Source organism: Hordeum vulgare, chromosome 7H (assembly GCF_904849725.1).
Source record: "Hordeum vulgare subsp. vulgare chromosome 7H, MorexV3_pseudomolecules_assembly, whole genome shotgun sequence".
NCBI lineage: Eukaryota > Viridiplantae > Streptophyta > Magnoliopsida > Poales > Poaceae > Hordeum > Hordeum vulgare.
Window position 1 is genome coordinate 432162869 of NC_058524.1, and position 288358 is coordinate 432451226.

Here is a 288358-nt window from a genome sequence, read left to right on the forward strand (position 1 = left end):
CCCTTCCAGCATATGCAGAATCGCGAATTTCTCCATCGTTCCGCCGCCACATCGCTTCCGAGATCGGAAGCGTCACGAGACCTCTTCTCCGCACCCTGCCGGAGGGAGGATTGACCTCCGGGAGTTTCTCCACCGCCATGGACGCTTCCCGGATGTGCCGTGAGTAGTCCTCCTTGGACCATGAGTCCATGCCCAGTAGCTATGTGATGTATTCTCTCCAATCTTGTACTTCAATGATTAGCCCTTGTGAGGTACCTACATGATCAAGGCATCTATTTAATTTTCTTAGCTATTACTATGCTCGGTTTGTTGGGATCCGATGGATTGTGAGATTATGTTCAGATTGTTATGAGTTATATATTTGATTATCCTTTTATATTATGTTCTTTAGTGATTCATGCTTGTTCTCCGTTGCTCTTTATTGCTTTGGCCGAGTAGTAGATTGTAACTCCAAGAGGGAGCATTATGCATGATTGTGGGTTCATGCCCCCTGATGTCTTACTTGAGTGACAGAAACATGAGACTAGGGGATGTGCTGTTGCCACCAGGGAGAAAACAACAGTGCTTGTGACCACGGTTGCAAGGATTGTTTACCTTAGGACTAGTTCGTTAATGCACTTGTCTGTTGCTTTGAGTTTACACTTTGGGTGGGGCTCGCAACTTAATACCAGTGAGATGTTTTGGATAGATATCTCAAGGTGGATGATTAGTAAGTAGATGCTGATGAATAAACGGTCTACTTGTCTTGGCATACTACTCATTACTACTGAGCCTCTAACTTTGAAGTAGCATAATTAGCATTGTGATGCGTTTATAATTCTGTCAATTGCCCAGGTGTAATTTGTTTACCCATGCATAGTTCTTTATCGTCTTTTGGGAGAGAGACATCACTAGTGAACATCATGTGAATCATGTCCATATCACCACCATTGCTTACACCTCCATCATTTACTGCTTTCATTTACTTTTCCGTTGCAATCACTATCACTATTCCCGCTTGTGTTTTGATCCTTTGAAAACTACAAGGCCGCATAGATTGACAACCTCTCTCTACTCGTTGGGAGCAAACTTATTTGTTGTGTGTGCAGGTCCACGTCTTCTGCTAGCGTTAGGGCAACCGACACCTACTTGTTGATCCTCGGAGTCCTCTTGGTTCGGTAAACCTTACAGTCTCCGTGTAAGGGAAACTTGCTGCTCACTACATCCCCACCTTCCATTTGGGGTAACCAACGAGGGGCGAGAAGTATATTCATCAACTCGTCATTAGGCAACTTATTCTATAAGTCTACCGGCCCATCTCCTTGTTCCTTCTTTATAGCTTGACACGACCCCATAGGACATGTTATATCCTGGGGTTATATCCCCGACAAGTCAGATCTCCTATTCATTGGGGCTTCTAAACCAGTTATGGAATAACTAAATTAGACGTCTGATACGTCTCAAACGTATCTATAATTTTTGATGGTTTCATGCTGTTATCTTGTCATATTTGGATGTTTTATATACCTTTTATATCTTTTTTGGGACTAACTTATTAATTCAGTGCCAAGTACCAATTCCTGCTTTTTCTGTTTTTTTGACTCTTTTTAGATCTGATTTTGGAACGGAGTCCAAACGGAATAAAATCCCCGAAATAAATTTTTCCAGAACAGAAGAAGATCGGGGGACTTGAGGGCCAAGGCAGGGGGCCCACATGGAGCCCACAAGCCCTGTTGCCGCGACCGGGGGGGGGGGCAAGGCAACCAGGCTTATGGCCTCCCTGGCGCTCCCCTGCCCTAGCTCTTTGGCCTATAAATTCCCTAAAATCGCAGAAAAAATCAGGGCATCCACGAAAACACTTTTCCGCCGCCGCAAGCTTCCGTTTCCGCGAGATCTCATCTGGAGACCCTTCCCGGTGCCCTGCCGGAGGGGACTTTGGAGTTGGAGGGCTTCTACATCAACATCATCGCTTCTCCAATGACTCATGAGTAGTCCACTTCAGACCTACGGGTCCGTAGTTAGTAGCTAGATGGCTTCTTCTCTCTCTTGGATCTTCAATACAAAGTTCTCCATGACTTCATGGAGATCTATCCAATGTAATCCTCTTTGGCGATGTGTTTGTCGAGATCCTATGAATTGTGGATTTGTGATCAGATTATCTATGAATTATATTTGAGTCTTTGTTGATTTCTTATATGCATGATTTGATATCCTTGTAAGTCTCTCCAAGTCTTGGGTTTTGTTTGGCAAACTGGATCTATGATTCTTGCAATGGGAGAAGTGCTTGGTTTTGGGTTCATACCGTGCGATGACCTTTCGAGTGACATAAGGGGCAGCAAGGCACGCATCGTGTTGTTGCCATCAAGGGTAACAAGATGGGATTTCATCATAAATTTGAGATTGTCCATCTACATCATGTCATCTTGCTTTGGCGTTACTCTGTTCTTTTGAACTTAATACACTAGATGCATGCTGGATAGCGGTCGACGTGTGGAGTAATAGTAGTAGATGCAGAAAGTATCGGTCTACTTGTTTTGGACGTGATGCCTATAGATATAATCATTGCCATAGATAATGTCACGACTTTGCGCGGTTCTATAAATTGCTCGATAGTAATTTGTTCACCCACCGTCTACTTGCTTTCATGAGAGAAGCCACTAGTGAACACTACGGCCCTCGGGTCTATTCACAACTATCGTCTCCACTTTCACTTCTACTTTGCTTTGTTTACTTTTTGCTTTCAGTTCTCACTTTGCAAACAATCTATAAGGGATTGATAACCCCTTAATAGCGTTGGGTGCAAGCTCTTTGTGTTTGTGGAGGTACTTGTGACTTGACGCGATCCTCCCACTGGATCGATACCTTGGTTCTCAAACTAAGGGAAATACTTACCGCCGTTGTGCTACATCACCCTTTCCTCTTCAAGGGAACACCAACGCAAGGCTCCAAGGCCGCGGGGAAATCCTTTGCATATTTGACAAGGAAATCCCTATAGGCGTAGCCCGTAGCAGCAGGATTCCTGGCGCCATTGCCAGGGAAGGTCTGTTGTCACACTAGCAGAAGGATTTCTTGCGCCGTTCCCGGGGAGGAGAGATCAAGTCAAGATCTATCCAAGTAGGTGTCACAAACTCATCCATTGCATTTACCTTTTTTGCCAGTTGCCTCTCGTTTTCCTCTCCCCCACTTCACATTTGCCGTTTTCTTTTGCCTTTCTCCCTTGCCATTTTCATTTGCCTTTTTGCCTTTCTCCTTTGCCGTTTTCATTTGCCTTTTTCGTTCGCCCTTTTCTCTCGCTTGCTTTCTGTTCGCTTGTGTGACATGTGCCTTCAATATGTTTGCATCTTAGCTTGCTGAAAATCTAGTGATATGGATCCTCATCCACTTGCTAATCTCTTTAAGAGATCCAATTATGTTGATCCAATTGCTAGTGAGTTGAGTGCACTTGACTATCTTTATGGAGTTTTGCTTGAGATGCGTGAATCTGAAAATCGTGATGAGGAAATTTATGAAGTGATTCACGAGGGCTCCGTGAATGAAAAGCATGATTGCAATGGTTCCATTATAAATTCTATTAATGGCAATCATGCTAAAAATATGCAAAACCCTAAGCTTGGGGATGCTAGTTTTGCTATGTCCACTACTTGTTGCAATGATATTTGCAATAATATTGAAAGTGGGTTTGGAGAAGTCATGACTTTTGTTGATGACAATCCCACTATTTTTGAAGAGCATCAACTTTGCATGCATGTGGATCATGAAAAGAATATCCTATGTGATAGTTACATTGTTGAATTCGAACATGATCCCACATGTAATTATTATGAGAGTGGAAAATATGGTGGTAGAAACTTTCATATCACTAAATCACCTCTCGTTATGTTGAGATTGCTAGTGTCCCTTTCTTCTTCCTTGCATATGGTAACTATTGGTTGTCTTGACAATCTGTTTTCCTATAAAATGCCTATGCATTTGAAGTATTTTAGACTTAGATGTGATTTTCAAATGCTTTATGATGCTCTCATTGTGCTTCAATTCTTGTCTTTTGTGTGAGCATCATTGATTTATCAATGCCTAGCTAAGGGTGTTAAACAATAACGATTGTTGGGAGGCAACCCAACGAATCTATCCTTTTTCTTTCTGTTTTGTGTTTTCCACACTTCCATAATTCTGTTATGATTGTGTTTTTTGTGTTTCTTTTGCGTTTGTGCAAAGTAAAACCGTTATGATTAGTCTTGGGGATGATCGTTTGGTCATGCTGGAAAAGACAAAAACTTTCTGCTCACAAAAAGAATTTTCATTTTTTTCCTGTAAGAGCTTTTGAGTTGATTAGTTTTGCTGCTGATTGCTACACAAATTCTTCACACTGTCGTAATGTTTCAGAATTGTTGAAGTACCAGAAGTATATGAAGTATACAGATTGCTGCAGACTGGTCTGCTGTTAACAGATTCTGTTTTTGTTGAGTTGGTTGCTTATTTTGATGAAACTATGGATAGTATCGGGGGGTACTAGCCATGGAAGATTGAAAATACAGTAACCCAACATCAACATAAGTAGAATTTAAGTTTGCTACAGTACCTAAGGAAGTGGTGGTTTGCTTTCTTATACTAATGTTATCATGAGTTTCTGTTTAAGTTTCGTGTTGTGAAGTTTTCAAGTTTTGGGTGAAGTTCTGATGGACAAAAAGGTAAAGAGTGGCAAGAGCTCAAGCTTGGGGATGCCCAAGGCACCCCAAGTTGATTCAAGGATGTCGTAAGAGCCTAAGCTTGGGGATGCCCTGGGAAGGCATCCCCTCTTTCGTCTTCAATCCATCGGTAACATTACTTGGGGCTATATTTTTATTCACCACATGTTAGGTGTTTTGCTTGGAGCGTCTTGTATCGTAGGAGTCTTTTATTTTTGTTGTGTCACAATCTTCCTTGCTGCACACCTAGAGAGAGATACATGAACTCACCGTGATTTTGTCGAGCTTCACTTATATCCTTTGGTTTGACAATTCTGCTCACATGTGCTTCACTTATATCTTTTGAGCTAGTTGATTTTGCTCTATGTGCTTCACTTCTATCTTTTAGAGCACAGCGGTGCGTGGCTTGGTAGTTGATCTATGCTATGACAGTAGTGTCAAAAGGGGTAGTTATCCAAAGGTATATGAAAACTTCCACCTTCATGTGCATTGCGTAGTTGGAGAAGTTTGATTCATCTCAATTAGTTTTGAGTTGTGGTTGTGGTAATATTGAAGTTATACTAGTAAGGTGTTGTGGATCTAGAAATACTTGTGTTGAAGTTAGTGACTCCCGTAGCATGCACGTATGGTGAACCACTGTGTGATGAAATCTGAGCATCATTAGTCTATTAAATGTCATCCTTTGTGTGGTGGTCAGGATCGCGCGATGGTTTATACCTACCAACCCTTCCCCTAGGAGTATGCATTGAATGCTTTGTTTCGATTACTACTAAAACTTTTGCAACAAGTATATGAGTTCTTCATGACTAATGTTGAGTCCATGGTTTAGATGAACTTTCACCTTCCACCATCACTATCTTCTTTAGTGCCGTGCAACTTTTGTCGGTGCACAAAACCCACCATATAGCCTCCCTCAAAACAGCCACCATACCTACCTACTATGGCTTTTTCAAAGCTATTCCGAGATATATTTCCATACAACTACCACCATGACATGTGCCACCACTTCTACATTGCCATTGCATGATCATAAGATAGCTAGCATGATGTTTCCATTGATGTCTATGCCATGCTAGATCATTGTCACGGTACACTACCGAAGGCATTCCATATAGAGTCATCATTGCTCTAAGTTTTGAGTTGTAAGTGTGATGATCATCATTGATAGAGCATTGTGCCATGTGAGGAAATAAAAGAGGCCAAATATGCCCACCAAAAAAAGAGAGGCCAAAGAGCCCACCAAAAAAAATGAGAGAAAAAGAGAGAAGGGACAATGCTACTATCTCCTTTCCACACTTGTGCTTCATATTAAGCACCATGATCTTCATGATTGAGAGTCTCTCGTTTTGTCACCACCATTTAGCTAGTGGGAAATTTTCATTATATAACTTGGCTTGTATATTCCAATGATAGGCTTCCTCAAACTTGCCTTAGGTCTTCGTGAGCAAGCAAGTTGGATGCACACCCACTAGTTTCCTTTAAGAGATTTCACATACTCTTAGCTCTAGTGCATCAATTGTATGGCAATCCCTACTCATTCACGTTGATATCTATTAATGAGCATCTCCATAGCTCATTGATATGCCTAGTCAATGTGACCATCTTCTCCTTGTTTGCCTTGCAACCTCCATCACACTCCATTCCACTTATATTGCTAAAACCATGGCTCACACTCATGTATTGCGTGAGAGTTGAAAAAGTTTGAGAAAGTAAAGGTGTGAAAACAATTACTTGGCCAATACCGAGGTTGTGCATGATTTAAATTCGTTGTGCAAGGATGATAGAGCATAGCCAGACTATATGATTTTGTAGGGATAACTTTCTTTTGGCCTAGTTATTTTGAAAGTTCATGATTATCTTGCTAGTTTGCTTGAAGTATTATTGTCTCCATGTAAATAGCAAACTATTGTTTTGAATCTAATGGATCTGAACATTCACGTCACATAAGAGGAGTTACAAAGGACATCTATGCTAGGTACCATGAAAGCATCAAAATTTCATTCTTTTTCACTTCCCTTCTCGAGGACGAGCAAGAGTCAAGCTTGGGGATGCTTGATACGTCTCAAACGTATCTATAATTTTTGATGGTTTCATGTTGTTCTCTTGTCAACTTTGTATGTTTTATATACCTTTTATATCTTTTTTGGGACTAACTTATTAATTCAGTGCCAAGTGCCATTTCCTGTTTTTTCTGTGTTTTTGACCCTTTTTAGATATGATTTTGGAACGGAGTCCAAACGGAATAAAATCCCCGAAATAAATTTTTCCAGAACAGAAGAAGATCGGGGGACTTGAGCGCCAAGGCAGGGGGCCCACAGGGAGCCCACAAGCCCTGTTGCCGCGGCCAGGGGGGCCCGCGGCAACCAGGCTTGTGGCCTCCCTCGCGCTCCCTTGCACTAGCTCTTTGGCCTATAAATTCCCTAAAATCGCAGAAAAAATCAGGGCATCCACGAAAACACTTTTCCGCCGCCGCAAGCTTCCGTTTCCGTGAGATCTCATCTGGAGACCCTTCCCGGTGCCCTGTCGGAGGGGACTTTGGAGTTGGAGGGCTTCTACATCAACATCATCGCCTCTCCAATGACTCGTGAGTAGTCCACTTTAGACCTACGGGTCCGTAGTTAGTAGCTAGATGGCTTCTCTCTCTCTTGGATCTTCAATACAAAGTTCTCCATGATCTTCATGGAGATCTATCCGATGTAATCCTCTTTGGCGGTGTGTTTGTCGAGATCCGATGAATTGTGGATTTGTGATCATATTATCTATTAATTATATTTGAGTCTTTGCTGATTTCTTATCTGCATGATTTGATATCCTTGTAAGTCTCTCCGAGTCTTGGGTTTTGTTTGGCCAACTAGATCTATGATTCTTGCAATGGGAGAAGTGCTTGGTTTTGGGTTCATACCGTGCGGTGACCTTTCCCAGTGACAGAAGGGGAAGCAAGGCACACATCGTGTTCTTGCCATCAAGGGTAACAAGATGGGCTTTCATCAGAAATTTGAGATTGTCCATCTACATCATGTCATATTGCTTAAGGCGTTACTCTCTTCTTTTGAACTTAATACATTAGATGCATGCTGGATAGCGATCGGCGTGTGGAGTAATAGTAGTAGATGCAGAAAGTATCGGTCTACTTGTTTTGGACGTGATGCCTATAGATATAATCATTGCCATAGATAATGTCACGACTTTGCACGGTTCTATCAATTGCTCGACAGTAATTTGTTCACCCACCGTCTACTTGCTTTCATGAGAGAAGCCACTAGTGAACACTACGGCCCCCGGGTTTATTCACAACTATGGTCTCCACTTTCACTTCTACTTTGCTTTGTTTACTTTTTGCTTTCAGTTCTCACTTTGCAAACAATCTATAAGGGATTGACAACCCCTTCATAGCGTTGGGTGCAAGCTCTTTGTGTTTGTGCAGGTACTTGTGACTTGACGCGATCCTCCCACTGGATCGATACCTTGGTTCTCAAACTGAGGGAAATACTTACCGCCGCTGTGCTACATCACCCTTTCCTCTTCAAGGGAACACCCACGCAAGGCTCCAAGGCCGCGGGGAAATCCTTTGCATATTTTCCAAGGAAGTCCCTATAGGCGTAGCCCATAGCAGCAGGATTCCTGGCGCCGTTGCGAGGGAAGGTCTGTTGTCGCAGTAGCAACGTCTCAACAAATTGTGAGGCTGACTTACTTTTCAATCTTGTAGAGGCAACTTATATTTGAAGTCCTCGAGAAGAACTGGCCCTAAGGGCATGGCCAACGCTCCACTTTGGATAGGTGACCCAACAATATATGTCACTCTCAGTTGTCCAGCTAAGCTCAACCAATAGTTTGTAGACTAAAGCGGGATCCTATAAAGGAGGTAGGCTCTTGGTTGATAAAAGTAGAAGAGAGGATGTAGAAGAGAGAGGACAGAACCTGATAGAGATGGGGCCAGCCCACCCTTGTTCACATCAAGTACAGAAACAAAGATTGTATATGTCATACATGGGCCTAATGGGCAGCTGTATGCGTTGAGTGTTTGAGAGACAAAATAGTGCTCCATCTATCTTTACTTAGGAGCAAGAGATGAGGCACTAGGGAGGTGATGACTCTATTATACATGTCCTAACCTAGCCAATAAGAACTCTCCACCCTTGCCCGTGTGCTTTCCTGCACGATGCCAGCTGCCCGTATTCATGCTGTTATAAAGCATTCGCTCTGGATTGACATCGGCATAGAGCATACATGACTTTGTACTCGCACCCACACTAAAGAGGTACTCCTGTTCAACGTGAGAGAGATGTTTACTGGACGAGACAAGACGGAAATCTACCATGCCCATTTAATGCCCGTCCGTTCATATACCGTCATCAAATCGGCTTGTTGACCAAGGAACCAACTCTCGCGCCGTGCATTGCCGCAACAAATTCTTGGCCTCACCGAAATTCGCTATTTAAAGGCGGTCGCACCCGGCTAACTCCACACAAAAACACATACGTTCCACATCCTCCTCCCTTCCACGCGTTCAACATGACCACGAGCTCTAGCACTTTGTGGAAGAGCCTGTCATCGGAGCAGAAGCATTAGGTGGTCGCCCTTTCTAGCCACCCAGCATAACTACCGCGCGTGGAAGATCGAGCACGACATGCCTGCTAGCTCACCCGAGGTCTTCGACGATGACCCTACAATGGAGATGGGCACCGACGATGACCCCATGGCTATGCATGCAAGTGAGGAGATCGTGGTCACCATGGTGTGGCGAACCCAAAGTTTGGTGTGGAGTAGTGAGCGCTCTACGAGGCCGTGCGTTCTCAAGGCATCGCTCGCAACATAGAGGCGGTGCAGCCGGAGGCGCACATGATAGCACACGCGCTAGCGCTCGAGGATGAGAATGCCACCAGTTGTGTGTCCTATGTGCCAGCATCCAACTTTCGGGGGCGCATGTGGCAAGTGGACTGTGATGGGCCATCCATATCCATCATCGACCTCATGTCCACCGACACGGGCCACAGACATGCCGCATACTCATCCGAGGGTTAGTACTGCACTGGAGGTGACAGGGCACCATGTCCCAAATCAGTCGTTATGTCTCCCATGTTCTACCCATCCTCGATGTAGACCACACCTTCACTTCACAGTGTTCAACCCTGCCACCATTCATGGAGATAGCAAATGGAGGACATGACTGCCGATGCAAAATACAAAGAAAGTGGAGGATGGTCGCCTTCGAAGGATAGGTTTAAGTCGGACTTCTATTTTTAATAAAAATACCCGAGTTGTAATGAATGTGTTCCGATTTATATGAAAATCTACCGATTTTCATGCCCGCTTTGTTGAAATGCGGTTTGAATTGTATGCAGATGACAATGTATAGTCGGGTACCAGTCCGCGAACAGATACGGGAGCCAATTTGCGGGTTAACAATGGAGGTGCCCTTAAACACATTAAAGAATTTATCAATTAAATTTTCCAATACATAAGTGCTAGTGTTTACTGTTTTGAAAGTATTGTACAACGATCCTCTAGACATCATTTGAACACAACATGATTTAAATCCACAAAGATTGAAGGAAAGAGACAATCTAATATTGTAGGCGACTTGTTTTGTGTGAATCGTTTGTTAATTCATCATGTGCATCACAGAGCTCTTATTGATTTAGTAACTAAACTCTTTCATGATATTAAAAAAACTAACCTCTTTGTTAGGTTGGTGAGCTTCTTTCATGTAAGTGTCTTGTCTAGGTTCGCACGCTTGATATTAGTTTTTGGGCCATGAAAGTTCTCCCTCTTGATGACATGGCGTAGACGGGTTGGCTAGGCGCGCATGAGCACAACCAACCCACCCAGGTTTAGCTTTGACTCATGCTTGATGATCGAAATAGAAGAACTTCCATCTTGTTGAAGATCTAGTGGTACTACCCAAAGACTTAAATGAATAGTGTTGGTGCTAAATAGGGTGGACCAAAAGCTCATAGATCGCGAGCTTAATGAACTCTCGGTAGTTCGACTCACTAAGCTCGTAGCTCGCTTCTTAATGAGCAAAGCAAATCACTAATTTTAGCTCGTTAAACTTAGTGAGCTTAATGAGCGAGCTAATGAGTTTCACGAGCAGCTCGTTAAGCTCACTAATACAACACAACATATATTTTTATGTTAAGTGGCAACATTACTTGGCATCTCAACCCATCTATTCCATCTAACCGATCCAACCTAGCTCACGGAGACAATAACTAACATACGTCCTTATGAGATCACTTTCTTCCTTCATAAAAAATACATCAGAACTGAAGCAAGATGGGTTAATTTCTATTAAAGAGTACTCGTGAGCCCTCACAAGCTTAACAAGCTTTTCACGAACACATCCAATCAGAGTTTTCTGCTCATTAAGATTAACAAGCTTAAAGAGTCAAACCTCAAGGAGCACGAGCTTAACGAGCCGAGCAGCTCGTTAATCCACCCTAGTGTTAAAACTGTCAGAACTCGAATAGGGGGCCCTGAGCTGGTGATCGTGGAACGGTGAACAAGAAGTAAGAAGATACATATTTACCAAGGTTCATGCCCTCTCAAAGAGGTAAAACTCTATGTCTTGCTTGTATTGTATTGATTGTTGGTGGGGTACAAAGTACACGTGATCTACCTCAAGATCGTGTTCTAAGATCTATAACTTTTGTGTGTGCCTCTAAAGACTAAACCCCCTCGGTTTATATAGGCATCGGGAGGTATCTACGGTTTACATATGGTCGATTGCGAACAAGGGATAAACATGCCACATATTCAAACAAGCCTCAAAGTACACGTCAACTCTTCACATGTTTCCATCTTCTCTACACCGAGGGCAAGTATTTCAGGAGTCTTTCCTTCAAGAGTTGATGGGTCATCGGCCTAACCCATAATGACAGACTGTCACTAGCCTTGAACTCGTCTTCAAAGCCAAGGACATTACCACCCTCCTCGCAATAGCTTCTCCTTCTCATGGTCTTCGGCTTGGAAGGCGAGTTCCCACGTTGTTGGGGATATAACCCCAGGGTACAATATGTCGTAAAGGGCTGGGGCAAATCATACGAAAAGACAAGAAGATGGACCGGAAGATTTATCGATAATATCATCTTATGGCCAAACATCTAGAGATGGCGACTCAAGGCCCAAAACAAAGGATACGTCGGGAGTTTTCCTAAACTTGGGAAGTAAGATAAGATAGAGTTATATTAAGTCACGGGCATTTGTTTGACCCAGACTCTATTGTAAACTTGATGCCTCTACCTGTATATAAAGGAGAGCCCTCGAGCTAGAAATATCAAGTAAGAAACTCTCGAGAGCTAGGTTAGCAATCCTGCATCCTTGTAATCGAGATCCCCATCAATATAGACACAAAAGCATGACGTAGGCTTTTACCTGCATTGGAGGGGCCGAACCTGGGTAAACCCGTCTCTCATCCCCAATCAACCCCTTCGCGTCACCATACCGCGATGATGGCCTCACCACTATGCCTATCTTGAGGACATCTACCATGACAAAACCACGACAGTTGGCGCCCACCGTGGGTCAATCGCAAGGTGGAGTTGAGTTTTCGGAGGGAGCTCTTTCAGGGTTCGAGAGCTACGTGGATGGTCAGATGACCAAGACTCGCCGTAGTGAGATCTACATCGACGATTTGAGTTCGGGCCCTAACGCCGACTCGATCGAGTACGGGTACCGAACCCCCTTCGGTAAGATCCAAATCTTCACCGGCAAGATTAACCAAACAGTGCCCGAGCCGGACATCTGCGCCAACATTGTCGAGCCGGCTCGTCGCACTCATGCCAGCTGCAGAAGGACTAACCGGAGCCACAACATGGCAAAAGGAGCCAGTCTAGCCCATCGTCACGGAGACAGGGACGCTGAAGGCCAAAGCACTAACAAACAAAAAAGATTAGAATCTGTGGTTAGTACTGCTACCTCTTTAGCTTGCGTTGGTTTTTCGCTTGAAGAGGAAAGGGTGATGCAGCATAGTAGCAGTAAGTATTTCCCTCAGTTTTGAGAACCAAGGTATAAATCCAGTAGGAGTATCAAGCCAAGTGTCCAAAGTACCTGCGCAAAAACAGCAAACTTGCACCCAACGCTACAAAGGGGTTGTCAATCCCTTCACGATTGATTGCAAGGTGAGATCTGAAGGCGGAAAGTGCAACTAAGTAAAAAGTGTAAGGCTGAAAATATGATGTGAAGTAGACCCGGGGGCCATAGTGTTCACTAGAGGCTTCTCTCAAAATAGCAAATATTATGGTGGGTGAACGAATTACTGTCGAGCAATTGATAGAACCGCGCAAAGTCATGACGATATCTAAGGCAATGATCATACATATAGGCATCACGTCCGAGACAAGTAGACCGATACTGTCTGCATCTACTACTATTACTCCACACATTGACCGCTGTCAAGCATGCATCTAGTGTATTGAGTTCATGACGAACAGAGTAACGCCTTAAGCAAGATGACATGATGTAGAGGGATAAATTCATGCAATAGATATAATCCCCATCTTTTTACCCTTGATGGCAACAACATGATGCGTGCCTCGCTACCCCTTCTGTCATTGGGTGAGGTCACCACACGGTATGGACCCAAAACAAAGCACTTCTCCCATTGCAAGAATCATAGGTCAAGTTGGCCAAACAAAACCCACAACTCGAAGATAACTACAAGGATATGAAATCATGCATATAAGAGATCAGAAGAAACTCAAATAAGATTCATAGATAATCTGATCATAAATCCACAATTCATCGGATATGGACAAACACACCGGAAAAGAAGATTACATCGGATAGATCTCCATGAAGATCATGGAGAACTTTGTATTGAAGATCCAAGAGAGAGAAGAAGCCATCTAGCTACTAGCTATGGACCCGAAGGTCTATGGTGAACTACTCACACATCATCGGAGAGACCATGGTGTTGATGAAGAAGCCCTCCGTATCCGAATACCCCCTCCGGCAGGGCACCAGAACGTGCCCCAGATGAGATCTTGCGGAGACAAAAGCTTGCGGCGACGGAAAAGTATTTTCATGGATCTCTCTCGTAGTTTTGGATTTTTCAGGAATTTATAAGCGGAAGAGGTAGGGCAGACGAGCCACAGGGGGCCCATAAGCCTTCTAGTCGCGGCCCCCCTGGACGCGCCTAGGGGGCTTGTGGCCTCCCCTGGTGGCCTCTGCCTTGGTTCTCATGCCCCGTGCGTATCTTCTGTTCCAGAAAAAATCTTTTCGGAAGTTTTATTCCGTTTGGACTCCGTTTAATATTCTCCTCTAAAACGGGTCAAAACACGAAAAAACAGGAACTGACACTTGTCACTAAGTTAATAAGTTAGTCCCAAAAAAGATATAAAAGGCATACAAAACATCCAAAGTTTGACAAGATAATAGCATGGAACCATAAAAAATTATAGATACGTTGGAGACGTATCAAGTACCAATGCCCATTCCAAAAACCAATGGCGGAGCAGCCGCCCTAAGGATCATCAGACGAGCAAGGTGCCCGATTATGAGGCCGCACTCTAGGCACCTTGCCCCAAACACAGGACGCACGATAAGCCGGCTAAACACTTATGGGAAGACTATCGTGTCATGCAGGAGTTCGAGACGCGGATTCTCGAGAGGCATGTGGAGAAACATCCGGATTAGGATACCCCTGGCGGGTTGTCTGGTGACTTTAAACATTCAAGCAGCAGTCAATATAATGTCTTCACCATCAATTCTTGCAAGCTAGACACCAAAGTCAAAAAGAGAGTTATTGGCATGGTTGAGCCGACGAGCCCCGAATATCTCCGCTGGTCTGAGAAGCAAATCACTTGGAGCCGACAAGATCACCCTCTCCAGGTTGACAACCCCGGAGAGCTAGCACTGGTGGTGGCGCCTAAGGTGGGTGGTTACAACCTTTCGATGGTCCTTATGGACGGAGGAAGCAACATCAATGAATTATATTATGACACCTTTCGGCGGATGAATCTCCCCGACAGCAGCTTGGAACCTTCAACCACTATTTTCACGGCGTCGTGCCCAGGAAGTCGGCATACCCAGTTGGGAGAATTAAGCATGATGTGGTCTTTGGAGACGAACACAACTACAGGAACGAGCCCTTAACTTTCGAAGTGCTGAAGATACAAAGTCCTTATCACACTCTTTTCGAGAGACCGGCTTATGCACGTTTCATGGTCGCCCATGTTATGTTTATCTCAAGCTTAAGATGTCGGGCCCCAATGGCCCTATCATAGTAAAGGGAGACATAATGGTGGATCAAGAGTGTGAAGAGGGGGATGCAGCCTATGTGGAGTCGGCCCGTGCCGCCGAGGAACTAAAGTTTTACATGGCTAATGTCGACCCAGCATATATGAGTCCTCTCAAGAAGCCGACTGTCAAGTCTAGAAAACCTCTCAAGTTCAAGCCGACAGAAGATACTAAACATATCGATTTCGTCCCACGCGACTCATGCAAGAAGTTCACCATTGGGACCGGTCTGGATTCCTAATAGGAAAGCGCGCTCATTGAGTTCATCCATGAGAATCGGGACATATTTGCATGGAAACCTTCCGACATGCCTGGAGCATCAAGGGAACTCGCTAAGCACCATCTTAAGGTGGATCCCAAAATGAAACCAGTACGACAATACCTCCGTCACTTTAACAAGGAGAGACGCAAAGCTATTGGGGAAGAGGCGGTCCGGCTCCTGGCTGTCTGGTTTATAGTTGTAGTTTTTCATCTCGAATGGCTAGCTAACCCGGTGCTTGTTTTGAAGAAAAACGGCACCTGGAGCATGTCTGTAGATTACACAGACCTTAACAAAGCCTACTCCAAAGACCCTTTCGCCCTTCCGTGCATCGACCAGATTATTAACTCCATGGAAGATGCATATTCAGGTTATCATCACATCAAAATGGCCAAGAAAGATCAGGAGAAGACAACTTTCCTAACCCCTTTTGGTACCTTGTGCTATGTTTCTATTCCTTCTAGGCTAAAAAGCGCGGGGGCAACTTACCAACAATGCGTACAGAATTTCCTTCATTCACAGATTGCTTGCAATGCTCATGCCTAAGTTGATGACATCATGGTGAAATCTAGGAAGAAGGAAACACTCTTGGATGATCTCAAAGAAAAATTTATAACCTTTGAGTGTACGAGATGAAGCTTAACCTGGCAAAGTGTGTCTTTGGGGTCCCTATCGGCAAACTACCGGGTTTCTGAGTCTCTGAAAGTGGCATTGAAGACAAGCCTGATAAGATCAAAGCAGTGACTTCGCTGGGTAAGCCGGCTAACATAAACTAGGTTCAATGCCTCGCGAGTCGCATTACAGCATTGAGCCAGTTTATAATCCGCCTAGGGGAGAAGGTGATCCCTCTCTATCAGTTGCTGAGGAAAACAAACAATTTTGTTTGGACTGACGTGGCTGACGAAGCTTTCAAAGCACTCAAGAAGCAGCTGGTTGAACCACTGATTTTAGCTACCCTGTCCGACAAAGAGCCCATGCTCATGTACATTGCTGCAACTTCTAAAGTGGTAAGTGTTGGAGTTGTCGTCGAGCGAAAGGAGGAAGGAAAAGAATATCCAGTCCAACGGCCGGTTTATTTCGTTAGTGAAGTCTTGACCCTATCCAAACAACGGTACCAACATAGGCAGAAGCTCGCCTTTGGGGTCTTTATGGCAGGATGGAAGCTGAAACATTATTTTCAGGATCACCCAATCGTTGTGGTCTGTTCAACATGGTGATATCACACAAAATCGAGAGGCAACTCGGAGGATTGCTAAGTGGGCCATTGAGCTTGGTCCGCATGAGGTGAAGTGCATGCCTCGAATGGCTATCAAATCCTAAGCGTTCGTAGATTTCATCAACGACTAGACAGCCTCGCAAATTCCAGAGGACAGGCTAGACAACACATATTGTGTTGTGCATTTTGATGGGTCCAAACAGCTAGAAGGATCCGGGGCTGGGTTCGTGTTAACTTCTCCATGAGGTGAGAAATTTTGCTACGTTCTACGACTCTTGTTCCCCCGCACTAATAACGCGGCTGAATACGAGGCCCTATTACACGGGCTAAGAATGTTTAAGGAAATGAACCTTAGCCAGGTTAGGTGTCTAGGCGACTCAGACTTGGTGGCACAACGGGTTTCACGGACCTGTGATTCAAAAGACCCCCTCATGGCGGCCTATCGACGAGCGGTCGCTGAGGTGGCGGGTTACTTTCATGGATACCAAGTCATCTTGGAAATCTGACATAGAGGCAATAATAAATTAGTTATTATTATATTTCCTTGTTCATGATAATTGTTTATTATCCATGGTGGAATTGTATTGATTCTAAACTCAAATACATGTGTGGATACGTAGACAAAACACTGTCCCTAGTAAGCCTCTCAAGGACTAGCTCGTTGATCAAAGATGGTCATGGTTTCCTAGCCATAGACATGAGATGTTGTTTGATAATGGGATCACATCATTAGGAGAATGATGTGATGGACAAGACCCAAACTATGAACGTAGCATATGATCGTGTTAGTTTATTGCTATTGTTTTTCGCATGTCAATGTATCTGTTCCTATGACCATGAGATCGTGCAACTCCCGGACACCGGAGGAATACCTTCTGTATATCAAATGTCACAACGTAACTCGGTGACTATAAAGGTGGTCTACAACTATTTCTGAAGGTGTCTGTTGGGTTGGCATGGATCAAGACTGGGATTTGTCACTCCATGTGACACAGAGGTATCTCGGGGCCCACTCGGTAATACAACATCACAATAATCCTTGCAAGCAGTGTGACTAAGGAGTTAGTCACGGGATCTTGTATTACGGAAATAGTAAAGAGACTTTCCAGTAACGAGATTGAACTAGGTATAGAGATACCGATGGTCGAATCTCGAGCAAGTAACATACCGATGGACAAAGGGAATAGTATACAGGATTAACTGAATCTTTGACATAAAGGTTCGACCGATGAAGATCTTTGTAGAATATGTAGGAGCCAATGTTGGCATCCTGGTCCCGCTATTGGTTATTGACCGTAGAATGTCTGAGGTCATGTCTGCATAGTTCTCGAACCCGCGGGGTATCCACACTTAAGGTTCGGTGACATTTCTGGATTATTGAGTTATGTGTGTTGGTAACTCAAAGTTTTTCGGAGTCCCGGATGATCTCTCGAAAGCTACGAGGAGCTCCGGAATGGTCTGTAGGTAAATATTGATATATAGGAAGTCCCATTTTGGTCACCAGAAAAGTTTCGGGTATCTTCGGTAGTGTACCGTGAATGCCGGGAGGGCCATCGGGAGGGGTCACCCATGCCGGGAGGCTACATGGGCCTTAGGGTTGGCACACCAGCCCTTAGTGGGCTGGCCGAGCCAGCTCCAAGGGGCCCATGCGTCCAGGAGGTGGGAAAGGAAAAAAAACCAAAGTAGGGGAGGTTTCCAAGTAGGAGAGGAGTCCTACTTGGAGTAGGATTGGAGGTGAACTCTTCCACCTCCACTTATTCGGCCGAACCAAGGAGGAGCCCTTTGGCTGCCTCCTCCCCTCTCTTCCTCCTATATATACTAGAGGATTTGAGAGCAGCCCTAACCCTTATAAGCCACGTGTTGTCGTCTCTCTGTAGATCACTTTGTCCTCTAGATTAGTTCCTTAGAGCTTGGCGAAGCCCTGCTGGATTAGTTCACCACCACCACCACCACCATGTCGTGCTGGAGAACTTATCTACATCTCCGCCCCTCTTGATAGATCAAGAAGGCAGAGATCGTCATCAAGCTATATGTGTGCTGAACGCGGAGGTGCCATCCGTTCGGCACTAGATCGGGATGGATCGTGATGAGATCACGGGACTGATCGTGATGGGATCATGGACAGATCGTGATGAGATCGCGGGACGGATCGTGATTGGATTACTAAGACGTACGACTACATCACCGTGTTATATATGCTTCCGCTTAGTGATCTACAAGGGTATGTAGATGCACTCTCCCCTCTCGTAGTTGGTCATCACCATGGATAGATCCTATGTGCGCTTAGGATTTTTTGTTTCCCATGCGATGTTCTCCAACAGTGGCATCATGAGCTAGGTCTATGCGTAGATGACACCTCGAGTAGAACACAAAGGAGTTTGTGGGTGTTGATATTCAGATTGCTGCCATCCTTAGTCTTTTCTTGATTCGGCAGTATTGCTGGAAGAAGCGGCCTGGACCAACATTACTCGTACACTTACGAGAGACCGGTTTCATCGACTAACATGCAACTTGTTGCATAAAGATGACTGGTCGGTGTCTATTTCTCCAACTTTAGTTGAATCATATTTGACCGAGGTGGTCCTTAGAGAAGGTTAAATAGCAACTTGCATATCACCGTTGTGGCTTTGCGTAAGTAAGATGCAATCATACTAGATATCCATAGCAGCCACGTAAAACATGCAACAACAAATTAGAGGACGTCTAACTTGTTTTTGCACGGTATGTTGTGATGTGATATCGCCAAATACATGAGATGATATATTTGATGTATGAGATGATCATGTTGTAATAGTTAAATGTCGACTTGCATGTCGATGCTACGACAATCGGCAGGAGCCATGGGGTTGTCTTTAATTATTTAGCGCTTGATGATGCTTTGCTTTATCGCTAGTCAATAGCTTTAGTAGTAACAACATAGTTAGTGCGGCCACCTCGATGGCAACACAATGATGGATATCATGATGATGGAGATCATGGTGTTGCGTCGGTGACGATCGAGATCATGCCGGTGCTTTGACGATGGAGATCAAGAAGCACAAGTTCATGGCCATATCATGTCACTTAAGATTTGCGTGTGATGTCAATCCTTTTATGCACCCCATTTTGCTTAGGACGACGGTAGCATTATAAGGTGATCCCTCACTAAAATTTCATTATAAAATTGTGTTCTCCCCAAGTGTGCACCGTTACGACAATCCGTCTCTTTGAGACACCAACTGATGATCGGGTGTGATAGACTCTATGTTCACATACAACGAGTGCAAGACAGTTTTACACACGCGTAACACTCGGGTGAAACTTGACGAGCCTAGCATGTACAAACATGGCCTCGGAACACAAGAGACCGAAAGGTTGAACATGAGTCATATAGTAGATATGATCAACATAGAGATGTTCACCATTGAAGCCAACTCAACTCACGTGATGATCGGACTTGAGTTGTTGAATTTGGATCATGTGTCACTCGAATGACTAGAGGGATGTCAATTTGAGTGGGAGTTCTTAAGTAATATGATTAATTGAACTTATTATCATGAACGTAGTCAAATGTCTTTGCAAATTATGTTGTAGCTTGCGCTCTAGCTCCACCGATTTTGATATGTTCTTAGAGAAAACTTAGTTGAAAGATGATAGTAGAAATGATGCGGAGTGGGTGTGACATCCTCAACTGTTGCTACCGTAACCTCGGTAATTAAACTATAGTAAACCTATGCAAAGGATGCCACGTCACCGTGTTTCCTGTCGTTGATCTCGCGTTAGTTCAAAACGGTTCGACTTCAAATTAAAAATAAAGTCAAGCGATAAAAGTTTTTAAATATAAAAAAATGTTCGATGTTTGTCAAATATTACTTAAGAAAAATTTCCTTTAAGAATTATTAAATTTGAGAGGATTTAGTTCATTGAAATAAAATAAAACTAAAACTGCTAATAGATAAATAAAATAAAAAGAAAGAAATTGAAAAGAAAAAAGAAAAAAAGGAACAAGACTCCCCTCCTAACCCACCTCGGCCGGTGAGCCCACCCAAACAACCCACCTAATTGGGGGTATAAAACTCCCCTCCTAACCCTAGCCCAACCGTAGCCTCTCCCACTCCCTCCCCTGCGTTGCCAGACCCTCCCGTGGGCCCGTCACGCCCTCGTCCCTCTCGCTCGCTGCGCTCCCCACGAGCGCTCGATCCCGTCGCTACCTCCCCGTCCCGTTCCCCCAGACCGAAACCCCCTCGAGCGCGAGGAGCTCCTCATCCCTCGTCGCCTCCTCCCGTCGCCCCGCACCCATCCGCTCGAGCGCAGCCTCCCCTCGCCACCTGCGCCTCGCTCCCCAGACCACCATCGCGAGCCCCTCATCAGCCCGTGTCTCCCCTCGCCCCGTTACCCCACGGCGCCCCTGCCTCCTCCCTTGACGACCCCGACGGCCGCTGCACCACACCGTCGCCGGATCCACTGCGCCACACAGTCGCTGCGTCCCGCCGCCGGTCGGCCGTCGCCGTCGGGTCCTCCTCAGCTGGCCCTCCCAACCCCGTTCCATGCTCTCCCTCGCGCTCCACCTCGACGTCGCCCCCACCGTGGGCCGATTCCCACATCGCCCGCCGTCCGCCTCCGGCACCGGTGCTCTGCCGTCGCTCTCCTAGCCACCGGGACCGACCCCTACGGCCCCCCTCACCGGATCCACCTCAATCGCAGCTCGCCTCCACCGGACCTCTCCGTCGTCGCGCCGTCGAGCCTCCCCCGAGCCCATTTTTGCACATCTACAGGGCTCGGTGAAAACACCCCCATTATTCCTTCCCCTGTTCCGATTCCATTCCGGCGTTCACCGCCTCGTCCCGGCGTCGTTTTCATCTACTGTAAATTGAGAAGAGGAGGTGTAGTTTTGTTACTGTCCCTCTCTTGAGAGAGAGATGTGCACAGAGATAACAGAGAGTAATAGAAAAGAGATGTAAAGAAAATAAAGATAAAAGAAATGAATCTATGTATATGTGTATGTATCCAAATATATGTATGGATATGTATGAAATATGTGTGTATGTATATGGAATATGTGTATATGTGGTATGTATGAATTAGTGGTATGGATGTGTGTGCCTGTAACGTATGTGTGGGCTCGCTGTCCTAATGACAGTAGGGGTCCACCACTCCCACCAAATGACACGTGGGGTCCCCCCCTAAAAACATAAATATAATAATAAATATAAAAATATATGTACATTTTTATTAATAAAATAAATAAATAATTAGATATATTATTTATTTAATTAGTTAATTAATTAAATATATAAATTAGTAATTTCTTAATATAGATAAATAATTATCCTATTAGAATATGACATGTGGGTGCCCCACTAAATTAATCTGATTAATTAATAATTAAACCTAATTAAAAATTGTGTCTATGACACATGGGACCCATTGGTCAGTTTGACGAGTCAACTGCTGACGTCAGCATGACATCATGCTGATGTCATAATTGCATTTAATTGAAATAATTAAATCTGGTTTTAATTCCTAAATATTAATAAAACTTTAAAAATTAATATAAAATAAACAGTAGCTTAGATGAAAAAAAATTAACACGAAAGTTGATTAGCAGAACGAGACGAACCCGGATTCACGGTCCATTCGTCTGTCACGCGTCCCTAGCATAGCAAACGTGGAACTTTTCTATGGTTTTCAGTCTGACCGGTAGTAGCGAGAGACTCGAAAAATATCGTGAGATATACTTCCGACCCTCTCTGACATGTGTTGCTGCGTTAGTTCATCCCTAGCCTGCATCTTGCCATGTAATGCTTACTGTTAAACGTGTTGGTGTTATTTATTGTTTCTCCCCCCTCTTCTTACCGGTAGACCCCAAGACTGACGCTGCTGCAGGGTACATCTACCCTCCTGACGACCAGCCCTTTGCCGCAGAGCAACAAGGCAAGCAAACCCGCTTGATCATCCCTATATCGCCTATGTCTTTCTTCCACATGCTTGCATTAGAATTTTGCTACTATTGTAGTTAGCTCCTATATCTATTGCATAGCCTAATTTTAATGAACTGCTAGTTTCAGTACAGTACTTTTAATCTGCTTAGTATAGGTGGAGCAGTGATCCCCTCTGACCCCGTAGTCTAGTTGCCCCGCTTTGTCATCAAGTCTCGTTCTTTGATCGATGAGATAGATCCGACACAACACTCACACCCCCTTAGTTGTGTGACGCTATAGAGCTATTATCGGGTACCGAGGGTGACACCTGGCGAAGTACTCCTGATGGTATCTGTGCAGTACAGCTAGTCGGTCATGGTTATCGAGGGTGATTCCTCCTTCACCACTCCCGACGATGTCTCTGTCGAGCAACCCTAATACGTCTCCAACGTATCTATAATTTTTGTTCGTTCCATGCTATTATATTATCAACTTTGGATGTTTTATATGCATGAATATGCTATTTTATATTATTTTTGGGACTAACCTATTGACCTAGAGCCCAGTGCCAGTTCCTGTTTTTTCCTTGTTTTTGACCTTTTTCAGATAGGAATATCAAACGGAGTCCAAACGGAATAAAACTTTCGTCGTGATTTTTTATGGAAAATATCAAAAATACCAGAAGAAAAAGATATGGGAGAGGAGTCCCGACGAAGCCACGAGCCAGGGAGGCGCGCCCACCCCCTGGGCGCGCCTCGGGGGCTCGTGACTCCCTCGTGGGTCCCCCTGACTTGTTCTCGATGCCATCTGGTCTTATAAATACAGAAACCTCCAAAATAAACCTAGATCGGGAGTTCCGCCGCCAAAAGCCTCTGTAGCCACAAAAAACCAATCGGGAGCCCGTTCCGGCACCCTGCCGGAGGGGTAATCCATCTCCAGTGGCCATCTTCATCATCCCGGCGATCTCCATGACGAGAGGGACTAGTTCTCCCTCGGGGCTGAGGGTATGTACCAGTAGCTATGTGTTTGATCTCTCTCTCTCGTGTTCTTGAGATATCTTGATCTCGATGTACCGCGGGCTTTGCTACTATAGTTGGATCTTATGATGTTCTTCCCTCTCTCCCTTCTTGTAATGAATTGAGTCCCTTTGAAGTTATCTTATCGGATTGAGTCTTTAAGAACACTTGATGTATGTCTTGCCCGTGTCTATCTGTGGTGAGAACGGGATATTCATGTGAGTATTTGATGTATGTTTTGGTGATCAACTTGCGGGTTTCGTGACATCGGGAACCTATGCATATGGGTTGGCACACGTTTTGACTCTTCGGTAGAAACTTTGGGGCACTCTTTGAAGTTCTATGTGTTGGTTGAATAGATGATTCTGAGATTGTGTGATGCATATCGTATAATCATGCCCAGGGATACTTGAGGTGAAAATGGAGTATCTAGGTGACATTAGGGTCTTAAGGTGTTATTCTAGTACGAACTCTAGGATAGATTGAACGGAAAGAATAGCTTCGCGTTATTTTACTACAGACTCTTGAATAGATCGATCAGAAAGAGTAACTTTGTGGTGGTTTCGTACCCGACAATAATCTCTTCGTTTGTTCTCCGCTATTAGTGACTTTGGAGTGACTCTTTGTTGCATGTTGAGGGCTAGTTATATGATCCTATTATGTTATCATTGTTGAGAGAACTTCACTAGTGAAAGTATGAACCCTAGGCCTTGTTTCCACGCATTGCAATACCATTCGTGCTCACTTTTATTATTAATTACCTTTCTGTTTTTATAATTTCAGATTACAAAAACCTTTATCTACTATCCATATTGCACTTGTATCACCATCTCTTTGCCAAACTAGTGCACCTATACAATTTACCATTGTATTGGGTGTGTTTGGGACACAAGAGACTCTTTGTTATTTGGTTGCAGGGTTGCTTGAGAGAGACCATCTTCATCCTACGCCTCCCACGGATTGATAAACCTTAGGTCACCCACTTGAGGGAAAATTGCTACTGTCCTACAAACCTCTGCACTTGGAGGCCCAACAACGTCTACAAGGAGAAGGTTGCATAGTAGACATCAAAACCCTCAAGTGTGGGACCCTCGAGGGTGATTCCTCTAAGTCCACCTTGACGGTTACATCGTTCGGGATCCAACGAGGGTGATGCCTCAGATCCCCCTGATGTTACAACCACACAGTTACTTTACCATGTTACTGTGATCTTTGATGAATAGATGTTAGGCGGGTGGATTCTCGCGTGGATGTGTCGATGACTTAATTAAAATGATAATGGATTTGGGTATTTGATCTGGGTTGGTCGGAAGGCCTTATTAAGCACTAACCGTGTGCGTGGGAAGAATTATGGGTACTCGACGTCGCGGTATCACTCGAAGCTCTTTAGACGTCAGCGATGGAGCAACGCGCGCCCGAGTTGTCCCGACATTCATCGTGCTTGTGATTAAGGGGTGCTAGGACTAACATTGGCCGCCCACGCATCGTGCAGGAGCGTAGAGGGCAAGTGGGCCCACGACCCCTTTGTGCTTAGGAGTTAGACCGGCGGGCTGGCCTCTCTGTTGAGCTTAGGTGGGGTTGCGATGTGTCGATATTCCGAGGCCGGGCATGACCTAGAAAAGTTTGTCCGGCCAGAGTGTTATCAAGTGTGACGGGGAATATGTTGTGCACCCCGGTAGGGAAGAACTTTTATATTCGAATAGCCGTGTCCACGGTTACAGGACGACTTGTAGTTGTGCCCTGATCTTATACAACTACAACTGTTACTTAACTAGAATTTGTTGCCCTGGGATTGCTTTCTCGCAGGGAGTCGAGGAAGGATCTCTGGGCGTGACCTCATATTAATGTTGCTGCAACTATATGACTATTATAATTGTGTTACCTTGCTCTACTCTCGTCTATTGCTGCAAGACCCTTGAAGATGCTAGTCTTTGGTAGGACTCGGCCTTCTCTCTATTCTTGCATTGCTGCAGTCAGTCCACATATAAAGCCCTTCTTTGTTACTGATGCATACTTAGTATAGGTCAGATATAAGTCTTATGAGTACTTCGGATGAGTACTCACCATTGCTTTGCTCCCCCCTTGTCCCCTTGATCAGTTGTTGCGACCAGATGATGGAGCCCAGGAGATGGAGTTTCCCGCAGACGCCTATCAAGCCGATGGTGACTTCTTCGTGGAGGCCGCTAAAGACCAGGAGTAGTCTAGGAGGTTCCCAGGCAGGAGGCCTCGCCTTGTTCGATCATGCTTCTTTTGTTCTTGCCTTCTCTAAGGCACCCCATGGTTAATGTCTGTACTCAGATATTGTTGCTTCCGCTGACTCGTGTGTTTATCGAGCTACTGTATTCTAGCCCTCGAGGCCCCTCACTTGTAACATGAAGCTTGTATTGTTTTATTTGTGTCTAGAGTTGTCTTGTGATATCTTCCCGTGAGTCCTTGAGTTTGATCGTACGCATCTGCGTGTATGATTAGCGTACGATTAAATCGAGGGCGTCACACTGGGTCCGTAAACTGAGGATTGTCCTCAGTGCTACACAGAAGGCTTATGTCCTTAATGCACTGCTCGGTGTGCTACCCCCCGAGCGTCGTTTGTGGATGTTGCAAACATATGACAGACATGTTTTTGATGACTACATGATAGTTCAGTAAGTAATGCTTAACAACTTAGAATTGAGGTGCCCAAGATGTTTTGAACGCCACAAAACATATGAGATGTTCCAAGATCTGAAATTAGGATTTCAAACTCGTGCCCGTGTTGAGAGGTATGAGACCGCCGACAAGATTCTTTGCCTACAAAGTAAGGGAGAAAAGATCAATCGTTGAACATATGCTCAGGTTGTCTCGGTGCTACAATCGCTTGAATCGAGTGGAAGTTGATCTTCGAGATAAGATAGTGATTGACATAGTTCTCCAAAGTCACTACCACCAAGCTACCGAGCTTCGCGATGAACTATAACATGTCAGGGATAGAGATGAAGATCCCTGAGCTGTTCGCGGTGTTTGACACCATGAAAGTAGAAATCAAGTAGGAGCATCAACTGTTGATGGTTAGTAAAACCACTAGTTTCAAGAAGGGCAAGGGCAAGAAGGGATACTTCATGAATGGCAAACCAGTTGCCGCTCTAGTAAAGAAACCCAAGGTTGAACCCAAACCCGAGATTAAGTGCTTCTAATATGAGGGGAATGGTCACTGAAGCGGAACTACCCTAGATACTTGGTAGATAAGTAGGTTGGCAACATCGATAGTAGTATATTGGATATACGTGATATTGATGTGTACCTTGCAATTACTCCTAGTAGCACCAGGTATTAGATATCGGTTCAGTTGCTAAGTGTTAGTAACTCGAAGTTATAGCTACAGAATAAACGGATACTAGCAAGGGTGAGGTGATGATGTGTGTTGGAAGTAATTCCAAGGTTGATGTGATCAAACATCGCACGGTCCCTCTATCATCGGGATTAGTGTTGAACCTAAATAATTTTCATTTGGTGTTTGCGTGAACATAGACATGATTCATTTGTGTTTATCGCAATACGGTTATTCATTTAAAGAGAATAATGGTTATTCCATTTACTTCAATAATACCTTTAATGGTATTGCACCTAAAATGAATGGTTTATTGAATCTCGATCGTAGTGAAACACATGTTCATAATACTGATGCCAAAATATACAAAGTAGTAATGATAGTACCACTTACTTGTGGCACTGCCGCTTGAGTCATGTTCGTATAAAACGCATGAAGAAGCTCCATGCTGATGGATCTTTGGACTCACTCATTTTTGAATTGTTTGAGACATGCGAATCATGCCTATTGATGTTAACGCATGAAGAAACTCCATGCAGATGGATTGTTTAGTCTCACTTGATTTTGAATCACCAAGACATGCAAATCATGCCACATGGGCAAGATGACTGAAGGCCTCGTTTTCAATGAGATGGAACGAGCAAGTGACTTGTTGGACATAATACATTTTGATGTATGCAGTCCAATGAGTGTTGAGGCATGCAGTGGATATCGTTATGTTATTACTTCACTGATGATTTGAGTAGATACCAGTGTATTTGCTTGATGAATTACAAGTGTGAAATATTGAAAAGTTCAAGCCATTTCAGAGTGAAGTTGAAGATCATCGCGGCAAGAGGATAATATTTCTACGATGTGATCGTGGAGGTAAATATATATCTGAGTTGCGAGTTTGGTAAACATTTAAGACAATGTGAAAATTGTTTCACAACTCTTGCCAGCTAGAACACCATAGTGTGATGGTGTGTCCGAACGTCATAGCCGTGCCCTATAGGAGATGGTGCATACTATGATGTCTCTTATCGAATTACCACTATCGTTTTTGGGTTAGGCATTAGAGACAACCGCATTCACTTTAAATAGGGCACCACGTAATTACGTTGAGATGATACCGTATGAACTATGGTTTGGAGGAACCTAAGCTATCGTTTCTTAAAAGTTTGGGGTTGTGACGCTTATGTGAAAAAGTTTCAGCCTGGTAAGCCCGAACCCAAAGTGGATAAATGCATCTTCATAGGATACCCAAAACAGTTGGGAATACCTCCTATCTCAGATCCAAAAGCAAAGTGTTTGTTTCCAGAAAAGTGTCCTTTCTCTAGGAAGAGTTTCTCTCGAAAGAATTGAGTGGGAGGGAAGTGGAACTTGATGAGGTTATTGAACCGTCACTTCAACCAGTGAATAGCAGGGCGCGGGAAGTTATTCTTGTGGCACCTACACTAGTTGAAGTGGAAAGTTGATGATGGTGATTATGAAGCTTCGGATCAAATTACTACCAAACCTTACAGGTCGACAAGGAAACATACGGCTCCACAGTAGTACGGTAATCCTGTCTTGGAGGTCATGTTGCTGGAAAACAATGAACTTACGAGCTATGGAGAAGCGATGGTGGGACCGGATTCCGACAAATGGTTGGACGCCATGAAATCCGAGACATGATCCATGGATGAAAACAAAGTGTAGACTTTGGAAGAACTACTTGATGGTCGTAAGGCTATTAAGTAGAAGTGGATCTTTAAAAGGAAGACAGACGATGATGGTAAATATCACCTTTAAGAAAGCTCGACTTGTCGCAAAGATGTTTCTGACAAGTTCAAAGAGTTGACTATGATGAGACTTTCTCACTCCTAGTGATGCTAAAAGTCTATTGAAATTACGTTAGCAGTTGTTGCATTATTTATGAAATCTTGCAGATATGATGTCAAAACATTATTTCCTCGACGGTTTCCTTGAGGAAAGGTTGTATGTGATACAACTAGAAGGTTTTGTCGATCCTAAGGATGCTAACAAGTATGCAAGCTCCAGCGATCCTTTTATGGACTAGAGCAAGCATCTCGGAGTTGGAATATACGCTTTGATGAGATGATCAAAGCTTTTGGGTTTATACAAGGTTTATGAGAAGCTTGTATTTCCAAGAAAGTGAGTGGGGGCACTATAGAATTTCTGATAAGTATATGTGGTTGCCATATTGTTGATCGGAAATGATGTAGAATTTCCGGAAAGCATATATGGTTGTTTGAAAAGTGTTTTTCGAAGGAAAACCTGAATTAAGCCTACCTGAACGTTGAACATCAAGATCTACGGAGATAGATCAAGGCTCTTGATAAAAACTTTTGATGAATAGATACCTTGACAAGTTTTTGAAGGAGTTCAAAGTGGATCGGTCAAAAAAGGAGTTCTTGATTGTATTGTAAGGTGTGAATTTGAGTAAGACTCAAAACCCGACCACGATAGAAGAAATAGAAAGGATGAAGGCCGCCCCCTATGCCTTAGCCGTAGGCTCTAATGTATGCATGTTCTGTACCGCACCTGATGAGTGCCTTGCCATGAGTTTGCCAAGGGGTACAAGAGTGATCCAGGAATGGATCACTGGACAACGGTCAAAGTTATCCTTAATAACTAGTGGACTAAGGAATGTTTCTCGATTATGGAGGTGATAAAAGAGTTCATCGTAAAGGGTTACGTCGATGCAAGCTTTGACACTAATCCGGATAACTCAATGTAGTAAACCGGATTCGTATAGTCGAGGAGTCATTGGAATTGTTCCAAGTGAAGCATGGTAGAAGGATCTATAGTATGACATAGAGATTTGTCAAGTACACATGGATCTGAATGTTTCAGACCTGTTGACTAAAAGCCTCTCTCACAAGCAAGACATGATCAAACCCCAGAACTGTATGGGTGTTAGATTCATTGCAATCACATAGTGATTTGAACTAGATTATTGACTCTAGTGCAAGTGGGAGACTGTTCGAAATATGCCCTAGAGGCAATAATAAATTGGTTATTATTATATTTCCTTGTTCATGATAATCGTTTATTATCCATGCTGTAATTGTATTGATTGGAAACTCAAACACATGTGTAGATACATAGGCAAAACACCATCCCTATGAGTCTTTGAAGGACTAGCTCGTTGATCAAAGATGGTCAAGGTTTGCTGGCCATAGACATGAGATGTCGCTTGATAACGGGATCACGTCATTAGGAGACTGATTTGACGGACAAGACCCAAACTATGAACGTACCATATGATCGTGTCAGTTTATTGCTACTATTTTCTGCATGTCAATGTATCTGTTCCTATGACTATGAGATCATGCAACTCCCAGGCACTAGAGGAATACCTTGTGTGTATCAAACGCCACAACATAACTGGGTGACTATAAAGGTGCTCTACATGTATCTTCGAAGGTGTATGTTTGGTTGGTGCGAATCAAGACTGGGATTTGTCACTCCGTGTGACGAAGAGGTATCTCAGGGCCCACTCGGCATAATCAGGACTCATACATCTTGCGTACAAGCTTGCCGTAGCTAGGACTCTGCCCTCTCCATTCGTACCCTACACCTCTACTGTCAGGTTCATTCCCACGATAGTTGGCGCCCACCATGGGGCAGGCGTCTAAGCGACTTCCAGCAAGTTTGCAATCTTTGCTCTCCATCATGTCTTCCAGTTGCGATTCGTTCTTGGGCGGCGAGATCCGTTTCGGCACGCTCATATTCGTTGCCGATGACTCGGCATGGCTTCAGGAAGCGCCTCCCGACATCGAGGTGCTCCCGATCCGCGGGGCAAACCACTTCTGTGCAAGCTCCTTCGGCGTACTCCTTCGGCAGCCGTCGACTCCCTTGTCGACCGTTCGCCCCGCTGTTCGTCATCACAAGCGATTCGGTCGCTCACGACTCCAGCGATGGGTGAAGCACATAGGGTCTCGCCAGGCGTCATCTCCGTCGTCTCCGCAGGTTGCTACCATCGAGCCTGCTGAACCTCTTCGGCGTCAAATTAGTCTGATGTTTTTTCTTAGTGCGAGAGCTGCAATCCAGTAGTGGAGGTGTTGATGGCGGGTTCTGTGTACCCAGGTTCGGTCGCAGTGAGCACGAGGTCGGCGAACCGTCGACTTGACACGACCGTCGTCGTCCTCCAACTTCCAGTCGGCGTCAGCGATAACTCTTATCGAGTGGACGAAAGGACAACATTGATGTATACCGTACTCCAGTACTAAATGTTACAGCCGCCGCTAAGATAGCAAATTCTATTCAGCCATCGGATTCAGAGGCCGGTAGAGGTTTGGAGCAGATTCATACTTTGCTTCAAGCAGCGCAGCAACAAAACTCGGTTGTATTGTAGTCGCTCAATAGGTTGCACAGTAATTCACCCAGAGTAGATACGGTCCGTTCATTTTACAGTCTAGAGTCACCTAAGCATCACAGAGATGGGGGTTACCAAGAGAATCAACACACATACCAGGGGCAAAACTACTCCGTTCCCCGTTATCACCGTGATGACCGTCGTCGGGTGCATTCTCTTCCGAGGAGTGGTACGTATGTGTCCCGACACTATGGTGACACGCGCCTGTTCGATGACGAGCGGAAGCCTCGATTTGATGCGATAAATGTACTCACCCAGAGGAGGATTGACAGGGGTAGAGCTCACAGAGATGGTTTCGACAAAGATCGTCGGAGTGGAACTGGTACTGCAATTTCTGGCCCCGAGTGCTTCAGTAGAGCAATCCGTTCTGCTGATATTCCCCCCAACTTCAGGTTGGCGGCTAGAATTAGTAAGTTCACACAAGAATCCAAGCCTGAAACATGGCTTGACGACTACTGAGTGGCTATGCAGATTGGCGGAGGCAATGACAGCGTCGCCATGAAGCATTTGCCTCTGATCTTGGAAGGTTTGGCCAGGGCGTGGCGGAATCAGTTGGCTTCTTCTAGCATCTACTGCTTGGAGGATCTCGCCGAAGTGTTCATCAAAACATTCGAAGGCACGTGCAAGCATCCATTCGGTCTGTCCGAGGTGCAGTTTTGCATGCAGAAGTCAAACAAATCTTTGAGAGATTACATTCAGCGGTGGAGAATGTTTCTGAGCACCACGCAGTCCATGCCTTCAAAGCTGGCGTCAGATACAGAGAGATGTACTTGAAGTTCGGTCGTACAGGCGATATGTCCATGAGCAAGATGATGGAGATTGCTGCCCGATACACCAACGGCGAAGAGGAAGACCGCATCCGTAGCGGTAAAGGGAAAGTAGTCGACAACGATGTCGGTGGCAATTGCAATCGGAAGCAGAAGCGCAAAGCTGATGGTTCCACTCCAGCAAAAGCAGCCGCTGTGGCTGCACAAGGAAAATTCAAGGGAAAATCCAAAGGACAGTTTCCCCCCAAGAAGTCCAAGGGTCAGTAAAGATATTCTCGATCAACCGTGTGTATTCCACACGAAGAAAGACAAAGACGGCAATCTGATATTGCCTAAGCACACTACTCATCAGTGCGGACTGTTGATCCAATAGTTTAAAGAGGATCAATCGAGTGCAAAGGATTATGAAAAGGAGAACGATGAAGAAAAACATAATTTTCCAGAAGTCCAAGCAACTCTGATGATTTTGGTTGACGTAGAGAGCAGGAGTTTACTGAAGGTCATAAACTGAGAAGTCAACATGGCAATACCCTCCACCACCACATACCTCAAGTGGTTGCAGACCCCCATAACATTTGATCAGTTAGATCACCCAGCTCATGTCCCTACTCCTGGTCCACATGCCCTGGTGGTTGATCCCGTTGTGGAGGGTGTTCGGCTTCACAAAGTCGTGATGGATGGACGAAGCCGGTTGAATATATTGTATGCAGAAACTCTCAAGGGGATGGGCATTCCAATGTGCCGACTCAACGAGGGCAACATGCATTTTCATGGAGTCATTCCCGGAAAGAAGACCAAGTCACTCGGCCAGATTGCATTGGATGTTGTTTTCGGCTGTGATAAAAACTTTCGCAAAGAGAAGTTGGCATTCGAGGTGCTGGATTTCCAGAGTGCATATCATGCTATCCTGGGTCATCCAGCCTATGATCATTTCATGGCCCGACCATATTACGTGTATCTAAAGATGAAGATGCCAGGACCCAAGGGAGTCATCACAGTCTCAGGCAATCGATAGAGAGCCGAAGAGTGCTTGCAACAAGGCTCTAAAATTACTGATCAACAGATGGGTGTGGTCGAACTAGAGGAATATCGGAAGAATGCCGACCCTGCCGACCTAATGCGCTCCAAGAAGCCCGCTTCTGAGTCCGCTTTTCAGTTGGCAGGCGAAGTCAAACCAGTGAACATCCACCTGACGGATCCCAACGCTGCTCCGACCAACATACCCACAAAACTCGACAACAAATAGGAAGCCGAGCTCATCCAGTTCCTCCGTGAGAACTGGGACATCTTTGCATGGAAGCCTGCTGACATGCCGGGTGTACCCAGGGAACTGGCTGAGCACCGATTGAGAGTGGATCCGAAGGAAAAGCTTGTCACAGAGCATTTGCGTTTGTCCACAGCAGAAAAGCGAAAAGCAATCGGCCAGGAGGTGACGCGACCCTTGGAGGCGAAGTTCGTATGCGAGGTTTACCACTCCGAGTGGCTCGCGAATGTCGTCATGGTCCCCAAGAAGGACAAGTCCCTTCGCATGTGTATCAATTTCAAGAACATCAATAAGGTCTGCCCAAAAGATCACTTACCGCGCCCCCGCATTGATCAAATTGTCAATTCGACTACGGGGTCTGAGCGTTTATCTTTTCTTGATGCTTATTTTGGTTACCATCAGATCCATCTGTTTGGTCCAGATGAAATACAAATGGCTTTCATCACCCCTTTCGGGTGTTTCTGTTATATCACCCTGCCTTTTGGTCTGAAGAATGTCGGCGCCACTTTCATGCATATGATCCAGAAGTGTGTGCTTGATCAGATCAGTCGGAATGTCGAAGCATACATGTATGATATTGTGGTCAAGTCATGCAAAGGTTCCGACCTGTTGACTGACTTAGCAGAGACATTCGCAAACCCGAGGAAGTATGACATCAAGCTGAACCCAGCTAAGTGCACTTTCAGAGTCCCTGGCGACAAGTTAGTCAGTTTCCTCGTTTCTGAATGTGGGATTGATACGTCTCAAACGTATCTATAATTTTTGATGGTTTCACGCTGTTATCTTGTCATCTTTGGATGTTTTATGTACCTTTTATATCTTTTTTGGGACTAACTTATTAATTCAGTGCCAAGTGTCTATTCCTGTTTTTTCTGTGTTTTTGACTCTTTTCAGATCTGATTTTGGAACGGAGTCCAAATGGAATAAAAACCCCGAAATGATTTTTTTCCCGAAGGGAAGAAGATCAGGGGGCCTCTGGGCCAAGACAGGTGGGCTCCAGGGAGCCCACAAGCTCTCACTCCGCCACCAGGGGGGAGGCAGAGGGTCAGGGCTTGTGGCCTCCCTAGCCGCCCCCTGACCTGGATCCTTGGCCTATATATTCCCAAGAATTCAGCAAAACCTCAGGGGAGCCTCGAAAATACTTTTCCGCCGCCGCAAGCTTCCGTTTCCGCGAGATCTCATCTGGAGACCCTTCCCGGCGCCCTGCCGGAGGGGACTTTGGAGTTGGAGGGCTTCTTCATCATCATCATCGCCCCTCCAATGACTCGTGAGTAGTTCACTTCAGACCTATGGATCCGTAGTTAGTAGCTAGATGGCTACTTCTCTCTCTTGGATCTTCAATACAAAGTTCTCCATGATCTTCATGGAGATCTATCCGATGTAATCTTCTTTGCCGGTGTGTTTGTAGAGACCCGATGAATTGTGGATTTGTGATCAGATTATCTATGATATATATTTGAGTCTTTGCTGATTTCTTATATGCATGATTTGATATCCTTGTAAGTCTCTCCGAGTCTTGGGTTTTGTTTGGCCAACTAGATCTATGATTCTTGCAATGGGAGAAGTGCTTGGTTTTGGGTTCTACCATGTGGTGACCTTTCCAAGTGCCAGTAGGGGCAGCAAGGCACACATTAAGTAGTTGCCATCAAGGGTAAAAAGATGGGGTTTCCATCATTGGTTTGAGATTATCCCTCTACATCATGTCATCTTGCTTAAGGCGTTACTCTGTTCTTATGGACTTAATACACTAGATGCATGCTGGATAGCGGTCGACGTGTGGAGTAATAGTAGTAGATGTAGAAAGTATCGGTCTACTTGTTTTGGACATGATGCCTATAGATATAATCATTGCCATAGATATCGTCACGACTTTGCGTGGTTCTATCAATTGCTCGACAGTAATTTGTTCACCCACCGTCTACTTGCTTTCATGACAGAAGCCACTAGTAAACACTACGGTCACCGGGTCCATTCACGTCCATCGTTTACACCTCCGTTTTTTACTTTGCTTTGTTACTTTGTTGCTTTCAGTTCTCACTTGGAAAACAATCTATAAGGGATTGACAATCCCTTCATAGCGTTGGGAGCAAGCTTTTGTGTTTGTGCACGATCTTGTGATACTCCTCCACTAGATTGATACCTTGGTTCTCAAACTGAGGGAAATACTTACCACCGCTACGCTACATCACCCTTTCCGCTTCGAGGGAACACCAACGCAAGGCTCCAAGGCCACGGGGAAATCCTTTGCATGTTTTCCTAGGAAGTCCCTAAAGGCGTAGCCGTAGCAGAAGGATTCCTGGTGGCGTTGCTGAGGAGAATCAAGACAAGAACATTCTCCCGTCAGCACGTGTTTTTGGCGCCAATGGAAGGTCTTTTGTTGCAGTAGCAGAAGTATTTCTGGCGCCGTTGCCGGGGAAATAGGATCGTCAAGAATATTCTCCCGACAACGTGGCTATTTCTGGCGCCATTGCCGGGGAGGAGAGATCAAGATCTATCCAAGTAGGTCTCACAAACTCATCTCCTGCATTTACTTTTGTTGCCAGTTGCCTCTCGTTTTCCTCTCCCCCACTTCACATTTGCCGTTATCATTTTCCTTTTTCCGTTCGCCCTTCTTCCGCTCGCTTTCTGTTTGCTTGAGTGCCATGTGCCTTCAATATGCTTGCATCTTCGCTTGCTGAAAATCTAGTGATATGGATCCTCATCCACTAGCTAGTCTCTTTAAGAGGCCCACTATTGTTGAACGAATTGCTAGTGAGTTGAGGGCACTTGACTATCTCTATGGAGTTTTGTGTGAGAGGCGTGAATCTGAAAATTGTATGGAAGAAATTTATGAAGTGATTCACGAGGGCTCCTTGGATGAAAAGCATGATTGCAATGGTTTCACTATAAATTCTATTAGTGATGCTGAAATTATGCAAAACCCTAAGCTTGGGGATGCTAGTCTCGCTATGACCACTACTTATTGCAAAGATCACGATTGGGGCGATGATTTTTCTTTTGATCTTGAAAATTTGTTCAAGCCTCAAGATGAATATTATATTTGCAATATTATTGAAAGTGGGTTTGGAGAAGTCATGACTTTAGTTGATGATAATCCCACTATTTTTGAAGAGCGTCAACTTTGCATGCATGTGGATCATGAAAAGAATATCCTATGTGATAGTTACACTGTTGAATTCGATATGATCCCACATGTAATTGCTATGAGAGAGGGAAATATTTTGGTAGAAACTTTCATGTTACCAAATTACCTCTCGTTATGTGGAGATTGCTATTGTCTCTTTCTTCTTCCTTGCATATGGTAACTATTGGCTGTCTTGCCAATTTGGTTTCCTATAAAAGGCCTATGCATAGGAAGTATGCTATACTTAGATGTGATTTTCACATGCTTTATGATGCTCTCGTTGTGCTTCAACTCTTGTCTTTTGTGTGAGCATCATTCAATGCCTAGCTAAGGGCGTTAAACAAAAGCGCTTGTTGTGAGGCAACCCAACGAATCTGTACTTTTTCTTTCTGTTTTGTGTTTTCCACACTTTCATAATTCTGTTATGATTGTGTTTTTTGTGTTTCTTTTTGCATTTGTGCCAAGCAAAACCGTTATGATTAGTCTTGGGGATGATCGTTTGGTCATGCTGGAAAAGACAGAAACTTTCTGCTCACGAAAAGAATTTTCATTTTTATTCTGTAAGAGCTTTTGAGTTGATTCTTTTTGCTTCTGATTTCTACGCAAATTCTTCAGACTGTCGTAATTTTTCAGAAGTGTTGAAGTAACAGAGGTATACGAAATATACAGATTTCTACAGACTGGTCTGGTGCTAACAGATTCTGTTTTTGTTGTGTTGGTTGCTTGTTTTGATGAAACTATGGATAGTATCGGGGGGTTATTAGCCATGGAAGATTGAAAATACAGTAACCCAACATCAGCACAAGTAGAATTTAAGTTTTCTACAGTACCTAAGGAAGTGGTGGTTTGCTTTCTTGTACTCATGTTTCACGAGTTTCTGTTTAAGTTTCGTGTTGTGAAGTTTTCAAGTTTTGGGTGAAGTTCTTATGGACAAAGAGATAAAGAGTGGAAAGAGCTCAAGCTTGGGGATTCCCAAGGCACCCCAATAGATTCAAGGATATCGTAAAAGCCTAATCTTGGGGATGCCCCGGGAAGGCATCCCCTCTCTCGTCTTCAATCCATCGATAACGTTACTTGGGGCTATATTTTTATTCACCACATGTTATGTGTTTTGCTTGGAGCGTCTTGTATCATAGAAGTATTTTATTTTTTTGTTGTGTCACAATCATCCTTGCTGCACACCTAGAGAGAGAGAGACATGCACTCACCGTGATTTTTTTGAGCTTCACTTATATCCTTTGGTAGACAATTTAGCTCACATGTGCTTCACTTATATCTTTTGAGCTAGATACTTTTGCTCTATGTGCTTCACTTATATATTTTAGAGCACAACGGTGCGTGGCTTGGTAGTTGATCTATGCTTTGAAAGTAGTCTCAAAAGGGGTAGTTATCCAAAGGGATACGAAAACTTCCACCTTCATGTGCATTGAATAGTTAGAGAAGTCTGATTCATCTCAATTAGTTTTGAGTTGTGGTTATGGTAATATTGAAGTCATGCTAGTAAGGTGTTGTGGATCTAGAAATACTTGTGTTGAAGTTAGTGATTCCCGTAGCATGCACGTATGGTGAACCGCTATGTGATGAAATCTGAGCGTGATTAGTATACTGATTGTCATCCTTTGCGTGGCGGTCGGGATCGCGCGTTGGTTTATACCTACCAACCCTTCCCCTAGGAGTATGCGTTGAATGCTTTGTTTCGATTACTAATAAAACTTTTGCAACAAGTATATGAGTTCTTCATGACTAATGTTGAGTCCATGGTTTAGATGCACTTTCACCTTCCACCATCACTATCTTCTTAGTGCTGTGCAACTTTCGCCGGTGCATAAAACCCACCATTAGCCTCCCTCAAAACAGCCACCATACCTACCTACTATGGCCTTTTCAAAGTCATTCCGAGATATATTGCCATGCAACTACCACCATGACATGTGCCACCACGTCTACATTGCCATTGCATGATCGTAAGATAGCTAGCATGATGTTCCCCTTGATGTCTATGCCATGCTAGATCTTTGCCACGGTACACTACCAAAGGCATTCCATATAGAGTCATAGTTGCTCTAAGTTTTGAGTTGAAAGTGTGATGATCATTATTAATGGAGCATTGTCCCATGTGAGGAAATAAAAGAGGCCAAAGAAGCCCACCAAAATAAAAAAAAGAGTCCAAAGATCCCACCAAATAAAAAAATGGGAGAAAAAGAGAGAAGGGACAATGCTACCACTTTTTCCACACTTGTGCATATTAAGCACCATGATCTTCATGATTGAGAGTCTCTCGTTTTGTCACCACCATATAGCTAGTGGGAAATTTTCATTATATAACTTGGCTTGTATATTCCAATGATAGGCTTCCTCAAAATTGCCTTAGGTCTTCATGAGCAAGCAAGTTGGATGCACACCCACTAGTTTTCCTTAAGAGCTTTCACATACTCTTAGCTCTAGTGCATCATTTGTATGGCAATCCCTACTCATTCACATTGATATCTATTGATGAGCATCTCCACAGCTCATTGATATGCCTAGTTAATGTGACTATCTTCTCCTTTTCTTTTGTCTTGCAACCTCTACCACACTCCACACCATCTATAGTGCTATAACCATGGCTCACGCTCATGTATTGCGTGAGAGTTGAAAAGGTTTGAGAAAGTAAAGGTGTGAAACAATTACTTGGCCAATACCGGGGTTGTGCATGATTTAAATTCGTTGTGCAATGATGATAGAGCATAGCCAGACTATTTGCTTTTGTAGGGATACCTTTCTTTTGGCCTTGTTATTTTGAAAGTTCATGATTACCTTGCTAGTTTGCTTGAATTATTATTGTTTCCACATCAATAGCAAACTATTGTTTTTAATCCAATGGATCTGAACATTCACGTCACATAAGAGGAGTTACAAAGGACACCTATGCTAGGTAACATGAAAGCATCAAAAATTCATTCTTTATCACTTCCCTACTCAAGGACGAGCAAGACTTAAGCTTGGGGATGCTTGATACGTCTCAAACGTATCTATAATTTTCGATGGTTTCACGCTGTTATCTTGTCATCTTTGGATGTTTTATGTACCTGGTATATATTTTTTGGGACTAACTTATTAATTCGGTGCCAAGTGCCAGTTCCTGTTTTTTCTATATTTTTGACTCTTTTCAGATCTGATTTTGGAACGGAGTCCAAACGGAATAAAAAACCCGAAATGATTTTTTTCCCGAACGGAAGATCACGGGGCCTCTGGGCCAAGCCAGGTGGGCTCCAGGGAGCCCACAAGCTCCCACTCCGCCACTAGGGGGAGGCGGCGGGGTCAGGGCTTGTGGCCTCCCTTGCCGCCCCCTGACCTAGATCCTTGGCCTATATATTCCCAAAAATTTAGCAAAAATCAGGGATCCTCAAAAATACTTTTCCGCCGCCGCAAGCTTACGTTTCCGTGAGATCTCATCTAGAGACCCTTCCCGGCGCCCTGCCAGAGGGGACTTTGGAGTTGGAGGGCTTCTTCATCATCATCATCACCCCTCCAATGACTCGTGAGTAGTTCACTTCAGACCTACGGGTCCGTAGTTAGTAGCTAGATGGCTTCTTATCTCTCTTGGATCTTCAATACAAAGTTCTCCATGATCTTCATGGAGATCTATCCGATGTAATCTTCTTTGGCAGTGTGTTTGTCGAGATCCGATGAATTGTGGATTTGTGATCAGATTATCTATGATATATATTTGAGTCTTTTCCTATATGCATGATTTGATATCCTTGTAAGTCTCTCCGAGTCTTGGGTTTTGTTTGGCCAACTAGATCTATGATTCTTGCAATGGGAGAAGTGCTTCGTTTTCGGTTCTACCATGTGGCGACCTTTCCCAGTGACAGTAGGGGCAGCAAGGCACACATTAAGTAGTTGCCATCAAGGGTAAAAAGATGGGGTTTTCATCATTGGTTTGAGATTATCCCTCTACATCATGTCATCTTGCTTAAGGCGTTACTCTGTTCTTATGGACTTAATACACTAGATGCATGTTGGATAGCTGTCGACGTGTGGAGTAATAGTAGTAGATGCAGAAAGTATCGGTCTACTTGTTTTGGACGTGATGCCTATAGATATAATCATTGCCATAGATATCTTCACGACATTGCGCGGTTCTATCAATTGCTCGACAGTAATTTGTTCACCCACCGTCTACTTGCTTTCATGAGAGAAGCCACTAGTAAACACTACGGTCCCCGGGTCTATTCACATCCATCGTTTACACCTCCGCTTTTACTTTTCTTTGTTACTTTGTTGCTTTAAGTTCTCACTTGGCAAACAATCTATAAGGGATTGACAACCCCTTCATAGCGTTGGGAGCAAGCTTTTGTGTTTGTGCAGGATCTTGTGATAGTCCTCCACTGGATTGATACCTTCATTCTCAAACTGAGGGAAATACTTACCACCGCTACGCTACATCACCCTTTCCGCTTCGAGGGAACACCAACGCAAGGCTCCAAGGCCACGGGGAAATCCTTTGCATATTTTCCTAGGAAGTCCCTAAAGGCGTAGCCGTAGCAGAAGGATTCCTGGTGCCGTTGCTGAGGAGAATCAAGACAAGAACAGTCTCCCGTCAGCACGTGTTTCTGGCGCCATTGGAAGGTCTTTTGTTGCAGTAGCAGGGATCAATGTCAACCCCGAGAAGATCGACGCCATCGTCCAGATGCAAAGCCCTATGCGGGTGCACGATGTCCAGAAACTCACAGGCTGTCTGGCAGCGTTGAGTCGGTTCATCTCTCACCTCGGTGAGAAGGTATTGCCTTTATACCAACTGATGAAAAAATCTAATGTGTTCAAGTGGAATGACGAGGCAGAAGGAGCGTTCGTTGAGCTAAAAGCCCTCCTTTCCACCCAGCCGGTGCTTGCTTCTCCGCACAGCAAAGAACCCCTGCTCTGATACATCGCAGCTACCAATCAAGTTGTCAGCACGGTTCTGACCGTTGAGCGAGAAGAAGAAGGAAAAGCTTACAAGGTCCAGCGCACAGTCTATTATATTTCTGAAGTATTAAACCCTTCGAAGCAAAGGTATCCTCATTACGAGAAGCTCCTTTATGGAATATACTTGTCAGCGAAGAAGGTGGCGCATTACTTTCAAGATCATTCTATATCGGTCATCTGCGATGCTCCATTGTCAGATATTCTTCACAATCGAGATGCATCGGGTCGTGTGGCTAAATGGGCCATTGAGTTGTTATATTTTGACATCAAATTTTAGGCAAATAAAGCTATCAAGTCTCAGTCCCTTGCTGATTTCATGGCCGAGTGGGTGGAACAACAACAACCAGCTTACATTCACTCAGCACACTGGACTATGTTCTTCGATGGCTCCAAAATGTTGAATGGATCCGATGCTGGTGTGGTATTGGTGTCCCCACAAGGCGACAAGCTCAACTATGTTCTCTAGATTCATTTTGATTCCTCCAACAATGAGGCTGAATATGAAGCCCTCCTCTACGGGTTGCGTATGACCATTTCACTCGGCGACCGACGCCTGATGGTATACGACGACTCAGATTTGGTGGTCAATCAAGTGATGAAGGAATGGGATGTCAGCAACCCTGCTATGACTGGATACTGCAATGTAGTAAGGAAACTTGAAAAGAAGTTTGAAGGTCTGGAGCTCCATCATGTTCCCTGATTGAAAAACCAAGCAACTGATGAACTGGCCCAGATTGGATCCACTTGGAAACCTGTCCCTAGCAGTATGTTCCTGGAGCATTTGCATACTCCTTCGGTGCAAGAGGATCCTTTCACTGAAGAGCCCCCACAACCGATGAGCACCTGAGATTGACGTCCCAACAGTGGTTGATTTAGTTATGGAAATCCTGGTGATCACACCCGAGTGGGCAGTACCATACATTGCATACATCCTCAGAAGAGAACTCCCTGAAGGCAAAGCTGAAGCTAAGAAGATTGTCCGCAGATCGAAGGCTTTTACTGTGATGGGCGATCAGCTGTACAGAGGAAGCGTTACCGGCGTAGCTCATTGATACATCTCCCCTGAGGAGGGTCGACTGATCCTGGAAGAAATCCACTCAGGGACCTGTGGCCATCATGCGTCCTCTCGGACCATTTTTGCCAAAGCATACTGAGCTTGGTTCTTCTGGCCACATGCTAATGAGATGGCCAAAGATATCGTTGATCACTGGAAGGTTGCTAATTCTATTCTAACTTGTCTCACAAGCGTGTGTCTGCCTTGAAGACTATTCTGCTCCTCTGGCCATTTGTTGTTTGGGGTTTGGATATGGTCGGCCCCTTCCGAACAGGTCGGAGTGGATTTACACACTTACTTGCTGGAGTCGACAAGTTTACTAAATGGATTGAAGCCAAGCCAATAAAGAAGTTGGACTCGCACACCACCATCAAGTTCATGAGAGATATAACATTTTGGTACGGAGTTGCTCACAGTATCATAATAGACAATGTCTTCAACTTTGATTCAGAAGAGTTCAGGCGCTTTTGCTCTGCTCAAGGCACTCGGGTGGATTATGCGTCCGTCACACACCCCCAAACCATTGGACAAGGTGAGCGGGCAAACGGCCTTATCCTTCAAGGGCTGAAACCGCGACTCATGCGAGACTTGGAACATGTAGCTGGAGCCTGGGTAACTGAACTGCCGTCTGTTTTGTGGGGCTTGAGAACAACACCTAACCGGTCAACGGGACGCACACCCTTCTTCTTCATGTATGGAGCTGAAGTTGTCTTGCTGAGTGATATCCTTCATAATCCTCCCCGTGTGGATGTTTACTCGGAGGCTGAAGCTGAACAAGCGCGTCAAGACGGAGTGGATCTCTTGGAAGAAGAGCGTGAGATGGCCTTAATTCGGTCGACCGCGTACCAACAGGATCTTCGTCGCTTTCATGCAAGACATGTCAGGAGTCGGGCGTTCCACGAAGGCGATCTGATGCTCCGAGTGGATCAACAGAGACCTCAGAAGTTAGCCCCTACATGGGATGGACCATTCATCATCACCAAGGTATTGAACAATGGAGCTCATCATCTCTACAACCTCAAGAAGAGAGCCGATGAATCCCGAGCTTGGAATGCGGATCTACTTTGACGTTTTTATGCTTGACAACCAGTTGGATTCATGTAATAAGAGGGTTTATTGAACAATGTTGCTTGTCGAAGTCATATTTTCTTCAATTTGTGTCGATTCTGATCGAGCAGTTTCACACCCAAAACATACTGTGAGTGAAGAGAAATCCTCTCACTCGGGGGCTTAGGTGCGAACCAGTCTTCGCCTAAGTATAGAAACTACTCCGAGTGAAGAGCAATCCTCTCACTTGGGGGCTTAGCTGCGAACATGTGTCGCCTAACTTAAAACCCCTTCCGAGTGAATAACAATCTATTAACTCGGATGCTTAGCTGCGAACCAGTCTTTGCCTAAGTATAGAAACTATCGTGTGAACAGCAATCCTCTCACTTGGGGGCTTAGCTACGAACATGTTTTGCCTAAGTTAAAAACCCTTCCGAGTGAATAACAATCTATTCACTGGGATGCTTAGCTGCGAACCAGTCTTCGCCTAAGTATAGAATATACTCCGAGTGAAGGACAATCCTTTCACTCGGGGGCTTAGCCGTGGATCAATCGCCTAAGTTAAAAACCTTTCTGAATGAATAGCAACCTATTCACTTGAGAACATTCAAAAATCAAGCAAACTCCAAATGCAGATAAATTCAAAAGAATAAAACACTGATTAAAAGTCGTCCATGCCGACGGAAGGTACTCGGGTTCAACACCCGAACGGAGTTTTAACAATACAATAACACTTGGCATACTGAGGCGAATTAAAGTTTGGCAGTGACCATAGTTTCATCTCAAGGCTCACCAGGACTTGCAGGCTCAACGAAGGTATCAAGGTCGATCCCATGAGCAATGCGAGTCGCCGCGTTGATGAAGGTCTCCATGAAATCTTCAAAATGGAGCTTCTTCGTATTCGCCACCTGAAGTGCCTTCAACTTGTCTTCTCTTGCTTCTTTATAATGGACTCGAACGAGCGAAAGGTTCACATCGGCTCCGAATTGCGCGACAGACTCCTTCCACGCTTGCACCCTGTCGGGAATCTGACCCAGGCGGCTCATCACAGACTCTAGATCAGTCTGGAAAGTGTCTTCAGGCCACAACTCCTTATAAATCTTCCTCACGCAGCTCGCAGTCGAGCGATGTACCCCTGGACCTTCAAGAGGCGAGCGTTGAGAAGAAACATGTCTACGACCATGGTATCTAGAACAGGTGACTTGGTGGGATCCAGAATGGATCCACCTCTTCAGTCTCCTTGTTATAATCCAGACATAATTCTGTGCGAGGGGAAACATGAAAAATCAGTCACGATTCATTCGATAAAGTTCGTAACAATTCACTCGGTGAAAGAAGCATACCAGTAAGCGTCACGAGCATTTTGGTTAGGAAGTCCTTCAGAAACTTTTCCATGGCATTCACCCTTTTCGCCATTTGATCAAGCTTTTTTCCCCATTCAATTCCTTCTTTCTTCAACTTCGTGATTTCTTCTTCCAACTTACTAACGTCCAAGAGCTTCTTCTCAGCAGCCTTGGACCTTTGCTTAACATCTGCAAGGACTTTGTCCTTGTCTCGAGTGTTTTATTCAAGGCATCAAAGTCATTGGTCTTCACCTGCAAATCCAGCTGAAGCTGGTTCTTCTCTGATTCCAAGTTGGCATACTTGGATCCAATCTCCCAGGCTTTCTGAAAAACATCAAGGAAATAATTCAGTCGACACTAGTATTTTTTCTGCTTCCGAGTGGAGAAATACAGTTCAATCGGCCAAATAGCAGCCCACCGCACCCACCCAAGTTCTTAAGACTAATGCCCTTCATAAACGATCAACTTTAGTCTCGGGGACTACACCCAAAGGGTGCACTTAGCGTGCCCCATAGGATATAAAACACTCGACCAGGTCCGTCCTGGCCGAGCCACGAAAAAGAAACAGAGCATGTTTTCCAAATAGAACCATGCTGAGGGAAGCACTCGACAGCGGTCTTGGGCACTACACCTAGTGGGTGTACTCAGCGTGCCCCCACTAGATACAAAACCACCCGACGAGGTCCGGCCTGGCCGAGTCAAAAATGTGGAATAACTTTTCAAATCAGACCCCTGCCGATGCAAGCATTCCACAACGGTCCCGGGGACTACACCCAGTGGGTTCACTCAGGGTACCCCCACTGGAATAGAGACAAACAACCACAGAGCATGCTCCAAGTGGGTGTAAAAGCAAGATTGACAAGACTCAAGACAAGACTCAACCGGAAATTAACTTACAATTGCACTTACTGGGATGTTCGCTTGAAGCACCGAACCGGCATCGTATGCCAACTTACTAGCCTTGTACGCCACTTTGGTCTGCTGCATCATCAGCCCGGCTTGAATCATAGCTTCTTTCGCGGCTCCAGTTTGATCCTCTGAGACATGTTGCATAGAATATGCAAGTGTTGAAGGAGTTGGTATCGCAGTAGTGGTAGCGAGAGTTACCGGAGGAGGCGCAGTCGGCACAGTTCTCACAACAGTTGGACCAGTTGGAGGAGTTGTAATCAGAGAAGTTGAACTGGCTAGAGGAACACTCAACATAGGTGTTGCAGGCATGGCCTGAGTTTGTTCCGCATCCGTATGTTGCGGTTCTCGATCATCATCCAAGAGGATGACGTCTGTGGCTGTCAATCGACAGTGTCGGTTAGTTCAGTAGAAGGATTCAATCGAGAATACAGAGTAAAACAAATACTTATCATACCTTGTTGAGGAGTAGGCATGTCCACAATGTCCAACTCCATGGGATCTTCTTGGGCCCCAACAGGCGTCGTCACCGAGGTAGCAGCTCTCGCTAGTAAATTTCACTCGATCTTTAGAGACACAGAAAGTCACAATGAATAAACAAAGAGTGATACGAATACTCATGTTGAAGCAACTGGCACGACAATCCACATTCGAGGCAAGGCCTTCCGAGGCTTAGGAGGTTGAGGCTTAGGTTGCATGGCAGCTTTTTCTGCAGAGTCAGTCGCAACAGCTCTGTCGTGCTTCACGTTCCTGCTGCTGGATGCTAAGGTCTTGCTTGGAGCAGCCCTTGGATCATGGTGATGCTTGGACCGTGATTCGGGGCAAGGAGGAGACCGCTTTTCTTCCTCGCTGTCACCCGAATCATCTTCGCTTCTTATCGCTTTCCCATCAGTGGCAGTTTTGTATCCCGTCCCTACCGATAGTAACTGATCAACTTACTGTTGGAGTTCTTAAGCATATCTTTTTCCATTATTAGTTCTATCTTCCGAGTGGACTAATGCTACAATTGCTTTAGCTGGAGCTGCTGTCGGTATTGGAAACGTCCTCAGTTCCGTGGCGCGAAATCCATCATTGGCTAAACAATCATTTGGTTATGCCATTTTGGGCTTTGCTCTCACTGAAGCTATTGCACTGTTTGGTCTTCTCGCTGTCATTAGCGTAGTCATCGTCAACGCTGTCGCCTTCACTATCCCCTCCGATCTCGAGCTGATCCCTGTTGGGTATGGGAGAATGCAAGTTTGTCCACCCCTACCAAGAACAAAAGCAGCAGAATCAGTCGGTCAAAGATCCAGTCAATCGACAAAGACATGAAAGTAATCATAAAGGATATAAGGTACTAGGTTCCATGGTTTGTACTCAGCAGAAGAAGGGGCGACCCGCTTGGCTCCTATGGGATTGTCGGAGGGTCTAGTGATGCTCTTGAGCCATTGGGCCACGGTTTCTTCCAAAACTTCCTCCGGGTGCAACCAAGTGGAATCCTTAGGGCCCGAGTAGTGCCACATGGCGTGATCCCTCGCCTAAAGAGGCTGAATGCGTGGAGCAAGGAATGTCTCGAGCAGATCCATTCCCGTCACTCTGCTACGAACAAACATCCCTATATGACCCGTCCTGAGTCAGCAGGGAACTGGCAGTCGACCTGGTTCTACTGCAATGACATTGCGTCTCTGAACATGTCGACTGGCCTTCCTCCGTTTACCTTGGAGCGACCGACTGCTCCTAGGACGATAAACGTGTTTGAGGATGAGAAGACTGAGGTGGGGATGTTGGTGAATGAGGTACTCCTTTTTTGGATCCCCAAACCCCCCACATAACTGGATCATGCGAGTCGTGTTGTCACTCGGGTTTGCCCTCTTCACTACTTGGGAGCACACAGAGAAGATGTGTTTGAACAGTCCCAGTGAGGAGGACATCCCAGGAAGCATTTGCACAGCGTGACGAATGCGGAGAGATACACGATGGAGTTGGGAGGAAGATGGTGAAGTTGCGCTCCAAAATAATAGATAAAACCGTGAATAAAAGGATGTCGGGGTAGAGAGAAACCTCGCTCAACATGAGTTAGAAGGAGGACTCGTTCCCCTTCACGGGGCTCCGGCTGAACCTCTCCTTCCAGTAGCCTCCAAAACTTCTCGGCCACCATCCCATGCTCAACAAGCTCCAGGATGTCCTCCTTCCGTACAGTGGACGGGAGAAAGTCTCCCTGGATCCACCCCGGCGGCAGCACAGGTCGGCCGACTGGCTTCCTCAATTTCCCACCCTTCTTGGCGCGCTCGAGCTGAGTTGTCTTTCTATTCGTCATTGCTGCAGCGACGGAGACGAACCAAAGAAGAACCTGCAAGACGGAAGTGAGGGAGAAGCATGGAAGAATCAGATGGAGGTGCTGCCTTAACCCAAACACTGTCTAGATTTATATAATCGGCCGGGTGAGTCACTCACTGGTGGACCCCCCATATCTCTGCCTATCCCGATAAAAAAGGAGATGTGACGCGTGGCGATAATGACGGTGCGATAATCGAGGCGTCGTTGCCCCACTTCTCCTGGTTGTTGCGTCATCATCGCGCAATGCACGTAATCCAAAATTTTGAATCCCGTGAAATCCGGACCTACCGAAGTGAACCGTCACATCTCAAGATCCCGACAGTCACTCGGATTAACTTCAAGTACTTAAATTCACTTGGATGTGCTTCACAACAGAATCGATCAAGGTGAATGACGAAGATTCAGTTGACACGAAGTTCAATCAAACCCAAAAGTATGTTCATGATCAGTATGGCTCGACAGAATCTGCATCAACCCCTTCCTCACTCGAACCCCGATCCATTCGGGGGCTAATGATGGGGATATGTACCTAGGGTAGGGTCACATGCCTGACCTAAGTGTCCTACCTAAGGGTACCTCACTATTAGCTGGAAGATCACAAAGAAGATTCCGACTGGATAGCCATAGCGTCTAAAGTCACACGGTAAGAAGTCACTCGAAAGACGTTCCCCTTCACTGACAACTAACTTCCACTCGGAAGACACCAATTGACGCAGAAGACCAGAAGCCACCTCCAGGGAGGCCAACGGATGAGCGTTCGACTAATCATCATGAATAACATTAATTACATACATACGTTATCGGTAATGTACACCTTTAAACTCTATTGATCGAATCGTTAGATGTTGGGGCCTTGATGGGGGGTAGCGCATTCTATATAAGCCTCCCCTCCCCTCTGGCATAAGGGTTCACACCCCGTGTAACACACATTCCACACTGCAAGAGCTCCCGAGCACTGAGAAGTAGGGTTGTTACCTCTACGAGAGGGGCCTGAACTCATACATCTTGCGTACAAGCTTGCCGTAGCTAGGATTCTGCCCTCTCCATTCGTACCCTACACCTCTACTGTGAGGTTCATTCCCACGACAGGTGGAACTGGCACGCACGCACGGGATCGTGACGGGGCTCCTTTTAACTCAGTTAGAAGTAAGAGCACCCCGCGCCCCTCACACCTCATGCCGATGCTTACGCCGACAGAAGCGCTGGCCAGAGCGCAGATGCTCCTGGATTATCCTAAGAAAGCGAATAGGCAGGAGGAACGGAGGGCTATGATAGAGAGCCTCATCGCCCATGCAAATGGCGATGGACCACTGTAGGGAGGGCCCTCGGGGAAACCGTCCGTCGGGCTGACCCGCACCCATGGCGAGAAGGCCGTGGGTGGAGCAACCATGGTGCACTCCCCTCACCAGCGGCAGCAGCGGCCGCCGGCTCCACGAGTCAATTTCTCCGATGACTCGATGGCATCGTCCGACCCACGGACCCGCCGCGCCCAGCGACAAGTCCTCAAGGAAAGGCGCAAAGAAGACGCACGTACCCGAATCAAACACAACCAGCAAGCGTGCCACCAATCGGATAAGCGCGCTGGGACCACTGTGGACGCACCCGCTCCAGGGTATCCTAGCGACCTACCTTATGAGGTAGGTTGCCCAACATTTACTCATGAGCTGCGGTGAGTCCAGTGGCCCAGTTCCCGCACTTTCAAGCCAAATATTCCAGAAAAGTACGACGGCAAGACCCACCCGTCCGAGTTCCTGAGCATCTACACCATTGCGGTGCAGGATGCCGGGGGCCGCGACAACAAGATACTAGCCAACTACTTCCTGTTGGTTCTCGAGCCCAACGTTAGGTCATGGTTGATGCACTTTCCCAAGAACTCCATCTCTTCTTGGGCAGAGCTGTGTCAGGACTTCATCGGCGCCTTCACGGGTGGTCATCGAGCTCCTGGCCAGGAAAGTGACCTCCACCTCATTCCCTAGAAGGAAGGCGAGACTCTACGCAAATGAGGTTCAGCCGCATCTAGCACAACATTCCACACGTCCACCCTGCCGCCGTCATTAGTGCGTTCCACCAGAACATGTGGAACCGCAAGATGCGAGAAGAGATGGCGATGAACAAGATCCAGGATGTCGCCGAGCTCTATGCTCTGGACGACAAGTGTGCGATTGCTGAAGAAGGGCAAAGGATTCCCGATGAGAAGGCTGGCACGGAAATCAACTCTGAGGAGGAGGGTGCCGCCACCCCGACCAAGAAGAGCCGACGCAAGAAGCGCATGAGAAATTTTGTTTTTGTTGTCAAAGGGTCCGGCAACCCCGACACCGCCAAGAAGGCCAAGGCTGACGCCCCCGACAAGGATACTGCAGGATGTGTGCCATGCGAGGCCTTGGTGGCTACCGACAAGCCAGAAGGCTCCGGCAAGCAATACTGCAAGATCCATCGTACCAAAAGCCACGACCTCCAGAACTGCCGACAAGTGGAGCAACTTGTTGAGAAGCAAAAGGTTGAATACGATAAGCGGGACAAGGAGAAGGCCCAGAAAAGTGCTGAAGGTCTGGCAAGCAGTGAGGCGGTCGGCGTGGCAGGGCCAAATAGAGGAGGGAGAAGGCCGCCCGTGGCTGCAACAAGGGAAGGAGGAGGAAGATGATGCAAGCTAAGAGGACGAAGGGTCCAGCGACCACGAGTTAAAGAAGGCTATCGATATGATGTGTGTTGGCGGAGGTACTTTGCTTCATTCTTCCCACAACCGCCTTAAAAACTGGGCTCGTGAAGTGAATGCAGCGGAACCCTCTATCGATTCCCGCAGACCGCTAAAATGGTCCCTCACGCCCATCATCTTTGACCCCGAGGACCACCCTGACCGCACAACCGCGGTCGGGTGCCTGCAGTTGTTGGTTTCCCCAACAATCTGTAACCTCAAGTTGACAAAGATGCTGGTAGACTGTGGGGCTGGCATGAATATGATCTCGCCCGACGTGATCAAGAGGTTGCAGATCCGCGATGAGGATCTCGAGGAGAAATGCACGTTTCAGGGGATTGGTCCCGGGAAGATCCAACCAAAATGGAAGGTTATGCTGCCGGTAACATTCGGCAGCGACTTGAACTACAAGACACAGAAGGTCGTCTTCGACGTTTGCCAAGATTCCATTGGGGAATAATGGGATCCTTGGATGCCCCACGCTGGCCAAGTTCATGGCCGTATCGCATTATGCCTACTACACATTGAAGATGCCTAGGCCAATGAGCGTCATCGTCATCAACACCGACAAGAAGGATGCACTCATCTGCACCAACCAGCGCTACCGGCAAACAGTTACAACGTTTGCCGCCAAGGCATTTTCTCTTGCCGTTGGAGCTCGAGGGAAGAAGAAGACTGGCAAGAAGGCCTCTTGCACACCCTCTGGCAAACGCACCCACTCAGAGTGCTGCGTGGCTGTTGACGATGTGCCGGAGAGCTCTAGCGCCAGAAGCAAGAGATCCAAGGCTGCTCCATGAGAGACCAAGAAGATGCCCGCCAAGGAGGATGGCACGGGGGGGGGGAGGGAATTTCACCATAAGTTACACCCTTGAGAGCAAATAGGAAAGCGCGTTCATTGCCTTCCTGCGGGCAAATCTCGATGTGTTTTAGTGGCAACCGCCGAATATCCTCAGAGTTCCCAGGAAGGTAATCAAGCACCACCTTGTCGTCTGCCCTCACACGCGACCCGTCAAGCAAAAGGTCCGAAGCAAGCTCTAGAATGGCAAGAGTTCACAGCCGAGGAGATCAAGAAACTAGAGGCCGCAGGTTTGGTTAGAGGCGTCATCCATGCTACATTGTTGGCCAATCCAGTTGTAGTGAGCAAGGCGAATGGAAAATGGAGGCTATGTATCGACTTTACTAATGTCAATAAAGCCTGTCTGAAAGATCCCTTCCCTTTGTCGCGCATCAACAAGATTGTGGACTCCACTGCCGGCACTGACCTGCTCTCATTTCTAGACGCATACACATACTATCATCAGATCTACATGGCCGAGGAATATGAAGAGAAGACCGCATTTATCACCTGGCACGTACTGCTTCGTATGTATGCCCTTTGGGTTGAAGAACGCTGGGTCCACATTCGCAAGAGCAATCCAGATCGGTTTTGAGCCACAGCTCGATAGAAATATGGAGGCTTACATGGATGATATAGTGGTCAAGACCAAGGACAAGGCGATGCTTATACAAGATCTGGAGGAGATATTTGCCAACCTGTGCAAGATCAAATTGAAGCTCAACCCCGAGAAATGTGTGTTTGGCGTGCCATCCGGCAAGCTTCTCGGGTTCTTTCTATCTCAGCGCGGGACTGAGGCGAACCCCGACAAGATCAAGGCCATCGAACAGATTGAGGCACCCAAGCGCGTTAAGGATGTGTGTTGCCTTCCTGGCTGCGTTGCTATTCTGGGTAGGTTCATCTCCAAGTCCGCTGAGCGCGCCCTTCCCTTCTTCAAAATCTTGAAGAGGGAAAGTCCCATGAAATGGAATCCATAAGCGGAGGCAGCGCTGCAGGAATTGAAGAGTTACCTCTCCTCTGCGCCAACACTTGTCGCACCTAAGCCACGAGAGTCGTTGCTGGTATATCTGGCAGCAACCAATCAAGTGGTTAGTGGTGCGCTACTGGCACAGAGAGAAGATAGCAAAGGGTCAGCAGGAGAGGCGACACCATTCAGCGCGAGACCGATAAGCGGCAAGCCAGGCCCAACCGAGTCTGAGACCGGCAAAGATGAGTTTGCCCCGCGAGGGGAAACAATGCAGAAGAGGAAAGTGGTGCAATGCCCAGTTTATTTCGTCAGCTCCCTACTGCAGGGGGCTAGATCAAGGTACTCTGGCGTGTAGAAGTTGAATTCTGGCCTCCTTATGGCCTCAAGGAAGCTGTGCCACTACTTCCAAGAACACGAGATCACCGTCGTTACCCGCTTTCCGCTGCAACGGATCCTACGAAATCCACAGGCAATTGGCAGGATTGTGGAGTGGGTCATGGAGCTATCTAGCTTTGATATCAGATTTGAGAGCACTGCGAGCATTCAGAGTAGAGCCTTGGCGGAGTTCATTGCAGAATGGACCCCAACGCCATACGAAGATGTTTAAGAAGTGGCTCTCCCCGACAAGGAAACAAGTCAAGAATGGATCATGTAATTTGATGGAGCTTTCTCACTACAAGGTGCTGGCGCTGACGTACTGCTTGTTGCTGTAAGTACATCTAGTGCCTCTTAGTGATTTTGGTGGTTTGAAGACTTATACGTTAAGAGACTGATATGTTTGTGAGTGTACACAAGATCTATAAGTTTCTGAGGAGTTTGAGTTATTCGATGAATATCGACCCCTAAAAATGAATGTCTTCGGGCGAAGACTTTGGTCATTCCTTGAAGACTTTGATCGTGAAGAAATTGCAAAGATATTGATATTCCTCGTGAAGATATTGAAGATGAGGAATTCAGTGTGTCCTGAAGCAAACACTCTGAAAACTTTGACGCGTGACGATTTACTCTTCCTGTTTCATTCTCTTTACTCTTGAGTCATAGGAACACCGTACTGTTAAAGGGGGTTGAGGTAAAACTACGGAACAAATTTCCTCATGATGCTCAACCCAAGACTAAATCTACCAAAGCCTCAAAGTGAGGAATATGAGAGACATAAGGACTTTCACAGTTGAAAGTTCCGACCCTTACCGCGCCACGCGCCACCTGTCACATATCTTATCCACCCAACGGTCATATTATTAAAGGCATTTATGTCAAATCATGTCGGGATGCTCCCATGCTATAAATAGCCTCCTCCACAACCACTTGGTGGTTGGCTGCTCTGAGAAAAACTGACACTAGTTATTTAGAGAAACCCAAATTCCTCATAGTCCTCGATAGAAAATCATCAAGTGAGGAAATACCCCAAACACCAAACTCAAACCAAAAACCCAAGTGATTGAGCATCATTGAAGAAGTTGTTCCTGTGTGGAACCGACGCTTGTTACCTTTGAGGACTGTGTATCCACCATACGGCTAGGCGTCATGGTCTAGAGCATCCATCAGTCAATTGTGGATCGTCAGGTGACCAAGTTTGTGAGGGTTAGGAAGTCTGCCTTGAAGACTTACCATGAGTATTGGGCGAGGACCGTGTGTCCTTAGCTCAAGGAGAATATGGTAGGGACTGTGTGTCCCGGGACTGTGTGTCCTTTGGTTTCAATACCAAGTTGCTCCAAACCAGACGTACAACTATCACAACAGTTGGAACTGGGTCATCAACAATTGTCTTCATCAAGCTACGAGTTCTATTTCTTCAACTCTCTCATTTCCTCAATTTTATGATGAAGATTGTCATCTAAACTATTTGAAGAATTTGTCTGAAGACTTTCTCAGAATTTCCTCAAGCTCAAATTCTTCACCTGAGTTAATCTACACCTGCTTATCCTCTACTTGTGACCTGTGCAAACCAAATCTCTGAAACCTCACTGAGTACTTTCTTGTAGACGTTTTTGCACCCCTGATTTGGTTCTACTTCCGCTGCACTCAGTTCATGACTGATGACTTTCCTCACTAGGAATTTCCTGAGTGATGAAATTGTAAAAACCGCTTATTCACCCCCTCTAATCGGTATAACGCACTTTCAGTTGCACCCACCGGAGAGCACCTCAACTACGTCATCCAGATGCATTTTCCCCGGGAGAAGTCAACAAACAACACTGTTGAATACGAAAGCCTGCTTGCCGGTCTCAGGATCGCGGCAGATCTCGGAATCAAAAATCTCATCGTCAGAGGTGATTTGCAACTTGTTGTCCGCCAAGTTAACAAAGAATATCAGAGCCCATTGATGGAAGCCTACGTAGATGAATTGATGAAGATGGAAGAGCGCTTTGATGTTCTACAAACAGAGCACGTCCCACGTGCTGAAAATACCATTGCCAACGACCTATCAAAGCATGCTTCCCTCAAGTTACCTATGGAACCAGGAACTTTTGTGCTCCATCCGACTCAACCATCCGTAGCACCGTCAACAAGGCCTAACAAGAGAAGGAAGTTGAACTCTAGCCAATACTTCCCTGCACAGCTGCCAGAAGCCGACGGCGAGAAACTTGCCGGCAAGGAAGTTGTCGGGGACAGCGCCATACCTTCCAGGGAGCAGGAGACTCCGCAGGACGTCGAGTGCCTACCGTGGGGACAAATGCTCCCGCAGCCAAAGACAATCCTTTAGTCCTTGCCGTTGATACATCCCAAACATATCTATAATTTTTGTTTGTTCCATGATCTTTTGCGTGACATTGTTATATGTTTTGCTACACTTTTATACCTTTTTACACATATTTGGACTAACCTACTAACTCAGTGCACCCAGTGCCAGTTCATGTCTGTTGATGTCTTTTTTGCAGGGACTTTTACCCCAATTTACGGAGCCCCAAAAATTCCGAGAAAAATATATAAAAATCAGCGTGACGGAAGCTTCACGAAGTATCAAGGTGGGCCAGAGGGGAGTCAGGGCTTGCCCAGGTGGCCTACCTGCGTAGGCACCCTCATGGCCGAGCTACCAGACCGCCTGGGTGGGGCCCACCTCCTCTGGTGCCCTACCTTGGCTCCTATTTTTACCCCCATGGAGGAAACACCGATTCCAGAACCCTTTTCTCCAGAAGCAATTCCGATCTCCGCCGCCATCGCCAACAAGTTCCAGGAGACTAGAATTCCTGTGACGGCACCCTGCCGGGACGGGGAAGTGCCCCCGGATTCATCTCCATCGACGTTGCTTTCCCCCCTCCATGAAGCGGGAGTAGTTCCTCCTCGGGGCTGAGGTCTTCTACATTAGCTCTGTGGTTAATTCTCTCTCCCATGACGTGATCTTGATTGTGATCATAGGCTATGTTAATCTAGCGTGATCCCATGATGTTTCCCCTTCTTCTATGTATTGGGTTGATGAACTCACTTGATGTTATCTAGTATAGTCCCCGAGACCATGGTGAAAGCGGTCTATTGGACATGGATTAGAATAATATTTTCATGAGTGATTTCCTCTTTTGTGAATTGATTGAAGATTGAGAGTCTCTTGGTGCTTGTCTTTGACTATCCTTGAGATACGTTGTGGTGATTGTGGTACTCTCTTTGCATGCCCGCGGTGACATTGGGAGATCCACGAACTCTGAGGTGTGTTTTTGTTGCCCTACATAATTCCCGACCTCTTTTGATCACAAAGGAATGACCTCTTAGTACGTATCTATTGCATGTTTTAGAGGAAATATCATGTGATTAGACTATGTTAATGTTGTTGGGAGTTGCCACTAGTGAAAGTATGAAGCCTAGGCCTTGTTTCTCACCATTGTTACACCGTTTATGCTCAGTTATGTCACTTGCTACCTTGCTGCCATTTTTATTTCAGATTTACAATACCTTGTTTTACCATCCATATCACTTGCCTTTTAACATCTCTTCGCCGAACTAGTGCACCTATACAACTGACAATTGTATTAGGTGTGTTGGGGACACAAGAGACTTCTTGTATCTTAATTGCAGGGTTGCTTGAGAGAGACCATCTTCAACCTCTACTTCCGTGAGTTTGATAAACCTTAGGTCATCCACTTAAGGGAAATTGTTGCTGTCCTACAAACCTCTGCACTTGGAGGCCCGACTATTTAGTCTACAAGAATAGAAGCGTGCGTAGACATCAAGCTATTTCTGGCGCCGTTGCCGGGGAGGTGAGTGCTTGAAGGTATAGCTTTAGATCTTGCAATTAAATCTTTTCGTTTCTTGTTTTTATTTTCACTAGTTAGGCTTATGGACAAATCTCTATTGGTTTGTTGCTTGGCGGGAACCACTCCACCGCTATTGTTGTGGAGAAGCCTCCCCCACCTATGGAAATTGTGCCCTTTAAAATACCAACTGGTATTATTGATTGTGTCTTGGCTAATCGATATGTAGGAGATAGACATCCAGGGGAACACTTGCTATATCTTTCACAACTATGCTCCTTATTTAAGCTTGCAGGTATATCGATGGATTTTGTTATGAGAAAGCTATTATCTCTATCATTAAAAGATAAGGCTTTGGATTGGTATAGGCTTCTTGATAACTCTCATTTGCTAAATTGGCAAGATCTTATACCTCTCTTTTATGCAAATTTTTATTCTCTTCATGAAATACATCGAGACACGAACTATATTTATAACTTTTTATCTCGTGACGGAGAAAGCATCACTCAAGCTTGGGGGAGATTGAAGTCCCTAATGCTCAAATGTCCCAATCATGAGCTCCCCAAGGAAATCATTCTTACAAATGTTTATGCAAGGCTTTCTCGTCAAGATAAAGAGATGCTCGATGCTTCCTCTATGGGTTCTTTGACAAACGAAAGGATTGATGCTAAATGGGAACTCCTTGAAAGAATTCAACGCAATACTGAAGATTGGGAGATCAACAAAGGTAAAGAGTCAGGTATAAATTATGAGCATGATTGCATTAAGGCCTTTGTTGAAACTGCAAGTTTTAATAAGTTTAGTACTAAGTTTGGGCTTGAATCTCTCCTCCTTGTTGATTTCCTCAAATCTATTTCTTCACATCTTAATATGCCTAAGGAGAATTGGATCAAGCATCATGAACCTTTTAAAGATATTTGCAAAGAAAATGAAATTGTTAAAGATAATTGCAACATGCATGATCCAATTCCTGAAAATGAAGTTTTATATAAGCATGTTAATTTTTGTGGTGTGGATAGACCTTGTGAAAGGCCCATGATTGAAGAAGAGAAGTATTGTAAGCAACATAAGCATGAAAGAACAATCACTTGGGTTAGAGATTTAAGTGAAATTGTTGTGTGACCCTTATCCTTTCACTTGTGAACTTTGTGGTATAGAGTGTCAATTTAATTTTCAGTGCATGTATTTTCAAAACATAACTGTTAACCATTTGTGTGATAACATGATCACTTCTGATCTTTATGATGAACTCATGTTATTTTTGATGTGTGAAGAGTTATAAGAAAAAACTTCTTGGCTAGATGATAATGCCTTAGAAATAAAAACACTTTGCAAAAATGCCATCTCTATTGTGTTGTTAATTTCCATGAAAATGATTACATAAGTAAGATTAGAAAGGAGGGAACTTTACCAAAGCATAAAAATGTCTCTTATGTTTCCACAATGAAAAGGAGAGTTTCTCGCAAGTTTCCATTATTGTTTCTAATGATAAACCAGAATATTTGGAGAAGCTTCCTCTCCGACCACTCCCTCCTAAGGCGAAGAAGAAGAAAAAGAAGAGGAGGAAGAGGAACAAGAAGGAAGAAGAATGGGTATCAACCTGGCCTGAGCATACTCCTCGCATCAACTTTTATCCTAACAGACATAAATTTATGGAGGATGGTGAGCTTGATTGTTATTATCTTGATGATCAGTTCGTAGGTACTATTGAAGATGATTTTGATTATGATATGCATGTTACTTATTGTGATTGGGAAGATGATGATAATGCTACTTATGTTCTTGAAAATATTTTTGGTACCAACTTTCAAATGATGATATGGAAAGCTCTAAGCTTGGGGATGATAGGATTGAAAGTCCTTTACCCATTAGTGATGTGATAATTGATGATTCTTTTGCTAGTAAGAATAAAGACAACATGTTTACAAATATAGTTGCTAGCAATAATAATGCTCTTCTCTACCATGATGATGTTATAACTCCTATCTATAGTGATTGTAAAGATACTATGACATAAGGAGAAATTGTCCATATGGAACTTGTCATAATCATGGAGGGAATAACTGCCTTGCTTAACACCATCTCCCCAATACACAATTGATCTGTAGTGTTCATGTTGTTTATGATAGTCCTACTCCCACTATTACCAATGAGAAAGATTATGCTTATGTGGAGAGTAAGAGCACCTTTTTGCTTGTGGATCATGGTAACAATGCTTTATGTGACACTTATATTGCTGAGTTTATTCATGATCCCACTAAAATTATTATGAGAAGGGAACATATGCTTATAGGTATTTCAATAATATCAAGTTCCCTCTCTTTATGTTAAAGGTTTTGAAGCTGCAGTTGTTTTGCCTTCCTATGCTTATTGCTTTTTGCTTCAATGAATTATTCTATTGCAATATTCCTATGCATAGGAAGCATGTTATACTTAAATGTGTTTGGTATTTTCTTACTGATGCTCTCTTTTGTTCTACAACTCTTATTCCTACGAGAGCATCATTAAAATCTTAAGCCTATCTTTATGGCTATAAAGAAAGAGCTCTAGGGAGACAACCCTTGTTATCTTTACATTGAGTTTTTTACTTTAAGTTTTTAGTGGTCTTGATGTCTGTTACTACCGTAGCAACATCATTGTATCTTTATTTTTAAGCTTCGAGCCAAGTTTTAGCCTCCGATTGCAAGAAAGTTCAAAAGTTGTGACATGCTGTCTAGAAACAGATTATGTCTGCTTCACGGAAAACTTCACCAAAAATCATCAGATCATCTTTTTGATCTGAATATTTTGACAGTATTCTCTATAGAATTGGTTATCTGGCGTATGTTCTGAGTGTTTCGATTTGAGTTGCAGAAGTGCCCTGAAAAAATTATTTACTACCTGCTCGTCTGTTTTTCACAGATTCTGCCACGTTTTGCGTTTTCATCGTTTTGCAAATCTTAAGTTTGTGTTTTCTTTGCAAAAACTTTTTGGAAATCTAGAGAAAGAGTAGATCTTCATGAAAATCTTTATTTCCAGTGGAGAAGAATTGTTTTATTATGGGTACTAACCACTCTAATCAGCTTATGATGAGTTTCGTATGAAGGGAGTTTTCAAGTATGCGATGGAAGATGATGAAAGAAGATCGAGGAGTGTCAAGCGCTCAAGCTTGGGGATGCCCCCATGCACCCCCAAGAAATATTCAAGGATACTCAAGCGTCTAAGCTTGGGGATGCCCCCATGCATCCCCTTCTCCATCAACAATCATCAGTTCGTCCTTCTCCATGCTATATTTTTATCACTTCATATGTTATGTGCTATGCTTGGAGCGCCCCCTCTTTACCTTTATTTTTTTAGTTTTTCTTGTTGTTAATAACAAGTTGGACCCTAGCCTTATTTGTTTGGGAGATAAACACGCTCCACTCCACCATAGAACACAACATAGGTTTTCATGTTTATCTTTTTATGTGTTCTTTATCTTTTCATAGCTGCTTTCATGCTTAGCTCTTAGTTTTCATGCTTTATCTTTTTAAGAGATTTTATTTAGGTTGATTTTGGAACTCTCTTGAGTTATCATGCTTATCTTGTTTAGAGAGTTGGCTTGTTGCACTGAGTTGTGTGTCTTGCATGAGTAGGCAACTGAGGTTGCTATTTAAGTATAGTAGTAACTTGCAATAGTTTTGAGCTATTGATTTAAGTAATGTTTGGACTTCTGGTGTCAAGAGATTGAGCCTATTAGTGATATGTGTCGTATTTTGGGCAATCCGTGTGTATTTTCAAAACTAAAAAAATAGTTGAGAATTCTAGCTAGTAGATGGATCGCTAACCTCTCGAGGGGTTGGAATATATAGAGTTCCCTCACGTTATCACGGGTCAAGGATGCGCAAGGATAACCAAACCCCCAAACACTACTCCTTGGGGTACTTGTCTCTGTGAATCTCCTCACTAGATAGAGAGTTACCGATAATAAGTGCATGAGTTCTTCGGACTAATGTGAGTATTCGATTGTTGGCTCTTCCACCATCCAAATTTTGCTAACCTCTTCGGTATCGTGCATTGTCCTTTCTCATCTTAAGAGTTGGTGCAAACTTTGCCGGTGCATCCAAACCCTTGGCATGATATGCTTTGTCATCATAAGCCTCATTATATCCTTCCTCAAAATAGCCACCATACCTACCTATTAAGGCATTTCCATAGCCTTTCCGAGATACATTGCCATGCAACATCCACCATCTCATGACTTGATATTCATGTCATACTTGCTTTTGCTTGATTGAGGAGCCGCATGCTAGTTGGGCCTTGCCCTTATTATTTCTACATGACGTGCTAGTATCATTGCATATCCCGCTACACTGGTAGAGGCATACACTTGCATACATCATGATAGTCTTCATTTATCTTTATGTTGAGTGCTTCTTATAAAGTGTGACGATCTTCTTTTTATTATTGTAGAATATAGTGTTGCCATTAAGTGAGGAAAAGATCCCAAAGAGGACAAACTAAAAGATCCTAAAAGAGGACACATGAAAAGATCCCAAAGAGGACAAATGAGACATAAATAGAAAGAGCCAAAGAGGCCACAAAAAAACAAAAAAAGAGAAATAAGAAGAGAGAAGGGGGAAACACTACTATTCCTTTTGAAAGATCCACACTCGTACTCCATTGTTATATTTGTATTCCATAGAGATTATCATTCGTGCATAACTAAGTGGGGACCTTTACACTATAGAACTTGGCTTGTATATTCCAATGATCAGCCTCCTCAAATGAGCTCTAGGTATTCATGAGCAAGCAAGTTGGATGCACCCTCACTAGTTCCATTGGAGAGCTTACCTTAGCTCATATGTGCATCCGCTGCATGGCAATCCCTACTCCTCACATCATATCTATCGTTTGGCTTTCTCTCGCCTATGATTGTCCTCATTGATGTGAGCCTTTCACACCTTTTTTGTCGTCCTTCCCCATCATTATTCTCTTTTCCATCCTAAGTGCCTATATATATTGCTTGTGCTCATCCATTGGATGGGTGCTCAAAGTCGAAAGAGAGAGGATCATTTTAACTTGTGCTTGACTAGTGGTTTGGGCATGAGTCAAAATAAGATTCCGAAGGAGACCAAGTGTGAAGTTTTAGTAGATTGAGTTCTCAATTAAACTATATATTATTTGTATGCTCTAAACCCATCTCCCACTTCTTGCACGCAAACACCATTTGGAGACATTCGAGTCACGGACATCGAGAGCTCTTGCACCTTTATGTTCTTACTTTGCTAGTTTCAATACTAGATATAGACTCTTGCTTCTTATTGTCTTGACTTGAATTGCATATCTTACTTGCTTTACTTTGAAGTTCTTATATGTGTGTTAGCATGTCACTATAGAAATTATGCTTGTTGTCATTTACCTACTCAAGGACGAGCAGGAATTAAGCTTGGGGATGTTGATACGTCCCAAACATATCTATAATTTATGTTTGTTCCATGATCCTTTGGGTGACATTGTTATATGTTTTGCTACACTTTTGTACCTTTTTACACATATTTGGACTAACCTACTAACTCAGTGCACCCAGTGCCAGTTTCTGTGTGCTGATGTCTTTTTTGTAGGGACTTTTACTCCAATTTACAGAGCCCCAAAAATTCCTAGAAAAATTTATAGAAATCAGCGTGACGGAAGCTTCACGAAGCATCAAGTAGGCCAGAGGGGAGCCAGGGCTCGCCCAGGCAGCCTCCCTGCGCGTGCACCCTCCTCGCAGTGCCACTAGGACGCCTCGGTGGGGCCCACCTCCTCTGGTGCCCTACCTTGGCTCCTATTCCTACCCCCGTGGAGGAAACGCTGATTCCGGAGAAGAAATTCCAATCTCCGCCGCCATCCCGAACCAGTTTCGGGGGACCAGAATTCCTGTGTCGGCACCCTGCCGGGACGGGGAAGTGCCCCCGGATTCATCTCCATCGTCGTTGCTTCCTCCCTCCATGAAGCGGGAGTAGTTCCTCCTCGGGGCTAAGGTCTTCTACAGTAGCTATGTGGTTAATTCTCTCTCCCATGAAGTGATCTTGATCGTGATCATAGGCTATGTTAATCTAGGGTGATACCATGGTGTTTCCCCTTCTTTTATGTATTGGATTGATGTATTCACTTGATCTTATCTAGTATAATCCCTGAGACCATGGTGACAGCGGTCTATTGGACATGGATTAGAAGAATATTTTCATGAGTGATTTCCTCTTATGTGAATTGGTTGAAGATTGTGAGTCTCTTGGTGCTTGTCTTTGACTATCCTTGATATACGTTGTGGTAATTGTGGTACTCTCTTTGGATGGCCGCGATAATGTTGGGAAATCCATAGATGAGAACTACGAACTCTGAGGTGTGTTTTTGTAGCCCTACATAATTGTCGTCCTCTTTTGATCACAAAGGAATGACCTCCGAGTATGTCTTCGTTCCATGTTTTAGTGGAAATATCATGTGATTAGACTATGTTAATGTTGTTGGGAGTTGCTACTAGTGAAAGTTTGAAGCCTAGGCCTTGTTTCTCACCATTGTTACACCGTTTATGCTCACTTTTGTCACTTGCTAACTTGCTGCCATTTTTATTTCAGATTTACAATACCTTGTTTTACCATCCATATCACATGCCTTTTAACATCTCTTCGCCGAACTAGTGCACCTATACAACTCACAATTGTATTTGGTGTGTTGGGAACACAAGAGACTTCTTGTATCTTAATTGCAGGGTTGCTTGAGAGAGACCATCTTCAACCTCTACTTCCCTGAGTTTGATAAACCTTAGGTCATCCACTTGAGGGAAATTTTTGTTGTCCTACAAACCTCTGCGCTTGGAGGCCCAACATAGTCTACAAGAATAGAAGCGTGTGTAGACATCAGTCGTCGAACCTCAGGCTCCGGCATGGGCACAACACATTGTCCAGTTCCTTCAGACAGGGGAACTTCTCGAAGAACAGGAAGAAACGAAAAGAGTAGCTCATCAGTACAACATGTACCAGTTTGTAGATAACATCCTGTGCAGACGGCAACCCAACAGAGTAAAATTGAAGTGTATTCCCCGGGAAAGATGGACAGAGGCTGCTGGCAGAGACACACGGAGTGATATGTGGATGCCACATAGGATCAAGGGCTCTTGTCGGCAAAGCATTAAAGTAAGGTTTCTTCTGGCCAATAGCCCTCCAGGATGCAAAGACACTATTAACCAGGTGTGAAGCGTGCCAGTTCCATTAGAAGAAAGCCCATCAACGAGCTCAAGCTCTTCAAACAATCCCTCTGTACTGGCCATTTTTGGTCTGGGGGCTCGATATCCTCGGTCCTTTCCCCCGCTCCGCCATGGGCTTTGAGTACTTGTACGTTGTAATCGACAAGTTCACAAAATGGCCGGAAGTGGAGCCAGTGAGGAAGGTTACAGCACAATCAGTCGTCAAGTTCTTCAAGGGACTAGTTTGCCGCTTCGGAGTTCCCAACAGGATCATCACCAATAAGGGCACAGAGTTCACGAGCTGCGCCTTCATGCTGTATGTCCAAGACCTTGGCTGTAGAATCTGTTTTGCATTTGTTCCTCATCCAAGGAGCTATCTCCAAGTAGAAAGTGCAAACACTGAAGTGATGAGAGGCCTCAAGACAAAAAAATTCGACAAGCTGCGCAAGTGCGGCAAATGTTGGATTGATGAGCTGCCAGCGGTTCTTTGGTCACTCAGGACGATGCCAAATAGATCCACTCGCCAGACATCCTTATCCCTAGTCTATGGGGCAGAGGCAGTTCTCCCCATGGAACTGATATACAAATCGCCTCGAGTGCTCGCTTATGATGAGCTTGAGAAAGAGCAGTTGCGACAAGATCACGCCACGCTCCTTGAGGAAGATCTTCTTCAGGCTGCTGTAAGAAGTGCTCGCTACCAGCAAGCCTTGCGCCGCTATCATAGCCGCAAGGTCCAAGCCCAAAGCCTTGAGGAAGGTGACCTTGTTCTTGGGCACATTCAGTCGACCCAGAATTCAAACAAGTTGACACCAAGTGGGAAGGCCCTTATCAGGTAGTGCGAGTCACCAGGCCTGGCACAGTCCACCTAGAGACCGAGGATGGCATTCCGGTGAGCAACTCCTGGGATATATAACATCTTCGTAAGTTCTAAGGCGCGGTTGCCGGGGGGCCCAGCAACCACCCTTTGTAGAAGTCTTGCAAACAGTGCATGTCATCCTTTGGACAAAGCCAGGCGCAGACCCTATGCGTAGTTCAATAAAGCTTGGCGTTTCACATTTCTTGCCAATTTCCATGTCTGCTTATATGCATGTTTGTCAAAGTATTGTGTTATGCTCATTTTCGAGCAAGCACTAACGAACCGCCAAGGTTCCCAGCCTCCATTTCTCTTGTTTTTTTCTTGAAAGGACAGAAGGCTCCCTCGCATGCAAGTTTGCCGGGGGGAGAGGGTGTGGACACCAACAGACGGCGACTCGAGCAATGACCGCTCGAACGAAAAGGAGTGCAGCCGCAAAAGCTAAGTTGCAAATACTCGGAGTAAAATTTGAATAGTAAAGTTACTTTCCTTATATGGTTTCGGCTCTTATATGGAAAACCTGCACGCAAAAGAACCTTGCCACAGTCAGTTGCACCCTTACCTTGTTTCGAGTCCGCTCAACAACCTAACTGGGTGCGCTGATTGCACCAAGACACCTTGCGGGAAGCAAAACCCCCAGCAGGCTGCTCAGGACCTGTTCCTTGGAGCGCTCGCGGCAGGGCCACGCGCACCGAAAAGGTCGATTAAGCCAAGGTGCCATGCAGTCTGCGGCACACCCAGTAGGCTGCTAAGGACCCGTTCCTCAAAGCACTCGCGGCAGGGTTGCACGCACCGGTAGGTTTCCTACATAGTGTAGGGTGTATACCATATGGAAAGGAATCAGACAAGGGAAATAACATGCATCCACCCAAAGCATAACAAGTATATTACATAGTTACTCGCCACGCTCCTAACTTGGAATAACATCGTTTTTTTACATAGAAGGCACGGCTGTAGAAGAAGAATGGGACAAATTAGTCCCTCCACTGGCCCTCGACCCTCTTGACTTGGCCCACCTTGTCAATGATGGGCATGACCAGCGCCTCCAACGCCGTGAGATCGGCGTCCTGCGGTAGACGCTCAAACACGTTGGAGAAGTTGATGTCGGGGTTCCTGTAAGCCACCCTGGTGAGCACCTTTATGAGGACAACCCGGCAGAGCTTGCAGGACTTGCCGCCTAGGCGGGTTGCTTCGCGAGCCCGGAGCTGCTCCAGAACTTCGACCAAGCTATCAAAGAACAAAGTGATGTTGGCACTCTGGGACATCCTTGCGTCAGAAGAAAACCGGAATCCAGGCAGGCCTATAGAGGACAGTCGCGCCGTGTGCCTTCCCGCTAGATCGGTGAGGCATTCGGTGCAGGTCGGCATGTCCTAAGCATGGAGATCTCCTTGCCGAAGCCCTCAAGGTACGCCTCCAACTGGGCCATCTTGCTAGCAAGCTCACTCCTGGCGGACTCCACAACGACGATGACATCGGCGGCAGCCTTCATCTTTCCAGTATGATCCGCGACCTGAGCCACAAGGGCCTCTTGGTGCTTCCACCCCAGCTCTTGGGTTCGCCGCGTGATGAGCCCCTTGACTTCTTCTTCCTTACAGCGAAGCTTGTTGGCGAGTGCCCTCTCGCGGTCGACTAGATCTTCCTCGTGAGCATCGAGCGCGACGTGGAGCTGCCTTAAGCGGCCTTCCTCTGCGGCGGCCTGCTTCGAAGCCTCCTCGTGCGCTTGTTCCACATCGGATCACTTTAGGAGAAGCTCGTCCTATTCTTCGCACAGCCGCGCCCGGCCATCCTCCAACTCTCGATAGGCCTCGGAGAACCAGGCCTGGTGTCGTGGGTATAAGTCTGACAGTAGATGTGTAGGGTACGAAAGGATGGGCAGAACCTTAGCTACGACGAGGTTGTACGAGTTCAGGCCCCTCTACGGTGGAGGTAAAAGCCCTACTTCTCAGTGCTCTTGGGAGCTTAGTGTCGAGTGGAATATGGGATTACAGTAAATGCCAACCCCTGCAACAGTGACGAAGGGCGGCTTATATAGAGTGCACTGCCCTCCACAACGGCCCGGTGGACAGGGGTGGAATAGTGGCGAATAAATGCCTACGTTACAGGTAACGTATGCCTTAAATGATAATAATGGTGTATGAAAACGTATGACCATTGCCCTCCTGGGAGGTTACGATGTACAGAGTGGAATTCAGTCGGTACGATAAATATGCTCCGAATGCTCGTCACCGACAGGATGATGGGAGGTCCTTAGTTCAGTTGGAACTGGCTAAGGGCCTTGCCCTCTATGAAGGGTAGTCCCTGGGTAGGACCTATAGGGCAGGCCTATGACCCTACCCTGGGACTATAACCCCATCATTAGTCCCCGAATGGATCGGGGTTGGAATGACGAAGTGATGCCTGGAGTACGGATCCGACTGGTATGGATGTGACTTTGGCGTTGTTTGCCTCAATCCATTTTATCTCTTCGACCAGTGATCCGAATGAATATACCAGTGAAACGAACCGTCAGGGACCGAGTGCTTCCGCGGAATCTTTCGATGTGATCGGTCAAACTGACAGCGGCGGATTTTCTGGGATCCTCAAATTTCGGTTGCCGCGCGCTCAGCGGGGATGTCGACATCGCCATCGAGTAGTTTCTGCAGCCTCGATTACCACGCCGTTATCTTCTCCACTAACATCGCAGCAGCCGGTCGGGGGATAAGATTTCGGGGCCACCTGTTAGTGACCCAGTCGGAACCTTATTTAAGCCTCTCCGGCGGGGGTTTCTTGTTGCGCTGCCCTTGTTACTCGCACTCGCCTCGCTTCTCCCTTAGCTCCCTGCACGTTCCAAGCCTCCTCCTTCCTCTCCTCCTCTGCGGATCCGCTGCCTTCACCATGACGAAGGGGCAGACGAGCAAGCTCGAGTCGCAGAAGAAGAAGAAGGCGACCCCTGCTCAGTGGCGACATCGGGCACTGTCGACAGGTTGGATCCAGGGGGATTTCCTCCCCTCCACGGTGACGGCGGACGACATGCTGGAGCTGGTGGAGCAAGGCATGATTGCCAACAAGTCGTGGAGGCTGCCGGCGGAGGGCGAGACGGAGTCGGCACCGCAGGAGGGAGAGCGCGTCTTGCTGCTCAGCCACGTGCACCGGGGCTTCTCCTTTCCTCCCCACCCCTTCTTTAGAGGTATTATGAATCACTTCGGGGCGCCGCTCCATCCTTTTCCTCCCAACGTGATAGCCCATCTTGCCGCATTCGTCACTCTGTGCGAGTGCTTTATTGGATGCCCCCCCCATTGGGGGCTCTTTAAGTACATCTTCTCCGCTAGGTTTCAGACTGTGAAAAAGCTTAGCCAGTCGGACAATAAAACCCATCTCCTCCAGCTCTGCGGAGGCTTAGGCTTCCTAAAGAAAACGAAGAGTAGCTACCCTCCTCTCTAGTTGTCCGAGTCAGTTAGGAACTGGCAGTCGACCTGGTTCTACTGCCAGGACATAGCTTGTCCGAATGCCGCGACTGGGTTGCCGCCCTTTATCCTAGACCGTACGGCCCCTCCCAGGCAGCTTGCGCTCTCAAAGTTGGAAAAGATCCAGATCCAACCTCTGGTCGACGCGCTGATAGCTGTTGTCCGCAAGGGAGTCACCGGCACAGATTTGCTGGAGACTTTTCTGGGTCGGCGCATCCAGGTGCTGCAAGCCCGACACCACGCCATGTGGCACTACGCGGGGCCTGACGATTCCACTCGGACCCATCCAGAATGCGTGACCGGGGAGGTTGTGACAGCGTGGGTCCGCGGCATCACAAGCGCATGCGACAACCCCAGAGGAGCCCATCGGGTGAAGCCCTTCCGCGCCAATAATCCTCCTCCGAATGAGGTGAGCACCTCTTGTCGAGTGATTTCAATCTTCTTAGATTTATCACTTTTCTTGTGTCGCCGCCTAGTGTCTAACGTTGTCCACTGTATTTTGTGTAGGAGTGGACCAACTGGCACTCTCCCGTCTCGAACGCGAATCCCGCTGAGGAAGAGGAGGGCAGCCAGGAGGGCAGCGGGGATAGCGCCGAGTACGTCTCCGACAGTGGGGATGGAGGAGGAGTCTGAAGAGGAGGAGGGAGAGGTTGGGGAGCAGAACTCGCCACCTCCACCATCAGAGCCTCGAACTAAGCACCGTCACGAACCCGCGACTCCGCCGGCTCCTCCAGCGGCCCCGAGTGCCCCACCAGCTCCTCCCATGGCTCCGAGTGCCCCGCCAGCGCCTCCCGTGGCTCCGAGTGTTCGGAGCGTGAAGAGGACCAGGGACGCTGCTGTCGAGCCCACGAACGAACCGTCCAAGGTGGCAAAACCGAGTGGGTCCAAGCCTCGGAAAACTTTGCCTCGGATGAGGATCGATGTTCAAGTTGCCTCAGCGTAAGTGTCTTGTTCTCCCATCTTCTTTTAGTATTTGATTGAACTCATGCTTATCGGTCGAGTGGATTTTACTCGACAGAGCTGCTACCTCCGCCACCTCTCTGCCGCGCCAGGACGATGATCCCATGGATACGGATAACGCTGCCACATCCTAGCAAGGTACGTTGTGACGACTCCGAGAGTTTGCATTATTGTTTCTCGAGTGCTGCCTTTAATCTTTCCCTTTTCCTGTAACCTCATGTTGTTCAGTCGGGCTTCCTTCGGAGGTGATTCATCTGGAGGAGGACGACCAAAGGGGATCAGGGCCAACTTTGGCGCCTGTCCTTGAGGTTGTTCCATTTGCTGCTGCTCCCACCATGGACGCGCCACCGACCGAGACGATGCCGTCGACTGAGGCGGTGCCCCTCGCGGCGGAACCGACTGGAGCGGGACTTGGGATGCCCAAGGAGTCTTCTGTCATGCCAGGTCCGTCGACCGTCCAGTACGACGCCCGACACCTCCCGGAAGACGAAGTGGGAGCTGCCAAGGAGGCCATGGTGCAGGTGGAGTTGATGGTGGGTGATGTCAAGGGAGCGTACGACTCCATCGTGTCTTTGTACAAGAGAAGCTTGGAGCTCCGGGACGATATCCGAGTAAGTGCGCTAGTAAGTGTTTACTTTCCTCTTGTTACCCACTGGGGGTTTCAGTGATAGACTCGGATACAGTAGGATGTTTTAGCAGTGGGTTCACTCCGAGTGAACCCAGTGGGTGTAGTCCTCGAGACTTCCGTCGAGTGCTTGCACTGGCAGTTGTCTTTATATGTATTTTTCGTTACCTGAGTGGATCAGAGCTGATCTGCCCAAATGGTTCCAGTGGGGGCACTCCGAGTGCACCCGCTGGGTGTAGTCCCCGAGAGTAGTATTACTCAGGTCGGGTCATAGTAGTGTCATAGATTTGTCTGTTTGTCATGTAGCTCAATAGGGCCGGCCTGTTCGAGCTTCATGCCAGTGGGGTCACTCTTAGTGAACCCACTGGGTGTAGTCCCCGAGACCGCTGTCGAGTGCTTGCATCGGCAGGGGTCTGAAGAACTTTGAGCTTTGTTTGTTTTCCTCGTTGAATGTGTCTGAGCTTCCCTTTGCGCTGATTTGGCAGAAGACTTGCGAAATGGGATCCGCGTACAATGCTCTGAAGGCTGAAAAGGTTCAGCTTGCTGCGGAATTGGAGGCGGCTGTGATTGACTTGGCCGGTGTGAAGGTGGCTCTTGCTGACCGAGAGAAGTCTTTGGAGGAGTCCCGGGAGACCAACAAGGCATTGGTGGCCGAAATTGAGAAAATGGGCAAGCAAAGAACAGAACTGATGGGTCAGATGAAGTTGATGAACAGTCGGTGCATTTCGCAGGAGAAGTACGTCAGCGACTGGGCAAGGAAGATGATTGCACTGCTCGGTGGTAAGCTTTTTGCCGAGTGCCTCTTGACTTTGTAGTTCATTCTATGCTTACTTTCTGCTCGTCTTTTCTTGGTAGATTTTTGTCTGGCCGCTGAGGCTGAAGCAGCCAACATTGAACGGTCGGTTGTTCCGAACGTTCCACTCAGCGACGAAGCCAATCGGGTCATGCTCCGAGCACATATTCGCCTTGGCCGCCTGAGAGAAGTCATCGGCCGGATCGACAAGGAGCTGTGGCCCGACGACGATTCCCGGCAGGAAATAGAAGGGTTGATGACTCGGCTGGAGGACGTCCCGAACCGAGTGCAGCCATGGAAGAAGTCTGCCGCTCGTTGTGGTGCGGCCGTGGCGCTATCTCTGGTTCGAGTGCACTGCAAAGAAGCTCGTGAAGAAAAGCTGAAGGCGTTGCAGGTCGCCAACACCAAGAAGCTGCGATTCGAAGATTTCATGGAGACCTTCATCGACACAGCCACTCGCATCGCAAATGGATCGACCTTGACACCTTTGTGGAGCCTGCCAGTCCTGGTGACGCTTGAAAAACTTTATGGTGAACGCATTTTTTCCTCGGAATGCCGAGTGTTATCTGTATCAAACTTTGGCCACTGCTGTTGGCCGTCACATTTGTGGTTCAGTGTGGATAAGCTTGATCCACACCGAGCCGATCCAACTTTGAATTCGAATTGAATATTTTGCTCTTCTTTCGCCAAGTTTTTTTTTTGACACGATTTTGGCTCTTGGTTTTTGTTTGGCGTTTCTTGGTGAAGCCAATGGCAAACATGCGGACAAAATATTTCTTCCTCAGCGGGATTCCCGTTCGAGACAGGAGAGTGCCACTTGGTCCACTCCTGCACAAAATACAGTCGACAACGTCAGACACCAGGCGGCGACACAAGAAAAGCGATAAATCTAAGAAGATTAAAAGCACTCGACAAGAGGTGCTCACCTCATCCGGAGGAGGATTATCGGCGCGGAAGGGCTTCACCCGACGGGCTCCTCTGGGGTTGCCGCATGCGCCTGTGATGCCGCGGACCCACGCTGTCACAACCTCCGTGGTCACGCATTCTGGATGGGTCCGAGTGGAATCCTCAGGCCCTGCTTAGTGCCTCATGGCGTGGTGTCGGGCTTGCAGCGGCTGGATGCGCCAACCCAGAAAAGTCTCTAGCAAATCTGTGCCGGTGACTCCCTTGCGGACGACACCTATCAGCGCGTCGACCAGAGGTTGGATCTGGATCTTTTCCAACTTTGAGAGCGCAAGCTGCCTGGGAGGGGCCGGACGGTCTAGGCTAAAGGGCGGCAACCCAGTCGCGGCATTCGGACAAGCTATGTCCTGGCAGTAGAACCAGGTCGACTGGCAGTTCCTAACTGACTCGGACAACTGGAGAGGAGGGTAGCTACTCTTCGTTTTCTTTTGGAAGCCTAAGCCCCCGCAGAGCTGGAGGAGATGGGTTTTATCGTCCGACTGGCTATGCTTTTTGACAGTCTGATACCTAGCGGAGAAGATGTACTTAAAGAGTCCCCAATGGGGGGGACATCCAATAAAGCACTCGCACAGAGTGACGAATGCGGCAAGATGGGCTATCGCGTTGGGAGGAAAATGATGGAGCTACGCCCCGAAGTGATTCATAATACCTCTAAAGAAGGGGTGGGGAGGCAAGGAGAAGCCCCTCTACACGTGGCTGAGCAGCAAGACGCGCTCTCCCTCCTGTGGCGCCGGCTCCGTCTCGCCCTCCGCCGGCAGCCTCCATGACTTGTTGGCAATCATGCCTTGCTCCACCAGCTCCAGCATGTCGTCCGCCGTCACCGTGGAGGGGAGGAAATCCCCTTGGATCCAACCCGCCGACAGTGTCCGCTGTCACCGCTGAGCAGGGGCCACCGCCTTCTTCTTCTTCTGTGACTCGAGCTTGCTCGCCTGCCCCTTCGTCATGGTGAAGGCAACGGATCCATAGAGGAGGAGAGGAAGGAGGAGGCTTGGAACGCGCAGGGAGCTACGGGAGAAGCGAGGCGAGTGCGAGTAACAAGGGCAGCGCAACAAGAAACCCCCGCCGGAGAGGCTTAAATAAGGTTTCGACTGGGTCACTAACAGGTGGCCCCGAAATCTTATCCCCCGACCGGCTGCTGCGATGTTAGTGGAGAAGATAACGGTGTGGTAATCGAGGCGGAAGAAACTACTCGATGGCGATGTCGACATCCCCGCTGAGCGCGCGGCAACCGAAATTTGAGGATCCCAGAAAATCCGCCGCTGTCAGTTTGACCGGTCACATCGAAAGATTCCGCGGAAGCACTCGGTCCCTGACGGTTCATTTCACTGGTATATTCATTCGGATCACTGGTCGAAAGGATAAAATGGATCGAGGCAAACAACGCCAAAGTCACATCATACCAGTCGGATCCGTACTCCAGGCATCACTTCGTCATTCCAACCCCGATCCATTCGGGGACTAATGATGGAGTTATAGTCCCAGGGTAGGGTCATAGGCTTGCCCTATAGGTCCTACCCAAGGACTACCCTTCATAGAGGGCAAGGCGCTTAGACAGTTCCGACTGAACTAAGGACCTCCCATCATCCAGTTGGTGACGAACATTCGGAGCATATTTATCGTCCCGACTGAATTCCACTATGTACATCGTAACCTCCGAGGAGGGAAACAGTCATACGTTTTCATACACCATTATTAGCATTTAAGGCATACGTTACTTGTAACGTAGGCATTTATTCGCCACTAGTCCACCACTGTCCACCGGGCCTCCACATGACCCTCAATGAGGGTCTTCTAAGCCTCCGAGTGGATCTCGAGGATACACTCGAAGGAAGCTTTTTTACTTATGCGATTCTGGATCGCACCTAAGTCCCCGAGTGCGGAATCTCGTGCCCACTCGGAGGGAGTTGATACTCATGTAGTTGTCAGTTGTCTTCACATCCACATGAGCCTCAATGAGGGTCTACTAAGCCTCCGAGTGGATCTCAAGGATACACTCGATGGAAGCTTTTTTACTTAGGTGATTCTGGATCGCAACTAAGCCTCGAGTGCGGCCTTTAGTGCGCACTCGGAGTGAGTTTGAACTCATGTAGTTGTCAGTTGTCTTCACATCCACATGAGCCTCAATGAGGGTCTGCTAAGCCTTCGAGTGGATCTCGAGGATACACTCGAAGGAAGCTTTTTTACTTAGGCGATTCTGGATCGCCGCTAAGTCCCCGAGTGCGGCTTTTGGTGCGCACTCGGAGCGAGTTTGTACTTAGGCGATTCTGGGTCGCAGCTAAGTCCCCGAATGCGGCTTTTAGTGTGCACTCGGAGCGAGTTTGTACTTAGGCGATTCTGGGTCGCAGCTAAGTCCCCGAATGCGGCTTTTAGTGTGCACTCGGAGCGAGTTTTTTACTTAGGTGATTCTGGATCATAGCTAAGTCCCCGAGTGCGGCTTTTGGTGCGCACTCGGAGCGAGTTTGTACTTAGGCGATTCTGGGTCGCAGCTAAGTCCCCGAATGCGGTTTTAGTGCACACTCGGAGAGAAAGTTTGTACTTAAGCGATTCTAGATCGCAGCTAAGTCCCCGAGTGCAGCTGTTAGTGCACACTCAGAGTGAGTTTTTAACTTAGGCGACTCTGGGTCGCAGCTAAGTCCCCGAGTGCGGCTTTTAGTGCGCACTCTGAGCGAGTTTTTTACTTAGGCGACTCTGGGTCACAGCTAAGTCCTCGAGTGTGGCTTTTGGTGCGCACTCGGAGCAAGTTTGTACTTAGGCGATTCTGGGTCGCAGCTAAGTCCCCGAATGCGGCTTTTAGTGCACACTCGGAGAGAAAGTTTTTACTTAGGCGATTCTGGATCGCAGCTAAGTCCCCGAGTGCGGCTGTTAGTGCACACTCGGAGCGAGTTTTTTACTTAGGCGACTCTGGGTCGCAGCTAAGTCCCCGAGTGCGGCTTTTAGTGCGCACTCGGAGCGAGTTTTTTACTTAGGCGACTCTGGGTCGCAGCTAAGTCCCCGAGTGCGACTTTTAGGGCGCACTCGGAGCGAGTTTTTTACTTAGGCGACTCTGGGTCGCAGCTAAGTCCCCGAGTGCAACTTTTAGTGCACACTCGGAGAGAAAGTTTGTACTTAGGCGACTCTGGGTCACAGCTAAGTCCCCGAGTGCGACTTTTAGTGCGCACTCCGAGCGAGTTTGTACTTAGGTGATTCTGGATCGCAGCTAAGTCCCTGAGTGCGGCTTTTGGTGCGCACTCGGAGCGAGTTTGTACTAAGGCGATTCTGGGTCGCAGCTAAGTCCCCGAGTGCGGCTTTTAGTGCGCACTCGGAGCGAGTTTGTTACTTAGGCGACTCTGGGTTTCAGCTAAGTCCCCGAGTGCGACTTTTAGGGCGCACTCGGAGTGAGTTTTTCACTTAGGCGACTCTGGGTCGCAGCTAAGTCCCCGAGTGCGACTTTTAGTGCACACTCGGAGAGAAAGTTTGTACTTAGGCGACTCTGGGTCACAGCTAAGTCCCCGAGTGCGACTTTTAGTGCGCACTCGGAGCGAGTTTGTACTTAGGCAATTCTGAATCGCAGCTAAGTCCCCGAGTGTGGCTGTTAGTGCACAATCGGAGCGAGTTTTTTACTTAGGCGACTCTGGGTCGCAGCTAAGTCCCCGAGTGCGACTTTTAGTGCACACTCGGAGAGAGAGAGTTTGTACTTAGCCTATTCTGGAACGCAGCTAAGCTTCCGAGTGCGACTTTTAGTGCACACTTGGAGAGAAATTTTAGACCGGAGTCTGCGAACGCGGAAGCATTTCGGACCTGCAAAAAATCAGTCTGCTTTGTATTACTTCAATGATACTTGTTCTTTACATTGCCTACGTCGGCGGTCAAGTGTAGAAGCGCTTTAGGAGATCTCCGTTCCATGCTCGCGGCTCGTCTGTTTCCCTGTCGAGGTTGTAGAGTCGATATGCTCCGTTGTTCAGCACCTTAGAGATGATGAAGGGTCCTTCCCAGGCGAGAGCCAACTTGTGAGGCCTCTGCTGGTCCACTCGGAGTACCAGGTCGCCTGCTTGGAATGTGCGACTCCTGACGTGCCACGCGTGAAAACGCCACAGATCTTGTTGATAAATTGTTGAGCGAGTCTGTGCCATCTCGTGCTCTTCTTCTAGTAGATCCACTCCGTCTTGCCTGGCTTGCTCCGCTTCGGCTTTGGAGAAGAGTTCGACTCATGGAGAGTTGTGAAGCAAGTCACTTGGAAGGACTGCCTCTGCTCCATAAACGAGGAAGAACGGGGATCGCCGTGTAGATCTATTCGGAGTTGTGCGGAGGCCCCACAACACCGAAGGCAGCTCGGTGACCCATGCGCCGTCGGCATGTCCAACTTCTCGCAGGAGTCGAGGCTTCAACCCTTGAAGAATAAGTCCGTTCGCCCGCTCTGCTTGCCCATTTGTTTGAGGGTGCGCCACAGATGCAAAATCCACTCAAATACCTTGGCCCGTGCAAAAACCTTTGAATCTGTCCAACTCAAAGTTTGTGCCATTGTCAGTGATTATGCTGTGCGGGACTCCGAATCTGGAGATGATGTCTGTGACAAATTTGATGGCCGTAAGGGCGTCGAGCTTCTTGATGGGCTTGGCTTCAATCCACTTGGTGAACTTGTCGACTGCTACCAACAGATGAGTGAATCCCCCTTGGCCTGTTCTGAATGGACCGACAATATCTAATCCCCACACTGCGAACAACCAAACAAGAGGGATTGTCTTCAGCGCAGACGTTGGCTTGTGGGATTTGTTGGAATAGAACTGACAGCCTTCGCATCAGTCGACCATATCCTTTGCCATTTCATTCGCCTGCAACCAGAAGAAACCATCTGTGAATGCTTTGGCGACGATTGCTCTTGAGGAGGCATGATGGCCGCAGGTTCCCGAGTGAATTTCTTCCAGGATTAACTGTCCCTCCTCACGGGAGATGCATCGTTGAAGGACTCCTGAAACACTTTCCTTGTACAACTGGCCATCAATGACGGTGAAGGACTTCGACCTGTGGACGATCTGCCTCGCTTGGACTTCGTCCTCTGGTAATTCTTGCCTCAGGATGTATGCAATCAACAGCACAGTCCAATCGGGGATGAGAGCAAGAATCTCCATGATCAAATCCACCACAGCGGGGACCTCGACTTCAGTCGGGTCTGTTGAGCTCTTCGGTTGTACCGGTTCCTCTGTAAAAGGATCTTCTTTCACAGAAGGGAGATGTAGGTGCTCGAGGCAGACATCACTCAGGACTGGTCTCCGAGTGGATCCGAGTTTTGCCAACTCATCAGCAGCTTGGTTTTTCAGTCGCGGAACGTGGTGAAGTTCCAGACCTTCAAACTTCTTCTCGAGCTTCCTTACTGCGTTGCAGTATGTAGTCATGGTGGGGTTCCTGACATCCCACTCCTTCATCACTTGATTAACCACCAAATCTGAATCGCCATAGACCATCAGGCGACGGACGCCGAGTGTGATGGCCATGCGCAATCCGTAAAGGAGAGCTTCATACTCTGCCTCATTGTTGGAAGAATCGAAATGTATCTACAACACATACTTAAGCTTATCACCTTTTGGCGATATGATCACTACGCCAGCGCCGGAGCCATTCAGCATCTTGGACCCATCGAAGAACATAGTCCAATGAGCCGAGTAGATGTGAGTCGGTTGCTGTTCTTCTACCCATTCTGCTATGAAGTCAGCCAGAGCTTGAGACTTTATAGCCTTCTTGGCTTCGAACTTGATGTCGCAGTATAACATCTCCATAGCCCACTTCATCACTCGGCCTGATGCGTCTCGATTGTGGAGTATTTTCGACAACGGAGCATCAGAAATGACAGACACCGAGTGGTCTTGGAAATAGTGAGCCACCTTCTTTGCAGTCATGTAGATCCCATAAATAAGCTTTTGATAATGGGGATACCTCTGCTTGGAAGGAGTGAGGACTTCGGAGACATAATATACTGGCCGCTGAACCTTGTACGCTTTGCCTTCTTCTTCACGTTCGACTGTGAGAACAGCGCTGACGACTTGATTTGTAGCCACGATGTACAGAAGCAGGAGTTCTTTACTGAGCGGGGCAGTAAGAATCGGCTGGGTGGAAAGTAGGGCTTTGAGGTCGTCGAATGCAATCTGAGCTTCGTCTGTCCACTCGAAAGTATCTGATTTCTTCATGAGTCGGTACAGAGGTAACGCCTTCTCGCCGAGTCGAGCGATAAACCTGCTCAAAGCCGCTAGGCAACCTGTGAGCCTTTGAACATCATGTATTCTGACCGGCCGCTCCATTCGGACGATGGTCCCGATCTTTTCGGGGTTGACATCGATTCCTCGTTCGGAAACGAAGAAACCGAGTAACTTTCCACTGGGAACACCGAACGAACACTTGGCAGGGTTGAGCTTGATATCATACCTACGAAGGTTGGCGAATGTTTCTGCCATGTCAGTCAGCAGGTCGGAACCTTTGCGTGACTTGACTACGATATCATCCATATATGCCTCCACATTTCGACCGATCTGGTCAAGGAGGCATTTTTGGATCATGCGCATGAAAGTTGCTCCTGCATTCTTCAAACCGAATGGCATAGTGATGTAGCAGAAACACCCGAATGGGGTGATGAAGGATGTTTTTAATTCATCCAGACCATACAGACGGATCCGATGATAGCCCGAATAAGCATCAAGGAATGATAAACGCTCGCAGCCCGCAGTCGAGTCAACAATTTGATCAATGCGGGGGAGCGGGAAATGATCTTTCGGGTAGACCTTATTGAGATGCTTGAAGTCGATGCACATACGGAGAGACTTGTCCTTCTTGGGCACCATGACAACATTGGTGAGCCACTCGGAGTGGTGTACCTCGCGAATGAAGTTGGCTGCCAAAAGTTTAGCCACCTCCTCTCCGATTGCCTTCCTTTTGTGCGCGGCGGTCCGACGCAGGCGTTCTCGGACGGGCCGAGCGGTAGGATCCACATGCAGTCGGTGCTCATCCAACTCCCTGGGTACACCTGGCATGTCAGCAGGCTTCCATGCGAAAATGTCCCAGTTCTCAAAGAGGAATTGGATGAGCTCAGCTTCCTATTTTGGATCAAGGGTGGTGGAGATGTTCGTCGGGGCGGTGGTGTCGTCCGTCGGGTGGATGCTGACTTTTTTCGTGTCGCCCGCCGACTGGAATGCGGACTCCGAAGCTGGCTTCTTCGAACGCATGAAGTCAGCGGGGTCGGTTGTCTTCTTGTACTCATTGAGCTCGAGGATAGCCATCTGCTGATCGGCAATCCGCGACCCGTGCTGCAGACACTCTTCGGCCCGCTGCCGATTGCGTGTGATCGTGATCACACCTTTGGGACCCGACATCTTCAGCTTCAAATACACGTAACATGGACGGGCCATGAAACGTGCATACGCCGGACGGCCCAGAATTGCATGGTATGCACTCTGGAAGTCCACCACCTCGAATGTCAGCTTTTCCTTGCGGAAGTTCTTGTCGGAGCCGAAAACGACGTCCAACGCGATTTGGCCGACTGACTTGGCCTTTCGTCCTGGGACGACTCCGTGTAACTGCATGCTGCTCTCGCTAAGTTTGGACATCGGAATGCCCATCCCCTTGAGAGTGTCGGCGTACATGATGTTCAAACCGCTGCCGCCGTCCATGAGGACTTTGCCCAGTCGGACTCCTTCCACCACCGGGTCGACGACCAGAGCCTGCCTCCCTGGGGTGGGCACATGTGCTAGATGGTCCGACTGGTCAAAGGTGATCGCAGTCTGAGACCACTTGAGGAACGTGGGGTTGGTTGGTGTTGCCATGTTCACCTCCCTGTTCACCAGCTTCAATCGACTCTTGCTTTCCACGTCAGCAAAAATCATCAATGTTGCATGGACTTGGGGGAACGGATCCTCCTTGTCCTCATCATCCTGCTCGTTGTCCTTTTCACTCGGCTGCCCTTTGCGAACCCTTGGATCAGGAGGCGACATTGTCGAGTGGTGTGCTTCAGGAATATGGCGTTGCCTTCCTCGTCCATCTTCGTGTGGATTGGACATGGCTGATCCACTATGGAGTTCCCGAACTACTTCTTCTTGGGGGTGTACTGAGCTTTCCCCTTTCCCTTGAACTTGGCATTTGTAACGGCTGCTGCCTCTGCCTGCGGAGTGGACGGAGCTTTCTGCTTTTGCTTCCGATTGCTGTTCCCATCTCCATCGGCGACTGCCTTGTGCTTTCCGCTACGTATGCGGTCCTCCTCTTCGCCATTTGCATAGCGTGCGGCTATCTCCATCATCTTGCTCATGGAGATGTCGCCTGTCCGACCGAACTTCAGGTACAGATCTCTGTACCGCACGCCTGCCTTGACGGTGCAAACTGCTTGATGCTCTGTGACGTTCTCCACCGTGTGGTAGAGGGTCGTCCAGCGCTAGATGAAATCGCGCAGGGGCTCATTCTGCTTCTGGACACAGTGCTGGAGCTCCACGAGACCAGCAGGGCATTTGCACGTGCCCTCGAAGGTCCTGATGAACACTCGGGACAGATCTGCCCAGCTGTAGATGCTTGATGGAGCCAACTTGTTCAGCCACGCTCGTGCCGAGCCGTCGAGCATCAGGGGGAGATGTTTCATGGCGACCTGATCATCTCCGCCACCGATCTGGACCACCACTCGGTAATCGTCCAGCCACGTTTCTGGCTTGGATTCTCCTGTGAACTTGCTGATCCCTGTCGCCAATCGGAAGTTGGGAGGGATGTCAGCTGAACGGATGGCCCGACTGAAGCACTCGGGGCCAGAGATGATGGTCCTGCTTCCACTCGGACGGTCTCTATCGTGACCATCACGGTGGGCTCGACTCTTGTCGACCTTCCTCTGGGCGATGTACCCTCTTGCATCGGGCCTTGGATCATACGTGTCACCGACTGAACGCCAATCATCATGATGTCGGGGCCTGTAAGGCCCACCCCGCGAGGGGTGCATGAACGGCGACGATCTTCGGGATTCATGGAACGGCTGCCTCCTCTGCGTCGCTGATGAGAATCTGGGCTGAAAACTGACCGATGCGTGTTCGCGTGAACAAAACTGTTGTGGATCCTGTTATGCGACTGGGAGACCGCCGAATTCTGCTGCTGCGCCGTGTGCAACAGGGCACGGATCTGCTCGATCCCTTTACCAACCTCTGAATCAGTCGGTTGGAGGGAATTGGCTATCTTGGCAACGGCAGCCAGGTTGAGGACGGGTGTGCGGAACACCTCCACGTTGCTCTGACGAGTGCGTCGACTGGCAGAACGGTGGGGTTGACGGCGAGCGCCGGATGACTCGCCGACCTCGTGCTCGTTCCGACCAGTCTGGCGGGGACTTTCATGGGAATTGGCCATGAGAACTTCGGCTGTAGGCCCGCGACCCAATTACTCGGAAGGCAACTCAGTCGGAACTGAGTCCAAGCACTGGGACGGCAGCGCGACCACAACCGACTCGAGGACCGCCACTTGAGAGGACGCGTTCTGGCGCGCCTGGGCGTGTCACACCCAACGCTAGAGCCGCAGACGGCAGGACCGCTTGTTGCGGCGCGTGACGGGGGCGAAGATCGACACCGGAGCCGATTGCTGGAGAAGAAGGACGCAGCGGGCACCGGCACGGAAGTGCGTAGCCCCGCGACTGGGGAGCGCCTCGACGTCGAGAGGCGCATCCCGAAGCCATGCCGAATTGTCGACGATGAAGGAGAGTGCACCGAAGAGGATCTCATAACCCATGCATACATCTTCGCCGGACAACATGATGAAAAGATGAATTTGCAAACTCGCCGGAAGTCGCTTAGACGCCTGCCCCACGGTGGGCGCCAACTGTCGTGGGTATAAGTCTGACAGTAGATGTGTAGGGTACGAAAGGATGGGCAGAGCCTTAGCTACGACGAGGTTGTATGAGTTCAGGTCCCTCTACGGTGGAGGTAAAAGCCCTACGTCTCAGTGCTCTTGGGAGCTTAGTGTCGAGTGGAATATTGGATTACAGTAAATGCCAACCCCTGCACCAGTGGGGAGGGCGGCTTATATAGAGTGCACTGCCCTCCACAATGGCCCGGTGGACAGGGGTGGAATAGTGCCGAATAAATGCCTATGTTACAGGTAACGTATGCCTTAAATGCTAATAATGGTGTATGAAAACGTATGACCGTTGCCCTCGTGGGAGGTTACGATGTACAGAGTGGAATTCAGTCGGTACGATAAATATGCTCCGAATGCTCGTCACTGACTGGATGATGGGAGGTCCTTAGTTCAGTCGGAACTGTCTAAGGGCCTTGCCCTCTATGAAGGGTTGTCCTTGGGTAGGACCTATAGGGCAGGCCTGTGACCCTACCCTGGGACTATAACCCCATCACCTGGGTCTGCTCGAAACGCTCCTGGAAACTCGCCTCCGCTGCGTCGACAACCGCCTGCCAGGCGTCCAGCTTCTTCCTCTAGGCCAAGTAAAGCTCCTGAAGCTGGCAGAAGTTATCGCCCATGACCTGGAGGAGCTGCTCTTCCTTGGATCCGCTACTGCCGGCTCTCGGGTCGCCGACAACTTTCAGCTCGGAGGCTGCGGTGATCACGCCGTCTAAGGCCTCCCCGTCGACAAGCTCCCTAATGTTGATTGTCCTCGGCATATTGACGAATTGGTCCTTGCCAGCCTCAAGGTACCTGGGCGGAGAGGGAAGCTCGTGTGTTGGAGGTTGATCCTCCACATTTCCTCCCCCAGCAACCAAGGGCTCGATGGTTGACGTAGCGCCTAGCACTCCTGCGGCAGGAATGTCTTCGATACGACCACTGGGTTCCTCCTCGGCCTTCCCCCCAGTATCCTTGGTGGCCTCTTTATGTGCCGCCTTGGCGGCCTCCTCTTGGGCAGCCTTGTCGGCCTTGCCGGCGGCAACCTTGTCAGCTTCGACAACAACAACCTAGGAGATCTCCTCGATGACGAAGTCGACGTCCATATCCTCCGTCAGAGGTGAATCTAAGAAGCCAGAAGAGGGAGAACAAGATGAGAACAAGACAAAAGGTCAAGAAGACAAAAAAATAAAAAAAAGGAGGATGATAACAAATGCTCTGAAGCGAGCAGCTTACCTGTGCAAGGCTGCCAGGAGCTGGTTGCTTCCTCCCCGACGACGCTGATTGCTGGTGTGGGGCTACCGGCCTGTGCGCCTGTCGGGTAGCCCTCGGCGATTATAGTCTCGTCGATAATAATGCTTGCGGGACTTCCATCCCTAGATAGCGTGGGAGATGGAGGTGACGCGTCAGGGGCAACCTTTGGGGGTTTGTCTTGCCGCCGCTCCTCCCCTACAGGCCCGGCGATGTCAGTAGAGAATATAACTGTCCGAGCGCTCACCAGTGGGAAATGGGTAGAGGACCCACGCTGGGGGCTGTGCTAGGGGCTGCGTCGAAGGATTCGTTAGAGGCTGGGCTCCGGGCTGGTGAAGGCTCCCCCGGCACCCCTGAGGTGCTAGCCGGGGGCTCACCACTCGTCGAAGCCTTCGCCCTCTTTGAAGATGTCCGCACCAGAGGTTCCGGATCCCTGCAATGACAAAGACGGAACCAGATGAACAAACCAAATCAACGAAGCAGAGACCAAAGGATACGGCATGATGCCTTACTCTTCCTCATCCTCAGAGTCAAAGACAGAAAGATTGAATTGGACCCTAGCCACAACACCCATGGGAGGAGGCGGAGGGGCACTCCTGCGGCGCTTGGCTGCAGCAGAAGCGGAAGGTTGCTGGACAGGAACTCTGGAGAATGCGTTGCGAAGAACCCGCTTCCTCTTCGCGACTGGAGGCTTCTCCGGCGCCTCCTCATCGACCGATTCCTCATCAGGAAGGTCCCGGTGGTAGCACCGCTATGCTCCCCGGTAGAGGGCACCCCAACGGCCAAACCACTGTACTCCTTGGCAACTTCCTCCAGCCCGGCAAGCGTTTCCTCCGGCACCGTCCCATCTTCATTAGACGCCCCCAGGAAGACTACGCTACCGTCCGCCTCGGCAAGAGCCGCCTCTTCGACCCTGGAGGCGATGTACGCCACTTCCTCCTCAAGGGCAGGGCGGAAGACATGGTCATCTTCACGGACGGCAATCTCCGTCGGGTCGTCGAAGAATTGCAGCGCCTTCTCCATGCTCCACTCTGCCCAAGATGGGTCGAGGCCCTGGGCATTGCACACGTGCATCATGGCGATGATCAAGCTAACAGAGGAGTTGTTGCACAAGGGGACTACATTTGCCGTCATCTTGAACTTCCACTCGGGCTTGAACAGCTTCTGGCACACAGTCGCGTGCTGCAGGACCGTCAAATTGCCGTTCAGCCCAGGGCATAGTCTCATGATATCCGCCGCGTTTTTGTATTCCCAGGTCGGCCTCCCCTTGCTCTGCAGAGGGGCAATACGCCGGCGAAGGAAATTCGCGGACACCATCTCAATCGTAAGTCCAGCGGCCCTGAGGCACAAGATCCTCATGGCGGCAACCGAGACCTTCTCGTCCGGTGGGTCGAGGTCACTCCAGCTCTTGCCGCGCGATATCGCGGTGGTCCAGGGCTCACAGAAAGCGTGGGGATCATCCTCCAAAAGCCAGCATCACGTCCCATGCCACTCTTCCCACTTGTCACGATAGTTCCCGTCTATGTATGCCTCTTTGCTCCTGGAGGGCTTCCCCCCTTTGGATACGGGGATTGAAGTAGTGGAGAAAGAGGGGAACATTGGGAGTGACCCCGACGAAATTCTCACAAAGATGCGCGAACACGGCCATACAAGTGACCGCGTTCGGCGTGAAATCCAAGAGCCGGAGGTTGTAGGAGCACATGACCTCTACGAAGAAATCGGAATAGGGAGGACAAAGGCCGCAATAAAAGTAATCCACGAAGAAAGGGTAACTGTTTGGCCCGCCGTCGACGGAACTTGGCCTCACGCGGTTCTTGGGATGTGCCTTCATCTCCCTCGCCCACATGAGGAGGTACCGAGCCTTCAGGGTCTCCGCATCCGGCCCTGGGGGAAGACGACCAGCTTCTTTCGCATCTTCGCCATCTCGCCCTCCGTGACGGTCTCTTTCCCCTTGCTTGGCTTTGGCGCCATGGCAACAACGTGAGGAGGGGGTACTAGGGCCAGAAGGGGGCGCAGGATGGAAGGCGGCGGAAAGGTGGAAGAGCTCTAGTTCGTGCTCGAAGAAGGAGAGCAATGGCAGCTCCGAGATTGGGCAAGAATAGAGGATAATATGTGGAAGCTTCGGTGGTTTCCCCTTTATGAGGGGGGACGCATGGCCGCCCCTTCACAAGCCCGAGACTGCCCCTGCACATGCCCGGGAGTTTCGGCCACTCCTCCCACGACCCCCACGTCGCGCGTTCGACGCATGTCGTGGGGAGAAAGGAGCGCGGTAACGGTAGAATCGCCGCCTGTAGATCTCGAACACGACTGCCCGTGCACTGTTTGGGCCTAGCCCAACGACGTCTCTCAATCGGTATGGCCTAGGCCCGAGGGCTCCTGTTGGTGCACCAAAGTTTGGGCCTTTGATGCCCCATACTGGTGCATAAGAAGTTAGAGCCACATCCGCGGCAAGGCTTGCCGGAGCCCGCGGGAGACTAGCAGAAAGACACCCAAGGCCGCAAGCCCAGAAGACTAAAGACATAGCCCCCGACAAGACTCTTGCCAAGGGAGGCCAGCAAAGCCCCGGCAAGGGTAGCAACACTCCAATGCGGCTTGTCCCCGGCAGGATCCCGACTCGCCCGTGTGCTAGCGCAGCAGCCAGCTGCCCCTCGCCACTTGATACGTGTCGGTTCGTGCGACGCGTGTCGATAAGTATCTGGGGAGAATAGTGCCAAAGGGACGCGACCCTGTCCCATCTCTGGGACACCTGACGAAGCAGTAAATGTGTCTGTTTAGACGCGAGAGACACTGTATTTAACTGTACATCTTGTGGGTGCACTGTTTCATTGTGCACCCCGTGAGAACCCTGTGCTCTCACTATTGGTGACCCCTTAGACCTATAAAAGGAGGCCCTGGGCATGCACGAGGGGGAGGATAGGTTGTCAGTCTGCCAAGACATACCTAGCAGTTCATCATATATCATCAAATAAATACACACAAAGCAGGAGTAGGGTATTACCCTTGAGTAGCGGCCCGAACCTGGGTAAATTGTCCATGTTGTGCCGACCGTTTGATCTGCTCTTGGTGCATCCGTCTCCCCCGCCGAACCACAAAGGACGCCTCTAGGTCCCATAGGTGCTCGTAATCAGCCACGACAAGCTACGGTCTACCAGATACGTGCAACACAAGATATTATGCCATGAATGCAAAATTCATGCAAATGACAGCCACATCAAGTTCCGGTTCCGATAACTCGATGAGATACCGATGCCAACGAATTGTGAGCGTGTCATGCCAAAGAATCATGGGGGTGATCCCGGTTACCGGGTTCCCATGTGTCGAAGGCATGAATAAGGGGTACCTGCAACTAACATGGCATCTACAAAACGGATAACATTGCATCTCATACAACAATCCCTTTGTTCCACGGGTGAGCGTCTCAGTGGTTATACCTTCGAAGCATGTAATTCGGAGCGGATCGAGTCGTTGCAGTGTAGATGTACATGGGTCGTCGCGGACGTCATGGAAGTAGTGGTACACGGGTCTTCGGCGATGGTAGTTGCACACGGTTCGACGAACAACTTGGCGAGTCTGATGTCCTTTCGAGTCGTAGTGGAAGTAGTTGTATCCGCACCCATAGTCATACATCAGAAGTAGTCATCCAAGGCGCCGGTCTCGGGAGTTCCGAGTGCAGTCGAACTTGAGGTGGTCTTGGACTTGATGGTCTTGGGTCTCCACGGTTTAGATGTGTTAGGGGACATCATGGTAAACAAAGAGGCCAAACAAGGCAGAGGTAGCTCTTGGTCGATGATACCGGATACTCTCCTAAGCAGAGCAAGCACAATAGTAGCAAGTGGAGCAAGGCACGACGATGCAGCTGGCTGGAGGCATGCGAGCTAGATTGGCTGTTGGAGCCCACATGACAGTGGCTCCTGGAGGAGCGGCCAACACGCATGGCGAGGTGCTCTGCTCCACCTCCTCTCGAACAAGAGGCGTCAACAAGATGCGGCGCATGAGCAGGAGGGTGAGGTAGCAATGCGGTTTCACAAGACAAGGTGGTCGCCGACAAAGCATGGCAAGTGAGGGGCACGCGAGGTGCAGGGTCGGGGACGGGGTGAGGTCATCGAGATCCGACGGATCTAGGGTTGTGGCAACCGGAGAAGGCCCCAGCAGCTGCGGACTGCAGGGTTGTCGGCAACAGCTGCGGATGCAGCTGGCTGGATGCGAGGTGGCGCGGGGCTAGCCTCCGACGAGGTTAGCGGCTTCGGGTGCGGCTGCGCGCTGCACGTGCGGCGAGGCCGAGCTCAGGCCGTCTCTACCATGGCGGCTCGGGCTGCACGAGGCCCTGGCGCGCCTACTGTTGCCTGAATAAAGGGAGATAGAAAGAAAATTCAGAGAGGGAAATAGAGAAAGGAAGGATGAAGAAGGGGAGGGACGAGCCCGACCTGGTCCGGTGGTGCTGGTCGCCGCGGCCTCAGGTGGCCCTCCGATGGAGGTGGGATCTCGGGCGCAGGCAGTAGGGAGGCGCACGGGGACGTGGTGCAGGGCCACAATGGACATGGCCCTAGGTTTCTCGATGACGGATGGTGGATTTGGGTGGGTAGCTTCGGTTGACTGCGAGGGGATTGGGAAGGGGAGGATCCTGAGGGAGGAAGACAATGGGTGGCGGCGGATGGATGGGAGAAGGTCCTCGATTTTAGGGTTGGGCTTTTGGATTGGTCTATAAGTAGGAAAAGGGACTAGCCCAGGACCCTCCGATTTTAATCATACAGCCGAGGAAACAGGTTAGGAGAGTCCAATGGACAAACCGATGACAGTTTAGGGTATTACGGGATTGATCAGGATCCAACGATCACAACCGCCCGGTACAGGTCCGGGGGGAGTTTTGGGCTAGGTTGCGGAAGGTTCTCTCCACTGTGTAGAGGGGTTAGGCGGAGATGAGATGAAAAACGGGCAGCCCGGCATCGGATTTCTAAAATACCGAAATGTATGCAATTTAGACACGCTACAGTGCTGCTATAGGTTTAACGGTTCGAGTATCAAACGAATTCCGATTGTGATGAAATTTGGAATGCGGCCTACCTGCATTAAAATAAGACTACACGCCGCCATGGGCACATGCGAGTGTGGTTGGTCTCAAAACGGTCAACGACGAAAACGGGGAGAATCCGCGAGTAAAAAATAAATCACATGATGGCAATGGAATAAATGTATGCAAGTTTTGAAAACTGACGACAATGGAGTCCCGATGCAATGCATATGATGCGAATATGCGATGATGAATGTGACAACCAAATAAATCACATTATGGCAATGGAATAAAAGGGGAATCTTCTGGAGCGTCGGTCTCGGATTATTACAACCTTGCAGCATTCTATTTGTTATCACTCTTATTTGCATTTATCAATCTATCCTTACTTTACCCATGAGGGATTGACAACCCCTCTACACATTGGGTTCCGAGGATTTGCTATATGTGTGCAGGGGCTGCTTACATAGTCTTGTGGATCTTCCTACTAGATTGATACCTTGATTTCTTAACTGAGGGAAATACTTGCCGTCACTGTGCTACATCACCATTTAAGCTTGGAAGGAGACAAACGCACTCACGAGGAGTCATCTATCTACCACTACTTATCGCTTGCAAGTAATGAGTTCAAGGGGATTGACAATCATGTTGCCCTCTTTTGGTGCAAGTGTGCGCTCTTTTGTGTTTTGGTGTGGAAGATGGGAAATTGCATGGTTCTCCTATTGGTTTGATAACCTTGGTTCTCACTGAGGGAAATACTTAGCTATAATATGGTGCATCAACCCCCCCCCCCTCTTCGAGGAAAAACCCAACACAAGTCACAAGTAGGAGTAAGGATTTCGAGAAACATTGCCAAGGAGTATCATCAATTTCCTATCAAGTACCTAATCAAAAATTATCATTCACTTGTTCTATTTTTATTTTCTATTATATTTCACATGCTATAAAAATAAAAATACAACGATATTTATCTTTGCTAGTTTACTTGTTTGCTTGTTTCACTAGCTTGAAGTTGCTATCATGTATGAGTTTGAAATTAATGGTGCTTCTGCCACTAGTGCAGAGGCCCTAGATCATCCAACTTCACCTTGCAATGACAATGCTAAAAGAATTTTTGAGGAAGTTTCCAAACAAAAACTTAATAACCTTGCGGATGATGATCATTCTAAAGGAGAATCTATTATGCAAACAAATAAATTCCGCATAGGTAGTGATAATATTATTATGGAAAGTGTAATTCAAGACTTTTTACATTTGTGCTAGCTACCCTTGATAGGAGGATCCATTATTTCTAGAACAACTATTTATGTGGATTCTATATCTTTTCTCATAGTTGAACTGGAAAGACAATTCGTTCATATGCACCTTCATACAATGATTGTTTCTAGAATTCTCTAATATCGAGGATGCTCCTACTAAATGTTTAGCAACAATATTTATTGTTCATGAGTTCAATCACATTATGCAGCAATCTAGAGAGATATTTTCTCATTATAGGGTTAATGGTTAGTGCCCACCCGTAGAAGGAATCTTTTATGATTTGAAAGAAATAAAGACGTTGAGATCAACAGATTATGTTGCTTATGATGAGAACCTTTGAAAAAGGGTTCCACATAATGTCTTAGTTGAAACAAATTCTAAACATAATGATGAATTTTTATACCAAATATTGTGTTGGGTCCTGTGCTTGAGAAAGAATTAAGGAAGTACCTTTATTGAAACTTATGCAATGAAGAGTTGGCTATTAGTTATGAAAAACCTAAGGAGGAGCCTCCTCTTCCTCGTGGGATAGATCTCACAGACCCTTTTGTTGTGAAGTTTAGTCACTTAAATTATTTTTTCTTACCTATTAGAAAATTTCTGATGAGAGAAGGGAATATTATTATAGCCTGATGATTTTTTTATGATTATTACAACCCTTGAAACTACGCATTATGCCTAGCTAGGGGTCTTAAACAATAGTGCTAGTTCGAAGACAACCCAATCGTTATCTTATTTTTCTTGTTCCACTTTCTATTTGTGTGAGATAACAAGATTTTGGATACTGTAATGATTGTATTTTTATTTTTAAATCTGTGTTTGTGCCAAGTAATGCCTTTGGGATGATTTGAATGATGAGTAGAATTGATATGGCGCAAAAAATAGAAATGTTTGCGTCCAGTGGAGAATATCGCTTATTTTACTAGAACGTATTTTTTATCTGAATATTTTACATAGTATTTATATAAAAAAACCTTAGGTTTTCCTATTGTTTTAGAATTTTTGGAGTTACATAAGTAGGATGTCTTTGCTGATCACTATAGGCTTTTCTGTTTTGAACAGATTCTGTTTTTCTTGCATAGTTTGCTTGTTTCGATGATGCTATGGATTATATCGGGGGATATAACTCATGGAGAAGTTATAATACATTACCTTATGCAAAAATAAAATAGTAACTAATTTATAAAAATACCCGATGTTTACAGTTCGCCTATCCTACTAACGGACCTCACGACCTTTCTGTTGAGTTCTGTGTGCTGAAGTTTTCAAGTTTTTGGTGTTATCATGATGGATAAAGGAATAAGGAGTGGAAAAGATCCTAATATTGCGGATGACCAAGGCACCCCATATAAAATTCTAGGAATTCTCAAGCATCTAAGCCTGGGGATGTCGTGGAAGGAATCCCCTCTTTTGTCTAAATCCATCAGTATGTCACTTGGAGCTATATTTTTATTCATCACATGCTATGAGTTTTTCTTGGAGCGTCGTGTAGTATAGCTTGCTTTTGTTTTAGTTTTACACAATCATTGTTTGATGTACACACCCACTTGATAGAGACACATGTTCATCATGATTTGTTTAGAATACTCTATGTGCTTCACTTATATCATTTTAGCTAAGGGTTTGTTCTAGTGCTTCACTTATATCTTTTAGAGCATGGTGTTATAGATTTCATAGAAATAATTGCACTTTCGTTATTCACTTAAATTTGTTTGAGAGTTAATAAATAGTTACGACATTTTTCATGGGTTATAAGACTAGTCCAAAAAATAATAAGTATTGAAGTAGTGCATAATCAAAACCACATGTAGCACATAAAAGAGAAATTGTGGGTTTATGATATTGATGTTGTAATATGAAAGGTTGTGAGTGCATGGTTGTTGGTTAGTAAAAATATCGATTTTTAAAGGATGTTAATTTGCTATACATCTAAATATTGGTTACGACATGGTGATGATGTGTGAGAATTCTTATTCCTCATTGAAATCATGTGTTGATTAGTTTAGGTGCGCACGATGGTTAACTCCTACCAACCTCCCCCCAGGGGCATCCGACTAGTGGTTTGCTTCGAGAGAGCTAATAAAACCTTGCTATAAGTATGTGAGTTCTTTATGACTAATGTAAATCCATGGATGTACGCACTCTCACCACCTCATATTTGCTAGCCTCTTCGGTACTTCGCATTGCACATTCTCACCTCGAGGATCGGTGCAAACTTCACCGGTACATCCAAACCCCGCGATATGATATGCTCTGTGGCACATAAGCCACCTTATATCTTCCTTAAAATATCCACCATACCCACCTATTATGGCATTTTCATAGCCATTCCGAGATATATTCCCATGCAACTTCGACCATCACATCATATGGCTAGTACAGTCATTGTCATGTTGCTTTGCATGATCATGTAGCTCACATAGTATTTGTGGCAAATCCACTGTTCATCATTATTATACATGTTACGCTAGATCATTTCACATCCCGATACATTGCGAGAGGCATACAAATAGAGTCATATTTTTAGTAGTTTTTATATCAAGTTGTAAGTAAATAGAAGTGTGATGATATTCATTATTAGGGCATTGTCTCCATGAGGAAAGGATGATGGAGACAATGATTCCTCCACTAGTTGGGATGAGACTCCAGACAAAAACAGAAAAAAAAGAAAAAAAAAAGAAAAATATAAATGAGAGAAAAGAGAGAAGGGACATTGCTACTACCTCCTTTTCCACACTTTTTCATCTAAGTAGCACCATGGTTTTCATATAGAGAGTCTCATGTTTTGTCACTTTCATATACGAGTGGGAATTTTTCATTATAGAACTTGGCTTGTATATTCTGATGATGGGTTTCCTCAAATGCCCGAGGTCTTCCTGAGGAAGCGAGTTGGATGCACACCCACTTAGCTTTAGTCGACCTTTCATACACTTATAACTCTAGTGCAGCTGCTGCATGGCAACCCCTACTCCTCACAACGATATCAACTGATGGGCATCTTCATAGCCCGTTGATCCGCCTAGTTGATGTGAGGTATTCTTCTTCTCCACTTTTACCCATTTAAAACATACCACCATATTCTGTTCCACCTATATGCCATGTACATGGTTCATGCTCATGTATTGAGTGAGTAATAAAAAGTTGAAGCTCGTTAAAAAGTATGATCCAATTGCTTGGCTTAACACTGTGGTGCTTGACATTTGTATTTATGTGGTAAAGACGGAGCCATGCCATGCTAATATGAGAAAATGAATGGGGGTAAACATTCTCTAAGGATCGTATATTTTGAACTGATGACTATGTTACTTATGTTCATGGATATTACTATGTTTATGTTTGTTAATTCATCATTTCTCAATTATCACACTTGCAACAGATTACATGTTGGGTAGCATGTCACATAAAAAATTCTGTTTTTGTCATTTACCTACTCGAGGACGAGAAGGAATTAAGCTTTAGGATGCTCATACATCTCCAATGTATCTATAATTTTTTATTGTTCCATGCTTCTATATTATAATTCTAGGATGCCTTTTAGACATTCACTTGTTGTTTTATATTATTTTTTAGCACTAACCTATTAACCCAGTGCCAAGTGTGAGTTGTTATCTTTTGCATGTTTTTGGATTTTCAGGAATACTGTGCGAAACAAACTCCAAATACGCGAAAACTTTTTAATGATTTTTTTGGACAAAACAAGGATCTAGAAGCTTCGGAAGGAGGCATGAGGCCTCAGTGGGTGGCGCCAAGCCAACAAGGCACTCCTAGGGAGGGTGGTCGCACACCGATGGCTTGGAGCCACTACCCTTGGCCTCCGATGCCCCTCTCTGTCCTATAAAATTTTAATTATCCCCAAAACCCTAAGGAGGCTCCCGAAACACTTTTTCGCTGCCACAAGTCCCTGTTCAGTTGTGTGCCCATCAGGAGACCTTTTCCGGTGCCCTGCCAGAGGTGGACGATCATGGAGGGACTCTACATCAACCTTGTTGCTCCTACGATGATGTGTGAGTAGTCCACCATCAACCTGCTGATCCATAGTTAGTACTTACATAGCCACGTCTCTCTCTATGTTCTTCATTTCCATTATGACCTCTATTCTTGCTTTGGTCTATCTTATGTAATCACTTTCTCCGGTGCATTTGTTGGGATCCGATGAATTGCGGGTTTATGTTCAGATTATTCATGAAATATATTTGAGTCTTGTCTGAATTCTTATATACACGATTATGATAGCTTCATAATTGTCTCTGATCTACTGGTTTGGTTTGGCCAACTAGATTTATCTGTCTTCGGTGAGAGAGGTGCATTGTAGTGGGTTCAATCTTGTGGTGCTCTATATCCCAGTGACAAAGTAGAGGACAAGACACGTAATTGTATTGCTGCCACTAAGGATAAAACCTTGGGGTTGATTCATATTAATTTGATTTACTTTGTCTATGTCATGTCATTGTTCTCCAAACTTTACTTTGTTTTACTTAATACTCTAGATGCATGTTGGATAGCGATCGATGGGTGGAGTAATAGTAGTGTAGATGCAAGAAGGTGTCGGTCTAGTTGATTACGGACATGATGAATATATGTAATGATCATTGCCATGAATAAATATTGCATAACGATGCACTTTTCTATCAACTACCCAACAATAGTTTGTTTAACCATCGCAAGCTTTCTACGAGAGAGAAGCGTGTAGCAAAAACTATGCCCCCGGGTCTATTCACAAATATATTTAGAAAAAACTAAATAACCCGCTGCCTTTTATTATATGCATTTACTTTTTATAGTTACTATATTTCAGCTATCTATCTATCACTACTTAGCGCTTGCAAGTAATGAGTTCATGGTGATTGACAACCCTCTTGCCCGCGTTGGGTACAAGTGTGTGCTATTTTATGTGTAGGCACTGAAGAAGGGAAATTTCGTGGTTCTCCTATTGGTTTGATAGCCTTGGTTCTCACTGACGGAAATAAAATACTTATCTATACTATGATGCATCATCCCCTCCTGTTCGGGGAGGAACCCAACACAGATCACAAGATCACAGGCTTCCTCCCTCCACCCATTCGTGCAAGCACAGCCACCGCCAGCGCGCACCACCATGGGGCTTCACATGACCGCCATGACCAACCATACCCGCAAGCCGCGTTGTTCATGGCACGCGAACTGCTGCGCTACCGTCCCATCTCGACCGGCTACAACATATGGCTTGCGCACATCACCTAGCTCATCAACACCACCGGAGACACCTCGACTCTCACCCACTCCCTGCCTCCACCAGCACCGCATGGCGTGAGGGCTGGGCATGGTGCTCCTCCTCCACCTCCTGCGCCCAACGAGGATGATGGGTGTCGTCTCTATGCGCGTGCACGAGAACCGTCCCACGGTGCTTCTTCACCACCCCATGCAGATCCCAGCTGCCAGATTGTTCGACGTGTAGATCCAGACGCGCGTGCGATCCTCAAAAGGCAGCGTCAGCAGCAAAACCGCATCCTCCAGGATGTCATGGCGCTCGGGTGCTAGAATCATGTTGCCCTTGTCGCCGGCTTTCCTTCCTCCATCGGGGGCGGTCGTGCCTTCACTCGTCAGCTACCTCACATGGTGTGGTCCATGTCGTCCAGGCCTGAGTTGCCTCCTCACTACAACAGCACCAACCCCATGGTGTTCCCGTAGCTCTACACCATCGGCATTGAAGCTATGGGCGGCGATGACAAGTTCATGGCGAACTAGTTCCCCATGACATTGAAGGATGTCCCACGTTCATGGCCAATGAACCTCCTTGAGGGCTCCGTCTTTTCAAGGTCCGAGCAATGCATGCACTTCATCGCCAACTACAAGGGAATGTACAAGCATCCCCTCACCCTCAAAGACCTGCGGGCTATGCGCCAACAGCCTAGCAATACCCTTCGCAAGCACATTCAATGCTTGAGCTAGGTAAGCAACAAGATCCCACACACCTCCGATGCCGCAATTATCTCTGCATTCTCCTTGGACACCACTGATGTTAGAATGTGTGGAAAGCTCGCCATCAACAAAGAGCTCAACACTGTGGTCACGTTGTTTGACCTCGCCGACCAATGCACCAAGGCTGAGGAGGGCCGCCTCCTCGCTCATAACGACCCATATAGGGTCCTCGACGCCGCCAAGGCCAAGAAAAAGGACGCCATAGGCAAGGGCCCTGCGGTGCTTGCGGTGGAGCCTAAGCAGAATCACAGGCGCAACCACGGAGAGACCCCCAAGAAGGACCATCGTCCCTGCGGTGCTTGCGGTGGAGTCAAGCCGCTTCTCGAGCAGGGTCAGAACCTCCGATTTAGCCACAACGGCCGCGACACAGGTCGTGGTGACCGCCGCAGTGGTGGCCACTGGGGAGATCGCAACAATAATAACAACAGTAACAACCATAAGGGCTGGCGGGACAATCCACGACGCGCCAGCCCTCAAGCCAACTATGCCCCTCCACACCATAACATCAATAGTGGCAATGTGTGTGACGAGGACGTTAGGGGATACGACGAGCCTCGCGGAATGTCATGCATCCTTGGCAGATCTCAGGCACCGTGTCGACCCCCTCTTCCAAACGGCACTTGAAGAAGTTCTCTCGTGGGGTGAACGCAACCCTCCCAGGAATCGAGGGCTCTGGGCCCCTCAAGTGGTTGTAGTATGCGATCTCTTTTGAATCCACTTACCACCGCAAGTCCACAATGACTATGGGAACCATCCCCATGTTGTGCACACCTACCATCAACAACGTCGGCATCACCAAGACACTCATCGACGGCGGCACGACCTCAACATGCTCTCCATTGAGACCTTCGAGCAGCTCCTGGTGCACTACGAGCGTTTGATGCCGACGAGACCTTTCTCAGGCGTGACCGACGGTTCCACTTTGCCTCTGGGGCAAGTGCGGACTCCTGTCAATTTTGTAACTCATACAAACTACCACACCGAGCTCATCGACTTTCACATGGCGCACATTGGCCTGCCCTAGAACGCCATCTTGGGCTACCCCGCGCTCACCAAGTTCATGGTCGTGACTCACCATGCCTACAACACCGTCAGGATGTGTTAGAGCATATATCTCCATATGTGGTTTTGGTAATTGATGACAATTCCTATGGACTAATGTTTGCCTTAAGTTATATTTATAGGATTTGTCCATAGGCACTTCTTGAAGTCCATCTGTTGGGTTCAAGGAGTTTATATGATGACCAAGATGGTATTCAAGGTATTATCCAAAGAATGGTTATAGAGACACAAGGTTGATCAAGATCTCAAACAAGAAGTAAATCAAGATGATCAACACACAAAGCGTACAAGATGTACCGAGAGGGATCAAGTGATCCCATGGTATGGTAAGCATTGTCCATTAAGTGTTTTGTGTACTAACCCATGGTCTTCGTGAGAGTTCTATGTGGGATTAGGTGTGTTTCCATGGGCTTGCGTCAAAAGGAAGATCTCATACAACCCATGAAGTATGACGTCAAGTGGTGAACGTCATCAAGATTGTGGTGTGCAAGTTCAAGTGGATCATCACGAATATATCATGCTTGATGCTTGCCGTCCATTATGGTGGTAATGGACTTGTGAAGATATGCTGAAGAGTGGCTCACCCATAGCGAGTATGGGGGAGCAATCAACTAGTCTTCATCAAGCCAACGCAATCAAGAAAGGTGGTGCATCTTGAGGAAGCCAAGATCTTCATCATCTAGCTCAAGAGGTCGAGGTACAAGGTATAGGTTTGCCCTTGATAGGTTTTCTGTTTTAGGATAGATTGTTGTACTGTCAAGGGGGGCTCTCAGGTGAGTAGCTTGATCGTATCGTTCGTTGAGAGCTCAAACCATTTGCATCCTTGCATCATACTTCTTGGTTCTTATTTGGTGTTTCTATTTGTGAGTTTTAGAGCTTATGGTCATCTTCATGACAAGCTCGAGTTCATCGAAAACGGAGTCCATATGCATCTACTATGATGTTTTTGATGCTGGAGTTTTTGTCGGTTCTTCATTCATAGAGGTCTCACATCTCTATATCATTGGCATTTTCATATCTCCATGGTCTTAAGATTTTTTCCGCTGTTTGCATAGCTCTTGTCGTCCTGAATCCAACAAACTTGGGTTTGCTCGATTCGGAGCTCGTATGCGAAAGTTATAGTTGTTTCAGTGGCGAGCGGTAGTACCGCTCGCCCTAGCGGTAGTACCGCTAGAGCTGGCGATAGTACCGCTGGCCCTAGGGGTATTACCGCTAGAGCTGGCGGTAGTATCGCTATCCCAGCGGTAGTACCGCCCCTGGTCAGCGGTAGTACCGCTCCAGGACTTTAGTACCGTCATCTTTGCGGCTGTACTGCGTCGGACTTTTTGCAAAGACTTTCTTGGCGGTGGTTGGCTCAGTAGTATCTTTGCGCTACCATGGGCTCAGCGGTAGTACCGCTGCAGCCAGCGGTAGTACCGCTGGAGGGTCAGCGGTAGTACCGCTACAGCCAGCGGTAGTACCGCTGGGCTCGGGCTGTAAGTGGGGGTAATGGTCTGATTCCTCCCCCCCCCCACTATATAAAGGGGTCTTCTTCCCCCTTGGTCTTATCCATCTGTTGAGCTCGTGTTCTTCCCCGTTGTTGACCTTCTTAGATCTTGCTAACTCTTAATCCCTCCAATGATTCTTGCTTGTTCTTTAGGGAAAAGAGAGAGGAGATCTAGACCCACATCTTCACCAATCACTTTCTCCTCTATGTGAGGGGAACCCCTTGGATCTAGATCTTGGAGTTCTTTGTGAGATCCTTGTTCTTCCTCTCATATTTCTCCATAGCTTTTGTTGTTGTGGAGGGATTTGAGTGTGAGGGACTTGACCACTTTGTGTGTTCTTGCCATTGCATGAGTTGCATCGGTTTGAGTTCACGGTGATACGTGGAAGTGAAGTTTGAGAAGCCCTACTACCTTTTGGTACTTAGTACCCTAGAGATTGTTCTTCGTGGATGCTTTGCCGTCCTAGAAGCTTGGTGGTGTCTTGGAGCTCAATCATTGTGGCGGAAAGCTCCGGGCAAGCGTCGGGGTCTCCAATTAGGTTGTGGATATTGCCCCGAGAAATTTGTACGGGTATCGGTAACCGCCCCCAAGGGTTGCCATTTGTACGGGTTCGGTGACCGCCCACAAGGGTCCCTTAGTGGAATCACGGCATCTTGCATTGTGTGAGTGCGTGAGGAGATTACGGTGGCCTTAGTGGCATCTTGGGGAGCATTGTGCCTCCACACCGCTCCAACGGAGATTAGCATCCGCAATGGTGTGAACTTCGGGATACATCATTGCCTCCGCATGCCTCGGTTATCTCTTACCCGAACCCTTTACTTATGCACTTTACTTTGTGATAGCCATATTGTTTATTGTCATATATCTTGCTATCACTTAGTTGTTTATCTTGCTTAGCATAATTTGTTGGTGCACATAGGTGAGCCTAGTTGTTGTAGGTTTTGTGCTTGACAAATTAAACGTTAGTTTTATTGCGCATTTGTTCAAGCCTAAACCATAATTATTTTAAAGCGCCTATTCACCCCCCCTCTAGGCGACATCCACGTCCTTTCAATTGGTATCATAGCTAGGTCTCTCTTTATTAGGTTTAACCACCAAGAGAGTAAGGATGTGGACTAGGGGTTTAGGATTCACCGACACTCTTAGTTTCGATGGCACAAATTTTGATGCTTGGGTAATTCGCATGCTTAATCACTTTCGGGTCTTGGACCCAAATTTAGAGCGAATCGTAGATATGGGTTTTTCTCCTCCAAAGGATTCTCAAAATATATCTTCAGATTATGAGAAGAACTCTTATCTCAATGCTTAAGCTTCTAATGTGCTTTTTGATGCTTTGAGCAATGTAGCTATATTTCAACTCATGCCATTCCGGGATACTCATGAGTTGTGGACAAAGCTTCAAGATAAATATGGTATGTCCAAGATTTGTGGGAATGATTGTTCTCCCTCCACCTCCGGTCGTGTGGTCGTCTCAACTTCATCTATTGCACCTACATGTGGATTTCCACAAGGTAATGATATGGTGAGTAGTGGTGATCATTGCAACGATGATAGTGGGTTTATTGTTGATGATCCTTCATCACTGTATTATTGCAATGCTTCATCTTTGGGCGTTAACACTTCGAGCACTCTAAATGGCTTACATGCTTGTGTTGATAGTTCGTGCATATCATGTAAAAACTGCTTGTCTAAATCTCAGGATGCCAGGCTGCGGCAGCAGCATCACCATCCGCTGTGATGAGAAAGAGGTTGTGCGCACCATTGATGTCTACTACACAGCTTGTTCTTGTCGACTCGTGTTGGTCCTCCAAGTGCAGATTTCTGTAGGACAGTAGAAAATTTCCCTCAAGTGGATGACCTAAGGTTTATCAATCCGTGGGAGGCATAGGATGAAGATGGTCCCTCTCAAACAACCCTGCAACCAAATAATTAAAAATATCTTGCATCCCCGACACACCAAATACAATGGTAATTTGCATAGGTGCACTAGTTTGGCAAAGAGATGGTGATGCAAGTGTAGTAGTGATAGTAGATATTGATTTTTGTAACCTGAATAAGTAAACACATAGCTAGTGGTAAAAACCCTCAGCCCCGAGGGTCGACTACTCCCTCCTCATCATGCCCTCCGACGGGATGATGAAGATGGCCACCGGAGATGACCTCCCCCTCCGCTAGGGCATCGGAACGGGGCCCGGATTGGCTTTTTGTGGCTGAGATGCTTGCGGCGGCGGAACTTCTCGTCTAGGGTTATTTCTGGAGGTTTCTATATTTATAAAAAATTTGGGCATTGGAATCACGCCAAGATGGGCCACGAGGTTCCCACTAGATATGAGCCCACGCGAGGGGGGCTGGCACGGCCTCGCGTCTAGTAGACAGCAGGCCCCCTACAGTGGTTCTATGTTCCAGTATTTCTATTTTCTTACAAAAAGTGGTCAAAAAGTTTCGTCCAATTCCAAGAACTTTTATTTCTACACAAAAACAACACCACGGTAGCAACAGAATTCGTCTGGGTTAGTTCTAAATAAATCATATAAAGTGCAGCAAAACCATATAAAAGTATTTTAAACATAGGCAAACATGGCATGAATACTTCATAAATTATCGATTCGTTGGAGACCTATCAACATCCCCAAGCTTAATTCCTACTCGTCCTCGAGTAGGTAAATGATAGAAGAAATAATTTATGATGTGTGAATGTTAGCATAGTGCATAAGTTTGATCAATGATAATTTCAATCACGTTTCATAGCATCATAACAACAACTCTTTTTTCATAAAACTCATCATGATAAAGTAGCAACCAATTCACATGTTATGGTTCAAACAATGAACTCTCCTGAAACTTAACAACATATGTTATTAGTCACCAAACAATGGGAACTCAACTTATTGTCAACAAAGTCTAGGTAAGAGCTCCACATACTCAATCATCATATAGCCTTCTATGACTCTTAGTGCTCAAAGCATATTTTTAGAAAAAGTGCATCAATCAAACACAGAGAAAGATAAGGGCTTAATGTTTCGCCTCCCAACTCATTTATCATAGAGATAATTGTCAACAACAATAAGTCATGATCAAATATATTTAACGGACCATATGTGACTAGAACTTTCCCCACCACATGATGCTTGCCAACTAGAGAATAATTGAGGTTGACATGAGAATGCATACTATTGACTCTTGCGTAAAAGTAAACACTAAGAGGTAAAAGATAGGCCCTTCGCAGAGGGAAGTAGAGGTTGTCATGCACTTTTTTGTTTTGTATGCACAACCCCTTAATGTAAAAGAACGTCACGTTATATTGTCCCTTATGATATCAACCTTTATTATGCAGTCCGTCACTTTTAATACTTTGCCATCAAAAGTTCCTACAACACTCAATTTTCTCTTCCACTAAATGATCAAACACATTTAGAAGCAATTTTATTGCCTTTTTGCATCAATGACGACTTACTTGAAGGATTTTATTCAATCCATAGGTAGGTATGGTGGACACTTATGGCAAGAAACTGAGTTTAGGGTTTCTCGATGAAGAAGTAGTATCTCTACTTAGTACTAATTTTTGGCTAGGAAAAGATGCTAAGAAAACACCACATGTTGCAGGATCCATAACAATATAACTTCTATGAAAATATACACAACCATAACTCATTACGTTGTCTTCCTTGTCCAACTTCAACTAATTTGCTAAAGTTTGAAAAATAATTAATGGCTATTTAGAATCATAGAATATGTCCAAGATAATATATTTACATGTGAAAGTTCTCTTCCTTATACTAATCATTAATGAATTGCTTGTATGACCAATATTGTGATTGTCAAGCTTCAAAAGATTTCACTTTCTAAACCCAATGTGAAGCTACTGCTAGGCATGCCATGAACGTATAATTTCAACTTTATGGTATTCGACTCATTCAACAATTTACTCATAGGATATAAGTGAACCACAAGAGCAAACAATCAAACTACTTTGAAAAGATATAAGTGAAGATCAATGAGTAGTTAAACAATCAAGTAGCTATGTGAGGACTCTCTCCCAATAAAGATTTTAAGATCTGATATTTTATTTCAAACAACAAATAAAGCAAAAGACACTCCAAGAATAGCACATATCATGTGGACAAATAAAAATTTAGGCTCAACATAGGCTAACCGATATTTGTTTGATGAAGAGAGGTGGGATGCGTAGCATCCCCAATCTTAGATGCTTGAAACTTTTTTAAAATATTTACATGGGGTGCCTTGGGCATCACCAATCTTGATCTTTTGTATCTCGTCCAATCCTCTCATATTCCGGTTTCACCTAATTCTCAAAAACTTCATCCACACAAAACTTGAAAAGAACTCGTGAGATAGGTTAGTACACATAAAAGTACATCAACACTTCATGTACTACCAAGACAAGTTCATAATAGTTTTCAAACATTAGATACTGTATACTATCATTTTCACAATTTATATCTACCAATATAAGCTATGGAAGTTATATGATAATTAGATAACAAAACTATGACAGTAATCTGTCCAAACAGAACAGTTTGTAGTAATATAAATAAAACATGTACTTATGTATCTCCAAAACATCTGAAATTTTAGGAGGATATAAATAATTTGTATAACAGTACTGTGTAAATATTTCAGAAACTTTCCACGTTCCATTAAAATCTGATAATTAAAATACTATAGTAAATTTTATGTTTTTGTACAGCACACATCACACATGCAATTCAAGCATTCTGTAAGACATTCTTGGAAGTCTTTATTGAAAAACAAGATTATAAATAACATTAAGTAAAGAACAACAAAATAAAATGACGCTCCAAGAAAAAGACATGTCATGTGATGAATAAAAATATTGCTCCAAGTAAAATATACCGATAATGTTGGAGATGAAAGAGGGGATGACTTCCGGGGCATCCCCAAGCTTAGAAGCTTGAGTCTTCTTCGGATATTGCCTTGGGGGGTGCTTAGGGAATCCCAAGCTTAGGTTCTTGCTCCTCCTTATTCTCCTCATATTGGCATCTCACCCAAAACTTAAAAACTTCAATCACACAAAACTTAACATAACTTCGTGAGATGGTTAGTATTACAAATATAGATCATTCACTCACGTACTGCCAAGACAAGATTCATAATTTGTTATCACATAATACCTACTGTATTCTGTCTTTATCATAATTTATATCACTCAATATAAGTTTTGAAAACACTAAAACAAGCAAACTATGCACGCAACACAGAATCTGTAAAAAATAGAACAGTTTGTGAAGAATTAACACTTCATTTTTTCCAAGACAAGTTGCATAATAATTTTAAAACATTAGGTAATTTATAATTTCAAAAAATGTTTTTTTAAATAAGGTTCGGTATTTTAAGAAAATGTTTCATATTTGTAAAAAATGTTTGGTATTTCCAAATATCAAAACTTTCTTCCATGTCTGAACTAATTTCATGCTCTAAAATTGTTCTTAAATTTCGACAAATGTTCTTGATTTTTAAAAATGTTATAAATTTCAAAAAATGACGTTTTAAAAATATTGTTTAATAATGTAAAAGTGTTTTAGATTTTCTAAAAAAAATCTTATTTTTCAAGAATAAATCTTGTCTTTAAAAACATGTTTGTGTTTTCAAAACTTGCTCACGTTTATGAATTTGTTTAGGTCTTTTCAAAGTTGTTCACATTTTCAAAAAATTAGTCAAGATTTAAAAGATGTATGCGCTTCCAAATTTCTTCGCGGTTTTTCAAAATTGTCCACCGTTTGTAAATTTTGTTCTCAAGATTCAAATAATGTTCGTACTTTAAAAAATTGTTCGCGCTTCCAAATTTGTTCAGGATTTTTCAATATTGTTCTTGGTTTCAAAATTTATTCACAAGAATCATAAAATGTTCGTACCTTAAAAATTTGTTTGCGCTTTTAAATTTCTTATTCGTTTTAATAAAATTTCATGTCTTCAAAAAGTGATTGTCAAATTTAACATTTGTTCGCTTTCATAAAACAAATGAAAAAAGGAAAAGGAAGGAAAAAAGAACCAAAAAAGAAAGGAAATAAGCACAAAAGGCAAAAATAGAAACAGAAAAAAAGAAAAAAACTAGGCCGACCCAGTCAGACAACCATCCTGTGCGCCCAAGCGACTCCCAGCCGCAGAATGCGACAGGTCGGAGCTCCCGTCTAATGCGTCGTGGCAAGCGAGTGCTCCACGAAAGCTCGTGTGGACCGGCCCAAGACAACGCGCTCGCTTGGGTTGTCCAACCGGTTCGAGTGTCAAGCCGTTGACCAGGGGACGTCCTATCTGCCGCGCTTTGCGGAAAAATGTCGACAGAACACACAGGGCGTCATCCTACCAGGCCGGCCCAAGTTAGCGTTGGAAAATCGTAAAAATAAAAGCACACCATATATAGGTGTCGAACATGCGACCTCTATGTAACGAGAGCCCTAGGCTAGATACTTCGACGAGCTACCTCAAGAGAAAGATTTCCAACGCAAAAATTATAGATAATAACGACAGCTATAAAATGAAAATCAATTTTAAAACACAAAATATTCTTTTGCAATTCTATAATTTTAAGAAATTTTAAACATTTTTTCATAAGACTTGAACAAAATTTGAAATTCTAAACTTTTCAAATTTTTATAATGGAATAGGAGAACATTTTTCGAAATATGATTTTTTTATAAAATGCAAATATTTTTTGGAACCATGAAAAAATTAAAAAAATATGAATATTTTCTAACTCGTGAACAAATTTGAAACCGGGAGTTTTTTCGAATTGTCAACAAATTTTGAAACATGAACAAATTTAAAATTCACCAACAATATTATAAAATTTGAAACATTTTTCTATTTGTTATCAAATTTTGAAATCGTGAACATTTTCTGAAAATCCATAACATATTTGGAAAATTCATTTAATATTTTGAAACGCGAACATTTTGCAAATAGTGAACATAGTTTGAAACATGGAAATTTTAATCATGAACAAATTTCGAATTGTGAACAAAATTTTAATCATGAACAAATTTCGAATTGTGAAATTTTTTTGAAACTATAATCATCTTTTGAATTGTGAACAAATTTGAAATATGAATAAATTTCAACTTCGTGGAAAAATTATAAAATTGTGAATATTTTTTTGTTAAACCGCGAACATTTTTTGAATTTTGAAACATGAACCAATTTCAAATTACTAAAAAAATTATAAAATTGCGAACATTTTTTGAATTGTGAACACATTTTGAAACTGTAAACATTTTTTATTTGTGAACAAATTTTAAAACCATATTTTTTTCTAATTATGCACAAATTTGAATTAATGAAAAAATTTGAAATAGAAACAAAAGGAAAAAATAGAAAATGAAAAAATGAGAGAAAAGAAAAATAAGAAAAAAAAGGAAATAGAAAAAAAACCAATTCAAGGAACCATGAAAAAATCGGCTGAAACCTCTAGAAGGTTCCTAAAACCGAAGGCGTTGGAACGTTAAACTAGCCGGCCCACCCCAAACGATTACTGGACTATCCTATACGAAGCCCCGACATTAGACGCATTGAGCGTCCAATAGGGTTTTCCATTGACCAGCCATTTTCTCTTTAATGATTGACTTATTTAAGAAAAAGTCCTCTTGGTCGAAAAAAGTTCAAAGATTAAAAAAAGTTCATGCATTTCAAAAATGTTTGAAAATTAAAAGATAACTCAGTTTCAAAAACATTTTTAAATTTCAAGGAGTTTCAAGAGCGTGAAAAAGTCACTTATTTCAAAAACATCCATCAATTTGAAAATTTTCATTGATTTGAAAAAGATTGAAAAGTAGGCAAGTCGATGGGTCCTCATGGTATCCCCATCGAGGTGTGGAGAGGCCTTGGAGACATAGCGATAGTATGGCTAACTAAGCTTTTCAACCTCATTTTTCGGTAAAACAAGATGCCCGAAGAATGGAGGCGGAGTATTTTAGTACCAATCTTTAAGAACAAGGGGGATGTTCAAAGTTGTACTAATTACCGCGGAATTAAGCTGATGAGCCATACTATGAAGCGATGGGAGAGAGTCATTGAACACCGCTTAAGAAGGTTGACAAGCGTGACCAAAAACCAATTTGGTTTCATGCCTGGGAGGTCTACCATGGAAGCCATCTTCTTGGTACGACAGCTGATGGAGAGATACAGGGAGCAAAAGAAGGACCTTCATATGGTGTTCATTGATTTGGAGAAGGACTATGATAAGATACCTCGGAATGTCATGTGGTGGGCCTTGGAGAAACACAAAGTCCCAATAAAGTACATTACCCTCATCAAGGATATGTATGATAATGTTGTGACAAGTGTTCGAATAAGTGATGGTGACACCGATGACTTTCCGATTAGAATAGGGCTACACCAAGGGTCAGCTTTGAGCCCTTATCTTTTTGATTTGGTGATGGATGAGGTCACAAGGGATATACAAGGAGATATCCCATGGTGTATGCTCTTTGCGGATAATGTGGTGCTAGTCAATGATAGCCGAACGGGAGTTAATACAAAGTTAGAGTTATGGAGGCGGACTCTAGAATCGAAAGGTTTTAGGCTTAGTAGAACTAAAACTGAATACATGAGGTGCAGTTTTAGTGCTACTAGGCACGAGGATGGAGAGGTTAGCCTTGGTGAGCAGGTGGTACAGGAGAGAGACACGTTTCGATATTTGGGGTCCATGTTGAAGAAGGATGGCAATATCAATGAAGACGTGGGCCACCGAATCAAGGTTGGGTGGATGAAGTGACGCCAAGCTTCTAGCATACTTTGTGACAAGAGAGTGCCACAAAAGCTAAAAGACAGGTTTTATAGGATAGCTATCCAACCTGCGATGTTGTATGGCGCGGAGTGTTGGCCAACCAAGAGACGACATACCCAACAGTTAGGTGTAGCAGAGATGCGCATGTTGAGATGGATATGTGGCCTCACAAGGAAGGATCGGGTACGGAATGACGATATACGAGAGAGACTTGGGGTAGCACCGATTGAAGAGAAGCTGGTCCAGCATCGTCTCAGATGGTTTTGACATATTCAACGGAGGCCACCAGAAGCGCCGGTGCATAGCGTACGGATAAAGCGTGCTGAGAATGTTAAGAGGGGTCGTGGTAGACCAAACTTGACATGGGAGGAGTCCGTTAAGAGAGACCTGAAGGTTTGGAATATCGACAAAGACTTATCCATGGACAAGGGTGCGTGGAAGTTAGCTATCCACGTTCCAGAGCCATGACTTGGCTTCGAGATCTTATGGGTTTTAACTCTAGCCTACCCCAACTTGTTTGGGACTCAAAGGCTTGCTTCTTCTTGTTGTTGTTGAAAAAGATTCAAAAACATTTTACAAAATCATGAACTTGAATATTTTTTCGCTAATTTGAAATATTAAAATATTTCATGTATTTTCAAAAAGTGTTCATGAATTTTAGAAAATGTTAAACAAACGAAAACAAAAAATAAAATGAAAAAAGAATAAAACTGAAAGAAGAAACCGTTAAAACAAATATATAAAAGACCATCAGAATAAACAGAACAACCAAGTCGGAAGCTTTTGGAAGCTTCTCAAAATATGAAGAAAAAAATAACAACCGGTCTATAGAGGGTGACCAATTAAAGCATGTGTAAGAGATCCCAAAAACTGGGACATTCATTAAAATAACCGTTGGTTTGTGAGATTATCCCATATCCACGTCCCAAGTAAATCCCGCAAATCCCGCGAGCCCGTTTTCTTCATATGTGTGGGAAATCACGAGATTTTGGAGGATCCCCCTTGATGCGAAATTACTTCACTCAGCTTCACGTCCCGCCTTCGCCCGAGCCGCAAGCGCCTACCCGACCTCCAAACCCCCGGCCCCGGGCGCGTCATACCAAGCTGTGCTACCGCAGCCACCCTGTCCGCTTGGGCCTCCCACGGCTCCGACTCCGCCCGACGTAGCTCCAACTCCTCTCGCCGCCACCATCATTTCATCGGATCCCAACAAACGAACTGTACAAACGAATTACATTGGATAAATCAAAGCGATGATGCGATGATCATTGTATTGGATAGAGAGAGAGAGAGAGATAACCATCTAGGTACGGACTATGGACCCGTATTCCTAAGGTGAATCACTCACATCACCATGTGAGTAGCAAGGTTGATGTAGAAGCCCCAAGGGTTTTCTGGATATTTATGAATTTATAGGATAGAGAGGGAGGTTGGGACATGCCTGGGGCCCCAACACACATCAGGGCGCGACCACCCCCTGGGCACGCCCTGATGTGTGCTGCCTCTCTCTTGTAGCCTTCGGTCTCCTTATGAACCTTCTAGGTCTTCTTTTGGTGTGGAAAAATAGTATATAAGTTTCATGGCAATTGGACTTCGTTTGGTAGTGTAAACATGAAAAACCAAAAATATATCAAAAACAACAACTCACATTAGGCACTGGGTTAATAGTTTAGTGCTCAAAAATAATATTAATTGGTAAATAAACAATCAAAATTATCCTAGATTGATAATATCATAGCATGGAATAATAAAAAATTATAGATACGTTGGATACGTATCAGCATCCCCAAGCTTAATTCATGTTCGTGCTCGAGTAGGTAAATGGTTAAACAATTGTTTTGATGTGACATGCCATCGAACATGTAATCAGTTGCACGTTTGATCATTAAGAAATGATGAACTAATAAACATCAACATAGTAATATTTATAAACATAAATAACATAATCATCAAGTTTCAAAATATACGATCCTTCAAAAATATTCACCCCCTATTCATTTTATCATATTAGCATGGCATGTCTCCGTATTCACCTCATAAATACAAATGTCAAGCACCACGGTGTGAGGTCAGGCAATAGGATCGCACTTTTTAACACGCTTCATCTTGTTTTACTCACGCAATATATGAGCGTGAACCATGGATATAGCATCAAGGTGGAATTGAATATGGTGGTAAGTTTTAAAGGGGTAAAAGTGGAGAAGAAAGTCACGTATAAACTACGCGTATCAACGGGCTATGGAGATGCCCATCAATAGATATCAACGCGAGGAGTTGGGATTGCCATGCAATGGATGCAATAGAGCTATAAGTGTATGAAATCTCAACTCAAGCTAAGTGGGTGTGCATCCAACTTGCTTGCTCATGAAGACCCTGGGCATTTGAGGAAGCCCGTCATCGGAATATACTAGCACATGAAAGTGACAAAACATGAGATTCTCTATATGAAGAACGTGGTGCCACTTTGAGGCACAAGTGCGGAAAAAGAGGTAGTAGCACTGTCCCTTCGCTCTTTTTTTTCTCCCTTTTTTTACTTTTTTGTTTTCTTTTTCTTTTTCTTTTTTCTTTCTTTCATTTCTCTTTTTTTCCTTTTTTCCGTCTGGAGTCGCATCCCGACTTGTGGGGAATAATTGTGTCCATCATCCTTTCCTCACTGGGACACTGCCCTAGTAATGGTGATCATCACACTTTTATTTACTCACAACTCAATATGAAAACTATAGACTGACCTACATGAATGCCTCTTGCGGTGTACAAGGATGTGCAATGATTAAGCGTAACATGTATAAATAATGATGACAGGTGGCTTTGCCATAAATACTGTGTCAGCTTATATGATCATCCAAAGCAATATGATAATGAAAGTAATAGTCATATGATGTGACGGTGGAAGTTGTATGGAAATATATATCGGAATGACTATCGAAATGCATGATAGGTAGGTATGGTGGTTGTTTTAAGTAACATATAATGGAATTTATGTGCAACACAGCATATCATGTCATGTGGTTTGGATGCGTCGACGAAGGTTGCACCAATCCTCGAGGTGAGAATAGGCAATGCACGGTACCGAAGAGGCTAGCAAATATGTGGAGGTGAGAATGCATATATCCGCGGATTCACATTAATCATAAAGAACTCACACACTTATTGCAAGATTTTATTAGCTTTCTCGAAACAAAGTACTACTCGCATACCCCTAGGGAGGATGTTAGTAGGAGTTAACTATCGCACGCAACCAACCTAAACAACACTAGGATTTCAACGAGGAATAAGAACGCTCACACATCATCATTGTAAGTGCATCTAGTGCCCCTTAGTGATTTTGGTGGTTTGAAGACTTATAGGTTAAGTATCTAATGTGTTTATGAGTGTACACAGGATCTATAAGTCACTAAGGAGTTTGAAATATTTGATGAATATCGACCCCTAAAAATGTATATCTTCGGTTGAAGAAATTGGTCTGAAGCTGAAGAATTGAATCGCGAAGAATCTGTGAAGAAATTGATATTCCTCATGAATATATTAAAATTGAGGAATTCGGTGTGTCTTGAAGAAAATCATTGTGAAGACTTTGAAGCATAAAGATTTACTCTTTCTGTTTTAATTTTCTTCACACTTGAGTAATAGGAACACCGTACTGTTAAAGGGGGTCGAAGTTACACTTTGGAATGAATTTCCTCATGATGCTCAACCCAAGCCTAATCCTACCAAAAGCCTCAAGTGAGGAATAGTAGTGACATGAGGACTCTCACAGTTGAGGGTTCCGACCGTTTCGATAGCCACGCCACACCATTGGTCTTATCCACACCAACGGTCATATTATTTAAGGGCATTAGTGTCAAATCATGTCGGGATGCTCTCAGGCTATAAATAGCCGCCCCCCACATCCATTAGCTGGTTGGCTGCTCGGTTAGAAACTGACACTTGTCATAAGAGCAACCCAATTCCTCAGAGTCTTCGAGAGTAATTCATCAGTGAGGAAATACCCCATACACCGAAACCACAAACCTAGAACCAAGTGATTGAGCATCACTCAAGAAGTTGTTCCTGTGTGGGACTGAAGCCCTTTACCTTTGAGGACTGTGCATCCTCCAGACGGTTAGGCGTCATGGTCTAGAGCAATCCAGCAGTCAATTGTGGATCGCCGGGTGACCAAGTTTGTGAGGGTTTGGAAGTCTGCCCTGAAGACTTACCACGAGTGTTGGGCAAGGATTGTGTGTTCTTAGCCCAAGGAGAACACGGTAGGGACTGTGTGTCCCGGGACTGTGTGTCCTTTCGTTTCAATACCAAGCCGCTCCAAACCAGATGTACAGCTGTCACAGCAGTTGGTGGAATTGGGTCATCAACTACTGTCTTCGCTGTGAAACGGGTTCTAATTCCTCAACTCTCTATTTTCTTCAGATTACGTGTTGATGACTTTCACTGTTACTGTTTGAAGAATTTGCTGAAGACTTTCTGTGAAATTCCTCAACCCCAAATTCTTCACGCTAGTTAATCCTCATCTATTTTCTGCGTGCCTGCTCACTGTGCAATCTGTTTTCACATTCCTCACACTGAAAAACTGTTGTTGTGAAACTTTGCATTTCTGATCCTTTACTGTTTCCGCTGTAAGTTAGTCATCAGTGAGGAATTTCCTCAAAAGGAATTTCCTCAGGGATGAAATTCTAAAAATCTCCTATTCACCTCCCTCTAGTCGATATAACACACTTTCAATTGGTATCAGAGCAAGGTACTCCCTTGTTCTGTGTGATTTTGGTTTAACCACCTGGAGTTTTAGTTATGTCGACTGCAGGCATGTTTAAGGTGACTGCGGCATGTCCTACTTTCGAAGGAAAGAACTTTCCCTTCTGGAAGAACAAGATGCAAATGCATCTACAAGCTATTGATAATGATCTCTGGTACATTGTGGAACATGGCGTCCCCATCATCTCTGCTAGTGTCTCTGCTGCTGATGTGAAGAAATTCAAGCAACTTGATTCTCAAGCGAAGAATATCATATGTGGCCATCTGAGCCGAGGCCAGTTTGGAAGAGTGAGTGCTTTGGGCTCTGCAACACTGATTTGGGAGAGACTGTGCAAAATAAATGAAGGAGTATCAACCCAGCGTGACTCTCGTGTTGATATTCTTCGCAATCTCTTCAATCGCTTCAAGAGGCATGACAATGAAAGCTGCCAAGATACCTTTGATCGCCTCACTGACATATCAAATGAACTGCAAGCACTGGGAGCTCGAGACATTACTGATCACGAAGTTGTGAAGAAACTTCTAAGATCTTTGGATTCTTCATTTGATACTTTAGTTCTGATGATTCAAGAAAGACCAGACTACAGGATGCTTGATCCAGCTGATATACTCGAAAGGTTAAATACTCATGAATTCCAGCTAGAAGAAAATAAAGATCTATATGGACCAAGCTATTCTAGACCACGTGCACTGAAGGCTAGAGCAATTTCCTCATCTGAAGAAGAAGATTCGGATGACAACATTGGTGACCCTGAAGAATTTGGACAGGAGCTGACAATGCTTGTGAGGAAATTCCAAAGGTTTACACGACGTGGCCAGTTCGGTAAATCTTCAAGAAGAGACATGAGGAAATTAGAATCTTCATCTGAGGACTACAAGAAAAGAACCTGCCACAAGTGCAGGAAATCAGGTCATTACATTGTTGACTGTCCCCATTGGGGAAAGGAATCAAAGAAGAAGAAATACAAGGATGACAGTTCTGATGACTCGAAGAAGAAGAAGAAATCTTCAAAATCCTCATCTTCAAAGCCCTCATCGCACAAGAAGACTAGTTTAAGAAAGGCTCGGGCACTTATTGGCAAGGAAATGGATTCCGAGGCAGAATCAGAGGAATGTGATGAAGAAGAGGGTTCTGATGAAGACTCCGAATCCGGACAGGCTAGTCTTGCATTGGCAACCACCTTCATCAGCAAGTCAATCTTCAACCTTGAAGAAGATGAAAACACCATCCACACTGATGACTATGCTGATGACTTCGCTCCAACCTATTGCTTCATGGCAAAAGGTTCAAAGGTACTGAATGATGCTTCCTCCTCTGATTCAAGTGACTGTGAACCTGATGACTATAAAAAACCCAGTTACATTAAACTTGCTATGATTGCCACTAAACAACAAACTGCCCTGGAAAAGCTTCAGAAACTGCTAGATAGAAGTGATGATCTGTTGAATAATGAAATGAATCTTACCCAAATCCTCACTGAAGATGTGAAAAGTCTTCATTCTACATTTGATAATCTTCAAGATCGTTATGATACACTCCTCGCTGATCATGAGAAACTTTCCTATGAATTTCTTCAAAGGAAGCTTGATCTAGAGAAGCTGAGGATTTCTCATGATGATCTTCGTATGGAAAATGATTCATTACTAGCTCAACAGATCAGCGCTGCTCAAGCTGAATTCATTCCTCCATGTCTTAAATGCATTGAACGTGAAACTGCTAATTCTTCACCAGAATCATCAAATGCTTCTATTGCTACAAATTCTTCAACTGCACCTGTAGTGTTTATTTCCTCACATGAGGAAACCACAAATGTTACTGATGAAAATGCAGGGTTGAAGGAATTGTAGGTGACAGGCATATACAAAAGCCTCAAAGGACATCAAACCCTTTGTGGTATGCTCAAAAAGCAGATAATGAACAGGAACCCGAGGAAAGAAGGAATGGCCTTTGAGAGGAAATTAAATGCTGATGGATCTTATTGGAAACCTGAGCAGTATCCCAAAACCTCATGGGTTGCCTCTATCGGGCCTCCTTTTGATCCATCCAATCTAACTGGCTTTTCATGTGAATTATCCTATTCCTCAAATGAGTCATTTGACTCCAATTATAAACTGTTCAAAAATCAATCTGGTGAAGTATTTGCTCGATATGTTGGAACTAACTGCAGGAATGGCCCTCCCTTGAGGAAAATGTGGGTTCCCAAAAGTTGTCTTGAAAATCTTCAGGTGAATGTCCTCATGACACCACCAATGAAGAATCTGAACCCAGATCAAAATCCTCAAGGGGACCAAAGTCTTCAAGAGGATCAAAATCCTGAACTGGTCAAAATTATGCTCGTACCCGTGCTAATGCGTCTAACATGTAGGGAAACTACAAGGAATATGAATATGAGCGTAACTCTTCAAATCATTATGTTCATAAATCCTCAAACCAGTTCTCTACATATTCATATGAGTACTTTAACCCCCCTACTGTTAAGAGAAGTGCAGTAGCTTCAATGCCACCTTTCTCATATGGTGCTCGCAGGATGATGAATGCTTTACCACCCCTTCAGATGTGGGTGGTGAAGAAATCAAACTAATCACTTCTGCAGGTCAGGTCTCCAGATGAAAATCATCATCTGAAGAATTTGCTGGAGACCTGAGGAAATGCTTGATGGGACGCAAGCTAATATTGATGAAATAGAAATATTTCACACGTCCTTATAATTCTGTTGTGATGAAATTGATATCATATTCTTCAAATCTGAAGCATATGAGATGGTAAGCTGTACTAATTCATCTGCAGGATGACAAACCCAAGAATACTGAGTGGGTTCTTGATAGTGGCTGCACACATCACATGACTGGTGATAAAAGCTTGCTGATGAATATGCCACTAACTCCATCACCTCTGAAGCAAATCACATATGCTGACAATGGTAAAAGCAAGGTATTGGGACTTGGCAAAGTGGCTATTTCCAAGGATAGGCATATGGACAAAGTGATGCTTGTTGAATCCCTTGGTTTTAACCTCATGTCAGTCTCGATGCTTTGTGATCTTGATATGATTGTTATCTTTGGTAGATATAGATGTGTAGTCATCATGGAATCTGACAGATCCAAAGTCTTCGAAGGTGTAAGAAGAGGGGATTTGTACATTGTTGATTTCTCTACAGGTCCTCAACCAGCCACTTGCTTACTAGCAAAAACCTCAGAAGGATGGCTGTGGCACCGAAGACTAGGTCATGCAGGCATGAGGAATTTGCACACGCTCGCGAAGAAGAAGCATGTCATCGACATCGAATCAGTCAAATTCCTCAAGGATCATCTCTACGGTGCATGTGAATCTGGGAAAATGACCAGATCCAAGCATCCATCGAAGACTATCATGACCACTACACGTCCCTTCGAATTGCTTCATATGGATCTATTTGGACCTACTCACTATGCCACACTAACCAATGCAGCATCTTTATATGGCTTCGTCATAGTTGATGATTATTCCAGATATACATGGGTGCATATCATAGTATATAAAACTAAACTGCAGGAAATCTTCAAACGATTTTCTTCAAGGGCCTCGACGAACTTTTGCATCAAGATCAAACATATCAGGAGTGATAATGGAACAGAGTTCAAAAACACTGGTCTTGATGATTATCTTGATGAACTTGGTATTACTCACGAATTATCTGCTCCTTATACTCCTCAGCAGAACGGTGTCGTCGAAAGGAAGAACATAACTCTGGTTGAGATGGCAAGAACTATGCTTGAAGAATATCAGACTCCTCGTCGCTTTTGGCCTGAAGCAATCAACACTGCATGCCATATCATCAACAGGGTATATCTTCACAAATTCCTCAAGAAAACCTCATATGAACTCCTCACTGATAAGAAACCCAATATAAGTTATTTCAAAGTCTTCGGTGCAAAATGTTGGATTAGAGATCCTCACCATAGCTCAAAATTTGCACCTAAGGCACATGAGGGTTTTATGCTCGGTTATGGAAAGGACTCGCACACCTACAGAGTCTTCAAAAACTATCACAACAAAGTTGTTGAGACTGTAGATGTGCGGTTCGATGAAACTAATGGCTCGCAAAGAGAGCAATTGCCTTCTGATCCAGATAAGTTGTCTCCTGAGGAAGCAATAAAGCTCAAACCTACTGAAGACATTGTTCCAACTTAGGAAATTGATGAAGAAACGATCCCCATCACTGATGAAAATCAAGAAGATGCTCCTGAGGAAATTGCACCAGAACCACTTCCTCATCCCAGACAAAATCCTCAACCAGCTCATCCGAGGATTGCAAATGAAGTAGAACTTGACAAAATCCTCAATGACATCAACGCGCCAGGTCCTCTCACTCACTCAAAAGCTTCACACTTAGTTAACTTTTGTGGGCATTTTTCCTTTGTATCTATCACAGAACCCTCAAAAGTTGCTGAGGCTTTCCTAGAACCGGAGTGGATCCAAGCTATGCAAGACGAACTTCTTCAATTCAAGCTGAATGACGTATGGGAGCTCGTCAAACGACAAGATCCTCGCAAGCACAACATCATCGGAACCAAGTGGATTTTCCGAAACAAGCAAGATGAGGACAGTCAAGTGGTGAGGAACAAGGCACGACTTGTAGCCCAAGGCTACACCTAGGTTGAAGGAATAGATTTCGATGAAACTTTTGCGCGTGTTGCTAGACTTGAAGCTATCCGAATACTACTTGCTTATGCTAATCATCATAACATCATCTTATATCAAATGGATGTGAAAAGTGCATTCCTCAATGGTAAGCTTGAGGAAGAAGTATATGTTGCTTAGCCCCCAGGTTTTGAGGATCCAAAGAATCCAGACAAAGTCTTCAGACTCAAAAAGGCGCTCTATGGTCTCAAGCAAGCCCCTCGGGCATGGTATGATACATTGAAGGAATTCCTCATGAAGAAAGGCTTCCAACCTGGTTCACTCGATCCAACTCTTTTCACTAAATCCTATGATAATGAGCTATTTGTGTGCCAAATATATGTCGATGATATCATATTTGGCTGTATTGACAAAAGATACAGTGATGAATTTGCTTACATGATGAGTGAAGAATATCAGATGTCTATGATAGGGGAGCTGAAATTCTTCTTAGGTCTTCAAATTCGTCAACAACGCAATGGAATCTTCATATCACAGAAGAAATACCTCAAGGATGTTCTGAGGAAATTCGACATGCATGAATGCAAAGGTGCCAAGACTCCAATGCCTACCAACGGCCATCTCGGCACTGATGAAAATGGTAAAGAATTTGATCAGTAGGTATATCGCTCTATGATTGGCTCTTTATTGTATCTATGTGCATCTAGGCCAGATATAATGCTTAGTGTTTGCTTGTGTGCACGTTTTCAAGCAAAACTGAAGGAATCAGACCATAAGGCTGTGAAGCATATTCTTTGATACTTAGCTTACACACCAACACTAGGATTATGGTATCCCAAGGGCTCCAATCTTCATCTGGTAGGATATTCTGATTCTGACTATGTTGGTGATCGTGTGGATCGCAAGTCAACTTCTGGTACATGTCATTTCCTCGGAAGATCACTAGTTTGCTGGTCCTCAAAGAAGCAGAACTGCGTATCACTCTCCACTGCCGAAGTTGAGTACATTGCTGTTGGTTCATGCTGTGCTCAATTACTATGGATGAAGCAAACCCTCAAGGACTACGGCATCAACATGGAGAATGTGCCTCTCTACTACGACAATGAGAGTGCAATCAAGATTGCATACAACCCAGTATAGCACTCGAAGACTAAGCACATCCGGATTCGTCATCATTTTCTTCGGGACCATGTCCTCAAGGGCAATATCCTCATCGACCATGTGAAGACTGATGATCAACTGGAAGATATCTTCACTAAGCCCTTGGATGAGAAAAGGTTTTGCAAGTTGCGGTGTGAGCTAAATATCTTAGAATCTTCAAATGTTTTGTAAAAACATGCACACATCCTAACACTTATGCAAAATTGATGACTTAGATGTGCAACACATGATGAATCGATTCTCTTCTATTGATGAAGAATGTCACTCTGAATGTGAAGAAATCAACGAAGAAATTGATTCTTAGGGCCCTACGACAATTGTACGCGGCGTCTGTAATCAACATTCTTATATGGTGGGTCACGCCACCGCCCAACGTGAAATTCCTCAAGTTGATTTTCTTCAGTGTTCCATTTCCTCAAAATGTGTTTTTCTTCAAAACAGTTTTTCTTCATTGTGACGATTTATCACAAAATCCTCAAGTTACTCAAATCTTCAAAAACACTTGATGACTTTCGTTTGACTAGATATACTGTGATTTCAAGTCCTCAACAACATTCACTTATAGCTATTTCTTCAAGTTGATATTTCATCTAAGTGAATGTGATCGGACCCTACTTTCCCTCTTTGCTACTCTCATCCAGTCTATTCGACTCTTCATATGCGTTCTACTTGAAACTTTGTTCAAAATCCTCACTGTGTCCTTGTCAGTTAATGATTATGTAACAAAATCCTCAACTCGTCAAAATGTTTCTTTAATGCACAGTAACTGAACCCCACTTCCCACGTTCGGATAGCCACGATCTCCACTATCTCCACCGCCTTGCTCGGGAGCTACACGTGTCCTGCAGAGACGTAGAGGCAGGGGCTGTTTGGTCCGAATTCTTCGCGCCAACAGTAACTGTCTGGCTATAAATATGTCCTTATCCCCCTCGGCAAATACTTCTTCGCCCCATCGCTCTCCTGCTACAGCAAAAAGGACCGAACCCTAGCGCCACCGCTGGAAGTCTCGTCGCCGGCGAAGGAGAGCTTCACTGCCTCGACTTCCTCGTCGCCGGAACCACGCCGGAGTCGGACCATCTTCGTCCGCCGCCGCCGTAGACGTCCTCTGCTGCCGGGTTAGGGCGCATTGGACACGCACCGAAGAGTTTCTCTCTACAACTTTTCTGTGTTCTTCGTGTGCGCCATCAAGGGTAAATAAAAACCCCATTTTTACAGCAAGTTAGATCTACTATTTTACATCTCCGATGTGAAATCTGTTTTTTCCTCAAGAATCGATATGCACTTGATTCCTCAAACACTACCTATCACCACACCATTGATGAACTTGACTAAGCATCTAAGATTTTCACGAGATTCCTCAATTGTGCGAATTTTCGAATCTGTACAACTCTGGGACCCAAGAACAGTATGCTTAGGCAAATTCCTCAACCACTGGTTAAATTCGTCAACCGTCAAACTTTTTCATTTTCTTCAAATCTGAGAACGCATATGACCTCTCCAAATTCTTCGCAACTATACTCTGTTCACAGGTACACATGTCAGCTGATGAATCTCTCGGCTCTCATCACATTAACTCATTTGCAGCATTTCTTGAAGAAAATCTTCAAGTCTCATCAGAATCCTCAAGAATTCAATCTCATCTGCAAAATCCTCAGCTGAAGAAAATGGAGGATGACAGAAAACAGAAGGGAGGCAAGAAACTTGAGCAGAACACTGCTTTGGATATACCTGAGGATATTTACTTGGACTATTGTACGCCTGATGAATCTGAAACAATGGCCAAGAGAAAGATTCGGCTTCAGAAGATTGAACGCCGATGGGCAAAAGAGTGGAAGGAATACATATTTGTCACTCCCAAGTATGCGAAGAAATTCGCTTTGAAGCCTCCTGGCAAACGGGCCCCACTTGAGGCTCATCAAGTAGCACACCCCTCAAGCCTCAAGACCCTTGATGACTATCCTGATGAAAAGGACAATCATTTGGCTAAGCTTAAGAAGCAGGCAGATGCTGCGGTGAGGAAATTCAATGAATCTTCAGCTGCTGCTTCAACTGCGGCTACTTCCTGTGCCGCCGAGACCTCTGGTTCAGCAATTCCTCAACCAAATTCCGTGTCGTCAAAAACAAGGGCTCCAAAGCCTCAAGAGAAACCAGCTCAGACATCAGTTACAAAACCCTCAGCGCCAAAATCCTCAGCACCACCACCAAAGCCTCAAGAGAAACCAGTACTGAAGCATATCATGAAGCCAATGCCCGCTACCTCCAGCTCCTCACTCCCAGCTGCAACCAGCTCGGAGACAAAGTCTTCACCACCTCCTGTGAAGACTCAGGTGTCTGCTGAAAGAGCAACACAACCAAGCCCCAGCAAAATCATCACAGTCCCGTTTGCATTCAGAGGGTAGTGATGAATATGATGATCAAACTCTGCAAGCTATAATCAGAAACAAGCAGGGGAGGGTAGCTCAAGCGTCTGAAAGCGCCATTCCTCTGGCCATGGACCCCAAGGTCCTCCTAGACTACATAAACATCTGGTATGAGGACCCAAACACTCCGCTTGATGATTTGAAACTTCCCCCTGGCATCAGCCACATGGTGGCCACATTCATCAAGAAGCCAAGTGGAAAGAACAGCAAGCCAAGGTTGCTAAGCTTAAAAAGGAGAAATTCCTCAAGTAGAATCTCCTCAACTTGACGCCTGATGCACTGGTGTCAACACAGGCTGATTTGAAGACTCTGACTGAAAAGTACTCCAAGCAATCTGATCGTGAGAGTCTCAAAAGCAGTTTCACCAAATTTGCCACTAAAGTTGTTGATGACTACAACAAGACTGCTGCCCCTCCAGTATCAACTCCTCAGCCTCTGATTGAAGAGCCAGCCGATGAATCTCCTCAAGCTGATGCAACTCCTCATGCGGAAGAAATACCCCAAGAAAGCCGTGTGGATGTACCGTCTATTGAAGAAAGCACCATGGAAAATCCAGCTGATGAATCTGCTACAGCTGGTGAGACTGCCCCTGACCCAGCTGCTTCATCAAAGCAAGCTGATGACTCTGCTCCAGCTGGTTCCTCAAAGCCAGTTGATGAATCTGTCGAGAGATCCCCTTCACCAAAAGCTTCAAAGTTGAAGAAGATGACTCCGTCTGCATCAGACGTGAAGAAAACCAGGGCTGCTGAGAAGGAAGCCAAAAAGAGAAAGGCCTCCTCAGCAGAAGAAGAATCTGAGGCCAAGTGCCTCAAAGCGCTTGAAGATAATGCTCCACTAGACCCTGTGCCCCTCAACGTCGCTCCGTCTTATGAAATGGTCATCCTTGCAGACCACGAGAAAGGGACAGATGAGGAAATTAAGGATGTTGCATCTGAGGAACACACTGACGAAGAAATTCGTATTGACGACAGTCCTCAACCCTCCATTCCTCAGGAAGACACTGCACAAGGGTCAACTGCACCAGTTGATAAAACTGCCTCTGTCACCAAGCCAGCTGAGGAAGAGCAAAGTGAAATTCCTCAGGATGATGAAATTCAGAGTCGTGAGAAAAATCCTCAAGATGAGGAACAGGATGACCCAACTCCTCCACCTGAGCAAGATCTTCACACTGAGGCTCAGAATGAACCTATTCGTCAGCCAGATGCCCAGCCAGATCCCATTTCTCAACATGAAGCACAACATGAGAAAGCTCCTCAGCCTGAAGCCCAAGCTGATGAAATTCCTCACCCTGAGGAATGCTGAAGAAAATGCATCAGACCAAGAAAATGCTTTTGTCGTGCTGAATCCAGAGACTGCAATTGTTGTCTCCCCTCGAGTTCCTCAGCAAAATCTTTAGCAAATGCAGCGTCAGCCATTCTCCAAGCGACCACAGTTTCAAAAGGAGAACTTCTTTGAAGAACGCATGTACTTCATTGGAGAAAATCCCTATGACAAGCCTCAAATCAGACATCTGAAGTTTTGGATGAGGACCCAGCTGAATTACTATGCCTCTGTGTTGTGTGGAAGAAATGAGATATTCCATCATAGTCATATTCCTCATGTTGAACCTGAAGCAATTCCATGCCTGGTCCCAGTCCTCAATGTTCTTCATGAAGCTGGACTACTACCAATGTGCTCAGACATCTCTGACTGGAACAGTGAGCTCATTCTTCAGTTTTATGCCACTCTTCACATATCTGGCGGTCCTGAAGACATTAACACCCGGGTGTTTGACTAGATGACATAAAACACTCACTACAAGGCTCCTGCTACTGAGCTACTGCGTGAATTGCCAGTATCAATTCCTTCAGAGGACGCTGTGAAGCTTTATGGTGAGCGTGACTGCCCAATGGGATGATGGAAGTCCTCATGAAGCCTTTGGCTAAAGGGCAACCACCAAGAAAAACCTTCCTCGTCCACGAGCTCAAGTATGAACCAAGGTCAGTTTACAGAATCCTCTGCAGTGTGCTTGCGCCGATCAAAGGCCATGATTATGAAGAAGATGTCGTAGGCATCATGAAGAATATCCTCTTCAACATCATCCATGGTATTCCTATCAACATACATGATTTCTTCTTGAGGACTTTGGCCGACAATGCTATGTGTCCATTTGATCACAAGATATATGCCCCATGGATCATGAGATTCATCAGGACAAGGATAGGCATCAACTTTCACGCTGATTGCAACAACCACGTTGGCTACATGCCTCCTATCAGGGTCAACAAGAAGACTTTCGAGCATGTTGAAGGAAAAGGCAAATTTGTCATTGATGAAGGCAGTAGGCCCCTCGATGGCTAGTTCAGAGAACCTGAGCCTTATTCTTCATGGGATGATACTGAACAACAATAGGATGTTAGTAGGAGTTAACTATCGCACGCAACCAACCTAAACAACACTAGGATTTCAACGAGGAATAAGAACTCTCACACATCATCATTGTAAGTGCATCTAGTGCCCCTTAGTGATTTTGGTGGTTTGAAGACTTATAGGTTAAGTATCTAATGTGTTTATGAGTGTACACAGGATCTATAAGTCACTGAGGAGTTTGAAATATTTGATGAATATCGACCCCTAAAAATGTATATCTTCGGTTGAAGAAATTGGTGTGAAGATGAAGAATTGAATCGCGAAGAATCTGCGATGAAATTAATGTTCCTCACGAAGATATTGAAATTGAGGAATTCGGTGTGTCCTGAAGAAAATCATTCTGATGACTTTGAAGCATGAAGATTTACTCTTTTTGTTTTAATTTTCTTCACACTTGAGTAATAGGAACACCGTACTGTTAAAGGGGGTTGAAGTTACACTTTGGAATGAATTTCCTCATGATGCTCAACCCAAGCCTAATCCTACCAAAAGCCTCAAGTGAGGAATACGAGTGACATGAGGACTCTCACAGTTGAGGGTTCCGACCGTTTCGATAGCCACGCCACATCATTGGTCTTATCCACACCAACGGTCATATTATTTAAGGGCATTAGTGTCAAATCATGTCGGGATGCTCCCATGCTATAAATAGCCGCCCCCCACAACCATTAGTTGGTTGGCTGCTCCATTAGAAACTGACACTTGTCATAAGAGCAACCCAATTCCTCACAGTCTTCGAGAGTAATTCATCAGTGAGGAAATACCCCATACACCGAAACCACAAACCTAGAACCAAGTGATTGAGCATCACTGAAGAAGTTGTTCCTGTGTGGGACTGAAGCCTTTTACCTTTGAGGACTGTGCATCCTCCAGACGGTTAGGCGTCATGGTCTAGAGCAATCCAGCAGTCAATTGTGGATCGTCGGGTGACCAAGTTTCTGAGGGTTTGGAAGTCTGCCCTGAAGACTTACCACAAGTGTTGGGCGAGGACTGTGTGTTCTTAGCCCAAGGAGAACACGGTAGGGACTGTGTGTCCCGGGACTGTGTGTCCTTTGGTTTCAATACCAAGCCGCTCCAAACCAGATGTACAGCTGTCATAGCAGTTGGAACTGGGTCATCAACTACTGTCTTCGCTGTGAAACGGGTTCTAATTCCTCAACTCCCTATTTTCTTCAGATTACGTGTTGATGACTTTCACTGTTACTGTTTGAAGAATTTGCTCAAGACTTTCTCTGAAATTCCTCAACCCCAAATTCTTCATGCTAGTTAATCCTCATATGTTTTCTGCGTGCCTGCTCACTGTGCAATCTGTTTTCACATTCCTCACACTGAAAAACTGTTGTTGTGAATCTTTGCATTTCTGATCCTTTACTGTTTCCGCTGTAAGTTAGTCATCAGTGAGGAATTTCCTCAAAAGGAATTTCCTCAGGGATGAAATTCTAAAAATCTCCTATTCACCCCCCTCTAGTCGATATAACGCACTTTCAATCATCATGCCATAAAAATATTTAGATCAACAACAACTTATCACCCTATAATTTATGATATTACTATTAACCAATGATCATGCACTCATGTCCTTTCACATTACCTAATATCATTAACCCAAAGTTTTCCTTTTATGTACTAAATGAACGTTTTGATTATGCACTTATTGAATACCTATTGTTTTTGGACTAGTATCATAACCCATGCAAATTACCGGCACTATTTATTAACTCATAAATAAATATAAGTGAAGAACGACCACCATGATCTAAAAGATATAAGTGAAGTACTAGAGCAACTACTAAGCTTAAAAGACATAAGTGAAGCACAAAGAGTATTCTAATAAATCATGGTAATATTGTGTCTCTCTCAAGTAGGTGTGTCCATCAAACAATGAATATGAAAAATTAAAACAAAAGCAAACTAAGATACATGATGCTCCAAGCAAAACTCATATCATTAGATTAGGTTCAAGTGACATATTGATGGTTGAGACGAAAGAGGGGATGCCTTTCGGGGCATCCCCAAGATTATACGCTTGAGTCATCCTAGAATATTACCTTGGGGTGCATTGGGCATCCCCAAGCTTAGGCTCTTGCCACTCCTTATTCCTTCATGCATTGTGATAGGGCCCAAAACTTGAAAACTTCAACACACAAAACTCAATAGAAACTTCGTGAGATACGTTAGTATAATAAACATATCAAATACTTTAGGTACTGTTATAAATTTGTTAATATTTTATTATTTCATAAGGTAACGTATTATAACTTCTCCATAATTTATACTTCCCAATACAATCCATGGCATTATCAAAACAAGCAAACTATGGAAGCAAAAAACAGGTGTTTAAACAAAACAATTTGTAATGATATAGTTAAGTAACATAATTATGTAACTAAAGAACTTCTCAAACGTTAGGACGACCTACGTATTTGTGTGGCAATACTATGTAAAAAAATTAGATCAAAAAGACGTCCCAGTAAAATCATAGAAATCCCGCACTAGACGTATCAATTCAACTTATCATGCAAGTTATCTCAAATGCTTTACTTGGCAAAACACTAATTAATGCATAAAAACACAATAATTACAGAGTCAATAATCATGTTATCACACACAAACATAAAGTAAAAACAAAATTATGAAGATAACTATTGGGTTGCCTCCCAGTTAGTGCTATTGTTTTATGCCCCTAGCTAGGCATAATGCATATGATTCAAGTGTTGTCATCTTTGACGCTCCACCCATAGATAGCTATAATGATAGACTCATAAGGTGTTTTGATTCTCTTTCTAGGAAAGTGTTTCATCCCCTTCTTTAATGGGAATTGATACTGTATGTTTCCTTCTTACATATCAATTATTGCACCTATAGTTCCTAGAAAAGGTCTCCCAAGTATTATTGGGCAAGATTGATTGCATTGAATATCAAGAACTATGAAATATACAGGCACATAATTTGTATTATAAATGATGAGGAAATCATTTAATATTCCTAAGGTTTCTTGATAGTAGACTCTGCAAGGTGTAAATTAAGCAAATACTCATGCATATCGGTGAGATCAAGTACATTAGATGAAGATTTAGGTATAGTTGAGACACTAGCACCCAAGTCACACAAAGCATTGCATTCATATTCTTTGATATTAATTTTAATAGTAGGTTCCACTCATCATACAACTTTCCACGAATGGAGACTTCTAACTCAAGTTTCTCATCACAGCCTTTTACCATGGCTTCTACTATATGTTGAGTAAAAGCTTAGTTTTGATCATAAGCATTGGGTGAGCTAATTGAAAGGACGTGGATGTTGCCTAGAGGGGGTGAATAGGTGCTTTAAAATAATTACGGTTTAGGCTTGAACAAATGCGGAATTAAAGTAACATTTAATTTGTCAAGCACAAAACTTAAAACAACTAGGCTCACCTATGTGCACCAACAACTTATGCTAAGCAAGATAAAAAAACTAAGTGATAGCAAGATATATGACAAGAAACAATATGGCTATCACAAAGTAAAGTTCATAAGTAAAAGGCTCGAGTAAGAGATAACCGAGGCACACAGAGACGATGATGCATCCCGAAGTTGACACCCTTGCGGATGCTAATCTCTATTTGGAGCGGTGTGGAGGCACAAGATGCAACTAAGGTCACCGTAATCTCCTCATTCCCCCGCACAATGCACGATGACGTGATTCCACTAAGGGACGCTTGAGGGTGGTCACCGAACCTGTACAAACAAGGTTGGGTCAATCTCCACAACATAAGTGGAGGCTCCCAACAACACCGCAGAGCTTCACCACAATGGATTGTGGCTCCGAGATGACCTCAAATGCCCAAGGCAATCCCCACAACCTAATTGGAGAACCCGACGCTTGCTTGGAGCTTTACACCACAATGATTGAGCTCCAAGGCACCACCAAGCTTCTAGGACACCAAAGAATCCTCGAAGAACAGTTTCTAGGGTACCAAGCACCCAACGGTAATAAGCTTCTTAAACTTTTCACTTCCACGTATAACCGTGGAGAACTCAAACCGATACAACTAATGCAATGGCAAGAACACACAAAGTGGTCAAGTCCTCACACTCAAATCCCTCCACAACAACAAAAGCTATGGAGGAATGTGAGAGGAAGAATAAGGAACTCACAAAGAACTCCAAGATCAAGATCCAAGGGGTTCCCCTCACGCAGAGGAGAAAGTGATTGGTAGAAATATGGATCTAGATCTCCTCTCTCTTTTCCCTCAAGAACTAGCAAGAATCATTGGAGGGATTGAGAGTTAGAAAGCTCAAAGAAGGTTAAAAATGGGGGGCAAATACGAGATCAACAAATGGATAACCATTGGGGAAGAAGACCCCCTAATATAGAGGTAGAAAATCTGACCATTTTCTTCCCATAAGTCGTGCAGGAGTGGTAGTAATGCTCGGGGGAGCGGTACTTCCGCTTGCAAGGAAGTACAGGCCTAGAAGACAATAGACAAGCGACACGGGGAGTGATGTCTACGCACGCTTCTATTCTTGTAGACTATGTTGGGCCTCCAAGCGCAGAGGTTTGTAGGACAGCAACAATTTCCCTCAAGTGGATGACCCAAGGTTTATCGAACTCAGGGAAGTAGAGGTTGAAGATGGTCTCTCTCAAGCAACCCTGCAATTAAGATACAAGAAGTCTCCTGTGTCCCCAACACACCTAATACAATTGTCAGTTGTATAGTTGCACTAGTTCGGCGAAGAGATATTAAAAGACAAGTGATATGGATGGTAAAACAAGGTATTGTAAATCTGAAATAAAAATGGTAGCAAGCAAACATGAAACAAAACTGGAAGTAAACGGTGTTCAATGGTGGAAAACAAGGCCTAGGCTTCATACTTTGACTAGTGGCTACTCCCAACAACATTAACATAGTCTAATCACATGATATTTCCACTAAAACATGCAATGGAGACATACTCGGAGGTCATTCCTTTGTGATCAAGAGAGGATGAGAATTATGTAGGGCTACAAAAGCACACCTTAGAGTTCGTAGTTCTCATCTTTGGATTTCCCAATGTCACCGCGGCCATCCATAGAGAGTATCACAATCACCACAACGTATCTCAAGGATAGTCAAAGACAAGCACCAAGAGACTCTCAATCTTGAATCAATTCACAAAAGAGGAAATCACTCATGAAAATGTTCTTCTAATCCATGCCCAATAGACCACTGTCACCATGGTCTCGGAGTTTATACTAGATTAGATAGAGTGAGTACATCAATCCAATACATAGAAGAAGGGGAAACATCATGGGATCACCCTAGATTAACATAGCCTATGATCACAATCAAGATCACATCAAGGGAGAGAGAGATAACCACATAGCTACTCGTAGAGCCCTCGGCCCCGAGGGAGACTACTCACACATGGCCATGGTGAGCAAGAGGTTGATGGAGAGGTGCAGCCCGGAGAGGAGGCGGCGGCCGACGGCGGCCACGGCGGCGGCCACGACCCTAGGGGGCGGCGACCCTTGGCCTCATTTCTTTCTTGGAGATGGTGTTGGTATGGAGGTGGTTCTCCACCCCAAGGAGGCTGCCTGGGAGGAGGAAATTTCGTGGCTCTTGGTGGCTCTCCAGAAATTAGGATTTTCCTCTCCTTATATGAGCTCGGACCATCATCCTTGACTCTCCGATGGATGCCCCTTTGATCCAAGGGCTCTTGGGCACCTCTAGAACCTTCCTTGGGAGTCCTCTCAGCCCTAATGAGGCCTCAAAGTCGTGTCTTGGTTGAATCCCCCAAGTTTGGAAAGAGTTGGAGTCAATCACGTCACAATATTTTGGATTTCCGTAATCAGATTTTGTCCTTCAGTAAAACGGGTCTACATGCCACGTCCGGACTCCGTTTTGGACGACTTTTTAGTCCAAAACGTTCCTCTCGAATTTCCCCACAACTTTTGCCTGTATTATATTTCCATTTGATGTCATCTTCGAGGCGGAAACAGACGATGTCTAAAAACTATAGGGGGGTAGATTTCAGGAAAGTCAGAGTCCTACTCCAGTACGACTCCTTTTGCATTTTTGTCAATTTCCAAGTAATTCCTACACACCAGAGTGTAAAACAAGAACATTGTGCACTTTTGCAACCATTAATAGGTTAGTACAAATAAATGCTTAAAATATATAAAACTAATAGAAACATGAGACAATGATGCAAAACAAGCATGACACAAGCAAAAATTATGGATATGTTTGGGACGTATCAGGGAGCGGTAGTTCCACTGGAGTGGTACTACCGCTCCAACCAGCGGTACTACCACTATGGACTGACAAGGAAGAAACAGAGCAGAAGTACCGCTCAGGACGGTACTTCTGCTACAAACTTCCGCTGCAAAATAATTGCTAAGCAGAATCGAAAAAGTGGAAACATAAGCCGAAGTGAGGCCGGAAGTAGGGAGCGGTAATACCGCCTAAGCGATAGTACCGCTCAACTTCAGCGGCACTTCCGCCCAAGTGGTAGTACCGCTCAACTCCGAGAGGTACTTCCACTTGAGAGAGAAAAACTGCCCTGCCACTAAAACCACCATAACTTTCAGGCTTGTTGGGTTCAGGACGACAAGGGCTATCCAACAGCAGTTATGAAAATGCCAATGATATATAGATGTGAAACCTATATGAATGAAGAACCAGCAAACACTCCAATCATCGAAAACTTCATAGAAGATGCACATGGACTCCGTTTTCGATGAACTTGAGCTTTTCATGAAGATGACCACAAGCTCTACAACTTAGAAAGAGAACCACCAAACAAGAACCAAGAAATATGATGCAAGGATGCAAATGGTTTGAGCTCTCAACAAACGATATAATCAAGCTAATCACTTGAGAGCCTCCATTGACAGTACGAAAATCTATCCTAAAATAGAAAACCTATCAAGGGCAAACCAATACCTTGCACATAGTCCACTTGAGCTAGATTATGACGATCTTGACTTCCTCAAGGTGGACCACCTCTCTTGATTGCATTCGCTTGATGAAGACTAGTTTATTGCTCCCCGATACTCACTATGTGTGAGCCATTCTTTAGCACATCTTCACAAGTCCATTGCCACCACAATGGACGACAATCTTCAAGCATGATATATTCATGATGCTCCAATTGAACTTGCACACTGCAAACTTGATGACGATCACCACCTGACGTAATCCTTGATGGGTTGTATGAGATCTTCCTCTTGACGCAAGCCCATAAAAACACACCTAACCCCACATAGAATTCTCACAAAGAACATGGGTTAGTACACGAAGCATAATGGACAATGCTTACCATACCATGGGATCACTTGATCCCTCTCGGTACATCTTGTATGCTTTGTGTGTTGATTTACTTGATTCACTCTTTGACTTAGTCTTGATCAACCTAGTGTCTTTATGAACAATCTTTGGATAAAACCTTGAATACCACCTTGGTCATCATATAAACTCCTTGAAACCAACAGATTGACTACAAGAAGTGCCTATGGATAACTCCTTCGAATATAAGTAAAGGCAACCATTGGTCCATAGGGATTGTCATCAATTACCAAAACCACACATGGATAATTATGCTCTAACACTAATGATGGATTGCAACACGGAAATAAATTCTACTAAAGAGCAATTCTCAAAATTAAAATCCTTGTGATACAAGATAGTGGGCACATCACTAGTTAAAGTTTTAATTTGTCAACACCCACCTTTTTCAGTCTTATCATTGTAATCATCACCCTCCAACCAATTGGGACTCCCTCTAGCTAGAGTTGACTCACCTCGAGTCCATTTGTCATTTATTTCCAGATTAGTAAACAAAGATTCAATAGGAGATCTTCATCATGATAACTAATAAGGAGAGATTCTGGTTTAGCGGCCATCCTATTTACTAGAGTGATTTGTTTGTGTGAAATCTTCCCTATCAATTCTTCAATTTGAGAAAGTCGTAATTGGATACTAGATACTTCTTGATTGACTTCATCGAGTTGTTTACTAATTGCATCCAGGATAGTTGAGTGTTTCTTAATTTCAGCAGGAAATTTTTTATTGTGCTCATATTGTTAGGTCATGAAAGTTTCCATGGATCTTTCGATTTGATTCATCCTTTGGTAATAGGATATATTATAGAATCTATCTTGAGACTTGGTGCTCGAGCAAGTAAAGTAACAAGAACAACAAGTAAACTAGCAGGTAAAGCAAGCAAAGAAAAAATACTAGCAACTAGCAAATATAAATAGTTTTGTATTTATGGTTTTTATGAAGCAAGCAATATATAATAGCAAATAAAAAGTAGAACAAGTGAAAGAAAATTTCTGCGAAGGTACGGGATAGTAGGTTGATGATACTCCCCAACAACGGCGCCAGAAATCCTTCCCGATACTTGTGATTTGCGTTGGGTTTTCCGTGAAGAGGAATAGATGATGTAGCACAATATATATATATGTGTGTGTGTGTGTGTGTGTGTGTGTGCGTGCGTGTGTGTGTATTTCCCTCAGCGAGAACCAATGTCATCGAACCAATAGAAGTAACACCCAACCCACGTCTTCAGCGACTACACACAAAGAAGCAAACACTTGCACCCAACACGGGCAAGATGGTTGTCAATCCCCTTGGACTCGTTATTTGCAAGAAAATGAAGTGTGTAGATGATAGTTTATTATTGTAAAATAAATAAAAAGTAAATAAAAATAGCAAGGTAATTGTAGTGTTTGTAAACATATTAACGAATAGACATGGGGGCCATAGTTTTCTCTAGTGGCATCTCTCATGTAGTAAGCATACGATGGGTAAATAAATTAATGTTGGGCAATTGATAGAAAGAACATAGTTATATGATATTCATGACAATGACCATGTGTATATAGGTATCACGTCCATAAGCAAATAGGTCGACTCTTGCCTGCACCTATTACTATTAATCTACCAATTGACCGCTATCCAACATGCATCTAGAGTATTAAGTAAAAAGAGTAATGCTTGGACAACAATGACATGATGTAGACAAAGAGAACTCGATTAATATGAATTAACCCGATCATTTTATCCTTAGTGTCAACAATACAAAGACATGTCTTGTCCCCTACTATATCACTTGGATATACAACACCGCGAGATTGAATCCATTACAACGCACACCTCTCACTAAATAAAGATTAATTTAGTTGGCCAAACTAAATCAATAGATTGGAGAGATTACGAAGCAATAATAACCATGAAAATAAGAATCAAATATGGAATTCAGAGAAGACTCAAATATTTTATCATGAATAGTCTGAACATAAACCCATAATTCATCAGATCCCGACAAACGCACCGCAAAAAGGTATTGCATCTGTTAGATCAAAAGCGAAGATGCGATTATCATTGTATTGAAGATCAAGAGAGAGAAATAGCCACCTAGGTACTACCTACGGACCCGTAAGTCTGGGTGAACTCCTCACACATCACCATGAGAGCAGCAAGGTTGATGTAGAGGCCCTCCGTGATCGATCCCCCGTCCAACTGAGCATCGGAAGAGGGCTCCATATGGTCATACGGCAGAACAGAGACTCTCAGCAGCGAAAAAAGTGTTTCAGGAGGCTCCCTAGGGTTTTTGGGATATTTAGGAATTTATAGGATAAATATGGACGTCAGGAGACGCCAGGAGGGGCCAGCACACATCAGGGTGTGACCACCCCCCTTGGGTGCGCCCTGATGTGTGATGCCTCTCTAGTGCAACCTCCGGTCTCCTCGTGAAGGTTCCAGGCATTATTTTGTTCTAGAAAAAATCATCAAAAAGTTTCATGGCAATTGGACTTCGTTTGGTACTGTAAACCTGAAAAACCAAAAACATGTAGAAAACAACGACTAGCACTGGGAAGTGGATTAATAGGTTAGTGCTAAAAATATTATTAATTGGTAAATAAACACCCAAAAGTATCCTAGAATTATAATATTATAGCATGGAACAATAAAAAATTAAAGATACGTTGGATAGGTGTCAAGCTTTCGTCATTAAAAAATCTTGCTTTCACCGTGGTCTATTGTAGCCAAAATGTGCCCTACACATATACATAGTTGTTGGCCAAGAGAACGGTCAATTTGAGTGCCCCCTTGGTGATTTCGATACATGCACGAAGTTTCATGGCATAGGGAATGAAGATGATTATGAAGGGCAAGAGATCGAGGAGGTCGACTACGAAGCTAGGATTGGTGAGGGTGCCGGTGCGGGGAGAGGCGACAACTACATGGAGAAGGAGGATGTGTGCTTGGTGAAAGCATGGGAATGCATTTCTCTTGACGCCAATATCGGCAAGGTTTAAACCTACGGCAACTATTGGCAGAGAATTGAGGATAATTTCACCAAATGACGCTATACAAATATGGCTTAACCATGAAGGGCCTTCAAGGGTGTTGGGACACCATCAACAAAGCTTGCACCCGTTGGTCCGGATGCTTGGAGCAAGTGTGGAATAAACCACCAAGTGGTGTCACTATTGATGATTATGTGAGCATTTTCCATCTTCATGTCACTAGCCGTGTTCATATGAAAATGATGAGCTCATACTTGTGTAAATGTTTGCTTGTAGGATCGCATCGCAACGAGTACTCCAAGCAAAAGCATCCATACCGGTCATTCAATCTTCAACATTGTTGGGTTTGTCTCCAGGATAGTGAGAAGTGGAGGGTGAGGGACAAAGGATGGCCGCCAAGAGAGAGGCATGAAAATGGAGATTGAGGATGATGATGATAGTGATGATACACTAATAGGAGGAAGAAACGAGGACAACCCGGATGGAAACAAGAAGGAAAATTTAAGAGTGAGGAAGTTAGAAGCAATCACTTTGACAAAGCAAATTTGTGAGATGGCGAAGATGAAGCAGACAATGCTAGCCAAGCGTTGGGATGCAAAAATTGTCATGACCGAGAAGAAAGGGAAACACAAAGAGGAGAAATGGTAAAAGAGGTGTGCCTTCGAGGAGCGCAAGCTTGCCCTAGAGCAGAAAAAGCAGAAGGATGAGAGGACCGCCAAGGAGGGCCGGTTGATGATGAATTTGGAGCGCATGGATGCAATGGAAAGAGAATTTTGGAAGATGAAAAGAATGTAGATCATGTCGTGGAGGAAGATTGAGCTTCAAAATCTTATGGCCGGTGGTGGTGGTGGATTTGCATTGGAGGTGGTGGTAGCTTCAGCATTGAAGGTGGGGGTGGATTCGACATGGGTGTTGGTGGTGGATTCGGCAATGCTACTAGTGGTGGTGGTGCCTTCGACAATGGTGGTTGTGGTGGCTTCGGCATGGGTAATTTTGACATGGGTGGTGGTGCTTTAGCAAGGCATGTCAATGGTGATGATGATGGTTGCGCTCAATCTCCGGTCCAAGTCTATGAAGGTGGTGGCACGAGCTCTCTGATTGAAGTTCATGAAGGTGGTGGTGCGAGCTCTCCGATAAATGATGGCGATGGGGCTTGATGGATCTATGTGATTTGTGCATCTTTTGTCTAGTTTAATCGCGCATTCATGAAGTTAAACTTGATACCTCGTGTGCTGCACATTGTTTGGGATATTATGAACTAGTATAATGATCTAGTAGTGATGTACATATATGAAAATGATGCACTTGGCAGGATGAACTTGATAATATGCGGGACATGTTTACGGGAACTGTTTCGTCGGAAGGCTCGCCGTCCTGTAAAAAGTTTTTGTAGGATTCCCAAACCAATTTTTTGGGCTGGTAGTTTGCGAGATCTGCTAGAGATGCAGCAAGCGCCCTCATCACTCGCTCCTCCCCTCTTGTTTCGCTGCAGCAACTATTTTTTTTTTTTGCCTAAAGCGATTGGAGAGGATTCCGTCGTGTAGAGATCTACAATGTCGGGCTAGCCCACTAGCATATATATTTTCAAAAGGGCTTGTTAAAATTTGCTGCGCGCAAGAGGGATCAAGCACTTTTTATTTTTTGTTTCTTCTCGAGTTTTTATTTTTGTTTTTGTTTTCTTTTTTTCTTCTTTGTTTTTCATTCTTTTTTCCTTTGTTCCCAGATTTATTTCATTTTTTTGTGTTTTCTTTGTTCACTATTTTTTGTTTAGTTTTCCTCCATTTTTTATTTTTCTTTTGTGTTTTCTTATGTTTGTTTTCGTTTTCACTCTACATTTTCGTACATGTCAAAAATACTTTTCGTAGCAAGTGATTAATATTTTTCATATATACGTTGAAAATTATCCCAATACTATTTTCTCACATCCCTAGCTACCCCTCTTATGAATAGCAAGATTGTGCTCATATTTTCATTTCTTTCATTGAAAATGAAAATGGCAATCAAAAGAGAATCCCTATCAACTTCCTATTCAAAACAATTCAAGTGTTGACAAATCAATGAACCAAAAATGGCCTTCATAAAAGTCCATCATTTTTGATAATTATTGGAAATCACAATTCAGGGGTGGATTTATTTTTAAAACTACTTTTAATATTTTATTTCAAACACAAAAGCCACTGGAATCAAATATAAATTTGATTTCAAATATTTCAAAGTTTCATAAAATGCTAAAAACTTTATGTGGGTTTGGAAGTATTCCAAATAACACCCTAGCGTTTTTATACTATTTTAGAATTAGTTTGGAGCCAACAAGAAAATGAAATTAATGCCAGAAAGTTTAAAACAGAAATGGAAATGAAAAAAAGTTGGAGAAGCTTACCTCACGCTCAGGCCCAACCCAGCTCCCCCCTCCTGTCGTCTTCCTCGTGCCAACGAGCAGCAGGAGGTGGCCGCCGCTCGCTCCGGCGCGGCCACGCACCTGCGTGCTTGCCTGGACCTCCCCGTCGCGCTGGCAAGGAGGATAAGCCTCCCCGCAAACCATTCCACCTCTCTCCCTCTCCTCACTCCCTCTCCAGCTCCTCTCTCTCTCGGCCGCCATTAGAGCTCGAGCTCGAGCTAGCCGTCGTCTCTAGCCACCGGAAGTCTCCCTCAGCACGCCGTTCGCTCCGCCTCATTGAGCTGGTCGTCCGTGCCAAAGGAGAAGAGCCCCCGAGCCCTACGTCGCCAGATCACCATCGTCTTCCTCCTCGGGCCGCCCTTGATCGCCGTCGTCGTTCTCCCTCCTCAGGCCATCCCCGAACACGCTTTCGACGCATCTGCACTCCCCGTGAGCCCAGGGTGCTTGCCCCTTGTTTTCCCCCTCGATCTCGTGCCCTAGCGTCCGCTTCCACCGGAGCCCGACGAGATCCGCCGCGGGAGCTCGTCGCCGGTGATGCTCCAATGATGGGTTGGTCCATCTAAGACCACCATCAGCATCGGTGTGTCGTGTAGATGCCATAGGAGTTAAGCCCCGTTCCTTTTGCCCTCTGGATCGATGATCCCGATGATGCCCGAGCTCCGGCAGCCGCTGAGCTCGTCGCTGGCGTCATCTCCGGCCATTTCACCCCCTGCATCGTGCAAAAATGGAACCGCGGACGAGTGGTCGATCCCCTGATGCCCTCCGCCGTCCTTTTGGTCGCCGGAAACGCAAACCCGCTGCCCTCCGTCGTCCCTGTGGTCGCCGGAGCCTCATCGCCGCTGGGTTTGACCCCATCGCCGATGGGGTTGACTCTCGAGAGTCACTGGCATGTGGGGCCAAGCTCAAATCGATTAAGTTTAATAAATATAAAAATAAAGAATTTATTAAACCCTAAACAATCAGTGACATGTGGGTCCAGCCATGTTAATTATCTAATTAGATTAAAACTTAACTAAAATCTGGCCAGAGTCACTGACCAGTGGGTCCCACTGGTCAGGTTGACTTTCAAACGGCCAGCTGGACCTGCTGATGTCATGCTGATGCAGTAACTATATTTCTGATTTAATATAATTCCAGAAAATGCTAAAACTTTGGAAATTCATAGAAAATTGATTATAACTCCAAATTTCACAAATAATATATGCAAATTGATCAGAAAAATTCAATGAACACAATGGTGCTACTTTCATGCATGACAAACAAAGTTATGAAACAGCATCAGGTCAAATCAATTAAATTAATTTGATAAATATATTACATAAAGTAATATTTGAATCTAAATTTAAATCAGCATCATCCTAAAAGTTTGATAGCCACATTATCTTATGCTACAATTCATTTCATGCCATGTTCATGCATCATGTTGTTGCATATGAATGTTATTGATTGATTGTTATTATTTCGGTAGGCTCTGCCCTTCCGGATACGTCCAAATATCCGTCTAACGGATTTAACCCCTCTGCTGACCAACAAGGCAAGCACCCTTTTGATCATCCCGATATAATCCCATGTTCTTGCTCCTGCTCCCACTTATTGCATTAGGACAAAATATTTCAAATGCTTTACTTCGGTAGCTGAACCTATTCCTTTGCATGAGCTATCATTGTCACAGTAAATAGCCAAACCTTGCAACCTAGCATACCTGGTGGATGCTTGAGCCGTGATGTGATTTATCCTGCTATGCTTGCTATGCCTAGAGTTGTGTCAGGTATGTTTCATGTGGGTGATGAACCGGAATAGTTGAATGTGTTCTAGTGACAAAGAATAAGTGTGGAACCTGATTTGGTAAAGGTACCGATGGAAGGCTATGTAGGAGTACATGGTGGGTTGTTTCATTGGAACCGTCCTTAGGAACTGAGTTCTGTGTATGTAATCCAAGACTAGATGCTACCACACGTTGCGATACTTAATTGACCCTCTCGGCTTATTAATCGCCTAGTACTCGGTCCAGGAGTTGCAAGTAGTTTCTGGTGTTTATAGTCATGCTGGAGGCCGTGCATAGTGCTGACCTTAGAGGTGGGCTATGATGATGTAGGAAGTGGCACGGTGCACCAAGTGGCACCCGGATGGTGGGCTTGGGAACCCCGCGCACATCGTTTGGGGCCGGGGCGGAAACCTCGGCCGGACTTCCGTGCGGGTTACTCTCAAATAGGCGATAAACCTCGACTAGGTATTAGCCTGGTTAACAGTCGTGTCCGACTCCCTCGCCGGGCTTTCGCATGAAGGTTGCCGAGGTGCATGACGTGCACATAGCGATGAGTGGCGAGAGCGTGTGTGAATAAGTACACCCCTGCAGGGTTATGATCTATTCGAATAGCTGTGTCCGCGGATATGGACTACTTGGAGACATATGTTGTGCAGAGATAACTTTAATGGCTACTCATAAAAGTATCAAGATAAGCGTGAGTATCATGTATGGCATTTCCGTAGGGAGACGGAAGGAGTTCATGATAGTGTATTGTTGTGGTGGTAGTGGACTCGTGTACGACTTATCAAAGTTGTTAAAAGTATTTAAAATTGTAGTTTAGTCTAGCCAAGAGTCAAAGCTGGCTTGCTGCATGAAATACCACAACCCCCCCCCCTTTTGTTGATACCTGTGCATGAGTAGATAGACGTGTTCTAAAGTCTTGCTGAGTACTCTTGTACTCATGTTTGCTTAATATTTGTTGCAGAGGATACCCACGAGCCAACATGTGTGTTCTTTCTAGACATCGATGATGACGAGTAGCTGGTGTCCCAGCTACGACCTGGCCCCTTTCAGAAGGGATCTGTAGATAGTCAGGCTTTATGCCTTATCCTTTCAACTGTCTGTACTCAGACAACTTTTATGCTTCCGTTGGTTTGTATGACTCTGTTTGTATGACTTTGAGTGTCGGGTCATGTGACCCCTGCCTGTATGAACATATTATGCAAGACTCTTCTGAGTCTTCTAAATAAATGTTGTGTTGTTGTGTGGTTATGTTGTGATGCCATTGTTGTATCTATGCATATCGAGTATGTCATGCGTATGTGTGATACACTATGATATGTATGGGATTCGACACCTAGTCGTATGCCCTTAGTAGCTCTCTATACAGAGAAATGCCCCTTTGTGATTCCATCGAGCCTTGGTAGTTCGCTACTGCTCCGGACACATTGGTTGACCGGCATGTATCCTTCTTAGTTGTTGTGTCTGTCCCTACGGGGAAATGCCACGCGATGTAATGGAGTCCTTATAGCTTGCTACGACTCGTCTACACTCTCTGTTGGCCGACACCTCCTATGCTGGGTTATGTATGTCTGTCTCCGTACAGTCGAGCCACTTGAGTTTATGACTAGATATGTCGACCCGGGTTCTTTGAAATTGGAATGCTAGCGACATTAATGCATATGTGAGTCAAAAGACGCAAACAGTCCCGGCTAAGGTAAGGTGGCAGCCGTGGGGATAACCGTGCGTGAGACCGCAAAGGGATGCAATGTGTTACACGCTCGATTCCTATGGCTTAGGACCAGGTTCCCGACATATTTCAACGTTTTTAAATACTTTCAAAATTGTAATATTTATTCAAAAAATTCATATACTTGTTCAAAATTTTTAATTTTCATTCAACATTTCAAATACTTGTTCGAAAAATTTCATATAATTATTCAATATTTTTAATACTTATTTCAACATTTTTGAAATACTTGTTTAAATTTTTTAATAATTATTCAAAAATTTCAAATACTTGTTCAAATTTTTTTAAATTCTTGTTCAACATTTTCTATATATAGTCGTTCAACATTTGTAATACCTATTCACCATTTATAAAATGCTCGTTCAACATTTTCAAATACCTGTTAAATATATTTTAAATTATATTTTAACATTTTCTAAAACTTATTTAAACATATTTTCAAATGTGTTTTTTTAACATATAAATACATATATATATATATTATTTAAAATATAATGAAAAGTACAAAAATAATAAAGTAAAAACAGAAAATAGAAAATAAAACAGGATGCGGCTCCCATGCGGCTGGGTCGGCCCATCTGGGGCTGGCCCTACACGAGCGCATCGCCTCTCTTGCTTAAAGAGAGACATAGGGACGGACGCGGTGTTTGTGAGCCCGAGCTCAAATGAGCTTGGATGAACAATACAACCTAGAAAAGTTCATCTTTTTCAAACAATTCTGATTTTTGTGTGTGTACACATTGGCAAAAGTTCTTCGTCCTCACTTAATTTCATTACAAAATAACATTTAAGAAAGTGGTAGCAAAAAAAATAATGGCTGAAAACTATTATTTTCGACAACACTTGGAGTAGTGATCTTGTTTATTTTTCACGACATCTATGAATATCTTTTATGATTTTTTTTGCAAGCACTAAGAACTTTTGTCAATATTCACACAAAAAAATGAGGTCGGGAGGAGAACATGACTTTCCCATAGGACGCCCTTGTTTCGTTAGCTCCTCCATATCTCGTTTCCTTGAGCAGTGGTGCTTTGTTCGAGTGGTTCATGGTCCAACGTGCAAACATTGAATAATTGACTTTGAAAAATCATAAAAAGGTAATTAAGAAAAAGTTGCTAATTTGAAAAAAAGTGAGTTAAAAAAATTGAACGAATTTCAAAAGCACGTGAATTTAAAAAAAGTTCCCCATTTTGAAAAAATGAAAATTTCCATGAATTGAAAAAGAGTTGCAAACTTGAAAAAGTTCATGAATTTAAAAGAGTTCATCAATTTGAATAGCTTCATCAATTTCGAAAATTACATTGAATCTAAAAACGTTTCATAAAAATTCAAAAGAAGTTCATCAATTCGAAAAAAGTTTATAAATTTTAGAAAAAAGTTTGCGAGATTTCAGGAAAAGCTCACAAATCTAAAAAAAGTTCATTGACACTTGAAAAATGTGTCAATGGATTTGCAAAAACTCATGCATTTAGTAAAAATAAAAATAAGGAAAATAAATAAATAAAAATGAAAAAAAAATGAAAATCATGAACTCAACCGTGATAAAAATCTACAAACCTGGTTCAGAAAAAATGCAAAATAAAACTAATGGAAAGCTCCCAACACCGGGTTGGGAAGCTTCGAGAGGGTACACAAAACCCAATCCAACTTCCCTGCTTCTTGGCTTACATGGGCTTTTTGCAACACCAACAAAAACCGACAATTACTGCTAATAGAAGTGAAACCGGCACTTGCAAACTAGTAGAGAGGCAGTGCTTTCAGTCTTCAATTCGACAGATCGTTCGTGGGCGGTTCATGGGATCGTTTATCTATGTTTCGAGGGACACCAAGGATGATCTACCTCATCACGTTTTTCTTTAGTGCAACTCGGTTATGGTAACAATCGTGATCCCAATGTTTATTGTATCTTCATAGTGTTTTTGGTTGATCGTAGAACGATTTTTTCCTACTGCATTTCCTAACAAGATGTAGGCAAAAAAAAACTCACCCCATTTCAATTATATATCTTAGAGGATTCTAGCTAGGGCTACTAGCATACACCTCTTCTAGTTCCCGCTTGATCATGTCCACGCCTCGCTCAATTCTTTTTATGCCTTGTTTTCTCACAAAATACTCCAACTTTTAAGATAAAAGTACAAGTTTTAAACTACAACCACATCAGAAAATTTCCTATGGAAACAAGCACTATTTATGGGGTTTCCAATGAGTCCAACAAATGATGACCCGTTCATACAGAACCAACTTCCTCTCATAAGTGGGGAAGGGTTTAATCTAGTCACCCACCACTTCCCAAACTTTCTCTAGGGCTCTTGGCAAAGTAAAAGCACATGCCACCATTTGCCATATCAATGTGGATAGAATAAAAAACAAAAAATGATCAATGCTCCCTTTACAACAACAAAAATAACATTGGTCAGTCTGAGTCCACCCACTCTTTAACATATTATATTTGGTCAAAATGCTATTTCTAAGCACCACTCAAAGAAACTATTGATCTTATGAGCGAGTTTCAACTTCCACATAGATCTATATCTCACTGGCCTAATAGTTTTAAAATGCAGATATAGGTTCCTGACCACAAAGTTATTGTTACAATTAAAAGGCTGATACGTCCGAGACGTATCTACTTTTCCAAAAGCGTTTGCTTTAGTTTTGGACTTTAATTTGGATCATTTGGATGAAACTAATCCAGGACTAATGTTGTTTTCAACAAAATTACTATGGTGTTATTTTTATGCAGAAATAAAAGTTTTCGGAATCAGAGGATTTTTTTTCAATTATTTCTTGAATAACTGAAGAATTATGGAGCGAAGAACCACCGGAGGGGGTGCTTGTGGACCAGAAGCCAAAAGGGCCCGCCGACCCCCCCCCCCCTCAGCGTGCTTTGTTAGCTTGTGGGGCCCACGTGGCTTCCCAGACCCTAATTCTAGTCCTATAAATTCACATCTTCGAAAAAAAATCAGAGAGTAGAATTCATCACGTTGACAAAGCCGCCACCACCTCCTGTTCTTCCTCGAGAGGGCTAATCTGGAGTCCATTTGGGGCTCCGGCAAGGGTGATTCATCGTCGTCGTCATCACCAACCCTTCTCGATTAACAATTCCATGATGCTCACCATCGGGAGTGAGTAATTCCTTTGTATGCTTGTTAGACGATGATGGGTTTTGGATGATATTGATCATGTAATCGATTTAATTTGATAGGGCTTTACCCTAGTATCCACTATGTTGTGAGATTGATGTTGCTATGACTTTGCTATGCTTAATGCTTGTTGCTAGGGCCCGAGTGCCATGATTTCTAATCTGAACCTATGATGTTTTCTCTAAATATGAAAGTGTGTAGATCCTATCTTGCAATTTGTGTGCACCTATTACGTGTTATGATCCGCATACCCTAAGGTGACAACAACTGGGATTCTTTCCGGTGATTGTCATAGTTTGAGGAGTTCATGTATTGACCATGTGTTAGTTCTTTGTTCCGGTTCTCTATTAGAATGACGACTTAACATCCCTTAGTTTCCTTATGGATCTCGCTGCCACGGAAGGGTAGGACAAAAGATGTCATACAAGTTCTTACTGCAAGCGCGTATGACTATATACTAAATACATGACTACACTTTAAGATGAATTGGAGCTAGTTATGTGTCGCTCTAGTGTGTAACTGTTACATGATGAGTGACATCCGTATCTATCCATCGTTGATCCATGTGCGTGCGCTTTACATATACTGAATCTTGCTAAAGTTACTACTACTGCTACTATCACAACTAGTAAAAAATTGTCGTTGTCACTATTACTGGCACTATTATTACTTTGCCTTGCTACTAAATCTTTGCTCCAGAGAGATATCCTAGGTGTGGTTGAATTGACAACTCAACTGCTAAGGCCGATAAATATTCTTTGGCTCCCCTTGTGTAGAATCAATAAATCAGGGTGAAATACTACCCTCAAAGACTATTGCAATCCCCTATACTTGTGGTTTATCAAGACCTTTTTCTGGCTCCATTTCCAGGGAGCATAGATATATTTATTGTGTTAACTTGATTATATCCAATTGCTAATATGCAGAATCTGAAACATACTCGAACCAAGATCGTTCCCTCTCGCATGAGAGGAGGTAAGGAACTTCCATCTAGCTCTGCTTTTGATTCACATACTATTTTGAACCAGCTATAACACCACCGCCTATTATTCGTTCTGATATATCGCTTGAACCTGATGATGCTACTTCTGAAATTAATGACACTACTACTGCTACACTTGATGAAATCGAAATTGTGCCATTGAATGAATTACTTTATGCTCATATCGCTAAAGCGAGAAACTTGAAAATGCCGAAACATACGAGAATTTCGAACAACCTATTATACCTCGCTCTATTAATAGATATGAATCGCCTTATGTATCTAAAGGTTACGTTATGTATGGGAAGGTAGCTAGAGACTTTCTTGCTTGTAATGATATAGATGATTTGAAGAAACTATTATGGAAACTAAAAGAAAAATCATTGATGGAGAAAATGTAACATGATCCCAAATTTTGTACTTCTCCTATATTTGTTACTCATAAGGATTACGAATTCCATGTGGACCCTGAGTTAATCCATATAGTAGAATATGATGTTTTCCATGGTTATGAAACTGAAAGTATTGTTGGACATCTCACTAAATTGAATGATATTCCCGCTTTGTTTACTCATGAGGAAAATATGTGCTACTATTATATCCTTAATCTTTTTTAATTTCTCGCTAAAGGGTGAGGCTAAGGAATGGTTCCTTGCTCTTGCTCCCGGTTGTGTGCATAGTCCCCAAGATATGATTTGTTACTTCTATAAAAAATACTTTCCTACTCATAAGAAACAAGCTGCCTTACAGGAGATATTTAACTTTGTGCAAATTGAAGAAGAGAATCTCCCTCAAGCTTGGGGGGAGGCTTCTCGAGTTACTTAGAGATTTTCCTGATCATCCTCATAAGAAAAATGAGATACTTGATATCTTTTATAATGGACTAACCGATGCTTCTAGAGATTTCCTGGATAGTTGTGGTGGTTGTGATTTCAGGTAAAGAAGTATTGGACAAGCTGAAGAATTAGTGAATAACATATTGCAAAATGCCGATGATTGGACACTTTCTGAACCACCGATGGATCCTATTTAAAAGAAGAGAGGTATTCTATTCCCCAGTCCTGAAGATATGCAAGAAGCTAAGAGGTCTATGAAAGAGAAAGGTGTTAAAACTGAAGGTGTTAAGCATTTACCACCTATTGAAGAATTAGATGGACTTGACATCGTGATAGAGGTAGTAGAGGTAAATTCTCTTAGTACCTTTAATGAAAGTGATATACTTTAAACTAAGACTCTTAGTCAATGCATGGATGAATTTGACAACTACATTATTAAGCAAGAACATTTCAATAATTATTTCAAAGACCAATTAAGACGAAATGCTATGATGATAGATCGCTTGAGTGACTTGATGTTTAGAATTGCTATTGATCTTAATGGTCTAGGTAAACATGCTTCTATGGTTCATACCCAACTATACCAAGTTGCTAAGTCACAAAATGATTTGCTTGCCGAAATTAATGGGAATATGAATGACCATGCTCTTAGAGTAATGACTAGATGAGGTAGAATGATGATACCTCTCCAACGTATCGATAATTTATGAAGTATTCATGCCATATTTTCCTATGTTTACAATACTTTTATATGGTTTTTATGCACTTTATATAACTTATTTAGAACTAACCCGGACTAACGTTGTTTTCAACAAAAGTACCGTGGTGCTATTTTTGTGCAGAAAATATAAGTTATCGGAATCGCGTGGAACTTTTTTATGTTTTTTCTTGGAAAAATATAAAATACCAGAGCGAAGAACCACCAGAGAGAGCCACCTACGGGCCACAAGCCAACATGGCCTGCCCACCCCGCTGGGCGCACCCTGTAAGCTTGTGGGGGGCACATGGCTCCGACCAGCGTGATTCCAACATTGATAATTCTTATAAATCTAGAAACCCCCGAAAGTTAACCTAGAACTTCCGCTCTACTGCTGTAACTCTTAGGGTAGAAGAAATATCATCTGAAGCCCTTTCAAGTACCCTTCTGAAGGGGGCAATAATCACCGGAGGCCATATTCATCATCCCCACGGTGACCATGACGAGGAGGGAGTAGTTCACCCTCGAGGCTAAGGGTATGTACCAGTAGCTATGTATTTGATCTCTCTCTCTCTCTCTCTCTCTCTCTCTCTCTCTCTCTCGCACGCGCGTTCTTGAGATGTCATGATCTGGATGTATAACGAGCTTTGTTAATATAGCTGGATCATATGGTGTTTGTCCCTTGCTATCTTGATGTGATGAACTAAATCTTTACCTTTGAGATTTTGTTATGTCGAATTGAATATTGGATTTGAGATCACTTGATGTATGTCCTGCATGTGGATACCTGTGGTGACAATGGGGTGTCCTATTGATTCATTTGATGTATGTTTTGGTACTTATCTCGCGGATTCCCAAGGTGACATTGGTGTAATCTATGTGTGACTCCCTTGATTTGATCGTACGCTAATCATGCACGGAAATGCATACAACCAAGCTCAAGGACTCACGGGAAGATATCACAACACAACTCTAGACACAAATAAAAACATACAAGCTTCATATTACAAGCCAGGGGCCTCGAGGGCTCGAATACAGAAGATCGAGAAACACACGAGTCAACGGAAGTAACAAATATCTGATTACAGACATACATCATGGAGAATGCCTTAGATAAGGCTAGCACAAAATATATATCGATCGAACAAGGCGAGGCTTCCTGCCTGGGGACATCCTAAACTACTCCTGGTCGTCAGCGGCCTCCACGTAGTAGTAGGTACCGTCGGGGTAGCGGACGTCGCCGACGGGATACACCATCTTCTGGACTCCATCACCTTGTCGTAGCAATCATATCAAGGGAAAAAGGGGAGCAAAGAAACAGTGAGTACTCATCCAAAGTAATCGCAAGACCGACATCAGAACTATACAAAGTATGCATCAATATCAAAGGAATGGGGTTATGTGTGGACTGACTGGAGCAATGCGAGAATATATAGAGAAGGACTAGTCCTATCAAAGACTAGCATATTCAGGTCTTGCAGCAAGAGACAAGAGTAGAGCAAGTAACATAATTATATAGTCATATTGTTGCAGCAAATTTAATTAAGGTCACGCCCAGAGATTCTTCCTTGACTCCTTGCGAGAAAGCAATCCCGGAGCAAACATTCCAGTTAAGTAACAGTTGAAGTTGTATAAGATCGGGGCACAACTCCAAGTCATCCTGTAACCGTAGACACGACTATTCGAATAGTTAGTTTTTTCATCCCTACACGGATGCACCATAGTACCCAGCAGGCTTGATCAACTCTGGCCGGACACACTTTCATGGGTCATGCCCGACATCGAAACATCAACATGTCGCAACCCTCCCTAGGCTCATCAGAGAGGCCATCCCGCCAGTCTAAATCCTAAATGCGCACAGGTCATGGGCCTATCACCCTTTGCATTCTTGCATGATGCGTGGGCGGCCGATGTCAGTCGTGGCACCTCTTATACAAGAACGATGCTTATCCGGGCCACTCGGGCATGCGTCGCTCCAATGCTGACATCTGAAGAGCTTCGGCTGACACCACGACGTCGAGCACCCATAACTTCTCCCACGTAAAGGTTAGTGCAAAAAGGTCTCTCGACCAACTCAGATCAAATACCCAAATCTCCTTAGCATTTTAATTAATACTACGATGGTGATCACTAGTCCATGATATGTGGTCCCGTCGCCCCACCTCGAGGATGTGTGGCAAGGGCCTAGAATGCCTGGCCACACCATCGCATTCACGAGGGAATCCACCCGCAACACACCTTATGAACCAAGTGGAAATGCCAAGTAACTGCATGGATATAACATTAGAGGGATCCGAGGTATCACCCTCGATGGATTCCGAATGATGTAATCGTCAAAGTGGCCAGGGAGGAATTACCCTCGACGGACCACGCTTGATGGGTTGTATGAAAGAGTCGTTATCGGAGGTGGTGAAGGAGGAATCACCCTCCATAAACCACCGTCGGTTATCTACACTATAGAGTTATCATCAGGAGTACGTATCGAGGTGTCACCCTTGGTACTCGATAGTAGCTCTACAACATCGTACAACTAAGGGGGTGTGAGGGCTCCGACAGGTCATGGCTCATCACCTAGATGATCGAGACTTGAAGAAAAAGCAGGGCAACTGTACTAAGGGGGTCAAAGGGGATCACTGCTCCACCTATACTAAACAGTTTAAAGTGCGGTAGAGTAAAGTAACAGTTCATCAAAAACATGCTATGCATCAGAATAGGAGCTATCTACAACAGTATCAAAATTCTAATGCACGCATGAGGGAGAAAGAATAGGCGATATAGGAATGATCAAGGGGGTTTGCTTGACTTATTGCTCTACTTAAAAAGGCTGGTCGTTGGGAGGGTAGTCGTACCTAGTAGCAGTGTCAGTCTCGAGGTCTACTGGAGAGAAGAGGTGGAAGAAACAATAAATATAAAGCACACATGCAACACGATGCACAACATGACAATATGCAGGGCTAGGCATGAACTAGCGCAGTATTAGTCGTCATGGACGGAGCGGAGGAATATCTGACGATATTTCTCGGGTCTCTGGCTACTACTCGACACGTGAAATGGATGGAAAATTTCCATGTTCGCTATGCTAGGGACGCATGACACACCATCGAATAGCGTATCCGAGTTCGTCTCGTTTTTTTGATCAACTTTCATGGACATAATTTTTTCATCGAATTATGGATTATTTTATATTAAATTTTAAATTTTCATTAATAAGAATAAATTAATTAGATTATTTTAATTCAATAAATATTTATGACATCAATAGTCAATCGTCCTATTTGACTCGTCAAACCTGACTAGTGGGGCCAATCTGTCATAGACAAAGGGCTCTCCTAGGGATTTAACTAACACTAATTAGTGATTTATTAACAGGGCCCCACCTTTCATATCTTGTTAGTGCAAATTAATTAATTTAACTAGTTTAACATATTAATTAGTGACTAATTAATCCTGGGCCCACATGTCATTGTGTGATAGGGAAAACAATTAGTCTAACTAACTTGTGTAAAAGCTTTAATGAGAGGTTAATTAACTCATTAAAGAATTTATTAAATAATTATCTATTAATTTAATATAACCTTTTTTCATTTCGTTTTTACACGGTCATGGGCCCTCTTGGGTAGTGGGTGATGAGGGGGGGGGGGTTGCTAAGTGGGGATTAGCCCCACTAAGCACAGAGCCGGCCAACAATGGAGCAACGCACGAGGCAGGGGGCAACGACCGCGGGCAATATCGCAGTATCGGTGAACGGGAGGTGCGGGGCCCGGCCCAAGACAGTGGCAACGACAGTGCAGCTGCAGAGTAGCGACAACGATGGGTGGCGGCATGCACGGCGCGTGCGCGCGTGCGGCTACATGCAGTGGCAGCGACGGGTGGTGGCGCGGGGCGCGTAGGGTGGCGAGGTAGCACGTGGCGACGGGGTGGGGCATCGGAGGACGTGACGTGGGGGCGTGCAATGGTCGGTGTGCAGCGGCCGGAGGGTGGAAGGAAGGAGGACGTGAGGAGCCAAGTGGGCTCATCAGCGATGAAGAGGTGGCGCAAGCTCGAGGAGGCGATGAGGAAGGTGACGACGGTGGGGCGGCGCTGGTGACGATGGTGGTGGCCGGTGCCAGAGCGGGGCGACGCCGCCGAGGTGGCACCGATGGGGGAGGGGAGGGGCGTCGGTGACGGCGAAGGTAGCAGGGCGCAGGGGAGAGGCGGTGGCATGATGGAGCCAGTGGGGAGGGCGACGGTGGCTGACGAGGTCGTTAGAGGCCCGCGGTGCGTCGGCACAGGCGGACCTGGCCGGGGAGTGGTTGTGAGAGGGAGGAGCCGCCGGGGTAGTGGGGACTCGGGGGGGGGGGGAGGGAGAGTGGGGGGAGAACCGATTAGGGTTGAGGATAAAGGGGTTTTATACCCCTTGGGAAGGATGGGCCACACGGAGGGGGGGGCTGGGACGGCCTGGCTCGGGAGAAAATAGGTCGTGGCCTAGGGGGGAAAGGGGGGGTTCCCTTTTTATTTTTCTTTTTTCTTTTTGTAGTTTTGTTATTGTTTTGTAGTTGATTTTAACATGAATTGACTTCTATAAAATATGTAACTAGGTCCATTATTCATATTGTAGAATGAGGCACTGCCACAAAAACATTGAGGACTATTTGAAGTAGTTTGGAATTTCTATAATTTAAAAGGCATTTAAAAAATATTTTTTCTCGGTTTTAATTGATTTGAGGCACTTAGATAATCATAAAATGTTGGTTTCAATTTGATAAATACTTAAAGAATATTTGCAACCCAACCAAGATTTTTCTTTTACAGTTTGAAGAAATAATTAGTTAGGCTTTATTTTTAATTTGAAAATGGCATTGATTTTTATCAAGTGGAAATTTAACTGTGTTGAACATGATGACGTGGCACCATTAGCATGTGATTACTGTAGCCTAACTATATTGATTACTGTAGCTTAAACCGGGGATGTCACAACTCTCCACCATTAACAGAAATTCTGGTCCCGGGAATTAAGAGGTAGAGGTAAGGGGGAAACGTTTATTTAAGAAATTCTAACGAGTCTTCTTGTCTTGGTTGCTTTTCCTGAAGAAATTTATCCCTTTTGTAGAAGTCTTCAATTCTCTGACTTAGGTCATCCTGATGAATTCGTCATCCTTCCTTCGGGATCTTCATCGTCCCACGAATGCGATAAGAGGGAAAATTCTGGAAGAACGTAGATATATAATGTTGGGCATCTGACAATGAACTCATGGAAGTGGACATGAATTATTCTTCAAGTTGTAACTCACGAAACTCATTGAGAGTTATATGCGATGGTAAAAAGGTTTCAAACGGGTAGGCAATCATTCGATGCCTGATCACAAGGTGGAAGAGGGTTCAAGGCAACAAAAATTAAATATTGCGTCTAATAATACCATAGATCATGTCGTGGACGGTGATTCGGGAATTACATATAAATCCAAGTGCAAGGGATACTTTGGAGTCAAAGTTGTACAAGAGAGTCAGGTTTTGATCGTGTGGAACTTTGGGTTATGGGCCCATCATGCGAGCCAAGAGTAGGCAGAGCGGTGACATCTTATACGATCTTGGCAGCCAAAGATGTCAGAGGATAGCCTGTCAGTTATGTTGGCAACAATTTTGGTACCAAGGGTGGGGGGCGAATAGAATCATGTTCCTGCTTGTTGAAACAAGGCGGATCAGTAGGCAAGGTTCTCGTCTACCGGCGGCTACCGGAATGTTATCCACAATAGTAACAGGGTCTTACTGACAGAGTTGTTCACCGAGGTTTTTACCTAAGCATGGAATTACCACTTCCCGGATAAATTAGAATTTAAGAAAGGTTAAACAAACCACCGGGAAAGGAAAATGTGTTCACACACAAGTATTAGAGTATACCTTTCTCAAGATATTCGGAGCATGGTATACAGGATAGGTCATCAAATACATAACCATTTAGATAAAGGAGCAAGAAGAATCATGAGGCTTATCCATCCAATAATGTTCGGATAATTGATCAAAAACAATTTAGCATTGCGCTTCCAATGTTCCTATTGACATTTGAAGTACCACATCCATGCTTCGAGGTAGCATCGACATGTTCATCATATAAGGGTCAGAATTTGGGTACACAAAGGATCCATCAGAAACAACTTATAAAATAAGTCATACGATTTCCTCAAGGAAAATCGACGAATCTTGCTGAACAATATACTATAACAATAGGACCTTCGGGTAGGTGTGCTAGACAATACACCACCGTACCGGGTTACATAAAGACCAAAGTTAAAATTGTTGGAAAAATATTCCAGCCATCGTATGTGCCCGAGATTCAGACTTGATTGGTATCAGGATACCTCAGACCTTGGATGCTTGAGAAGAAAAGGGGGCAACAAAAATCGACAAGATGGTGACGCAACTTCCTCGGGATATGAACTACGAAAGCAGGTCTTGAATCATGAGTTGGATTGTAAGACACATGAACACAATGACAAGACATTCGTGCCCACATGGAATTCTTACAACAAAAGACATTTGAGTTATGATTGAGTAACCATCGTCGAGGATATCAAGGTCCTCGTGTAAGCCTGGATTAGCTCTTATGAAGGATCTTATTTTCCTTGATCCAATCAGTCACTTGCTTGGGGTGCTAAGAGAAGTTATATGAAGTGAAGATAGCAAATCTTCAAAACATATAACACCTCACACATGCGTGAATGATTTGGAATTACCCCATAGGCAGTGAAACAAAGCTTTCTCATATTCACGGCAGCAAGAATGCACGTGAACTTTGGGAAAACACTTCTTGTATCAAACATATTCTTCATGAGCTAGGCACAAGGATAGTGCTTTCAAAAATCTTCATCATGAAACATGGAGAAGTTGAGGGTGTGGCCGGTGGACTCAACAACAATCCCTTAAGATTTCGATAGGGATGAATTCCCAAAATTATAAGATCAAGGAGATAGCATTTTTAAACTCAAATGATTTAATGACGTATGCTCGAGGGAACAACAATAATTAAACATTGGTCAAAGGGTACACTCGAAAATAGGGACTGAGTAGCACGACCAATGCTAAAATGGCGAGTCAACAACCAACACACCAAGAATGAAATTATCATCCATTAACTTCAAGGCAACAGGGTTGCCAGAAGTATTGGCATGAACATTAGAGTTCACTTGTCGGTATTCCGGTTAGAAACAACAGGGGACCAAGAAATGAATGGTGATGGTGAGAAGTATCACTATACCAAGAATTCTTAAGAGGTGCAATGATGCTCACAACATTATTGACATAAAGATCGTAATACTCCAAGGTAGAAGATAACATAAGCTGAATTAGCAAGGAAGTCAAGGGACAAAACAAAACACAACCAAGTTTGTGTTGGAAGGAAAGCAATAAGGTTGTCGATGATAACCCAGATCATCGAGGGGAAAATGATTTCATTTCTCTTCATGAATTAAATCGATATCATGTAAAAGGTCAGAATGCTGATGATGATCACGACATGTTTGTCGATATGTTACATGAAGATGTAATCGATCGACGATGACATCAAGCAAAGGAATTGTGAAGCGAAAGGTTGTCAGAACCACAGATAAGACTGCTAGCTTAGAATCGAAATTGCCTTTCAAAACAAGCAACATGATGTTGAAAGCTCGATGTAAGCTTAGCGCACATTTGGAAATGTGTTCCGAGGATGAAGGACAGAGACATCATGGTTAAGATCCAGCATGACTATGTTGATGTAGCCTAACAGCTTGGAAGGATATGATCGAGTATAGACTCATAAGAAAACAAGATTACTAAGAGTTGTTGAATTGTAATGCGTACTTGATTCGGTTAGCAGTGTCCTTGAGTGTCCAACAACTCAGAACACGAGGAAAGCTAGAATCAGCGAAATATCATAGTTGATGAGGAGCTCATAAGAAGTTATATAGCTCGGTGATATTCTAGAGAGACCAGGGATAATACTCGGAGGTAGATCAGAATAGATGTTAGATTAGTGTTTTTATCTTTGGATGACAAGCACTTTAACTTGTGTGAGAATGAAATCAAGGTGAGACAACATGGTCGGAACCACAATTGCATAGTAACAAATCACGGATTCAAGATCAAATCATACAATGAATGATTATGATACGAGAAGCTTCTATGAAAGGATTAACATCGTTTCCATGGGCATGAACACAAAGTTCAAGGTCGACTCCCACTTCATCAATGCATCACCTACCATTTGCTCCTTGCCTTTGATGAGGTTGTAGCTTTGAAAGAATATCCAGCAAAACAAAAGAAGAGTAAGTCTCATGAAAACTCTTGGGATCACATGGATTAGGGAGGCATAGGTTCAACCCATCGGGGCATCTTATGAACATATACCAAAACTTCAAGAGTAATTAACACATGCTTGAAGAGCATGGCTGACAAAACCATAGGATACATATTACCAGAGGGAGAAGACACAATTTACCAATGGCATCATGTATGAGGGGTAGAATATCACTAGAATTTTTTAATGTAAAGGATGCCATCGGATAATAACCCAAAAGGTCTGACGGTCCACAAAGGACCTAATGTGAGTATCGGTACTCAATCAGAGGGAGATATAATACAAGGCATCACATTATTTAACATGTGAAAAATATTGATACTGAAATACCAAAGGAATTTATGATTTTCAGGTTGGTGTATCAGATTCAGATGTTCCGATAAAATACAAGCAAGTTGAATGGACTTAGATTGGGCAATCAAACAAGGTTGATTTGTTGAGAACTAGCTCTTGTTTAGAAAATGTCTGAGCCGAAAAGATTATTTATGAGGATCAACTAATGATTGTGTGCATTCACACCAAGGTTGAATCTGTTGGAATTAAACAGGACTAGCCTGGCCGTGTCCGGTTCAGTACATATGCATGTACGTGTCAGACTAGGTTTCTAGATAATCACCGTGTAGGAGTAGTACTGGCAGGATAGCTAATATAGATATGCTTGCACGTCACCCCTTGTAATCAGATTGTGAGAAGCAATAAAGGATCAGGAACGACACGTTCCTGTAGCTATCAAACAAGCTATTCTCGTGTGCGTGTTGTGTTTCCAACCGGCTGGCCGCTGTGCGTTCCTGCATCTTTTACGTTGGCTGTAGTAGCTTCGTGCAGATTGATCAAGTGCAGATCGATCAAGTGCATATCAACTAGCCAGAGGCTGGCTTTGAACTGCATGAGTAGATCAATCACGACGCAGCTTCGCGTGTTTGAGTCGTTCGTCATGGTCGGTCGTCGCGTGTTGTGGGAAAGTATTCCGCGGCATGGTCTGGACCAACAATTGTTATCTAGAGCCAGGTTGATCTTCTAGTAACGGAAGATCATGTTGAAGGACGATAAGGACAAGCCGCTGACGACGTACTCTAGTGCGGCTAAAGTATTTGCTGCCCCAACGAGTTTGTCATACCCACGATTTGATCGCGAGAACATCGGGGTCTGGAAGGCCCTCATGGAGTGTGGTCTCCGCACCAACGTGTGGTGGGACGCAGTCGATATAGGAGGCAACTCTTTCAAGAAGGAGGGAGCCGAGCACTGGAAGGTTCGACAGGCGTCGTCAGCGATTTACTCGGTGATGCCGATGGAAGTCCTCCAACACCTGATCGCCAAAGAAAGAACGAAGGAGGTGTGGGATACCTTGAAGCTCATGTTCGAGGGACACACCCGCGTCAAGGAAGCCAATCTCCAAACTCTCTTAAGGAACTATGAGACTTGGATCATGGAAGACAATGAGTTCTAGACGCGTCCGCTTCACGTGTAGCTACTCTCGTCAATCGGATCCTTGCACTTGGAGAGAATCTAACGAAGGCCTCGGCTGTTCGTCAGATCTTGCGCGCGGCTCCTACCCGGTACCTGCAAATTGTGACAGCGATCAAGCACTGCTTCGATCTCGAGACCCTCTCCATGGATGATCTCGTCGGACGTTACAAGGCTCACGACGAGCGTGTGCAGTACAATCTCGGGGATGGGAGGAATGATGAGCATGCCATGCTCACGCGGGCTTAGTGGCAGACACTCAACTCAAGGAGAGAAGGTGAGGGCTCTAGCAATTACGCTCGTCAAGATCGTGTGCCAAATGAACAAAGTTAAAAGGATGCTAGCGATGGCGCTCCGAAGAAGAAGAAAAAGTTCGACAAGCGCAAGATCAAGTGTCACAATTGTGGCATCATGGGGCACTTCAAGTCGGAGTGCAAGAATCCCCCGAAGGAGAAGTTGCTCATGGCCCAGCAAGGAGATGAAGGTGACATGATGTTGATGTATGAACTCATGGACGAGGAGGATCCACTTCTTCAAGTGTCGGCTAAAGAAATTGCCGCACTCGATGAAGAAAATGTTTGCTCCCAAGATCATGGTTCGAAAACTCGTGTCAATGCTATGAATGTGGGGGATGATTCCGAAACTTACATCAATGCTAGGGGCATAAGTGCTATCTTTCTGGAGCGAAGGAAGCGTTCATGGCATGCACTCGACCATTGAAAAGCAGTCTTTGTGCTGGCCGACTGGAGGAGAGGCCTCTAGTTGGTCACAAAGACGAAAGAAAAGTTCTGACTTCGGACAAAGATATGTCATCACAAGTCAACCACATGAGCCGGATCGACGTGATTCTGCAAGAATATCGAGACGCGTGGTGATGCATGTCACTCGGAGAAGACGAGTGTGGCTTGAACGTGTCAGACGGGCTAAGAAAAAGCAACACAGCAGCTGGCGATGCCTCACCATGGTTTGAGCCAAAAGGGTACGTTGCATGTGCACGTGTTGTGTGTCCACGCAAGGGACGAAACACACCCATGGCCTTTGGAAGCACGCAGGGAGGACCAGATGGGCATGTTGCTATAGGAGCTCTGTCTAGACCAGCAGACAACTCAGGATGCAACTCAGTAACGGAAGCTCGCGGGCCTGGAAGTCTTTCTACCCCGGGGGAAGGCTATGAAGAGAATGATCCCTCGCATGGAGGCATACTGACCAGTCCAGGAGGGACCTTGTGTGCATTTTTGCCGCGTACGGCCAGTGCAATGCAAGGAGACAGGAGCGGCAAGGTAATGCCAGTGCCTGTGGAGGAAGGAAGGACACTTGCGGCGACAACCGAATGTTTACGGCCGGTGTTCGACATGCATCTAGAGAAGTCTTTTCAGACGCTTGTCCCGGAAATGGTCAAAGGGAGTGGGCGACGGTGTGTAGCAAGTGTCGAGAAACCAACAGATTTTGAAGGCGCAGATACAAAGGAGTGTAGGCATCATGCTATGAAGGAAGAGTTGGGGTCGATTCACGACAACAATGCATGTGAGTTTGTGGATCTTTCCAACAATGAAAAAGCCCTCGAGCTCAAGTGGGAATTCAAGATCAAGAATGGTGTCAAAAATTGTGTGAAGCACAAAGCAAAGCTAGTATCCAAAGAGTACATGCAAGATGAAGGTGTGGACTTCGTAGAAGTGTCCGTTCCCGTTGCACGGATGGAATTGGTGAGATTACTTATCGCTCTTGCGGCCCAAGAATCATGGAAGATACACCACATGGATGTAAAATCCACGGTTTTGAACGAAGGAGATGTGTATGTGAATCAACCACCGAGTTTCATCAAAGAGGGAAAAGGACACGAGGTATTGAAGCTAGACAAAGTTCTGTATGGGCGACGGAAAGCCCTTCGGGCGTGGAACATCAAACTTGATCGGACTTTGATTTCTCTTGGATTTGAGAAAGCCCCACTCGAGCATACAATTTACAAGAGAGGTGAAGGAAGTGATCGTCTACTAGTTGACATCTATGACGATGATCTATTGATTACTGGAGCAGATGAAGAGGTGATTGCAAAGTTCAAGCTACAAATGAAGGAGCTTTTCAAGATGGATGATCTAGGTCTTTTGAGTTGCTACCTCGGGCCAGAGGTACATCAAGAGTCGGAAGGGATCACACTATGCCAGGTGGCATACTCAAGGAAGGTACTTGAAAGTTGTGGCATGAAAGATTGCAATCCAATTGAAGCTTCAATGAAACCTCGTCTTGAGCTGATTAAGAAGAAGATGGTGAAACTACTCGGCTACAATGATAGTGACAAGGAAGGAATTGCCGACGCTCGTAAGAGTACCTTTGACGTGGCATATTTCCTTGGTGAAAGCGTAGTAAGCTGGCTATCACGAAAGCAGAAAGTGGTGACATCGACTTCAAGTGAAGCACAGTGTCAAGGTGTGTGGCTAGAAAGGCTACACGGTGATCTCATGAATCGAGATCCAGAAGAAGTAGTGCTTAAAGTTGACAGTGAGTCTATGATTTTTCTACGCGAGGATCTAGTGCAACATGACAAGGGAAAGCACATTGATACTATCTATCACTACATAGAAGACTGTGTGGAAGAAGAGAAGACGGAGGTCAACTACAATCGCACCGATGATCAGCTGGCGGACATTCTTAATAAAGCTTTGGATCTAGAGAAGATCCCGAAGATGCGAAGAAGGATCGACGTTGGAGCTATTACGTGACGATGTCTTGTTTAGGGGGTGATTGTTGGAATTAAACACGACTAGCGTGGCCATGGCCGGTTCATTACATATGCATGTACGTGCCCGACTGGGTTTCTAGATAATCACCGTGTAGGAGTAGTACTGGCAGGATAACTAATATATATATGCTTGCACGTCACCCCTTGTAATCAGATTGTGGGAAGCAATAAAGGATCAGGAACGACACGTTCTTGTAGCTATCAAACAAGCTATTCTCGTGTGCGTGTTGTGTTTCAGGCCGGCTGGCTGTTGTGCGTGCCTCCATCTTTTACGCTTGCTATGGTAGCTTCGTGCAGATCGATCAAGTGCAGATCAACTAGCCGGAGGCTGGCTTTGCACTGCGTGAGTAGATCGATCACGATGCAGCTTCGCTTGTTCGAGTCGTTTCGCGTGTTGTGGGAAAGTACTCCGCGACACGGTCTGGGCCAACATAAGCAATAAGATCAAAGGAAAATCGCAAAGGATTTTAATGAATGTTGCTAGACATATGCAAGTAGGTGAGAAAGATCATGAACAATAGGCTACTAAGGATTTTGGAGGATCAAATAGTAATTCGAGGGACTTGAGAAACCCATGACAACTCAGGATGAACGATTCCCCGGTAAGATAATTTGTTGTACCTTGTATAATAAGAGTAACTGGAAAGAAAATATGAATGCAATTTGTATGCAATCTCCCATAGGGGTTGACGGTGGAAGGGAACCACAACAGGCAATGAGCACAAGTTTCGAGAGAACATCAGAGAGTATCTTCGGAGTCTTCTGACGAATCAAGCCATCATCTTGAATGCGGGGCTCTCTGAGAGGAAGATGTTACGAGAACCTAGAGTTAGAGTTAGCAAAATCTTTAACCCGAAAGAGAAGAGAGATCAGAACCCAGAGTATCGAAGAGGAGTAGAAGATCCTAATACCACCCGATTGAGATGTGGGCCCATAAGACACACACTAATGTTAGTAGAAGTTTTTTAAAGACAAGTCTCAACTTTGGCCAAGGAGTTGGAAATGGGGCTACCTACATGCAGTTGGCTCTGATACCAACTTGTGAGGCCTTTGATTTGAGCGTACGCTAATCATACACGCAAATGCGTATGACCAAGCTCAAGGACTCACGTGAAGATATCACAACACAATTCTAGACACAAATAAAAACATACAAGCTTCATATTACAAGCGAGGGGCCTCGAGGGCTCGAATACAGAAGCTTGAGAAACACACGAGTCAGCGGAAGCAACAAATATTTGACTACAGACATACAACATAGAAAATGCCTTTTTAGCATCTTCATTGTCTTGCAGCAATAGACGAGAGTAGAGCAAGTAACACAATTATATAGTCATATTGTTGCAGTAAATTTAATTAAGGCCACACCCACAGATTGTTCCTCGACTACCTGCGAGAAAGCAATCTCGGAGCAAAAAATCTAGTTAAGTAATAGTTGAAGTTGTATAAGATCGGGGCACAACTCCAAGTCGTCCTCTAACCGTGGACACGACTATTCGAATAGTTAATTTTTTCATCCCTGCAGGGGTGCACCACAGTACCCAACATGCTTGATAAACTCTGGCCGGACACACTTTCCTAGGTCATGCCCGGCCTCGGAAGATCAACACGTCGTAGCCCTACCTAGGCTCAACAGAGAGGCCACCCCGTCGGTCTAAATCCTAAGCGCACACGGGTCATGGGACCATCACCCTTTGAGCTCCCACACGATGCGTGGGCGGCCGATGTCAGTCCTGGCACCTCTTATACAGGAACGATGCTTATCTGGGCCACTCGGGCGTGCGCGGCTCCATTGCTGACGTTTGAAGAGCTTCGGCTCATACCACGACGTCGAGCACCCATAACTTCTCCCACATGAAGGCTAGTGTGAAAGATATCCCGATCAACTCAGATCATATACCCAAATCCTCTTAGCATTTTAATTAACACTCCAGCGATGATTGACAATCCAGGATATGTGGTACCGTTACCCCGTCTTGAGGATGTGTGGTAAGGGCCCAGAATGCTCGACCATGAACCATCACATTCACGTGGGGATCCACCCGCCACACACCTTATGAACCCAGTGTCAAGGTCAAGTAACTGTTTGGCTGTAACATCAGAGGAATTTGAGGTATCACCCTCGACAGATTCCTAACGATGTAATCATCACGGTGGCAAGGGAGGAATCACCCTCGATGGACCATGCTTGATGGGTTGTACGACATAGTCGTTATCGGAGGTGGTGAAGAAGGAATCACCCTCCATAAACCACCGCCGGTTAACGACACTACAGAGCTATCATCAGGAGTACATATCGAGTGTCACCCTCAGTACTCGATAGTATCTCTGCAATGTAGTACAACTAAGGGGTGTGAGTGGTGTGATGGGTCATGGCTCGTCGATCAGATGATCGAGACTTGAAGAAAAAGCACGACAACTCGACTAAGGGGGGGGGGGTCAAAGGCAATCACTGCTCCACCTATACTAAACAGTTTAAAGTGCGGTAGACTAAAGTAGCAGTTCATCAAAAATAGGCTATGCATCAGTATAGGGGCTATCTACTATGGTAGAAAAATTCTAATGCAAGCATGAGGGAGAAAGAGTAGGCGATATAGAAATGATCAAGGGGGTTTTCTTGCCTGGTTGCTCTCCTGCAAAAGGCTGGTCACCAGGACGGTAGTCGTACCCGGCAACATCGTTAGTATCGGGCCCTACCGGAGATAAGAGGGGGTAAGAAACAATATATATATATAACACAGATGCAACACGATGCATGTCATGGCAATATGCAGGGCTAGGCATGAGCACACAGAGTATTAGTGGTCATGGACAGAGCGGGAGAATATCTGACGATATTTCCCGGGTCTTTGGCTACTACTAGACACGCGAAACAGATGGAAAAGTTCAATGTTCTCTATGCTAGGGACGCCTAACAAACGAACGGATAGCGTATCCGGGGACGTCTCATTTTTTGATCAACTTTCATGTACAAAATATTTTCATCCGAATTACGGATTATTTTATATTAATTTTTAAAGTTTTATTAATAATAAGAAATTAATTAGATTATTTTAGTTCAATAAATATTTATGACATCAGCATGATGTTGACATCAGTAGTCAACCATCGTGTTGACTCGTCGAACCTCACTAGTGGGGCCAATGTGTCATAGACAAAGGGCTCAACTAGGGATTTAATTAAGTCTAACTATTGATTTATTAACAGGGCCACACCTATCATACATTGTTAGTGCAAATTAATTAATTTAATTAGTTTAACAGATTAATTAGTGACTAATTAATCCTAGGCCCACACAACAGATAGACAGCCCAAGCACCGCTTAGTCCCAGACTCCATTACATGGCAATGAAGATTATAGAGACAGAGATAGCCATCTAGGTACTAACTATCAACTCGTGGGTCTGTGGTGAACTACTCACACATCACCATGGGAGCAGCAAGGTTAGTATAGAGGCCCTCCATTATCGACCCCCCTCCGATAGAGCACCAAAACATGGCTCTAGATGGGCATATGGCCAAATAGAGAGTTGCGGCGACCGATAAAGTGTCTCGGGAGGCTCCCTAAATTTTTGGGGTTTAATGTGAATTTATAAGACAGAGAAGAGGTTCAGAGGTCAAGGGAGGTGGCCCCAAGACATCAGGGCGGTACCACCCCCTAGGCTCGCCCTGTTGGCTTGGCGCCACCGCGTGGGCCCGCTGGTCTCCTTCCGACGCTTCAAGGTCCTTATTTTGTCGAGAAAAAATCACCAAAACCTTTCGGGGTATTTGGACTTCGTTTGGTACAGTATTCCTGAAAAGCCAAAAACATGCAGAAAACATGAGATAGCACTTGGAACTTGGTTAATAGGTTAGTGCTAAAAATAATATAAATCAACAATTAAATGCCTAAAAGCATCCTAGAATGATAATATAATAGTATCCCCAATGGATACGTTGGATATGTATTAGTATCCCCAAGCTTAGTTCCTGCTCGTCCTCGAGTAGGTAAATCATAAAAACAAATTTTTTGATGTGACATGCTACCCAACATGTAATCTCTTGCAGGTATGATCATTGAGAAACGATGAATTAACAAACATCAACATAGTAATATCCATGAACATAAGTAAAATAATCATCAATTTCAAAATATAAGATCCTTAAAGAATGTTTACGCCCCATTCATTTTATCGTATTAGCATGGCATGGCTTCGTGTTCACCACATAAATACAAATGTCAAGCACCATAGTGTTAAGCTAGGCAATTGGATCGTACTTTTTAATGTGCTTTAGCTTCTTATTCCTCACTCAGTACATGACCGTGAACCATGGAAATAACATATAGGTGGAATAGAATATGGTTGTAGGTTTCAAAGGGGTAAAAGTGGAGAAGATAGTCTCGCATCAACTAGGCGGATCCACGGGCTATAGAGATGCCCACAAATTTATATCAATGCGAGAAGTAGGATTGCCATGCAACAGATGCATTAGAGCTATCAGTGTATGAGAGCTCAACTGAGGCTAAGTGGGTGTGCATCCGACTTACTTGCTCGTGAAGACCTTGGGCATTTGAGGAAGCCCGTCATCGGAATACACAAGCCAAGTTATATAATGAAAATTCCCACTAGCATATGGAAGTGATAAAACAAGAGACTCTCTATATGGAAAACATGGTGCTACTTTGAAGCACAAGTGTGGAAAATATGGTAGTAGCAATATATCTCATAACGGTGGAAGTTGCATGGCAATATATCTCCGAATGGATATGGAAATGCCATGCTAGGAAGGTATGTTGTCTATTTTGAGGAATATACAAAATGGCATATGTGCAACATAGCATATCATGTCGTGGGGTTTGCATGCACCGGCAAAGTTTGCATCGATCCTCGAGGTGAGAATGGGCAATGCATGGTACCGAACAAGCTAGCAAATATGAGTAGGTGAGAGTTAGTACATCCATTGATTCACATTAGTCATAAAGAACTCACATACCTATGCAAGGTTTTATTAGCTCTCTTGGAGCAAAGTACTACTTGCATGCCCCTAGGGAGGAGGTTGGTAGGAGTTAACCATCGTGCGCCCCGGACCTAAATAGCACAAGGATTTCAACGAGGAATAAGAATGCTCACACATCATCATCATGCCATAACCAATATTTAGATGAAGAGAAAATTAACATCCTTTAACTATCGTTATTTTAACTAAACAACAACCATGCGCTCATGCCCTTTCATGTTACCACATCAGTATCATTAACCCACAATTTCTCTTTTGTGTGCTACATGAAGGTTTTGATTATGCACTCCATGAATACCTATTATTTTTGGAATAGTCTTATAACTCGTGAAAATTACCTTCACTTCTTATTAACTCTCAAAAAATTTAAGCGAAAAACAATGGTGCTACTATTTCTAGAAAATCTGTATGATGTCGTGCTCTAAAAGATATAAGTGAAGCACTAGAGGAACTGCTTAGCTCAAAAGATATGAGTGAAGCACATAGAGTATTCCAACAAATCATGCTGGACATGTCTCTCTCTCAAGTGGGTGTGTCCAACAAACAATGGTTTTGTAAAACTAAAAAAAGCAAACTATAAGACACGACGCTCCAAGCAAAACCCATATCATGTGATGAATAAAAATATAGCTCCAAGTGACTTACCGATGGATTGATACGAAAGAGGGGATGCCTTCGAGGGCATCCCCAAGCTTAGATGCTTCCAACTTCCTAGAACTTGACTTGGGATTCCATGAGCATCCCCAAGCTTAGGATCTTTTCCGCTCCTTATTCTTTCATCCAACGTGATAACACCCAAAACTTGAAAACTCCAGCACACAAAACTCAACAGAAAACTCGTGAGATCTGTTAGTAGGATAGGCGAACAAGATACATTAGGTACTGTTATAAATTGATTCATATTTTATTATTGCATAAGGTATTTTATTCTAACTTCTCCATGACTTATACCCCGTGGTATAATCCATAGCATCATCAAAACAAGCAAACTATGCAAGCAAAAAAGATAATCTCTCTAAAACAGAACAATCTGTAGTGCTCTGCAAAGACACCATACTTCTGGAACTCCAAAAATTCTAAAATATTAAGAAAACCTGAGGAATGTGTATATCGATACCGTGTAACAAATTAAGAAAAAAAAATACATTCCAGTAAAATTATAGAAATTCTGCACTGTATGCAAAAGTTTCTATTTTTGTACTGTATCAATTCTACTTGTCATTCAAATCATCCCAAAGGCTTTACTTGGCACGTGCACTAATTTAAACATAAAAACGCAATAATTACAGTATAAATAATCAATTTATCTCTCATAAATATAAAGTAGAACAAGAAAAATAAGATAACTATTGGGTTTCCTCCCAACAAGCGCTATCGTTTTACGCCCCTAGCTAGGCATAATGCATAGTTTCAAGTAATACCGTCTTTAGCAATTCGGCTCTCTTTTCCATCATTGATAACGTGAACAAGTTGTTCAACTTTTTCATTAAGATTTTTCGTTGCATATTTCAAAACACTAAGAGCATCAGTATTTTGATCTATAATATCAAATCTCCAATTTTGTAGCACTATGTTCCCATTGATTTTAGTAGACATGCTGTATAAAACTCTAAAGTTGGTTTCCATAGTGTCCTTAGTTTCTTTTATTAGCTTGGTTTGACTGTAGCTAGACAATATGGTAGGTTCAATGTTTCTATCTTTGGTTTCCCAAATACACTTTTCATCTTTTCATAAGTGTCAAAAGCACTGTTTCCAAGAAAGTCTTTTTCAAACATAGAATCCAAAACACGTCTATGAGATAGAGGTAACCCAACATAAAAGATTCTAAGAAGTAATTTGATATGACTCTTGGGATTAGATCCCATTTGTATTACTAGTAATCTATACCAATCTTCCTTTAAATATTCATCAAAGATGGTCAAGGTTTCCTGGCCATAGGCAAGTGTTTGTCACTTGATAATGGGATCACATCATTAGGAGAATGATGTGATGGACAAGACCCAAACTATGAACATAGCATATGATCATGTCAGTTTATTGCTACTGTTTTCTGCATGTCAATGTATCTGTTCCTATGACCATGAGATTATGCAACTCCTGGACACCGGAGGAATACCTTGTGTGTATCAAACGTCGCAACGTAACTGGGTGACTATAAAGGTGCTCTACAGGTATCTTCAAAGGTGTCTGTTGGGTTGGCATGGATCAAGACTGGGATTTGTCACTCCGTGTGACGGAGAGGTATCTCGGAGCCCACTCGGTAATACAACATCACAACAAGCCTTGCAAGCAATGTGACTAAGTAGTTAGTTACGAGATCTTGTATTACGGAACGAGTAAAGATACTTGTCGGTAACGAGATTGAACTAGGTATGGAGATACCGACGATCGAATCTCGGGCAAGTAACATACCGAAGGACAAAGGGAATATCATACGAGATTAACTGAATCCTTGACATAGAGGTTCAACCGATAGAGATCTTCATGGAATATGTAGGAGCCAATATGGAAATCCAGGTCCCGCTATTGGTTATTGACTGGGGAGTGTCTCAGGTCATCTCTACATAGTTCTCGAACCCGCAGGGTGTGCACACTTAAGGTTCGGTGACGTTTCGGTATAGTTGAGTTATAGGTGTTGGTAACCGCAAGTTGTTTGGAGTCCCGGATGAGATCCCGGACGTCACAAGGAGCTCTGGAATGGTCTAGAGGTAAAGATTGTTATATAGGAAGTCCTCTTTTGGTCGCCGGAAAAGTTTCGGACTCATAAGTAGTGTACCGGGAGGGTACAAGGGACCATCGGGAGGGGTGTCACGCCCCAAGGGGCCTTATGGGGTGTGGTAGGATACAAAACAGCCCCTAGTGGGATGACATAAGCTCCCACTAAGTCCCATGAGGTTTGAGAGGCAAAAAACACAAAGGTGGAAAGGGTTTCCAAGTGGAAAGGAGGAATCCTACTCCTAATAGGATAGGAGTAGGACTCCTCCACCTCGAATTTCAGCCAAACCTTGAGGGTTTGAGGCTTCCTCCTCCCCTCCACCCCTCCTATATATACTAGAGGTATTGAGCATTTTTGGGACACAGAAAACAGCCATGTGCTGCCCTCTCTCTCTCTCTACATCTGTTTCTCCTCTAGTCTAGTTTCAGCGGTGCTTAGGCGAAGCACTGCTGGAATAGCTCCACCACCACCGCCACCACCATGACTTCATGCTGGAGAACTCATCTACCTCTCCGCCCCTCTTGCTGGATCAACAAGGCGGGGATCGTCATCGAGCTGTATGTGTGCTGAACGCGGAGGTGTCGTCTGTTCGGCACTAGATCAGGATGGGATCGCGAGACGGATTGCGATGAGATCGTGGGACGGGATGCGATTTGAATCGCGAAGATGTTCCACTACATCAACCGCGTTATATATGCTTTCGCTTAGCGATCTACAAGGGTATGTAGATTCTATCTCCCCTCTCGTGGATGATCATCACCATGGATAGGTATTGCGTGTGTGTAGGATTTTGTTTTGCCATGCAACGTTCCCCAATAGTGGCATCATGAGCTAGGTTCATGCATAGATGATATATCGAGCAGAACACAAAATAGCTTGTGGGCGTTGATGTTCAATTTGCTGCCCTCCTTAGTCTTTTCTTGATTCGGTGGTATTGTTGGATTGAAGCGGCCCGGACCAACCTTACTCGTACGCTTACGAGAGACCGGTTTCATCGACTGACATGCAACTTGTTGCATAAAAATGACTGGCGGTGTCACTTTCTTCAACTTTAGTTGAATCGGATTTGACCGAGGCGGTCCTTGGAGAAGGTTAAATAGCAATTTGCATATCACCGTTGTGGCTTTGCGTAAGTAACATGCGATCATACGAGATACCAATAGCAGCCACGTAAAACATGCAACAAAAAATTAGAGGACGTCTAACTTGTTTTTGCAGGGTATGCATGTGATGTGATATGGCCTAAGACATGATGTGATATATTGGATGTATGAGATGATCATGTTGTAATAGTTCAATATCGACTTGCACGTCGATGCTACGGCAACCGGCAGGAGCCATAGGGTTTTCTTTAAACTAACGTTTGTGCTTGCAGATGCGTTTACTATATTGCTAGGTGGTAGCTTTAGTAGTAATAGCATAGATAGCACGACAACCTCGATGGCGGCACAATGATGGAGATCATGGTGTGGCGCTGGTGACGATGAAGATCATGCCGATGCTTTGCTGATGGAGATCAAGAAGCACAAGATCATGGCCATATCATGTCACTTATGATTTGCATGTGATGTTAATCCTTTTGTGCACCTTATTTTGCTTAGAATGACGGTAGCATTATAAGGTGACCCCTCACTAAAATTTCAAGATAAAAATGTGTTCTCCCCGACTGTGCACCGTTGCGACAGTTCGTCGTTTCAAGGCACCACGTGATGATCGGGTGTGATAGACTCAACGTTCACATACAACGGGTGCAAAACAGTTGCACACGCGGAACACTCGGGTTCAACTTGACCAGCCTAACATGTACAGACTTGGCCTCGGAACACTAGAGACCGAAAGGTCGAGCATGAACCATATAGTTGATATGATCAACATGGAGATGTTCACCACTAAAACTATACTAAACTCACATGATGATCGGACTTGAGTTACTGGATTTGGATCATGCGCCACTCGAATGACTAAGGGGATGTCTATTTGAGTGGTAGTTATTAGTAATATGATTAGCTAAACTCAATTATCATGAACATAGGCAAAAGGTCTTTACAAATTATGTTGTAGCTTGTGTTGTAGCTCTACTGTTTTTTATATGTTCCTAGAGAAAATTTAGTTGAAAGATGATAGTAGCAATTATGCGGACTAGGTCCGTAAACCGAGGATTGTCCTCATTGGTGCGCAGACGGCTATGTCCTTAATGCACCGCTTGGTGTGCTGAACCTCGAGCGTTGTCTGTGGATGTTGCGAACATCTGACATACACGTTTTTGATAACTACGTGATAGTTCAGTGCATAATGCTTAACGGCTTAGAATTGAGGCGCCAAAGACGTTTTGAACGTCACGGAACATATGAGATGTTCCAAGAGATTAAATTGGGATTTCATGCTCGTGCCCTTGTTGAGAGGTATGAGGCCTCCGACAAGATTCTTTGTCTAAAAAGTAAGGGTGAAAATCTCAATCGTTGAGCATGTGCTCAGATTGTCGGAGTGCTACAATCGCTCGAATCGAGTGGGAGTTGATCTTCCATATGAGATAGTGATGGTTCTCCAAAGTCACTACCACCAAGCTACTAGAGCTTCATGATGAACTATAACATATCAAGGATAGATTTGATGATCCTTGAGATATTCGCAATGTTTGACACCGTGAAAGTAGAAATCAAGAAGGAGCATCAATTGTTGATGGTTAGTAAAACCACTAGTTTCAAGGGCAAGGGAAAGAAGGATACTTCATGAAACGGTAAGCCAATTGCTGCTCTAGTGAAGAAACCCAAGGTTGAACCCAAACCCGATACTAAGTGCTTCTATGATGAGGGGAACAGTCACTGAATAGGAACTACCCTAGATACTTGGTAGATGAGAAGGCTGGCAAAGTCGAAAGTAGTATATTGGATATACATGATATTGATGTGTACTTTACTGGTACTCCTAGTAGCACGAAGGTATTAGATACCGGTTCGGTCGCTAAGTGTTAGTAACTCGAAATAAAAGCTACGGAATAAACAGAGACTAGCTAAAGGAGAGGCGACGATATGTGTTGGAAGTGTTTCCAAGGTTGATATGATCAAACATCGGACGCTCCCTCTACCATCGGGATTAGTGTTAAACCTAAATAATTGTTATTTGGTGTTTGCGTTGACCATGAACATGACTAGATCGTGTTTATTGCAATACGGTTATTCATTTAAAGAAAATAATGGTTATTCTATTTGCTTGAATAAATACCTTCAATGGTTTATTGAAACTTGATCGTAGTGATACACATGTTCATAATATTGATGCCAAAAGATACAAAGTAGTAATGATAGTACCACTTACTTGTGGCACTGCCGCTTGAGTTATATTGGTATAAAATGGATGAAGGAGCTCCATACTGATGGATCTTTGTACTCACTCATTTTTGAAACGTTTGAGACATGCAAACCATGCCTATTGGTATAAACGCATGAAGAAACTCCATGCAGATGGATCGTTTGGAATCACTTGATTTTGAATCACTTGAGACATGCAAATGATACCACATGGGCAAGATGAATGAAGGCCTCGTTTTCGAGTGAGATGGAACAAGAAAGTAACTTGTTGGAACCAATACATTTTGATGTGTGTAGTCCAATGAGTGTTGAGTCACGCAGTGGATATCGTTATGTTGTTACTTCACAAATTATTTGAGTAGATACTAGTATATTTACTTGATGAAACACACGTCTGAATTATTGAAAGGTTCAAGTAATTTTAGAGTGAAGTTGAAGATCACCGTGACAAGAGGATAAAATGTCTACGATATGATCATAGAGATGAATATGTCAGTTGCGAGTTTGGTACACAATTAAGACAATGTGAAAATTGTTTCAAATCTCATGCCGCCTGGAACACCATAGTGTGATGGTGTGTCCGAACGTCATAGCCGCGCCCTATTTGGTATGGTGCATACTATGATGTCTCTTATAAAATTACTACTATCGTTTTGGGTTAGGCGTTAGAGACAACCGCATTCACTTTCAAAGGGCACCACGTAATTCTGTTGAGATGACAACGTATGAACTATGGTTTGGAGAAACCTAAGATGTCGTTTCTTAAAAGTTTGGAGTTACGACGCTTATGTGAAAAAGTTTCAGTCTGATAAGGTCGAACCCAAAGCAGATAAATGCATCTTCATAGGATACTCAAAATAGCTGGGTGTACCTCCTATCTCAGATCCGTAAGCGAAAGTGTTTGTTTCTAGAAACGGGTCCTTTCTCGAGGAAAAGTTTCTCTCAAAAGAACTGAGTGGGAGGATGGTGAAACTAGATGAGGTTATTGAACCATCACTTCAACAAGTGTGTAGCAGGGCGTAGGAAGTTGTTCTTGTGGCGCCTACACCAATTGAAGTGGAAGCTGATGATAGTGATCATGGAGCTTCGGATCAAGTTACTACAAACTTATTAGGTCGACAAGGTCACATACTGCTCCAGAGTGGTACAGTAACCCTGTCTGGGAGGTCATGTTGTTGGACAACAATGAACCTACGAGCTATGGAGAAGCGATGGTGGGCCCGAATTCCGGCAAATGGTTGGAGGCCATGAAATCTGAGAGACGATCCATGTATGAAAACAAAGTGTAGACTTTGGAAGTACTACTTGATGGTTGTAAGACTATTAAGTACAGATGGATCATTAAAAGGAATACACACGATGATGGTGATAAGTCACCATTAAGAAAAGCTCGACTTGTTGCAAAAGATGTTTCCGACAAGTTCAAAGAGTTGACTATGATGAGACTTTCTCACTCATAGCGATGCTAAAAGTCTATTGGAATTATGTTAGCAGTTGCTACATTATTTTTGAAATATTGCACATACGATGTCAAAACATTGTTTCCTCGACAGTTTCCTTGAGGAAAGGTTGTATGTGATACAACCAGAAGGTTTTGTCGATCCTAAGGATGCTAACAAGTATGGAAGCTCTATTGATCCTTCTAAGGACTGCAGTAAGCATCTCGGAGTTGGATATGCGCTTTGATGTGATTATCAAAGCTTTTGGGTTTATACAAACTTTGTGAGAGACTTGTATTTCCAAGGAAGTGAGTGGGAGCACTATAGAGTTTCTGATGAGTATATGTGGTTGACATATTGTTGACCAAAAATGATGTAGAATTTCTGGAAAGCATATAGGGTTGTTTGAAAAGGTGTTTTTAGAGGAAAACCTGGATTGAGCTACTTGAACATTGAGCATCAAGATCTATAGAGATAGATCAAGACGCTTGATAAAACTTTCAATGAAATGCATGCCTTGACAAGTTTTTGAAGGAGTTCAAAATAGATCGGCAAAGAAGGAGTTCTTGGCTGTTGGTAAGGTGTGAATTTGAGTAAGACTCAAAGCCCGACCAGGGCAGGAGAAAGAGAAAGGACGAAGGTCGTCCCCTATGCATTAGCCCTATGCTCTATAGTATGATATGCTGTGTACCACACCTGATATGTTCCTTGCCATGAATTTGTCAAGGGGTATGAAAGTGATCCATGACTGGATTATTGGACAGCGGTCAAAAGTTATCCTTAGTAACTAGTGGACTAAGTAATTTTTCTCGATTATGGAGGTGTTAAAAGTGTTCGTCGTAAAGGTTTACGCCAATGCAAGCTTTGACACTAATCCAAAAAACTCTGAGTAAACCGGATTCATATAGTGGAGCAGTCATTTGGAATAGTTCCAAAATTGCACGTTGGTAGTAGCACCTACAGGATGACATAGAGATTTATAATGCACTCAGATCTGAAAGGTTCAGACCCGTTGACTAACACCTCTCTCACAAGAAAGACATGATCAAACCCCAGAACTGTATGGGCGTTAAATTCATCAAAATCAAATAGTGATGTGAACTAGATTATTGACTCTAGTGCAAGTGGGTGATTGTTGGAAATATGCCCTAGAGGCAATAATAAATTGGTTATTATTATATGTCCTTGTTCATGATAATCGTTTATTATCCATGCTAGAATTGTATTAATTGGAAACTCAAATACATGTGTGGATACATAGACAACACAATGTCCCTAGTGAGCCTCTCGTTGACTAGCTCGTTGATCAAAGATGGTCAAGGTTTCCTGGCCATAGGCCAGTGTTGTCACTTGATAACGTGATCACATCATTAGGAGAATGATGTGACGGACAAGACCCAAACTATGAACATAGCATATGACCGTGTCAGTTTATTGCTACCGTTTTCTGCATGTCAATGTATTTGTTCCTATGACCAGGAGATCATGCAACTCCCGGACTCCGGAGGAATACCTTGCGTGTATCAAATGTTGCAGTGTAACTGGGTGACTATAAAGGTGCTCTACAGGTATCTCCGAAGGTGTCTGTTGGGTTGGCATGGATCACGACTTGGATTTGTCACTCTGTGTGACGGAGAGATATCTCTGGGCCCACTTGGTAATACAACATCACAACAAGCCTTTCAAGCAATGTGACTAAGGAGTGAGTTATGGGATCTTGTATTATGGAACGAGTAAAGAGACTTGCCGGTAATGAGATTGAACTAGGTATGGAGATACCACCGATCGAATCTCGGGCAAGTAACAAACCGAAGGACAAAGGGAACATCACACGGGATTAACTGAATCCTTGACATGGAGGTTTGATTGATAGAGATCTTTGTAGAATATGTAGGAGCCAATATGGACATCCATGTCCCACTATTGGTTATTGACCGGGGAGTGTCTCAGGTCATGTCTGCATAGTTCTCGAACCCGCAGCGTCTGCACACTTAAGGTTTGGTGACGTTTCGGTATAGTTGAGTTATAGGTGTTGTTAACGGAAAGATGATTGGAGTCCGGGATGAGATCCCGGACGTCACGGGGAGTTCCGGAATGGTCCGGAGGTAAAGATTGATATATAGGAAGTCCTGTTTTGGTCACCGGAAAAGTTTTGGGCTCATCGGTAGTGTACGGGGAGTGTCGGGAGGGTACCAGGGACCATCGGGAGGGGTGTCACGCCCCGAGGGGCCTTATGGGCTGTGGGAGGATACAAACCAGCCCCTAGTGGACTGACATAAGCTCCCACTAAGGCCCATGATGTTTGAGAGGCGAAAAACCCAAAGGTGGAAAAGGTGGAAAGAGTTTCCAAGTGGAAAGGAGGAATCCTACTCCTGTAGGATTGGAGTAGGACTCCTCCACCTCCAATTTGGAAAAAACCTTGAGGGTTGGAGGCTGCCTCCTCCCCTCCCTCCCTCCTATATATACTAGAGGTATTGAGGGGTTTTGAGACACAGAAAAACAGCCATGTGCTGCCCTCTCTCTAGATCTATTTCTCCTCTAGTCTAGTTTTAGCGGTGCTTAGGCGAAGCCCTGCTGGAAAGCTCTACCACCACCACCAGCATGCCGCCGTGCTAGAGAACTCATCTACCTCTCCGCCCCTCTTGCTGGATCAATAAGGCCGGGATGGTCATCGAGCTGTGCGTGTGCTGAACGCGGAGGTGTCATCCGTTCGGCACTAGATCGGGATGGCTCGTGATGGGATCGCGGGAAGGATCGTGATGAGATCGTGGGACGGGCTGCGATTCGAATCGCGAAGATGTTCCACTACATCAACCGCGTTATATATGTTTCCGCTTAGCGATCTACAAGGGTATGTAGATTCACTCTCCCCTCTCGCAGATGATCATCACCATGGATAAGTGTTGCGTGTGCGTAGGAAATTTTTGTTTCCCATGTAATGTTCCCCAACAATAATTTGTGAGAAGGTACTTGATAGTGAATTGGTGATACTCCCAAGAAACGGTGCTAAAAATTCTTCCTAATACTTGTGATCTGTGTTGCGTTTTCCCCGAACATGAGGGGATGATGCAACATAGTTTAGATAAGTATTTACCACAGTGAGAACCAAGGTTCTTCAACCAATAGGAGGACCACGTAATTTCCTATCTCCAACGCCTACACGCAAAAGAGCACACACTTGCACCCAACGTGGGCAAGAGGGTTGTCAATCCCCATGAACTCGTTACTTGCAAGCCTGATTAAAAAGAAGCATTAGGCGCTCGCCTAGGCGCGCTTAAGATCTGGGCGTTGGCCTAGCGCCTCGCTTTGGCCCAAGGCACTCAAAAAAGTGGCCGGTGAGGTCCTTCGGCGAGAAATCAGTCTCTCCCGCGAGGAATCATGTTTATCAGGCGAGAAATCAATTTCCCCAGCGAGGATTCTACCTCCCCTGCGAGGATTCATCCTAGCCGACTAGGGATTCAACTACTCCGATGACAAATTGACTGATTCCAGCGAGGGATCGGGCTTCTCCGGCGAGGGATCGAGCTTCTCTGGCAAGGGACACAGGAAGATGGAGAGAAGTAGCCTCGTGTAGCAAGGGAGAGAGGACGAGGGGAAGAGGCGGCGTGAGGAGGAAACCTAATTGCGCATGTGGTTTAGTAGGAGGATATGAAGATGGGACTGTAGTTTAATGGGCTAGGCCGTCCCGTCTAGCTTATTTCTTCATCCTACAGTACTAACGCATAATTGCACCTAATTTCTCCAAAGCGCGCCTAAGCTAGAAAAGCGCAAGTAGGTGGCCGAACGCATAATTAACGCCTAGCGCTTTTTTGAATTTTGCTTGCAAGTAATAAGTATTGTAGTTGGATAGTTTATAAATATAACATAGAAAATAAATGAAAATTAAATAATTAAAACAAGGTATTTTGAGCTTTTGTATTTATATTTGTGAATAGACCTAGGGGCCATATTTTTCGCTAGAGGCCCCTCTCTCATAGAAAGCATATGGTGGGTAAACAAAATATTGTTGGGAAATTGATAGAAAAGCGCATAGTTATGAAATATTTATTCCTGGCAATGATCATTACATACGGGTGTAACGTCCGTAAGCAAGTAGACCGACTCCTACCTGCACCTACTACTATTACCCCATCCATCGACCGCTATCCAACATGCATCTAGTGTATTAAGTGAACACAGAGTAGTGCTTGTAGAAGAATGAAATGATGTAGACAAATTAAATCCAATGAATACAAATCAAATCCATCATTTTACCCTTAGTGGTAGCAATACAATACGTGTCATGTCCCTTTCTGTCACTCGAATTGAGCACCGCAAGATTAAACCCACTACAATGCAACTCTCCATGTGAAGATAAATCAATCTAGTTGGCCAAACCAGATCAATAGATTAGTGGGAATTACGAAGATATTATAATCATGCATACATACATACATACATACATACATACATACATACATACATACATACATACATACATACATACATACATACATACATACATACATATATATATACATATATATATATATATATATATATATATGAACACTCCAGAAAGGAACTAAATATAATCTCATGAATAATCTGAACATAAACAAACAATTCATCGGATCCCAACAAACGCACTGCATAAGAATGATTACATAAGATAGATCACCTCGGGAATCGCGGTGATCATGGGAGCAAAGAACATAGAGAGAGAGATAGCCATCAAGGTAAGAACTATGGACCCATGGGTCTGTGGTGAACTACTCACACATCATCATGGGAGCAGCAAGGTTAATGAAGAGGCCCTCCGTGATCGATCCCCCCTCCGGTTGGGAACTCGAACAGGGCTCTATATGGGCACAAGGTGGAACGGATACTTGCGGTGGTGGAGAATGTTTTTGGGAGATTCCCTAGGGTTTTTGGGATTAATGCAATTTATAGGATAGAGAGGAGGGCCACAGGCCAAGGGAGGTGGCCCCAACCCATCAGGGTGCGACCACCCTCCTGGCGCGTCATGTTGCCTTGGAGCCACCCCATGGGCCCTCACGTTTCCTTCCGAAGATTCTAGGTCCTTATTTGTCGGGACCCCGATCCTAAGCCATAGGAATCCAGCCTGTAACACATCGCATCCCTTTGCGGTCTCACGCATGGTTAACCCCACGGCTGCAGCCTTACCTTAGCCGGGACCGTTTGCGCCTTTTGACTCACGTATGCATTTGTGTCGCTAGCATTCCAATGACAAAGAACTTGGATCGACATGTCTAGTCATAAACCAAAGTGGCAATTCCGCACAGGGACATGCATACATGACCCAGCAAAGTAGGTGTCGGTCACCAGCGAATGTAGACGAGTTGTAGCAAGCTACAAGGACTCCATTACATCGCGTGACATTTCCCCAAAGGGGACAGACACAGCAGCTAAGAAGGACACACGCCGGCCAACCAATGTGTCCGGAGGAGTAGCGAGCTACCATGGCTCGTTGGATCACAAAGGGGCATTTCCCTGTAAGGAGTGCTACTAAAGTTTACGGCTAGGTAATCGAATCCCATACATATCAAGTACGACACACGTACGCATGGCATACCGATATGTATAGATACATCGATGGCATCACAACATAACCATAAACATACAAGCTTTATTTAAGAGGCTCGGAAGAGCCACACACATAATATTACACAGTAAGGGTCTCACGAGCCATCATAGCAGTCATTCAGTTACAAGCCAGCGAAAGTGATTAAACTATCTGAGTACAGACAGGTGAGACTAGAAGGCACATGGCCTGACTATACTACAGACCCAACCTAGGGCCAGATCATAGCTGGGACACCAGCTACTCGTCGTCGTCGATGTCTAGAAAGAACGCTCCGTTAGGGTCATTAACAACCTCTGCAACAATTATTAAACAAACATGAGTACAGAGGTACTCAGCAAGACTTTAGGATATCTATCTACTCATGCAATGTATCAATAAGGAATTGTGGGGTTTCATGCGGAAAGCCAGCATTTGACTCGTGGCTAGACAACTTACATTTTAAAACAATTTTTGACAACTTGATTTCTCGCACGCGAGTCCACTAACACCACAACAATACTCCATCGTGGAATCATTCCGTCTCCATACGGATATGTCGTCCACGACACTCACGCTTATCTTGGCAATTTTATGAGTAGCCATTGAAGTTATCTATGAACAACATATGTCTCCAAGTAGTCCATATCCGCGGGCGCGGCTATTCGAATATATCATAACCCTGGAGGGGTGTACTTCGTCACACACGCTCTCGCCACTTATCGCCATGTGCACGTCATGCACCTCGGCAACCTTCAAGCGGAAGCCCAGCGAGGGAGTCGGCCAAGACCGTTAACACACTAGTACCTAGTCCAGGTCTATCGCCTATCTGAGGGTAACCCGCACGGAAGTCCGGCCGAGGTTTCCGCCACGGCCTCAAACGATGTGTGCAGGGTTCCCAAGCCCACCATCCGGGTGCCACTTGGTACGCCGTGCCACTGCCTACCGCATCACAACCCACCTCTCAGGTCAGCACTATGCACGGCCTCCAGCATGACTATAAACACCAGAAACTACTTGCAACTCCTGGACCGAGTACTAAGTGATTAATAAGCCTAGCGGGATCATGTTTCAGGGCCCAGCATGTTGTATTATCTCATCTTGGATTACATACACGGAACTCAGTTCCTAAGGACGGTTCCAATGAAACAACCCGCCATGTACTCCTACATAGCCTTTCACCAGTACCTTTACCAAATCAGGTTCAACTCACAACCTTTACTTACTAAACACATTATCACAATTATGTTCATCTCCCAGATGACAGACCATACACAACTCTAAGCATAGCATGATAGCAGGATAAGGCACATCATGGCTCAAGCAACTACCAGGTATGCTAGGTTGCAAGGTTCAACTATTTACTGTGACAAGGACAGGTCATGCAAAGGAAGTGGGTTCAACTAACATGGCAAAAGCATTTGATCCTAATGCAATAAGTAAGTGAGGAGCGAGAACATGGGATTTATCGGGATGATCAAAATGGTTGCTTGCCTTGTTGCTCAGAGGAGGGACAATATCCGTCAGTCGGATATTCGGTGGAATCCGGAGAAGCGGAGCCTACCGAAAAGAGTGACAACAATCAATAACAAGCATATGCAACAAGATGATGCATGAGCATGGCATGAAGATGCAAAGTGGTATATTATTATAGCTAACATTTATTAGGTTTGAAGTTGATTTGAATCAAATTCAAATATCACTTCAAACGAGGTATTCTCGGATACCATTTTAATTGATTCGACCTGATGCTCAGATCAACTTGCTTTTAACATGCATGGAAATTACATGTTAGGTTGCTGGTTTGTGATTTGGACAGTGTTTGATCATATCATTTGAAGTGGAATTTAAATAATTTCCAAATTCCATCCTGAAAGTATTTATTAGAGTTAACTTATTCATTAATCTATATGTTTGGGTTCAGTAAAATTTTCAAACATGTTTGAAAATGACATATTCAGATTCCTTGAATTTTTCTGATACTTTTTCATATATAAATTATTTTCATTGGACTTACAGATTATTTTCTATGATTTTTAGAAGTTTTAGACATTTCTGGAATTATGTTTATATTAGAAATTCCTTTATTGCGTCATAGTGACGTCTCTGGTCAACAGGGGCTGGGCCAGGTCAAACCTGACCAGTGGGGTCCACTAGTCAGTGACGAGGGGCTAATCCCCGAGTTGACCAGCCCCTAACTGGGGTATGACCCACCCTGGGGCCCACTGTCAGCGGCTAGGGGGGGGGTCTTTAGTGGGTTATTTAGTTGACCACGTCGGCCCCCACCGGAATATGGGCGGCGGCGACCACAGGCATCGGTTTTGGGCGTGGTTTAGTTCTACGGCTAGCTAGCGAAGCACCGCATCTGAAGGGGAAGGAGCTAGACCCAGTGGTCATCGGAATCCATGCCGGCGACGAGGTCAGCGGCGGCTGCGGCTCGGGCATCGTCGGGAGTGGCGTTGCGAGACACTAGCGACCTGGGAGAGGGGCTCTACGGCACCTACAGAACTCCAGGAGCTCATTTCTGAGCTCGGTCTCGCGAACGGGGTACCACAACGACGGCAACGACATGGCCGGCGACGAGGTCCTTCGGGCTCCGGCGGCTAACGGGGTTAGAGGAGGGGAATGTCCTCGGGAAGAGGGGGAATGGGAAGAGGAGCTCACGGCGGTTCTTCTGAGGCGGACGGTAGGGTCGGGGAGGTCCGGGAGGTGACAGATTGACGGCGACCGGAGCTTCGAGGAGAGAGAGAGCCGAGAGGGGAAGGGGAACGAGAGGCAGAGGGGAGGAGATAAGCCAGGGGGAGGAGGAGAAGAAGGCTCGGGGCGTCGCGCTGGCGCTCCTGGGGGCCTCCAGCAGCGAGCAGGTAGGCAGGAGGTGGCCGGGGCTGGCCGCCGTGCTCATCTTCCCCTCTGCCTACCGGCAGGAGGAGGAAGATGACCGGGGAGCCCCTGGTGGGCTGGGCCGGCGACAGATAGAAGGTAAGCTTCTCTTTTATCTTTTCCTTCTATTTTGTTCTGTTTTATTTACTGACATTGTTTCCCATTTATTTTGGCTTCAGAATCTAACTATAAATAGTTTGAAAAAATGCTAGGGTGTTAGTTGGAATATTTCCAATCACCCATAAAGTTTTCATCATTTTTGAAAGCTATAAATCTTTGAATTCAAATTTAAAACTTGAAACGAGTAGTCTTTTGCATTTATTTAAAATGACAAAAGTATAAAGGAAATGGTTTCCTTCATTGCTTATTTGTTTCCAAGAATGATCAGAAAAGTTGAACTTTTCTTGAGGCCATTTTGGGTTCATTGATTTGAATAAGTTTATAATTCCTTTGAATTTGAGAAGTGGCTAGGGTTTTTGAGTTTTTCTTCACCACTTACTTTGATTTTTTTGCCATTTTCTTGGATGCAATGCAAAGAAGATATGAGCACAATGCTAAACCTTGGTTAGGGTTCTAGGGATGTGACAACTCACCCCCACTCAAAAGAATCTCGTCCCGAGATTTAGAAGTTGTCGGGAATAGCGTGGGATACTCTTGTCGAAGACGATCCTCTGTTTACCATGTTGCCTCTTTCTCAGAATGATTTGACCATTGAACTTTAAGAAACTTAAGGTTCCGACGTCTAGTAGTACGCTCAGCTTGGTCGAGAATACGAACAGGGTATTCTCGATAAGAAAGGTTATCTTGGAGATCAAGCGTTTCGTGGTCCACTTCACGGATAGGATCTGAAAAGCAACGCCTGAGTTGCGAGACGTGGAAGACATCATGAACCTTGGAAAGATGCGGAGGAAGTTCCAACTAGTAGGCAACTTCTCCTCGTTTGGCAAGAATGCGAAAAGGACCAATGTAACGAGGAGCCAACTTGCCCTTGATACCGAATCGATGGGTACCCTTCAAAGGTGTAACCCGAAGGTAAGCCTTCTCGTCAACTTCAAAGGTCACAGCCTTATGATGACGATCATAATGGCTCTTTTGACGAGACTGGGCTGTTTTCAACTTTTCACGAATAATGCGAACCTGCTCTTCTGCATCCTGGATAATATCCGGGCCAAAGAGTTGCCTCTCTTCGGTTTCTGACCAATTAAGAGGTGTTCGACATCTTCGTCCATAGAGAACTTCAAAAGGGGCTTTGCCCAAGCTTGATTGATAACTATTGTTATAAGTAAATTCGGCGAATGGAAGACACTTCTCCCAATTCATACCGAATGATATAACACAAGCTCGGAGCATATCTTCTAGGATTTGATTCACTCTTTCTACTTGACCACTTGATTGAGGATGGAAAGCAGTGCTAAAAGATAAGTGAGTCCCCATAGCATTCTGAAAACTTTCCCAGAATCGAGAAGTAAAGATACTCCCACGGTCTGAGTTGATCTCCAGGGGAACACCATGAAGAGACACTATTCGAGAGAGATATAACTCTGCTAGCTGGCTAGCTGTTATACTCTCCCGAACTGGAAGAAAATGAGCTACTTTGGAAAGACGGTCAATGACCACAAAGATAGCATTATTTCCTTTCTTGGTCTTGGGAAATCCGGTAATGAAATCCATACTAACTTTATCCCATTTGCATTGAGGAATAACTAAAGGTTGAAGGGTGCCAGCATGCCTTTGATGTTCTGCCTTAACTCGACAACAAACATCGCAGTTAGCAACGAACTCAGCAATTTCTCTCTTCATCCTAGTCCACCCGAACCTCTGGCGTAGGTCCTGATACATCTTAGTACTACCGGGATGAATGGTGAGAGGAGAATCATGGGCCTCCTTAAGAATTAACTGCCTTAGATGTAGGTTCTTAGGAACCACTAGACGATTCTGGAAGAACACAACACCTTGATCATTCATGGAAAATTCTTTAGTGTTTCCTCTAATAATATTCTCCTTGATCCGTGATATACCCTTGTCACGCTTCTGGCCAGCTATAATTTGATCCTTAAGGGTAGGGTTCGCCACCAGGGTTGAAAGGAATCCTTGAGGAACAATATGAAGATTCAACTTCCGGAAGTCCTCATAGAGATGTGGTTGACCTTGTTGTAGCATCAAATTATTACAATAAGATTTACGACTTAGTGCATCAGCCATAACATTGGCCTTCCCCGGGGTGTAAGTTATCCCCAAGTCGTAATCCGAGATCAACTCAACCCACCGTCTTTGCCTGAGATTCAAATCCGGCTGGGTGAAGATATATTTCAGACTTTGGTGATCAGTGAATATTTCGCAACGATTACCCAGAAGGTAATGTCGCCAGGTTTTTAGTGCATGGACCATAGCTGCAAGCTCAATGTCATGTGTGGGATAATTATCCTGATGTGGACGCAACTGTCGAGATGCGTATGCGATCACATGACGATCTTGCATGAGAATGCAACCTAATCCTTGTCGCGAGGCGTCGCAACAGATAACAAAGTCTTTAGAAAAATCTGGTGGAAGCAACACAGGTGCGGAAGTCAGGCGTCTTTTTAGTTCCTGAAAACTATGCTCACACTATGGTGTCCACTCGAACTTTTTATCCTTCTTGAGGAGTTTAGTTAGAGGCTTTGCAACCTTGGAGAAATTCTCGACAAAGCGGCGACAATAGCTCGCTAGACCAAGAAAACTCCTAAATTGCTTAACCGATTCAGGTTGAGTCCAATCAAGGACGGGTTGAACTCTCTCGGGATTGACAACAATACCCTTACCAGAGATTACGTGACCTAGATAGGTCACTTTTGGTAACCAAAATTCACATTTTGAAAACTTGACATAAAGGCGATGCTCTCGAAGTTTCATCAATACTAGCCTTAGATGCTCGGCATGTTCTTGTTCATTCTTCGAGTAGATGAGAATATCATCGAGGTATACCACAACGAATCTATCCAAATACTATATGAAGATTGAATTCATCAGACGAGAGAAGGTGGTTGGGGCATTGGTTAAACCGAAGGATATGACGGTGTACTCGTATTGGCCATAACGAGTAACAAAAGCCGTTTTTGGAATGTCCCCGTTCTTGATCTTGATTTCATGGTAACCCAACCTCAAATCCATTTTTTAGAAGATTGAGGATCCAGCGAGCTGATCATACAGGTCGTTGATCCCGGGGAGCGGATACTTGTTCTTTATGGTGACCAGATTAATTGGTGGTAATCTACAACCATCCGATTTGTTCCGTCTTTCTTCTTGACGAAGAGGATGGGGCAAGCCCAAGGAGAAGAGCTAGGACGAATGAAACCTTTATTCAAGGCCTCATCTAGTTGCTTCTTAAGTTCGGCTAGCTCGAGGGGTGCCATCTTATATGGTCTTCTGGCTATTGGAACAGTTCCTGGAACAAGATCTATCACGAACTCTACATCTCTGTTAGGTGGAATTCCTGGCAGTTCCTCTGGAAAAACATCCGGGAAGTCACGGACAATCGGGATGTCTTCAAGTTCCGGAAGAGGGTTGGCATTTAAGGAATAGAATTGGCATTTGGCAAATCGAGTAGAGACATTGACTATCTCACCCGAGGAATGGGTAAGCTGAACATTTCTAGAATGAGTATCAATCTTGGCATAGTGAGCTGACATCCAGTCCATACCCAAGATGATATTAATATCCGAAGATTTCAGGGCTATCAATGAGGCTAGAAAAAACTAGCCTGTCTACTAGAATTTCATTGTCATAGGTTATCCTAGAGGTTTGCCATTTACTACCAGGAGTTTGGACAACCAATGGAATTGGCATATCACAAAAAGACAAGTTATGCAACTGTGCATAACTTTGTGAAATGAAGGAATGAGAAGACCCAGTGTCAAAGAGAACAGACGCTGGGTGATGATTAACAAGAAGCGTACCCAGTATGACGTCGGTATCCTCTGCAGCTTCTTCTGCTGAGACATAGTTCACACGGCCACGTGCAGAAGTTGGCTTCACATAGTAAGCTTTGCCCTACTTGCCTTGCCCGACGGACTTTCCGGGTTGCTTGGCACCCACATTTTGAGGACACTCACGGGAATAGTGCCCTGGTTCTCCACACTTATAGGATATCACTTGGTTGGCACGTGGTGCAGCATTGCTAGCTGGACCACCATAAGTTTTAGCTGGAGGGTTGGTATAATTCATCTGAGGCGCCACGTAGGATGGCCTCGGAGTGTATCTTGGCGGCAGAGAACTGTTCGGAACCCACAGCCTGCGTTTTGGAAACGCGGAACCAGATGACGAGCCAAAGTCACGGGAGTACTTCCTTGTGGCTTCAAAGTCGGTATGGCCAGTCTCGGCACTGATCGCCTTGTTGACCAGGGCTTGGAAACTTGCACACTCGTGGAGGCGCAGATCACGATGAAGCTCAGCTCTCAGACCCTTACGGAATCTTGCTTGCTTCTTGGCTTCAGTAGACACCTCCTCTGTTGCATAGCGAACGAGGTTACCGAACTCGCAGCTATAGGCATCCACGGTCAACTTGCCCTGGGTGAAAGCACATAACTCCTCTCTCTTTCTGTCCATCAGGCCCTTTGGAATATGGTGCAGAGGGAAGGCTGCACTAAAGTCTTCCCATCTGGCTGCTGGTTCAGCAGGACGCATAGCTTCGAAGTTCTCCCACCACAGATTGGCGAGTCCTTCCAGGAAATACGCCGCGAAGGTCACCTTGTCGGCCTCAGAAACATTCGCAGAGCGAATCTTGCGTGAGATGCTGCACAACCAGTCATCAGCGTCGAGGGGATCGACAGAGTGATGGAACTTTGGAGGATTCAGCTCCACAGAGTAGTTGAGGGACACTGCAGCATTCCTAGGCTAACGAGCAGTATTCTGCTCAATACGCTCTAACAGTCGGTTGGTCTCTCTTTTGTTCCTCTCTGCCTGAAGCATAACTTCCGCCAGAGAGGGCGGGTGAGGCAGGTCTTCCTACGACGCTTGACTACCCTCGCCGTGCTCATGAGCAGGGGCACGGTTCAACCTGGTGAACACTATCCTGACAAACAAACTCACAGCTTAGACCAATATCATATCAATACTAGCTATGGATTAAGAATGTACTGAGCACATGGAATGCGGAAATGAATATCCGAACAACATGGTAACAAGCAACTGCTATATATACACCATGGTTCATACACACCCTTACATAGTTCAGTACAACCTTAATCGAAGAGCAAACTACTGAAATTATGAACCTACTCATCAGAGGCTTACAAGCTTCCTATACATTATTTATCTAGGCCTCCGGAATTCATTTCACATCACAAGCATACTTCACAAGTCACGCAGGACTGTGAACGTACGGCTACTACCATACTATCCTTCCACTCACAGCTCATGCATCCGCATAGAACATCTCATAGAGATTACCTCCATGGCCTGGAAGCTCAACCTGCGGATCAGGAAACACTCTGGCCTGAGATCCCTGGGATCCATAAGGACACGGATGTGGCCTTGGTCCCCTGACTGGTGGTAGTAGGGGTCCCTGAAGAGGGGTGACTCCTCCTATAGCTGGCCAGACAACGTGGGCTGGAAGATGGGTCCTAACAGGGTTCAGCATCTCCATATCTCCGTACCCTGTCTGGACTACCGGTGCCAGGTGCGTCAAAACCGTCCACAGACGGGCACGGGTAGCATAAAGCTCCATGCAGAGAGCACGAGCATCCCTGTCTCTGTTCTCTAACATCTCAGCAGTGGACTGCAGTAGCGGATCCTCCATAGAAGAATCAAAATAGACTCCGCTGAGGTATCCCTCTTCACCAGGCTGAGAGGCAGGAACATAGCAGAACTCTGAATTCGGCAGCAGTGCATGTCTCGCTCTCATAATGGTCAGCATTGAATAGGCAGCATCTTGTACTGCCATGTCAACAGTGACCCCCAACCCATAGGACCAATGGATTGGCTCCTCAGCTCCAGGGTAGTCTGGAAATACCCTAACAGTGCAGATATACTGGCTCTGGTTGAAGTCTCGGTAGTGTTCCTCCACTGTGTACTCGGGGTACCAGCGGTAACCGCACACCGACATCACCCTGACCAGCATGGCCGTATGACCCGGCACATCAATGCACCTGGTCAGACGTACCACCTGATGAGAAGGACGACGAGGCATCTCAAAATAGAGAGTAATGCAAAAGCATTAGAGCTCTGAATGCAAAATTGGGCAGCATAACTGCTGTAAATGCTCAAAAACAATTTTTGAGACAACCAAAAAATGGAATAGCGTAACCACTCAACTATCAAGTTCAACTCTCTCATCATCAAACTTACTTCCTTTTTCCTAGGAATAAAAGTAACCCAATATAACTCTCGACCCGTAGTCTTATAATCTACCGATCAAAAACACGAGCCTAGAAGAAGATGAGTAACCTAGTCCTTAATTCCCGCAGAAAAGACGAGGATGACTAGAATAGAATAACTTGAGAAGAGAACAAGAGTCTTACGTTCCCTTCCACAAACAATTCCCTTATATATAACTAAAGCAATTCTATACTCAACTTCAACCAGTTTGGCTTAGTAGTCCTACAGTCAGTCAGGCTCTGATACCAATGCTGTCGGGACCCTGATCCTAAGCCATAAGAATCCAGCCTGTAACACATTGCATCCCTTTGCGGTATCACGCACGGTTAACCCCACGGCTGCAACATTACCTTAGCCGGGACCGTTTGCGCCTTTTGACTCACGTATGCATTTGTGTCTCTAGCATTCCAATGACAAAGAACCCGGATCGACATGTCTAGTCATAAACCAAAGTGGCAGTTCCTCACAGGGACATGCATACATGACCCAGCAAAGCAGGTGTCGGTCACCAGCGAATATAGACGATTCGTAGCAAGCTACAAGGATTCCATTACATCGCGTGACATTTCCCCAAAGGGGACAGACACAACAGCTAAGAAGGACACACGCCGGTCAACCAATGTGTCCGGAGCAGTAGCGAGCTACCATGGCTCGTTGGATCACAAAGGGGCATTTCCCTTTAAGAAGTGCTACTAAAGTTTACGGCTAGGTAATCGAACCCCATACATATCAAGTACGACACACGTACGCATGGCATACCGATATGTATAGATACATCGATGGCATCACAACATAACAATAAACATACAAGCTTTATTTAAGAGGCTCGGAAGAGACACACACATAATATTACATAGTAAGGGTCTCACGACCCATCATAGCAGTCATTCAGTTACAAGCCAGCGGAAGTGATTAAACTATCTGAGTACAGACAGGTGAGACTAGAAGGCACATGGCCTGACTATACTACAGACCCAAACTAGGGCCAGATCGTAGCTGGGACACCAGCTACTCGTCGTCGTCGATGTCTAGGAAGAACCCTCCGTTAGGGTCATTAACAACCTCTGCAACAATTATTAAACAAACATGAGTACGGAGGTACTCAGCAAGACTTTAGGATATCTATCTACTCATGCAATGTATCAATAAGGAATTGTGGGGTTTCATGCGGAAAGCCAGCATTTGACTCGTGGCTAGACAACTTACATTTTAAAACAATTTTTGACAACTTGATTTCTCGCACGCGAGTCCACTAACACCACAAAAATACTCCATTGTGGAATCATTCCGTCTCCATACGGATATGACGTCCGTGACACTCACGCTTATCTTGGCAATTTTATGAGTAGCCATTGAAGTTATCTATGAACAACATATGTCTCCAAGTAGTCCATATCCGCAGACGCGACAATTCGAATAGATCATAACCCTGCAGGGGTGTACTTCATCACACACGCTCTCGCCACTTATCGCCATGTGCACGTCATGCACCTCGGCAACCTTCAAGTAGAAGCCCAGCGAGGGAGTCGGCCACGACCGTTAACCACACTAGTACCTAGTCCAGGTCTATCGCCTATCTGAGGGTAACCTGCACGGAAGTCCGGCCGAGGTTTCCGCCACGGCCTCAAACGATGTGCGCAGGGTTCCCAAGCCCACCATCCGGGTGCCACTTGGTACACCGTTCCACTTCCTACCGCATCACAGCCCACCTCTCAAGTCAGCACTATGCACGGCCTCCAGCATGACTATAAACACCAGAAACTACTTGCAACTCCTGGACCGAGTACTAAGCAATTAATAAGCCGAGCGGGGTCATATTTCAAGGTCCAGCATGTGGTAGTATCTCATCTTGGATTACATACACGACACTCGGTTCCTAAGGACGGTTCCAATGAAACAACCCGCCATGTACTCCTACATAGCGTTTCACCGGTACCTTTACCAAATCAGGTTCAACTCGCAACCTTTACTTACTGAACACATTATCACAATTCTGTTCATCTCCCAGATGACAGACCATACACAACTCTAAGCATAGCATGCATAGCAGGATAAGGAACATCATGGCTCAAGCAACTACCAGGTATGCTAGGTTGCAAGGTTCAGCTATTTACTGTGACAAGGACAGGTCATGCAAAGGAAGTGGGTTCAACTAACGTGGCAAAAGCATTTGAAGCATTTGATCCTAATGCAATAAGTAAGTGCAGGAGCGAGAACATGGGATTTATCGGGATGATCGAAATGGTTGCTTGCCTTGTTGCTCAGAGGAGGGACAATATCCGTCAGTCGGATATTCGGTGGAATCCGGAGGAGTGGAGCCTACCGAAAAGAGTGACAACAATCAATAACAAGCATATGTAACAAGATGATGCATGAGCATGGCATGAAGATGCAAAGTGGTATACTATTATAGCTAACATTTATTAGGTTTGAAGTTGATTTGAATCAAATTCAAATATCACTTCAAACGAGGTATTCTCGGATACCATTTTAATTGATTCGACCTGATGCTCAGATCAACTTGCTTTTAACATTCATGGAAATGACATGTTAGGTTGCTGGTTTGTGATTTGGACAGTGTTTGATCATATCATTTGAAGTGGAATTTAAATAATTTCCAAATTCCATCCCCAAAGTATTTATAAGAGTTAACTTATTCATTAATCTATATGTTTGGGTTCAGTAAAATTTTCAAACATGTTTGAAAATGACATATTCAGATTCCTTGAATTTTTCTGATACTTTTTCATCCCCAAAGTATTTATAAGAGTTAACTTATTCATTAATCTATGATTTTTAGAAGTTTTAGACATTTCTGGAATTATTTTTATATTAGAAATTCCTTTATTGCGTCACAGTGACGTCTCTGGTCAACAGGGGCTGGGCCAGGTCAAACCTGACCAGTGGGGTCCACTGGTCAGTGACGAGGGGCTAATCCCCGAGTTGACCAGCCCCTAACTGGGGTTTGACCCACCCTGGGGCCCACTGTCAGTGGTTAGGGGGGGTGTTTAGTGGGTTATTTAGTTGACCAGGTCGGCCCTCACTAGAATATGGCCGGCGGCGACCACGGGCGCGGCGGAGGACTCGCCGGAGTTGATCAAAACGGCGCTAGAGGCATCGGTTTTGGGCGTGGTTTAGTTCTACGGCTAGCTAGCGAAGCACCGCATCTAAAGGGGAAGGAGCTGGACCGAGTGGTCATCGGAATCCACGCCGGCGACGAGGTTAGTGGCGGCTGCGGCTCGGGCGTCGTCAGGAGTGGCGTTGCGAGACGCTAGCGAGCTGGGAGAGGGGCTCTACGGCATCTACAGAACTCCAGGAGCTCATTTCTGAGCTCGGTCTCGTGAACGGGGTACCACAACAACGGCAACGACATGGCCGGCGACGAGGTCCTTCGGGCTCCGGCGGCTAACGGGGTTAGAGGAGGGGAATGGCCTCGAGAAGAGGGGGAATGGGAAGAGGAGCTCACGGCGGTTCTTCTGAGGCGGACGGCAGGGTCGGGGAGGTCCAGGAGGCGACGGATCGACGACGACCGGAGCTTCGGGGAGAGAGAGATCCGAGAGGGGAAGGGGAACGAGAGGCAGAGGGGAGGAGATAAGCCAGGGGGAGGAGGAGAAGAAGGCTCGGGGCGTCGCGCTGGCGCTCCTGGAGGCCTCCAGCGGCGAGCAGGCAGGCAGGAGGTGGCCGGGGCTGGCCGCCGTGCTCATCTTCCCGTGTGCCTACTGGCAGGAGGAGGATGATGACCGGGGAGCCCCTGGTGGGCTGGGCCGGCGACAGATAGAAGGTAAGCTTCTCTTTTCTCTTTTCCTTCTATTTTGTTCTGTTTTATTTACTGACATTGTTTCCCATTTATTTTGGCTTCACAATCTAACTATAAATAGTTTGAAAAAATGCTGGGGTGTTAGTTGGAATATTTCCAATCACCCATAAAGTTTTCAGCATTTTTGAAAGCTATAAATCTTTGAATTCAAATTTAAAACTTGAAACGAGTAGTCTTTTGCATTTATTTAAAATGACAAAAGTATAAAGGAAATGGTTTCCTTCATTGCTTATTTGTTTTCAAGAATTATCAGAAAAGTTGAACTTTTCTTGAGGCCATTTTGGGTTCATTGATTTGAATAAGTTTATAATTCCTTTGAATTTGAGAAGTGGCTAGGGTTTTTGAGTTTTCCTTGACCACTTACTTTGATTTTGTTGCCATTTTCTTGGATGCAATGCAAAGAAGATATGAGCACAATGCTAAACCTTGGTTATGGTTCCAGGGATGTGACATTATTTTCTCTAGAAAAAATAATAAAAATGTTTTGGGGTATTTGGACTTTGTTTGGTACATTATTCCTAAAAAGCCAAAAACATACAGAAAATAGCAACTGAAACTTGGCAGTGGGTTAATAGGTTAGTGCTGATAAATAGTATAATTTAGTAAGTAAATGCCTAATAAGAATCCTAGAATGATAATATAATAGCACAAAACAATCAAAAACTATAGATACGTTGGGGACGTATCATGCGCCTTCTTGACAATCCCCGTTCCTTTTGTGCTACTATTCTAAGGGCCAAGTACTATCCTCATGGTGATGTGTTGAACACTAAATTAAGGAAAGGCTCTTCTTTCACCTGGCAGAGTATTATGGCTGGCATGAACACTCTAAAACATGGTTATATTTGGCGAGTTGGGAATGGACAAAACATCAATATTTGGGATGACACTTGGATTCCAAATTATGCTAATAGAAAAATTGTAACACTAAAGAGAGAACAATTGTTATCTAAAGTGGCAGGTTTTATTGATCCTCTTATGAATAATTGGTATAAAGACATGATTAAACAGACCATGTGGCACATTGATGTTCAACAGATTCGTTCAATCCCACTATCACAACATGACATGCAAGATTTGATTTCCTGGAGTTATACAAAGAATGGTATGTTTCCAGTGTAGTCTGCTTATTCTATGGAGTGGGACCATGAGTATGGAAGTAAGGCATTCTAATGGGATGGGACAAACTATGGCTAACCCTATTTGGAGTAAGTTATGGAGGTTATCTTGTCTGGCAAAGGTTAATAAATGTATCTATCGTATGCAACATGGCACCATTCTTCCCGTATAAAACTTGCAAATAGACATATGTAAATTTTGCCCATTTGTTCCACTTGCTCTGAGGGTCTACAAGATACAAAACATTTACTTTTTTGTGTTCAAGCAAAGGAGGTTTTGAAAAAATTAGGGATGGATGATATTATCGCCAAAGCTTGTGAGGTTGATCGTGCTGGAGAGACGGTGTTGGAGTACTTACTTATTGTACCAGAAAGTGAATTGAGGATTATGGGACGCCATAATGTCTAGTACACAACTTGTTCTTGTAGACTCGTGTTGGGCCTCCAAGCGCAGAGTTCTGTAGGACAGTAGAAAATTTCCCTCAAGTGGATGACCTAAGGTTTGTCAATATGTGGGAGGTGTAGGATGAAGATGGTCTCTCTCAAACAACCCTACAACCAAATATTAAAAAGTCTCTTGTGTCCCCAACACACCAAATACAATAGTAAATTGTAAAGGTGCACTAATTCGGTGAAGAGATGGTAATACAAGTGTAGAAATGATAGTAGATATTGATTTTTTTAATCTGAAAATATAAAAACAGCAAGGTAGCAAGTAGCAAAAGTGAGCATAAATAGTATTGCAATGCTTGAAAATGAGGCCTAGGGTCCATACTTTCGCTAGTGCAATCTCTCAACAATGCTAACATAGTTAGATCATTTAACAATCCCTCAACGTGCGATAAAGAATCACTCCGAAGTTCCTATCTACCAGAGAACATAAATAGAATTTTTTTGTAGGGTATGAAACCACCTCAAAGTTATTCTTTCCGATCAATCTTTCCAAGAGTTCATACTAAGATAACAAGTTATCCTTTCTGATCGATCTATCAAGAGTTCGTACTAAAATAAGACCATAACAAATTCATATTCATAATACTCAATCGAACACAAAGAACTTCAAGGAGCACACCAAGATTTCTAGAGGAGAATCATAGTATGAAAATGTGCAATCAACCCTTATGCCTAGATTACCCCATTGTCACCTTAGGAATCCGCGAGTTGATGCCACACCATATATCAAGTGAATCACTTGAATACCCCAATGTCACTATGGGTATCCGCATGCAAGACATATATTACGTGCTCTCAAACCTGAATATTCAATCTAACACAATGATATCTTAAAGTGAAAGATTCAATTCGTCACAATAATAGCATGGGACAAACACCATATGATCCAACCATATTAACAAGGCCCGTGATGTATCAAGATCATCACATATCAAGAACACGAGAGAGAGAGAGAGATGAAACACATAGCTACTGGTACAAACCCTTAGCCCCGAGGGTGGACTACTCCCTCCTTGCCATGGCCTCCGCGAGAATGATGAAGATGGCCACCGGAGATGATTTTCCTTCTCCGGCAGGGTACTGGAATGTCTCCAAATTGGTATTTCATGGATACAAAGGCCTGCGGTGGCGGAACTTCTCGTATAGGGTTATTTCTGGAGGTTTCTCTATTTGTAGGATTTTTGGGCATTGGAATCACGCCAAGATGGGCCACGAATGGCCCACTAGACACCACCCCACGCTAGGGGGGCTGGCGCACCCTGGTGTCTAGTGGGCACGAGAGGGCCCCCTCTGGTGGTTCTTTGCTCCAATATTTCTCTTTTCCTCCAAAAAATTCATCAACAAATTTCGTCCAATTCTGAGAACTTTTATTTCTGCACAAAAACAACACCATGGTAGTTTTACTGAAAACAACGTCAGCTCAGGTTAGTTCTAAATAAATCATATAAAGTACAACAAAACCATATAAAAGTATTGTAAACATAGGAAAACATGGCATGAATACTTCATAAATTATCGATATGTTGGAGATGTATTAGCATCCCCAAGCTTAATTCCTACTCGTCCTCGAATAGGTAAATGATAAAAGAAACAATTTATGAAGTGTGAATGCTATCATAGTGCATAAATTTGACTAATGATAATTTTAATCCCTTTTCCTAGCACCATAACAACAAGTCTTTCTCATAAAACTCATCATGATAAAGTAGCAACCCATTCACATTAGATGGTTCAGACAATGAACTCTCTTAAAATTTAACCATATATGTTCTTAGTCACCAAACAATTGCAATTAAAATTATTCTTAACAAAGTCTAAGTAAGAGCTCCACATACTCAATCATCATATAGCCTTCTATGATTGCTAGTACTCAAAGCATATTTTTAGAACAAATGGCATCCATCGAACACAGAGAAAGATAGGGGCTTAATGTTTAGCCTCCCAACTCATTTATCATAGAGATACTTGTCAACAATAATAAGTCATGATCAAATATATTTGACTAGCCATATTTGCCTAGATATTTACCGACCACATGATGCTTGCCAACTAGAGAATAATCGAGGTTCAAATGAAAATGCATACTATTGACTCTTGCATAAAAGCAAATATGGAATGGTAAAAGATAGGCCCTTCACAGAGGGAAGCAAAGGTTGTCATGTGCTTTTTGGTTTTGTATACACAATCCCTTAATGCACATTATATTGCCATGTATGACAACAACCTTTATTATGCAGTCCGTCGCTTTTATTACTTTGCCATCACAAGTTCGTACAATGCTCAATTTTCTCTTACACTAAATGATCAAACACATTTAGAAGCAACTTTTATTGCCTTTTTGCACCGATGACAACGTACTTGAAGGATATTATTCAATTCATAGGTAGGTATGGTGGACACTCATGGCAAGAAGCTGGGTTTAACGGCTTTTGGATGCACAAGTAGTATCTCTACTTAGTACGATTTTTTGGCTAGCAAAAGATCCTAAGTAAACACGACATGTTGGAGGATCCATAATAATATAACTTCTATGCAAGTATACACAAACATAACTCATTAGTTGTCTTCCTTGTCCAACTTCAACTAATTTTGTCAAGTTTGAAAATAATTAATGGGTGTTCACAATCATAGAAGATGTCCAAGATTATATATTTATATGTGGAAGTTCTCTTCCTTATACTAATCATTCATGAATTACTTGTATGACCAATATTGTGATTGTCAAACTTCAAAAGATTTCACTTTCTAAAGCCAAGGTGAATCTACCACTAGTCATGACATGAACATATAGTTTCAACTTCATGGTATTCAATTCATTCAACAATTTACTCGTAGGATAAAATTAAAGAACAAGAGCAAACAATCAAACTACTCTCGAAAGACATAAGTGAAGATCAATGAGTAGTTAAATAATCAAGTAGCTATGTGATGACTCTATCTCAACAAAGATTTCCAGATCTGATAAATTTATTCAAACAACAAACTAAACAAACATTCATTCCAAGAATAGCACATATTGTCAGGACAAATAAAAATTTAGGACAAGATAAAAAAATATTTTCTTGGGGTGCCTTGGGAATCCCCAAGCTTGAGCTTTCGTGTCTCCTTAATTACTCTCATATCATGGTTTCACCTAAGTCTCAAAAACTTCATCCACACAAAACTTGAAAAGAACTCGTGAGATAGGTTAGTACACATCAAAGTAAATCAACACTTCATGTACTGCCAAGAAAAGTTGCATAATAATTTTCAAACATTAGATACCGTATACTATCATTTCCACAATTTATATCTACCAATATAAGCTATGGAAAATAAGGATAAGTAGATAACAAAACTATGGCAGGAATCTGTCCAAACAGAACAGTTTGTAGTAATATATATATAACGTGTACTTATGTATCTCCAAAACATCTGAAAATTTAGGACAAGATAAAAAAATTGTATAACAATAATGCGTAAATGATTCAGAAACTTTCCACGTTCTAGTAAAATGTGATAACTCAAATAATACATCAAAGTTTCTGTTTTTGTACAACACACATCGCACATGCAATTCAAGCATTCTATAGGCCATTCTTGTAACTATTTATTGAAAAACAAGATTATAAATGAAATCTAACACAGAACAACAAAATAAAATAATGCTCCAAGAAAAACACATATCATGTGATAAATTAAAATATAGCTCCAAGTAAGATATACCGATAATGTTCGAAGTTTGAGTCTTCCTTGGATATTGCCTCGGGGGTGCTTAGGGAATCCCCAATCTTAGGTTCTTGCACCTCCTTATTCTCCTCATATTGGCATCTCACACGAAACTTGACAACCTCAATCATACATAACTTAACAGAATTTCGTGAGATGGGTTAGTATTAGAAATATAGATCATTCACTTAGGTACTACCAAGACAAGATTCATAATTGTTCTCACATAATACCTACTGTATTATATCTTTCCCATAATTTATCACTCAATATAAGTTTTGGAAACACTAAAACAAGCAAACTATGCACACAAAACAGAATAAGTCAAAAATAGAACAATCTATGAAGATATGTATTAAAACCATACTTCCCTAACTCCAAAAATTCTGAAACATAGGACAATTCAAAGAATTTGCATACTAAGACTTTGTAAAAATTTCAGAATATTTTGAAGCTGCAGTAAAATCATAGAAATTCTGCACTGGACATAAAAGTTTCTATTTTTGCAAAGAATCGAAGAAACAAGTATCCACACTATCCCAAAGGCTTACTTGGCACTTTATTGAAATAAAAGCTATAAAACATGATTAACACATTATATTAATCATGTGAACACAAAAAAACAGAAAGGATAATTATTGGGTTGTCTCCCAACAAGCGCTTTTCTATAATGCCTTTTAGCTAGGCATGATGATTTTAATGGTGCTCATATAGGAATAATAGTTGAAACATGCAAGAGAGCGTCATGAATCAGATGGCAAGCACATTTAAGTCCAAACCACTTCATATGCATATGTATTTTGCAAGCAAACAATTTATTATAGCAAGAATCAACTACCATAGGAATGCAAAACAAGCATGATTTCAAAAATTTGAACACATAGGGAGGAAACGTGATATTATTACAATTCCTACAAGCATATGTTCTTGCCTCACAATAATTTTCAGTAGAATCATGGATGAATTCAGCAATATAACTATCACATACAACATTCTTTTCATGATGCCAAGCATAGAATTTTTATTACTAGCCATATAAGCAAAATTATTCTCATTCATATTAGTGGGAGCAAACTCAACAAAACGACTATCATGAGATACTTGATTGATATAATCCAAATGAAAATTAAAACCATGATGACAAGTTTCATTTTCATAATTATTCTTTATAGCATACATGTCATCGCAATAATCATCGTAGATAGTAACTCTGTTCTCATAGAAGATTGAAACCACGTCCAAAATAGTGGGGTCATCACTAAATAAAGCCATGACCTCTCTAAATCCACTTTTATCATTACGAAAAGATTCAACACCCTCCAAAATAGTGGGATCATTAGCACCTGGAGTTGACACTCTTACAAACCCACTTTCATCAATATAATCATCATAAATAGGAGGCATGCTATCATCATAATAAGTTTGCTCATATAAACTTGGGGGACTAAAGTATCATCTTCATCAAACATAGCAACCCCAAGCTTGTGGGTTTGCATATCATTAGCATCATGTATATTCAGAAAATTCATACTAAAAATATTTCTATCATGCTCATCATTCAAGGGATTCACATTAAACATTTTGATAAATTCTTTCACTAACAATTGAGCACAATTTTCCTTTCCATCATTTTCAAGAAAGACATGATAGAGATGAACAATACGAGACCACCTCAATCCCATTTTTTGTAATTTTCTTTTTATAAAACCAAACTAGTGAAAAACAACAAAAAAATTTACTTGCAAGATCTAAAAATATACCTTCAAGCAATCACCTCCCCGGCAACGGCGCCAGAAAAGAACTTGATGTCTACTACACAACTTGTTCTTGTAGACTCGTGTTGGGCCTCCAAGCGTAGAGTTTTGTAGGATGATACGTGTCCAATGTATCTATAATTTTTTATTGTTCCATGCTGATATATTATCATTCCAGGATACTTTTTGGTCATTTACATAACAATTTATAATATTTTTGAGCACTAACCTATTGACCCAATGCCCAGTGCCAGTTCCTGTTTTCTATGTATTTTTTGCTTTGCAGGTTTACCCCACCAAACGAAGTCAAAAGGCCATGAAAGTTTAATATGATTTTCATAGACTATATGAAGACCTGCAAGCATCAGAAGTCGACGGGAGGCTGCACGAGGGAGGCACAAGCCAACAGGGCGCGACCCAGGGCTTGGCCGCGCCCTGATGACTTGTGGACCCCCTAGATGCCTCCCGACGTCCCTCTTTGGACTATAAATTCATAGATATTCCGAAAACCCTAAGAGCACTCTCGACTTTTTTTTGCTGCCACAAGTCTCTGTTCCGACGGGAGTCCATCCAAACCTCCGTTCCGGCGATCTGACGGAGGGGAGATTGTTGGAAATATACCCTAGATGCAATAATAAATTGGTTATTATTATATTTCCTTGTTCATGGTAATTGTCTATTATTCATGCTATAATTGTATTAACTGGAAACCATAATACATGTGTGAATATATAGATCACAATGTGTCCCTACTAAGCCTCTAGTTGGCTAGCTCGTTGATCAACACATGATCATGGTTTCTTGACCATGGACACTAGATGCCATTGATAATAGGATCACATCATTGGGGAATGATGTGATGGACAAGACCCAATCCTAAGCATAGCACTAGATCGTGGTGTTTCATTTGTAAAGATTTTCTACTGTCAAGTATCATTTCCTTAGACCATGAGATTGTGCAACTCTCGGATACCGTAGGAGTGCTTGGGGTGTATCAAACGTCACAATGTAACTGGGTGATTCTAGAGGTGCACTACAGGTATCTCCAAAAGTGTTTGTTGGGTTTTACGAATCGAGACTGGGATTTGTCACTCTGTGTGACAGAGAGGTATCTCTGGGCCCACTCGGTAATACATCATCATATTGAGCTCAATGTGACTAAGGAGTTAGCCACAGGATGATGTGTTACGGAATGAGTAAAGAGACTTGCCAGTAACGAGATTGAACAAGGTATAGGGATACCGACGATCAAATCTCGAGCAAGCATCATACCGGTAGACATAGAGAATTGCATACGGGATTGATTGAATCCCCGACATCGTGGTTCATCTGATGAGATCATTGTGGAACATGTGGGAGACAACATAGGTATGCAGACCCCGCTGTTGGTTATTGACCGGAGAGTGTCTCAGTCATGTCTGCATGTTTCCCGAACCCGTAGGGTCTACACACTTAAGGTTCGGTGACGCTAGAGTTGTTATGGGAATCATATACGTGGTTACCGAAGGTTGTTCGGAGTCCCGCGTGAGATCCCGGACGTCACAAGGATTTCCAAAATGGTCCAAAGGTAAATTTATATATGGGAAGTCCTATTTTGGCCATCGGAATATGTTCGAGATTTTTCGGTATTGTACCTGGAAGGTTCTAGAAGGTTCCGGAGTGGGGCCCACCTGCATGGGGGGACCCACATGAAGGTGGATTGTTGGGGCAAGTCCTCACACCCCTGGTCAAGGCGCACCAAGATCCCCCTTTGAAGGAATAAGATCATATCCCGAAGGGATAAGATCAAGATACCTAAAAAGGGGGGATAACAATTGGTGGGGAAGGGTAAGGATGGGATTTATTTCCTCTCACCTTTACCAACGCCCCAATGGACTTGGCGGGCAAGAAACCAGCCCCCTCCACTCCTATATATAGTGGGGAGGCGCATGGGAACCACACACCTGATTTGATCACCTATGGCGTAGCCCTACCTCTCCTCTTCCCCTCCTCCGCGGTGCTTGGCGAAGCCCTGCTAGAGAACCACATAGCTCCACCGCCACCAAGCCGGTGTGCTGCCAGAGTTCTCTCTCAACTTCTCCTCCTTCCTTGCTGGATCAAGAAGGAGGAGACGTCCCCGGGCTGTAGGTGTGTTGAACGTGGAAACACCATACGTTCGGTGTTCGGATCAGATCTTCTGCGATTTGAATCGCCGCGAGTGCGACTCCATCGAGCGCATTCATAGTAACGCTTCTGCTATGCGATCTTCAACTGTATGAAGATGCTCTCCCCCATTACTCGTTGCTGGTTTCTCCTAGATAGATCCTTGTGAAGCGTAGGAATTTTTTTGAAAGTACTACGTTCCCAAGAGTGGCATCCGAGCCAGGTTCTATGCGTAGATTCTATGCACGAGTAGAACACAAAAGTTGTGGGCGTTGATTTGTCAATTGCTTGCCGTTACAAGTATTATCTTGATTCGGCGGCATCGTGGGATTGAGCGGCCCGGACCGACTTTACACGTACTCTTATGTGAGACTGGTTCCACCGACCGACATGCACTTGTTGCATAAGGTGGCTAGCGGGTGTCTGTCTCTCCCACTCTAGTCGGATCGGATTCAATGAGGAGGGTCCTTATGAAGGGTAAATAGCATTGGCATATCAATGTTGTGGCTGTCACGTAGGTAAGAAGTGTTCTGGCTAGAAACCCTAATCAACCACGTAAAACTTGCAACAACAATTAGAGGACGTCTAACTTGTTTTTGCACGGTATGCTATGTCATGTGATATGGCCAAAAGGAAGTGATGTTACATATGTGATGTATGAGATTGATCATGTTCTTGTAATAGGATTCACGACTTGCATGTTGACGAGTATGACAACCGGCAGGAGCCATAGGAGTTGTCTTAATTTATTGTATGAGATGCAACGCCATGTGATTACTTTACTTTATTGCTAAACGTTAGCTATAGTAGTAGAAGTAATATATGGCGTGACGACTTCATGGAGACAAAATGATGGAGATCATGATGATGGAGATCATGGTTTAATGCCGATGACAATGATGATCATGGTGCCCCAAACATGGAGATCAAAGGAGCAAGATGATATTGGCCATATCATGTCACTATATGATTGCATGTGATGTTTATCATGTTTTTCATCTTATTCCTTAGAATGACGGTAGCAAAGATAACATGATCCCTCATTAAAATTTCGAGATATGTATTCCCCTAAGTGTGCTCCATTGTGAAGGATCGTTGTCTCGAAGCACCACGTGATGATCGGGTGTGATAGATTCTAACTTTCGCATACAACGGGTGTAAGCCAGTTTACACACGCAAAACACTTAGGTTGACTCGATGAGCCTAGCATGCACAGACATGGCCTCGTATATGGGAGACCTAAAGGCCGAACATGAGTTGTATGGATGATACGATCATCATGGAGATGCTCACCATTGATGGCTAGTCCATCTCACGTGATGATCGGACACAGGCTAGTCAACGTGGATCATGTATCACTTGGATGACTAGAGAGATGTCGATCTGAGTGGGATTTCATTAAATAATTTGATTAGATGAACTTAATTATCATGAACATAGTCAAAAGGTCTTTGCAAATTATGTTATAACTTGCGCTATAGCTCTACGGGGTTTGATATGTTCCTTGAGAAAACTTAGTTGAAAGATAGAAGTGTCATTTATGCGACTAGGTCCGTTAACTGAGGATTCTCCTCATTGCTAAGCAAAAGGCTTATGTCCTTAATGCACCGCTCGGTGTGCTGAACCCCAAGCGTGGTGTGTGGATGTTGCGAACATCCGACATACACGTTTTTTATAACTATATGATAGTTCAATGCATGTTGCTTAAACGACTTAGAATTGAGGCGCTAAAGACGTTTCAAACATCGTGGGACATACGAGATGTTCCAAGAGATGAAATTGGGATTTCATGCTCGTGCCCTTGTTGAGAGGTATGAGACCTCCGACAAGATTGTTTGTCTACTAAATAAGGGAGAAAAGCTCAAATCATTGAGCATGTGCTCAGATTGTCTGAGTGCTACAATCACTTGAATCTCATGGGAGTTGAACGTCCAGATGAGATAGTGATGGTTCTCCAAAGTCAGTGCCACCAAGCTACTGGAGCTTCGGGATGAACTATAAAATATGAGGGATGGATATGATGATCCTTGAGCTATTCGCGTAGTTTAACACCGCGAAAGTAGAAATCAAAAGGAGCATCAATTGTTGATGGTTAGTAAAACCACTAGTTTCAAGAAGGGCAAGGGCAAGAAGGGATACTTCATAAAACAGCTAACCAGTTGCTGCTCTAGTGAAGAGACCCAAGGTTGAACCCAAAACCGAGACTAAGCGCTTTTGTAATGAGGGGAACAGTCACTAAAGAGGAACTATCCTAGATACTTGGTAGATGAGAAGGCTGGCAAAGTCGACAAAAGTATATCGGATATACATGATATTGATGTTTACTTTACTAGTACTCCTAGTAGCACCAGGGTATTAGATACCAGTTCAGTTGCTAAGTGCTAGTAACTCGAAATAAAAGCTATGAAATAAACGGAGACTAGCTAAAGGCGAGGTGACGATGTATGTTGGAAGTGTTTCCAAGGTTGATGTGATCAAACATCACACGCTCCCTCTGCCGTCGAGATTAGTGCTAAACCTGAATAAATGTTATTTGGTGTTTGCGTTGAGCATGAACTTGACTGGATTATGTCTATTGCAATATGGTTATTCATTTAAAGAGAATAATTGTTATTATGTTTACTTGAATAAGACCTTCAATGGTCTTGCACCTAAAATGAATGGTTTACTAAATCTCGATCGTAGTGATACACATGTTCATAATATTGTTGCCAAAAGATACAAAGTAGTAATGATAGTACCACTTACTTGTGGCACTGCCGCTTGAGTCATATTGGTGCAAAACGCATGAAGAAGCTCCATACAGATGGATCTTTGGGCTCACTCGTTTTTGAAAAGTTTGAGACATGCGAACCATGTCTATTGGTACAAACGCATGAAGAAAATCCATGTAGATGGTTTGTTTAGACTCACTTGATTTTGAATCACTTGAGACATGCAAATCATACCACTCAGGCAAGATGACTCAAGACCTCGTTTTCCAGTGAGATGGAACTATAAAATAACTTGTTGGAAGTAATAATTTTGATGTGTGCAGTCCAATGATTACTGAGGCACGCAGTGGATATCATTATGTTCTTACTTCACAAATGATTTGAGTAGATACTAGTATATTTACTTGATGAAACACAAGTCTGAATTATTGAAAGGTCAAGTATTTTCAGACTGATGTTAAAGATCGTCGTGACAAGAGGATAATATGTCTATGATGTGATCGTGGAGGTAAACATATATATCTGAGTTGCGAGTTTGGTAAACATTTAAGACAATGTGAAAATTGTTTCACAACTCATGCCACCTGGAACACCATAGTCTGATGGTGTGTCCATATGTCATAGTCGTGCCCTATTAGATATGGTGCATATTGTGATGTCTCTTATCAAATTACCACTATCGTTTACGGGTTAGGCATTAGAGACAACCACATTCACTTTAAATAGGGCAAAACGTAATTCCGTTGAGATGACACCGTATGAACTATGGTTTAGAGAAACATAAGCTCTCGTTTCTTAAAAGTTTGGGGCTGCGATGCTTATGTGAAAGAGTTTCAGCCTGATAAGCTCGAACCCAAAGCGGATAAATGTGTCTTCATAGGACACCCAAAACAGTTGGGTATACCTCCTATCTCAGATCCAGAAGTAAAGTGTTTGTTTCTAGAAACGGGTCCTTTCTCGAGGAAAAGTTTCTCTCGATAGAATTGAGTGGGAGGATGGTGGAAACTTGATGAGGTTATTGAACCATCACTTCAACCAGTGTGTGTAGCAGGGCGCAGTAAGTTGTTCTTGTGGCGCCTACACCAATTGAAGTGGGAGCTGATGATAGTAATCATGAAGCTTCCGATCAAGTCACTACAAACCTCGTAGGTCGACAAGGTCACGTACTGCTGCTACATAGTGGTACGGTAACCCTGTCTTAGACGTCATGTTGTTGGACACCAATGAACCTACGAGATATGGAGAAGCGATGGTGGGCACGGATTCCAACAAATGGCTCGAGGCCATGAAATTCGAGAGAGAATCCATGTATGAAAACAAAGTGTAGACTTTGGAAGAACTACTTGATGGTCGTAAGACTGTTAAAAAATGATGGATCTTTAAAAGGAAGACAAGCGATAATGGTGAAAAGTCACTATTAAATGAGCTCGACTTGTCGCAAAGATGTTTCCGACAAAGTTCAAAAGGCTGACTACGATGAGACTTTCTCGCTCATAGCGATGCTAAAAGTTTGTTGGAATTATGTTAGCAGTTGTGGCATCATTTACAAAATATTGCATATAGGATGTCAAAACATTGTTTCCTCGATGGTTTCCTTGAGGAAAGGTTGTATGTGATACAACCAGAAGGTTTTGTCGATCCTAAGGATGCTAACAAGTATGCAAAGCTCCGGCGATCCTTCTAAGGACTGGAGCAAGCATCTCGGAGTTGGAATATACGCTTTGATGAGATGATCAAAGCTTTTGGGTTTATACAAGGTTTATGAGAAACTTGTATTTCCAAAGAAGTGAGTGGGAGCACTATAGAATTTCTGATGATTATATTTGGTTGACATATTGTTGATCGGAAATAATATCGAACTTCTGGAAAGCATAAAGGGTTGTTTGAAACGAGTTTTTCAATGAATAACCTGGATTGAGCTACTTGAACATTAAGCATCAAGATCTATGGAGATAGATCAAAGTGCTTAATAGATATTTCAATGAAATGCATGCCTTGACAAGTTTTTGAAGGAGTTCAAAATAGATCGGCAAAGAAAGAGTTCTTGGCTGTGTTGTAAGGTGTGAATTTTAGTAAGACTCAAAGCCTGACCATGGCAGAAGAAAGAGTAAGGACGAAGGTCGTCCCCTATGCCTTTGCCGTAGGCTCTAAACTATGTTATGTTGTGTACCGCACCTGAAGTGTGCCTTGCCATGACTCGGTCAAGGGGTACAAGAGTGATCCAGGAACGGATCACTTGACAGCGGTCAAAGTTATCCTTAGTACATAGTGTACTAAGGAATTTTTCTCGATTATGGAGGTGGTAAAAGAGTTCGTCGTAAAGGGTTACGTTGATGCAAGCTTTGACACTAATCCGGATAACTATGAGTAGTAAATCGGATTCGTATGGTGGAGCAGTCATATGGAATGGTTCCAAATGATGCATGGTAGCAGTATCCATAGAAAGACATAGAGAATTTGTAAAGCACACACGGATCTGAAAGGTTCAGACCCGTTGACTAAAACCCCTCACACAAACAAGACATGATCGAACCCCAGAATTGTATGAGTGTTTGATTTATTGCAGTCACATTGTAATGTGAACTAGATTATTGACTCTAGTGCAAGTGGGAGACTATTGGAAATATTCCCTAGATGCAATAATAAATTGGTTATTATTATATTTCCTTGTTCATGATAATTGTCTATTATTCATGTTATAATTGAACGAAACGGAAACAGTAATACATGTGTGAATATATAGATCACAATGTGTCCCTAGTGAGACTCTAGTTGGCTAGCTCGTTGATCAATAGATGATCATGGTTTCCTGATCATGGACATTGGATGTCATTGATAACGGGATCACATCATTGGGGAATGATGTGATGGACAAGACCCAATCCTAAGCATAGCACTAGATCATGTTGTTCGTCTGCTAAAGCTTTTCTACTATCAAGTATCATTTCCTTAGACCATGAGATTGTGCAGCTCCCGGATACCGTAGGAGTGCTTTGGGTGTATCAAATGTCACAACGTAATTAGATGATTATAAAGGTGCACTATGGTTATCTTCGAAAGTGTCTGTTGGGTTTTACGAATCGAGACAGGGATTTGTCTCTCCGTGTGACGGAGAGGTATCTCTGGGCCCACTTGGTAATACATCATCATACTGATCTATATATGACTAAGGAGTTAGCCGCGGGATGGTGTATTACGGAGCGAGTAAACAGACTTGCCGGTAACGAGATTGAAGAAGGTATAGGGATACCGACGATCGAATCTCGGGAAAGTATCATACGGTAGACAAAGGGAATTGCATATGGAAGTGATTGAATCCCCGACATCGTGGTTCATCCGATGAGATCATCGTGGAACATGTGGAAGCCAACATGGGTATCCAGACCCCGCTGTCGGTTATTGACCGGAGAGTGTCTCAGTCATGTCTGCATGTTTCCCGAACCTGTAGGGTCTACACACTTAAGGTTCGGTGACGCTAGAGTTGTTATGGGAATCGTATATGTGGTTACCGAAGGTCGTTCGGAGTCCCACATGAGATCCCGGACGTCACAAGGAGTTCTGGAATGGTCCGAAGGTAAAGATTTATATATGGGAAGTCCTATTTTGGCCACTGGAAAATGTTCGGGATTTTTCGATATTTTACCAGGAAGGTTCTAGAAGGTTCCTAAGTGGGTCCCACCTGCATGGGGGACTCACATGAGCGTGTATAGTTGGGGAAAGGCCCCACACCGCTGGTGAAGGCGGACCAAGACCCCCTAGAAGGAATAAGATCATATCCCGAAGGGATAAGATCAAGATCCCTAAAAAGGGGGATAACAATCGGTGGGGAAGGGAAAGGATGGGATTTCTTTCCTCCCATCTTTACCAACGCTCCAATGGACTTGGAGGGCAAGAAATCAGCCCCCTCGACCCCTATATATAGTGGGGAGGTGCATGGGAGCCACACACCTGATTTGATCACCTATGGCGCAGCCCTACCTCTCCTGTTCTCCTCCTCCACGATGCTTTGCAAAGCCCTTCCGGAAAACCACATAGCTCCACCGCCACCATGCCATCGTGATGCTGGAGTTCTCCCTCAACTTCTCCTCCCTCCTTGCTGGATCAAGAAGGAGGAGACGTCCCCGGGATGTAGGTGTTTTGAACGCGGAGACACCGTTGAAAAGACCTCGATGACGCCTAGAGGGGGGGTGAATAGGCTATTTAAAAACTTCTTCGGATTTGGCTTGAAACTAATGCGGAAAAAAACTAAGAGGGTACTTTTCAAGCACAAATCCTAAATGCACTAGGCACTGCAACGTGTATCAACAACACGATCTACCAAGATGGACACAATACAGTTACTAACAAGCATAAGTAAGTTACACAAACTTACTTGAGCTATATCACACGACAAGTAGGTGAACAACACAAGATACTAGATCACACTATATCACACGATATATCAAAGGCTGCAAGTATGAACGTGTGGATATAGAGGGTATGCTTGAATGATTAATATTATACAAGAAATAGCCAACACAATATAATGAGCACAAACAATATGCAATGTATGTATGCTCAAGTAACACAAGTAAACCACAAGTAAGGAGTTAGGGTTAAGGATAACCAAGGTCACTAAGACGAAGATGTATCCCGATGTTCACTTCCTTGGAGGGAAGCTAGTCACCGTTAGAGAGGTGGATGTTACCACGAAGGCACACCAACGCCACGAAGGCTCACCCTATTCTCCCTTTGATATAACACCACGGAGGCATTTCTCAACCACTAGTGGTAAGCCTTTGAGGTGGCTTCCAAACCCTCACAAACTTTTCCGGGGGGTAATCACACGGATTGATTCCTCTCCGAAGAACTCCTACCACCTAGGAGTCTCCAACCTCCAAGAGTAACAAGATCACGGGGAATGCTCAAAACTTGCTCAAATCTCAAATAGCTTGGGTTGAGAGGAGGAGAGGGAGACGATCTATCTTTTGATTGGAACAACTCTCAAAGGGGCTCACAAATGCTCTTGGGATCTAAGATTTGGTGTGAGCAAATGTGTGTGTGGTAGAAGTGTGTTCTTATGAGGATAAGGCTGTGTTGGGCCCCCTCTCACGAAGTGGGAGAGGGGTATCTATAGTGGGGAGATAAAACAGCCGTTGGGGACACTTTAAGTCACACAGGGTCCGGACGTCCGACAGTTCTCGAATGTCCGGGCGTTCGCAAGGGGTCGGACGTCCGGCAAGGGTCTGTCCTCCGAGGGCTGTAGTTATGACTGGAAACACTGTGAATTGAACAGCGACCGTACGTCCGGAGAAGGCCGGAAATCCGAGTTATTCGACTCAACTTCTTCTGGTGGGAGGTTCCGGATTTCCGAAAGGGGACGGACGCCGGGCCCTCGCACGTCCGGAGGGAGCCGTAAATCCGAGTTATAGATCTCATGTTCTTCTGGTGCAGGGCTCCGGATTTCCGAAGCCTGTCGGTCATCCGACTCTTGACCGGCCCTCGGACGTCCGGAGGGAGCCGGAAGTCCGAGTTATGTGCCTCAAGTTTCTGTGGTGCACAGTTCCGGAATTCCGAAGCTGGTCGGATATCCGGGCCTCGGACGTCCGGAGGGAGCTGGAAGTCCGAGTTATATGGCTCTGATTTCTCTAGTATAGGATTTCGGATTTCCGAAGCAGTCGGTCGTCCGGCCCTCGGACGTCCGGAGGAAGCCGGATGTCCGAGGCACTGGTTCTGTTTTCAGATAACAGCAGAGAAGTGGAGATGTGGTCTGAGCAGAACAGTGGAGATGTAGTTTGAGCAAGTTCATCGCAAAACCTGTGATCCCCTCTTAATAGTGCGGGATCCCTAAAGACTCAAGAATCGTAAAAGGTGTACTGATGATCCATACTTGAGTGTATACTTTTATTCGGTGATCATCACTCCGCACAACTAACGTCAAAGGAACTGATACCTTTGAGTTAGCCCTTTCACTTGAGCTTGATGTTGTTGTTCCTTCTTGGCTCAAGTTGAAAGCAAGACATGATGAAGTCTTCAAGTAGCTCTCCCATACACAATGTGGAAAGCCTAGCTTATGTATTCATCTTCATTTGTCCACCATGTGAACATCCACAAGAATCAAGCATGTAGTGCTCAGGAATGCTTATCTTGATCTTGTCCTTGTTAGCACATGAGCTTGTCCTTATCAACACATGATCATTAACAATAGTTTCAATGATATATTCGTGATGATCCACTTGAACTTGCACACCACAATCTTGATGACGATCGCCACTTGACGTCATCCTTCATGGGTTGTATGAGATCTTCCTTTTGACGCAAGCCCATGGAAGCACACCTAACCCCCACATAGGACTCTCACAAAGACCATGGGTTAGTACACAAACACGTAATGTACAATGCTTACCATACCATGGGATCACTTGATCCCTCTCGGTACATCTTATACGCTTTGTGTGTTGATCATCTTTGATTTACTCTTAGTCTAAGATCTTGATCAACCTTGTGTCTCTATGACCATTCCTTGGATAATACCTTGAATACCATCTTGGTCATCATATAAACTCCTTGAACCCAACAGACGGACTTCAAGAAGTGCCTATGGACAAATCCTATAAATATAACTTGAGGCAACCATTAGTCCATAGGAATTGTCATCAATTACCAAAACCACATATGGAGATATATGCTCTAACAATCTCACCCATTTTGGTAATTGAAGACAACCACTTCAAGAGAGTTTATATAGGAAATAAGCATAACCAAGCGCACACATACAAGGTAATAATGCATGCGTGAAGACGTAAATGCTTACGCAATAAAAGCAAAACCCTCTAAACATATCCAAAGTAAACTCTCTAAACTTCTCCCCCATTGGAATCGATTGCCAAAATGGACAAAAAGTTTAGAAAGTCAATATAGTAGGTGGTCCTCCAAAAGGTGTGTACTTCTCAGCAAATGAGTGCAGAGAAATACACAAATACAATGATAAGTAGTTGGAGGGAAACAAACTATATTGAGGACCCAAAGATTGCAAATAAAAGGATCATATGCCACAAAGACATACAAAAATAGAGGCAAGCAATAAAAAGATTCCTAATGGAAGAAACAATCATATGGTCCTTCGAACCACATGAATAGAAGATATTATGATAAAGGCAACAAAGTGTTTTATCAAAAACTAGAGAAGCTCCCCATGATTTGTGCACTAATACGAGATTTTTGTATTTGATACAGGTGCAGAAAATAGGATCGTTGCTCCCCCAAAATTAATAAAAACACACAACGAGTGCAAGAAGATAGATGAGACAATAAGCATATCGATTGCACAAAACAAATGGTTGAGCAACGTGTAAAAGACGCAACTTAAGAATAGGCTCAACCAAAGTAATGTGTGTGAGTCATGACAAAGCACTTGAGAAGACTAAGATAAGGATGAGCATTACTCATCAACATAGTCTTGATGAAATGAGATACAAAGTGCAAGACATATCATTCCCACACACACATACTAGAAAATGGGTTCACAAGCTTACTAATAAACAAAATAAGAACCAACGCTTGTGGCAACCCATTGTGAAAATAGGAAGTAAGAACCTTATCAAGAGGAGGGATACTAATTGAAATGGCAAAACCCTCATCAAGACAAGCATGAGGAAAAATAATCTTCACGGCCAAAGAGTGCATCAAGATGTAGGAAAATAAGATACGCACTCAAAACAAATCTTTTCACGAAGCCAGCAAAAACTGAAAATGGAAATGTAACAATGGACGTGAAAGAAAATAGGATATCAATTAGAGATGTAACTTCTCTTATGTGTAAAAGATTCTAAGTAGAAGACAATCATGGTGATATATATCCACAAAGAAGGATATACACACAAAATTGTTACAAAAAGGAACAAACTAGATATCCAAAAAGGAAGTCATAAATATATCAATGAGATCTTTTTCTTGGAAGCATAGCACATGGCCTAATATTTTCTTATTGTATAATATGAACTTCCAACATACGAACATCAAAGACATCCCAACTAGTAGTAAGACATCATTGTTCGGATGCTTTGAGAAAGCAAACAAGTACTACAAGAACGAATCAAGAGATTCATGCTATGATGCAACCTGGAAAGAAAAGACAGGTTGGGGCCTTTGCAAGAAAAGAATGCATGAAGTGGATACTTGTTACCGAGACAACATTGGATTGATGTAGTATATAGTTGTTCTTTGATCATCCTAACTTGGCTCCAATAATCACATGGTCTCAACACCTTCCTTATAGGTGAGCCGAGCATCCAATGCATCTCCAGTTGTTCCTGGAACAGCAAAACAAACAAAATGGTTCCCAAACTCATTCGGACCAAAGAGTTAGAAAACCAGCAATACATAAGACAAACTCCACATACATATGTGCATATAGATATGAATTTGAATTTCATGCACACATTAGCCAATTTATGACAAGGTGGAGTTTCCCCTATATATTGGGTCAAAGAAGGAAAGCAAGCAAAAGAAGTTGTATATAGTAGCTAGATACCCATGCTCAAGATTCTCAAGAATCAACTCAACACAAAGTTGATAAGTCACCAAAAGACAAGGTATCAAGTGATAATAAGATCCTAAAACAAAAAGAACTATCACTTGAAGGATATCAATTAAAAGATACCTCAAGGAATGAGATATCCATTGACACATGCCAAATAGAAGGCAACAAGAAACCAATTGAAGGAAAACAAACACGAGGTATCTAGTTTCCAAAAGAGATCTAGGTTCCAACAAACCAAGCCCTCGACAAATTTTCATGATGGCACAAAGCATCATAAAGAGCAAGACTTGCCTCCCATCAACACACACTTGATGGGGATCAAAAGATTTTATGATGGGTGAATAAAGAGAGTGTTCTAAAGAAGATAGGATAGCTCCCCCAAGGGACGTGCATTATATAGAATTTGCATTTGAATACAAAAGCACACGATGGGATCATCACTTTCTCTATATCTATAAAAACACTAGACATGTTAAAATAGATTCATAAGAGGCAAGGAAGACAAACGAAACACAAAATCGAATGTAAAGATGATTAGTAATTCCTATCACATGATGGGAATACCAATTGTCAAGGACAAGAAGTTTTTTCGAAGTGATACTCATTGGTAGATCACAAATATATCCAAGATCATCTTTACCCATAAAACGCAAGCAAATGACACTTGTAGAGCTAACATGCCACCTAGGAACAAGATAATTTACAATATCAACACTAAGTGGCAACACGTCAAATGTACACATTTTCTAGGTTTGTAATATGCACATAGCATATTACTCCCCCATAATGTGATAAACCAACAACATTAAAAAGTGGCAAATTAAAACCAACAAGAGATACTTAATGGACCATATAGAATTTGAATTTCTCATGAGTAAGACATACCACATAGAAACTAGATAATCTTGAAGTATCAAAACTAAGTGGTATTCCCCATGTATACACATTTATAGGATTGTGAGGTGTGCAAAGCACATCACTCCCCCACAATGGGATAATCCATTAATCTCTCACAAGAGCCAACAAAAAAATATAAACAAGATGCAAAAAGGCTCAATAGAAGACTCATATGTACATGATATGCAAACCAACATACACATACTCGATTACTCAAGATAAGCAAGTTGGAAGCACAACATATATAAATGCATGCAAGGTACAAAACCACAACATGCAAAGGGGCGAGCACCTAACAATGTAAATAGTTTAACTATAAGTTACCGTAAGGAGGCACATTGGATATAAGATAGAAACTCGATAATCCAAATGACTTGGCTTGAGATAATATGAATGATGAAGACCCCTTAATTCTTCATTATTTATCCAAGTCTCTAATGTCCTCCATAGTCACCTATTGATCAAGTTTGAGCTTGTTGGTCCCCAACTACGTTGGGTCCTAAGAGGTTAATCACAATAGGCTTGGCAACCCAAATGGTTCTTTTCTTGACACCATTTTGATTACCAACAAACTTGGCAAACACATTGCCAACCTTATCCTTCCCAAGGGAATAGATATCATCAATAGTGATTGGGTTGGATAAGTTACCTCTCATGCAAGACGAAGCGACGTGACCCTTCTCACGACATAAGTAGCAACATCTACCCTTTGTTTTCTTCCCAGTTGATTTCTCACCTTGGGGAGTGTTTGCTTGGGTCTTATTGGGAAGAGGCCTTCCTTCAACTTGTAGTTGAGTGTGTGATTGAGTTTGTGGCCGCTTCCCTTGTTGCTTGTGACTTTGAGACTTCGTCTTCAAAGGGCAAGATCTAACATGGTGCCCTTTAACTTTGCACTTCAAGCAAATGATTTTTTCCGAATTCTTAACTCGTTCTAGGCCACTCTTGTTCTTGTTTGAGTTTACTCCAACATCATTTTTGTCATTCGGAGATGTTTGCTCACACAGGACGTTGTTGAGTGTGGACATACCTTCATGACACTGTTCCAAGTCTTTCCTCAAAGAAGTGACTTGGTCCTTGAGCTCTTCGATTTCCTCTGCATGGTTAGTTTTAATGCAAATACTAGAGGAAGTGTAAGTTTCATTGTTAGAGCAACAAGGTAAGGAAAGTAATTCATCACACGAGGTAGCAACATTATGAGTAGACGAATTACGAGGACTAACACATGGAAATATAGTACTTTGACTAGAAGTAGTGCCATTGTCCACATGAGGCTTATTTGATGTTACCTTGGTGATGATAGCCTCATGAGCTAACTTTTGCACATTATAGGATGTTAGAAGATCGGCATGAGAGCTTGTGAGCATTACATAGTTTTCTTCCAACTTCCCATAATTGCCAGTTAGTAAATCAAGTTGAGCACGTAGCTCAATATTCTCCTTCAATGTTGATACTTCAAATGAGGTAGAGTTAGATGTACAAGTATCATCAACAATATGAGAGGAGTAAGTAGCAAATAGAGACTTCTCATGAGTAGATTCAAGCTCCTCATAGATATTAGAGGTTTTGATGAGCTCTCCCTTCACATTATTGCATTCAAGGAGAAGGACCTCAAAATCCTTTTTAAGTTTATCATGAGCAAATTCAATCTCTCCTTTTGAAGATCTTAAGTCTCTGCATGCTTGATGACTCTTCTCAAGTTCATGTTCAAGTTGTTCACTTTTAGCTTGTTCATGATTAAGTGAATCATTACAATTTTCAAAGTAAGCAAGAAAATCTTGGAATCTTTGAAGAGCGTTATTTTTAGCTTTATGAAGAATTTTACTGATCACATAGATATTTTCGGTCAAATCATCATCATCATCCTCATCGCAAATATCATCGTTATTGCACAGGGAAGATGATACCTTATTATTACCTCTTGCCATGAGGCACATGTGAACTGGAGAAGTTGATGATGATTCTTTTGGTGAATCAGATTCTTCATTAGTCAAAGGTACTTCATATTTCTTGAATTCCCCTAAATGATTAGTCATAGAGCAACTAGGGAGAAACAAGATATTTTGATCAAGAGGACACGAGGAAGCAGGCATATCACCACAGACATTTGTCGAGGGATCTTTAGGTGAAATGCATGACCTATCAACACAATAATTTACACTATGTGAGGTGATAGATATGCTCATGTCCATAGAGGCTATGACATTTTCATCAACATATATTTCTTCACTCACCATGTCATTACCTTGTGAGATTGAAGATGCTGAGGTGTGCAAGCAATCAGATATGGAAGTAGTGGTGGACTCTTTAAGATCGAAAAGAGTGAAGAGCTCATGCACCAACTCCTTCATCATAATACCGTCTTCATCAAGATTGGACCCACCATATATATCTTCAAGTTTAGTACAAACTTCATGAGCTGACTTGCAAGTCGAGATAGACTTAAACACTTCAGGACTTATGGTTCGATGAATGGCAAGAAAAGCCTCACAATCAAGATACATCTCATTAGTAGATGAAGATGCATCATCCTTTTTGTCGGCAATCCCTACAAGAACAATTCGTAAAGTATTTGGGCCCATGGCCCGAAAGTGATGAAGCATACGAATTCTCCATAGGTTATAATTTGTGCCATCAAAGTCAAAGATGCCATTGTGCACTAATCCAATAGTCGATATCGATACTCTCTAGGTCGTGAAACCTAATTAAAGAGAGACCTAGCTCTGATACCAATTGAAAAGACCTCGATGACGCCTAGAGGGGGGCGTGAATAGGCTATTTAAAAACTTCTTCGGATTTGGCTTGAAACTAATGCGAAAATAAACTAAGAGGGTACTTGTCAAGCACAAATCCTAAATGCACTAGGCACTGCAACGTGTATCAACAACACGATCTACCAAGATGGACACAATACATTTACTAACAAGCACAAGTTACACAAACTTACTTGAGCTATATCACACGGCAAGTAGGTGAACAACACAAGATACTAGATCACACTATATCACACGATATATCAAAGGCTACAAGTATGAACGTGTGGATATAGAGGGTATGCTTGAATGATTAATCTTGTACAAGAAATAGCCAACACAATATAATGAGCACAAACAGTATGCAATGTATGTATGCTCAAGTAACACAAGTAAACCACAAGTAAGGAGTTAGGGTTAAGGATAACGAAGGTCACTGAGACGAAGATGTATCCCGATGTTCACTTCCTTGGAGGGAAGCTAGTCACCGTTAGAGAGGTGGATGTTATCACGAACGCACACCAACGCCACGAAGGCTCACCCTATTCTCCCTTTGAGATAACACCACGAAGGCGTTTCTCAACCAGTAGTGGCAAGCCTTTGAGGTGGCTTCCAAACCCTCACAAACTTTTCTGGGGAGTAATCACACGGATTGATTCCTCTCCGAAGAACTCCTACCGCCTAGGAGTCTCCAACCTCCAAGAGTAACAAGATCACGGGGAATGCTCACAACTAGCTCAAATCTCAAATAGCTTGGGTTGAGAGGAGGAGAGGGAGACGATCTATCTTTTGATTGGAACAACTCTCAAAGGGGCTCACAAATGCTCTTGGGATCTAAGATTTGGTGTGAGCAAATGTGTGTGAGGTAGAAGTGTGTTCTTATGAGGATAAGGCTGTGTTGGGGCCCCTCTCACGAAGTGGGAGAGGGGTATTAATAGTGGGGAGAGAAAAACAGCCGTTGGGGACACTTTAAGTCACACAGGGTCCGGACGTCCGGCAGTTCTCGGAAGTCCGGGCGTTCGCAAGGGGTCGGACGTCCGACAAGGGTCGGTCGTCCGATGGCTGTGAATTGAACAGCGACCGGACGTCCGGAGAAGGCCGAAAATCCGAGTTATTCGACTCAACTTCTTCTGGTGGGAGGTTCCGGATTTCCGAAAGGGGACGGACGTTCGGCCCTCGGACGTCCGGAGGGAGCCGGAAATCCGAGTTATAGAGCTCATGTTCTTCTGGTGCAGGGCTCCGGATTTCCGAAGCTTGTCGGTCGTCCGACCCTTGACCGGCCCTCGGACGTCCGGAGGGAGCCGGAAGTCCGAGTTATATGGCTCAAGTTTCTCTGGTGCATAGTTTCGGAATTCCGAAGTTGGTCGGATATACGGGCCTCGGACTTCCGGAGGGAGCCGGAAGTCCGAGTTATATGGCTCTGATTTCTTTGGTATAGGATTCCGGATTTCCGAAGCAGTCGGTCGTCCGGCCCTCGGACGTCCGGAGGAAGCCGGATTTCCGAGGCACTGGTTCTGTTTTCAGATAACAGCAGAGAAGTGGAGATGTGGTCTGAGCAGAATAGTGGAGATGTAGTTTGAGCAAGTTCATCGCAAAACCTCTGATCCCCTCTTAATAGTGCGGGATCCCTAAAGACTCAAGAATCATAAATGGGGTACTGATGATCCATACTTGAGTGTATACTTTTATTCGCTGATCATCACTCCGCACAAGTAACGTCAAAGGAACTGATACCTTTGAGTTAGCCCTTTCACTTGAGCTTGATGTTGTTGTTCCTTCTTGGCTCAAGTTGAAAGCAAGACATGATGAAGTCTTCAAGTAGCTCTCCCATACACAATGTGGAAAGCCTAGCTTATGTATTCATCTTCATTTGTCCACCATGTGAACATCCACAAGAATCAAGCATGTAGTTCTCAGGAATGCTTATCTTGATCTTGTCCTTGTTAGCACATGAGCTTGTCCTTATCAACACATGATCATTAACAATAGCTTCAATGATATATTCGTGATGATCCACTTGAACTTGCACACCACAATCTTGATGATGATCGCCACTTGACGTCATCCTTCATGGGTTGTATGAGATCTTCCTTTTGACGCAAGCCCATGGAAGCACACCTAACCCCCACATAGGACTCTCACAAAGACCATGGGTTAGTCCACAAACACGTAATGTACAATGCTTACCATACCATGGGATCACTTGATCCCTCTCGGTACATCTTATACGCTTTGTGTGTTGATCATCTTTGATTTACTCTTTGTCTAAGATCTTGATCAACCTAGTGTCTCTATAACCATTCTTTGGATAATACCTTTATACCATCTTCGTCATCATATAAACTCCTTGAACCCAACAGATGGACTTCAAGAAGTGCCTATGGACAAATCCTATAAATATAACTTAAGGCAACCATTAGTCCATAGGAATTGTCATCAATTACCAAAACCACATATGGAGATATATGCTCTAACAACCGTACGTTCGGTGTTCGGATCGGATCTTCCGCCGATTTGAATCGCCGCGAGTACGAATGATGGGGGGATAACCCCAGCGTAGGCTCATCGAGCCTACTCCTTTGCCTTCTACCTTGAAGGAAAATCACAACTCCCTCTGGCCGGCTAAGAAGCCCCTGCCGGCTAGAGGCGAGATGGCCAAATCCCTTTTCCGGCTAGGAAGCCCCTGCCGGCTAGAAGCAAGACGGCTACCTCCCTCTGGCCGTCCAGGACGCGATGGCTGGCTAGGGGCGAGGCGGTCATTCCCAAGGTCGGTTAGCGAGGCCGCTGGCCGGCCAGGGATCCCAAGTCACATCAGATCGTAGGTCATGACAAGACCCTACGATCAAAGATGCGTACTCCTCAGCACGAGTACAGGTTTGGAGCACACGGCAGGTACAGCATCGGCGACCATGCCACTGACCTACCCCGGCTCCAATCCATCATCTTGCACAGTGTTGGCCTGTCAAACTCCCACTCCATTACCACACTCGGTGTGGGAATAGTGGAGACGGTCGTACTGGCATACCATGGCGAATCTCGCAAGACGACGCCGGACGTACAACACGTGTCCTGCGTCGGCCTTACGCGAGAGCCTCATTGGCTAGCTGGTGGGTCCCATAGCCAGATGGGACCTCACAGCCGACGGGCCCCTCCAGCGACAAGACAAGACCACTGTGGACCCCCTGGCCAGCCGGCGAGGATGCCAGCCGGGTCACACTCATGTACTTTTATCATTATTGTAGGTTGGTGGGTTCGTCTATAAAACCCCGCGACCCTCTTCCATGCAGAGAGTCGGTCAATCCTTCACACACACACTCATACAAGAGAGGTAGACGTGAGCCGGCCGCTTCTTCTTCCTCCTCCGTAGAACAACTCGAGGAGCACCGTGTAGCCTCACTAGTGCGTTATACATTCCGGCAGGACTAGGGGTATTATCTCTACGGAGATCCCCGAATCTAGGTACATCGTGCGTCCCTCGCTTATACCAACCTCGTCCCTAGCGCCCTCCGGTGTCCTTTCGGTTCTCACCCTCTTTAGCCTACCCATGGCATATGTTGGAAGTAAACACTGACATTTGGTGCCCACCGTGGGGCCGTCCGCGGCATCGGCCGGATTTACGCGCTGGGCGGGTCCCTTTGCCAACACCGCCGGAGGCATCGCGTCCGGACCGATCAGCAGGCCCGTGGAGCCTGCCCTTGATGAGGATTCTGCGATGTTGATCGACGTCCCAGTCCGTCTCATAGATTTTGATGGGGAGTCTGACGACGAGTCACTCCCCAGCGTCGTCATCGTCGCTGTTGCGAACCTTGGCATTCTCTTCAGCCACCTGCGCATCGACGATGGTCCTCGCTACCCCGGCGAGGACATCGACATCGACGCATTATGTGCCAGCTTGAGTAGGCTCTCCCTCGGGGAGACGCCTGCGCTTGATGAGTACCCCAGCGAGGTGCTCGTCTTCGACGGTCCACCATCATATGCGGGGTGTCTTGCCCCGCATCACGTCGCCGTCGTCTCCAACCTCATGGAAGTGATGGTCATTAGCGCCGGCACCAGATAGACTCACGGAAAGGCGTCAGCAGATGCGGCTGATCCTGCTGCGGGATCAGCCGACGCACTTCATGCTGCCCTTGCCGGCTTGAAGACACCCATTGCCACCTCCGCAAACCCCACCGATGCGCGGGCCTTGCTCGAGAAGGCTTGCAGGCAGATCCTGGAGGAGGGCATTGTCATCACCGTTGCCAAACGCCGGATGGAGGCCGCGCAGTGCGAGTATTGCTCCGCTTACGGCCTCACTCCGGCTGTTGATGGTCCTAGTCGGCTTGGCGCGGTCCGTGGCCGCGGTCGGGTCATTGCCGATATCCTAGGTGGCAAGCAACCCATCTACGATACCCCTGCGGCCAACTTGCGGGTTGCTCAGGTGGCCATGGCAGAAATGCCAAGTTTGGCGGGCGAGGAGTGCGTTCTTCAGGAGAAGCGTGTCAAGGATCTCCTTGACGCCGCAAATGAACAACAGTCACTTCTTGACCCTGGTAAAGCACAATCGAAGTCTCCGGGAGCCGATCCTGGAGCACGTCGCAACCCCAGCGGTCGTCATCACGCCGAGGGATCTTCCTCGCATCGCACTTCCGGCCGGAAGGGCGAGGGCAGCCAAGACAAGCGCCCCATGCGCTAGAGCGAGCCATCTTCAAGCCGGCGTCGTAGAGATGGTGGCGACGAGGGGGATTCGGTGCCTGAGGTTCCTCCTCTGAAGTATCGGGAGGGTCCAATGCCACAAGATCCCAGGACACCCTTCCGATCACGGCCCAGATTGGCCCTCACATCCCACACAGCGACAACGATGCTCGCAGACGCCTAAACCTCCTAGCACAGTCGGCTCTCCTTGAGGGGATGGCCACATTGGTCCGGCGTGCTTTGGCCCTGAGATCCGAGGGGAGTCGTTTCCCCGAGGCTTCACTCTCCCTCGGGACACCCCCAAATACAGCGGCACAACCAAGCCAGAAGATTAGCTGATCGACTACACCACCGCAGTCGGCATCGCCAGGGGTAACAAGTGCGTAGCCGTCCGCTACGTGCCTCTCATGCTGGCCAGCTCGGCTAGAACATGGCTCAACAGCCTTCCAACTGGTAGCGTCAACTCTTTGGTTGACTTCGAGGAGGCGTTCGTCCGCAACTTCACTGGCACCTACAAGCGCCCTGGCCGGCCTCGCGAGCTGTCCATGTGCATCCAGAGGCCCGACGAACCCCTTCGTGACTACGTCACGCGTTGGACAGAGCTGCGCAACTCCTGTGAAGGAGTGCATGAGGTACATGCCATTCAATATTTCATTGACGGCTGCCGAGACGGCACTCTACTCAAGCACAAGTTTATGTGCTCCGAGCCCACCTCTATGGCGGTGCTCATGGCCAAGGCGGAAAAATATGCCACGGCCGACTCCGCGATGCTGGTCAAGGTCACTGCCTCGGACAATATTGTCCCCACGCCCGCTACTCCCAAGCCGGCTGGCGACAACTGAGGCGGCCAGAACAACAAGCGCAAGGCGAATCAACTTGATTCGCGCTCCGCAAGCAAGCAGGTGGCTAGCGTGGAGGAAGATGTGCCGGCTACTCAAGCCGGCTCTCAATGGTAGTGGACCGGCAAAAACAACTGGCAGCCCAAGCTCACCTTCGAGCAAATGCTCGACGCGCCATGCAAGATGCATACTCGGGCGAAGCCGGCCACTCATATCCTCCGACAGTGTAGCTTTGCACAGCGACTGCCGCGAGGAGAGGGTCTGCCACCTCCCCCAGGGGCAGCTGCTGCGCCTCGTGCTCCGGCTCCACCACCGCCTGCTCACAACGACGGCCGTCTCCATGATGATTACCCCCATCAAGACGGAGCTTACGTTGTCTTCACTAGCAAAGGTGATGACAAGCATAGCCAGCGACAATGCCGACGTGAGGTGAACGCCATGGTCCCCCCGGTTCCCCAATTCATGCATTGGTCTGAAAAGCCCATTACGTGCAGCCGGGCTGACCATCCTGCGGTGATGCCAAACCCTCGCTCATACGCGCTCGTCCTCGACCCCACTTTCGCCTCCAAGAGGCTCACCTGCCGGTTCTCCCGGGTGTTGGTCAACGGCGGCATCAGCATAAACATCCTCTACTGCGACACTTTGCTCAAGCTTGGGCTAAAGGAGAAGGACCTCCAGATGACCAACATTGTCTTCCACAGCATCTGCCGGGATAGTCCTGGTCGCCGATCGGCAAAATCCAGCTGGATGTCCTTTTCGGTGACAAGGTGCACTTTCGTGGAGAGCCAATATGGTTCGAGGTGGTGGATCTCAACAACCCATACCACGCGCTGTTGGGAGGCCGGCTCTGGCTAAATTCATGGCCATCCCCCACTACGCCTACCTCAAGATGAAGATGTCGGGTCCAAAGGGCATCATCACCATTGCTGGCGACTACAAGAAGTCGCTCAACTGCACACAAGACAGCAGCCATCTGGCCGACGCCATGGTGATTTCTAAGGAGAAAAGGCAGATCGACTGGCTCGTGGCTCAGGCTACCGAGCAGTCGGCGATTCCTACTCCACCATCCTAGTCGGCCAGCGAAGGCTCATTCAAGCCGGCCAAAGAGACCAAGCAGGTGCCACTCGACCCTGCAAACCCCAAGCACTGCGTCACCATTGATGCTAACCTCGGCACCAAATAGGAAGGCGAGCTCATCGACTTCCTCCATGAGAATCGGGACATCTTTGCATGGTCTCCAAAAGACATGCCAGGGGTTCCGAGGAAGTACGCCGAGCACAAGCTTCATGTGCAGCCAGATGCCAAGCCGGTGAAACAACCCTTGCGCCGCTTAGCCGAGGGGTAGAGGCAAACAATTGGAGAAGAGATCGCCCGGATGCTCGCAGACGGCTTCATCATGGAGGTTTTCCACCCGGACTAGTTAGCCAATCCAGTCCTGGTGCTGAAGAAGAACACCACATGGTGAATGTGTATCGACTACATGAGCCTGAATAAGGCAAACCTGAAAGACCCTTTCGCCCTGCCCCGAATAGATCAAGTGATCGACTCCACAGCCGGCTGCGAACTGCTATCCTTTCTGGACGCTTATTCAGGCTACCATCAAATCAAATTGGATCTAGCTGATCGCCTGAAGACCTCCTTCATCACGCCCTTCGGGTCCTACTGCTACACCACCATGACATTCAGTCTAAAGAACGCTGGTGCCACATTTTAGCGATGCATGCAGCAATGCCTCCTACCGCAGATCGGCAGGAACATCCACGTCTATGTGGATGATATCATCGTCAAGACCAAGCAGTACTTCAATCTCCTTGAAGACTTGCGGGAGACGTTCGCCAATCTGCGCAAGTACAAGATCCTCCTCAACCCGGAGAAATGCGTCTTCGGGGTTCCAGGCGGCAAGCTCTTGGGGTTCTTCGTGTCCGCTCGTGGCATCGAAGCAAACCCTGAGAAGATCGGAACCATCGAGCGATGGTGAAGTCGGCTCGAATCCTTGACGTCCAAAAGTTCGTCGGCTGTCTTTCGTCCCTTAGTCGGTTCGTCAGCCGGCTGGGTGAGTAGGCGCTTCCACTCTATCAACTAATGAAGAAAACAACCAAGTTCGAGTGGAACGACCAGGTGGACGAAGCCTTCCGTGACCTCAAGCGCGTCATCGCAAGCCTATCAATCTTGGCGGCGCCGGCTGAAAGGGAACCCATTCTCATATACATTGCACCGACCACTCGCATGGTTAGTGTGGTTCTGGTAGTAGAACGCAAGGAGGAGGGCAAGGTACTGTTAGTGCAACACCATATCTATTACTTGAGCGAGGTCTTGTCCGCCTCCAAGCAAAACAACCTCCACTATCAAAAGATGTGTTATGGTGTTTACCTTGCCGCAAAGAAGTTGAAGCAATACTTCCAGGAGCATGCCATCACTATGGTGAGCACTGCTCCGCTTTCAGAAATCATGGGCAACCGCGATGCTACGGGCCGGATTGCCAAATGGTCCATCTCCATGGCCAACCACGACATCCACTACGAGCCGTGCACTGCCATCAAATCCCAGGTGGTTGCCGACTTCCTTGCCGATTTGGCTGAAACCCAATTCATCTCGCCGCCTCCAGACTCCACTCATTGGCTGATGCACTTCGACGGCTCAAAGATGCGAACTGGTCTGGGAGTCGGCACCGTCTTGACGTCTCCGACAGGAGACCAACTCAAGTATGCTCTCCAGATACACTCCGCCGCTTCCAACAACGTCGCCGAGTATGAAGCACTCGCTCATGGCCTCCGGCTCGCCAGAGAGATTGGCATCCGGCGGATCCTTTGCTTTGGCAACTCGGATCTCGTGGTGCAGCAAGTCTCTGGCGAATGGGACGCCAGGGACGCCAACATGGCGAGATATCGCTTCCTCATCCAATAGCTCAGTGGCCCTTTCGAGGGTTGTGAGTTCCATCATGTCCCCAGGGCGAACAACAAGGTGGCCGATACCTTAGCCAAGATCGGCTCTACAAGGCAGGCAATTCTAGCCGGCGCCTCCCTCGAGCAATTGCACAAGCCATCCATCAATCTGTCTCTGGAGTCGGCATCGATCTTTGTGTCGGCAGATCCTTCAGTACCAACGACGTCGGCTACGCCAGTTTCGCCGACTACAGCTACTGTGTCGGCTACACTCGCTCTGTCGACTCCAACTGTTGTGCCGACTACAACTGCTTCGCCGGCTACATCAACAATTCCAGCTACACGAAGCCTCGAATCCTGTCGGCTCGACACCCAGTGGGTGGCCGACATGGAGGTAGACGGTGTGCCGGCTACCACAGCGGCATCAAAGACAGAAAGTCTCGAGCCGGCGACTACATCAACAAGCACGGGGGCTGCAGAAGCCCCTGATACTCAAGTCGAAATGGAGCCAGCTCCTGTGTCGGCTCCGTCGTGGGCTCAACCCATCTTGGCCTTCCTTTTTCGCGGCTAACTTCCTCAAGATGAGGTGGGGGCAAGGCACATTCAGAGTCGATCAGCAGCCTACGCCATCATCAATCGCGAGCTGGTTCGGCGTAGCATGACTGGCGTATTCCAGCGCTGCGTCGAGTTAGAAAAGGGACATGAGATCCTCAGAGACATACATCAGGGTGAGTGTGGGCATCATGCCGCCTCCAGAACCCTGGTGGCAAGGCATTCCGCCACGAATTCTACTGGCCCAAGGCCCTCGAGGAGGCCGTGGACATGGTCAACAAGTGTGAAGGCTGCCAACGCTTCAGCACGCAGAGCCACATGCCGGCTTCAGCTCGCAAAATCATCCCGTGGCATGGTTGTTTGCCGTCTGGGGACTGGATATGGTGGGGCCATTCAAGACCGCTCGAGGTGGCATGCCGCACCTCTTGGTGGCTGTTGAAAAATTTACCAAGTGGATTGAGGCTAGGCCCATAAAGAAGCTTGACAGCCCCACGACCGTGAGGTTCATCAAGGACATTGTTGTCTGCTACGACGTCCCCCATAGCATCATCACCGACAATGGTACCAACTTCGCCAAGGGTGCTCTGGCGCTTTACTGCTCCAAGGAAGGCATCCGGCTTGACTTGGCCTCGGTGGTGCACCCACAATCCAATGGCCAGGTGGAAAGGGCCAATTGCCTGATCCTGGACGGCATCAAGCCAAGATTGGTGGCGCCACCTGTCAGGTCAGCCGGCTGCTGGATTGAGGAGTTGCCGGCTATGTTGTGGAGCCTCCGCACCACGCCGAACCGGTCAACCGGGTTCACGCCATTCTTTCTGGTATACGGGTCCGAGGCAATCATCCCCACGGATGTCGAGTTCGACTCGGCTCGGGTCACCTTATACACAGAGACGGAGCCGAAGCAGGCAAGAAAAGATGACATCGATCTGCTCGAGGAGGCACAGGATCTAGCTTTGATCCGGACGGCCATATATCAACAAAAGTTGAGGTGCTACCACAGCAAGAAGATCAAGCCTCTCTCCTTCAGAGAGGGCGACTTGGTGCTCAGAAGAATCCAGCGAACAGTCGGCCAGGACAAGCTCTCTTCCCCATGGGAGGGACCTTTCATCATCAGCGAGGCATTGCATAACAATGCATATTATCTGATCGACGCCCAGAAGCCAAGGAACCACAAGAGATACGACTCCAGCCAAGAAACGGAGCGTCCATGGAACATGGCATTGCTTCGCCCGTTCTATTGCTAGAATGCAAGAGAGAGAAAAGAAAAGAGCATGTACGTATGTATCTTCCTCCATTTTGGGGATTTTCAATGAATGCAATGGGTGTCACAAGCCGATGCTTGGGATACACCTCTTTCAGATTCATGGCAAGAGTTTTTCACTCATTTGTGAGTCCCCTGGTCCGGCTCTACGGGCTCGGGGGCTCGCTAGCCGGCTCGAACGATTTCCTTAGTTGTAGATGAGCATATAGTGTACGCCGAGTCAAACCCTTGCCGTATCGCACAAGCTATAGACCGGCTCCCGGTTGTCCGGCAACGAGACGATGGCAGGAAAACCAGGCTGCATCAAAATATTAAACTACAAAGAAGGCTATCGGCTCGGGTCGGTTTTGATCGCTTTCGATCCTATTCTCTAGCTGGCCTATGCAGGCTCGCTTTTTAGTCTAAAAAGTCTTGATGGCTTCGGAAAATCTAAGTCCAAAAGTTCTCAAAGGCACAAGCCTCGTCGCAGTCACACACCAGTGTGCCCACGAGGCGCATGTTAGAGAGAGCAAAGGGGTTGGATGAAAAGAAGTCAAATAGGAATCAAAAGACAAAAAGGCGAGGCAACAAGCACAGTGCTTACGAATATAATGCAGAATGATATAGCATATATTACATTCAAAAGCATTCAAAGGCCCACGACCGAAGTTCATTACAATAAAACACCCCCATTGGGTGGAACTGTTGGACTGATGATAAAATGCAGACAAAAAAGAAAAAGGACAAGCTAAGGGGCGGCGGCTCCGTCTATGGCCCCGGCTGCGGCTCCTGAAGTGGTGGCTGCACCATCGCCGGCTACGCCTGAGGTTGATGTGCCGTCTCGACCTCGAGAGTCTTCGGCATCGTCCTTCGCGGTCGAGTCCGCATAGGCCTCGTTGCTGAAGCCGGCAGCCTCCTCCTCAAGGCCCAAATCGGCAGAACTGCCTTCGGGGTCGTAAGGCTGAAGATGGAACAAGTCCTCAGGGACCATGTTGCCATCTTCATCACGCTCCAGGCTGAACTCGTCCAACGCGGTGAAAGAAGCAATGCCCCTGGCCGTCATCTGCAGCTGATCCTCCACGGCCTGCACCTCCCCCTACGAGCTGGCACGCTGCGCTGCGAGGTTTCCCAAGTCTAGCTTTTGGTACCAGGACTTGGCCAAGCGAAGCGCTAGATATGCACAAGCGCGCAGCTAACGCATGCCAGGCGTCGAGGCGGGCGCTGCCGGCTTCAAGCCAGCGGGACAGCCGGCTCAATGACGTCGGCTCCACGGTGTCGGGCCACAACGCCTTCAACATCTGCAGGCCCGCGCTCTGGAGCCGCTCCAGGGAGTTGGCTGATACGTCTCCAACGTATCTACTTTTCCAAACTCTTTTGCCCTTGTTTTGGACTATAATTTGCATGATTGGAATGGAACTAACCTGGACTGACGCTGTTTTCAGCAGAATTGCCTTGGTGTTATTTTTGTGCAGAAATCAAAGTTCTCCAAACGTCCTGAAAATTTACGGGGAGCAGTTTTGGAAAATATCAAAAATACCTGTGCCAGAATCCACCTCAGGGGGCGGGCTAGTGGGCCACAAGCCCCTGCTCTGCCACCACCCCCCTGGTGGCGGTGGGCAGGCTTGTGGGGCCCACAGGCACCTGCCGCCCCCAATTCCAGCTCTATAAGTTGTCTTTCGTCCCAGAAAAAACAAAAAGAGAAGATTTCGTCGCGTTTTCGATACAGAGGTGCCGCCACCACCTGTTCTTCATCTGGAGGGCAGATCTGGAGTCCGTCTTGGGCTCCGGAGAGGGGAAATCGTCGCCATCGTCATCATCAACCTTCTTCCCTCTCCAATTCCATGAAGCTCTTCGTCGTTCGTGAGTAATCTATTCGTAGGCTCGTTGGACGGTGATGAGTAGGATGAGATCTATCATGTAATCGAGTTAGTTTTGATGGGGATTGATCCCTAGTATCCACTATGTTCTGAGATTTGATGTTGCTACTACTTTGACATGCTTAATGCTTGTCACTAGGGCCCGAGTGCCATGATTTCAGATCTGAAATTATTATGTTGTCACCAATATATGTGTGTTTTAGATCCGATCTTGCAAGTTGTAGTTACCTACTATGTGTTATGATCCGGCAACCCCGGAGTGACAATAACCGGAACCACTCCCGGTGATGACCATAGTTTGAGGAGTTCATCTGTTCACCAAGTGCTAATGCGTTGGTCCGGTTCTTTATTAAAAGGAGAACCTTAATATCCCGTAGTTTCCTTTTGGACCCCGCTGCCACGGGAGGGATGGACAATAGATGTCATGCAAGTTCTTTTCCCTAAGCACGTTTGACGACACACGGAATGCATGCCTACATCACATTTTTCAACGGGAGCTAGCCACATATCTCTCCGTGTTATAGCTGTTGCATGATGAATATCATCCAAACAAATCACCGACCCAATGCCTACGAGTTTGTCCTACTGTTGCTACTGCCGTTACTTGTCTTGCTCTGCTGCTACTACTGTTGCTACTACCGTTACTTGATTTGCTCTGCTGCTACTGTTGGTACTACTGTCGCTTGCTACTGTTGCTACTTTCTACTGCTGTCACTATTGTTGTTCCTTGCCACTGATATTGCTCGTTACACTGCCGATACCCGCTACTTCGCTGTCACCATTGTGCTTGCAGATACTAATCTTTCAGGTGTGGTTGAATCTGACATATTCAGCTGCTAATACTTGGGAGTATACTCTCACCTCCTAAGGCTTACCTACAAATTTGGGTCGAATACTCTACCCTCGAAAACTGCTATGAACCCACGCGCCGGTGGGCTATCAACAACATTCTTCCAGTTTCATTGTCGGGGAGTGCTAGCAGCATTCTTCTGGTGCCATTGCAGGAGAAGGTTAGTTGTTATCAGCATTCGTCTAGCTAACACTAGAGATTGCACGATCAGCACTTTTCTGGAGCCACTGTCAGGGAAGCATAGCTGACATCATTGGCTAGTACGAGCAGGCGGGCCTTGACGCCGACGGCAATCTCCTCCACAGACTAGCCTGCGTCGGCATCCACCTCCTCACCAGCAGCGCGACGCTCCTCGCGGCTGGTGTCCACAGCTGTTTCAGCCGCTTCCCGTGTCCCAGGAAAGATCCCTGTGGTATGGGAAGTGGTGCGAAGAGGAATAAGAGGGGAGGCCAACAAAAAAGAAAGATCAAGCCAAGATGAAGAAGAACTTATAGTTGAAATGGATGTCGGTCTCGCGGGCCTCCTCCAGGGCCTCGCGTGCCCGTGTCGTGCTCTCTTGAGCCACGCGGGAGAGCTCGCCTTGGAGGGCATGGGCCGTCTCCATCTCCTTTGCCAGCTGCGCCTACATTTGTGTCAGGGCAGCCTCCTTCTCCTTTAGGACAGAGTCCTTGAGCTTCATCTCCTCGAGATGAGCCGTCTTAAGGCGCTCCATGTCGGCAACATGGGAGGTGTCCTTCTCCTGAAGGGAGGCGCACAGCTGCTCCGGCTCTGCCTGATGGGCCGCCTCGGGGTCCTTCTTCTCCGGCTAGAGAAGACCGAGCTGTTGCTGGAGCTGCTTGTCCGCCATTCGCAAGGCGTCTCGCTCCGAGATGGCAGCATCCAGACGGCCCTGAAGATCGCCGACTTGGCCTTCAGCCGACTGGATCTGGGCCCGCAATACGTTATACACCTCCACTTGAGCATCATGAAGCTCCAATGAACAAGGCAAATAAAGAAAGAAGTAAGATTCGGTCTGGCTAACTCTTAGCCGGACTGATTTTCGGGGGCTACACCCAGTGGGTGCGCTAGCGCACCCCCACTAAAAAAACAAATATGAGCATAGCACAATGAGATTCAGCGCGCCCCCACTGATTCAAGAGCAAGAAAGAAAAAGTCAAACCAAGGCAGAGAAGATGCAAAACATAGAGGACTCACCCTGGTTCGTTCTTCAAGGTGTTCCAAGTCGCATTCGGCCACCAGGGCTGCCTGCTTCACCTTGTCACGGCTCCTGGAGAACAACGCCACCAGCTCCGGGACGCCGCTGAGCTCGGCGCCTGGGGGCAGTGTTGCACGCTCAGCATTAGCCACGCGTCAGGTCTTCATGGGCCGGCTCCCGGCAATGGGGCCGGCTCCTGGGGCGGCCGGGCCACAGTTGACAATGACGATAGTGCCGTCTCCAGGTGGTGGGTTGGTGGTCGGCTCCCTTGATGTTCCGGTCGGTGTCGTCTCCGCAGCCCGGGGTGGATCGGTGCTACTTCTTTAGCTTGCATTGGTTTTTCCCTTGAAGATCAAAGGGTCATGCAGCAAAGTAGAAATATGTATTTCCCTCAGTTTGAGAACCAAGGTATCAATCCAGTAGGAGTATCAAGATGAGGCACCAATGCACCTATGCGAAAACAAACAAACTTGCACCCAACGCGATAAAGGGGTTGTCAATCCCTTCACGATTACTTCCAAGGTGAGATCTGATAGTGATGAAAGGAAAATAAAAGTAAAAGTGCAGCAAGGCATTTTTGGTATTTTCGTATGTATATCTGAATATATGATGTGTAAAATAGACCCGGGGCCATAGTGTTGACTAGAGGCTTCTCTCATGATAGCAAGTATTACGGTGGGTGAACGAATTACTGTCGAGCAATTGATAGAATTGTGCAAAGTTATGACGATATCTATGGCAATGATCATACATATAGGCATCACGTCCGAGACAAGTAGACCGATAGTTTCTGCATCTACTACTATTACTCCACACATCGACCGCTATCCAGCATGCATCTAGTGTATTAAGTTCATAACAAACAGAGTAACGCCTTAAGCAAGATCACATGATGTAGAGGGATAAATTCATGCAATATGATATAATCCCCATCTTTTTACCCTTGATGGCAACAACACGATGTGTGCCTCGCTACCCCTTCTGTCACTAGGTGAGGACACCGCATGGTATGAACCCAAAACCAAGCACTTCACCCATTGCAAGAATTATAGATCAAGTTGGCCAAACGAAACCCATAACTCGAAAAGAATTACAAGGATACGCAATCATGCATATAAGAAATCAGAGGAGACTCAAATAATATTCATAGATAATCTGATCATAAATCCACAATTCATCGGATCTCGACAAACACGCCGCAAAAGAAAGTTACATCGGATAGATCTCCATGAAGATCATGGAAAAAATTTATCGAAGATCCAAGAGAGAGAAGAAGCCATCTAGCTACTAGCTATGGACTCGAAGGTCTGTGGTGAACTACTCACGCATCATCGGAGAGGCAATGGTGTTGATGAAGAAGCCCTCCGTGTCCGAATCCCCCTCCGGCAGGGCACCAGAATGGTCCCCACATGAGATCTCGCGGAGACAGAAGCTTGCGGCGGCGGAAAAGTATTTTCGTGGCTCTCTTTTAGGTTTCGGGATTTTTTGGGAATTTATAGGTGAAAGAGGTAGGGCGGAGGAGGCAAGGGGGTCCCACGAGCCTGCTAGGCGCGACCTCCCACGAGACCTTCTGCCTTGGTTCTCAAGTCTTCTCGGTATCTTCTGTTATGGAAAAAATCACCCCGCATGTTTTATTCCGTTTGGACTCCGTTTAATATTCTTTTCTGAAAAAGTTCAAAAGCACGGAAAAAACAGAAACTGGCACTAGGCACTGAGTTAATAGGTTAGTCCCAAAAATGATATAAAATGGCATATAAATGCATATAAGACATCCCAAGTTGATAATATAATAGCATGGAACAATCGAAAATTATAGATACGTTGGAGAAGTATCAATCGACCGTCTCTGGCGCCTCCATTGTCGCCTCCGGCGCCTCCATGGTCATCTCCAGCGCGCCGTCTACATCAGCTTCAGGCGTGTCAAGGATCACCACGAGGTCCACTGGTGTGGAGGCGGCCGGCTTGGCAGATTTGGTCGGCTCGGCCCCCTGGGCGCGCTTCGGAGCCACCTCGCTAGCTAGCTCCTCCACGCGCGCTCGCTTGGCGGGGTCATGCTTGGTCTTCGACCGTTTCTCCTTGGCGGGCTTCTCGGCCGGGCTGAGCTTAGATTGGCCCGCGACCGTCTTGTGAGCCGCTGTTTCCCAGCGAAGGGTGGACTCATCGTCCAACGCCTTCTTGGCAGCATCAGCAGCTGCCCAGGCGGCTCGCTCGGCGGTGAAGGCGGTTTCCTCCTCCACATCTTCGATGTCCCTGCCAAGTATTATTTGAGGAATATATGCTCACACAAGAAATCAAAAAGAGATATCAAAGGACTCTTACCCTGCCATGATGGGCACCCGCTTCCTACCAGCACCGGCGCGATGCTTCTTGGCGCCGCCTCCTCGTCCTCCGGGTGGAGGTCCCGTTGCGGCACGCTTGGGGCCGGCTTGGATGTGGCGTCCCCCTTGCCCTTGTTCCTGGCCGCCTCGCCAGGCGCAGCCGTCTCACTAGCATTGCGGCGGCCCCGCGTCAAGGGAGGGCTGGTGACTTCCTCCAGATCCTGTGGATCCTCCCCGAAGGCTGCATCATGCAGAGTAGGAGGCGTCTCATCATCATCCGTCCAATCAAAAAGGAAGGGCTTTAGGTGCTCACCAGGCGGCTCGGAGCCCTCCGACTCTAGCGCTTCCTCCGAACCATCAAAGACGGCAGCCCGTGGCTCTATCACCCCCTCATCCTCAATTTCCGAGGGGTCCGACGTCTCCACGTCGGCGACTGGCGGGTCAAGCACTTGCAGGCTCTCGAACATCTAAGTAATGGAGTCGGCAGCCGGCTCAAAAGAGAGAACAACAAGTTCAAAGATAAGTAAAACAAGATTCGGGAAGGTACTTACCACTTGGGCCGGATGGGCTCGGTCGTAAGGGGCCATTCCCCATTCCCAACCTCCACCTTCGTCCATATTGGCGGAGGAGATCAGGTTCACATTCTGAGCCACCGCGCCGACTCGGAAGTTCTTGGTGGAGAGCTGGCAGGGGTAACATCGGCCGCCCATCTAACAAATCAGATGCGGCCGCCTCTGAACAGGAAGGATCCAGCGGGTCATCATGGTGGTGAGCAGGTCGCGGCCCAGGAGGCCGCGAGTCTTCATGCTCTCGAGGTAAGCGCATATCTGCGCCACCTCGGCAATCGGCTTTGGATACGAAGCTTTCCAGTTCTTCTTTGCCGTCGGAGGAGCGATGGGGAAGGGGGGCAGGTTGAGGCTGTCGTGGGAGGGGTCGACATTCTTCACATAGAAGAATCCCCTCTTCCACATTTTGATAGAGTCATGCAGTAGCATCTGGGGGAAGCCGGACGTTGTCTGATGATGCACCAGTGCTGCGCCGCACGGGGTCATCAGGAGGGGGCCCTTGAGCTTCGCCGCCTCGGCCTTGTCCATTCTCACGGACTGTTGCTTGAGGAAAAACAGCTTTTGCCAGAGGTCGAGGCGGGGCTCAATCCCCAGGAAGCCTTCACAAAAGACGACGAAGGAAGCAAGTTGAAGAATGGCGTTGGGTGCCAGATGGCGCGGCTGCAGGCCGAAGAAGATGAGGAAATTAGCGAAGAAGTTGCTTGCCGGGAGCCCGAAGCCTCGGTAGAACTGTTCTTCGAACACGACTACCTCTCCTTCTGTCACATCCCTGACACCTTAAGCAAGTTAGTCTTGTGCTCATGTCTTCTTTGCATTTGCATCTAAGAATTTTCAACAAGAACAAGAAAGTGGCAAAGGAAAAACTCAAAACCCTAGCCACTACTTTAAATAAAGAAAATCTCAAACTAGTTAAAATAAATGAACCCAAAATGGCCTCAAGAAAAGTTCAAACTTTCTGATAAATCATGAAAGTAAATGAGCATTGGAGAAAACTATTTTCTTGACACTTTAGGCATTTTAAATTAATGCAAAAAGCCACTGGTTTCAAATTTTAAATTTGAAATCAGAAACTATAAATTTTCAAAAATGTTGAAAACTTTGGAAATGGTTGGGAATATTATAACAAATATTCAGGTGTGTTTAAAATAGATTTTACAACCTTTCTGGAGCTGAAATAAATAGCAAATCAATGTCAGAAATTAAAACAGAAATAAAACAGAAGGAAATGGAAAAGAGGTTACCTGTCGCCTAGCCTGGCCCGGCCCATCTCCCTGAGTCGTCTCCTCCCTCGCGCCAGTAGGAGCAGGAGGTGGCCGCCGCCTTCTCCGGCGCGGCCACGCACCTGTGCGCCTGCCTGGCCGCCACCTCGCACTGGCAAGGCCGGGGATAAGCTCCCCGAGGCCACCCCTATCCATTCCCAGCGTCGGTTCCTTCCCCTCCTCTCGGATCTCTCCTCCCCCTCCTGCCGCCATTGGAGCCGAGCAAAGCTCGAGCTGCCCGTGCCCCTAGCCATAGGATCCCCTCTCAGAGCACGCCGTTAGCTCCGCCTCGTCGGTCTGGTCCTCCCTGCAGAAGCCGAAGCCACCCCGAGCCCTGCAATGCCCGCGGCACCGTCGTCTTCAACCTCCGGCCGCAGGCGAGCTCTGCCCGACTCGTCGCCCCCAGGCCTTCCCCGAGCCGTCTAAGCCCTGCTCTGCACTCCCCGTGAGCATGCGGTCATTTCCCCTAAGTTTTCCCCGTCGATCCCCTCCTCTAGCCCTAGTTTCACCGGAGCCCGACGAGGACCGCCGCTGCAGCTCATCGCCGGTAGCCCTCCGATGATCAGCTCGTCCTTCTGAGGCCACCAGCAGCTTCAGGTCAACGCGTAGATGCTGTAGGAGCTAAGAACCGAGCGTAGTCCCCTCTGAATCAAAGACCCCGATGACGCCCGAGCCTTGGCCGCTGCCAAGCTTGTCGCCGGCGTCATCTCCGGCCAGTTCAGCCCCATCTAAGTGCAGAAATGGAGCTGCGGGAGGTGTGTCGTTCTTCTGGTGCTCTCCGCACAGCATTTGGCCCCCTGTGCGCCGTTTCCGAGCCCCTCCGCCGTGCTGGTGGTCGCCGGAGGCTCCCCGCCGGCGAGGACGACCTCGCCGCCGGTGGATCTCGGCTGGCCTGAGCCACTGACTGGTGGGGCCAGCCTCTGGCAAGTTTAAAGCTAATAAAAATAAATCAAATAAGTTAATCAGTCACTGACATGTGGGTCCAGCAAGGTTAATCAGTTAATTAAGTTTAAACTTAATCTAAAATTGACCAGAGAGACTGACCAATGGGTCCCACTGGTCAGGTTTGACTTTCAACGGCCAGATGGACCTGCTGATGTCATGCTGATGCAATAAAAGTATTTTCCAGTATAAAAATAATTCCAGGAAATTGCTAAAACTTGTAAAAATCATAGAAATTAATTTGTAACTCCAATGAAAATAATTTATATATGAAAAAGTATCAGAAAAATTCAAGGATTCTGAATATGCTATTTTCAACTATGTTTGAAAAGGTTACAGAACCCTGACATGTAGAATAAGGAATAATTCAACTCTTATAATTACTTTATAAATGGAATTTGGAAAATATTCAAATTTCATCATGAATGACATGATCACACACTGTCCTAATTACAAATCAGTACCCTAACATGACATCTCATGCATGTTAACATCAAGTTGATCTCAGCATCAGGTCGAATCAATTAGATCGGTATTCGAGAATACCTCGTTTGAATTGATTTTGAATGTGATTCAAATCAACTTCAAACCTAACAACATGATGATTATAATAATATCACCTTGCGTTCTCATGCCATGCTCATGCATCATCTTGTTTGCATATGATTGTTATTGATTGTTGCCATTCATTTCGGTAGGCTCCGCACCCCCGGATTCCACCGAATATCCGTGTGACGGATACTATCCCTCCTCTGAGCAACAAGGCAAGCAACCCTTTTGATCATCCCGATAATTCCCATGTTCTTGCTCCTGCACTTATTTATTGCATTAGGATCAAATGCTACAACTGCTTTTGCCACGTTAGTTGAACCCACTTCCTTTGCATGACCTAACCTTGTCACAGTAAATAGCCGAACCTTGCAACCTAGCATACCTGGTAGTTGCCTGAGCTATGATGTACCTTATCCTGCTATGCATGCTATGCTTAGAGTTGTGTATGGTCTGTCATCTGGGAGATGAACAGAATTGTGAGAACGTGTTCGGTAAGTAGAGGTTCTGTGTTGAACCTGATTTGGTAAAGGTACCGGTGAAAGGCTGTGTAGGAGTACATGGCGGGTTGTTTCATTGGAACCGTCCTTAGGAACTGAGTTCCGCGTATGTAATCCAAGACTAGATACTACCACATGCTGGGCCCTGAAATATGACCCCGCTCAGCCTATTAATCGCGTAGTATTCGGTCCAGGAGTTGCAAGTAGTTTCTGGTGTTTATAGTAATGCTGGAGGCCGTGCATGGTGCTGACCTGAGAGGTGGACCGTGATGCGGTAGGCAGTGGAAGGGTGTACCAAGTGGCACCCGGATGGTGGGCTTGGGAACCCTGCGCACATCGTTTGAGGCCGTGGTGGAAACCCCGGCCGGACTTCCGTACGGGTTACTCTCAGATAGGCGATAAACCTGGACTAGGTACTAGTGTGGTTAACGGTCGTGGCCGACTCCCTCGCTGGGCTTCCGCTTGAAGGTTGCCGAGGTGCATGACGTGCACATGGCGATAAGTGGCGAGAGCGTGTGTGACGAAGTACACCCCTGCAGGGTTGTGATCTATTCGAATAGCCGCGTCCGCGGATATGGACTACTTGGAGACATATGTTGTTCATAGATAACTTCAATGGCTACTCATAAAATTGCCAAGATAAGCATGAGTGTCGTGGACGGCATTTCCGTACGGAGACGGAATGATTCCATGATAGTGTATTGTTGTGGTGTTAGTGGACTCGTGTGCGAGAAGTTAAGTTGTCAAAATTATTTAAAAATGCAAGTTGTCTAGCCACGAGTCAAATGCTGGCTTTCCGCATGAAACCCCACAATACCTTTTGATACCTTGCATGAGTAGTTAGTTATCCTAAAGTCTTGCTGAGTACCTTCGTACTCATGTTTGTTTAATAAATGTTGCAGAGGTTGCTAATGACCCTAATGGAGGGTTCTTCGTAGACATCGACGACGACGAGTAGCTGGTGTCCCAGCTACGATCTGGCCCTATGTTGGTCTGTAGTATAGTCAGGCCATGTGCCTTCTAGTTGTCATGTCTGTACTCAGACATTTTATAACTCTTCCGCTGGCTTGTAACTGAATGACTGCTATTATGGGTCGTGAGACCCTTAATGTGTAATATTATGTGTGTGGCTCTTCCGAGCCTCTTAAATAAAGCTTGTATGTTTATGGTTATGTTGTGATGCCATCGATGTATCTATACATATCGGTATGCCATGCGTACGTGTGTCGTACTTGATATGTATGGGGTTCGATTACCTAGTCGTGAACTTTAGTAGCACTCCTTACGAGGAAATGCCCCTTTGTGATCCAATGAGCCTTGGTAGTTCGCTACTGCTCCGGACACATTGGTTGACCGGCATGTGTCCTTCTTAGCTGCTGTGTCTGTCCCCTTTGGGGAAATGTCCTGCGATGTAATGGAGTCCTTGTAGCTTGCTACGACTCGTCTACATTCGCTGATGACCGACACCTGCTTTTTTGGGTCATGTATGCCTGTCCTTGTGCGGTACTGCCACTTTGGTTTATGACTAGACATGTCGATCCGGGTTCTTTGACATTGGATTGCTAGCGACACTATCGCATACGTGAGTCAAAAGACGCAAACGGTCCCGGCTAAGGTAAGGCTGCAGCCGTGGAGTTAACCGTGCGTGAGACCGCAAAGGGATGTGATGTGTTACAGGCTGGATTCCTATGGCTTAGGATCGGGGTCCCGACACCTTCCTTTGGTGTCGGGGCGCTTTCGGCTCCGTGCACCGGCACCGCCACAAGAGATGCAGGAGGCAGCATACGGCGATGTCGGAGCCCTCAATGTGGCTGTCACAGATGTCTCTGCCTAGCCATGCGATGTTGTGTTGTCCTTCTTAGGGGCACTGCTCGACATGGCGGCGAACGACGAAAGCTGGGCCCCCCGTGGATGCGGTTGGCGGCGATGGCTTGCGCGACGAAGAAGACGAAGCAAGACTTCTTCTTTCTCTGGGCTAAGCGAAGGAAGGGGCGCAGGTGTGGGGCGAGAAGGGGGCGAATGGCCTCCTCGGTGCTCCCGCACCCCATTTAAACCCCCACGATGGATCGTGGGGACGGGATCCGGTGCGCACGACACCCACCTCCCCCGATTATTACAAACACATTAACGCCCCTTGAATCCTAACCGTCGCGGAGTAAATCCGCAAAGGATCCTTCCCACGGAGGCCGAGGGGGCGTCGTGGCGGGACCCAGGGCTCTGGTCCAATCCCGCCATCTGATCAAATCATCATCACGTCAGGCCACGGCCTGGCACGTGGCACTACATGCACAACTTGCGGCGAAGTCGAGGCGTTCGTTGGAAGCCAGCCAGCTTCCGAGCCGGCGCTTCCTGTCGCACGCAACTAAAGGAGATCAACATTAAACAACTCAAGCCAGCGAGGCCTCCCGCTCCGAGGCGGCGGGCCTCCCCTGCTTCGGGGACTACTGACGGGGGGATAACCCCGGGGTAGGCTCATCGAGCCTACTCCTTTTCCTTCTACCTTGAAGGAAAAGCACAACTCCCTTTGGCCAGCTAGGAAGCCCCTACCGTCTAGAGGCGAGACGACCAAATCCCTTTGGACGGCTAGGAAGCCCGTGCCGGCTAGAGGCGAGACGGCTACCTCCCTCTGGCCGTCCAGGATGCGCTGGCCAGCTAGGGGCGAGGCGGCCGTTCCCAAGGCCATCTAGCGAGGCCGCCGGTCGGCCAGGGAGCCCAAGTCACATCAGATCGTAGGTCATGACGAGACCCTACGATCAAAGCTGCGTACTCGTCAGCATGAGTACATGTTTGGAGCGCATGGCAGGTACAGCATCGGCAGCCATGCCGCTGACCTACCCCGGCTCCAATCCATCATCATGAACAGTGTCGGCCCGTCAAACTCCCACTACATTACCACACTCGGCGTGGGAATAGTGGAGACAGTCGTACTGGCAGCCCATGGCGAATCTCGCAAGACGATGCCGGACGTACAACACGTGTCATGTGTCGGCCTTACGCGAGAGCCTCATTGGCTAGCCGGCGGGTTCCATAGCCAGATGGGACCTCGCAGCCGGCGGGCCCCTCCAGCGACAAGACAAGACCACTGTGGACCCCCTGGCCAGCCAGCGAGGATGTCAGCCTGGTCCCACTCATGTACTTTTATCCTTATTGTAGGTTGGTGGGTTCGTCTATAAAACCCCCTGACACCCCTCCATGGAGAGGGGCGATCAATCCTTCACACACACACTCATACAAGAGAGGTAGACGCAAGCCGGCTTCTCCTTCTTCCTCCTTCGTAGAACAACTCCAGGAGCACCTTGTAGCCTCACTAGTGTGTTATACATTCCGACAGGACTAGGGGTATTATCTCTACGGAGAGCCCCAAACCTCGGTACATCGTGCGTCCCTCGCTTGTACCAACCTTGTCCCCAGCGCCCTCCGCTGTCCTTTCGGTTCTCACCCTCTTTAGCCTAACCATGGCATATGTTGTGAGTAAACACCGACAACGACTCTATTGACCGCGTTCATAGTAACGCTTCCGCTATGCAATCTTCAATGGTATGAAGATGCTCTCCCCATTACTCGTTATTGGTTTCTCCTAGATAGATCCTTGTGAAGCGTACAATTTTTTTAAAATTACTACGTTCCCCAAGAGAGATCAATCACGGAGGGCCTCTACATCAACCTTGTTGCGATCACCATGATGTGTGAGTAGTTCACCACAGACCTACGGGTCCGTAGGGAGTACCTAGATAGTAATCTCTCTCTCTCTTATGATCTTCAATACCATGTTCATCGCATCTTTGCTTTGATCTATCCGTTGTAATCACTATGTATGGTGTGTTTGTTGGGATCCGATGATTTGTGGGTTTATGTTCAGATTATTCATGAAAAGTATTTTAGTCACCTCTGATTATTATGATTCTTAATTGCATGATCATCATACCTTCGTAATGCTCTCCGATCTATTGAGATAGTTTGGCCAACTAGATTAATATTTATTAAGTGGGAGTGGTGTGTTGTAGTAGGTTCAATCTGGCGAATTTCTATATGCCAGTGATAGAAGGAGACAAGATGCGTCTTGTGCTTTTTTGACAAGCTACTGTAGGTAAACACCCCACAGCTTTCTTTTATTCCATTAAGAGATTATATGTACATGAGAGGGGGTTAGGATATACAAAGGGGAAGGGGGTGGGGGTGATACAAACCTCAAGGAGGTAAAAAAAGATATCCACTTAAGTAAATCATCCCTAAATCTAGCCTTAATCCTGTGAGCTAAAAGGCATATATCATGAGTAAAACCATATTTCCATTTACTGAATCGTGGTTGCTCATTGTTGAAAATCCTGGCATTTCGAACTGTCCAAATATTCCAGCACACAGTAAACACCACTTCAGAGAGAAAAGGATGATGCAACTCCTTTCTGGCTGACAATGAAGTGGTCCACATAGAATTACCCTGCCAAGATATATGAAGGTAAGTCCATACCCTGTTGCTGAAGAGGCAGTTAAAAAAGAGATGATCTCTATCCTCTTTGATTCTAGCATGAGAAAGAACACATAGATTTGACTCAGACACCTTCCAGTGCCTTCTTTCCAACATATCCTGTGTGTTGAGTCTTTCCATGATGAGCATCCAGGCAAACATCTTGATTTTCATAGTGCAACAAATTTTCCATATCCACCCAAGTGGTGGGTTGGGAATAATGGGTAGATGAACATGGATGTAAGATTTCTTGGCAGTATATGATTTACAATCACTACTCCACAGCCAAATATCATTGCAGGTTGGATCATTATCAAGATTCTGAAGTAAAGAGATGACTGATTCCAACTCTTGATGGGCCCTGTCAGATAGAGGCAGGTGAAACATGTTGATCAAACTGTCAGCTTGGTGATCCTGTAACACTTCCTCAACAGTGCAGAAAATGTCAATGACAAAGGAGAACAATCTTTGCAAACGAAGAGCTAGAGGCATTGTAGAATCTCCTACTGCCCAGGAATCTGACCAAAAGAGAAAATTGTCTCCCCTGTTGGGCTGGACATATGTGACAGCTGTGTAGTTATCCATTTTTTGCAGATATCCTTCCACCAAAAGGAGCCACAGAGGGAGGTACCCTGAGGAACTGTTGTATGATAATAAGTGTTCAAGATTAAATGCACCCAGGGTATATCAGCCTTGTTTAAGAACTTTTCCACATGTTTAAGAAACATGGCTCCATTCTGGACACACAGATTCATAATGACCAAACCCCCCTTCATTTTTTGTCTGCATACTAAATCCCAAGCATCAAGAGAAGGGGCATGGTCATGTCCATTTTTTCTCCACAAACACTGTCTCTGTATCCTTTCCAACTGTTTAAGAATCCTTGGTGGTATATCCAAACTGCAGAGGAAAAAGATGGGAACAGAGGACAAGGCAGAATTGAGGTATCGCAATCTCCCCCCTGAGCCAGGAAGGAGGAGCTAGCAGAAAGTCTCCTTTCCATACTACCAACCAAGGGCATGAGGTCAATAATTCTTGGTCTGGTTGTCCCAACCGGCAAACCAAGATAGGTGAAAGGTAATGATCCAACCTTACAACCAATAGAGGAGGCAAGTGTCTGAAGTTCTCCCTGATCAATGTTAATTGGCAACAGAGGACACTTGTGATAGTTTACTTGGACACCTTTGGATTGGGAGAAAAGCAGGAGCATCTTTTTGAATTCTAGCAGCTGAGACTCTACAGCAAGCAATATGATGAGTGTGTCAACTACATATTGGACAACTGGAAAGTCTTTGACATGACAGGGTATTAGCAGCTGGATGAGGCCATCCTGCAACAATTGATTGACCAAAGTTTGGAGAAAATCAGCAGGAATGGCAAAAAGGAGAGAGGACATGGGATCCCCGTGCCTGACCCCTTTTTTGCACATAATTTTTTTACCAGGAACTCCATTGAGAAGAACAGAGGAGGAGCCAGAACTGAGCAACTGTTGTGTCCATAAAATCCACTTAGCATTGAACCCTTTGTGCTTGAGGATCTGAAAGATGAACTCATGTTCCACAGAGTCAAAAGCCTTTTCAAAATGAAGCTTGAGGATGACAATTGGTTGTTTGGAATGGTGACATTGATGCAAATATTCCAGGGTCCATCCAACACAATCTTGTATGGTTCTCGACTTGATGAAACTATACTGATTCTTACGGATGCATTTCATGATGTGCAACTACAGCCTGTTGGCAATCATCTTGGAGAGGAATTTAAGACCCATACCAGTCAGTGAGATAGGTCTGAAATCACCAACTTGTTCAGGGGATCTATTTTTGGGCACCAAAGTGATATAAGAGGAGTTCATATTTTCCAACTTAGCTATCCCTGCATGAAAGTCAGCTGCAAGCTGATAGAAATCAGAACAAATGATATGCCAGCATTTCTTGAGAAAAAAGACCATTGGAACCATCTGGACCAGGTGCCTTATCAATGGGCATTTCTTTGACAGTCTTATCCATTTCCTCATTGGTGAAAGACAGTGTCAAAACATCAAGCCCTTCCACTCTTGGAATGAGAGATTGAAGATCAAATGCCAAGTTGATTCCTTGAGAAGAACCCATTCTGTTTTTGAAGGAAGACCAAAAACATCCTGCAATCTGCTCATGATTAGTGATAACAGATCCATCTTCCAACTTAAGAGATGATATGGAGTTTCTTGTGTATCTTTCAGTAGCCATGGCATGAAAAAAATTAGTATTTTCCTCCCCCACCTTGATGAATCTGATGGTAGCTCTCTTTTTCCAATATAGGAATTGCAAATGCAGCAGGTGATCTAAATGAAGTTTGACAATCATCCTGAAATTAGCTTCAGGTCTAAAAAGGGGTCTTAGCTCCTCAAGGTCATCCAGACATAGTACCACTTGATTGCACTTATCAATAAGTGTTTGGAGCTTCGAAAGACCAGTCTGCCCTCTCTTCAGGGCCTGCCTCAGATGCTTAAACTTATCCATGATAATGGCAGAGATGTGACCTTTCCTGGAAGGGGTCTTCCAGCAGCACACATTCCAGAAAACCATCCATCTCAACCCAATAATTTTCAAACCTAAAAAGGTTACATTTGGGGATGGAGGTGTTGACTGCCACCACACAGGGAACATGATCAGATGCAGACTTTGCTAAAGGCAGAACTTGAGTCAGGGGATAGGATGATATCCAATTAGCAGAAGTGAATTACCAATCCAGCTGCTCCAGGAGGGGTGAGTCTTGCATGTTGGACCAAGTGAAAGACCTACCTTTGAGAGGTAATTCCAAAAGACCCAGGTGGCCGATGATCTCATTGAAAATGAACATGTCATTCACATCAGCACTAGGGAGATTTCTATTGGAAGGGGATCAAATAAAACTGAAATCTCCAAGCAGCAACCAATCATCATTTGCAGGAATATTAAGATGGTATAGCCAGCTGACAAATTGGTCTCTAGCTTCTCCCTGACAAGGGTCATATACATTTACCAGAGTCCAAGCCTAATAGGTGTGATTGGAGGTGAATGACACAATTGAACCAAAAGTCTGTGTTACAACCAGAGTGCCAGTTAAAACTGAGGAGTTCCAAAGGGTGATCAATCCACCAGAGGCACCACGCGATGGGATGTAAGAAAATTGATCAAATCTTTTGGGGCAAAACCTTCTAACAGTATGAAAATCAATATGTTGCATTTTGGTTTCCTGGAGGCAAACAACCGTAGCCATGCTTTCATCAATTCTGTTTCTAACCGCTCTTTGCCATGAATCCGAATTTAAACCACGCACATTCTAGCAAAGAACACGCGATCTTCTCGTAGATCGACTATCCATAGCAAGGATGTAAAGTAGTAAAAGCGGAGTTACATAATAACCCACGCATCCAAAGTTTTAACGGTTGTGATACATAGCCAGAGGTAGCAAAATAAAGTGGACAGCAATAAGAACATAGATTCATAGATCGTAGTTTAATCATCAGCATGTGCAGGCTTGGGAACATCAGGATCTTCCATAAGTCGATCCTCTGACATCTTCTCAGGTGCAATGCCAAGGCTGTGGCCCACCGCCTGAATTACACGCACAAGAGTTGCGGGTGGGAGAGCCTCCTCATGAGATGAAAATGGCGCTCCTGAACCTCCGAGGCGTCCAGGGGTTTTGCTCTTGGCTTCCTCTTCTTGGGCACATGCATCGGGAGCTCCTGCAGCACCGGCTTGAAACCATCCCTCTTGATCGACCCCCTGGTACAGCGACATACCGAGGAGTCCACAATGGGCGTGGACTTCTTGCGTGGCCCCCGCTTTGGGGCAGCCGGAGTCTCAAAGGAGAACAATTCACCTGATGGAGCAGAGATGCTGTCAGATGAAGCAATTACCTCGGGAGCAGGTTCAGGAGTGCTGTTGTGGTAGATGATGCGAGGTTTAGCGTTGTCTTCATCAAAAGCCAATGACTAAGAGCGCTTGGGAAGTACAATTGGCATGGCCGCAGGCATGCCGAGGTGACGAGCAACATCCTTGGAGGTGAATACCCCCATTAGTCACTACTGAAATTCATAAATTTGCCGTCTGCCAAAGCGGACGGCAAAGGGTGCAACCTCGGACGGCAAAGTAGATGGTAAAAAAAATCCGGTGAAGAGGTTCTTTGCCGTCAGCTTTCCCAAAGCGGACGGCAAAGAATCTTTGCCATGAGTGGGCTGACGGCAAATTAGCTGGGACGGCAAAGGGTGCAACGTCCCCGTTAAGTGTTAAAGGCAGGCCGTCTGCCTTTGCCGTCTGCCTCCCCTCCTTTGCCGTGCGTGGGCAGACGGCAAAGAGGGGAGAGAGAGGGGGCAGATTCCCCCCTTTGCCGTCTGCCTCCCCCCTTTGCCATGTGGGGGCAGACGGCAAAGAGGGGAGAGAGAGGGGCAGATTCCCCCCCTTTGACGTCTGCCTCCTCCCCTTTGCCATACGGGGGCAGACGGCAAAGAGGGGAGAGAGAGGGGGCAGATTCCCCCCTTTGCCGTCTGCCTCCCCCCCTTTGCCATGTGGGGGTAGACGGCAAAGAGGGGAACCAGCCCCTTTTTTATTTATTTTTTGTTATATCCAACATTTTTAACAATAATCAGGATATATATATATATATATATATTTGACAAAAATAAATTTCTTTCCGTACTCATAACCATATTAAAATAACCTCTTATATCCAGCTATCAAGTTGCATCCACGTGCATACAAAGTTTCATATATTACACCAGTTTCATCCACGTGCATACAAAGTTTCATATATTCATATACTACAATAGTTTCAATACAACCCATGTTACAAGAAATCATCTTCAAGCATTCCATCAATATTTGCCAAGCTTCCCGTGAAGTGAAGGTAATCTGCAAAATGACAAATAAGAAAGTTAGAAGAATAATAGTAGATGAAGTAGTGTATATATAGGTTATTTCAGAGAGAAATTAGCTAAGTATAGACCATTTAGGAGCTAACTAAGCTAATTATGTCATTTAGGTGGAACCCTAGCTAACTATAGGTCATTTCAGAGCTAACTTGGGTAAAATAGGTCATTCAGGAGCAAACTATGCTTATTAAGCCATTTTGATCTAGCTAGGCTAATTATAGGCCATTTAATACCTAAGTTAGGGGGAATAGGTCATGTTGCAGCTACGTAAGCCTTATTACGTCATTTTGAGGATAATTAGCTAAGTATAGGTCATTTTTTATTAAATAGACCATTTAGGAGCTAACTAAGCTAATTATGTCATTTAGATGGATAAGTAGCCCATTTAGGCTTTGTTGGATGAGTCTAATTAAGCTACGTAGAATAAGAGAAAGAGAAGAAGAAGTAAAATAAGGAGGAGGAGGAGGAGGAGGAGGAGACGGAAGAGGAGAAGAAGAAGAAAAGAAGAAGGAGAAGGAGAAGGAGGAAGAAGGAGAAGGAGGAGCTCCTTCTCCTTCTTCTCCTCCTTCTGCTTATCCTCCTCCCTCTCCTTCTTCTCCTCTTCTTCTTCTTCCTTCCTTTCATTTTTCCTCTTTCTTCTCCTCTCGTCTCCTTCTTCGGGCTAAATTGGCTAAGAATGCCTTTTTGGAGCTAATTATGTCATTTCGAGGATAATTAGCTAAGTATAGGTCATTTTTTATTAAATAGACCATTTAGGAGCTAACTAAGCTAATTATGTCATTTAGATGGATAATTAGCGAATTTAGGCTTTGTTAGATGAGTCTAATATAGCTACGTAGAATAAGAGAAAGAGAAGAAGAAGTAAAAGAAGGAGGAGGAGGAGGAGGAGGAGGAGAAGGAGACGGAAGAGGAGAAGAAGAAGAAAAGAAGAAGGAGAAGGAGAAGGAGGAAGAAGGAGGAAGAAGGAGAAGGAGGAGCTCCTTCTCCTTCTTCTCCTCCTTCTTCTTATCCTCCTCCCTCTCCTTCTTCTTAATCTCCTCTTCTTCTTCTTCTTCCTTCCTTTCATTTTTCCTCTTTCTTCTCATCTCGTCTCCTTCTTCGGGCTAAATTGGCTAAGAATGCCTTTTTGGAGCTAATTATGTCATTTCGAGGATAATTAGCTAAGTATAGGTCATTTTTTATTAAATAGACCATTTAGGAGCTAACTAAGCTAATTATGTCATTTAGATGGATAATTAGCCAATTTAGGCTTTGTTGGATGAGTCTAATATAGCTACGTAGAATAAGAGAAAGAGAAGAAGAAGTAAAAGAAGGAGGAGGAGGAGGAGGAGGAGAAGGAGACGGAAGAGGAGAAGAAGAAGAAAAGAAGAAGGAGAAGGAGAAGGAGGAAGAAGGAGAAGGAGGAGCTCCTTCTCCTTCTTCTCCTCCTTCTTCTTATCCTCCTCCCTCTCCTTCTTCTGCTTCTCCTCTTCTTCTTCTTCCTTCCTTTCATTTTTCCTCTTTCTTCTCCTCTCGTCTCCTTCTTCGGGCTAAATTGGCTAAGAATGCCTTTTTCGAGCTAATTATGTCATTTCGAGGATAATTAGCTAAGTATAGGTCATTTTTTATTAAATAGACCATTTAGGAGCTAACTAAGCTAATTATGTCATTTAGATGGATAATTAGCCAATTTAGGCTTTGTTGGATGAGTCTAATTAAGCTACGTAGAATAAGAGAAATAGAAGAAGAAGTAAAAGAAGGAGGAGGAGGAGGATGAGAAGGAGATGGGAAGAGGAGAAGAAGAAGAAAAGAAGAAGGGGAAGGAGAAGGAGGAAGAAGGAGGAAGAAGGAGAAGGAGGAGCTCCTTCTCCTTCTTCTCCTCCTTTTGCTTATCCTCCTCCCTCTCCTTCTCCTTCTTCTCCTCTTCTTCTTCTTCCTTCCTTTCATTTTTCCTCTTTCTTCTCCTCTCGTCTCCTTCTTCGGGCTAAATTGGCTAAGAATGACTTTTTGGAGCTAATTATGTCATTTCGAGGATAATTAGTTAAGTATAGGTCATTTTTTATTAAATAGACCATTAAGGAGCTAACTAAGCTAATTATGTCATTTAGATGGATAATTAACCAATTTAGGCTTTGTTGGATGAGTCTAATTAAGCTACGTAGATTAAGAGAAAGAGAAGAAGAAATAAAAGGAGGAGGAGGAGGACAAGGAGGCGGAAGAGGAGAAGAAGAAGAAAAGAAGAAGGAGAACGAGAAGGAGGAAGAAGGAGAAGGAGGAGCTCCTTCTCCTTCTTATCCTCCTCCCTCTCCTTCTCCTTCTTCTCCTCTTCTTTTTCTTCCTTCCTTTCATTTTTCCTCTTTCTTCTCCTCTCGTCTCCTTCTTCGGGCTAAATTGGCTAAGAATGCCTTTTTGGAGCTAATTATGTCATTTCGAGGATAATTAGCTAAGTATAGGTCATTTTTTATTAAATAGACCATTTAGGAGCTAACTAAGCTAATTATGTCATTTAGATGGATAATTAGCCAATTTAGGCTTTGCTGGATGAGTCTAATTAAGCTACGTAGAATAAGATAAAGAGAAGAAGAAGTAAAAGAAGGAGGAGGAGGAGGAGGAGGAGGAGGAGGAGGAGACGGAAGAGGAGAAGAAGAAGAAAAGAAGAAGGAGAAGGAGAAGGAGGAAGAAGTAGGAAGAAGGAGAAGGAGGAGCTCCTTCTCATTCTCCTCCTCCTTCTGCTTATCCTCCTCCCTCTCCTTCTCCTTCTTCTCCTCTTCTTCTTCTTCCTTCCTTTCATTTTTCCTCTTTCTTCTCCTCTCATCTCCTTCTTCGGGCTAAATTGGCTAAGAATGCCTTTTTGGAGCTAATTATATCATTTCGAGGATAATTAGCTAAGTAAAGGTCATTTTTTATTAAATAGACCATTTAGGAGCTAACTAAGCTAATTATGTCATTTAGATGGATAATTAGCCAATTTAGGCTTTGTTGGATGAGTCTAATTAAGCTACGTAGAATAAGAGAAAGAGAAGAAGAAGTAAAATAAGGAGGAGGAGGAGGAGGAGGAGGAGAAGGAAGTGGAGAAGAAGAAGAAAAGAAGAAGGAGAAGGAGAAGGAGGAGGATAAGCAGAAGGAGGAGAAGAAGGAGAAGGAGATCCTTCTCCTTCTTCTCCTCCTTCTGCTTATCCTCCTCCCTCTCCTTCTCCTTCTTCTCCTCTTCTTCTTCTTCCTTCGTTTCATTTTTCCTCTTTCTTCTCCTCTCGTCTCCTTCTTCGGGCTAAATTGGCTAAGAATGCCTTTTTGGAGCTAATTATGTCATTTCGAGGATAACTAGCTAAGTATAGGTCATTTTTTATTAAATAGACCATTTAGGAGCTAACAAAGCTAATTATCTCATTTAGATGGATAATTAGCCAATTTAGGCTTTGTTGGATGAGTCTAATATAGCTACGTAGAATAAGAGAAAGAGAAGAAGAAGTAAAAGAAGGAGGAGGAGGAGGAGGAGGAGGAGAAGGAGACGGAAGAGGAGAAGAAGAAGAAAAGAAGAAGGAGAAGGAGAAGGAGGAAGAAGGATGAAGAAGGAGAAGGAGGGGCTCCTTCTCCTTCTTCTCCTCCTTCTTCTTATCCTCCTCCCTCTCCTTCTTCTTCTTCTCCTCTTCTTCTTCCTTCCTTCCTTTCATTTTTCCTCGTTCTTCTCCTCTCGTCTCCTTCTTCGGGCTAAATTGGCTAAGAATGCCTTTTTGGAGCTAATTATGTCATTTCGAGGATAATTAGCTAAGTATAGGTCATTTTTTATTAAATAGACCATTTAGGAGCTAACTAAGCTAATTATGTCATTTAGATGGATAATTGGCCAATTTAGGCTTTGTTGGATGAGTCTAATATAGCTACGTAGAATAAGAGAAAGAGAATAAGAAGTAAAAGAAGGAGGAGGAGGAGGAGAAGGAGACGGAAGAGGATTAGAAGAAGAAAAGAAGAAGGAGAAGGAGAAGGAGGAAGAAGGAGGAAGAAGGAGAAGGAGGAGCTCCTTCTCCTTCTTCTCCTCCTTCTCCTCCTTCTTCTTATCCTCCTCCCTCTCCTTCTCCTTCTTCTCCTCTTCTTTTTCTTCCTTCCTTTCATTTTTCCTCTTTCTTCTCCTCTCGTCTCCTTCTTCGGGCTAAATTGGCTAAGAATGCCTTTTTGGAGCTAATTATGTCATTTCGAGGATAATTAGCTAAGTATAGGTCATTTTTTATTAAATAGACCATTTAGGAGCTAACTAAGCTAATTATGTCATTTAGATGGATAATTAGCCAATTTAGGCTTTGTTGGAAGAAGAAGGAGAAGGAGGAGCTAACTAAGCTAATTAAGCTAACTAAGCTAACTAAACTAACTAAGCTAATTAAGCTAACTAAGCTAACTAAACTAACTAAGCTAACTAAGCTAACTATGTCATCTAGCTATATTTCATTAAATAGGTCTTTTTGGAGCTAACTAAGCTAATTATGTCATCTAGCTATTTTTTATTAAAACACTAGAAATAACATACCTAAGTTAGGGTCAAGCACGGTGGCTCTGGCTTGTTTCACCTGGAGAAGGCTCGATTGTAGAAGGGTCGTGCGATGCGTTTCGGGACATATTCTGCACCAAACATCGTTTGAAATGGATCAGGCTCGAGAGTGTTTAACTGATCAAGGGTTTGTTGGCCTGTCAACGCAGCTGGTGCAGTGTTTTTGACAACTCTACCTTTGATGAAATTCTTCTTGTCTTTTCTGAACTTATCGTCAGGATCGAGGAATTGTCTATGCATGTCGAAGCAAGAATACTTGCGACCAGCCTGCAGCCAACGGAACTGAAGAGTTGCCTTGCATGTGGTGCACGGGAACCTTCCATGCACACAATAGCCAGCGAACAGCGCAAACACGGGATAATCATGCGTCGAGTACATGTACCACACATGCATTTTGAAATTTGTTTTCGTAGCCGCGTCGTAGGTCTTGATCCCATTATCCCAGGCTTCTTGCAACTCATCCTTAAGCGGTGGCATGTACACATTCATATTCTTCCCCGGATAGTTGGGCCCTGGAATTATCAACGTCAGGAATATGTTCTTTCTTTTCATAATCTCTCGGGGTGGCAAATTTAGTGGAATGACAAATACAGGCCAACAACTGTATTGTGCTGCCGTCATACCATACACATTGAACCCATCCGTGCTGATGGCAACTCTAGGTTGCCTTGGATCTTCCGATTTATCCTTATGTAATGCATCGAAGTGCCTCCACGCAAAACCATCTGAAGTGTGTACCAGCATCTTGTTCCCATCCGCATCTAGTTCGGTTCTTTTGCCCAATTTGTGACATGTCATCTGTCTGGCCGTCTCTTCGACCATGAAAAGACGTTGAAGTCTTGGTACGATTGGCAGATATCAAAGAACACTAATGGGGATTTTGGTCTGATTCTTCTCACCCATGCCGTTGTCTACCACAATATACCTGGAAGAATTGCAAATGGGGCAATAGTTCAAGGCCACATACTCAAGCCTAAATAAGGCACGTCCATTCTCACAGGCATGTATCTTCTCATAGGGCATCTTAAGTACACGGAAGATTTTCTCTGACTGGTACAGGTTTGCAGGCAGTACATGTCCTTCGGGTAGAAAGCGTCCAAATATCGTCATCATTGCGTCGTAGCATTCTCTGCCTAGGTTGAATTGAGCCTTCAGAGCCATTACTTGTGCGATGGCATCGAGCTGACAAAGCTCAGTCTGCTCGTGGAGACGACGTTTTGAAGACTCCAACATTTCATAGAAGGCCTTTGCAGATTCCTCCATCTCATCGTCCGAATCACGGGCATCATCAAAGTCTTGCACCATGTCTTCAATCCCGGTACCATGCTCGTCGGTGCAACGACGAATCACCTCAGCTCTGGCACGTTGGTCAGACTCACCATGAAAAGTCCACACCATATAATTAGGCGTAAAACCCCACTTCTGCAGGTGTTTACCCATTTCAAACTCTGTCTGCTTTTTCCAGTTGTCGCAGTTGGGACAGGGGCACCATGTTTTATGCTGGCCATTTGCAAATGCGGCTCTCACAAACCCCCTGGTTTTTGTTAACCATTCATGGGTCATGTCTTTCTGACTAGGGTGACCAGTGTACATCCAAGCACGATCACTCATGTTGCCTAGCTACCTATGGGGGCACAAGAAATAAATATATAATTCATCATCTATATTCATACGCTAATCAAGTTTGTCAGTTATATTACGTCCATGCAACCTACGCGCTAATAGGTAAAGATAGGTCCTAATCCCACCCGAGTATGTGTAGACTGGGTTCGTTTTCCCATGCTCTGCTCCAGATGCGACGCAGAATTTCGGCAGCACCTCCCCGCTGTTCTCCTGATACACGTCTCGGCAATAAGCAGAGAGGATGTGTACCCGGAGAACAACAGGGGAGGCACTGACGAAATTCCGCATCGGATCCGGAGCACAGCATACGAGAAAACAAACCCAATCTACACATAATCGGGCTGTCCATGGATAATGTTGGACAATTCGAAAGGATGGCGGTTATAAATATGCAAAGAAATGCATATTTATAGATGTCGCCCTTTCAAATGGGAGACGCATACTGGTCACGCATACTAATGATTGAAGAAACCTATAGCTAGCAAGTTTCATCGGCACGAAGACCGGGACAGAGCAAATTAAGGTGGTAGGAGGAGAAGTCATTTGTGCTCACCAACAAACGCAAGGGCGGAGCTCGTCCAACGCACGTGGAGGTCGTCGAACAACTGCACATTGAAATTCACCCGATCAACACAAATATGATGTTTTTATAATTAACATACTCGGAAAATATGTGACCTAACTCATAATTTACAAAATTAGGACCCCGTCGGCTTAGTGACGGCGATGGTCGGTGGTGTCGGGTGTCGGTGGCGTCGATGGTCGGTGGTGTCAGATGTCGGTGGCGTCGGGGGTTAGTTGTGTCCGTGGTCGGGGGTTAGTGTTGTCGGGGGTCGAGGATCACTGGCGTTGGGGGTTAGTGTTGTCGGGGGGTCGAGGATCACTGGCGTCGGGGGTTGGGGTCTCTTTGGTCAACAAGAGGCCGAAGAGGTGTCGGGGGTCGGGGGTTGGGGGTCAATGGTGTCGGGGGTCGGGGGTAGGGGGCCGGGGGTCGAGGGTCAGGTGCGTCGGGGGTCGGGGGTCGAGGGTCAGTGGCGTCGGGAGTCGAGGGTCAGTGGCGTCGGGCGTCGGGGGTAGAGGGTCGAGGGTCAGTGGCTTCTGTAGTCGAGGGTCAATGGCGTCGGGCATCGGGGGTCGGGGGTTAGTGGAGTCGGGGGTCGGGAGTCAGGGGTCGGGGGTCAGTGGTGTCGGGCGTCGGGGGTCGGGAGTCGGGTCTCAATGGCGTCGGAGGTCGGGGGTCGAGGGTCGGGGTTGGTGGCGTCGGGCGTCGGGGGTCGTGGGCCGGGGGTCGGGGTCCTTTTCTTTCTTCTTCTCCTCTCTCCTCTTCTTCTTCTTCTTCTTCTTCTTGATCATCATATTATTCTTCTTCTTCTTCTTTCTCCTCCTCCTCCTCCTCCTCCTCTTATTCTTCTTTCTTTTATCTTTCTCCTCCTCTCCTCTTTCTTCTTCTTCTTCTTCTTCTTCTTCTTCTTCTTCTTCTTCTTCTTTCTTTTATCTTTCTCCTCCTCTCCTCTTTCTTCTTCTTCTTCTTGTTCTTCTTTCTTCTTCTAGTTTATTATTCTCTTATTTTCTTCGAAGTTTGACTAGATAAAGCATGTAGAGTAGGAGCATACCATTCAAATGCAAATCTATCATTTCTTTTTGGGGCCCATACCCTTCTTCATCTATCATTTCTTTTTTCTATCCATTTTTTTCTTTTCTATCTACTTTTTCTACTTAATAAACTAACTATCAAATTTAACATAAACATAGAAGAAGAAAAAACTAACTATCCAATTTAACAGAAAAAACACAAAATAAACTAACTATCTAAATTAACTATCTAATTTAAAAGAAAAAACAAGAAATAAAGCAAAAAAGAAAAAAAACCTTACCTACGTAGGGGCAGTGGGAGGCCGGGGCGGAGGACAGTGGGAGGAGGGGAGGGCGAGCTCCGGCCCTGGGCGGCGGGGAGGAGGTGCGGGGGGAGGAGGGGAGGGCGACCTCCGGCCGCACGGCGGTGGTGGGCCGGAGCGGCTCCGGTGGTGGCGGCGGCGGCACTCGGGTGGGCGAGTTCCGGCGAGGGGAGGAGTTGCGCGGGGAGGAGGGGAGGGCGAGCTCCGGCGAGGGGAGGAGGGGAGGGCGAGCTTCGGCGAGGGGAGGAGTTGCGCGGGGAGGAGGGGCGGGCGGCGGAACTGGAGTGGGCAGTGCGCGGGGAGGGGGCTGTGCGCTGGAGTGGGCCGTTAGGGGAGCGGGGGGTGGGGGCTGGGCGCCGTTAGGGGGAGCTCCTTTGTCGTCTGCTAAGGCCGGGAGGCAGACGGCAAAGGGGTGGGTGGGGTGCGGCACGAGTTGGCCGCCCCTTTGCCTTTCGCGTGATCTTTGCCGTCAGCCTTTATGGCCTTTGCCATGCGACAGCAGATGGCAAAGGCAAGGCAGACGGCAAAATAAGACCTTTGCTATCGGCAACCTCTTTGCCGTCCGCTTTGTACCAACTGACGGGAAAGAGCATCTTTGCCATGCGTCAACAGACGGCAAAGGCAAGGCAGGCGGCAAATTTATCAATTCCAGTAGTGAGTGCTTCAAAGGAGCGTGTCCAAGATACAACCGGCGAGAGCGGAGGTCCGTAGGCGACCCGAACCACTCCGATCATCAGTTGACCAGATCGGAACAGGGGCTGCTGGTAAGGAACAATCGCCAGAGGATTGAAATCTTCAGCTTCCTCCTAAGCATCCTCCTCCTCAGGGGCCCTATCTCCAGCAGCATCATCCGTAGTAGCATTGTCCCCATTAGGAGCGGCAGGAGCATCACAGCATCATCGTCAGCAGCCTCCTCTCCTACAGCATCATCCTCTGCAGCAGCTTCAGCATCGGCCGGCTGAGGATCAACCACCACAATCTCCTGAATAGAGTCAGAAGAAGTTGGATGATCAATGACCATGGACTCCTGGTCTTGTTCCGGGGCAGCAGATTCCTCCAGAGGAGCTTCAGGGTGCCTGCCCCAACCACCATCATCGTGTTGAGCCGGCGGCTCAGACATTGGGGATTTTGGTGGTGGCGGCACAGCATTCCAGCCCAACGCTGGATATGGCGAAAGAGCGAAGAGCATGTTATTCTGCTCCAACTGTCCTAGCAGCGGATGGGGATTGCCATTGAGGGGCATTGGATCCTCATCATTCGGCATTTGCTCAGCAAAACCTGCACCCAAGATGAACAGAGGTGTAGACCAAGAAACCCTCGCCCCACCCCAAGTAGCATATTTCGAAAACGTGACACTGTGGGGAACCAGATTATCATCTGGGAAAGATGCAAAAACGATGGAGCGGACAAGGTATGGATCATCACTGGCCCAATGATGAAATTCACCAAAAGTATTAACCACAGCCCGGAGATCATTAGTATTGCGGTAATCCAAAGGTACGCCTAAAAACATCAGACATCCCTGATGAAAGCCGGCAGCCCCTCTAAAACCTACTCCCTCATTGAGCCGCATGCATCTGACAAGAGTATCATTCCCCAAATCCTGGGTAACCATCCGAGCGGCAGCAAAGCTTTCTCTAGCATCCCTAAGCTCAAATAAACCTACCCCCTCAATCCATGGTTGATGAGAGCGGACATGAAAGCCCAAGTTATGCAGAAGATCAACAACCTGCTGCCGTACCTCAGCGACTTGATTAGCAGGGGGTGAAGGCATGACCTCGGCGATGACATATTGTTCATGTCTGCGTGATGAACGTCCGCGGGAGGCGGTCAGGGCCTCAATCGATGATGTTATGGCCCGGAGGCACAAACCGCTCAGGGTCAAGCTCGAAGTTGGCCATTTGAAGGAGAGTTGCGGGAGGTGGAGGCATTAATGGCGGTGGCTCTGATGGAGTCCTGGGAGGCAATGAGTGCGAAAGGACAGGCAGGAACTGTTCCGCAGGCTGTGTGGCTTCCCCAAGAACAACAGAGGTTCCCCAGAAATCGGCGACAGGGGAGGTGGTGGGGCTCTTACGTTTCCAAGTAAGACAATTATCACGCATAAAAGAAGCACAGTTAGATTTGGAATGGCCCACATAGCCGCAGGAGGAGCATATCAGCGACGTGCAGTTGGGGGCTAGATGCCCACGTTGAGAGCAGATCGTGCAGGAAAATATCTCATGAACCATGCCATTGATCAAATTGTCAAATTGCTGGTGGGCTGCTTGCGAGGAAGGAATATCCGGACCCATCAAAGGAGAGTTCACCGATGGCCCAACAGGTTTAATAGAAGCATTCCCGCAGTTGAACCCATCCATCCGTGAGAAATCCAAAGATTTTGAAATTCCGCTCGAAGATGGGGGCGACACCGAATCAGCGCAATGAGAGGGAGAAATCCCATCAATCATGGTGATATTTATTTCATTGCCGTACAACACGGGAGATGACGTCAGCTGACAAAATGTACCGAAAGTAATACGTGGTGTCGCTGTCGTCCATCGAAGTTCAACCGGTGGTGGTGCACTGATAATTACATGCTCCTGCAGTGGACCAGAATAACCAGCAGTTTGTAATGTCAACAGTTCATCCTGCGTGACAGGGCACCGATAACCCTTGCAAACCTCGTACTGTTGGAGGGTTGCGAAAGAAAGCTTCTTACGTGTAGATGATCTAGATTTAAATCATGATTCTCCTGTCCTGGAATGCATTGACATCAGACCTAGTGCAGCCCGTCGCTTAGAGGGGCTACCAAAACCCATTCACCATCACATTCTTTCTTCCATAGAGAAAATTCCCGATTCCAGTTCGGGCCACCATTACCCCATAGATTCAAGAAACACTTAAAACTAGAGCACTTGTAAGAACATAAATCCAATATATGAAAACCAACTTGTTTGCAAGAAACTAGGAAGGAAAAAACCGAGTATGTGATCTTCGTCACCATAAGGTCAATGGTGGAATCCCCAATGGCAGACTTCAGCGCCGCAGCCACTGAATCTTCCATGAGACGAAAAGCAAGACAACCAAAAGATACCACCATGATGAAAGGTCGACGATGATGCATCGGATGCACACAGAAGCCATAGGAGTAGAAAACTTTATCCGCAAAGTTGCACCAGGGGAGAAATCCAGATCCAACGTGGAGCCACCCATGCAAGCCATGAAAAAGCACGTACGTGATCGAGGCGGTGCACCTGAGATGATGCACCGAGCGATGGAGGAGCATACCGGCTAGAAGTCCAGATCGCCATGGAGTCACTAGTGCGGGAGGGAGGAGGTGGGAGTCGCCATCTTCTGCCGGAACTTCGTCTTCGATGATGCGTCTTGTGTCGCTGCTACTAAGGATAAAATGATGGGGTTTATTCATATTAATTGATTTTACTTTGTTTACATCATGTTATTGTTCTCCAAGCATTACACTGTTTTTACTTAATACGTAGAGAGGTAAGCATAGAAGCGCTCTTGAAGTGGAGTAATAGTAATAGGTGCAGGCATGAGTAGGCCTATTTTCTTATGGACGTGATGCCTATATACACATGATCATTGTCGTGAAAATTGCCCAACAGTAATTTGTTTACCCACCATATGCCTTTGTCATGAGAGATGCCACTAGGAAACACTACGGCCCACGGGTCTATTCACTTATATATTTACAAACACTACTACTACCTTGCTGGCATTATTTGTGTTTTATTTTATTTTCAAAATTAAAATTATCAACAATTATCTATACACCTCATTTGCTTGCAAATAACGAGATCAAGGGGATTGACGACCCTCTTACCCGGATTTGGTGCAAGTTGTTTGTTTCTTTGTGCGTAGTCATTGAAAACAGTTGAGGATTGGTATTGTTGGGGAACGCAGCATGGGAAACAAAAAATTTCCTACACACACACAATACCTATCCATGGTGATGATCATCTACGAGAGGGGAGAGTGAATCTACATACCCTTGTAGATCGCTAAGCGGAAGCCTAGATAACGCGGTTGATATAGTGGAACATCTTCGCGATCCAAATCGCAGCCCGTCCCGTGATCTCATCACGATCCGTCTCGCGATCCCATCACGATCCTTCCCGATCTAGTGTCGAACGGACGGCACCTCCACGTACAGCACACGTATAGCTCGATGACGATATCCACCTTCTTGATCCAGCAAGAGGGGGCGGAGAGGTAGATGAGTTCTCCAGCACGGCGTGGTGGTGGTGGTGGTGCTAGTCTAGCAGCGCTTCGCCTAAGCACCGCTGAAACTAGAGGAGAAACAGATATAGAGAGAGAGGGCGGCACATGGCTCTTTTCTGTTGTATCTAAAACCCTCAAAACCCTTAGTATATATAGGAGGAGAGGAGGGAGAGGGCTGCGCCCTAGGGCTTCCTTTTCCCCCTTGCGCAAGGAGGAGAGGAGGAGTCCTCCTCCAATCCTATTTGGAGTAGGATTCCTCCTTCCCACTTGGAAACTCTTTCCACCTTGTGTTTTTTCCTTTTCAAACCTTATGGGCCTTAGTGGGGACTTATTCCAGCCCACTAGGGGCTGTTTTATCTCTTTCCACAGCCCATGAAGCTCCTTGGGGCGTGACACCCCTCCCGATGGTCCGCGACACCCCTCCCGGCACTCCCGGTACACTACCGATGAGCCCGAAACTTTTTCGGTGACCAAAACAGGACTTCCTATATATCAATCTTTACCTTCGGGCTATTCTGGAGCTCCTCGAGACGTCCGAGATATCATCCGGGACTCCGAAAAACCTTCGGTCACCAACACCTATAACTCAACTATACCGAAACGTCACCGAACCTTAAGTGTGTACACCCTGCGGGTTCGAGAACTATGTAGACATGACCTGAGACACTCTCCGGTCAATAACCAATAGCGGGACCCGGATGTCCATATTGGCTCCCACATATTCTATGAAGATATCTATCGGTTGAACCTCTACGTCAAGGATTCAGTTAATCCCGTATGATGTTCCCTTTGTCCTTCGGTATGTTACTTGCCCGAGATTCGATCGTCGGTATCTCCATACCAAGTTCAATCTCGTTACCGGCAAGTCTCTTTACTCGTTCTGTAATACAAGATATTGTAACTAACTCCTTAGTCACATTGCTTGCAAGGCTTGTTGTGATGATGTATTACCGAGTGGGCACCGAGATACCTCTCCGTCACACGAAGTGACAACTCCCAGTCTTGAACCATGCCAACCCAACAGACACCTTTGGAGATACCTGTAGAGCACCTTTATAGTCACCCAGTTACGTTGCGACGTTTCATAACCCACAAGGTATTCCTCCGGTGTCCGGGAGTTGCATGATCTCATGGTCATAGTAACAGATACATTGACATGCAGAAAACTGTAGCAATAAACTGACACGATCATATGCTATGTTTATAGTTTTAGGTCTTGTCCATCACATCATTCTCCCAGTGATGTGATCCCGTTATCAAGTGACAACACTTGTCTATGGCCAGAAAACCTTGACCATCTTTGATCAACGAGCTAGTCAACTAGAGGCTCACTAGGGACAGTTGTTGTCTATGTATCCACACATGTATTTGAGTTTTCAATCAATACAATTCTAGCATGGATAATAAAGGATTATTATGAATAAGGAAATATAATAATAACCAATTTATTATTGCCTCTAGGGCATATTTCCAACAGGTATTCCTATTGGTTCGATAAACCTTGGTTTCATAACTAAGGGAAATACTTACCAGCATTGTGTTGCGATAACTCGTTCCTCTTCATGGAAAACCCAACGCAGATCACAGTCATGAGGAAGGATTTCTGCCGCTGTTGCCGGGGAATACCATCACCAACTATCAAGTAGCTTCTCAGAAATTTTCATTCACTTGTTCTTTTTTTTTTTGCTGTTATATTTAGTTTGTCACACAAAAAATAAAAATACAAAGATATTTACCATTGCTTGTTGGTAGTTTACTTCGTCGCTTGCTAGTTTACTTTTCTTGGTCGTTACTTTGCTTTCTCGGTCACCATGTCTCAAGATAGGTTCTACAATATCTCTTACTACCAAAGGATGGTCGAAATAGAAAATTCTATGAAAACTTTTATGTCTTCACAATATGAGCACAATAAATTCTTTGATTCTGGAATTAAAGAAAATTCAACTTTGCTAAATTCTATTAGTAAACAACTTGATGAAGTCAATAAGGAAGTATCTAATCTCCAATCACAAGTTTCTCACACTGAAGAATTACTAGGAAAATTTTCGGACAAGCAAACTACTCTAGTAAATAGGATGGCCGCTAAACTGGAATCTTTCCTTATTGGGATTAATGATGAAGATATTGAAATGATTAGTGTTTCTCCTATTGAATTTCCTTGCTGCAATCCATTATTAGGTTATCCAATGCTTATGCACAAAACAAAGCTTTTACCGAACATATAGTAGAAGCTATGTTGAAAGCTTATGATGAGAAACTTGAACTTGAAGTTTCTATTCCTAGAAAATTGCATGATGAGTGGGAACCTACTACCAAAATAAATAAAAACAAATATGAATGAAGTGCTTTGGGTGATCTTGGTGCTAGTGTTTCAACCATACCAAAAACTTCATTTGATGTGCTTGGTCTCACCAATATTGAAGCGTGTTCCCTAAACTTGCATCTTGCGGATTCTACCATCAAGAAACCTTTAGGTAGAATTAATTATGTGATTATAATTGCAAATAAAAATAATGTGCCTGTAGATTTCATTGTGCTTGATATTGATTGCAATCCTTCTTGTCCCATAATACTTGGAAGACTATTCTTACGAACTATAGGTGCAATCATTGACATGAAGGAGGGAAACATAAGGTTCCAATTACCATTCAAGAAAGGGATATAACACTTTCATAGAAATAGAATTAAACCACATTATGAATCATCCATGAGAGCCACTTATGGGTTGAGTGTCAAACATGACAACACTTGAAACTATGCATTATGCCTAGCTAGGGGCATAAAACAATAACGCTTGTTGGGAGGCAACCCAATAGTTATCTTAATTTTTGTTTTTTAGTTTATGTTATTTTATGTTGACATGATTATTGCCTCTGTAATGATTATGTTTGTATGTTTTAATTAGTGTTTTTGCCAAGTAAAGCCTTTGGGATAACTTATTTAATGAGTATGATTGATGCTCTGCAAAAACAGAAACTTTCATCTCCAGTGCAGAATTTTTAATTCTTGGCTGGAGCTTGATAAATTATTGAAATTTTTACATAGTATTTATGTACAAATTATCCACTTTTTCCTAATTTTTCAGAAGTTTCAGAGTTGTAGAAGTATGGGATCTTTACAGATTGCTACAGATTGTTCTGTTTTAAACAGATTATGTTTTGCCTGCATACTTTCCTTGTTTTGATGATGCTATGGATTTTATGGGGGCGTATAAGTCATGGATAAGTTAGAATGAAGTACATATTATGAAATTATAAATTTATAATCAATTTATAATAGTACCTAAAGTAGGCAGTATGTTTCTTATACTAACGGATCTTACGATTTTTGTTGAGTTTTGTGTGATTGAAGTTTTCAAGTTTTGAATGTGATCGCGATGGACCATGGAATAAGGAGTAGAAAGAGCCTAAGATTTGGGATTCCTAATACACCCCAAGTATTAGTATAAGTAAGACTCAAGTGTCTAAGCTTGGGGATTCCCCGGAAGTCATCCCCTCTTTCGTCTCAAACCATCCGTATGTCACTTGGAGCTACATTTTTATTCATCACATGATATGTGTTTTGCTTGGAGCGTCATTTGCTTTTGTTTTCTTTTACTTTCAGTTTATCACAATAAAAATTTGGTTGACACACCTATTAGAGATAGACTCACCTTCATTATGATTTGCTAGAATACTCTATGTGCTTCACTTATATCTTTTGAGCTTGGCAGTAGCTCTAGTACTTCACTTATATTTTTTCGAGCACGGTGGCATGTAGATTTTATAGAAATAATTTTCTCTCGTTCTTCACTTATATTTGTTTGAGAGCTGAATAAATAGTGACGGTAATTTTCATGGGTCATAGGACTAGTCCAAAAATAATAGGCATTCGAATGGTAATCAAAACCATCATGTAGCACACATAGAGAAATTGTGAGTTAATGACATTGATATGGTAATATGAAAAATGTGTAAGTCCATAATTGTTGGTTCATATCATGTAGCACACATCAAAGCTTGTTGTTCATCTAAATATTATAGATGCATGGTGATGATGTGTGAGCATTCTTATTCCTCGTTAATATCCTAGTGTTTCTCGAGTTGGGGCGCGCGGCGGTTAACTCCTACCAACCCCCTCCCTCGAGGCATGCGAGTACTGCTTTGATGTGTGATAAAACTAATAAAACTTTGCAATAAGTATGTGAGTTCTTTATGACTAATGTGACACCTTGGACATACGCATCTTTACCTTCTCCTATTGGCTAGCCTCTTCGGTACCGTGCATAGCCCATTCTCACCTCGAGGAATGGTGCAACTTTCGCCGGTGCATCCACACCCCGCGGCATGATACACTCTGTTGCACATAAGCCTCATTATATATTCCTTAAAACAGCCACCATACCTACCTATTATGGCATTTCCATAGCCATTCCAAGATATATTGCCATGCAAATTTCATCGTCACTTCACATGACTAGTTCATTAATCGTCATATTGCTTTGTATGATCATATAGAGCTGACATAGTATTGGTGGCAAAGCCACCTTGCATCATGTTTTTGATACATGTCACGCTAGATCATTCCACATCCTCGTACACTGCGAGAGGCCTTCTCAGAGAGTCATATATTCCTATCAGTTCTCTATATTGAGTTGTAAGTAAATAAAAGTGTGATGATCATCCTTGTTAGAGCATTGTCCCAATTAGGAAAGGGTGATGGAGACTATGATTCCCCCACAAGTTGGGATGAGAGTCCGGACGATAAATAAATAAAATGGGGGAGGCCAAATGAGCCCACCATCTATAAAAATATATATTATGGGGGAGGCAAAAAGAAAGAAAAAAAGAGAAAAGTCCACCATATAAAAAAATAAATGAGAGAAAAGGAGAGAAGGGACAATGCTACTATCCTTTACCACACTTGTACCTCAAAGTGGCACCATGATCTTCATAGTGAGAGTCTCCTATGCTATCACCTCCATATGCTAGTGAGAATTATCTTATCATAATAAACTTGGCTTGTATATTCCAATGACGGGCTTCCTCAAACGCCCTAGGTCTTCATGAGCAAGCAAGTTGGATGCACACCCCACTTAGCTTCAGCTGAGCTTTCATATACTTGTAGCTCTAGTGCATCATTTGCATGACAAACCCTACTCCTTGCATTGACATCTATCGATGGGCATCTCCATAGCTCGTTGGTACGCCTAGTTGATGTGAGATTATCTTCTCCACTTTTTACCCCTTTGATATCTACCACCATATTATATTACACCTATATGCTATGTCCACTGGTTCACGCTCATGTATTGAATGAACAATAAAAAGTTGATGCATATTGAAAAAGTACAATCCAATTGCCTGACTTGAACACCGTGGTGCTTAACATTTGTATTTATGTGGTGAAGACGGAGTAATGCCTTGCTAATACAATAAAGAATAATAGGGGTAAACATTCTTTTAGGATCGTATACTTTAAAAATCAATAGTTGTGTTGCTTATACTTAATAAATATTATTACGTTGATGTTTCTTAATTCATTATTTCTCAATGATCATACATACAAGAGATTACATTATTGATAGCATGTCACATCAAAAATTCTGTTTTTATCATTTACCTACTCGAGGACGAGTAGGAATTAAGCTTGGGGATGTTGATACGTCTCCAATGTATCTATTATTTTTTATTGTTCCATCCTGATATATTATCATTCTAGAATACTTTTTGGGAATTTATATACCAATTTATAATATTTTTGAGCACTAACCTATTGACCCAGTGCCCAGTGCTAGTTCCTGTTTTTTGTGTGTTTTTTGCTTTGCAGTTTTACCCTACCAAACGAAGTCAAAATGCCACGAAATTTTAATATGATTTTTTCTAGACTATATGAAGACATGCAAGCATCGAAAGTGGACGAGAGGTCGCACGAGGGAGGCACAAGCCAACAGGGAGCGACCCAGGGCTTGGTCACGCCCTGATGGCTTGTGGCCCCCTGGATGCCTCCCGGCGTCCCTCTCTAGCCTATAAATTCACAAATATTCCAAAAACCCTAAAAGCACTCCCGAAAAACTGTTTTTGCCGCCACAAGTGTTTGTTCCGACGGGAGGCCATCTAAACCTCCATTTCGGTGATCTGCCAGAGAGGACATCAATCATGGAGGGCCTCTACATCAACCTTGCTGCCGTCACCATGATGTGTGAGTAGGTCACCATAGACCTACGGGTCCGTAGGGAGTACCTAGATGGTAATCTCTCTCTCTTATGTCTTCAATACCATGTTCATCGCATCTTCGCTTTGATCTATCCAATGTAATCACTATGTATGGTGTGTTTGTTGGGGTCCGATGAAATGTGGGTTTATGTTCAGATTATTCATGAAAAGTATTTGAGTCACCTCTGATTATTATGATTCTTAATTGCATGATCATCATAGATTCGTAATTCTCTCTGATATATTGAGATAGTTTGGCCAACTAGATTAATATTTCTTCAGTTGGTGTGGTACGTTGTAGTAGGTTCAACCTAGCGAATTTCTATATCCCAGTGAAAGAAGGGGACAAGATGCGTCTTTGTGTTGCTACTAAGGATAAAATGATGGGGTTTATTCATATTAATTGAGTTTACTTTGTCTACATCATGTCATTGTTTTTCCAAGCATTACTCTGTTTTTACTTAATACGTAGAGAGGCAAGCATAGAAGCTTTCTTGAAGTGGAGTAATAGTAATAGGTGCAGGCAGGAGTCAGCCTATTTTCTTATGGACGTGATGCCTATATACACATGATCATTGCCGTGAAAATCGCATAATTATTCGTTCTTCTATCAATTTCCCAACAGTAATTTGTTTACCCACCATATGCCTTTGCGATGAGAGATGCCACTAGGGAACATTACGGCCCCCGGGTATATTCACTTATATATTTACAAACGCTACTACTACCTTGATCCCATTATTTGTGTTTTATTTCATTTTGCAACTTACAATTATCAACAATTATCTACACACCTCATTTGCTTGCAAATAACGAGATCAAGGGGATTGACAACCCTCTTGCCCGCGTTGGGTGCAAGTTGTTTGTTTCTTTGTGTGCAGTCGCTGAAGACGGTTGAGGATTGGTATTCCTATTGGTTCGATAAACCTTGGTTTCATAACTGAGGAAAATACTTACCCACGTTGTGTTGCGATAACCCGTTCCTCTTCAGGAAAACCCAACGCAGATCACATTCGTCATAGTACAGTAGAAAATTAAACTCAAGTGGATGACCTAAGGTTTATCAATCCGTGGGAGGCCTAGGATAAAGATGGTCTCTCTCAAACAACCCTGCAACCAAATAATAAAAAGTCTCTTGTGTCCCCAACACACCAAATGCAATGGTAAATTGTATAGGTGCACTAGTTCGGCAAAGAGATGGTAATACAAGTATAGTAAAGATAGTAGATATTGATTTTTGTAATCTGAAAGTATAAAAACATCAAGGTAGCAAGTAGCAGAAGTGAGCATAAATGGTATTGAAATGCTTGAAAATGAGGCCTAGGGTCCGTACTTTCGCTAGTGCAATCTCTCAACAATGTGAACATAGTTAGATCATATAACAATCCCTCAACGTGCGATAAAGAATCATTCCAAAGTTCCGATCTAGAGGAGAATATAAGAAGAATTTGTTTGTAGGGTACGAAACCACCTCAAAGTTATTCTTTCCGATCAATCTTTCCAAGAGTTCATACTAAGGTAACAAGTTATCCTTTCCGATCGGTCTATCAAGCGTTCGTACTAAAATAACACCATAACAAATTCAGATTCATAATACTTATTCCAACACAAAGAACTTCAAGGAGCACACCAAGATTTCTAGCGGAGAATCATAGTATGAAAACATGTAATCAACCCTATGTCTAGATTACCCCATTGTCACCTCGGGAATCCGCGAGTTGATGCCACAACATATATCAAGTGAATCACTTGAATACCCCAATGTCACTACAGGTATCCGCATGCAAGACATATATTATGTGCTCTCAAACCTGAATATTCAATCAAACATAACAAGATCTTAAAGTGAAAGATTCAATTCATCACATAATAGCATGGGACAAACACCATATGATCCAACTGTATTAACAAGGCATGTGATATATCAAGATCATGATATATCAAGATCATGATATCTCAAGAACACGAGAGAGAGAGAGAGAGAGAGAGAGAGATTAAACACATAGCTGTTGGTACAAACCCTCAGCCCCGAGGGTGGACTACTCCCTCCTCGTCATGGCCTCCGCCGGGATGAGGAAGATGGCCACCAAAGATGATTTGCCCTCTCCCACAGGGTACTGGAACGTCTCCAGATTGGTAGGGCTACACAGAACTGCGGCGGCGGAACTTGTCTTCTAAGGTTATTTCTGGAGGTTTCTATATTTATAGGATTTTTGGGCGTTGGAATCACGCCAAGATGGGCCACGAGTGGCCCACTAGACACCACCTCACGCTAGGGGTCTGGTGCACCCTGATGTCTAGTGGGCACCATAGCCCCCCCCCCTGTGGTGGTTCTTTGCTCCAATATTTCTCTTTTCCTCCAAAAAAATTGTAAAAAAGTTTCATTCAATTCCGAGAACTTCTATTTCCGCACAAAAAACAACACCACGGTAGTTTTTCTGAAAACATCATCAGTCTAGGTTAGTTCTAAATAAATCGTATAAAGTGCAGCAAAACCATATAAAAGTATTTAAACATAGGCAAACATGGCATGAATACTTCATAAATTATCGATACTTCGAGACGTATCACGCCACAATGTGAGTGAAATGATTACTACCTCAGCATGATATCTATGGTCGGAAAGACTAAAATTGGTGCACAGGGAGACAACTGAGAATGCTCATCTGCTTTCTATGGGAATTTTAGCTCTTACAACAAATTTCGTGAGTGCATCATCCCCAAAGGCCTCATGTGAAGGGGGGGTGGTCTTGTCCGCCGAGGGTATTCGTAACTTAATGTGGATGCTTCTTTTGACCATGATCTACTACGGGGCATGATGGGGGCGTTCCTTAGAGATGATAAAGGCAGATTTACTACGGGAGGAAACGGCAAGATTGACTATTGTGCGGATGTATTGATGGCTGAAGCACCGGCGCTCAATTTGGCCTAACACTAGAACAGAGGGCGGGATGTAATCGCCTCATTATTAACTCGGACAATATTAAGGTTATTGAGACAATGAAGGATGGAGGACGGTCTAAGGGTGCAGCGGCGACAATATTCGATGACTATTTCCATTATGCATGGGAATTTGCAGTCACTAGAGTCAAACATCGTAATATAGACAAGCAAATAAAGTTGCTCATGAGCTCGCTACACTAGCAAGATTTTCTATGACTTCTAAGTGGTTTGAAGAACCATTATATGCAATTGTAATGTTACTCACAAATGATGTATTGATTATATCTAATGAATAAATTTCACGTTTATCTCAAAAATAATCTATAATAAATTTAAAATTTTGGATGACTAATACCTTTACATATATGACCATTTATGTAGTACATGGCTAAGGGATGATAACTACTTTGTTGATTCCGTGATTCACGGGACATCATGGCTTTATTAGCCCCCATCTTAGGCTATTTCCTCCACCTTGTTTTGTGTGTTCGGGGAAATATAGCTTACTTATTGATGTAGTTGGAGTGTTTGGTTTGATGTGGTTCTTGATAAATTTGTCTAATACGTGAGGGATTTGTATCAAATAAAACACACTTTTATTATGGAAGGATGATTTGGGCCTATGATCCGTATCTAGCCTTCATCTTTTTTTAACCAATTTGTGATGATTTACGTGGCAAGGTTATGTGGATCTAGAGGATGATGCTTTCTTTTACCATACGAAGGTCTTCCCAAAGCATGTACCACTCCTCAAGTCCTACAGAAAATGCTCTCCCAGATCCTATCTCTCTCAATTCTCGGGTGGTCAAAAAAAAGGAAAAAATTGCATCTCGACGACAGCGACAAGGGCAGAGTAGCAACGACATGCTCAAAGCGGCAACGCAACATTAACACCATTAACACCACGACCTCTCCAGCCTTCCCCTTCCTCTGCTACGACTTCTAGCAGATCCCGGAGAGCGGCGGTGGGTGGAAGGACATCGTCCACTATCCAACTACTATCGGTCCCCTTCCCAGTCCCAATCGATGCCCCACTTCTCTGTCTCTCAAATTCCTCCCTTCGATGTCCATAATCTCATGGTCTAGCGTGGGAGGCAAGCCCTTCACACTAGTAGGAGAGCGGGACCACCAAGTCGGTCAAAAACACATGACAATAATGTAAGAATGCATGAATACCAAAAATGATAACAAAGCCTTGTATGTACCATGCAAAAAAGCCAATGACGTGCATGAATCCGCTAAGTAAACAGAAAGTATCATTCCGCTAGCTCCCGTCAAAATCCATAATGTCTTTTTGCATCATGCAAAACAAGCAACAAAGTCACACACACGGGCTTCCCAATTGGCGCGGGAGGAGTTGCTTTAAATGATTGTTGAAGATGCTCTAACGTTCAAAAATATGTTTTTTTTTCTTTCTCATTTTGAATGGCGCATTGTTTCTTACTCCCTCCGTTAACTAATATAAGACCATTTTCATCACTAGTTACCTTTGTACACCTCAAAGTTGTCAGAATCGAGATTCTGAATCGGATCGGAAATCCGTTGGTAGGATCATGAACCGTAGAATCTTAACTACTAGGATCGTAGAAACTTAGATTCTATGAGCAAAATCGTAGAATCGGAGGGGCTACTTTGGATCGTAAGGTCGTAAGATTCTAAGACTTGAGTCGCGATTCTGACAACTTTGGTACACCTACTTCTAAAATACTCTGCACATCACGTTGTGATCGATAATCGCATGGGCACTTTGAAAGCAAAGGAACGTGAGAGTCTTCAACAAACTACACCTGCAAAGAACACCGGTGCAATTGACGGACTTGGTGCTATACAATATTATGGCTTGGAACTTGCAAGAATGCTGGTATTGGAGTAGGTGGCTTAGACCGTTTTGTGAAATATCAAGCTAGGACCCTGTGTTGATGTTAGAGCATCTCCAACAGTTCGTATGTTCAATCATTGGTATCAGTGTCCACATCAGCAACCAACAGCACATCATACAAGCTCTTCAATGAAGTGTATGTTAACCGTATGTAAAATACTAAGCGGGTTCATTAAATATTGAAGAAATAACCATACTTGCCTCGGAGCTTGTGCGTGAACCGTTGCTTCAAGTTCATACGATTTCATTCTCTCTATTATTTTATTATGTGCCATGTCATCAAAATCATCTATGTGGCAATTTTATCAACGATGATCATACGACCATTGAAGATGCCCTTAGTGTGCCGTCACGAATGTCCGCGTTCGAGGAGGGCTTCTTGTAACTATTAACTACTCCTTTCATCTGGAAATACTTATCATGGAAATGGTTGTATTTATATGTATTTTATTTTTGAAATGAGGTAAAAGATTTTCCATTTTCATTGATTAAGAAGAAGAAAATTGCCCGGTTAATTGGCGGATAACTAGGCTAAAACCGATACAATACACAACCCATATGACATGGGCACCACCGGTCAACCTGGCCACCGACATGGGCTCAAAGCTCCAAAGAAGTAAGACACCCACCGCGGAGTCGCAAGCGTCATCGTCATCACCGGCTGCCTCGAATGAGCGACTCTCACTTCACCATCGAGCTCCAACATCGAAGCCATCCTGCAGACAGCTGCAAAGAAACCACGATAGCACATGCCACAGGATGACCACACACGCGAGTAGCCGACAGCTCCGACCTTGACGACGAGTATCACAAGGGAAATATGCAAAACATGCGCCGGCCATGTCCTTCGCAAACGACCACCGAGCGCTCGGCATCGTCACTATTGTGACATCCTCGACTTTTGCTACAGCAATTATTGTGATTAAGCTACAGTGATCACCCGCTAATGATGCCACGTCATCGAATTCCCATCTCAGACCCGTGTTGATTCGAGTCTGTCCGGATCCAAAAATTTGAAAACAAAAGAAAAAATACTTTATAAGTTCATTACAAATATTAAAAGAATATGTATATGAAAGAGAGAATTAAAAGTATGTATAATAAATTGTAAAAGAAAGTATAATAAAAGAAAGTATTTAAAAATAAAAATCAGTTAGTAAAATAAATAGGAAAGAAAGAAATAATAAAAAAATGAAAACAAAAAGAAAACAAAATAAAACAAAACAAAACAACAAAAAAAAAAGAAGAAAACCCCCCCACCCCCTGGCCTGGCTGGGCCAAGAGGCCCAACCGGCCAGGCCCCCGCGCCCCTTCCTCTCAACCCTAGCGCCTCCCCCCTTGGCGAGGGAGCCCCTCTCGCTCCCTCCCCTCCCACCGAGCGCCGCCAGCCTCCCCCTCGTGGGGGGCCCCACCCCCACCGGCAGCGCCCCCCACCTCCCATCTCTCCCGTAACTCCCTCTCCCTCCCAGTCCCCCACGCACCAGGACCAGACCCCCCCCCCACGGCCCTCCCCATCCCGTCGGCCGGCCCCTCTCGGCCCCAACCCGAGCCCCCACACCTCGGCCGGCCATCCCCCGGCCCACCATCGGCCGGCCCCCTTCACCAACTCCGGCAACCACCACCACCACGGCTGCGGGAGGCCCTCGCCGGCGCGTCACCACCGTCACCGCCTCGTCCTCCTCCTCGTCGTCACCTCCGCTTCCCGCGAACTCCGGCTTCATCGGGCCGTACCGTCAACGTTGGTGAGCCCCTCCTCGGGCTCCTCCCACCGTCGCGTTCCCCTCACCGCCCCGGTTCCGTTCCGGCAAACGGAACCCCGATCCGTCGACGGTAGACTCCGGTAGGAAGGATTGAACATTTGGTTCTTCTATGTTGAGTTAGCAGAGAGTTGTTTCTCTGTTGTCTGTTGACAAAGAGGGAGATGAGAGTTTTGAGAGAAAATAAAAAAACAAATGTTGTATTCCGTATGTATGTATGTATGTATTTGATACCCGTATTTATGTATGTATTTGCGTATATAGGCATGTGGAGAAATACGACATTTGTATGGTTATGTATTTGTGATTAAAAATGTGTTTTTGGCCTAGGGTCACTTATCGGTGGGGCCAATGCACCCGCTGTCTATGACAGGGAGGCCCCACGCGATAGTTAATATAAATAATAAAAAATAATGTTTTATTAAATAAATAAATAGATATATTAGTTAAATTAATTAATTAACCTAATGAGAGAATACCACGTGGGTCCCCCACTAAATTAATCTGATTAATTAATATTTAATCTTAATTAAAACTTGTGCCTATGACGTTCGGGACCCGCTCGTCAGTTGACCAGTCAAATGTTGATGTCAGCATGACATCGCGATGATGTCATAATGGAATTTTATTAAAATAGCTAAATCTGTTTTTAATTTCTAAATAATTAATAAAACTTTGAAAATTAATATTAAATAATCCGTAAGTCAGATCAAAATATTTTCAACATGAAAGTTGATCAAAAACACAAGACGAACCCGGATACACGGTCCATTCGTCTCTCACGCGTCCCTACCATAGCAAACATGGAACTTTTCCATCGTTTCCAGTATAACCGGTAGTAGCCCGAGACCCGAAAAATATCGTCAGATATTCTTCCGACCCGTCTATGACGGATGTTGCTGCGTTAGCTCATGTCTAGCCTGCATCTTGTCATGTCATGCTTTGTGTTGCATCGGTGCTATTATTTATTGTTTCTTCCCCCTCTTATTACCGGTAGACCCCGAGACTGACGCTGCTGCCGGGTACATCTATGACCCTGCCGATCAGTCCTTTGCCGCAGAGCAGCAAGGCAAGCAAACTCCCCTTGTTCATTCCTATATCGCTTACGTCTTTCTTCCTACTGCTTGCATTAGTATTTTGCTACTGTTGTAGTTAGCTCCTATATCTGATGCATAGCCTATTTTTGATGAACTGCTACTTTCAGTCATGTATCCTTAATATGCTTAGTATAGGTGGAGCAGTCATCCCCTCAGACCCCGTAGTCCAGTTGTCCCGCTTGTTTTCAAATCTCGATCTCTGATCGACGAGCCAGACCCGGCACAGCACATTCACCCCCTTCGTTGTACGACGCTACAGAGATACTATCGGGTACCGAGGGTGACACCTCGCTAAGTACTCCTCATGATATCTCTGTAGTATAGCTAGTCGGTCGTGGTTATCGAGGGTGATTCCTCTTTCACCATTCCCGATGACGCCTCTGTCGTGCAACCCCGCGAGTGTGGGACCCCCGAGGGTGATTCCTCTAAGCCCACCTTGACGGGTACATCGTTCGGAATCCAACGAGGGTGATACCTCGGGTTTCCCCCGATGTTACAACCACACAGTTACTCGACCATGTTACCGGGATCATTGGTGATTAGTTGTAAGACGGGTGGATTCCCGTGAAACTGTGTTGTTGGCCTAATTAAAATGTTAATGGATTTGGTATTTGATCTGGGTTGGTTGGAGACCTTTTCGCACTAACCGGCTACGCGGGAAGAATTATGGGTACTCGGCGTCGCGGTATCAGCCGAAGCTTTTCAGATGCCAGCAATGTAGCGGCGCGCGCTCGAGTGGTCCCGAGATGCATCGCGCTTGTGATTAAGGGATGCTAGGACTGACGTCGGCCGCCCACGCCACGTGCAGGAGCGTGAAGGGGAACTGGGCCCACGAACCCTTTGTGCTTAGGATTTAGACCGGTGGGCTCGCCTCTCTGATTAGTCTTAGGTGGGGCTACGACGTGTCGATATTCCGAGGCCGGGCAGGACCCAGAAAAGTATGTCCGGCCAGAGTGTTATCGAGCGTGACGGGACATGTGGTGCACCCTTGCAGGGATGAAAATTAACTATTCGGATAGCCGTGTCCACGGTTACAGGACGACTTGGAGTTGTGCCCCGATCTTTTACAACTACAATTGTTACTTAACTGGAATTAGTTTGCCTCGGGATTGCTTCCTCGCAGGGAGTCGAGGGAGGATCTTTAGGCGTGACCTCACTTTAATATTGCTGCAACAATATGATTATTAACGTGTTACCCCTGTTCTACTCTCGTCTATTGCTGCAAGACCCTGAAGATGCTAGTCTTCGATAGGACTAGGCTTTCTCTCTCTATTCTCGCATTGCTGCAGTCAGTCCACATATAACCCCCCTTCTTTGATACTGATGCATAATTAGAATAGTTCTGATGTAAGACTTGCGAGTGCTTTGGATGAGTACTCACCGCTGCTTTGCTTCCCCCCTTGTCCCCTTGATCCGTTTGCTGCGACCAGATGATGGAGCCCAGGAGATGGAGGTCCCCGCCACCGACGACTGCTACCCCGACGGTGCCTACTACTACGTGGAGGCCGCTGATGATCAGGAGTAGTTAGGAGGTTCCCAGGCAGGAGGCCTCGCCTCGTTCGATCGTTGTATCTTTTGTGCTAGCCTTCTCTAAGGCACCCCATGTTGTTTTATGTCTGTACTCAGATATTTGTTGCTTCCGCTGACTCGTGTGTTTATCGAGCTTTCGTATTCTAGCCCTCGAGGCCCTTGGCTTGTAATATGAAGCTGATGTTATTTTATTTGTGTCTAGAGTTGTGTTGTGATATCTCCCCGTGAGTCCTTGGGTTTGGTCGTACGCATTTGCGTGTATGGTTAGTGTACGATTAAATCGAGGGCGTCACAACTATCTAGACTCGCTCCACCGCAGCTCCGACTACAAGCAACCAAACAACCCACGGAAGGCCACCTCAGACACGCCGGAAAGAACCGACTACCAAAGTCCATGCCGCGACCCGACCTCCTCGCAACACCATCATCGTTGTCAAACAGTAACCAGCGCCCCAGCTCAGCAAACCATGCGGCGAAGATGCCCCCGACCACGTCGAAGATGCCGCGAAACGCTAGTCTCCCGATCGTAGCCGGCTCTGAGGCGATGCCCGCAAGAATGAAAATGACTCAATGACACCTCCATCGCCCGATCCACGGGATCTGAGGTTTCACTCCAGAGCTCAGGTCGTGGGGAGGAGCAGCACACCTCCACGACGACGCTTTCAAGAAAGATAACGGCACCCGCGGGCGTCGCCGTCGCCGGCTCCTATGAAGATCGGAGCAAAGATTTCTCCCGGAGCTGTGTCGAACACCCGTCGCCACTAACCGCCACCCTCCAACCACCAGTTGTCGAGGCTTACCTCATTCTGACAACGGGATCCCACGATCCACCATGACCAGGCGCACCGCCCCCTAGCCGAAGCCATCGCCACCAAATCCGGGGTCGCCGCCCCGACAACCGCAGACTTCCAGAGCGTGATCGACGCGCACCACCACGACCCCCAGCCAGGGCAGCCCCCCGACGGGGCCAGAACCGGCCAGAGATGGCCAGATCAGGAAAGCTGGGACATCCGACGACGAGCACAAGCACGAGCTCGCACAGGAGGAAAAGTGGACCGCCACCCCGTCGAGACATGTCGGAGCAGAGCCGTCAAGCGACGCGAAGGAGGCCCATCGACGCCGGCGATGCCATGCTGCGAGAAGAGTGCAGAAGGGCCGACCTCCCCTACCAGGAAAGCGCACTGCAGGGCAAGGAAACGCCTTGCCGCCGTCGTTCGCCGGCCGGGCTTAGCCCACCGGCTTCCTCCGGCGACGGCGAGGGAGGAGGAAGCAGGGGAGGGGCGGCTGCTGCTGCTGCTAGGGTTCCGCCCGAGCCGCCGCGAGGAGTGACGCGGACGTGCGGGAAAGGGATGTGTCGCTAAAAATAATATCAAAAATCATTATATTCTAGATTTATTTTAGTCCTATATACATTTGTTTTTATGTATTTATGCGGCGAGTAATTTCATACTGAGGGATACTCCCTCCGTTCCTAAATGTAAGTCTTTAAGAGTTTTCACTAGGAAACTATATAAGGATGTATATGGACATATATTAGAGTGTTAATTCAGTCATTTTGCTCCCTATGTAGTCCTCTAGTGAAATCTCTAAAAAAAAACTTATATTTAGGAACGAAGGTAGTACTTTTTTCTATAAAGATACGGGATGCAATTGGCCTACTCTCGAAAAGAGAAACGTTGCGATCCGATCAGAGACTCCAAGTTACATTTCCAAGGTCAACAGGAGCAAATTCCATGGTAGAGAACTGAGGGAGGTGCGCGCTCCAGATCGCAGAATAGTTAAGCATGACGACGGAGGATTCTGCCCCCGTCCGCATCGTCTCCTGCCGCATGGTGCGGCCGTCTTTGAGCGGCGTGGCGACGTGCTCAGCCGAGCCTGCGGCCGAGACGGTGCACCTTGCGCCGTGGGACCTCCAGATGCTGACCGTGGACTACATCCAGAAGGGCATCCTCCTACCTAAGCCCCCCGCCGGAGACGGCGGCGAGCGCCTCGTCGAGCGCCTTGCTTCCTCCTTCGCCCGTGCTCTGGGACGCTTCTACCCCTTTGCCGGCCGCCTCGCAGCCGAGGAGCAGCTGGAGGGCAGCGGCGTCACCGTCTCTCTGCGCTGCACCAGCGAGGGCGCAGAGTTCGTCCACGCGGTGGCGCCCGGCGCCACAGTGGCTGATGTCGCGGCCTCGCTGTACATCCCCCGTGTGGTCTGGTCCTTTTTCCCACTCGACGGGTTAGTCGGCGCGGATGCCGTGGCTGGATCGCGCCCCGTCCTTGCCGCGCAGGTCACCGAGCTCGCCGACGGCGTGTTTGTGGCCATGTCGCTCAGCCACGCCGTTGCCGATGGAACTGCCTTCTGGCACCTCTTCAACACCTGGGCCGAGATGAGCCGGAGTGGTGGCGACGACGCCGAGATGTTCACGCCGCCGCCGGTGCTCGAGCGTTGGTTCCCCGATGCCTGCCCTGTACCGGTCCCTCTGCCGTTCGCCAAGCTGGAGCATATGATCCGGCGATTCGATTGCCCTCCGGTGGAGGAGTGCTTCGTCCATTTCTCCGCCGAGAGCATCAAGAACCTGAAGGCCAGAGCGAACGCCGAGGTGGCCAGCGCCGGCGTCGGCTCGGCCACCTCCACTCCCACCCTCTCGTCCCTCCAGTCCCTGCTCGCTCACGTCTGGCGCGCAGTCTGTCGCGCCCGGCGCCTGTCACCGGTGGAAGAGACGACATACACCGTGCTCGTTGGGTACCGCGGCCGTGTCAAGCGCATACCACAAGCCTACGCAGGGAACGCCGTGGTGCGCGCCACGGCGAGGTCCACAGCCGGCGAGATCCTGGACAGGGGACTGGGGTGGACGGCGCAGCTGCTGAACAGCACTATCACGTCGCTCGACGTGGCGGCGCTGGTGGGCTCGCTGTCTTACTGGCACCGGGACCCGAGGTTCGCTTACCTGGCGGGGTTCTGGAACCCGGCGATGATGGTGACCGGGAACTCGCCGCGGTTCGACGTTTATGGGAACGACTTTGGGTGGGGCGCGCCGTTGGCCGTGCGGAGCGGTGGCGCAAACAAGGTGGACGGGAGGGTGACGGTGTACGAGGGCCTTGGGGGCGGTGGGAGCATGGGGATGGAGGTGTGCCTCGCGCCGGAGGCGCTCGCGCGGCTAGCTGCAGACGATGAGTTCATCTATCAGGAGTTCGGGACTGACGTACAGTTGTAGGGGTTCAGGAGTTCATCTATCACGAGTTCCAAATTGATGACTTCAACTGAGAGGCCTACACTTCTAGAAAGCTTACTGATATTAAGGGCATCTCCAACGCCCGCGCTACCTGCTGCGCTGTAAAATACAATTTACAGTGCGTGTTTTTTTTTTCACGACGGCCAATGCTTTGTTTCAGCAGACGTGCAAAAATGCTACGCATGCGCGTAGCTCCAGCAAACGCGTTAAAATGCAGCACACGCGAACAGCCGGCGCTTGCCATGTGTTGCATTTTTGACCCATTTTAAACGCAAAATTAATTTCAAACATCAAAACAAAGACATGTCATAATTTAAATCACACAAACAAGTTCATGATGCCATAAAAAGTTCATGCCCACAAAATCACCCAACCAAGTTCATGCCCACTAGTTCAAATTCATGCCCACGTCAAGCCTCGTCCTCATCTTCATCTTCCTCTTCCTCCGATTCATCATCCGAAGCGGATTCTTCCTCCTCCTCTTCACGGGTGTTGGAAAGATCATGCGAAGGTGTTGGCACACCGGAAGACATGCCGCCCATGGCGCCCGGAAGTGCTCCCATGCCTCCCATGAGAGACACAAAACTCATACCTCACATGCCGCCAATGCCGCCCGGAGGTGCTCCGAAGCCATCCATGCCTCCCATGCCGCCAATGCCACCGCCTCCCATGCCGCCAATGTCGCCCGGAGGTGCTCCGACACCATCCATGCCTCCCATGTCGCCCATGCCATCGCCACCCATGCCGCCAATGCCGCCCGGAGGTGCTCCAAAGCCACCCATGCCGCCTATGCCACCGCCACCCATGCTGCGAAGCATCGCTCTTTTTCGTATCAAGACCTCTTCACGGGTAAGATTGATATACTCCTTTTTTGTATCAAGACCTCTTCGGGAGCCTCCGCGGTCGTCGCACGCCCTGTATGTCTCTTTCTCGATGGCTTGGAGGAGCCGAAGTCGTCCGCCGCCTTCTTCTTCTTCCCGGAAACCTTGCCCTTCTTCGCCCGCGCCACATTTGAGAGCTGCAAGAGGGGGGCACGTGGGTTCACGGCGGGCGCCGGCGCGAGGCCACCCGTCACCGAGGTCATCCCTGACGGCATGAAAATGTCGCGCGCGACGCCGGTGCTTGGAGGAGCGGCGGCGAAGCCAAAGCTCCCAGCACTAGGGTTTGCGGCGGCGGCGACGGCCGCAGTGGAGGAGTCGCGGCTGTAGGAAGGGGTCAAGGGGGTGCCGGCGGGGGCGTCCATCGGGTAGTTCGCTGGCGGCGGCGCGCGGCGGGGCAAAGGTGACGCGGTGGGGGCGAAAGTGGAGAGAGCGGCGCGAGCGCTTGAGTGTGCAGCGTGCCGAAGCGGACGCATCAAATAAGCAGCGTGCGATGCGGATTCCGACCGCGCGGTGTACTCTTTATGCTGCGCGCTTTTATCGTGCGATTGCTGGAGCAATTTTTTTTGTTGCGCGCGCGCTAAAAACGCGTTTTTTGTAGCGCGGCTGTTGGAGATGCTCTAAAGGGTTGGACGCGTTTTGCTGCGGTGTTAATGTTTTCGAATTTTTATAATTTTTATACTCAATCTATCTTAAAAGATAAGGTGCACTTTTTTTGAAAAATCAAACCTTTTTAAACATGATCACATTTTTCTATAAATATATTAGTATCTACAATATCAAATCGGACTCTAAGATTCATCATGAAATGAATTTTCATATTATTTAGTATTGCGGATGTCAGTATTTATGCGTGTAAACTTGATCAAAGTTTAAATAGTTAACTTTTTAATAAACTAATACACCTTACATTTTTGAACAGAATGAGTAGTAGGTTTGGGAAAGATGATGGGGTGTATTTTCTTTTCTATTCATATAGCACAGTGTTTTAGTGGGCTTTTGTCATGTAATTTTATGATCCGTTAATCAACTCATACTTATGTGAAAAATATTTTTGTGTTGGTAATTGCATGTACTATATTGGTGTTACAGTATCGCATGTTAACGCTATTTTTTTAGATGATGAAAGGATGCCTAGGATTCATAAGTTTGTATAGGCCAGTTGTTTCCAATTGATTTAAAAGATTGTTGACCGAGTCAAAAATATGAATAAAATCTAATATTTAATCTCCCAATGAAAGAAAAAAGGCATAGTTAATTAAAATAATAGAGTGAGAGATTGTTGATCCGTCAAAATCGTTGACCCAATTCCAAATTGGTAACTTCAGATGAATGAGAGGACTATAATTCTAGTGAGGTTAATGATGTCTTATATTATGTTTGAGGTATTTTGTACTTTTAATGAATTTTTATATTTGATCAAGATGTTTTTTGCAAACATAAAATAAAACATAACCAATATGAAAACACCTTCTAACTAGGAATCTAGCATCCACAAAGGAATGTTGAGGGTTCATTTAGTTTGCAGGTATCTTTTTTCTCGATTACACACGAATGTGTGTATGATAAACTCTCAAGTTGTACTATTAGCGACACTTGTTCTTGAACAAAGGGAGAGGAGGAGAAGACCTCTCCACATGGTTACGTTACATGTACATGCACATACACACACCTCCGTAGAAACTACAAAACACTATCCCCTCTCATTGATCCACGTAGCCAACATGCAAAAGAAGGTGTCTAGTTCCTCTTTAATTAGACATGCATGTCTCCATGTCCTTCCCTCTCTCTTAATCCTCGTCATCACATGTAGCACCGATGTTGTGGCGCCCTCAAAGATATGTCATTTCCTTGTTTTCATAAAGTCCACATGACCAAAGTGAAGATGTCGCAAATGTCTCTCGGACGTTGGCCCGCCACACTTGCACTGGTGCACCATGCTCCCATGTTTGAGCGAGCAAAAAGAGCCCTTCCTGCATGCCAAGATCAACACACACTTGTGCCCAAACTTCCCTTGCAAAGACACGGTCGAGGAGAATGTGATGGTTTTGACATGTTGCACATAGAAAGGACACGAATCTTGATGTGGTAGCCCTTGTCTAGCTAACCTGCTGGAAGTCCAACATCTATCTCGGAGGGCTAGCCAAGTAAAGAATTGGAATTGCAATGGTGCCATAGACTTATGTTGGTACAATTAATTACCTTTGTATTTTGGAGATTCTTGTGAAAAACAGTAATGGCCTGATTTGTTTGCTAGTTTCACCGAAGACTATGTGCGTTGCACAGAAGGAAGAGCTACATTTCGGGAGGAAATGAAGACGAGTAGATTCTCTTGAAGGAATTGACCCTTTTAAAGTTATTGCTGACGGGAAGCAATTCATTTGGTGCATCCAAAAAAGAATGACTAAAGTCGAGAAGTTTGAAGACAATATGAAAAAGAAGCATTCCTTTCGTTCTTCCTCTTTCTCTCTTTTAAGTCATGACCTCCATACTTTTAAGAGGGGTATAGGTTCTTGAAACTTTGGTCCGCCGTGATGCTTAGCTCAAAACCTACAGAAGACTAAGAGAAATCTCTTTGTGCTCTGAATGATTACTTGTTAGCTGAATAAGATGTTCTTCGGTGTTGCAGGAGATATCTTTCGGATTGAGGAATTAGCATCACTTGCTCCACAAGTAATTTTATCATTGTGCTCAAAATCCGACCATTAAAAACGTGGTGTTTGTCCATTGGCTGAGCTACGTGTCCAATGTAGTCATTTCCCTTCAGGGAAGGTTGCGACTATAAATAGTCAACCCGCACCAATATTGTGTGTTGGCTGTTGTGCTTGCGATTATAATTAGATTGATTGGGAACCCCTCTCCACGTGATTTGAGTTTAAGATCCACCGATAGAATAATCAAGAGCCAAAACTTATACAATAGTTGAGCATCATAGTAGACCCGAGTTAGAGTTCTTGTACCTATTACTCTTGAGAGATGCATACTCTCTAGATGGATAATGTAAACTCGAGTTACGAAGAGTAATTGTTGTCTACGAGTCAAAAAAGTTGGCAACAAATAGTCATTCTGGTTTGCGAAGAGTAACCATGAGTAATTGTGGTCACCGAAGAGGAAGTCTCTCGAAGGTTTGGAATTCATCGACAAGTATTTTCCGCGAGTGAAATCAACCGAAGTCTGATCATCTTCGAGATAAAGGAGAATATGACAGAGATAGATTTGCTCATATGTTCAATCACAAGTCCATCCAACGAGGCGTAGCTCTTGTGAAGAAGAGTGAACTGGTCTACCAAATCAACTCTCGCCATTGAGAACCACTGGTCCATTCTCTTTCATCTCATTACATTCGAGTGTTTACCTTTAGTATTCTATGCTATTGTTATCATGATCATTTATCATTGATTGTTGTTTATTTAGCTCTATGTTCTATGATAAGATAAATTTCAAGCATTTCCTTCTTTATTGTGACTATGTTATGTCGCATATTTGCACACATAGTACTTAAGGTTGTATGCCTATATGTTTGTCCGATCTTCATTTGGTGCTATCTAGTAATTCGGCTTAGCCTTGCTGTGATGAACCTTTCACGGTAGTGTGTTATTGTTGTCTCCTTGTATTTCTTTGCGGTTGCTAGAGCTTTGTCATTCAGTCCCTACAATGGATCTACCATGTTGCTTATCTTGATATCATTCTATGACACTATTGCTAATATGGATTCATTGAGTTATTATGCGAAAAAAATCATTGCATCCTTCATAAAGAGTCTTGCTTAGATCTTCACCTCAATTATCTTTTGCTTGTGTTGTGATTGTTTATTTTTGGTGGTCTATCTCTTGATTCTATTCTGTTGTTGTGTGATACATCCATTTTGCATGAGGAATTCTTCTTGATATGTATGTTATTCTTGTCCATTATTCCTCATTATGTTACAATTACTATGTATTTCCTCTTTGAATATGCAAGGTACACCACAAAGAGGGAAATTACTAGAAACTACAATTCTATACCTGTAAACCAAGAAAAAGGCTGAAAAATCACTTGACTCCAAATGACATGAAATTTTACGAAGAATTTTTATGCAATATATAAGAATTATTGGGCCAAAATATACCGGAGGGGGGCCACCTGCTGGCCACAAGCCAACAGGGCGCGCCCTGGTAGTTTGTGGGCCACCAATAGGTCTCCCGACCCCCTCTTCTCCTTTATGGTGTGATTTACCATAGAAAAATCATAAGGATACTTTCGGGATGAAGTGCCGCCGTCTCGAGGCAGAAACCTAGGCAGAGGCCCTTTTGCTCTCCGATAGAGAGATTCTGCCGGGGAAACTTCACTCCGGGAGGGGGAGATCAAAGACATCATCATCACCCACGCTTCCTCCTTCGTGGGAGGACCAATCTTCATCAACATCTTCACTAGCACCATCTCATCTCAAACTATAGCTCATCTCTTGTACTCAATCTTTGTCTCAAAACCTTAGATTTGTACCTGTGGGTTACTAGTAGTGTTGATTACATCTTGTAGTTGATGCTTCTTGGTTTATTTGGTGGAAGATATTATGCTCACACCCTTAATCACCATTATTATACCTCTGATCTTGAACATGTTGATGAGGTGTGGGTAGTTACTATTGTTCCTGAGGACATGGAAGAAGTCTTGTTATAAGTAATTATGTGAAGTTGGTATTCGTTTGTTATTTTTGATGATAAGTATGTCGTTGCTTCTCTCAGTGGTGTCGTGTGAACATCGACTACACGACACTTCATCATGTTATGGTCCTAAGGGAAGGCACTGTGGAGTAACAAATAGATGATGGGTTGCGAGAGTCACAGAAACTTAAACCCCATTTTATGTGTTGCTTCATAAGGGGATGATTTGGATCAACATGCATGCTATGGTTAGATTTATCTGAATTCTTCTTTCGTAGTTGCGGATGCTTGTGAGAGGGGGTAATAATAAGTGTGTCTCTTGTTCAAGTAAGAAAAACACCTTAGCATCGGTCCACTCACATATCAAATTATCAAAGTAACGAACGCGAATCAACTTATACATGATGAACATGAGTAGTCAGAAATTTCCATGTGTCCTAGGGAGCGCTAGCTTCATATAAGAGTACTTTCACGCGTGTCCTTTGCTATAAAAATGATTAGGCTGTCCTGATGGACACTTGCTACTATTATTACTTGTCACTTTTTACGCTTTATGGTGCTACAAAACTATCTATCACTGTTACTTACAACACTTGCAGAGAATACCTTGCTAAAACTCCTTAATTTCTTTATGCTCCTCATTGGGTTCAATACTCTTACTTCTCGAAAGGACTATGATTGATCACATATACTTGTAGGTCATCACTATGTTTGGGATTCATTCAAAGTTTCCAAATAAATTTTGAATCTCCCATTCACCTTGTCTCTTCGATATACACTCAGTCCTAACAACTTCCATGTGAACTCCATCGTTGGTGCACCTAGCGGCCCTAGAACTTTGTAGCATATGCGAAACGTGTCGCGAACTCGTCATTGTTCTCACAAGCCTATGTCATGGTGTCTCTATTCATAGGATCCAGTTGCACCTTCTCCACCCTATCCCATACTAAGAAGAATTCTTGAAGAAGGCCATCTTTGAGGTCCGGCCCTAGATCGACATGTTGGGGAACATCGTATGGGAAACAAAATTTTCCTTCGCACACATAAGATCTATCCATGGTGATGACCATCTATGAGAGGAGAGATTAGATCCTCATACCCTTGTAGATCGCTAAGAGGAAGTGTATATAATGCGGTTGATGTAGTGGAACATCTTCGTGATCCAAATCGCAGCACATCCCGTGATCTCATCACGATCTGTCCCGCGATCCCATCACAATCCATCCCGATCTACTGCCGAACGGACGACACCTCCGCGTTCAGCACGAGTACAGCTCGATGAAGATGACCGCCTTCTTGATCCATCAAGAGGGGTGATGTCAGCTGTGCTTCCCCGGCAACGGCGACAAGAATAGTCGTGTCCACGGCACCAGGAATCCTTCTGCTGCGGCTACGCCTTAAGGGACTTCCTAGGCAAATATGCAAAGGATTTCCCCCGTGGCCTTGGAGCCTTGCGTTGGTGTTCCCTCGAAGCAGAAAGGGTGATGTAGCACAGTGGTGGTAAGTATTTCCCTCAGTTTGAGAACTAAGGTATCAATCCAGTGGAGGAGTATCACAAGATCCTGCACAAACACAAAGAACCTGCTCCCAACGCTATGAAGGGGTTGTCAATCCCTTATAGATTGTTTGCCAAGTGAGAACTGAAAGCAACAAAGTAACAAAGCAAAGTAAAAGCGGAGGTGTAAACGATGGATGTGAATAGACCCGGGAGCCGCAGTGTTTACTAGTGGCTTCTCTCATGAAAGCAAGTAGATGGTGGGTGAACAAATTACTGTCGAGCAATTGATAGAGCCGCGCAAAGTCGTGACGATATCTATGGCAATGATTATATCTATAGGCATCACGTCCAAAACAAGTAGACCGATACTTTGTGCATCTACTACTATTACTCCACATGTCGACCGCTATCCAACATGTATCTAGTGTATTAAGTCCAAGAGAACAGAGTAACGCCTTAAGCAAGATGAAATGATGTAGATGGACAATCTCATATCAACGACAGAGCCCATCTTGTTACCCTTGATGGCAACTACTTAATGTGTGCCTTGCTGCCCCTACTGTCACTGGGAAAGGTCACCACATGGTAGAACCCAAAACCAAGCACTTCTCCCATTGCAAGAATCATAGATCTAGTTGGCCAAACAAAACCCAAGACTCGGAGCGACTTACAAGGATATCAAATCATGCATATAAGAAATCAGCAAAGACTCAAATATATATCATAGATAATCTAATCACAAATCCACAATTCATCGGATCTCGACAAACACACCGCCAAAGAAGATTACATCGGATAGATCTCCATGAAGATCATGGAGAACTTTTTATTGAAGATCCAAGAGAGAGAAGAAGCCATCTAGCTACTAACTACAGACCCGTAGGTCTGAAGTGAACTACTCACGAGTCATTGGAGGGGCGATGATGATGATGAAGAAGCCCTCCAACTCCAAAGTCCCCTCCGGTAGGGTGCCGGGAAGGGTCTCCAGATGAGATATCGCGGAAACGGAAGCTTGCGGCGGTGGAAAAGTATTTTCGAGGCTCCCCTCATTTTTTGCTGTATTTTAGGGAATATATAGGCCAAAGATCTAGGTCAGGGGGCGGCCAGGGAGGCCACAAGCCCTACCACCGCCGCCTCCCCCTCGTGGCGGAGTGGGGGCTTGTGGGCTCCCAGGAGCCCCCTGGCTTGACCCACAGGCCCCCTGATCTTCTTCCATTCGGGGAAAAATCATTTCGGGGATTTTATTCCGTTTGGACTCCGTTCCAAAATCAGATCTGAAAAGAGCCAAAAACACAGAAAAAACAGGAACTGGCACTTGGCACTGAATTAATAAGTTAGTCCCAAAAAAGATATAAAAGGTACATAAAGCATCCAAAGATGACAAGATAACGGCGTGAAACCATCAAAAATTATAGATACGTTTGAGTCGTATCAAGCATCCCCAAGCTTAACTTCTGCTCGTCCTCGAGTTGGGAAGTGATAAAGAATGAATTTTTGATGCTTTCATGCTACCTAGCATAGATGTCCTTTGTAACTCCTCTTATGTGACGTGAATGTTCAGATCCATTAGATTCAAAACAATAGTTTGCTATTGACGTGGAAACAATAATAATTCAAGCAAACTAGCAAGGTAATCATAACTTTCAAAATAAAAAGGCCAAAAGAAAGTTATCCCTATAAAAGCATATAGTCTGGCCATGCTCTATCATCATTGCACAACGAATTTAAATCATGCACAACCCCGGTATTGGCCAAGTAATTGTTTCACACCTTTACTTTCTCAAACCTTTTCAACTCTCACGCAATACATGAGCGTGAGCCATGGTTATAGCACTATGGATGGTGTGGAGTGTGGTGGAGGTTGCAAGACAAAAAGGAGAAGATAGTCACATTAAATAGGCATATCAATGAGCTGTGGAGATGCTCATCAATAGATATCAATGTGAATTAGTAGGGATTGCCATACAAATGATGCACTAGAGCTAAGAGTATGTGAAAGCTCTTAAAGAAAACTAGTGGGTGTGCATCCAACTTGCTTGCTCACGAAGACCTAAGGCAATTTTGAGGAAGCCTATCATTGGAATATACAAGCCAAGTTATATAATGAAAATTCCCACTAGCTATACGGTGGTGAAAAAACGAGAGACTCTCAGTCATGAAGATCATGGTGCTTAATATGCACAAGTGTGGAAAAAGTGGTAGCATTGTCCCTTCTCTCTTTTTCTCCCATTTTTTTATTTTTTTGGTGGGCTCTTTGGCCTCTTTTTTTAATTTTTTTTATTTTGGTGGGCTTCTTTGGCCTCTTTTATTTCCTCACATGGGACAATGCTCCATTAATGATGATCATCACACTTTCAACTCAAAACTTAGAGCAACAATGACTCTATATGGAATGCCTTCGGTAGTGTACCGTGACAATGATCTAGCATGGCATAGACATTAATGGAAACATCATGCTAGCTATCTTACGATCATGCAATGGCAATGTAGACGTGGTGGCACATGTCATGGTGGTAGTTGCATGGCAATATATCTCGGAATGACTTTGAAAAAGCCATAGTAGGTAGGTATGGTGGCTGTTTTCAGGGAGGCTAATGATGGGTTTTGTGCACCGGCGAAAGTTGCACGACACTAAGAAGATAGTGATGGTGGAAGGTGAAAGTGCATCTAAACCATGGACTCAACATTAGTCATGAAGAACTCATATACTTGTTGCAAAAGTTTTATTAGTAATCGAAACAAAGCATTCATCGCATACTCCTAGGGGAAGGGTTGGTAGGTATAAACCATCGCGCGATCCCGACCGCCACGCAAAGGATGACAATCAATAGACTAATCATGCTCAGATTTCATCACATAGCGGTTCACCATACGTGCATGCTACGGGAATCACTAACTTCAACACAAGTATTTATAGATCCACAACACCTTACTAGCATGGCCTCAATATTACCACAACCACAACTCAAAACTAATTGAGATGAATCAAACTTCTCTAACTATTCAATGCACATGAAGGTGGAAGTTTTCGTATCCCTTTGGATAACTACCCCTTTTGAGACTACTTTCAAAGCATAGATCAACTACCAAGCCACGCACCGCTGTGCTCTAAAATATATAAGTGAAGCACATAGAGAAAAAGTATCTAGCTCAAAAGATATAAGTGAAGCACATGTGAGCTGAATTGTCTACAAAAAGATATAAGTGAAGCTCGACAAAATCACGGTGTGTGCATGTCTCTCTCTCTAGGTGTCCAGCAAGGATGATTGTAAAACAACAAAAAATAAAAGACTCCTACGATACAAGACGCTCCATGCAAAAACACATAACATCTGGTGGATAAAAATATAGCCCCAAGTAACGTTACCGATGGATTGAGGACGAGAGAGGGGATGCCTTCCCGGGGCATCCCCAAGCTTAGGCTTTTACGGCATCCTTGAATCTCTTGGGGTTCCTTGGGCATCCCCAAGCTTGATCTCTTGACACTCTTTATCTCTTTGTCCATAAGAACTTCACCCAAAACTTGAAAACTTCACAACACAAAACTTAAACAGAAACTCGTGATAACATTAGTATGAGAAAGCAAACCACCACTTCCTTAGGTACGGTAGCAAACTTAAATTCTACTTGTGCTGATGTTGGATTACTGTATTTTCAATCTTCCATGGCTAATACCCCCCCCCCCCCCCGATACTATCCATAGTTTCATCAAAATAAGCAACCAACACAACAAAAACAGAATCTGTTAACAGCAGACCAGTCTGTAGCAATCTATATATTTAGTATACTTATGGTACTTCACAAATTCTGAAAAATTACGACAGTCTGAAGAATTTGCGTAGAAATCATCAGCAAAAAGAATCAACTCAAAAGCTCTTACAGAAAAAAAATGAAAATTCTTTTCGTGAGCAGAAAGTTTCTGTCTTTTCCAGCATGACCAAACGATCATCCTCAAGACTAATCATAACGGTTTTGCTTGGCACAAACGCAAAAAGAAACACAAAAAACACAATCATAACAGAATTATGAAAGTGTGGAAAACACAAAACAGAAATAAAAAGGATAGATTCATTGGTTTGCCTCCCAACAAGCGCTTTTATTTAACGCCCTTAGCTAGGCAAAAAGTGATGGAATCACGTATAGTCATCTTTGGTGCTCAAACCATAGGTAGCCCTCATCATAGATTCATAAGGCAATCTTATTTTCTTTCTAGGAAAGTGCTCCATGCCCTTATTTAAAGGAAATTGAAATCTAATATTCCCTTCCTTCGATGATAGCACCAATAGTCCTTAGGAAAGGTCTACCAAGAATAATGGGACATGAAGGATTGCAATCTATGTCAAGTAAAGTGAAATCCACGGGTACATAATTATTATTTGCAACAATAAGAACATCATCGATCCTTTCCATGGGTTTCTTGACAGTAGAATCCGCAAGATGCAAATTAAGAGAACACTCTTCAATCTCATGAAAACCAAGAATATCACATAAAGACTTTGCAATCGCGGAAACACTAGCACCTAAATCACACAAAGCATTGCACTCATAGTTTTTGATCTTGATTTTGATAGTACGTTCCCACTCATCATGAAGTTTTCTAGGTATAGAGACTTCTAGTTCGAGCTTCTCTTCAAGAGATTTCATCATAGCATCTACGATATGCACGGTAAAGGCTTTGCTTTGGCTATAAGCATGTGGAGAGTTTGCAATGGATTGCATCAAAGAAATGCATTCAAACAAGGAGAAATTATCATAATTGAATTCCTTGAAATCCAAAGTGGGAGTTTCATTACTACCCAAAATGTTGACTTCTTCTACTCCACTCTCCACACCTTTATCATCAAGATAGGTGAACTCCGAATCATTGGGGCGTTTTTCAAACAAAGTGGATTCATATCCAGCCCCTCCATAAATAAGTTTGACACGCGAAAACAAAGATTCAAGAGGAGACACACCAAGCACTTTAAGATCTTTGTGATTTGCATCACTAGAACGCACCCTTTTAAACCATTCATGTCTAGCGCGAATTTGGGCGGTTCTTTCTTTGCTCTCATTCATGGAGACACGCATAGCTTTCAAAGTTTCATCCAAGTTGACCTTGGGAGGAGCGCATCTAACTTTCAAAGCATCAATATCACAAGACATCCTATCAACGCTCTTAGCCAAATCGTCTATTTTGAGTAGTTTTTCCTCTATGGACGCATTCAAAATCTTTTGAGTGTTAATGAACTCTTTGATATTACTCTCTAGATCAAAGGGTAATTTGTTGTGATTTCCATAAGTGTTGTTGTAGGAATTGCCATAATTGTTAGAGGAGTTACTAGGAAAAGTCCTAGGAACATAGTTTCCTCTAAAATCATTGTTGTTGCCAAAATTGTTCCTACCAACAAAATTCACGTCCAAAGTAGCGTTGCTACTCTCAATTAAAGAAAATAGTGGCATGTCATTAGGATCTACGATAGCGTTTCTACTAGCAACCAAATTCATCAAGTCGTCCATCTTGGCACTAAGCGAGTTAATCTCTTCTATAGCGTGTACCTTTTTGCTAGCAGGCGACCTTTCAGTGTGCCACTGAGAGTAGTTGGTCATGATATTGTCTAGGAGTTTTGTAGCATCTCCTATCGTGATTTCCATGAACGTTCCACCTGAGGCAGAGTCCAAGATATTGCAAGAAGCGAAATTCAAACCAGTGTAAAAGATTTGTATAATCATCCACAAACTCAAGCCATGAGCGAGACAATTCCTAATCATAAGCTTCATCCTCTCCCAAGATTGTGCAACGTGTTCATGATCAATTTGCTTGAAATTCATGATATCGTTACGTAAGGAGATGATCTTAGCCGGCGGAAAATACTTGGATATGTAAACATCCTTGCACTTATCCCAAGAATCGATACTATTTTTAGGCAAAGAAGAAAACCAAGTTTTTGCGCGATCTCGCAACGAGAAAGGAAAAAAGTTTCAACTTAATCACGTCATTATCCACATTTCTTTTCTTTTGCATATCACAAAGCTCAATGAAGGTATTGAGATGGGATGCGGCATCTTCACTAGGAAGGCCAGAGAATTGCTCTTTCATAACAAGATTCAGCAAAGCTGCGTTGATTTCATACGATTCCGCACTAGTGGCGGGAGCAATCGGAGTACTAATAAAATCATTATTATTAGTGCTCGAGAAGTCACAAAGTTTGGTGCTTTCAGCCATGATGACTTCAACAAACAAACAAGCACACAACCAAGCAAGAAAACCGGCAAAGGCAAAAGAAAACGGTGAAGGAGAAAGGCAAATGAAAACGGCAAATATGAAGTGGGGGAGAGGAAAACGAGAGGCAACTGGCAACAAAAGTAAATGCAAGAGATGAGTTTGTAAGACCTACTTGGATAGATCTTGGTCTCTCCTCCCTGGCAAAGGCGCCAGAAATACATCTGATGTCAGCTGTGCTTCCCCGGCAACGGCGACAGGAATAGTCGTGTCGACGGCACCAGGAATCCTTCTGCTGCGGCTACGCCTTAAGGGACTTCCTAGGAAAATATGCAAAGGATTTCACCCGTGGCCTTGGAGCCTTGCGTTGGTGTTCCCTCGAAGCGGAAAGGGTGATGTAGCACAGCGGTGGTAAGTATTTCCCTCAGTTTGAGAACCAAGGTATCAATCCAGTGGAGGAGTATCACAAGATCCTGCACAAACACAAAGAACCTGCTCCCAACGCTATGAAGGGGTTGTCAATCCCATATAGATTGTTTGCCAAGTGAGAAGTGAAAGCAACAAAGTAACAAAGCAAAGTAAAAGCGGAGGTGTAAACGATGGATGTGATTAGACCCAGGGGCCGTAGTGTTTACTAGTGGCTTCTCTCATGAAAGCAAGTAGACGGTGGGTGAACAAATTACTGTCGAGCAATTGATAGAACCCGCAAAGTCGTGACGATATCTATGGCAATGATTATATCTATAGGCATCATGTCCAAAACAAGTAGACCGATACTTTCTGCATCTACTACTATTACTCCACATGTCGACCGCTATCCAGCATGCATCTAGCGTATTAAGTCCAAGAGATTAGAGTAACGCCTTAAGCAATATGACATTATGCAGATGGACAATCTCATATCAACGACAGAGCCCATCCTTTTACCCTTGATGGCAACTACTTAATGTGTGCCTTGCTGCCCCTACTGTCACTGGGAAAGGTCACCACATGGTAGAACCCTAAACCAAGCACTTCTCCCATTGCAAGAATCATAGATCTAGTTGTCCAAACAAAACCCAAGACTCGGAGAGACTTACAAGGATATCAAATCATGCATATAAGAAATCAGCAAAGACTGAAATATACATCATAGATAATCTGATCACAAATCCACAATTCATCGGATCTCGACAAACACACCGCCAAAGAAGATTACATCGGATAGATCTCCATGAAGATCATGAAGAACTTTGTATTGAAGATCCAAGAGAGAGAAGAAGTCATCTAGCTACTAACTACGGACCCGTAGGTCTGAAGTGAACTACTCACGAGTCATTGGAGGGGCGATGATGATGATGAAGAAGCCCTCCAAATCCAAAGTCCCCTCCGGCAGGGTGCCAGGAAGGGTCTCCAGATGAGATCTCGCGGAAACGGAAGATTGCGGCGGCGGAAAAGTATTTTCGAGGCTCCCCTCATTTTTTGTTGTATTTTAGGGAATATATAGGCCAAAGATATAGCTCAGGGGGCGGCCAGGGAGGCCACAAGCCCTGCCACCGCCGCCTCCCCCCTGGTGGCGGAGTGGGGGCTTGTGGGCTCCCAGGAGCTCCCCTGGCTTGGCCCACTGCCCCCTGATCTTCTTCCGTTCTGGAAAAAATCATTTCGGGGATTTTATTCCGTTTGGACTCCATTCCAAAATCAGATCTGAAAAGAGCCAAAAACACAGAAAAAACAGGAACTGGCACTTGGCACTGAATTAATAAGTTAGTCCCAAAAAAGATATAAAAGGTACATAAAACATCCAAAGATGAGAAGATAACAGCGTGAAACCATCAAAAATTATAGATACGTTTGAGACATATCAAGGGGCGGAGAGGTAAATGAGTTCTCCGCCACGACAGTGTGATGGTGGTGGTGGTGAACTAATCCAGCACGGCTTCGCCAAGCTCTATTGAACTAATCTAGAGGAGAAAAAGTCCTAGCGTGAGAGAGGGCAACACGTGGCTTATTAGAGTTAGGGCTCCCCTCAAATACTCTAGTATATATAGGAGGGAGGGAGGGGAGGAGGCAGCCAAAAAACTCTCCAAGGGTTCGGCCGAATAGGTGGAGGTGGAAGAGTCTACCTCCAATCCTACTCCAAGTAGGATTCCTCTCCTACTTGGAAAGCTCCCCTCCTTTGAGTTTTTTTCCTTCCCCCACCTCTTGGCCGCATGGGCCCCTTGGGGCTGGCTCGGCCAGCCGACTAAGGGCTGGTGTGCCACCCCTAAAGCCCATGTAGCCTCCCGGCGTGGGTGACCCCTCCCGATGGCCCTCCCGGCATTCCCAGTAAACTACCGAAAATACCCAAAACTTTTCCGATGATCAAAATGGGACTTCCTATATATCAATATTTACCTCCGGACCATTCTGAAGCTCCTCATGACACCTGAGATCTCATCCGGGACTCCGAACAACTTTCATTTACCAACACACAACTCGATAATACTGGAACGTCACCGAACCTTAAGTGTGCAAACCCTGCGGGTTCGAGAACTATGTAGACATGACCTGAGACACTCTCCGGTCAATAACTAATAGCAGGACCTGGATGACCATATTGGCTCCTACATATTAGACGAAGATCTTTATTAGTTTAACCTCTATGTCAAGGATTCAGTTAATCCCGTATACTATTCCCTTTGTCCTTCGGTATGTTTCTTGCCCGAGATTCGATCATCAGTACCTCCATATCTAATTCTATCTCGTTACCGGCAAGTCTCTTTACTCATTCCGTAATATAAGATCCCGTGACTAACTCCTTAGTCACATTGCTTTCAAGGTTGATTGTGATGTTGTATTACCGAGTGGGCCCTGAGATACCTTTCCGTCACACGGAGTGAAAAATCCTAGTCTTGATTCACGCCAACCAACAAACACCTTCGGAGATACCTGTAGAGTGTTGGAGAACGTCGCATGGGAAACAAAAAATTTCCTACGCGCACGAAGACCTATCATGGTGATGTCCATCTACGAGAGGGGATAAGTGATCTACGTACCCTTGTAGACCGTACAGCAGAAGCGTTAGTGAACGCGGTTGATGTAGTGGAACGTCCTCACGTCCCTCGATCCGCCCTGCGAACTATCCCGCGATCAGTCCCACGATCTAGTGCCGAACGGACGGCACCTCCGCGTTCAGCACACGTACAGCTCGACGATGATCTCGGCCTTCTTGATCCAGCAAGAGAGACGGAGAGGTAGAAGAGTTCTCCGGCAGCGTGACGGCGCTCCGGAGGTTGGTGATGATCTCGTCTCAGCAGGGCTCCGCCCGAGCTCCGCAGAAACGCGATCTAGAGGAAAAACCATGGAGGTATGTGGTCGGGCTGCCGTGGAAAAGTCATCTCAAATCAGCCCTAAAACCTCCGTATATATAGGTGGGAGAGGGGGGACCTTGCCTTGGGGCTCAAGGAGCCCCAAGGGGGTCGGCCGAGCCAAAGGGGGGAAGAACTGCCCCCCAAACCGAGTCCTACTTGGTTTGGTGGGTGGAGTCCTTCTTTCCTTTCCCACCTCCTCCTTTTTTTCTCTTTGATTTTTCTTCCAATGCGCATAGGGCCCTTTTGGGCTGTCCCACCAGCCCACTAAGGGCTGGTGCATCATCCTCAAGGCCTATGGGCTTCCCCGCGGTGGGTTGCCCCCGCCCCCCCCCCCCCCCCGGTGAACTCCCGGAACCCATTCGTCATTCCCGGTACATTCCTGGTAACTCCGAAAACCTTCCGGTAATCAAATGAGGTCATCCTATATATCAATCTTTGTTTCCGGACCATTCCGGAAACCCTCGTGACTTCTGTGATCTCATCCGGGACTCCGAACAACATTGGGTAACCAACCATATAACTCAAATACGCATAAAACAACGTCGAACCTTAAGTGTGCAGACCCTGCGGGTTCGAGAACTATATAGACATGACCCGAGAGACTCCTCGGTCAATATCCAATAGCAGGACCTGGATGCCCATATTGGATCCTACATATTCTACGAAGATCTTATCGTTTG

At 45.0% G+C, this 288358-nt stretch overlaps 1 protein-coding gene across 1 annotated transcript; it reads left to right on the forward strand.

Annotated features, from left to right (window-relative positions):
* Nucleotides 1-269605: 269605 nt before the first annotated feature.
* LOC123412243 (uncharacterized acetyltransferase At3g50280-like) lies at nucleotides 269606-271180 on the forward strand. The gene has a single exon (XM_045105190.1). It carries the CDS (start codon nucleotides 269695-269697, stop codon nucleotides 271108-271110), a length of 1416 nt encoding a protein of 471 aa, XP_044961125.1. The 5' UTR covers nucleotides 269606-269694; the 3' UTR covers nucleotides 271111-271180.
* The last annotated feature ends 17178 nt before the right edge of the window (nucleotides 271181-288358 follow it).

Excerpts from the sequence above, each read along its gene's own strand:
- LOC123412243 (XM_045105190.1), top strand. The coding sequence starts at position 269,695 with ATGACGACGGAGGATTCTGCCCCCGTCCGCATCGTCTCCTGCCGCATG.